Here is a 288,358-nt window from a genome sequence, read left to right on the forward strand (position 1 = left end):
AATCCCTTTGCCCATGGAGCTGTGTTCCATTGTGTTTCGGAGAGCAGAGGGGAGAAGGTGAGTTTGCTGTGACCCTCACCCGGGTCCTCCCCGCAGGTCAGCAGGAACAGGCTGAGGACAGGCCCAGGCCCATACCCTCCCAGAAAGGGCTCTGTTCTTCCTTTCGGTTTTCCTTCTGTGTGAGGACCTGTGTTTGGTTTGGATTTGCGTTCTGCTTTCCCTGCCTACCTTGGCATGGCACGGTGCCACCAGTGGCCTTTGTCACTGCCTCGAGCTGGTGACAAAGGGCCAGGGGATGTGGGTCTGCAGCAAGGCTCTTTCCCTTACTGCCTGTAGCCTGCCACCGAGTCCCCTGCGTGTTCCCTGAACAGACACTCGGGCGGGACCCCAGCTCTATGCACACGGCACCTTGGGCTCAGAAGTGATGGGAAGACACCTTCGGTCAGAGGGGAAGGCCCTGACTAAGGGGTCATGACATGATGGGCATCCAGCCTGGGGAGACCTCAAGGGAGGCAGGGCACAGCCCAGCTTTGCACAACCCCACAACTCCCACCTTCCCTCACCCTGGCTGAAACCTAGGAGGTTTTACAGTTGGCCTAACCCTCCAGCCGCAGGCAAGGTTTCCCAACTGTCCACCCTTGGCATCCACCTCGCTCTAGGGACACGGCCAGGGCTCCACATTTGCGCATAAATTCCCCCCACATCGGGTTTGTAAAGTCTCCTCTCTCGGCTAGTGCAAACCAAGAGAAGAACCCAGTTTTTAAAAACGAAGTCACACGAGATTTCAACCCCACAAACCTAGAACTGGCCATTTGGATACCTTCCTGTGTGCCGCAAGGAGGCCTCACTGGATTTTTCGCTTAAGTGACAAGAAGCATCTGTAAAACCACACCAACCTGGTCTTTGAAATCGGAACTTTTGTTTAAGGAACGTATCTGCAGCCCCTAAACGCAGACCAATCTTCAGGCTAGCCCAAACTTTGAGGTCGAGAAATGCACATTTCTTCTCTGCATTTTCTCAAATGGATATTTTTTAACTGTCTCCTAGTTGAGCCCGACTTAGAATGGCATATAGGATCTCCCAGAGTTTTTAGGTGTTATTTAGAAGCTTCTAAAGCAAGTTTTGGAAGAAAGACTAATAGCTATAAAAATATAGACATATATATTATATATAGTTATATATATATTTAAAGAGATATCTATATCTATATAAAATTACTGTACTCTCTGAATCTGTACACAGTCTGACTTAAACAGCCCAGGTAGTATGGGCTATCTAATGCATGAATGTAAATATCCTGAGATCTGCCTTCCTCGCAATGTGCCGTGTGCATACGGGGAGAGGGCTCTTGTCTCTCATTCTGTCTCAACGGACAAATGTGCAAGTGGTGCCGTCTTGTCCACCAGCGAGCCACTAATGTGGATTTTGTGCTGAGACCACGCAGGGAGCAGGACCGGCAGCACTGGGGGGGCAGACTGGATGCTACTTATGAGGAAGAAAGTACCATGCCTTTTTTATTTTCAATAAAAATACACTTATACAGATGATTATCAGCTGTCTTTTGTGGCAGGGGCCTGGTCCTGGGCAGTGGGGGGCATGGGAAGGAGAGAGTGGGCTGAGTGTGGGGTGTGACCCTTCTTTGAGGGCCCGGGGGGGACCTGCTTCATTTCCATATGGTTTCGTCATAATACCCAAGACTGGCATTGATGGGGACTCTAAGGTACCAACCTTGTCTCTCCTCCCCCGCACTCAGCCATCCTGATCCTTGACTGCGCTGAGAAGACCAACCCTCCAAGTTTGCCTGAGACTGGGAGGTTTCCCTAAAACATGGCACTTGCAGAAAAGTGCCTGGGTGGCTCAGTGAAGTGTCCCACTTCAGCTCAGGTCATGATCTCACGGTTCATGGGTTTGAGCTGTGCCATTGGGTTCTGTGCTGACAGCTCAGAGCCTGGAGCCTGCTTCAGATTCTGTGTCTCCCTCTCTCTCCCCTCCCCCATTTGTGCTCTCTCTCTCTCTCTCAAAAATAGATTTTAAAAAAGTTAAAAAATTTAAAAAGAAAAAAAACTAGAAGTAACTAGGAATTTTCTGTGTTGCTCCTTCCATCCCCACCCTACACCTCCTAATTTAAAAACAAAAGTCCTCCCTTCCAGACTCTGACACAGGGATAACAACATTCCGAACAGGGATTCCTAGAAGGGCAATGCCCTGCTGCAAAGAGAGGGGCGCTCTGATGGCGACCTTACAGGCTGGCAGATATTCTGCTCACGTGGGCTCGCGGCCTGGAAGTGAGCCCAGCCCAGGGAAGTACAGTCCCTGCCCAGAAACACGGAAGGGTCCAAGGGATATGAGGTCGTTCTGAAGCTGCCCTCAAAGAGCAGGGCGGAGGAAGATCTGGTGCCTGGGCACTTGTTCTGTGGAGTTCCAGGTGATGCTAGCTTCAGTGCCACTGACTTCTGCCTGGAGGGTTGCCCTTAACCTTTGAAACAGGATATAGTCTCAGGGGCTCGCGTGTTCTTTATGAGAACTTGCAGTTTCATTTTTATGCCAAACTCCAAAACACAAACGTAATAAGCATGCCTGGATCATGGGAATACACACAGAGATTTTCAGAGCCCGTCTGTGTGTTCACAGCCTGACGGTGACAAACGTCACGGTGGGGGATGAGAAAAGAAGCCAGCTGGGCGCCATGGCCAGCTTGCCTCCCCTCTGCCAGGCCTCGTCACCCATCGTGCCTGGACACTGCCTTGAGTGATCTCCCTTCTGTGTCCCCCCACGCTCCCCCAGCAAGCTCGTCCAGGCCCCGGGCGGCAAATCCCCTCATAGGCACCAGATTCCACGTGTGCACCTCCAGCCCCAGCTGTCCCTGTCATCTCCAGACTTGGGTTTGTCCAGCAGCTCACTTGCTGTGAACAGGCGGCTCATCGCAGCCCAGCAGGACCCCCAGATCCCCCTCCACTGCCATCTTCCTCCGCTCCACGCGTGGCCTTGTCGGCCACCACCGTGTCTCAGTGCAAACCCCGACAGGCATGCTTTATGCCCCTGTGCCTTGGGCCAGTGACCGATAAATCAGCAAGTCCTACCACCTCCCACCTCCACATCTCTGAGATCCAGGCACTTAACACAGCTCCCCCTACCCGGGTCCAAGCCACCGCCGCTTCCTGCCCGGACTACAGTGAGATCCCGACCTCAGCTTCCTGCTTCCACCTCTGTTGTCCCCACCATCAGCTCCCACAAAAGCTGGGGGAATCTTTACAAAACACAGGTCAAATCATACGTGAATTAAAAACCTGCCCATGGGGGCGTGTGGGTGGCTCAGTTGGTTAAGCGTCCAACTCCCGGTTTTGGCTCAGGTCACCATCTTGCAGACTGTGGGGTTGAGCCCCACGTCTGACTCTGCGCTGACAGTGTGGAGACTGCTTGGGATTCTCTTCCTCTCTCTCGGCCCCTCCCCTGCTCTCCCTTTCTCAAAATAAAAAAAAAAACAAAAAACACTGCCCACGACTTCTACAATTATAATAAAAGCCACACTCCTTCCCCTGGCTCACGAGGCCCTTCCTGACCTGCCCCTTGTTTCTCCCTCACCCCCAACCCGACCCCTCCTCCTGTTCCCCTCTCTCCCTTGGCCACCCTGGCCTTCCTGCTGCTCCTTATGTGCCAGCTAATGTGGTTACAGTCACTCTTTCCCCAGTGGTCACCTTGTGGCTTTCTTAGGCCACTTAGTCATTCTCCCTTCTATTGCCTTAGTTTATTTCAGTACAACGCTTCTCACTCCTAAGAACCCTTGCTGACACATGCATGCATTTACTGTCTTTTCCTTCCCACGAGAATAGAAGTTACCTGGGGTGCCTGGGTGGCTCAGGCGGTTAAGCATCTAACTCTTGATTTCGGCTCAGGTCATTACCTCATGGGCCGCGTTGGGCTCTGCATTGAGCGTGGAGCCTGCTTGGGAGTCTCTCTCTCTCTCTCTCTCTCTCAAGATAAATAAATAAACCATTTACAAACAATAGAAGGTGCCTGAGAACAGGGACCCCACTCTGGTGTTTGGTCTTATTCATTGCTGAACCTCCAGCCCCTCAAACATTGCCTGGCACAAGAAATATTTGTAGAATTAATTAACTGAGTAACTGTGGGTTGTGAATGTAACACCATACACACAGCATAGAGAAAAAAATACAGCATTTTATTGCACATAACTTTCGAGAGTCTCCACCTCATTGTGGATGGGGGTGTGAGAGGCAGGAAAACCTGGATTTGCAAAATCAATGGGGTTCAGGCCTCTTCCTGTTTAGTGGGTCTCTTTGGGCTGACTGTCTCTTGGGTGGACCGTCTTCCCAGGCCTGCTCCCTTCTAGAAGGCACCCAGGTGTACCCCTGAGCAGGTGCTTGGGGTCTCTGGCGCAGAGGGAACCAAGCTCAGATGGAGTGGTTGAGGTCCTGGCAGGTGTTAGGGCCAGACTGGGCTGCCTCCCCTTCAGGTGACAGCAGGGCTGTTCCTGGGCCCTTCTAATCTCTGAGGGTGAGCAGTCTGCCCCCACGGCTCCAGATACAAATGTCTGGGTTGCAGCAATCTCTTCTCCTGATCGTGGCCTCTGCCCAGCTTCCTGCTCTCAGCCCCAGCCGCGGGGACCCTGGAATCTGCGCCCTCATGCAGGCTGGGAGAGGGTTGCCGGGGCTGGGGTGCAGACTCCTGTGTGCAGCCACCCCCTTCCCACCGAGGCTGCCCGCGGCCACAGGCACTTCTGAGGATGGCATGCCACAATGTTGTGGGGCTCCCGGGTGCATATCCATCTGGGTATCTTTACAACCTCCTCACCCCCATGAGAGAGGATGCAGACATGCCCGCCTGGCCTCTCAGCCCTGCCCTACATTTGTCTCCCTTTTTCTTTTGTCAACGATCCACTAGGGTCTAGAAGAGCTAGGGTCTCTGCTTCCTCCTCCGATCTGAGCAGAACTTGCCCTACATCTGAACCTCCTCCTGGCTCATGCCATCCATGAAGCTAGACTGGGGACTGTGGTTTCCTGGAGAAGAAGAAAGAACATATCCATTTATTATTTTCAAAATACTATTCCCATGACAAACACAAAGACGTGTTCATACCATGTGAAGTCCAAATGATGACAGAACAAGCCATATGGAGGAGGATTTCCCAGTTGCTCATTCAAACAGAGGAACGTGGAGCCTTGAGTCACCACATGGAGCACCGCAGCGTGGGAACGCCCGTACTTGGAAGAATTGGAACCAAATTCCCATTGCAAGCTGTGATTTCATTTCAGCAAAACACCAGCTGTCACCTGGCATTACAGTCTGAAGAATAAATGGCTGCATGAACGTCGGGCGCTTAGCACAGAGCCCGGCATACCTAGGAGTCATGAGTGCTCCTTAAAGGCTAGCTGTCATTCTTGTTTATGATCCTCTCTCTCTCTGCTAAGTACCTGACAGATATCATCACGTTTACTCTTCACAGAAAGACTGGAAGAGAGGAATTACCACCTCCATTTTGTTACCGATGAAACCAAGGCTTAGCAAGATCAAGTGACTTGCCCGTGGTCAGAGAACAGGTCTGCGGCAAAGTCTCGAACCGATCTGGCTTCCCGGCCTGTGTGCACCTGACTCCCCCAGCCCTCGGCCCAGCGTTCAGCAGTCTGAGCTGCGGGCTCTGGGTACACCCCGCTGTCTGGAACTGGCCCGATCCCCCCCTCTGCAGAGCACCCCCACGCCCCCGCACCCCCAGCTCAGCGGGGGGCCTGATTGTCCTCACCTGGAGTGTTTCTGTCCTTCATGCTTGATTACTTGCTGGTTCCTTTCTTTTCCAAGTGGCCACTTGAAGGAGCGGAAATCAGGGCGTCTGCCAGCCAGCCCCCGGGAGGCTCCCCTCTCCACTGGGCTGCTGGTGGGGGCCTGTCTGGGCTGCATAATTAAAAAGCCAGCTCTTTGTTCAACCAAATCCGCGGCTTCTGCCAGCGTCCTGTGCACCCTGCAGGGAAGAGCTGGTGCCTGACATCACCCGCTGACCTCCAGTGCTCTGAGGTGGGAGAAACCAGGATGGTGGCAGACTGGACAGACCAGCCCCAACCTGAAATGAGGTCAAATGGATGGTGGCTGTGGGGAGTGCCAGGGGCTCCAGCCAGTGGCCATGCAGGTGGGGGCCGAGGAATGATGCTGGGGGAGCAAGGCTACTATGGGCTGAGAAAACAGCCCCAAATCCTGCTTTGCCACTGGCTTGCGGAGGGAGCCCATAAAATGCGAGGTCAGGCTAAACTGGGTGGCGAACGCACACGCCTGCAGGGTGGCACAGGTAAACGCGTGAAGCAAGCCAGGCCCTGTACATCAACCCAGATGCGACACGACTTTTGCTGAGAGGCTTTTGGGGTCGGCCTGCTTGGGAGGCAGAGGTCAGAGGTCAGTAATGGAGCCCGTGTGCTCCATCAAAGAGGTTTCAAACCAAAACGAGAAATGACAAATTGAAGCTCGTCAAACAGAACATGGGATGGATGGGCCAAGTTCAACCAGTTGTCTGCCAGGTGGTGACTTTTGGCCTACATTATTCTACCTTGTTGGTCAGGTGAGTAGCAAAGGACTCCACACATCATTGACTATCAGATTATGTATCAGAAAGAATCAGGGATTTAGGAGGCAGGCAGATCTGGCTCGAATTTTGTTCTACCTTCTACTGAGTGACTCCTACAAGTATTTGGTCTCTCTGTGCCTCAGTTTCCTCATCTGTAATATGGGGTTGATAATAGAAGTGCCTTCCTCCCATCATGGTTGTGGAGACTAAATGAGATGCTGTATCTAAAGTGCCTGACATGTAGCAAGCCTTTATATATGGCAGCTATGATTATAGTTAATTGGGGCCAGTGTCCGTAGGGCTGCGAGAACTCTCAACAGGCCTCCAATCTAAGAGTTCATCATCATGCTTTTAAATTCATACATTTTTATCCTTTTCCATAAAACTGTTATATTAAGTGGAAAACTATAAATGATATATTTTGCGAGCATAATTTTTTCCCCAAATAAATGAATTCCCAAAGCAAAGGGGAAAACGCCCTTGTCAGAAGATGCGACGCTGGCTTGATGGAAACTTATGATGGATGATCAATAAACAGAAACACCAAGATTGAGCTGCTCCAAGAAGCCCTTAGATTTCTCTATCCCATGCTCTTAGCACGTTAATCAAAAAAGCCCAGAAGCAGAAAAAGGTAAGAGAAATGGACATTTACTGAGTCTGACTTGGGAGTCAGACTCCATCCAGTCCTAACGTTATTACAGCTGGCTGCATGACCTTGGATAAATTATATAATCTCTGGTCCTCAGCTGCCTCATCTGCAAAATGGGAATAATAGCGTGGGGGGTGCACTAAGAGGAGAGAAGGTAATATATGTAACGTGTTCAGTACCTAGTACATCCCCAATAAATGATGGCTCTTGTGGTTTCTCTTGGATCCTATTCAAGAGGCTTACTGCTTGTTGCTCCTGCTGGTGGAATGAACCGGCCAACCTTTCATGCATAACGTTTCAGTCCCCAGAGGGATCAACTCTCATAAAAACATGGCCTGGTACTATTCCATTGAGTTCCAACCACTCCCATTACTGTCAAAACACTCAACCCGTCCGATACACATATTTGCATGTTAATTGTATTAAAGAAGTATATGAAACAATCTGCATTGTCCAAATTATCACCGGAGGCCCTTCGACCCCAGCTCAGGGAAGAGTCTTGGTGGGTAACCCATCTTCTCCCATCCGATCCAATCTTAGCTGGCCTGTCGCAGCAAACGGCACAGTTGCTGCAACCGCTTGACTTCAGATGAGACTCTCTGGGAAGAGATTTGCTGAAAACACCCAGTGAGAGGCAGAATGACACGCTTGTAAAGGGAGGATACACGGTGGAGACTGGACACCCTTGGCTAATGACCACGTTTGGCTCTCATGGCCTGTAGGTCTTGCTTCTGAGGGACTAGCGGAAGGAAAAACCAGGTGACTCTGCAGTTGGGAGCTGTTCCCTTGAGTGGTCTTCACAAGGCGAAGGCGTCCCCAGTCTTCCTGGCGGTCCATATCTCCCAAGTGCCATGTGAGCTTTCCATCACCCCTGGGAGATGGGTAGATATCTCCGTTTTATAGATAAGGAAAAACAGAGGTCCACAGAGGTTTAGTATCTTGTCCAAGGTCACCCAACTAGTAAGAGGCATGCCGATGGCAAACAATCATGGGATCTATGCGTTTGCAGATTTTGGTTCATTCTACCCTTGGGAATCTCAGAATGTTCTGTTCACACTCTAAGCCAGTAGGATTCCATGGGGGAAGGAACACTGTATGCCTTGACCCTCTCGAAGCCAATAGTTAACACTGGCCAAATCTGGATCAGGAAAAGTGTGTTGGACTCTCTCTTCTGTGGCTGCCAGACTGTCACTGGGGCCTGGGGGGGTGGTAGAGCCGGAATCAACATGGGCAGTGATTGAGAGACCAGTCCTTGGCGTTAGCCAGCCTGTGGTCAGGTTCCAGCTTTGCCTCTTATTAGCCATGTGACCTTGGGCAAGCAGCTTTACTTCCCTAGGCTTTAACATGACAAAAAGAATAACTCATAACTTTTATTGAGTGCTTACCACGTGCCAGGCACTGCTCTCTTTGCTTGCGTCCTTGTATCACCTCAACAACCCTATGAATTAGAATGTGCCATTACCCCCATCATACAGATGAGGAAATATTAGTAATGACATTTCAAAAGCCCTGAGGTGGCAGGAAGCTACATCCATGCAAAGGTTCAACGCGGTTTCTCTCAGTGGCCTTCAGCTAGGCCAGGGGTCAGCAGACTTCTCTGCAAAGGGCCAGATGGTGAATGTTTTAGGCTCTCAGGGCCGCACGTCTCTGTCCTACCTCTTCAACTCTGCCCTTGTAGCACAAAAGCATCATAGACAGGATGTACACGGCGGGTGTGACTGTGTTCCGATAAAACCTTACAAAAACAGGCAGTGGGCCCACCCCTGATCTAGGTGAATGGCTTCTCCTCTTGTTAGGGCCAGTCCTGCTAAACTCCCATCTGTCCCCTCTTTTCTCCACTTTTTTCTTCAAAGAACCTGAGTCGGACTCACCCCGGGGGTGAAGGGGGGTGAGTGGCTAACATAAGGATATAAAAAGAAGATGAGGACACTGGGGAATGGGGGTGAGGGCAGTGTAGGTCAGAGAAGAGGCTTACTGGTCTCTCTAAACCAGTGACGTAGGCAGGGTCCCATCAAGGACAGTATTTGGGTCAGGTTGGCAGGAAGGTGGGTCACGGTTCTCAGGGGCAAGGAGGCGGACCTGGAGTAAAGGAAACATGTCTGGACAGTAGGAAGCTTTAGATGGGGGCCCAGTCAAGAGGGCTGAATTGAGGGACCATCTCCGGCCCTTGGAGGGAGGGGAGGGGGGAAATGCAAATACAAAGGGACACTGAGCCCACTGAAAGAACTGGAGCTGGAGAAGAGCCTGTGGAGGACTCTGGACTTTGTTGGTAGGATGGGACGGCTAAGATCCCGGCTGTCTGCAGCAGGGTGGGCTCAGGACTAGCAAAGGGTTGGGCTACAGCTGAGCCGAGATGGGGAAGTCAGTTAAACCCCTCAAGGGGAAAGCAGCGAAGGCCTCCTACTCTGGCCTGTGTCTGTTACCCGCTCCAGGAATCGCTGCTCAAAAAAAAGTCACAATTCAGCCCTTGCTGAGCCCACTGGGTGGCTCAACAAAGACCTGTTGCTTAATCAAGTGCATTCAGTTCAACAGACATTAAACCCATACTACGTGCCAGACCATGGGGATACAGAGACAGGACATAACCTCAAAGCTGTCACAGTTTACAAGTGAGAGAAATACACGCACAACTTTCTATACGAGACAGAACATTCACGGAGGCATAACCAAGCCCAACGGGGAGCCTTCTAGCTGGGGATGGCCTTTCAGAAGAGCTCATTCGGAAAATATGAAGAATGATCATTGCTATGTTCTTAATCTAGGAACCGAGTGGCTCCCTGCAAATTTTCATAGGGACGAAGCTCTCCCACCTTGTCTTTCTAGAACTCACGTGAAACACTTAAACAATTGAGGACTTGTTTCCCCCTGAGAAGCATGAAGAGATCGGACTTCCCAGCAGAAAAGAGAGGCCTCCTAATAACCAACATAAAAAATAAATAAATAAATAAATAAATAAATAAATAAATAAAATGGCCTCGTGCCCTCAGTTCCTTCCTGGAGAACAGACTTCAAGTAAATTGTGTATTTCTCTTACCAAAATGACCCGAAAGAAAGCCTTTCCTCTCAATAGTTGTACTTAAGTTTTAAGGGAAGTTAGAGGAGTTTTCCAAGTTTACAAGAAACGTATAAACTGATTTTAAAAAACCCCAGGCTCACAGAGATAATAAAAAATGCATTTAATAGCATTTCAATATACAGCTTAAATGTATAGTAAGTCTTCTTGTCGTCAGTGCATTACAGGGATAGAGAAGAGAAAGATCATTTGTGAATGCACAGTCAAATGCTAAGTAGGAGTGCTGATAAATCTTGGTGTTCTTACACTATTAAAATTCTGTTTTATGAAACATAACTTCAGGTGCAGTGTTCTGTGCCAGCGTGGGGAGTCGTCTGGTCCAGTGTGCGATCTACAGTTTTAAATTGAATTGTATTACAAGTATTAACAAAAGAATAAAATTTATTATTCACAAAACTTAAGTGGTTGTCATAAAGCTTACAAGAAAGTACAGCCTAGAACGAATGAGTTGAAAAATTAGTTTTAAAAATAATAAAACTTACTGGACAGTTTTGGAAAATGAGATTATAAAACAAAGAAAAAAACAATTGGCACAGGTTAACCACCTAATTTCTAAGTGCACTTTGTAATGGTCCTTGCAAGCTGCCACTTTTCCCAGGATAATGACAAAAAGCTTCAGTCAAGTGTCACTGGCTTGTGGTGACGGGTTTTTTATTGCATTGCCAAGAGTGGATTTTAAGAAAAAACACTACAAAGGTTTCAAAAACCCTATTTATTCTCTATCATCAAAAATAGCAACAGGGGGACTTATACAACTTTTCTGTGAGTACCCACCAGTCTATTTTTTTTCTTAAAAAAAATAGAAGTTAGTTAAAGAAAAATGATTTGGTTTTTTAAAAAATAATGTAAGGAAACACTTAATCAGATAGCCCAAGGAGTCATCAGAAATATGTGTAGCAAGAAAGCTTCATTGTTGGCCCTCTCTGGCCTTTGCACGTCTTTTACTAGACTAGAAAGAGAATGGACAGTACCAGTATGTTCCCCAACCTGCTTGGATCAAATTGTTTTGTTTTGAAACCCATTATTGCTAAACCAGAGTGTTGACACTGAGAGCCGAGGAGTCCGCTCATAGAGGATAAAATTGAGAGGCTGCTTCCGAGGACTGGATCTCCACCTGGGCCATTTTGAACTGGGTGCACTGCAGCCACTTGCGAAGGGCCACCAGGCCGGCACTGCTCTGGGCGGAGCCCGGCAGCGTCCGTAAGCTGTGGTGGTTCACGTGGTTCTGAATGGCCTGGAGGCGAAGCTGGAGTCCGGCGGATAAGTGCTGTTAAGAAAGGGCAAGACATCTAAGTTTAGTTTCTTTCCTCCAAGTGGGCACGGTCAACCCAGGGAGCGCCGGCTTGGGCATCTTCTGCAGGCAGAACTCCTACGTGGTTCAAGTGCTGTCTGGCCTGAACAGGAAGGTCACCTCTCAACTTGGCAGCGTGCGGGGCAGGGGATGTGGGCAGGCAGCATGATTCTAAAGTCACTCTGGCCCAGATCCATCCCAGTAACGCCAATCCCAGCTTGACTCATCCATTGCAACGGGCACCGACAGCTGACACGTATTCTTGACCCCTGGGCGCTTATTCACCACGAGGGCCTGGGACAGCGGCGAAGGGCCTGGGCTCTGCAGCCAGCTCCCTGGGTTCAAATCCTAGCTCCTTTGTGGACAACCCTGGGAACAAGGTTTTCCGGGCTGCGTTTGGATTTTCTCATGGACAAACTGGGGATAGTAACACCTCGTGGGTTTGTTTGTTTGTTTTTTAAGGATAAATGAGTTAATGGAGGGTTTAGAACGGAAGTTGGCGCGTAATATGTGCTCATTACATTTTTTTTTAAATATGTTTTTTTTTTTCCAACGTTTATTTATTTTTGGGACAGAGAGAGACAGAGCATGAACGGGGGAGGGGCAGAGAGAGAGGGAGACACAGAATTGGAAACAGGCTCCAGGCTCTGAGCCATCAGCCCAGAGCCCGACGCGGGGCTCGAACTCACGGACCGCGAGATCGTGACCTGGCTGAAGTCGGACGCTCAACCGACTGCGCCACCCAGGCGCCCCAATGTGCTCATTACATTTTAATCATGGTTACAGTCTCTCTGTTTTCGTGTTAGCGCACACAGAGAAGCTAGGTCCAAAGCTCTCTGGGCCTCCTCAGAGTTCCACAAAGCAGGGGCAGGGGCAATCCAATGCCTCAAGGAGGAAGTACAAGTGACTGTTTTCATAGTAAAAGCTAGCGGGAGATAGGACTTCGGCGGTGTCGGGGCCCCCACCTGTGGCCACAAACTGCACCAACACCACGAACAAGACCACGCCTGCAGTCACTGCAGATGGCTGCATTTCTCTCTCCGTGTCTGGGTACCTTGAGGTCACCCCCCCCTTATTTCAGCCAACATCCCTCCCCAACTCTGAGAAGAAATTCAGGCAGAAGGTTTCCATCTTCTGCCCCCTGCTTGCCCTATAATCCTCACGCCGTAGACGGAGCCCAGGTTTGGGTGGAGCAGGTGGCTAAGCTCTGCCATCATAATGTCAAGTAACTTTACTAGTCATGGAGTAGGTTTTGCCCAAGTGATGACAGTGTGTCACTCGAGGCGGGGTCTGGCAGCGGAAAAGTCACTGGGACAGGGTCTTTCCCTTCCTGACTGCACCCCCCCCCCAGTTACCCTTCTTTCTGGTCCTATGTTTCCTCATATGTAAAACAAGGGATGGGGCCAGATCCTTGCCCTTCTAGCTCAAGTCCATCATTCATTCAATGTTATCCTTCCTTAATAGAATTCTTCTTGTCACAAAAAGTCCATTTTAGGGGCACTTGCGTGGCTCGGCTGGTTGAACGTCTGATTTCAACTCAGGTCATGATCTCACAGTTTGTGAGTTCAAGTCTCGCATGGGGCTCTCCGCTGTCAGTGCAGAGCCCACATTGCATCTTCTGTCCTCCTCTCTCAGTACCACCCCCCCTTCAACTTGCACTCTCTCAAGAATAAATAAGCATTTTTTTTAAAGCCCATTTTATTAAAAAAAAAAAACAACCTTTTTAATGTTTATTTTTGAAAGAGAGAGAGAGAGAGAGAGCATGAGCGAGCAGGGGAGGGGCAGTGAGAGAGGGAGACACAGAATCCGAACAGGCTCCAGGCTCTGAGCTGTCAGCACAGCTGACACGGGGCTCAAACTCACAAACTGTGAGATGATGACCTGAGCCAAAGTCAGACACTTAACTGACTAAGCCACCCAGGTGCCCCATAAGTCCATTTTATTTTTTACAGTTCATTTAAGTAATCTCTACACCCCACGTGGGGCTTGAAGTCACAACCCCGAGATCAAGGGTCATACGCTCTATTGTCTGTCTGAGTCAGCCAGGCGCCCCACAAAAAGTCCATTTTAGTGGCCAGGAGATAGCAATGAACACGCGTGGGCCCAGATCCCATGTGTGTCCTCTGAAGGTAGGGTAGGCCTGTGTTCTGCTCAGGAACTGAGCCTCGTCCGGACTCTGGGATCCCCCCTCCACCCACATCCTCATAGAGAGCGAACAGGACGCGCGTGGCCCCTGCTATCACCTCGGCCTGCACGGCCCTTACCCGGCCCACAGTCTCCCACTTTATCAGCACTGGGCGGCCGAGAGCAGGGTGAATTCACCTTGCTCCATGGTAAGTGGAGCATCAGTGAGCCCTGGTAATGTCATGACCCTTCTCTGGAGGGGACTGGGCTTCCAGTCCACCAGGGATGACTTACCTTGGTATTTGACTGGATCATCGGCAACCACATAGGTATCAGCTGTGTGGAGAAACACAGAGGCCTTGTTATTAGCTAGTGGTCTCCATCCCCACCCCCATTCGCTTCCATTACTGCACAGGAGAGCAGAGCACACAGAACCCCTTTGACATCACAAAAGGGTGGGACCCTGCTGCGGAGTTATCCATTAACAGGAAAACATCTTTCTGAGGCCAGACCCTGCTGAGCTGGTGGCATTTGGAGGTTAATAAGTGCCCCATGAGTGCCTGAGACACACACTTTAGAGTAAATGACTGATTGTCTCTTGAAAGCGACCACACATGGGAAATTAAATGTGTATTTATTTAATTAAATCCTCACTTTCTTGAAACAGAATTTCCTCCACGGGATCTCTGAGACGAGTCTCCGAGTAGGATGGCGACTCTATTTGCCCAGAGTCGTTAAGAAAATATCGCTGGGAATTGGTTGAAATGCTTCAGTGATGGAAAAAAAAATTAAGCCCCAAAGTAGCCTGGCTGTGATTTGGAAGGTGGGAACACAGCAAGAGTGACTTGGGCCAGAGGTTTGGATGGCACAGGTCACATGCAGGCGAGCAGCGGGGTCCCTGCTCCAACAGAGGGCGAGTCGCTCAAACTGCAGGCATCTAGGGAGCCCCGCCCTTCTGCTGCCTCTCTGGCCCACCCTGAGCCCCTCTGCTGTGCCTTTCCTAGGAAGCCACATGGTGTCTGACCCAAGGGCCTCCAGGAGCAGCTCCCCTCTCCCTGCTTTGGTCTCTCAGCCACGTTTCAGCCCTCCGGAATATAAGGCTGCCTCGTAAATCCACAAGTTAGGGACAGAAGACAGTGTTTCCCAAAGTGTGTCCCACAGGACTCTAGTTTGGTGGGTTTAAATGGGGGAGGGAGCACTGGTATAGTAAGTTTGGAGATGCTAGGTTCCTTATTACAGCATTGCTCAGATCTTTACTGTACTAAATATGCATCATATCACTTCACTCTGTTCCTTCCAACCCTCTCTACTCCAAATTCAACAGAGAAGTACAGTGTCATGGGTTGAATTGTGCCCCCTCATGGTCCCTACCCACACTGCTTCAGAATGGGAATTTATTTGGAAGAGGGGTCAATGCAGATGTAATTGAGTTAAGGTGAGGTCCTTCTATGGTAGGGTGGGCCCCTACCAGTATGACTGATGCTCTTATAAAAAGGGGAAGATTTGGACACAAGCCAAAGAAAGCCAAAGACTGCCAACCAACCTCCCGAAGCTAGGGGGTCAGGATAGAGCAGATTCTCCCTCACAGCCCTCAGAAGGAACAACCCTGCTGCCCCCTGACCTCGGACTTCTGGCTTCAAGACTGTGGGATAAGAAGTTTCCATGTTTCAGCTGCCTATTCTGTGGTGCTCTCACAGCAGTCCTAGCAAACGAATTCCAGGGCACACTCCAGGAAGCACAGCCCACAGTTGGGAGTGTGCCAAGGGTGAGGAGGTGTTAGGGATTCAGTTGATGCTGAAGCGTGAGGTTCTCAGGAGGGGGGGGGGGTCACGAGAAACATGTTTAGAAAAGCAGAGGTGAGGCCCCTCATCATCCACCCATGATGCCTTGGGAGGCCACATCAAGGGATTTGGATTTGTTTCCAAATCCAATATAACTTTGAAGAGGGAAGCCCTCTTCACCATTCACCATGAGTGGAGCTGTGTTCCAGAAAAGTCACAGTGGCAGCAATCTGCAGACTAGGATGAGGAAGAGGATGGACCATGGAGGCCAGGTGGAGGCTGCCTCGATGGTCCAGGTAAGACCAGGCGTGGCTTCCAGGAGGGAAAAGGGTGGCTGCCTGCAGACACAACCTGAGAGGGTCTGAGGACAGGTCTGCTCTTTGGAGCGAGGAAAAGGTCAGAGCAGAAGGTGAGGTTTCTTTTTTTTATATATTTTTTTAATGTTTATTTATTTTTGACAGAGAAAGAGAGAGAGAGAGAGAGAGAGAGAGAGAGAGAGAGAGAGAAGAGCACGAGCGGGGGAGGGGCAGAGAGAGAGGGAGACAGAATCCGAAGCAGGCTCCAGGCCCTGAGCTGTCAGCACAGAGCCCGACGCGGGGCTCAAACTGTGAGATCATGAGCTGAGCCGAAGTCAGATGTTCAACCGATTGAGCCACCCAGGTGCCCCGAAGGTGAGGTTTCAAAGTGTGGGCAAATGGGAAGAGAGCTGTGCCATGAACAAAATGAAAGAATTAGTGGGAGGACTGCTGGGATGCAGGATAATGACCTGTCTGTTTACTACTCATGGCCACGGGCCACAAGGCTCATGTGATTCATCAACACACACACACACACACACACACACACACACACACACACACACAAACTTGGTGAAGTGACAAATTACATTTCTCTCTATGCTTTTGTTCCCAAGGCTCAATCTGGTTGCAGTTCTGCTTCGAGCATTTTGTTGAGATACACAATTTGCTAATTTGACTTCCACTGATGTTCGCCCCTAAGCACATGGCTCATGTTGCAGCCATGTAATACTCTGTCTCTAGCATAAATATTGTGTTTAGGAATGTGGTATGATATGTACCAGATGATATAATTGGACAAAAACTCAAAATATCAGAAAATGACATTTTCTTTCTGCCTCCTCCAACCACCAACCCTTATAAAAAACTTGTGGGATTACAAACGTCAGAGACAGATAAGGCTATGCTCTCTGGCCATTAGCAGGATTGGCTCATGTAAACATTCTGACTGGGAAAAAATAAACTAGTCTAACCACTTCCTCTCCAATGTCTGTACAGCAAAAAACAAGCTCTAAGGGTCCTAATGTCTACAAACTTGCATTGACTTTTGACCTATTTAATATGGAGCAAGCCTACATGCCTCTTGATATTTAGGAAATACCCAAACTAACCTCCTGCTAAGATCCTGAGGGACCAAGGAGGGTAGAAGCCAGGAGACACTGAGTACTCTGACCCTGGGTGGACACCTCTCCCAGTGCTCTTCTTGGGGCTAATGGCCTGTATGAGGCAATCAAGGGGAATAGTGAGGTTGGGTTTAGAAGGGTTTTTGCTATTAGCCCATTTACAAAACACGTGACCATATCATTCTAAAATATATCTGCAAAGGCCCTTCAGGTTTGTGACTTAAGAATCACATGACTGAAGTCTTCAAGTTAAATCTCATTATTATTGATAGCATTATATAAGCCAGCAGTCATCCTATTTCAGGAATGCTAATTTGACTTACTGAATAACACTCATTTCAGTTCTCTTTTCCTAGTGGCTCCCACAAAGCTGTCAGTAGGAATTAGATGTAATTTATTCTGGGTTGTGTAATGTCATAATAAAGTTGGTTGGATTTTTTTTTTCCTCTGCAGAAACAATATCCAGAAAATGGAAGGACAATAAAAAAAAAATAGGTTGCTTTCCACCAAAATAAAAGTGATACATTTCCTTTTATCTCGGTTTATGCTACAGGATAAATGAAGACTTTCTGCTCAGTTAGACTGTATTCATTTCACTCCATGTTTGTTCTAGCCCTCAAAACTAAAATTAGTTGTAAAACTTTCTCTTTCAGCAAAGATGGACTAACAAAGACCAGATTTTACCCTCTTGCCTAAAACGAGTAAAATTCCAGATGGAGTATATGAAACAATGATTTTCAGACACTGGGCATCAACAATGCAGCACAGTGATCCCCGAGGGAGAGGAAACAAGGTAAGCCCTACAATATCTTAGCTAACTGCTAGAAAGCTTGCCGGCAGTAGCACAGGAGGAGGGACCTGGGAAGAGCCTAACTATCTTCCTGAGTTGAGATGGAGCTGTGAGTCCAGGGAGGTCAAGGTATGTAGTCTGTCAGGCAGAATACTGCAGAGGAGAGAGCTTCACAGAAAGAGAGCACGAGAGAGAACTCTGAAGATGCATAAAGGGTCCCCCTTGAGACTTCAGCTAAATACTGACCAGTGCACACATGTAAGAAAAACTACCTGAGGCTGAAGAAAAACAACCCCAGGAGATTAGAGAGGTGATCACATGGCACCAGCAACAGTTTGCGTTCCCACAAGCTGGTGACAGTAGAAAATTCTTACATTTAATAGAACATCAGGTAGAATACTTAGAAGGTTAGTCCCTTAATAGTGAAGAAACATTAGCTCTAGACAAAATGCAGCTCTGATCACCTGGCAAGGCTTACAAGCAAGTTTCAAAAGGAAAATAACTATTTCTAAATAATTTAACTATAACACAGAATACAGCTCAAAAATATTTATAGGGATACAAAAATATCCAGCACTCAAGAAAGTCAAATTCAAAATGTCAAGAATGTAATAAAAAATTACCAAGCATACAAAGAAGCAGGAAAAGGTGACCTATAATGAGAATAAAAATCAATCAATTGGAAAAGACCCCAAATGATACAGGTAACAGAATTAATAGAGAAGGACATTAGAACAGTTATTATAACTATATTCAATAGGGTCAAGAAACTAGAGGAAATATTGAGTGTGTCAAGTAGAGGCACAGAAGGAAATATTTGAAGAAACAATAGCTGATACTTTTCCAAATATAAAGAAAACTATAAATCCACAGATGCAAGAAGTTCAACAAACCCAAGCACATGAAACACGAAGAAAACTACACTAAGGTGTTTCACCATCAAATTGCTTAACAATAATGGTAGAGAGAAAATCTTAGAAGATTTTCAACAATAACAACAAAACCATATATTACATACAGGAGAAAAAAAGATTAGAATAATACAGATTTCTTGTTGGAAACAATGGAAGCAAGAAGACTGGAGGAGAAACATCTTTACATCACTGAAAACAAACGAACCTTTGAACCTAAAATTCACTACCCAGTGAAAATATCTTCCAAAAATGAAGGCAAAATAAAAACATTCTCATACACAAAAGCTGAAGCAATCAGTCACCAACAGACCTGTGTAAGAAATAGGCTTTTTTTTTTTTTAATGTTTATTTATTTTTGAGAGAGACAGAGACAGAATGCAAGTGGGTTAGGGGCAGAGAGAGAGGGAGACACAGAATCCGAAGCAGGCTCCAGGCTCTGAGCTGCCGGCACAGAGCCTAACGCGAGGCTTGAACTAACGAGCCATGAGATCATGACCTGAGCCGAAGTCAGACGCTCAACCAACTGAACCACCCAGGTGCTTCAGACCTGTGTAAGAAATAGTAAAGGAGGGACACCTGGGTGGCTCAGTCGGTTGAGCATCTGACTTTAGCTCAGATCGTGATCTCACAGTTCATGAGTTCAAGCCCTGCATCAGGCTCACTGCTGTTGGCTCAGAGCCTGCTTCAGATCCTCTATTCTCCTCCCTCTCTGCCCTTCCCCTGCTCGCACTCTCTCAAAAACAAATAAAACATCAAAAAAAAAAAATTAAAGAAAGAATAAAGGAAGTCCTTTGAGCAGAAAAAAGATAGAAGTTTAGATCCATAAATGGAATGAAAAACACTGGAAATGGCAAATATAAATATGGCAATAATAGCAAATATAAGTTAATATCGAAAAAAAGTTTAAGTCTCTTTGAGAGATAATTGTTTAAAGAACAAATAATAACAATGTATGGTTTGGTTTACTTCTACACATGTTTATAACATACACAAAGTGGTATAATATTACTTGAAGGTGGTAAGTCAAAAATGGATACTATAAACTCTAAATCAACCAAAAAAAAAAAAAAACCCTAAGACAGGTAGCTAATAAGATAACTAAAAAACACACTTCTACTTCTAAATGGCTTGTCGAAAAAGAAGAAATCAAAAGGGAAATGAGAAAGTATTTTGAACGGAATGGAAATGAGAACATATAAAAATTTGGAAGAACGCAGCTAAAGGAATTCAGTGCATTAAATATTGATGATAGAACAGAGGTTTCTCAAAATAACAACCTTAGCTTTGATCTTAAGAAACTAGAAAAAGAAGAGGAAATTATAGTCAGAGTTTAATCATTATAAATTCAATCCAAAAGAAGGCAAAAGAAAAAAAAAAAGGAACAAGAAACAAAGAACAGATGGGAATTACAGAAAACAAATGGCAAGGTGATAGATTTAGGCCCCCAAATGGCACAAAACACATTAAATGAAGATGGTTTAAAGACTCCTAATTAAAAGGAAGGGATTGTCAGATTGGATTTTTAAAAAAAACAAAACCCAGCTACATGCTGCCTATAAGAAATATACTTGAAAAATGTAAAGACACAAATAGGGTAAAAAGTAAAAGAATGGAAAAAGATATACCATCCTAACACCAGCCAAAAGAAAACTGGACTACCTTTATTAATATCAAAGTATGGTTCACGGCAAAGAATATCAATGAAGATTAAGACAGCCATTTCAAAATTCATTTCATTAAGAAGACATAATAATCCTAAATATTTATGCACTTAATAACAGAGATTCACTACACATGAAGCAAAATTGATAAACCTGAAAAGACAAAGAAATCCATAATTACAGAGATATATCAATACCACTTTGTCAACAGTTGATAGAATAAGTAGACATATGGAAGACTTGAACAACACTATCAATAAGCTTGAACCAACTGGCATAGGAAACTACCTGACAACAGCAGAGGACATATTCTTTTCTAGGGACACTGAGCATTTACCAAGAACAACTATATTCTGGGACATAAACAAGTCTCAGTAAGTTTAAGATGACTGGAATTATATACAGTATGTTCTCTGAACACAAATGGAATTAAAAATCCGTGGGCACCTGGGTGGCCCAGCTGGTGAAGCATTCAGCTTTGGCTCAGGTTATGACCTTGCCGTTAGTGAGTTCGAGCCCCACATCAGGCTCTGTGCTGACAGCTCAGAGCCTGGAGCCTGCTTTGAATTTTTTGTCTCCCTCTCTCTGACCCTCCCCCCGCTTGTGCTCTGTCTCTGTCTCTGTCTCTGTCCCTCTCTCAAAAATAAATAAACATCGGGGCGCCTGGGTGGCGCAGTCGGTTAAGTGTCCGACTTCAGCCAGGTCACGATCTCGCGGTCCATGAGTTCGAGCCCCGCGTCAGGCTCTGGGCTGATGGCTCGGAGCCTGGAGCCTGTTTCCGATTCTGTGTCTCCCTCTCTCTCTGCCCCTCCCCCGTTCATGCTCTGTCTCTCTCTGTCCCAAAAATAAATAAAAAAACGTTGAAAAAAAATTTTTTTTAAATAAATAAATAAATAAACATCAAAAATTTTTAAAATTTGAACTGAATGTAAATGAGAACACAGAATATCGAATGGTGGGATACCGCTAAACCAGTGCTTACAAAGAAATTTATAAAAGACAAAAAAGATATTGTTTATAATAGACAAGAGTGAATTAAATCTAAAGTAATCAGAAGAAAGAAAATAATAAATAGAAATGAATAAATAAATAGAAATGAATAAATAGAAGAAAGAAAATAATAAATAAAAAAACAAAGAGAAAAATCAATGAAAACAACCCAAAAGCCTGGTTACTGTAGTTTGTTAGTCAAAAGCTCACTAAAATTGATATGTCTCTATACAGACTGACAAGAAAAAAGAAAAGAAAAGAAGTCACAAATCCCCAGTGTCAGGAATTAAAGAGGTAGCATAACTACTGATCCTACAGATATTAAAAGTATATTATAAACAATTTCATGCCAATAAAACTGGCTACTTTGATGAAATGGACAAATTCTTTGACATTACACCAAAGATGACTCAAGAATAAACAGGAAACTTAAATAGCACTATCTATTGAAAAAAATTGAATCCATAATTTAAAACTCTTCTGCAAAGAAAATTTCAAGACCAGGCAGTTCCCATGGTGAATTCTATCAAATATTTAAGTGAAAAATAATAATAAATCTACGAAAACTTTTCCAATAAACAGAGGAGAGCCAGGAGTTAAGATGGCAGAAAAGTAGGGGGACCAGAATTTCCCTTGTCCCTCGAACACAGCTGTACTGAAGTCAGACACTTGGAATACCCAAGAATACAGGCTGTGGAGTGACAGAGAAATCTCTACAGGTGGACAAAGCTTGGTGGGACAGAGGTGCCTATTCACGAATTGGAAGAGAGAAAACGGTCTCATAGGTACAAAGAGGGGGATCCCCTTCTATGGAGAGACAAAAGGAGGTAAAGAGTGGCTGTGGAAGTGTGGTTTTGTGTTTGGACAAGAGAAAAACCTCTCTGGACCATGGACTAAGGAACGAAGAATAGGGAGAGAGCCAGTTTCTACTTTGCAAACAGGCTTAAGAGCTAAAGACTGGAGTTTTCAGGGGTGCGTGACTTTCCCAGGACTAGAGTGTTGCTGTGTGCATTCGCCTGGCGGGGAGGGAGCCTGCCTCCTCGCCTGGCGGGGAGGGTACCGGAGCGATCTCGGGGGGCATGCTGTGACTGAGAGAGCAGTCCCCTCCCTCGATTACTGTGGGAAGAGAGTGTAGTGACCCCCAATGACAAAAGACCCTGCAGGCAACAGCCAGAGGCCCTTTGTTGGCTGCACAGCATGGAGCTACCCCAGAACTAGGTCCACGGGGTGTGGGGTCCTTTAAGACATCAGGTTTTGAATCCCAGCCAAGTGCCTAGGAGGACACACCAGCTGCCTGAGCTACTCTGTGAGGGCTGCCTGAACAGGGTGGTTTGAGACACCTGGTCTGGGGAGGAGATATTCGGGAGATTTTTCTCCCCATAATCAACATGGTGGGGCTTCAGGGAACAGCACAGTGGCCCCCAGTGGAGGTGGGACCCGCTTACACCAAACCCCGCCTCTCCATGCCTGGTAACTATTTATCTACCAGAGTGAGATTGACACTGACCTAACCAGACGGCCTCTCCTCTAGACCATCACAGCCACCCATCCCAGGCACCAACAGACAACTGTCCTGTAGTTTTGAATGTTAGTCTATTTAAAAAAAATTTTTTTTAAATTATTTTTTTCCCTCTTTTCTTTCCTTCTCTTCTCTTTTCCCTTTTTTTTCTTTCTACCCTCCTCTTTTCTTTTTTCTTTCCTTTGGAATCAAGCTCATAGTTTCTGATTTGATTTTTGGTCAATTCTTATTTTCTTTCTTTCTTTTGTCTTTCTTCCTTCCTTTCTTTCTTTCTTTCTTCCTTTCTTTCTGTTGTTTTTTTAATGAGGAATGCTTATTCTTTTTACACCTTTTCTGTATCTCCTTCCTCTTTATTTTCCTCTCCCTCTCTCTGGATTAAGTCTTATAGTTTCTCTGATTCTCTGCCTATATTTCCACCCCATCCCCCTTTCATTTCTCTTCTTGTATGGGATAAGGCTCCCCCCCGCCCACCACCACTTTGCTTTCCTTTTTTCCAGGGATACTTCAATGAACAAATCAAAGCACACTTGGTGGAAGATCCAAACAATCCACCACTACAAGCAGTGGAAGAGAGCAGCCAAAGACAACAGAGTGCATGCAACACACTCCAAAAACACTTACTGAAGTGCCTGGCCCTGGACAGTGTGTGACCCCTTCTTAAGATAGTGGTACTTGCAGGTGCAGGACATAAAACAAGCTATTACATCATGTAAATGACAGAAGCCTAGCCAAAATGATGAAGTGGAAGAATTCTCCTCGAAAGAAATTCCAGGAAGAAATGACAGCCAGAGAATCGCCCAAAACAGATACAAACAATATATCTGAACAACAATTTAGAAAAATAGTCATAAGACTAATAGCTGGGCTTGAATAAAGCATAGAAGACAGCAGAGAATGTATATTGGTGCATAGATCAAGGACATAAGAAGTAGTCATGATGAATTAAGAAATTTTGTAAATGAGATGGAAAATAAACTAGATGCAGTGACAGCAAGGATGGAAGAAACAGAGGAGAGAATAGGTGAAATAGAAGATAAAATTATGAAAAATGATGAAGCTGAAAAAAAGAGGGAACAGAAATTACTAGACCATGAAGGGATAATTAAAGACTAAGTGATTCAATGAAATGAAATAATATTATCTGTATCATAGGAGTTCCAGAAGAAGAGGAAGAGAGAGAAAGGGGGAAAAGGTTTATTTGAACAAATTATAGTTGAGAACTTCCCTAATCTGGGGAAGGAAACAAACATCCAAGTCCAGGGGGGCACAGAGAACTCCTTTCAAAATCAACTAAAACAGGTCAACACCATTACATATCATAGTGAAACTGGAAAAATACAAAGATAAAGAGAATTCTGAAAGCAGCTAGGGACAAACGGGTCTTAACCTACAAGGGTAGACACATAAGGGTAGTAGCAGACCTGTCTATTGAAACTTGGCAGGCCAGAAAGGAGTGGCAGAAAATATTCAAAGTGCTGAACAGGAAAAATATGTAGCCAAGAATCCTTTATCCAGCAAGGCTGTCATGCAGAATAGAAAGAGAGATAAAGAGTTTCCCAGACGAACAAAAACTAAAGGAGTTCATGACCACCAAACCAGCCCTGCAGGAGATCCTAAGGGGGACTCTGTGAGTGGAAAGCAGCAAAGACTACAAAGACCAAAGACATCACCATAAACACAAAACCTACAGATAACGCAATGACACTAAATCCTTACCTTTCAATAATCACTCTGAATGTAAATGGACTAACTGCCTCAATCAAAAGACATAGCATATCAGAACGGATAAAATAACAAGATTCATCTATACGCTGCCTACAAGAGACTCATTTTAGACCCGAAGACACCTGCAGATTGAAAGCAAGGGGATGGAGAACCATCTATCATGCTACTGGATGTCAAAAGACAGTACAGCCATACTTATATCAGACAAACTAGATTTTAAAACAAAGACTATAACAAGAGATGAAGAAGGGCACTGTGTCATAATTAACAGGTCTATCCATCAAGAAGAGCTAACAATTGTAAATGTTTATGACCCCAACGTGAAGCAACCAAGTATATAAATCAATCACAAACATAAATAAATGTAGAGATAATAATACCATGATTGTAGGTGACTTTAATATTCCACTTACAACAATGGACAGATCATCTAGGCAGAAAATCAATAAGGAAACAACAGCTCTGAATGACATATTGGACGAGATGGACTTAACAGATATATTCAGAACTTTTCATCCAAAAGAATACACATTCTTCTTGAGGGCACATGGAACATTCTCCAAAATAGATCACATACTGGTTCACAAAACATCCCTCAACAAATACAAAAGGACTGAGATCATACCATACATATTTTCAGATCACAACACTATGAAACTTGAAATCAACCCCAAGAAAAAATTTGGAAAGCCCCCAAATACATGAAGGTTAAAGAATATCCTACTAAAGAATGAATGGATCAACCAGGAAATTAAAGAAGAAATTTAAAATATACGCAAACAAATGAAAATGAAAACACGGCAGTCCAAACCCTTTGGGATGCAGCAAAGGCAGTCCTAAGAGGAAAATACACTGCAATCCAGACCTATCTCAAGAAGCAAGAAAGGTCCCAAATACAGAACCTAACCTCACACCTAAAGGAACTAGAAAGACAGCAGCAAAGAAAGCCCAAAGCCAGCAGAAGAAGAGAAATAATAAAGATTAGAGCACAAATAAACAGTATAGAATAAAATAAAAAGCAACCAGTAGAACAGATCAATGAATCTAAGAGCTAATTTTTTGAAAGAATAAGCAAAATTGATAATCCCCTAAGGAGACTTCTCAAAAAGAGAGAAGACCCAAATAGATAAAATCATGAATGAAAGAGGAGAGATCACAACCAACACCACAGCAATACAAACAATTATTAGAGAATACTACGAAAAATTATATACCAACAAACTGGACAATTTGGAAGAAATGGACAAATCCCTAGATACTCACACACTACCAAAACTCAAAAGGGAAGAAATAGAAAATTTGAACAGACCCATAACCATCAAAGAAATTGAATCAGTTATCAAAAATCTCCCAAGAAATAAGAGTCCTGGGCCAGAGGCTTCCCAGAGGAATTCTACCACACATTTAAAGCAAGTTAATACCTATTCTTCTCAAGCTGTTCCAAATAATAGAAACAGAAGGAAAGCTTCCAGATGCATCCTATGAAGCCAACATTATCTTGATTTCCAAACCAGAGACCCCACTAAAAAGGAGAGTTACAGGCCAATACCCCTGATGAAAAATGGGTGCAAAAATTCTCAACAAGATACTAGCAAATCGAATTAAACAGTATATTAAAGGAATTTTTCACCGTGATCAAGTGGGATTCATGCCTGAGCTGCAGGGCTGGTTCAATATTTGCAAATCAATCAACATGATACATCACATTAATAGGAGAAAGGATAAGAACCATATGATTCTGTCAATAGATGCAGAAAAAGCATTTGACAAAATACAGCATCGTGTCTTAATATAAACCCTCAAGAAAGTCAGAATAGAAAGAACATACCTTAACGTCATAAAAGCCAGATATGAAAGGCCCACAGCTAATATCATCCTCAATGGGAAAAAACTGAGGGCTTTTCCCCTGAGATCAGAAACACAACAGGGACGTCCACTCTTATCACTGTTGTTTAACATAGTGTTGGAAGTCCTAGCCTTAGTAATCAGACAACAAAATGAAATGAAAGGCATCCAAATTGGCAAAGAATTCAACCTTTCACTTTTCACAAATGACATGATACTCTACATGGGAAACCTGAATGACTCCACCAAAAAACTGCTAGAACTGATACATGAATTCAGCAAAGTCACAGGATATAAAATCGATGTACAGAAATTGGTTGCGTGATATACACCCATAATGAAGGAACAGAAAGAGATACCAAGGAACCAGTCTCATTTACAATTGCACCAAGAACCATAAAATACCTAGGAATAAACCTAAACAAAGAGGTAAAAGATCTGTATGTTGAAAATTACAGAAAGCTTATGAAAGCAATTAAAGAAGACACAAAGAAATGGAAAAATATTTCATGCTCATGGATTGGAAAAACAAATTACCCAAAGCAATGTACATATCCAATGCAATCCCAATCAAAATTGCACCAGCATTCTTTACAGAGCTAGAACAAACAATCCTAAAATTTTTATGGAACCACAAAGGACCCTGAAAAGCCAAAGTAATGTTGAAAAAGTAAACCAAAACTGGAGGCATCACAATCCCAGACTTTAGCCTGTATTACAATGCTGTAATCATCAAGACAGTATGATATTGGCACAAAAACAGACACATAGACCAATGCAATAGAATAGAGAACCCAGAAATGGACCCACAAACGTATGGAAAACTAATCTTTGACAAAGCAGGAAACAGTATCCAATGGAAAAAAGACAGTCTCTTTAGCAAACAGTGTTGGGAGAACTGGACAGCAACACGCAGAAGAATGAAACTGGACCACTTTCTTACACCATACACAAAAATAAATTCAAAATGGATGAAATACCTAAATGTGAGACAGGAAACCATCAAAATCCTAGACGAGAAAACAGGCAACAACCTCTTTGACCTCAGCCATAGCAACTTCTTATTTGACGTGTCTCCAAAGGCAAGGGAAATAAAAGCAAAATTGAACTATTGGGACCTCATCAAGATAAAAAGCTCTGCACAGCAAAGGAAACAGTCAACAAAATTAAAAGGCAACCGACAGAATGGGGGAAGATATGTGCAAATGACACATTGGATAAAGGATTAGTATCAAAAATCTATAAAAAATTTACCAAACTCAACACCCAAAAAAACAAATAATCCAGTGAAGAAATGGGTAGAAGACATGAATAGACACTTTTCCAAAGAAGACATCCAGACGGCAAACAGACACACGAAAAGATGCTCAACACTACGCATCATCAGGGAAATACAAATCAAAACCACAATGAGATACCACCTCACACCTGTCAGAGTGGCTAAAATTAACAACCTAGGAAACAACAGATGTTGGCGAGGCTATGGAGAAAGGGTAACTCTTTTGCACTGTTGGTGGGAGTGCAAACTGGTGCAGCCATTCTGGAAAACAGTGTAGAGGTTCCTCAAAAAATTAAAAATAGAATTACCCTATGACCCAGCAATAGCACTACTAGGAATTTATCCAAAGATATAGGAGTGCTGATTCGTAGGGGACATGGGCCCCAATGTTTATAGCAGTGCTATCAACAATAGCCAAAGTATGGAAAGAGCCCAAATGTCCATCAACTGATGAATGGATAAAGAAGGTGTGGTATATATACACAATGGAATACTACTCGGTGATGAAAAAGAATGAAAGCTTGACATTTGCAACAATGTGGATGGAAGTTGAGGGTATTATGCTAAGTTAAGTAAGTCAGTCAGAGAAAGACAGATATCACATGTTTTCCTTCACATGTGGAATTTGAGAAACTTAACAGAAGACCATCGGGGAAGGAAAGGAAAAATAAGCTACAAATAGAGAGGGAGGCAAACCAGAAGAGACTCTTAAATACAGAGAACAAACTTAGGGTTAATGGCGGTGGTGGAGGTTGCGGGGTGGGGGGGGGTGGGAAAATGGATGATGGGCATTGAGGAGGGCACTTATTGGGATAAGTACTGGGTGTTGTATGTTAGTAATGAATTACGGGAATCTACTCCTGAAGCCAAGACTACACTGTATGTTAGCTAGCTTGACAATAAATTATTAAAGAAAAAAAAAAAACAGAAGAGGAAAGAATACTACCCAAATCATTATATGAGGCCATCATTACCCTGATACCAAAACCAAAAATAGTTATTACAAGAAAAGAAAATTACAATCCAACATCCCTCATGAACATCAATGCAAAAATTATTTTAAAATGTTAGCAAATAGAATTCAGCAAGATATAAAAAGGATAATACACATCACAACCACATATGGCTTGTCCCAGAAATACAAGATTTGTTTAACATTCAAAAATCAATCCATAAAAAAGAATACTCAAATGACCATCTCAATAAATGTAGAAGAAGTATTGGAAAGTCCTGCATTTATTTCTGACAAAATTCCTTAGCAAACCAGGAATAGAAGAGAACCTTACTCAACTTGACAAAGGGTATCTATGAAAAACTGACAGCTAACATTTATATTTAATGAGGAAATACAGATGCTTTCCTACTAGGAAAGCAAGGTTTTTCACTCTCATAACTTCTATTCGACTTGTACTAGAGGATCTAGCCAGAGCAATGTGACAAGGCAAAGAAATAGAAGGTAGAAAGACTGGAAAGGAAGAAATAAAACTGCCTTTATTTGCACATGATATAATTGTCTGTACAGAAAAGCTGATGAGATCCACAAAAAAGCTACTAGCACTAATAAATGAGTTTAACAGCTTATAGGTTATAAGGTCAATACAAAATCAGTTATATTTCTAAATACTAGCAATGAACAATCAGAAATTTAAATATAAAAACCCAAAGCATTTATAATACCCTAGGATTATGATAATGTAGCGATAAATTTGACAAAATATGCTAATCTTGTATATGGAAAACTACAAAATATTGCTGGAAAAAGTATTTTTTTAAAAAATAGCAAGATAGGGGTGCCTGGGTGGCTCGGTCGGTCGAGCATCCGACCTTGGCTCAGGTCATGATCTCAGTTTGTGGGTTCGAGCCCCGCTTCGGGCTCTGTGCTGACAGCTTGGAGCCTGGAGCCTGCTTCGGATTCTGTGTCTCCCTCCCTCTGCCTCTTCCCCACTCATGCTCTGTCTCTCTCTGTCTCTCAAAAATGAATAAATGTTAAAAAAAATTTTTAAAAACTAAAAAAATAGAAAGATATACTGTGTTCGTGAGTTGGAAGACTCAATATTGTTTAACATCTCAGTTCTCCTTGGGTTAGGCAAAGGTTTTTAAAAATACATTAAGGCATGATCCATAAAAGAAAAATTTGATAAATGTTAGTTCTTCAAAATTAAGACCTTCTGCTCTTCACAGGACACTCTTAAGATAATGAAAAGACAACTGCAGGGAAAATCTTTGCAAATCACCTATCAGATAAGGGACTTTGCCTTAAAACTCAATTATAACAACAACAAAAAATCCAACCCAATATTAAATGCACAAATAGTTTTAACAGACACTTCACCAAGCAGACATATGGATGGCAGATAAGCACGTGAAAAGCTGTTTAACGTCATCTGTCAATAGGGAAATGCAATTTAAAACCATGATGAGATACCAATACACAATTCTTAGGGTGTCTAAAGTGAAAGATGGACTATACTAAGTATTGACAAAGATGTGCAGGAACTGAAATGCTCATACACTGCTGGTGTGAATGTAACAGGGCACAATCACTTGGAAACCAGTTTGTCAATTTCTTGAAAAATTATACACATATCATATGGCTTAGCCATTCTGCTCCTAGGTATTTATTCAATGTACATGACAGCATATCTTTACACAAAGACTTGCACATGAATATTCATAGCAGCTTTATTTGTAATAGCCCCAGACTGAAAACAGCCCAGATGTCCATGAACTGATGAATGGAAAAACAAAAGGTGATATATCCCTGGGGCGCCTGGGTGGCTCAGTCAGTTAAGCGTCTGACTCTTGATTTTGGCTCAGGTCATGATCTCACAGTTTCATGAGTTCGAGTCCCTGCAGAGCCTGCTTGGGACTCCCTCCCTCTCTCTCTCTGACCCTCCCTTGCTCACACTCTCCCCGTCTCTCTCAAAATAAATAAATAAACTTAAAAAAGTATTTTAAAAAGGTGATATATCCATACAATGGAATACTACTCAGAAAGAAAAAGAAATGATCTACTGATACATGCAACAAAATGGATTAATCTCAATGTTACTCTGAATGAGAGAAGGCAGGAAAAAAGTCTAAGTATTGTATAAATCCATTTATATAAAATTCTAGAAAATGATAAGTAGCCTATGGTGAGGGAAAACAGACCAGTAGTTGGGGCGCCTGGGTGGCTCAGTCGGTTGGGTGTCCAACTTCGGCTCAGGTCATGATCTCACAGTTCGTGAGTTTGAGCCCCACATCAGGCTCTGTGCTGAGAGCTCAGAGCCTGGAGCCTGCTTCAGATTCTATGTCTCCCTCTCTCTCTGCTCTTCCCCTGCTCACACACTGTCTCTCTCTCTCAAAAATAAATAAAGATAAAAAAAAAAAAAGAAAGAAAACAGACCAGTAGCTGCCTGGAGACAGGGATGTAGGATACAGGAGTGGTGGAAAAGAGTAACTAGAAAGAATACGGGAAACCTTTAGGGGTGTGAGGGACATGTTCATTAACTTGATTATGGTAGTGTTTTCACGGATATCATCTATGTGAAGACTTACCAAATTGTACATTTTAAATATGTAGAGTTTACTATATATAAATTATAAATTATACTTCAAAGAAGCTGTAAAAAAGAAAATCAGGTATGATCATCTGAGTGTCAGATCGTTTCTCTCATGGTGTTGACTTTTGCTGTTGACTATCAAACTAGGGAAGCTCTCTCTACCCCATTTGAACCAGCTACCTTGCAGTGTTTGGACAACAGTCAAGTTTTCCCTGAAAATGGGTTGCTTTTCTCCAGCACTGTGTGAGTTAACTTGACATGTGACCATAATTGAAGAATAGAGACAACCAAGGAGTGAAACTGCAAGTTATAAGGTCCCAAACTGACCCACTTTGTGTGGTGGGGGTGGGGGCGATGGCTGAGACACTGGAATCCAGACATGACAGGTAAACAGGGAGTGCTGCAGGTAGAGGAAGGACAAATAAAAAGGCAGGGAGTGAGAAACCCAGTTCTCCTTTACTCTCATTTTTTATCACACTAGTATGCTTCTGAGGTCCTTGGACAGATAACAAATACTTAAATTACACCCACAGACTAAACAGTGATTTAAAATAGTAATATTAGAAAGGAACTTAATTTATCTGAGAGAAAAGTGATAGCTACCAAGTCAAACAATTAAAGACCATTTGCCTTGGTTTTCTGGCTATCTTGTAAGGTGGGGCATCACCAACCAATTTCTATGACCATAAGGTCATTTTCAGATCGACGTTCCCCAGTAATATTTTAATGACTTGTGTTCACAGGCAATATTGGGCCAACATATTTAACCCAGGTAGACTTGGTTCCAGTGGTAGAACAGGAGCAAAAATAACATGATAACCATTTGGTGAAGGGTTGTCCCATGAGCCTGAGTCGTCCAGCCCCCAACTCTATCAAAACTAAATCAGTTTCTTTTCCTCTTCAAAGTCACATTCAAAGTAAATCCACATTTGTTTTCAGCAGCAAGAATCAGTCTCATAAAAATCATAAGATTTTCCTACCTTGACAAAAATTGTTGAATTGCACTCTTGCAATGCCTCCATTAAACTAATCACGTGGAGGCACACCATTTCCACCATCTGAAACAACAAACATGAAAATCAGTTCCACTCCCAGTAGTGCAGAAACCTCGAAAGCTAGTCTGCAGCCACAGAGGATCCATGCCATGTGCCCGCGAGCCTTTTGGCACAACGACCAGAGGGGACCACAAGCAGTAGTGCTTATTCACCTCTAAAACTTCAACTAGAAAGTGACTTTAAAAAGCTCCAGAGGTTTTTCATTTGGCATGCCTTCCTTATCTAACTCGGGGCTGCCAATGCAACGGGGTATTGATCTTGCTAATCTGCACTGAATTGTGATTCATACCAGAGGATAAATGCCTTCTGCTTCCCTCCTTCCAACTACAGAACCTGGGCTTATGTCCTTTTCTTCATCTTGACACTTTTTCCACAGTTTCTTCACCTGGAGCAGCTGTTTAATTTATTACACACCTGTCTTTGTGGCTTTGTTCTCTAGGGAACAAGGTAGCCACGCTGATGACAGTTCAAAAGTCCCTGATCAGAAATTCCTAAGGCTGGATTTTAAACACTACAAGGGAATTTTACCAGACTAGCATACATAGTTTAACACATTTTTCAGAAAAAAGTTAACTCAAATCTGTTAGTAGCATTATTTGTACAAAACTCATTTGTAACATTCATTTCTAACATTTATATGTCAAAGAGATTTGGAGCAGAGATATTAATGGTGTCAAAAAACTAGCATCAACAGAAGGAAACCGAATCTCTATTTAAGGTCCCAGTTTCATTGCCTGTAAAGTAACAGAATGCTTGATCTCCAAGTTCTTCTTCAGTCTCAGACTCTATGATCCAATAAATGTTTCTCAGAACTGTTTGTGCACCCTAAAATTGCCACATAAATTTCCTCTAAATTGAACTAAAATACCTCTCTCCATACAGAATTGCCTCATAACATCTGCTTCTCTAAAGAAAAGAAAGTGCTTCACTAAAGGAAATATATAATCCCCTTTCCAATTAGAGCTGAAAGAAACTGTTTCTTAGAGTAGTATCAATCAATCAAAAGTCATTTCCGTTATGCCTTTTGTGGACGGTGCATTGTTGGGTTTCTGGGCACACTGGGATCATCGTTATGATGTTCTTCCAGATCCCCTGCCCCTCACAGAGGAGAATTAGCCTGATAAAGCCCCCCATAACCAAGATACTAACTGTCGCTTTCTCCACTGAGGATCCTCCTTCAAAGTAGCAAAGGACTTCCTTGTAAATTCCTTCCATACACCCTCCGAGCCTGACTTCAAAGGACTAATCCAAGCTTGTTCAATGAAGTGGGCTCATGCTAACAATACCTCAGATATTTTCCAGTGAGGATTAGAGCAGCCCCTCTCTTGGTGAGCCATCTGAGCTAAAACTGAACTGGATTTGAAGACTGGGGGAGCTCAGGTCCTCCTAGGGCAACGCAGAAGGGTGAGGCCCTTTTCAGGGTTTGAGCCCTGGGTAGAATGAACATGTGTGGTTGGTCTGCTCTTAAATACCACCAGAGGATGACCCAACTGGCTAGGGTTTTTCCAAATTGCCTTGGAATCCAAAAATAATATGAATCTCCTTTTGACTTTATAGCACAAAACAACCCTTAAAGGTAGATTTCATATAAAATAAATTTTTGGCACTAAGCAGAGCAAACAAAAGTTTCTACTAAATTTATTTGCTTGCTCTGTTTCTCCTCAAACTTATTATACAAGCAGAACATCCAGCTTATAATGTAAAAACCCACTGATATAATATTACAATTGAGACCCTTAAAGAACAGACAATGTGAGGGCTGGGTGTAGGTTACACCTTTTATCCACGATGGGAAATTTATTCGTGGACTCACCACTTTGTTGTGAGCCATCAGCTGAAGGATGCTGGGTGTCACCCTGCTCCAAAACTCCAGTGCGGTCAGGATCGCCGTGAAGCTGAATTCATTCTGACTTTGGACATTTGTAGCTACGGCACTTTGTTCGCAATATACGGTCCAGAGCTGAGCAAAGATAAATGCGTGGAAGAGAGAACACATATGCAGCACGGAGGTCTGAAAAGGAGGAGACAGGAGCCGTTACATTTCAGTGGGCTACAGTGCTCCACAGGGCCCATCCCACACGGTCTCGGCCTTCTGAGGAGCACGGCCAAAGCACATCTACTTCCAGAGATCGGAGGCTGAAGGAGTTCTCTATGAGTTACGGATTCGTGATTCACCACCTTAAGACAATCTGCTTTTCACTCTGTCAGTGGGATTGTGCTGAGAGAATAAAGCATCTTTCCAAAGAGAAGGCACCTTAGCTTGCAGAACGCTACCCACCGCCTTGCCTGTTAATGACAATGACGTTCTCATGCCTAAACTAGGTCAGGGAGAATAATCACTCTACCATCTGGAGGTGTTTCCTCGCCTGTAACATGGGGATGATAGTACCCTCCTCAAAGAGCTGGCGTTAGGAGGAATCAGGTGGCATGTCTGAACACATTGCCCAGCAATGTGTTACTAATTATACTATTACCTTTAGTAGAAATGGCAGCAGCAAGCACTAGTGGCGAGCACGGACTGAGCATGCACCTACAATGTCCCAGACACCGTGCTAAAGACTTTCCAAAGACCGCTTCCATAATTCTCAAACCATCCCCTCATCTCTTTTACAGATGAAAAGCTGGAGCTCAGAGAGGTCACAAGGTCAAGGTACCTTGACAAGGTACCTTGTACAAATGACCAAGTACCATCGTTAGGAATCAAACACAGCTCTGGCTTGAAATACTAGGAACTGACTGCCTGGCCCCTTTTGCAAATATCATTCAGGCTGTTTGGACGGTGCTCTACTTTATCACAGAGTCAGCTTTCCCTGGCCCACATCCCAGCTGCTCCCAAACCCACCCTGACTTCCCGGAACTTGCCTAAGCTTGTGAAGGGCCCTTGGCTTCTCTTAGCTGATTAGTACCAGTGTGTCTGGTTTGCTTACACTGGCTCATGACTGATGCCTGCCTTGGGTTTACTTTATTCCCTTAAGCACATCATCTGTCTCTACAATTTACTAAGTTCCTCTGTGTCGGTGATTCCAGCGTGTGCTTTAGTGAGTTCCCAACTGGCCTTCTTATTTTCATTTTGTATCTTTATAGATCTATCTCTAGAGATGTGAGTTGAAAAGATAGTGCATGAAAAATCAGAGCATAAATTTTCCTCCAATTCATATTCGGTTCCAAAAACTGATCATGGGATTTTTATTATATTTCTAGCCTTTTATTTCTCTTCATTATTTTGAGACAGAAATGCCTAGGAAGCTAACTCTTGCCTGCCTCCATAATTTATCTTTATAAAAGTAAACAAAGACAATTTAAGGGGGAAGAAAAGATAGTGCGGGGAATTTAAACAACTTTAAATAAGGCATTAGCACAAAGTCGCTTTCCTAACATCCACAGGAGGGCAAGTGATAAGATGCATTTTCTTCTCAGAAGAAACATAATAGGCTGATAACGGTTTCCATTAGCAATTTCGATGCCTATGGTCTTAAGGTTGCAGAAATCGCTTACCTTTGATTGCTCTGGAAATCCAATCAGGATGACAATGAGATGGTCTGCAATATGAGAGCCGGCATCCAGAGGTATGGGCAGGCACGGAGAGGAGGCATTTGGACACACCGCGTTATGAGTGAGGGAGCCCAGGAGCAGCCAGGACAGCAGACGGATGCGGGAGATACACTCGATGAATTCTTTCGGCCTGTCAAGTAGAAGGAAGTGTTAACGGCGATTTTTATGGTTTCCGTTTTGTTGGGCGCTCACCAACGGCTTATTGATGGCATTAAAAGTGTGGTTTTATAGGCGATTACCTACAATAAAACACCCAGGTGACAGTGCCAACAAAATGTATCTGTTTTTCTGCTCGCCCTCTCTAATCCCGGACCATAGCTGCTTGAGCAACGAGCAGTTTCTGGTGACAACACGGGATTAAAATCATTCTTCCACCAACCTTGCTGCCCTTCTGACTAGCTGCTTTTTCTAAACTCTTTCCTTTCTTCTTAGAAAGTCTCACATCCCCACTAGAGGGGAAGGAATAGAGGCGGAGATGTAACACACGCCACCCATTTTCCTGCCCTGCAGTCATTGTCTCCGGCTGCTCTCCTGCCCTCCTGCCCGCCTCGCCCCAGCTCCAAGCCTTTCCTCTAGCCAGGGAGCCGACCGTGCAAAATGGAGTGCTCACAGAAACCAGCCCATGGGCCCCTCTCCTTCCTTTCTCCGCCTCCTTGTGCTCTATTTCATCTTTGCTATGGATTTTGTTCAGGCCACAATCTAACATGCTCCTTGAAGGCAGAAGCTATGTAAGTGCTCAATAAATACCTATTGATTTATTTAACTAGTTGAAATTAAGAGTTAAAATGGCACTTCGAAGCTCCAGGTTTTCGTCATCCATCAGGATATGGCTGAGGTTTTCGTAGGAGGGGAAGTTCCTGTTACTGTCAGCATAGCATGGAAGTGCTCGTGTTCAAAAATGCTGCTAGGTCAGCAGGTATGGAGATGCGGCTCACCTCCTACCTTCCCCACCATCACACTGCACTCCCATAAATCTTCAAGGCATTCATTTGCTCTGAGTCCCAGAAAACCCGGGGTGGTTCCCTGACTCACCGACCCCCACTGCTAAAATAATAAGGGCCTTACCCTTGTTGCATTGCAGAAGGGGGATGATAGAGCCAAGGCAGGTAGCGAATCACAGCCTTGTTATCTCTGTGGTTGCCCCGTGAGATTTCCATGGCTGTAATCTGAGCCAGCCCAACTTTGAGGTGTCCACCAAAAGTATCTTCATGCAGAGGCTGGGAACATGTCTTCATGTGGCTCTGCAAAAACAAATGGTATTTCATGGCTTTGGCAGAGTACCTGGAAAACTCCTGGTTGCTCTTTAAAAAGATCAGGTTGTCATTCCCTCACCTTCTATCACCACTCCCAAGTATACAACCCATTTAAACTTCTTCAATGGTTTCCCATTTTTCTTAGGATAAAGGGGGAGAGGGGAAATTCCTTAGCATGGCCTAAAAAGCCTGGAATGATCTAGTGACTGCAGACCTCTGCATCCTACCCCTTCATCCCCTCTACACTGGCTCCCTCCCATTACCAGCCTTTGCTTGTGCTGGTCTCTCTGCCCGAAACACTGTTCCTGCCTCTCTTCACTTAATTGACTGCTATTCATTGTGCACGTTTTAGCTCAAGTGTCATGTCCTCCAGGAAGTCTTCCCTGACCTCCCTGGCTAGGCCATATCATCCTATTAGAAGCTCCTATACCACTGTGTACCCCTTCTTCAGAGCAATTATGAAAGTCATAATTTTACACTATGTTATGAGATTTTCATTAAAATTGGCGCCTCACTACCAGACTATAAATTAAATGAGCATGGCTACTGTGTCCTTTTGCTCATTGTTGCATCCCTACATGCCTAGAACAACACCAGGCACATTATGGGTGCTTGGTACATATCTGTTGAATTAATGTAGAAAAGTTCCTTCTCTTGGTGTGGCTTAGTGGAAAGAGCACTGAAATGGAAACTGAGACCTAGGCTTCGGCCCCAGTTTAGGCCACTTGCCACTTGGCCTTTCTAATCTGTCTCCTAAATTGGAGGGTTGGATTATATCTCTAGTCCCCAAACTTTTGATCATCATGGATCCTTCTTACTGTTTTTCTCTGTATTTTGAAAGTGGTTATAAAGCTAGCTCAAGTGTTTAGGTAACGAGATCTCCTCTTCTTGACACTTGATGCCAAAGCCATCTGAGTGTGGGCCACCAGATTCGGGACTCAGTAACCAGCACGTGGTCAAGTACCAGGGGGGCTTACTTAGGAATGAGTGGGTTCAGATATTGTGAGAAGTCACCAGTTTAAATTCCGATTCTACTTTCCACCTAGCATTTGCAAATCCATCCCTATCCCAAGAAGCACATGGATCATTGGAGCAGAGTCTAGAAACTGAGTTGGGCGATGGAGGAACCTCATTTGTAGCTGATGAGCTTCTGGGACGACTAGATCCTATTTAACCAAAAGGATCATTTAGTGCCAGGATGCCATCTGGCTGTTCCTTGGACCATGTTTGGATTCCCTTCTGCCCTCTGTCCAGGGCCTTCCCCAAATCTCTCAAGACTATCAATCTTTTAGCTCCCTAGTCAACTCACGGCAAGGAAGTTGACTTACATCAGTGATTCATCCCACCCTGTGAGGCACTCAGTCAATAAGCTCGACAACTTTGCTGGGATCTTGTCCACATGCAAATCAGAGTTTGTCCCATCCCTTGTCTTTAATCATTTTCTTGAAGAAGAGAGCTTTGATGCAGATAACCATGAAAGGCTTATGTTTGCATAATGTATTCCAGTTTACAAAAGTCTCTTTGCACGCACTGTGCCACATCAAACCTCCTAACAGTCAGTAAAGGTAGATATTAGGCTTGTGTCACAAATGAGGGAACTGAGGCTCAAAGGTAGTTAAATGACACCACATGGCATAGTGAAAAGAGAGTGATCTGGTGCCGCTACAGTCTTAGGCCAACCCTGACTCCACTGCTTATCGGTAGCGCCACCTTGAGCACAAATCACAGCACTAACCCAGGCCTCAGTTTCTACATCTGTAGAATGGAGACGCTTTAACAGGGGGCAGCGGGAGAACTGAATGAATGGCCAAAGTAGAGCCATGCACAGAACTCCTGCCATGCAAACAGCCTTTCCTTTCTCTTTTCCCTCTTGCGCAGGCTGAACTCAGTTCTCCAGGCTCCCAAGACAGGGACTGTTAGAGAGCACCACAGCTGCCGCCCCAGGTAACAATAAGTCCCATCTGGTCTGCGTAAGTCCCTAAAACTGCCTCTGTCTTGCTCACCTGAGAAGTGAGCAGTGTAGGTAAGCCCTCTTACCTTCAGTTTGGTGAGAGTGTGCATGTCCGCCATGAAGTCCAGCACCTCGTTGATGTACTGCCTCACACACTCCATCGCGGCTGTCCCACACTGAAACACAAGGACACCGCTGGGTGGGCCCTCCGAGCCACCGCCTTCACTTTGGCCCTGACTGCAGTCACTGTCTTGTTTTGACTTCACGCTGTTTACTAACGAGTTGTTTCACATTCTGGAGTTCTGACTCACTCCGTTACTCTCCACCGTCTGTAACTGTCTGCCCGCAGTTTGGACAAAAATTGATAAAAGGTTTGTGGTGAAGAGGTAAGAAACGGGCGGCCTAGGGTAGACTGGGTTAACATGCTTTTTTCCCACTGGGTGATCTAACTGATTTTTGTTTGCTTGTTTTTGTTTTTGTTTGTTTTTGTTTGCTTTTAATATAATTTATTGTCAAATTGGCTAACATACAGTGTATACCACGTGCTCTTGGTTTCAGGGGTAGATTCCCGTGATTCATTGCTACATACAACACCCAGTGCTCATCCCAACAAGTGCCCTCCTCAAGGCCCATCTGTTTTTGTTTTGTTTTTATTTTGAGAGAGAAAGAAGGAGAGCACAAGCAAGGGAGGGACAGAGAGAGAGAGAATCCCAAGCAGGCTCTGCACCATCAGCGTGCCGCCCAACATGGGGCTCAAACTCACAAACTGAGATCATGACCTGAGCCAAAACCAAGAGTAGGACACTCAACTGACTGAGCCACTCCTGTCTGCTTGTTTTTAAACTGGTCTGGGGGCACCAAGGTGGCCCAGTCAGTTAAATGTCCGAGTTCGGCTCAGGTCATGATCTCACAGTTCGTGGGTTTGAGCCCCACATCAGGCTCTGTGGTGACAGCTCAGAGCCTGGAGCCTGCCTTGGATTCTGTGTCTCCCCCTCTTTCTGCCCCTCCTCTCTCTCTCTCTCTCTCTCTCTCTCTCATAAATTAACATTAAAAAAAATTTAAACCAGTCTGTATACAAAAATTATCTTATGTAGAGCCATTATGCATCAGAGTCTTTATGACATGAATCACCCTAAAACTACAGTAACCCTTATCACTCTGGGGAGTCTTAGATACACATAAAATACGTGCCACCTAATTCTAACACTAGAATCTCGAATCTTTTTCCATCAAAAAAGAAAAGTATATAAACAAACATCACATTTGCTGAAAGGGTCAAAAATTCTTATTTTCAAGTCACTTACAATCTAACTCCTTACACACAGCAGGCGTACTATTAAATAGATAAACGTGATTGCTGCGTTCTTGCTAGGGATAAAGCAAGAAAAAAAATGAAATGAAATGATCAGCTTCCCCACACGCACTGGTAGCATGTTTGGGAAATTTTAAAGGCAAAGAAAGCATACTTGTGTCTCTGGTTATTAAATGACATAAACCTGCCCAGGGCAGTGCAGTGAATTTAGGATTATAAGCAAAGAAAAGGAAACCGAACAGGCGGGCTGCTACATCAAAGCTGTATGAGAAAACCCACACATCAGGCCGGGTGTAATGTGGATGAAAAGCAGCCCGTCTTTGAAGCCATCTGAATACTATGCTAAGGCCTTTCTTAGCTTTCTTTTGGAAAATCTGGAACATTATATACTTAACTAGCTCACCCAGTGGCTCTCATTTTCCCATATTCATGTAAATCTGCACAGCCCTGAACTGTATCACCTCCCATCTCTTCTACAATGTTACGCCTGTCAGTTCCTCTGACAGGATAACAAACAGTAAAATAAGGTCATTGGCGGTTCTGTCAGAGTGTTTTCCAAGCATTTCATATGTTCTAAGGTTTTCTTCTTTTAATTTAAATCAAGTGAAGGAATTATAAAAGGTTATTGTGTTCTTGCTTTTGGAATATTAATCCTTTGGTGCAAGAAAGGATTTCCCTCCGATTTATTCCATTTTCTCTGACCTTTCACATGTCATGCAAACAGGAGCATATACTCTGTTCTTTAATTTCTTGAAAGGGATTTGTTTCTCTCATAGGCAATATTTTATATCATTTCAGCTAGGCAAATGTCAAAGAAAATAATTACTAGGAGCATTATTCAATATTTGTCTTTTCACTTTGAATTTCAAAGAATGAGAGCAAAGAGTTTACTAATATGCAGTTACTTTTGCTCTAGAGACAGGATCTACATCTAATAAAAGCCTTAAAATACAGGATCATCTTAGGGAGCCTCTACACTTATAAAACAAAGCATGTAATTTCTAATCCCCCCCCTTTTTTTCTACTTTGCAAAACATAAGCATAGCCTTGATGTGTTGTTTTAAAAAAAGAAAGTCAAGCTCCACTTGTTTTCAAAGGCCTATATTTATTTCAATGGGAAACTGATGATAAGGTGTTGAAAAAGTACTCTAAACTCAAAAACATGAACGCAAGTGAATCATATCCAATTCTTCCTTGAAACTTATGTCTGATTTTAAAGTTATGTTTCTTAGATTGTAAGGGACATATGCTCACTGTGGAAAACTTGGAAAAAACAGAAATTAACAAAAATCACATAGTCCTAATTCTTGTCCTCCATCAGTGAAACCACTACCACCGGTATTTCCTTCCAACGTGTTTTGAACACATATAACATACACATATGCATATAATTTTTATAAGCCTGAGATCATTTTTTTGTAATGTGCTTTTAAATTAAATCCATCATAAACATTTTCCAATTATTTATTCTTTTAAAACTTGATGTGGTAGCCACATAATAGTCTTTTTTATACATGTATCTTACTTTTTTTTTTTATTACGAAATTTATTGTCAAATTGGTTTCCATACAACACCCAGTGCTCATCCCAACAGGTGGCCTCCTCAATACCCATCACCCACTGACCCCTCCCTCCCACCCCCCATAAACTCTCAGTTTGTTCTCAGTTTTTAGGAGTCTCTTATGTTTTGGCTCCCTCCCTCTCTAACCATTTTTTTCCCTTCTCCTCCCCCATGGTCTTTGTACCTTACTTTATTTAAACAATACACTAATGCTGGTCAACACCAAAAAAACCCCCCAAAAACCACAATCTGATTTAACAATGGGCAGAAGACATGAATAGACATGCTTCCAAAAAAGATACCCAGATGGCCAACAGACACATGAAAAGATGCTTAATATCACTCATTGTCAGGGAAATACAAATCAAAACCACAATGAGATATCACCTCACACCTGCCAGAATGGCTAAAATTAAAAAGGCAAGAAATAACAAGCATTGGTGAAGATGTGGGGAAAAAGGAACCCTTGTATAGTGTTGGTGGGAATGTAAGCTGGTATGGTCACTGTAGAAAACAGTGTGGAGGTTCCTCAAAAAACTGAAAATACAAACACTGTAGGATCCAAAATGTCTACTACTGGGTATTTACCCAAAGAAAACAAAAACACTAATTCAAAAACACATGCACCCCTATGTTTACTGCAGCATTATTTATAATAGCCAGGATATGAAGGAAACTTAAATGTCCACCCATAGATAAATGGAGAAGGAAGATATGGAATGGAATATCATGCAGCCATAAAAAGGAGGAGATTGTGCCATTTGAGACATGGATGGACCTAGAGGTATTATGCTAAGTGAAATAAGGCAGACTGAGTAAGACAAATACCAAACGATTTCACTCATACATGGACTGTAAAATAATAAGGAAGTATAAACAAACAAATAAAAAGCAGAATCAGACCTATAAACACAGAGAACAAACTGATGGTAGCCAGAGCAGAGGGGTGAGGGTGGGCAAAATGAGTGAAGAGGAGTGGGAGACACAGTTTTCCAGTTACGAAATGAAGAAGTACCAGAAATAAAAGGCACAGCATAAGGGATATAGTCAATGATATTGTAATAGTGTTCTATGGTGACCTAGCCTAGGGGTGAGCACGGCGTAACATAAAAACTTGTGGAATCATTACCTTGTACACCAGGAACTAATGTATCCTTGTGTGTGGGCCATACCCAAATTTAAACAATTTTTTAAAAAACAATATGCTAATGTTAGATCTTAATTTTGCTTCCATATTTTTACTATTTTAAATGCTGCTTTAATAAATATACTTTAATAAATATACTCTTTATGTGTGTATTAAATTATTTTCTCAAATATATTACCAGAAGTAAATTGTCAAACTGTTTTTCAGCAAAGTTGCACCAATTTTCACTACCACCAGCAGTTCATAAGAATGCTTGTTTCACATCATCAATAACTTTAATCATTAAGAAAAACCTATTGAGTTGCTAGCTGATTTTAATTTTATATTTTAAAATATTTTAATACTTTATATCAATTTACACTTCACTGATTACTAGTGAGAGTAAGAAGTATATTTTGAATGGCTTATTGGTCACTGGAAAGGTTCCATATATGGATCTTATTAACTTTTTTTAATGTTTTTATTTTTTTGTTTTTGAGAGACAGAGAAATAGTGTGCACACACAAGCAGGGGAGAGCAGAGAGAGAGAGAGAGAGAGAGAGAGAGAGAGAGAGAATCCCAAGTAGGCTTTCCGCTGTCAATGCAGAGCCCCATATGGGGCTCAGTCTCACGAACTGTAAGATCATGACCTGAGGTGAAATCAAGAGTCAGTCACTCAACCGACTGAGCCACTCAGGCGCCCCTATCACTGTTTTTGTTTTTTCATTGCTATTGGAATGTTTGTCTTTTACTTGTTGATTTCAATAAAACTTTTATTTATTAGGGATATTATTTTTTAAGCCAGCACAGAGGTGGCAAATGCTGAGTTTTAAAGAATTAAACAACCAGGAAACTAGTGAGTGTGCAGCAGAGAGTGGCTAAGTGCTCACAGTACCATTTCTCTTCCTCCCTAGCATGTGCCTAAACCAGATTTCCCATCATTGCTTGCAGTTGGGTGTGCCCATATGACAGTTCTAGCCAATAGGATGGGAGTAGAAGTAATAGGCATCATTCAGACCTGGCCCATGAGAACCTTCCAATGTACCATATTCCCTTCTCTTTCCCCAGCCACCAGCTGATTGCAGAGAGCTGCACGTAAACTTTCATTTGAAAGTCCTCCTCCTTCTGCTAATCAGGATACCCATTCAAACTTTATATGAGCAGGGCGCCTGGGTGGCTCAGTTGATTAAGCATCGGATTTCTGCTCAGGGCATGATCTCAGGTTTGTGAGTTTGAGCCACGCATCGGGCTCTGTGCTGACAGCTCAGAGCCTGGAGCCTGCTTTGGATTCTGTGTCTCCCTCTCTCTCTGCCCCTCCCCCACTCACACTCTGTCTCTCTCTCCTTCAAAAATAAATAAACATTAGTTTATTTAATTAATTAAACTTAATTTTATTAAACTAATTAATTAGTTTAATTAATTTTTAAACTTTATATGAGCAAACAATAAACATTCTGTGTGTTAAGTGGCTGGGAATTCATCACATGGCATCCTTCATCACCCTAACTACTAAAAGCTCTTTAAAAACACATAGTCTAGGGGCACTTGGGTGGCTCAGTCAGTTAAGCATCCAACTCTTGATTTCAGCTCAGGTTATGATCTCACAATTTGTGGGATCAAGTGCCATGTCGGGCTCTGCACTGACAGCACGGAGCCTACTTGGGATTCTCTCTCTCCCTCTCTCTCTGCTCCTCCCCTGCTCATGCACACTCTCTCTCTAAATAAACTTTTTTTTAAATTTAAGAAGCATAGTCTAGTAATTCTACTCCCCAAAATCTATTATAAAAAAATAGTCTCAAATATGGACAAAGATTTAAACACAAAGATGTTTCTCATATATTAGAATATTGAAATTAATGAAAATATACAAAAATAAGTAATGTTGCTTAATATTCTCTTTAATAGGTTATGTTTATTTAGCATTTACTATATGTCTGGCATTATGCTGATATGCTTTGCATGCATTATCTCACTCAATCCTCGAACTAGACATTGGGCCCTATTATATCTCATTCTATAGATAATATAAATCAAGAATCGTAGGTTAAATAACTTTCCTGATCACACAGCTAGTAAATGGCAGACCTCAAACTCTGGTGTGAGTCTAACCCCCGTGCACTTAACCACTATTTTATGGTGCATTTGCATGAGGTAATAACTCTGCAACCACCAAACTTTGGGGTAAATGCTTATAACATATGAAGCCAGAGCCACATTTATATGCTATGGTTTGAACTATGTTTAAAAAAACATGCACAGAAAAAGTTAAAGTAAATACATTAATATATTGGCAATAAAATTATCTCTGGGTTGAATTATTATTTTTCCTCTGTCATAGAATTTCTCCACATCAAAAAAATTAAATAAACAGCATTTTAAAAATATAATGTTTAGCACTGTGGGTAAAATTGGTATACTTATAAGTGTAAATAAATAAAACCCTTTTAGAAAACAATATGAGAATACATATCATCAAGATAGTCCTACTCTCTAAGGAATTTATGCCAAGAATAGAATTCAAAATAAACATAATGATGGTCTTTGTAGAAATGTGTGTGTGTGTGTGTGTGTGTGTGTGTGTGTGTGTACATACTAGCAATGAAACTGGAAAGTAAATAAACTTCTAACAATATGGAAATAAGCAAATTAGCCTAATGAATAGATCAAAATATGAAAAAATTTTCCAAAACAATATTTCTGATTGGCAGAGGGATTACAGCTGATCCTTTTTCTTTTAAATTTTCTCTATTAAAAATTTAAATAATTTTTTTCAATGAATAATTAATATCTCTAAAGTTTCTGAGTTTCACTGCAGTCAACTTGCTACCAATGTTATTGTGGTTTCTCATCCTTAGCCCTTCAGTGAGAATCTTAACCTATTTTGCCAAATAGTTCACTAATGGGAATTTTTTAATTTTCAGAGGAAATATTGTAAAGAAAAACAAAGTATCACAACGCTTATTTCTTTCTGGCAGTAGTCAAATCAAATTGGTTAACAGGTGCCAGTGTAAGAAAAGTGATTCTGGAATAATTGAACTATAATCAAATCTATTTTTTATGTCTGGTAATTTCTCTCCTCCCCTTAACTGGCTGCTTCACTTTTACTCATGTTTCCTGGAATTAAAAGTTTCCAGGGGCTGGGGTTAATATAAATTTTCACTACCTCTCTTTTAAAAAAATGCTAACATGTTTTCAATTTTACAGTGTTTGTTCTATCAAAAATGAGCCAGGACACAGGCCAAAAATACTTCTTTACTAAATGGGGAAATGAGAAGAAATACAAAATGTAGAGATGATTAATTCAGTCAGGACTTACTCCAGGTACAGAGGCAATCATCTGCTTGCTCAGGATTGTTGACTCAGCTAGTTTGGTTCCAGCATCTGCACAAATAAACTAGTAAGAAATTGAAAGCATAATTACTTTTAAGAGCACTTGGACAGTAATAAGTTATTTATAGTTTTACTAACTTGGCCTACATTCATTAGCGTTTACTCCCGTGACAATCTGCCCTGGATATATAGGACTTGCTAATCATGACAGTTTGTTCCTATCAGAAATTGAGGATCATAGTACTGAGATTAACACATGGATTCTTACTTTACCCAGACAGCTCAGTGGCACTGAAATGGTGCATTCAATCAAGGGAGAAAGGAAAGACATCAACACTGTCAGATTTATTCTGAAGTTATTATATTTACTCCCTAGTGCTTCTCGAGAGTTCCTGACTTCTCATAGATTTTCCAGACTTCTATCATTATACATTTAACATGAAAACAGAAATATAACCAACCTCATTGTGAGCAATCTGCCTGTGTCTTCTCTAACTTCACCCATGCCTATCCTCTGTGCTGATGATGACCCCACCCCCACTCCTGTCCTTGCCCCACGGGACACTTCACACACTTCCACTATAACAGTTGCGACCTTAGACTGCAGTGACCTATGAAGTCTGTTTCACAACCTGCTACAAGCTCTCCAAGGGCACAGACTCCATCCATTCATCTGACCTGCCTGACTAGCTTCCTGCCTGACATCATGGAGGGGTTCAGCAAAACTTGGTGAAATGAATCAATTAACCAATTATGACAAGCTCAGGATGAGGACGGATTGGCCAGGTTCCAATTTAATTTACTTTGTTACGGATTTTTATAGGTGTTTCCCACCTCATGCAAAACCCAGCTATTTATTAATGGTTTCAAGACAAAGTTACACATGAAATCTGCAGACTTTGCTATGAGCTAGTAGGTCCTGGTTAATTTGTCCTCTCTGGCCTCTGGCCAGTGGTCCCAACAAATTTGGGGTCCAAAGCTGCTGCTGTGCATGGTTCAGCGGCTCTGAAAGCTTTCACACTGACAGCCCTACCTTCTAACCCATTCCACTCTCACTCTAGAAGAGCACAGAAAAGTTAGGAAGATCAAGATGAGGAGTTCAGCAAGGCAGGCTAGCTCCCTGGCAAACTGGGGAGAAATAATACGGGTTAGGGTGCTAGAGAAAAGCTCACGGGGGCCTGATGAAGACCAGAAACCAGCATGTTGTCAGGCTAATCAGGGGTCAGGATCAGAGCATAATAAATAGGTAACAGGCTTTGGCTAACAAGGCAGAGATTTAGGCCGAAGACCTTTTGAGGGCAAGTATCCCTGAGGCTGCTCATTCAAGGCTTTGTTCAAGAGCTGGTCATCAAGTGTGGTCCTGCAAGAGAGGTATTTCAACACGTAACTGAGCTGGGGGCCAGAGGACAAAAGGCAGAGCCTTCTCTGAAAGCCACATTGCAGGAGCAGATACATACCACCACTCTACATTCATGTACAGTCATTTCCCTTTGCCTCAAATACAGTTCCAGAAGGCTGAGGAATCTATTTGGCCATTAACTCTGAATCTAGCAAAGAAAGTACCAGCAGGTACTATCCAGGGAATACCTGCAACTTTCCATTATTTTATTCAGGAATGCTTACATCTTCTGTCAGCTCTCTAACTAGGACTTATTCCTAATATAAGAAAAAGTAGGGGCGCCTGGGTGGCTCAGTCGGTTGAGCGTCCGACTTCGGCTCAGGTCATGATCTCATGGCTCATGAGTTCGAGCCCCGCATCGGGCTCTGTGCTGATGGCTCAGAGCCTGGAGCCTGCTTCGGATTCTGTGTCTCCCTGTCTCTCTGCCCCTCCCCTGCTCATGCTCTGTCTCTCCCTGTCTCAAAAATAAATAAAAACATTAAGAAAAAAAAATTTTTTTTAAAAAAGTAAATACATCAGAATTTTTTTTTTTTTTTAAAAAGGAAAGCCTATAACTTTGGCCAGAACCTGTCAGTAAAAAAAAGTAAAATATCTGATAGAAGTACATGATCAGAAGAAGAAACAGTCCCAACCTCCTGGCAGATAACACATGTTTTCCCATAAAATGTATTTTCAAAAGCTATCAGAGTCTGCAATCTAAGACAAACTACTCATAACTAAGTTTCAAAACCTCTGTCAGGATACCAACATTTTAATTAATTTCTTTGCAACAGAAATGAGAGCCAAGAGAGGCCAGAAGGGAGAGGACAGAACTGCATGTAAGCGTGAGAGAAGGGAAGTCAGGGCAGTGGAGATGCTCTGTGGTGGGTTCACACCGGGGGCCCCCAAAAGTGTGCTTGCCTGGCCTGGCTGTGCCCTTGAGAGCAAGAGAAGATTCGCAGAGAAGCGATACTTCAATGTCTCTATCTCCCCTGAGCAGAAGCCTTTCTCACCTATGACACTCAGCCAAGCAGAATGAGTAGCATAATGGAAGGACGGTGTCAGCCACATAGCCCCAAGATATGAGGCCAAATTAAAATGTTTGGTAACTCTTAGAAGTCAGAATTAATCAGAAATCCCCCCGCAAATTTATGGAAGTACCGTGGAGAGTCTGGTGTATTAACAGGTATAAAAGTGGATAAGCCTCTAAAATCATCTACTATTGGGGCATCTGGGTGGCTCAGTCATTTAAGCGTCCAACTTCGGCTCAGGTCATGATCTCATGGTTTGTAAGTTCAAGCCCTGCATCAGGCTCTGTGCTGACAGCTCAGAGCCTGGAGCCTGCTTCAGATTCTGTGTCTCCCTCTCTCTTTGTCCCTCCCCAGCTTGTGCTCTGTCTCTCTCTCTCTCTCAAAAAATAAACACTAAAAAAATAAAAATAAAAATAAAACCATCTACTATTTATTTTTTATCAAAGCATTTAAATCCAGTGTAATTGCGAGGGGCGGGGGGCACCTCAATGGCTTAGTTGGTAGAGCATGCAACTCTTGATCTCGGGGTTGTGAGTTCGAGCCCCATGTGTGGTATGGGGCTTACTTATTAACATTTTTTAAAAGTTTTTTTTTATCAAAAATAAAAATAAATCCAGTGTAATTTTTACATAATATGTACAACTAAAACCTTAATAAACACTTCTTTTTACATAGCTGCCAACCATAAGCTGAAAAATCCCATTACAATTTTATAGAATTGCTCACAATATAAAGACATAAGTAAAACTCAGAGAGGGGAAGGACGTCTGTTGCAGAAGGAAGAATTTCATACTTTGAGACAGAAATATGCTACTGAAACACACACTCCCACATGAATACAAAAGAATACAAAAGAAAGGCGATATCCATTATGTGTCTTGCTAAATTCATTATCAAAATGAGACTCAAAATAGTATCTCCACCTCTCATCCAGAGAGTGATCAGATTATTACTAACTCAACTAATGTTAATACCCCACGTCAATAGTATCTGTGACTTAAAAAGAGGCGTCCCTCTGTCAGTTCTTTGTCCTCTAGCCCACCACTAGCCTGTCTTTAAAAGAGAAATCTTTCACCCACACGGTTTCTTACACTTGACTGTGCAGGTGTATCCCACACAGTGGGGGTGCTCCATGCAAATCAGCACAATGTCTACTCTTAACACATAATAAGGGCTGAGGAAATTCGTTTTGATTTGGGCTCATATAGCCTTTACAGAAGCTTTTAATGAGTTATCACCCTATTATGAAAATTCTGCTTTAATCTATCTAGATAACACTTATGATAACCTATTACACCCAAAATATCTCCAGCAGACCAGCAGCAAAGATGTCATAAGTGAAAAGTTAAAATGTTGACAGGTCTGAATTAAAACAAGATAGGGCATCTGTCCAATGTGCAGAAGAACTATATCCTGGTGGTTGACAACTTAGATTCTGAAGAATACATATATTTTTCTTATTTGGCAAATCCTTTCCTACCTCCAAGCCTCTTTTTCTTTAAAAAATAAAACATCCACTTGCGCCTTTACGGCCTTCAGACGTTATATGCAAGTAAAAACAAATAACAGGAGTCTATGGCTAGACGACCACAAGAGAGCAGGTGGGAGATTTCCCATGATGCCGGGCCTCTAGAAAGAATTTCTAGGAATTAAAAAACAGATTGGTACCTATCATGACCCTGAAACATTTAAAACTTGGGTGGCCACACATCCCTTGGGCAAGTGTTTCGTTGTTCTTTAAGGGCAGAGTATTTGATAAACAACAAAGGTATCATCTATCTATGAGAAGAGTATAAATGGCTCAAGGCCTGTGAATTTATCTATCTAGGACATTATTAGAGGAGTAGTAATGGAAATACCCTGGTGGTCTCTGTGGGATGGAAGAATGAAGGGTAAATCCGAGGTCTGAGCAACTGACTATCTTGTCACTAATAGAGCTAGTGTCACTCATGATGGATCACCGGGGGAGTTTTTCCTTCCAATTGTTGCTTTCTTTTCTGTTTCCAAGTTCCATTTTCAGTTCAACAAAGCCACCCCCACTGCCATCAGATTATGTTTGCTGATATCTGTGGAAGAAGTCACTGTTGGTCCCAGACATATTATCTGTCCATACTGTGAGCCTGGTCCTCTAGGTGCCAGAAACTGATGCTCTATCAGTAAAGAGGAAAGCTTTTCTCTGACTGCAGACTACATTCACTGGCCTAAGAGAAGCCACCAGAGAAAGGCTATCACCTCCGCCATCCTCCAAAGACACCTGCAGGAACCAGGCGGTCAAGGGCAAGAGAAAAAGGAACTGGGAAACCCTACCAAAAGATGTCCTATTCTTGAAGAGAGACAAAAGATGCTTCTCCCTCAACCCATGAGGGGCCCCATGGAGGACCTCTCTCCATGGCTTAGCCAGGAACTACCAGGCAGAGATGGAAAGTACTTTGGTTTTTTAAAGCATGCCTCACTTTTATTTCTCTCAGTAATGAAAATTGACTGTATATAGAACAAAGACATAATACTTCAAAATAGCATAATGTTTAATATTTTTTGTTGGGAAGATTGAAACATTATTCATAAAGTTGTTTCTCTTTGGCATGACCTCAAATCTTCTCTGAAATACCTCTCCAACCCAAATAATTTTACAACTAGATTCTTAAAATGTAATGATTCCGTGACAAATACATACTGGTTTTAAAAAGACGGAGATGGTATTTATTTGAAATGGTATATGAGAATCCAAAAAAAAAAAAAAAAAAAAAACCACATTCAGAACAATCTACTTTTTTGTCTTCTTTATTCCTAAAGCTAATTTGTTTTTGTTATTTATTCACCTAGCTGTGATACAATAATCACTGTTTTCATGGTTTCCTTAAACACTGGGCAATTTAAACTGCCAGTGTTCTTTTTCTGTCTTGTGACAAGTGCTTATTATGGTTGACTAATGTACTTCACAGAAAGCCAGGCCCCAGCAGCAGTCACTGAACGGCATGCTAGACCCCAAGAAGATCAGCTACATATATCAGCTCTGCTCAAGATTGAGAGCAACTGAGGAAACGTTCTCCCATGGAAGCAGGAAAGCACCTTCAGCATCTGGAAACCCAGGTTGTTTTGAGGCGGCAGGTTCCCATCCAGAACGCTATCAGAAGCAAGTGACTCCCAGACACTGTCAACCCGCTAGCTTAAATCCCTCACGGGCTTTTTCACTAAGGCCAGTTCACTTGCCCTCTTCTCCAAACTAGTGTCGATCCCATCAATCCTTATGGTCAGTTTGGGTCAAAGTTGTTTGTACTCAAAAGCAGTGGTGCTGCCCAGGCATAAGTAGGAAGGGCTGGCCAGTGGCAATCCACTGGTAGAGATTCAAAGTCTGCCTCTCCTTAGGAAGGCCAGTAGCTCCTGGCTCTGATTTGTTCTTCTGTCTTCCTCTGGGGTCTTCTAGCATCCTGATACAATGGGAGCCATTTCATTCTGACTATATTGTACCTGACATTCACTGCTGCCACTCGCCAGCCATCACTGCTCTCAGCCAGCTCCAGTGTGCCCCGCAAAGCTAAGCCATGGCTCACTGAAAGTACACCAACTTCTTATTAAATCTCATGCCTTTGAGAAAAATTCAATTCTGGTTCTAAGGATTAGTAGTATATGGCAGGGGAGGAAGGAGATCAGTAGTGAATCTTAGATAGTAAATGATGGGTATGGTTCCTCCTCTTCTCCCTGGTAAACTCCTGAACTTCGGCACATACTTTAAGGTCCATACGGTCCCTCTTCTACACCACACTTCCTTACTCAGTGCACACCTCTGCTACTGTACCCATCACCCTGTGTTGGAAATGCTTGCTTACATGTCAGCTTCACCTACTGGACAGCAAATTCCTGGAAGGAAGGAGGCATGGCTTATTCATTATTTCCCCAGCACCTGGGCCAGGTCTGGGCTCCTAGTGGCTTAATGAGCCTTCTTCCATCTCCCAGGCTGAGCTGGCCACTCCCTCCTCTTCGGCACTCTACATACTGTGCAGACTTTCAGTATAGGCGTTAGCACATGATCAGGATAGGGTTTATGCCTTTTACATTGCTATACCCCTAGAATCTAGCCCCAGACAGATGGCCAGTAAACATCTGTTAGATACTACTGAAGGGTCACATGGGGCCACAGGATGGAAGACAGCACAGTTCAGGTCAGTGCAGGTTATCAGTGCAGGGAGTGATTTGAGAAAAAGCAGAGTTTTAGCAGAATTCCTTTAGTTAGCCAGAGGCTAGAAGACCGAATTTGTGTGCAGAGAGAGAAAGGCACTGCAAACAGCTAGGAGCTCTTACGGTAAGAGGGGCAAGTGATGCAAGGAGCCCGACCGGGCTGTGAACAGACCCTGTGGTCAGATGCGGATACCACTTCTGCCAGCTGTGTGCTCTTGGGCAAGTCACTGTACCTCCCTGAGCCTGTCTCTCACCTGCGGTCCAGAACTAATACCTCACATGGCAGTAAGGATTAAGGGTAACATGTAAAGCACCCAACATAGCCCATCACAGGTGCTTAGAATGTTTCCTTCTCCCTCATCTCTCCAAATGGCACCCAAGGTACCTAAGATTCAGAGAAACTTGCCTAGTTCCTTGATATCTAGCTCCCATTTTCCTCCAGTCATTTAACCTCAACCTTGTAGGCCAAGCCCCTAGGACGGGTCTTAATGCTCATCAGGAAGAATAAAACAGCTGTGACTCATTTACTGCGCACTTTGCACAAAGGCAGTCTGAATGACACTCTGGTCCTAGCCCTGGCTCATGGCCAAGTTTTTTTAAGTCTAGCCTCAACCCTTGGGAGTATGAGGTGGGGTCCCATGTTACCTGATTTCCTCAGGTCATTATCCCTAAATTTGTCCCAACTTCCTGTTGAAGCCTCCCTCCCCACCCCCCACCCCCATTGCTTGAAGCCAGTCAGCCTCTCATGCTGAACTCCAACCTCATAGAAAGGCTTTTGCCTGCACCCAGCAGTCCTTTGTGGTCTAGCTCAAGTGCCACCTCCTTCATGAAGTCTTCCCTGATTTCACATCACATGGGATGGGATGCCTCCTGCTCTCAACTCCCCCCAGGACTTTGTTTATATCTCTTTCTCTCTCTCATGGCACTAGTCATAGCTGGTCTCATGTGATTAAAAACCTGCATGCTTGTCTAAGATGATGAGCTAAGGGAGCCAGGGATGGAGGGCTCCAGCCCCTCACGAGCAACCCTACAGCCAAAAGCACCAACTCTGTAAGTTCTCCAGAGCCTGCCTTATATGCGTTCAAGCCCCTCTGCCTCAGGGCTCCCGTGGGTGCTGTTGCTTTTCACATCCACCTGCCACCATGCTTGAACTCTGTACATCCCACCACGGAATGTACCTGGTCAGGCCTACCCTCACCCTCAGCTCTTCAAGGAGATTTGGTGACCCACCCACATGCATGGGACTCTGCAACCAGACCACAGCCTGGTGCCCCACTAGTGGCTTCATTAGTCCTCTGTCAGCTCCATTAGCCGTCAATGAGCTGCCCTCCGACCTACCTGGCTGTAAATTTCTTGAGGACAGAAATTATTGTTTCATTATTCTCTTTGCCCCTCACAGAACTAGTTCCACAGTAGGGACAAAATAAATACTCCTTTTTTGTCTTGTTTAGCCAGTGGAGGTATTAAGTGTGTAATATTGGTTCGCTCATGGCTCAAGTAAGATAGATTATTTCTCAGTTCTGGGCAGAGATATTTGATTTTTGCATATGCCCCACACCTTCCTTAATTTTTCCAAACATAGTGGATCTCGTGGAAAGTATTTCAAACAACGCATAAGCCCACCTGGACAAGCAGGAGGAGGTTTGTATCTGGTAAAGGGGATTTGAGCTTCAGGGCCTGCAGGAGTTCCAGAACAACACTACGAGACAAGTAGAATTTATCCCGCTCCTAAACAGAACAAAAGAGAAGAAGGTAAGCTATTTCTAAAAACTCAGAATAGATCTGTCAAAAGAGCTTCCAAAAGATTCACAGATCGGAAATGAAAAACAGTATTTGAATATGCATAATGAACTGTCCTTAAGAAATAAAATTAAAACTGAAAGGAAAAAATTAAAAAGGCATTTTTGTGTGTGTAATGAGTTTACTGAAGCACCCAGAGCACATAATTCAACGGGTAAGAAAAAGATAGGAGGTCTCTTCAATACTGAAATGGCCAGATTTGGTTTTTGCTTGCAGGAAATGATAGGTTCTAAGAAATGCAGAAATTAAATCCAAAAGCATTTTTTTTTCCAAGAGAAAATGATTTAGAGAGAAACATATACAGCTGTTTCCAGGGGCTCATATCCTCTCTGAGGAACTTACTTTTCAAATGGACTGCTTAAGCACACAGAAAAATAAATGGAACATACTAGGTACCACCACTCATCTTTGACACATTGTAACATTTTGCTTTATGTAATGTCACAGAAACAGTGGAAGCTTCCTGTATGGTGCTCTCTTTTCTTTCTCCCTTCCTTGAAGTAGCCACAATTTTGAATCTGGTGCTTACTAGTTCATGTATGTTTTTACTACATATGTATGCCTCCGTTACAAGGTATATTATTTTTCTGTGCTTGTTTTTAACTTTCTCTGACAGTATCACACTGTGCATCTCTTTCTGCTTATAATTTCTCGCTACATTATATTTTTGAAGTTAGTTCCTATTGATACATGTAGTTGTAGTTCTTTTAACTAGGGTTTAACAATATTTTATTATAAGAACATACTGAAATTCATTGATCTGTTTTCCTGTTAACGGAACATAAGACTGTTTTCAATTTTGCAAGTTTTTTACTGTCAACTATAACACACATGCATAAAAGGACATAAAACACAAACGTGCAGATAAATGGGTTCATATAGACTGAACACCCAGGTCAAACAGCAGCACGTCACAAGCACCTTGGAGCCCCTCATGTGTCCTTTCTTGATCATAACCAAGGAACTGGAGACCCAATGGGTCTGCATCCACTTTCTTTTCCTTTTCCTCATTTTCACTCATGGTATATATACTGCCACCTGTATGCCCAAATAGCCTTGCATGCTGAACACTTTTTTAAAAAATTATTTCTAGAAATCATTTGAGGCCTCTTCCTCCAAAGAGCTTTCTGCCTGTTTTTTGCCAGGTCCCTGGAGGTACTAGCCTGGTCCGGGGTTACCTTAATAAACACACAAGCCTTGTAAGGTCTTATATTGGGCCACCAAAGGGCTTGACACTGAGCTCAATCTATGTGAGGACAAGTTCACCTCTGGGTTATCTTTATTTTGTAGTCCTGACCAAACAGGGATGGGCTGCAGGGGTGCAGGATCATACCAAGTCCCTGCTCTTGGTAGGTCCTGGATTCTGACTCTTGTTCCCTGAGCCTCCTGGATCTTCTAGAACTGCAGCTCAGCGTCTCAGTCACATCCCTGCATTTCTGTGCTCTCCCGGATCTTAGTCTGGTGATTCATTTAAATCTGGTTAGCATTTTGATGCTTTTAAGAAGTTTTCAGAAAATATCTTGCTCATTTTTTTTAAGCTTTTAAGTAGGAAATGATCTAGTCCATAATTATCAGGAAAGAAGTCTAAACTTTTTATTGAAATTATACTAAATTTATAGGTTATTTTATGAGAATTAGCTGTCTTTATTATGCTGGGTCCTCATTCATGAACATGAGATCTGTCTCCATTTACTTAATGCTGTTTAATAAAACTTTCTGGTTATCTCCATTAAGTTCTTGCACATTTTTGTTAGATTTATTCTTTGTTGCCACAGGAAATGACATTTTAAAAGTATATTTTATAATCATTTGCAGCTGAATATTAAAGGTGGATGATTTCTGGGTATTCATTTGTAATCAGCATCCTTGCTGAACTCTTACAAAAGTTTTAAAAAGGCAGATTTTCCTTGGTTCATTTGTAATCATATCATCTATGGAAAGTGAGAGTTTTATTTTTCCTTTCAAATCCTTACACCTTTGATTTCTTCTTCCTATCTTACTGAATTGAGTAGGACCCCCTGGACCATAATGAATAGAAACAGTGATAATGGGCATTCTTGTCTTATTTACAATTTTAAAGGGACTACTGTTGGCATTTCACCATTAAGTATAACATTTCCTAGAAGTTTCTGGTAGGCACAAGCTAAGGAATTTCCCTTCTATTCCTAGTTTGACAGGAATTATCACAAATGGATGTTGAATTACATAAAATGCTTCTTTTGTATTTGCTCAGATAATGATATAAATTTTTCACCTTTCATCTGGTATCATGGTGACATAAATCAATGTTCTAATATATAAAGCATTCTTATACTTCAAGAAAATCCTCACTGGGCCTTGAGGCTTTATGTTTAACACATTAATTTGCTATTATTCATTCAGAATTTGTATACCTCAGAAGTAGAATTGGCCCATAATTTTCCTTTCTCCCACTGCCCTTGTCCAGTTGGTGTCAAGAGTCTACTGGCCTCACAGAGGATGTTGAAAGTGTTCCCTGGTTTTGATTCTCTGCACAAAGTGGAACTCAGTCTGTTCCTTCAATGTTTAACAGAAGTCATCTTTAAAACTGGGACGTTTTATAGTTACCCATTCCAATTTTTAATCATTTAGGTCTAGCCATTGTTTTCCTTAGTTGTAGTGTGTTACATTCTTCTAGAAAATTGTCCCCTTGTCCAAGATTTCAAATTTACCCACACAGAGTTGTTCATTTCAAAATCTCTGCTATGTCTACAGTTATGGTCCCTTTTTCACTGCTGATAGTCTTTATCTGTGCCTGTTCTCTGCTTCTCTTGATCAGTCTCACCAAAGTTTTGTCAAAACCTCAAAGCCCCCTTCTGGTTGTACTGATCCTCCATTGTAGCTCTGTTTTCTATTTCATTATTTCCTGATCTTATCTTCATTATTTCCTTCCTTTAAATCTTCGTATGGTTGCTCTGTTATGCCTATTAACTTGACTTGTTTACCTCATTTTGTTTCTCTTCTTTTCCAAGAGAAGTATTTAAGACTATGAGTCTTCTTCTAAATATTTCTGTGGCTCCATATCTCAAACTTTAGAATGTAGTATTTTCAGATTTGTATAGTTCTAAATATTTTTGTATATTCTCCTATCTCCTCTGATCTATGAATTATTTAAAAGTATATTTCAAATTCCACATATAGCAGGTCCCAGACACCATTAATCCATTCAATACTTCTGTATGAATTTGAAAAATGGACACACACATAATACAAATACACACACAGCCATGACAAAGAATGAAATCTTGCCATTTGCAACAATACAGATAGACCCAGAGGGTATTATACCAAGTGAAATCAGTCAGACAGAGAAAGACAAGTGTCCCATGATTTCACTTATAAGTGGAATCTAAAAAAACAAAACAAACAAACAAAAACCAGATTCTTAAATACAGAGAACAAAATGGTGGTTGCCAGACAGGAGGAAGGTGGGATGATAGATGAAGCAGATAAAGAGGATTAAAAGGTTGTAAATATAAACAATTCATGGAGATGAAAAGTACAGCATCGGGAATACAGTCAATAATATTGTGATAATGTTGTATGATGACAGAAGGTGACTATACTAATCGCAGTGAGTATTAAGAAACATATAGAATTATAGAATCAATATGGTGTACACCTGAAACTAATATAACACTGTATTTAATTATACTTGAATTAAAAAACAAAATAAGCAAAATAAAATTAGATACATGCAAATCTAAAAAACAAACTTTGAGCCACTAAGCTCCCAAGACAAGCAACTCCCCCACCCAAGACTGCTACAACATCAGCTTATATGCTTCCCACTCTGGTTCTCAATCTCCTCTCCAATTTTGCCCCTTTCATTCTTATAAAATTACCAATACATTTAAAATCATATTCATTACATTTTACCCAGCACTTCTATTATTTTAAGTGGGACAGTTTTCAGGTATTTAGGCTGCCGGATTGCCAGAAGGAGAAGTCTACAAAGCCCTTACCTTTCTATGCCTTTTCTTTTGATTAAACAAGGGAGAATGCTCAGTTAGATACTGCTCTTTCTGAAACCATTTCCAATAGTTTCCCATTATCTATGAAGAAGGTGGGAACACGCTAAGACTGAAGCTTTCTACAAGTAATAGTTATTTTGAGTTTGACCACTGGAGATGGGCAGATGACAACAGGAAGTAGAAGGCCACTAAAGCAATCATGGGGTAGGAGAGCATATAATGTATAAGGAATGTTCAAAACTAAGAATATCTTGACTTTAAAAAAGTAGAAGTTCCTCTGTGGTCAATCTCTATAGTGCACAACATAGAAAGTACAAATTCATTAGGTTCTTCCCCTTTAAAAAGTGCATAATTCAAACAAACCAAGCATAAAGAAAATTAAGAAATAAAGTAACTTCTTTTCATTGTATATCTTTTCATTGCATCTGGTACTGTGACCTATAGATCTACTGTTTTAAGTGACAAAAAAAAAAAAAAAGAAGTTATTTTTCAGGAAGGATTTGAAAGAAGAAAAAAAAATGCTGATTATTTAGGTAGTTAGAAAACTCCAAGCAGAGTAATAAGTTTATAATCAGAAAGACTAAAGACAAGATTATCATGGAACACTTAACATGGCAGAATGGACACAAGATGGTAAGAAAAAAAAGACAAGAGTGTTTTAAATAGAATGAAAGACTTGATAGAAAATTAGATTTTTAATGAGGAAAATAAAAGGCTTATAGAAGTGGACAACATGAAAAATGGAATATTCTAGATGTTCAAGGGAGAACAACAGAAACAGAGTCCCCACTGAAAAGAAACTTGGAAAATTTGGAAATTGGGTGAGTAACATTGTACACTGTTCTTGAGGGCAGAAATGCTCCCAACTGGCCTTGCTTTTCCTTTAGGACAGCATCTACCAGCTCCAACAAGGCTGCTACAGGCACTGGGCAAGCAGTACTTTTCCACTCCTCAGCAGTGGGCCAGGGGAGAAGAAAGATAATGCAATACAGAAACCATTATGAAGGCAAGATGACAAAAGATGAGATTACAATCTCAGAGGCCAAGAACCCAGAAGTGGAGAGACAAACAAGTGATGAGAATTAAGGAGCTCTCCTCAGGATTTTACAAATGACAAGCTGATATTTTTCTACTTTGGGTATAAAAATGACACGGAGTTATGGCTTGCCCACTAATCATGGGATGGTGAACTTGAAAAGGACCTTAAGAGGTCATTTAGAACCACTATCTCGTTTTACTCAAAATCTCTCTTCTCTTCTAAACCATATGAGCCTCATTTCTCCAAGTTTGTATATTTAAGATACAGTTTATATAGATTTGCATAAAGTGTCTCCTTCCCGTGATATTTATTAGACCTCAGTAGAATTACTCATTTTTAACTATAGTGAAGCAATGAATGGAACAAGCATTGACACCGGTTAGAAAGAATGTTTCTGCCAGTTTTCAGTTTCCCCAGAACAAACGGATACGCAACCTTACCTTTGTGAAAGCTCGGTAACACAAACCACACACCTCCACCAGGTAGGCTAAAGTGAAGACGGCATTCTGAATCACAAAGCTGAGCAGTTTTGAAAATGGTTCCAACAGACTCTGCAATGAGATTGGGGCCAAATAAAACCAATTGCTGATTCTTTCATTTAAAAAGAAAGTATTAAAGTCTTCTGATACTTAAACTAATGGGATCATTCCTTTAGTTAAAATCTGTTGCCAGGTGGCTAGTGGAGTAACACTATTGGTCTAACAAGAACAGAACTGTACATTCAATCAGTGCCTTTAAAGAGCATGATTTAATCATCTTGTTCCTCAAAAAAAAAAAAAAAAAATTCTTACTTTCCCAGGTGGCATCATTTATAAAGCTATTCAACTCCAATTTTGTCCTTATGTCCACCCCCAGCAATCAAGACTTTGTGAGGTTTGTTCTAGGATTTTCCACTGTATTTCTCAGAATCTGTAGGCATCTCTGGGCTCATCCATCCAGCTCCTTTAAAACCTCTCATCTCAGTTTTAAGTTGCACAAACCATCCAGCAAGTAAGTACAAGGCACTTTCACTCAGATAATGCTCATCATTAACCAGCTTCCTGCCTATGTGCATCAGGAAGGCACAGTTTTGGTTTCTCCATCTGAATCCCACCCCTAACTGGTCAGTTTTAGATCCATATGCTCTCTGAAGTCATTTAGAAACACTTTTTTTTTTTTGAGCACCTACTAAGTATCAGGCAGAGTTGGATGCTTTTATATGTTTTTCCCATTCAAATTTCTTACGACAATCCTGGAGAGACGGTATGTTATAATAGTGCCACAAGTCTTAGAATCTCACACAACTGTTCTCAAACTCTGGCTCTCTGTGACCTGGAGTAAGTGATTTAACCTCTCTAGACTTAGTTCTCCTCTCTGTAAAACAAGGGTAACAATGGCCTCCACCTCATTAGCGTTGCTGCGAGAAATCAGGAGATAACCCAGGTAAAGCACCTGGCAACAGTGAGTCCTCCATTGCTGTTAGAACTCTGGAGCCTTGGTGCCCCTATTTTCCTCTGAGACTTAAGCAGGCAAGCAGCTTGCCTAAGGCCATACAGCTATTGAATGGAATTCAAATCCAAATTCCAAGGCAAGTTTCCCAAGGCAGAACCACTCTTTAGGGGAGACAGAATTTTAATTGGACTCCAAAAGACTTCATGTGATTTCCACTACTCCTCAACCTCCATAGTCCTAATTGTCTGCATTATAAAAGTAAACACACTCAATGCACAAACGCAGGATCTGCAGGAATGTACATACGAGGAAATAAAAGTCCATAATCCCACCACCTCGAGATAACATTTTTACATACTTCCTTCTTTGCTGCATTCCAATTCACTCGACTAAAATCTTACACACATCCAATCCTACATTTTGTTAATTGCATTTTGTTAATAATATATAAGAAATTTGCAATGCTATTTCTTTATAATCATCCATTTTAATGGCACAAAAGCCACATTTTATTATAAATAACATCCCACTATATACGTTTTTATGTGAAGTTTACATTTTCATTTTCTTCTTTAGAAGAGATTCCCAGAAAAGGAATGATTAAATCAAAAGATATGAGAATGTTTGTGATCTTTTTTCTTTATTGATACAAAAATGAATTTGTTACAGCTAGTTGCTGCTGAGGATAAGAATTATGTCCTTTGTTTATATTCCCCACAGAAACCCATATAGAAAATCTTAGAGGAACCTCTTGACACAGTACTGTTGATTCAATATTCTTTGCTCTGTTTAATGTTGCCTTGAAATACTGATGATGGATGAATAAGGTCAGGAATGTATCTCCAGCTGATATATACTGCATCTTTACTCATCAAAAAAGGAAACCTGAATTCAAACCTATACAGAAACTTGTTATTTTATCCAGCAATCACATAGTGATGGGGCAATATGGTACAACAGAAAAATTAAGGAGGTTGGAATCAAAGGGTCTAGGTTCAAGTCTCAAATTTTCCACTAACCAGCTATGTAACCTTGGCCAAGACAATTTATCTCTCTGAGCCTGTTTCCTTATCTATAAATGAGCAGATGAGATCAAGTGATCTCTTTGTAACTTTCCTGCACAAAGTATTAGTTTATAAAAACACAGTCAAGGTATGAATTTACAGGGGGTGGGGCTTCTTGGTATATTAACTAGTAGTTACAAGCCATTGCAATACAAACTATTGCACCATTGTGGTGTATAATGGAATACAAGCAGGAATACAAAGGTGAATGAGACACAGTGCTGGACTTCATGAAGCTCACAGTCTCACTGGGGAAACGTTTGTACCATGTAAGTGCTAATATAGAAAGCTCTATAGAGTATTGTGGGATCTGATATAGCAGGAATTTGCTACGGAGAGTTCATATCCATTTTTTGAAATTTAAATGGGATTCAGATTACCATCTTGAAGAATGAGAAGGAGTTCGACTCACCAGCAAAAGTATAAAGCATTTCAGGCAGAGGAAATGGCCTAAGCAAAGGCAAGGAAGTATGAAATTAAATAAGATTATAAATGTAAAGCAGTTAGCATAATGCCTGCCATATGGTAAGTGTTCAACAAAGAGTGCTTGTTGTTTTGATGATAATGATGATGATTCTGAAAGTAAACAGGAGGCATGGGGGATGGTACAAGTAGCCCAAGCTGAAATTAGAAAGGTAGGCTGGCAAATTAATGGAATACCTTCTTGTATGCCACATTAAGGAATCTGGATATTATCCTAAAAGAAATGAGATGTGATCAAAGACTTTTAAGCACGGAACCAAGGCATTAAGATCTGTGTTTAGAAGGATCACCTAGATCATAACATGAAGGGCAGCCTGATGGCCCTGGCCCAGGATTAAGAGGACTAATTGCAAAAAAATGATATTGTGATGTATTAGAACTCTTCATACTAGAAACTGTCAAGGTGTGTGAAAGTGAAACATTCAGTATGCAGTAACCATTTCTCCAGTATTACTATATGCCTGTCTTTTTAGGTTAAAAAAATAACTAAATAACCAATGGGTTGTTTTTCTAAAACATATAATACATACCCTTGTGGCATTGGTAGAGGGTATCTTCAAGAGGCAAATCATAATTCTCAAACTGGAATCTAAAGAACACTGTGAACAAATATGAAAACAATAAAAGTCAGTACCCTTCTTAATGTATCTTTTACTTCATGTCTTTTTTATAAGCATTTTTTTAGGGGGAAAAATCTCAAGTATAGCTGCCTCCTTACAGTTTTCTATGCCATATATTCATGCTGAAAAAAATCCTCAGGTTTTAAAAAAACATAATTGAGCCATTAATTAAGCAATGTTAAACAACTAAATAATTAAACACAGCTCCTAAACCACTTCTCAAAGATATATTCTTAAAATTAAATTAGATAGTTGGATAAAGAATTGAATGGATGGATGGATGGATGGATGGATATATGAATGGATGGACGGGTGGATGGATGGGTGGACAGACTGACAGAGAGGTGGATAGGTAAGTATTAAATGTGTCCAACTCTAAAGAGGTACACTAATTTGTGAAATTTTCCCATGTTGGGAAAAAAACTACTCAAATCTAATTTAAAATCATTAGGCTTATTAATCCAAATAAGAACCAGTTTCATCTGCCCTTTCTCTGTTGCTAAAGGATATGACAAAAACCTGGGAAAAAGCAGCAAAATTTCTACAAGAAAAAAATCATGCCTCAAAAATCTATTAGAGTTGCATTTTGGCAAGATTCCATAATCAAAATATACTTTTAAAATTGATTTTACTGGTATGGGGAGGAAGGGGAGAAATGTTACAACAAAAATAAATCTTATTTAACACTGTAAGCCTATCACAATGGTAGGCTATAGTTAAATCCCTGCAGCTGTGTAGAATACTAGCCTTTTAAGATAGTACAAATTAAGCCAGTGGTTCCCCAAGAATAACCCCTGGACCAGCAGCACTTCTAATTACCCGGAAACTTGTCAGAATACAAATCCTCAGGTTGTACTCCCAGTGAATCAGAAACTCTTAGAACAACGCCCAGGAATCTGATTTTAGCCAGTCCTGCAGGAGCACCGGTGCACTCCTAAGTCTGAGATCCACATCTCTACACTGATGAGAACTACAGAAGGTTTTTCGACAGTTTAAGATTTTCCGAAGGTTTTAAAAACAAAGCAGAAGATGACCAGAGACAGTGCCTGGATCTGATCTACCAGGGCAAGTTTTTGCTTTAATTCTGGAAGTATTTTACAGGTGCCTTCTAAGGGAATTATTGGTCTATTTAATCTGCTTAACACCCATCGGAGTTCATGTGACATTTACACTACTTTAAACCAGGGGCTGAAAACTGGCTGTTCATTAGCTCCCCACGGTGTTTTAAAAACCAGGAAATATCATCTTCAAAAACATGGGAAGACCAATGATACAAAGCCTTAATTCCCACATGACAATTGGCTGGTGTACTGCAGCATATGGACTCATTAGAAGGGACTGGTTCTTTCCTGTTCTCAAGGGTCCCAGTTCTCTGTATAACCGTATCCCATTCTACTCATTAACCTTGTAGTCAGGGTCCCTATGGACAAGGCTGATTGTCACAAATTAGGCTTACCAGTTGTTTACTGCTGGCAATACTTCCAATTGGTCAGTGATCAAGTTAAATATTTTGATGATCGTATCAACCTACAGGCATGTGAATTTGCCATGCCTGACTCACCCCTTCTCTTCAAGTGTGTGGCTTTATGCAATGAACAGCCCTGAATGGCTCTTGGTCCTAGGGAGGCTCCATGTGGCCGTGTTAAAATGCATCACTTAATCTTCTACATGTATATGTACAGTATCTATATACCACATGGTTTCAAAGTACAGTACTAACCCTCTTTGCTTGGATTTACTCAGCTACTCTATATTTGTGAGCAGATAGGATCATAGGATGTGAGAGATGGTAAAGATTTCAGAATTTCCACTTGTCACAGTAACTTCCAACTCAAAGAAAACAGCACACACCAAGCTAAGGGTCCCTGAATTATCCTTACAGACCCATTTTGGGGTCACATATTCCAAATCTGCCAATTTGGAAAAAGGCATTATCAGGGGTGGTCCATCTTTTTTTTTTTAAGTTTATTTATTTATTTTTGAGAAAGAGGGAGAGAGAGAGAGGGAGAGAGAGAGGAAGGGGCAGAGAGAGAGGGAAAGAGAATCCCAGGCAGGCTCTGCACTGTCAGTGTGGAGCCCATGACCTGAGCCAAAACCAAGTGTCAAACGCTTAACTGACTGAGCTACCCAGGTGCCCCGGGGGGTGGTTCATCTTTATAAAACATTTTATATACATGTAATACTCATTTGAGAAACGGTGCTACCAACATGTAACTTCACTTGTCAGATCAACAAGTGATTGATTTTATTGTGAGTTGAATATTTCTGTGATCTGCATAAAGCTCAAAAAGCTCATGGAGCAAATGAAGTTCAAAGACATAGAAACGACCACTAACAGCCACCTCCTTTCTCCCTACTACAGAGACTAGATGCCTTCAATTCGCCCCTGCTGTAGAAGGACTCTAGGAGACTATTAGTGGAGAGGGCACTGGGTCAGGAGTCAAGAGTCTTGAGTTCTAATCCTCACATAGCCACCACCTCTCTGATTTTGCAGTCCCCTATCTGGAAAATGGGGGGCATTGGAAAGGGATGGTTTTTATAGGTCTCTTCCAGCTTTAACAGTATAGAGTTCTGCTTCTGCATTTAATGGACTCATGTCAAAAATGCTCCTTAGGTCACGAGATTCACAGCTAGGTAATTGTGTGTGTATTCTTGGAAAGTGGTATGGTGGCCACAGGGAGGGGGCAATGGTGGTAGTGGTAAGGCAGCCAAACAGAAACATAATTATCACCTTGGCCTTGCAAGTAAGTACTTTACTCACAAACACGTAAACAATCACTTCCCTTTAGTTCTCTGAAATTTAGCTTTACATGGTATGTCTACTCTCCTTTTAGACAAAACTATGTACTTACTGACTTACGCATTTATTGAAAAAAAATTTCTAGCTAAACACCATCTACTACTATCTTCCTGATTTTTAAAAATCAACCGGAAACATGAAATCACTACGTCAAAATGCCTAACACATTTTGCTTTTTAAGTCTGTAACACTTGGAGACAACAAGCTACAGAATGCTCTGCACTCTGTGGCTAACAGAGATTCCTTACAGCCCTTTATGAAACATCCAATCTCTGTAAGCAGATGGTCTGCAAACTGTAAGATCACAATTGCAGATGAGATCCTGGACTCAGCTTACCTTTAGAGGCAAAACACAAGGCAGCTTGGCAAAAAACGTCTGAAACTGGTTGCTGATTGTGGTCCAGAGGCTGCTAGGAGAATCCATGGGCAAAGCTTCCATGAAGGTAGCAATGTTTTCCAAACAGCGTATCATAGCACCCCCTGCTGGTAAATTCTTTTTGTTATTTAGACCCTAAAAACACAAAAGCATAGGCAATCAACTGCTGAAACAGCTTGGGGATTCAGAGAGCTATTTGTCGAAGATCAGCTTTAAAAATCACACATTCACGGATTAAACATGTGTTGTGTGCCTACTATATAGGCTATTCATTGTAATTGGCAGGAGGTGAACAGAGAAGAATCAAAAAATTCGGACAAACGGGAAAAACTGTGACTTTTAATTCAGTGGGAGAAGGTGAAATGTGAGTAAGAAATAAGAAACACATTTTAAGGCTCTGCAGTTGGTGTGGTTAGGTGCTAAGAAGACACAATGAACGATGCTTGCTGGAAACTCCACTGGCCAAAGCCTGAGAGTAATGACTACAGAAGCAGCGAAGTTTATAGGGCCATTGGCCAACACTGCAAGCTAACTGAGAATGCTACAAAGCAGAGGACCTGACACGTGAACCCAAGCGTCCGGATACGAACCGGCAATGGAGCTGAGAACTGAGGTCGTTTCATGACTGAGCACAGAAGCAGGACCTGAATCCAAAACCTCACGCTAAATAAGCAGAATCCAAGTCTCGCAATACAGTGCACACGGCTCCACCCATTGCGCATTTGGAAAGCCTGAAAGCTCAGTGCAGGTGAGCGCTTAACAGCTGCCATCCACCCCTCAGTTGAGGGTGCCCAAGGAGCTTTAAATAAACAGTCAATCCACACACAACAGCAACGTCCAACTGGCACTCTTCCATGCGTTGGCAATTCTTATTTTTAATTAATTTTAAACATTTAAAGAATTTAAGATTAATTGGACATGTGTTAATACTTAGTTTAAATTTAATTTTTCAGTTAAATGACAGGCCTTCTTCCTTAGCTGCGATTTCGGCGGGGGCTTAGACAGTCATCAAAGCAAACCTACCTCCAAGAGCTGACTGAGAGCAGCGAGAGAGCTCAGCTCATTGAAGTCCATGAGAGACGTGGCTAAGGTCCGTAAGAAAGTCCCATCTGGAAAGTCAACAGTCAGATTTAGAAGCATTGGGGTTTCAGCGAGTAGCCATGTTTGTGGTGTTTGGATTCCCTGTGGAGGAATTACCTTTGATAGTGCTCTGGAACAGCTGTGGGAAGATGCCGTTGGGGGCCAGCTGATGGAAGATGCAGCGTAGGAACTGCTTGGCCACCCCCGCTGCGTTGCCGGGAACCATCATGCTGGGGGGTGAATGGGGAGAGAAAAGACAAGGACTCATGGGGCAACCAGCGTGAGCTTAGGTATTTCTGTATTTGTTTATTTTTTTAATGTTTATTTTTGAGAGAGAGAGAGAGAGAGAGAGAGAGCGAGAGAGAGAGAGAGAGAGAGCGAGCATGAGTGGGGGAGGGGCAGAGAGAGTAGGGGACAAAGGATCCCAAAGTGGGCTTTGTGCTGACTACAGAGAGCCTGAGGCGGGGGATCTGGCTCACAAACAGTGAGATCATGACCTGAGCTGAAGTCTGATGCTCAACCCACGGAGCCACCCAGGCGCCCCTCTGTACTGGCTTATTTAGAGTTCAGGCATTTACACACCAGTCCTCTTATGGAATATCCCACTGTCTTTTTCATCAGTGAGATGAAATACGACAGTTGCACGGAATCCCTGTTAATAAGAAACTTCTAGAAAGAGAGAACCAGGAAATGTCAGAGGGGTGCCAGACTAATTCTTCCAGCCACCCCAGAGTACAGATGAAGGTTCTGAGGCCCAGAGAGAAAATGTGACCCGCAAAGGCTACACATCCAGAAAATGGCAGAGTCAGGATGAAAACCGGGATGAGATTATCAGCAAGATCCTGCCACGAAGGGTCATTAGCTAAAGAGAGCTGATCTGAGGGAAAATGCAGGGAGGGAGAAATGTTCATACCTAATGGGAGACAGGACAATTTTTCTTGGGGTGCCTTGAGCTGGTACTTACAGAAAGGAGAGGGCTTTGATCTGTGCAGTCGATCCCCACCCTCCACATCACTTATGCCCATGAAAACAGGGAGCCAAGAGGTGATATGTGGCCCCAGAGACCAAAGGATCAGGTTACCAAAGGAAGTTACCAAAGGAAGTTACCAAAGGAAGAAAGAAGAAAAAAATCAAAGAGCCCGAATAGGTCGGTGGTAAAAAGTCCCTTTTACCTAAACTGTTATTATGCTACCCAGAAATGCTGATTCAAACTCACAGGTCAAAAACATTCTTCATTCAGAAATGACACCAAACTCACACAAACTCTTTCAAAAATTAGGGAAGGAGGGAACCCTTCCCACCTTATTTTATGAGGCTGGCATGGCCCTAGAACTAACATCCGATAAAGTCATTACAAAACTAAAGTAAACTAAACTAAACCAACAGTCTTCATGGACACTGAATCCAACTATAAATAGGATGATGGTCCATGACCAAATAGAGTTTATCCCAAGAATGTAAGAAGGTCTTAATATTCAAAATCCAATCAATAGAATTCAACATATTAAAGAATAAAAGGCTCAGTAGGTTCCACATCTGACTCTTGATTTCAGCTCAGGTCATGATCCCAGGGTCATGAGGTTGAGTCCTGTGCCAGGCTCTGTAGTAGGCATGGAGACTCCATAGGATTCTCTCTCTCCCTGTCTCTCTGTCCCTCCCCTGCTTGCACATATGTGCTCTCTATAAACAAACAAACAAACAAATAAATAAATGAGTTACCATCTCACACCAGTCAGAATGGCTAAAATCAACAACTCAGTTAACAACAGATGTTGGTGAGGCGGTGGAGAAAGGGGAACCCTGTTGCACTATTGGCAGGAATGCAAACTGGTGCAGTCACTCTGGAAAACAGTGTGGAGTTTCCTCAAAAAATTAAAAATAGAACTACCCTGTGACACAGCAATTGGACTTTTAGGAATATATCCAGAGGATACAAAAATGCTGATTCGAAGGGACACATGCATCCCAGTGTTTATAGCAGTGCTATCAACAACAGCCAAATTATGGAAAGAGCCCAAATGTCCATCAACTGATGAATGGATCAAGAGAACACACACACACACACACACACACACACACACACACACACACACACACTGGAATACTACTCAGCAATGAAAAAGAATGAAATCTTGCCATTTGCGAAAACACGGATGGAACTGAAAGGTTATGCTAAGCAAAATAAGCCAGTCAGAGAAAGACAGATATGATTTCACTCATATGTGGAATCTGGGAAACTTAACAGATAAACATAGGAGAAGGGAAGGAAAAATAAGATGAAAACATAGAGGGAGGCAAACCATAAGACACTCTTAAATACAGAGAACAAACTGAGGATTGATGAGGGTAGGGGGTTTGTGGGGGGGTGGGTTAAATGGGTGATGGGCATTAAGGAGGGTACTTGTTGTGATGAGCACTGAGTATTATATGTAAATGATGAATCACTGGGTTCTACTCCTGAAGCCAAGACTATACTGTATGTTAACCAACTTGAGAATGAATGAATGAATGAATGAATGAATGAATGAAATAAGATATAATTGAAATAAATAAATAAATAAAAATAAAGAATAAAGGGCAAAAGCCATACAGTTATTTCAATAGATACAGAAAATGCATCTGACAAATTTAACACCCATTCATGATAAAAACTCTCAGCAAATTAGAAATAAAAGCAAACATCATCAGTCTGGTGAAGAGCATTTATGAACACCTACAGCAAGCATAATTAATGGTGAGATACCAAAGGTTTTTCTGGTAGAGCAGGAACAAGGCAAGGAAACTCACTAACATCTTTATTATTACTGGAGATCCTAGCCATTACAATAGGACAATAAGAAAATAAAAGGCATGAAAATCAGAGAGAAGTGAAATTGTCACTATTTGCAGATCTGACTTTTTTTATATACAAATGCTTTTAGATTCTATGAAATCTTAAAAAGCAATGACTACAACTAGTAAGTGAACCCAGATTATTACATTACAATGTTAACATAAAAATTCAATTGCATATTTATACACCAGCAGCAAAAAAAGTTGGAAAATTTTTAAAAATTCCATTTATGTTGGCTTTAAAACACTCAAAATTCTTGGGAATAAATTTAACAAAAGATGTGCAAAACCTCTACGCTGAAAACCACCAAACACTGCTGAGACAAACAAAAAAGACTGAATAAAATGAGAATATACACCATATTCATGAATTGAAAGACTCAGTATTTTTGTGCAGTTATCCCCAAATTGATTTATAGTTTCAGTACAATCCCCACAGGCTTTTCTCCCCCAAATGGAGAAGCTTACTCTAAAATGCATATGGAAATTTGATAAATTTATAACATCCAAATCAATCTTCTTGAAAAAAATGAGCCAAGTTGGAAGATTCATACTATCAGACTTCAAGACCTATCGTATAGCTATAGTAATCAAGACAGTTTGATGCCAGCTTAAGAGTTAACATACAGATAAACGGAACAGGATAGAGTCTGGAAGTAGATCAACCCTAATGTGGCTGTTTGATTTCAACCAACACCAAAGTGATCCAGTGGGGAAAGAGAAAGTCATTTCTTTTAATGGTGCTAAAATAATTAGGTTTCTACATGGATAAAAAGGAACTTCAACCCCTACCCTCACACCATACATAAAAATTAATCTGAGGGGCGCCTGGGTGGCTCAGTCGGTGAAACAACTGACTTCGGCTCAGGTCATGATCTCACGGTTCGTGAGTTCAAGCCCCACGTCGGGCTCTGTGCTGACAGCTTGGAGCCTGGAGCCTGCTTTGGATTCTGTCTCCTTCTCTCTCTGCCCCTCCCCCACTTGTGCTCTGTCTCTCTCTGTCTCTCAAAAATAAATAAATATTTAAAAAAATTTTTTAATTAATTTGAGACTGATCATATAAATGCTAAATATAAATGCTTACACCATAAAACTTTTAAAGGAAAATACTGGAGAATATCTTCTTGATTTGAGGACAGGCAAAGATAACAGGAAGAAATAGTCATAAATTGTTTAAAAATTTTAACACAGTAGTCTTCACCTGAATTAAAAACATCTCATCAAAAAATATATTAACAAAAGGAACAGGTAAGCACCAGAGTGGGTGAAAATATTCTCAGGGCATATTTAATAAAGGACTGGTATTTAGGATATATAAAAAGGTCCTACAACTCAACCCAGTTGAACATGTACAAAAGATTCCAACAGACACTCACAAAAGAAGACTTACAGAGGGTCTTGAAGAGCACTTGATAATATACTCAACAGCATTAGTCACCAGAGAAATGCAAATTTAAAGTATAATAAGATACCCACAAGAATGGTTAAGATTAAAAAGACTAACACCACCAAATTTTGGTAAGGATGTCAAACAACCAGAAGTCTCATACATTACTGGTGGGAATACCAAAATGGCACAACCACTTTAAAGACACGATCTGCTAGTATCTTATAAAATAAAACATACACCCATCCAGGAACCCCACAATTCCATTCCTGGGTAGTTATCTAAGAGAAATAAAAGCATTTGTTTCCAAAGAGACTTGTATAATGGCCACAACAGCTTTATTTATAATAGCCCCAAACTAGAAACAATGCAAATGTCCATCAACAGGAGAATAAATAAATAAAGTATGGGATAGTACTTAGCTCTAAAAAAAAGAAACAAACTACTGATACAGGCAACAACATGGATGAATCTCAAAAACGTTATGCTAAGTAAAAAAGCTCAGACACAAAGAAGCACAAGCTGTATGATTCCATTTATATAAAGCTCTATGGTGGAAAAAAAAGTAAGGCTAGTATTTGCCTATGTGGGTGGGAATTGGGAAGATGCATGAGGGGACTTTCTGGGGGTGATGGTAATGTTCTATATCTTGACGGGGATTTAGGTTATGCAGGGGTATGTATTTGTCAAAAATCAGTGAAATGTACACGTAAGATATGCATACTCTCTAGTAGGTAAATTTTGCATCAAAAGAAAAAAATCTTAATTTTTTTTAACGTTTATTTATTTTTGAGACAGGGAGAGACAGAGCATGAATGGGGAGGGTCAGAGAGAGAGGGAGACACAGAATCTGAAACAGGCTCCAGGCTCTGAGCTGTCAGCACAGAGCCTGACGCGGGGCTCGAACCCACAAACCATGAGAGCATGACCTGAGTTGAAGTCGATTGCTTAACTGATTGAGCCACCCAGGCGCCCCTAAGGAAAAAAATCTTAAAATCAAACTTCAGTCAGTGATAACTTTGCTGAAGGATGTATGGGGGAAGTATGCTAATATCTGAAATTGACTTTGAAATGCATCCAAAAATAAAATGGATTGATGATGGGTGGGTAGAAGGAGAGAGAGATGGTTGGATATAGGATAAAGTGGGTAAAATGTTCATTGTAGAATCTAGGTGACATGTATATATATGAGTGTTCACTATTAAGTTCTTCCAACTTTGCAGTATATTTAAGTTTTTACAATAAAATGTTAGGGGGGAAAAGGTTTAAAAAAATCTATAAAGGAGCATAAAAAAGAGGAGCAAATATTCCTAAAACCAAGAGTTACAGAAGTACAGTAACAACAGCACCGTCTTATGGTTGTAGGGGTTGGTACAGTTATGCTAACACATATACTCTTTCACTGGGACCTCACAGCACATACCCCTGTGACCTAACAAGGCCATGCACTGGTATCCCTCTTTTATAGATGAGAAAACTAAAGCAGAGAGATTAAGTGTGTCCAGAGTCACACACAGTACCTACTCTTGCTCTCCTCTGGTTCTTCCTCCCCACTGCAGCCAAAGTAGCCTTTCACACACACATCCCCTGCTGCATAAAAATCTTTCAGCAGCTTCCCACTGCGGCTAGTAGGAAGCCCAAGATATTTAATATGGTTTATAAGCCCGTATACACTGGCAAGCCAATCTCAGCAAGAGCTCACATGTCTGTGCTCTAGCCACACTGGACTTTCCATGACTCTCCCTACACAATCTGTTCTTCACCACCTTCAGACCTGTGCACATGCTTTTTCCATAGCGATTTGCATGGTTAAACTCAACTCATTTTTTTCACATCTTAGTTTATTTTTTTTAATATAAAATTTATTGCCAAATTGGTTTCCATACAACACCCAATGCTCCTCCCAACAGGTGCCCTCCTCAATGCCCATCCCCCACCCCCCATCAACCTTCAGTTTATTCTGGAGTCTCTTATGGTTTGGCTCTCTCCCTCTCTAACTTTTTTTTTTCCCCTTCTCCTCCCCCACGGTCTTCTGTTAAGTTTCTCAGGATCCACACAAGAGTGAACACATACGGTATCTGTCTTTCTCTGTATGACTTATTTCACTTAGCATTACACTCTCCAGTTCTATCCACGTTGCTACAAAAGGCCATATTCCATTCTTTCTCATTGCCAAGTAGTATTCCATTGTGTATATAAACCACAATTTCTTTATCCATTCACCAGTTGATGGACATTTAGGCTCTTTCCATAATTTGGCTATTGTTGAAAGTGCCGCTATAAACATTAGGGTACAAGTGCCCCTATGCATCAGTACTCCTGGATCCCTTGGGTGAATTGCTAGCAGTGCTATTGCTGGGTCATAGGGTAGATCTATTTTTAATTTTTTGAGGAACCTCCACACTGTTTTCCAGAGCGGCTGCACCAGTTTGCATTCCCACCAACAGTGCAAGAAGGTTCCCGTGTCTCCACATCCTCACCAGCGTCTATAGTCTCCTGATTTGTTCATTTTAACCACTCTGACTGGCGTGAGGTGGTATCTCAGTGTGGTTTTGATTTGTATTTCCCTGATGAGGAGTGATATTGAGCATCTTTTCATGTGCCTGTTGGCCATCTGGATGTCTTCTTTAGAGAAGTGTCTACTCATGTTTTCTGCCCATCTCTTTACTGGATTATTTGTTTTTCGGGTGTGGAGTTTGGTGAGTTCTTTATAGATTTTGGATACTAGCCCTTTGTCTGATATGTCATTTGCAAATATCTTTTCCCATTCCGTTCATTGCCTTTTAGTTTTGTTGATCAAATATTGTTAAAATGTCAATACTACCCAAAGCAATCTACACATTCAATGCAATCCCAATCAAAATTGCACCAGCATTCTTCTCGAAGCTAGAACAAGCAATTCTAAAATTTGTATGGAACCACAAAAGACCCTGAATAGCCAAAGTAATATTGCAGAAGACCAAAGCAGGAGGCATCACAATCCCAGATTTTAGCCTCTACTACAAAACTGTAGCCATCAAGACAGCATGGTATTGGCACAAAAACAGACACAGACCAATGGAATAGAGACTCCAGAATTGGACCCACAAAAAGTATGGCCAACTAATCTTTGACAAAGCAGGAAAGAATATCCAATGGAAAAAAGACAGTCTCTTTAACAAATGGTGCTGGAAGAACTGGGCAGCAACATGCAGAAGAATGAAACTAGACCACTTTCTTACACCATTCAGAAAAATGAACTCAAAATGGATAAAGGACCTGAATGTGAGACAGGAAACCATCAAAACCCTAGAGAAGAAAGCAAGAAAAAACCTCTCTGACCTCAGCTGCAGCAATTTCTTACTTGACATATCTCCAAAGGCAAGGGAATTAAAAGCAAAAATGAACTACTGGGACCTCATGAAGATAAAAAGCTTCTGCACTGCAAAGGAAACAATCAGATCTTAGTTTAAACATCGCTCCTTAAGGGAAGCCTGTCTCTCCTCCCTTCCTCCCATTACCTAGACTACCTCAGCTCTGCCTCATATACACCCACCCATCTCCCATCTCAGTAAACGGCACAGACATCTACCCAACTGTTTGGACCAGAACCTGGGAGTCATTCTTGCCTTCTCTCTTTCTCCCACACCCAACATCCAGTCTATCAGTGAATTCTGTTGGCTTGATTTGAAGAATATTTCCTGAATATATCCTTAATGGGACCTCTTCTCACTTTATTAGCTTGCACCTGCACCACTGAAATGGGCTCCACACTGGCTCCTCTGTTTCCACCCCTGACCCGCTTTCCTGCATGACCTATTTTCTTTTTTCTTTCTTTTTTTTTTAAACGTTTATTTATTTTTGAGACAGAGAGAGACAGAGCTTGAACACGGGAGGGGCACAGAGAAAGGGAGACACAGAATCTGAAACAGGCTCCAGGCTCTGAGCTGTCAGCCCAGAGCCCGACACGGGGCTCGAACTCACAGACCGTGAGATCATGACCTGAGCTGAAGTCGGACGCTCAACCGACCAAGCCACCCAGGCGCCCCATGCATGACCTATTTTCAACACAGAAGCTGGAGTGATCTTTTCAAAACACAAGTTAAGTCATGTCGCACCGGCGCCCCGCCCCCCCCCCACCCCCCCCCCCCCCCCCGGTTTCTCCCAGTTAAAGTCCTAACTCCTTACAATGACCTCCTGGGCCCTACCCGGCCAGCCTCACCGTCACCTCGTCCATCTCCTCTCCTACCCCTTCTCCCCACTCACTCTGATCCAGCCTGCCTTAGTCTTGTTCCCCAAATATCCTGGGCACTTTCCTGACTTACACTTTTGCATTTGCTGTTTCCTCTGTCTGGAACATTCTTTCTATAAGCTGCCACCTGGATCACTCTCCCCCTTTTTCAGGTTTTGTTTGAATACCACTTCCTTAAAGAGGCTGTCCTTGACTGCTACTACATCCAAAATACCACCTCTGGTTGTTCTCTATCTCCTAGACTTAACTGATTATTTTTCATAGCGTTTAGCACTGAATGATACTAAGTTACATGATTAGTTTTCTTGTTTGTTAATTTGCTTATTGTCTGCCTCCTCAACTGGAGCAGAAGTTCCAGGAGAACTGGTACCCTCAGTTCCTAGTGGTCACTCCATAAGTACTTACTGAATAACTGAATGTTATATGGTCTCCCTATACTTTTTGTTCATAGCACTAAGCACTGTTTACAATCATACATCTGCGCAAATATTTTCTTCTTGTTCACCTCCCAGGCAGACTGTAGGCCCCACGAGGAAAGGAATCATGTCACTTTTGCCCCAAGTTGAAACCTAAGTACCTGGCACAGTGCCTGCTACAGAGTGGACCTAAAATAAGTACTGTTGACTAAAATGAGTGCATGCAGGGGCGCCTGGGTGGCGCAGTCGGTTAAGCGTCCGACTTCAGCCAGGTCACGATCTCGCGGTCCGGGAGTTCGAGCCCCGCGTCAGGCTCTGGGCTGATGGCTCAGAGCCTGGAGCCTGTTTCCGATTCTGTGTCTCCCTCTCTCTCTGCCCCTCCCCCGTTCATGCTGTCTCTCTCTGTCCCAAAAATAAATAAACGTTGAAAAAAAAAATTTTAAAAAATAAAAAAATAAAAAATAAAATGAGTGCATGCATGAAAAAATAAATAAATAATAAAATTAAATGGGTGAATGCATGAGTGGGTGAATGAACGAATGAATGAATAAAGGCATGCACAGAAAATGAATGAATGCTCTCTGGGGCTGCAGTGAACCTAACAATATTCCCTCCGTGGTACACCCTCTGGTGTTTTAGAAACAGGATGAACATGCACAGGGGACAAAAAGAACGTGAGATTTGGGCTCACTTTGGCACCTTACCTTTCTGCTTGATTGGAAAAAGTAGTGCTGGATGCCAATCTAGGAAAAGCAAACAGAGTTACATGAATATCTTAAGTTTTCATGACGAAATGTATGAGTACTGCAGTAGGACCCATTGTGGCCCCAGTTCAGATGGGGAGACAAGAAAAACTGTTGGCAATTTCCTTGCTTATGGACAGAGCCACGTGGTGGTCAGTCTCCCGGGTTCAGCTTAGCCCAGTTCCTGAGACCCGCTTTCTGCACCAAATCAGATGTTTCCACGGAGATGCACAGAGTTAAATTTGGTTTAATATATCACCCGGCCAATCTACAAATTGGCCTTTACAGCCAGGTTAGACAGATAATCAGGACAGCATTTGACCCAGTCTGTCTCTTTACATATTAACTCAAAATTCATTTCTTTGTGTTCCACCTCTGAAACGTAACCACATACTAACCACAAACTATAAAAGCCTCTCTAAGAGAGTAAAACAGGCAATAGGGGTCTCTGTCAACTAATCTGTCATTAATCAACTCAATGACATATTGAGAAGAGAAATGTATTAAGTAATCAATATATAACGTAATTTTTTGTCATTATATGGTTCATACACATGGAGATCTTCTATATGCATAGTAAGAAAGAGAATATCTAAGCCCACTAAATTGGTGGGTTTAGAAAAACGTGTCTTCATCAGTAAGACATTGAAGAAACAAATGAGGAGATGCTAAAGAGTTGATGTATTTAAGACCACAAGAGAGCGCCCAGGCAAGAATGCATCTGGAGAGGAGGGTCTAGCAACCCCTAACACAAGACACAGCTCCCCGTTGCTTTGCTTAATGACACTACAACGAATCAATAAGCGCTGGCAAATGAAATAAACAGTCATTAAGGGTGCAGCAAATGCAATCTTGATGGCTATATCTAAAAAAAGGGGGGTGGGTAAATTTTAAGGGGGAGCTAAGTAGAGAGCCAGCTACAGAATCACAGACAGCCTTGGGTGATAAATGCTGAGCTTACTATACATACTCTTAGAACACCCTGGGAATAGTTCCTGTGGGACTAACACAAATAAACTAAGTGTTCGTAAATCCACATTACCTCATCTGGAATTAAGGCATGCAAGGAAGCCCTGAATCAGGTGACGACTGAATCCATTTCCTGGTAGGTTTGGAGATCAGGCTTAGGTTGCTAAGGACTGTGGCAGCTGCTTTAAGTGATCCCCCCCCCCCCCGCCCCCGCACCGCGTCTCCTGCTAGTCTACCCAAAGGAGGTAGAGATTTAAATACATGTATATGTGAGCAGGTAAAAATATATCTGCTACTGTTTTTCCTTCACTTACCTTCAAAGCTCACATCTTTACATCCAGCAGCTGGCAATGCTTGAACATGGTTTATTCTCATTTATGTTAAACAAAAATGAAATAAAACCCCTCTATATATCAATTACAACTTAGACCAGCTATTTCAAGGAGATGATAACAGATCAGACCAATAATGCTATCTGACCTACATCTGAAAAGTACTGATGGTAAGAACCATGACCTTGCATAAATAAAAACTCTCAATTCCACAGCTGGTACATTTGTTCCATAATTGCTATGATTAGGTTAAAATCAAGGACGTAAATGAGATTAACTCATCTTTTCTTATCTATCTATCACCCACTGTTCATCACTGCACACTGGTTATTTCTAGGTATCAGAGGCACAATAGTTATACCATCTCCTAAGGATATATACTTCCTAAGGACACTACGGAAAAATCTGGGGAAGGAATGTTAAGGGTTGAGGGTTTTTTTTTAATGCTTTCCTGTTTGTCTTTCATTTGAAATCAGCATTTCTTCTTAAAAAGAAAAAAAAGACCAACTTTTAGCTCCATTACAATTTATGTTCTTTCCCTGCCTCGAATACCAGGAATTTGCAGAATCCTGGTTTTTCCCTACCTCCTCCATAGAGACCTTCCCTAAGAAATTGTTTCCATCCTGAACTTCTATAGCACTTACTACGTGCACCACTCGTTACAGCTCTTAATCACATCCTATCTTGTATGGCTCCTCAGTTATTCCGTACATCACTGAGCTCTTCAACAACTAAGCCATAAAAGGCTTCAGGGCAAGGGCTGGGTCTAATGCCCACAGCCTGAAGCACCTGGCTTTGTGCCAGCACACACCAGAAACTTAATACATTCGTGCAGAATTTAATCCGGTCCTCTCTGATAAGCTGTGCATGCTAGGACTACAATTTGTTACTGAATGTGAACTTCACTTATATCCATGAAGCACGTCACTTTTCTTCAAAAGTCCTATCCACTAAGTGGAGTTTTCTTAACATGAACATTCTCAAAGTAGATTAAGTTTAATCTCCCTTCAGTGGGGCTTTCAGCCCAAAATATGTGCATCCTTCCCTTTTCTGAGTCAGAAGTGTGAAACTACACTCCCAACTTCCCCTCATGTGACAATGCTCCAAGATTTCAAAGTGCCTTGAGAACTCATCTTAAAATAGGTAAAGAAAGATAATAATATCTAAATCTTACAAATAATAATATCTAAAGAATATCTAATAAGAATATCTCAAACTTGTAAACTGTTTAACCATGAACTGTGCACAATTCTGAGTACTATTCTGCACACCAGCCTATGCAGTCATTGAGGGCAACAAATATTAGACTTTTCTTAGTGCAGTTTCCTCTAGCTTTATCCTGACACAGTGACATTGTGACTCATGACCAACACAGCTAGGGCATTCAATCAAAAGTTTGGTCCATTCAGTTTTTAAAATTAATCTGCATTGATCCCACAAATATCAAACACCTATAAGGTTACTGAATGTTTTGCTTCTGAATTGATCGTTTTTATTTCAAGCTGTAGACTGAATAAGGCCTCTTCCCCCCCACCGAAAACACAAGTGATGTTCACCTTCCCACAGACTGCATTATATCCAGCAACAGCGGGGCTGCCAAGTCTGGGCTTAGGTGAATGAATGTGGAAAGGACCACAATGGCCAGCCCAAGGGTTTCCTCGTCATATTCTTCAAGAATGGCCCCACAGTCATGGCATCTGCAAAGAAAACAGAGGAACGCTGTCCACAAAAGCCGGCAATGTTTCCAAGACATAACAAAGTATATACAGCCATTTCTGGTGAGTCTTGGAGAAGTCCCCAAAGTCCCCGAAAGTCTGCTATTTAATGCGGTCCCACTCTCATAATCAATAGTAGACTCCAATGCCACCCTCACTGTAGACACAGAAATAGCACACACGGCGGAAATCAGGAAGGTTCTTTAAATCACTGAAAAGATTCAACTCACAAGCATCTGGCCCACAGTGAGTGCCAATCAGAATAACAGTTTGGAGCTTCTGGTTGAGGGATTTCGTGCATGTAAAGTTATTGCTAGAGATAGTCAGTAACTAGATATTTTTTTCATTTGTTGAAAAGAAAAATGCCTTAGGCACAAATGGAAGCTTTCCTAAGCTGTCAGCTTGAAAAATGTCCCATTTGTGGAGGCAAGATAGGGGGGTTAAGCCAAGAGAACACTCTAGAAAACCTGGGGAGTCTGGATCATAGTCTCTTCTCTACCACTCAGATCAGCCTTACGAGCTCCCCACGCCTACTCAGTGTAGTGTGTAAAAACACAATGGCCCCTGCTCCTACGTGCCTTCCAACTTATTGCTCTTTGTAGTGTCTAATGTAGGTTCAATTTAGTTCATCTCAACCAAAGCCACAGCCCTTCTATTCAGCCGCAGCTAGTCAGCTTTACAAAGTGAAGGGAAAAGCCTCCTGGGAAGAGCGAGTGAACTAGAGCGCAATCACTAGCACAAACTTATTTAGGAACTTCCTAAATGCAAACTATATATATGAAGTCCCTGGAGGCGCCTGGGTGGCTCAGTCAGTTAAGTGTCCAACTTTGGCTCAGGTCATGATCCCACGGTTTGTGAGTTTGAGCCCTGCGTCGGGCTCTGTGCTGACAGCTCAGAGCCTGGGGCCTGCTTCAGATTCTGTATCTCCTTCTCTCTCTGCCCCTCCTCCACCCACGCTCTGTCTCACTCTGTCTCTCAAAAATAAATAAATGTAAAAAAAAAAAATTAAATCATGAAGTCCCTGGCAAACGGACCTTTTTGAAAATAGAGGATTCACATTTGGAACTGAGAAAGAAGAGAAACGGAGTGCACACAAAGATTGGGACATGGAGGAGTACACAAATGGGGACATTGTACCGAAGGAGGAGCCAAGAAGAGCCCTCCTCACGCAGCGAGGTGCTCCCCACATGGACATTCCAAGGCAGCTCTTCATGGTGGACACCTTCACTTCTTCAGTAATGACCGCTGGCTGTGGCCAGCTGCACGGATCTTCACGCCGGCCCCTGACAACACACACTCTTCCTCCCTTTATCCCAAGCTACCTGACATGCCACCAAACTTGGAATCCTGCAAGTCTTATTCTTTACCATACTCACTGAACAGGCACCTGTGTGCCAGGCAAGGTATAGGGAGCTTAGAGTATAAAATACAGAAGAAAGAGTCCCAGGCCCCTAAGGGACTCCTACTCAATTAAAGAACCCATGTGTATAAGCAACTAAATAATCAAAATACAATGTGGTAAGCGGTAGAATAGAGAGATGTAGTAAATACTATGGAGATCAGGACAATGGTATGATGGATTCTGCCTTGTGCAGTCAGGGACACTTTGCCTTTAGCTGGGTCCTGAGGCATGAATAGTTGTTCACCAGGCACAGAAAGTCCAGAGAGAAGGGCACCTATGTAATCACAGACGGGAGAACACATCAGGCATGCTCTGGAGAAGGGGAAGGGGCTGGGGAAAGAGCTCCCGGTGAGGAGTGGTAAGGCCGTACCTTCACAATCTAAAGGGCCTTTATTATGATCAAAGGCATTTGCACTTTATCCCAGAAGAAATCTGGGGATATTGAAGGCCGACAAACTGAGAGGTGACCTTACTAGTTTGGGATTCAGAGAAAGGATACTGCTGGCAGGATGGGAATAAAAATCAAGTCTCAAACTGAGTCCGATCCTAACAATCTGAACCTTCTAATAATCAGTAAGTGGATATTATTTGCATTTTTGTCCGGACTGAAAAGGAACGTGCCCTGGCAGAAACAGATGCTGTCCGTGCAATGAGACTACGTTTCTAAAACAACAAGTGCATATGAACACTTGTGGCTATGGCCAGTTGAAGAACACATTATGACTTAAAGCACTGCATGACTCCTCTGGTGCTTTCTCACAACCATGGTGAGCGAACTATCAGACTCTGTAAACACGGGGAGTGGAATGACTGTGTGAGCTTACTTGTCTGTCATCACCGTCGGCTGCTCGTCCGTGAATTCTTCGGGTGCCGGCACAAACATACTGACGATGCTGGGTGCTGACAGCAGGCTGGATTTCGTGGCGCCTGGGTGAGCAGCAATGAGACACCTGGTGAATAAAGGTCTGTTTCTGGGGGCCAGGAAAAGCCCCATCCTCCTCTTAGAAATCTTCCCAAGATCACATGGGATGTGACATGATCAGCAACACTGCATTGTGGTAAACCCTCAAAGGTAAAATGAATTCAAGAAAGACTGCGATTTGTTTCTGTTTGTAGGATTTCAAGAGCTAGACTCCTAGCTCTCCCTTTGCCTTCTGACTTGGAGAACATCAGAAAGAGCTCAGGTGTACCAACAGGGGACGAAGACAAAAGTGGAAAAAGGGGGAAATCTATTCAAGGGCACCCTCAAATGAGTTACAGCCCTTATTTTCTAGGCATAAAGGGAAGATGTCCTTATGATCCTACATTTCCCGAATTACAAATGTGTACCAACCCTAAAATGCTGCCAATTTCAGAAGAGAATAAGATCCCAGAACTCTACTTAAGTAAGGGGAGGTGTTTGAGCTATCAAATATCAGAACAGCTTTCTACTTTGGAAATTAGTATCATAAGCCCTGAAGCAAAAGATTTCATTTTTCAAACTGAAATATTTATGAGTGAAATATCAAGTGTTTTGAAGGAATCATCCAGTGACTTCAGCTAATAAATACCAGAGTTTAAAACTTTGGGTTTTGATGCCTTCAAAGAAATCTAAGGCAGGAATCTTGGCAACATGCTCTAGTGATAAGTACATCTAAAGAGCCAGCTGACCATTCTCTATTAAGGAAACCACCAGTGCTGGACTGATTCTCCAGGAACAGTGGAAACGAGGCACTCCAAGAAGAATCTCAAAGGAACAATCCAGGATAACGTCACGTTCTGCAGACTGATAACTGGGACTCAAGAGTTTTTCAGACAGCAAAGAATGCAGAAAATCTCAAGGGCCATTAAAGAATCTATTTCTCTTCTTTCCCGTCCTGTAAGATGGCGGATGCAAAAGCTGAGAAGCCAGATACTAAGAAGAAGAAACCTGAAGCAAGGAGGCTGATGCTGGTGGCAAGGTTAAGAAGGGCTAGGTGGCAAGACTAAAACGCCAAAGAAGGGGAAGCCCTGTCCTAGTCAGAGGAGTTGGAAGATATTCCTGATCAGCTATGTATTCCAGAAATACCACATACAAAAGGAAGTATTCAGCAACTAAGTCTAGGGTTGAAAAGAAAAAGAATGAGAAGGCTCTTGCTGTTGTTACAAAACCAGTCAGTGGTGACAAGAATCGTGGTACCCGAGTGGTTAAACTTCACAAAATGCTTAGGTATTATCCTACTGAAGATGTGCCTCAAAAGCTGTCAAGCCACAGCAAAACCCCTTTCAGTTAGTACATGAGGAAACTGTGAGCTAGAGTCACTCCTGATACCTTCTTGATCATCCTCAGTGGACACCACAGAGGAAGAGGGTGGTTTTCCTGAAGCAACTGAGCAGTGACTTGGTATTTGTGACTGGACCTCTGGCCCTCCATCAAAGTTCCTCTGCATGGAACATACCAGAAATTTGTCATCACCACCTCCACCAAAATTGGTGTCAGCAGTGTGAAAATTCCAAAACGTTTCACTGAAGCTTACTTCAAGAAGAAGCTGCATAAACCCAACACCAGGAAGGGGAGATCTTCGACACGGAGGAAGAGAAATACAAGGTTACAGGGCAGCGCCAGGTTGACCCAGAAAGCTGCGGACTTGCAAATTCTGCCAAAAACCAAAGCTGTTCCTCAGTTTTAGGGCTACCTCCAGTCTGTGTTTCTGTGTTTTCTTTCATAAATGGAGTTTATCCTCACAAATCGGTGTTCTAAATTTCTTACAAAGAACCTAATTAAATAACTGATCCATTTACAAAAAATAAATAAACGGTTTCTCATCAAGAATTGGTAATTCAGTGCTGAAAAACAAAACAAAATTGTACGATCTTCCCATAAATAGGAGAAAAATAATGATTCAGGGAACTGGTTTTGAAAAGAAATAACGTAAAAATTTTAGAGACCTAGTGAAGTAGGCAATGTATTTCAATATGAGGGAGAAAAAGAAAAAGGGCATTGTAGCCTTTGAAGAATCAAGATGCTTCCACACTGTACAGACTCCCTTACCTGGTCAAAGGCTACAAAGTGTGTTTATGAGAAGCAGGAGGCCCTGTAGACCCAAACAGCAAAGGAAAGTATCTAAAAGCATCTTTATGTCACTTCCAAATGTCCCTCACGGGCATCTAATTTTACTATGATATTTAACAGCTATTTCTGAGTAACATTCGTTCCTACCTGTACCCAAGTGTATCATTAAAAAGGATCTCCAGTTGTTCTCATCAAGATGGTGCTTTGAGTTGAAGCAACAGTATTTATGATTGTAGCATAACTATAAACTGATGGATAATAGAAAAGGCAAGAACTGGGTCAAGATAAAAGGTGGCATGATTGATCATTAAACACTAAGGTAAACAGCACAAAGTCACTTCAAGTAACCAAAACACAGAAGGCTGAAGTCCAATATTCCACATTTCTTAGACATTGACAGCCATGCCTACCAGATGCCAAAATGCCTGTGCTAAAAGTAGAAAAATTCAGCCCACCAGATGGTGATATATACACAGTTTTACTAGGAATGAGAAATTGAACAGAAGACCATGGGGGAGGGGAAGAAAACAAAATGGTTAGAGAGGGAGGGAGCCAAAACATAAGAGACTCCTAAAAACTGAGAACAAACTGAGGGTTTATGGGGGGTGGGAGGGAGGGGTGGGTGGGTGATGGGTATTGAGGAGGGCACCTGTTGGGATGAGCACTGGGTGTTGTATGGAAACGAACTTGACAATAAATTTCATAATAAAAAAAAAAAAAGAAAGGAAAAAAAAACCTCTTGAGTCAAGGCTTTCAGAAGATTATTACCAATTACTATTAAATAGAAATCACAATTCAAATCAAGAAAAGGGATGGAATCAAAGTCATGTGGGTGGTTTCAAGCCAATTATTACCCAACACAAATGCCAAGACAATAGCATTTTTAGTGTTTTTGAGAATAGCATTGTGAAGTTGCTTATTCACGTGACAACACAAAATATGTCATGCAATATTTATGGCAGTCATCTATAAAAGATATTGGGTGCTGGCTCCCATAAGGCAACATTAGCTGAATCAATGGATTTCTGAATATTGCTAATAATATGGGAGCAGACTAATGTATAAAAAGAAGGTGGGAACCATAAAAGGAAGCTATAAGACCTCAGCTACTTTTTGTTAGAGCTGAGTTACAACTAAGTCTGTAATATTAAATGCAATCCCATTATCCCCCAGTTGTGGGCAATACTTCTGGATAGTACCACTATGGTTCCCTTACTGAATACCCAAAGTGCACTCTATATGGAACTGGGAACAGAACTAGAAGGTTCTCAGAGACTTGAATAAAGAGAAGACTTCCTCCAAAGACCAAACCCAAAGCTGGAGATTTTGACCAAAGCCCCTTTGGGAATCTTAGAGATAGGGGATATTATAAAGGTGTTGGTTTGTCTCAAAGCACACATGTACCCATCAGTCCCTTAGCTACATCAATGGACTTCTTCAGTTTACTGTGAAAGAGACTCACTTTCTGTCTTTGTTCCCATGACCTCATTCCGTTTTTGCTGCTACTAACTTGGTCACTGGACCATGGATAAGCACCAGAGTTGTTTGACCATCCTGACTTCTGTTCATAAAAGCTTTTCCTAGGCCCGTAAGTGAGAAGGGTCTCACCGCATACAGGGGCTAAAACTGCTACTCATTGCCCAATGAATATTAGCAAAAGCCAAAGATAAATGTCTCCTCGTTCCTAAGGAAAATTAGAAGAATGGTATGGTTCTGAGTGATATGGTCCTAAATAATAAGTCTGCTTGATTTAAGGAGCTAGCTAAGAGATGTGGTCATAGTTCATTTGTTTATTTGTTTTGTTTTGTTTTGTTTTTTACAAATGATGGTGAACCTTGCTTTATGAATTGAAAAAGAACGAAAGTAATGATTAACTAGCCATGAGATGAATTTTGAAAATACATATTCTGATGATCTTGGCACAGATTTATCTTCAGCTTCCTCCTATGAGCAGCATAAAGCCCAGTGTGTATTTGGTGCAATTTCCAATTTCAGATTTCAAAGAAGCTATTCATCTCTGATCTCAGCATTCTAGAATGAACACAGATAAGCTAGACCATGTTCAGAGAAGTTACACAACAATACAGACACCTGACATGTATTAAGAGGAATACCAAAAGACCCAGGGACAGTGTTCTAGAGAAGACTGAGGGAATACGCAATGCATGCTCTTTTCAAATGTCTGAAAAATTATGTGAGGGACTAGACTTGTTTTGTGTGGCCCCAACGGTTAGAAAGTCACCCTAAGGAAGAACTTTCTGTCGATAATGGTCAAAGATGAGGTGCCATGCATTCCCAGCCCCTGGAGGTATTTTAGCAAAGGGTGTATCCACTCCCTGGAGCTTCTGAAAAGAGCTTTCAGCCCCCACTGGGGGACCGGGTGATTGACATACACAATGTCTTCCAGCTCATCCAGTCTGAGATTCCACAGCTCAACTAACCTCTCATTCTCAATGGTTGTCCCTCCAGGTCAGGGTTTAGGCACATCGGCACATTGCATTGGCGTTTCCCGGGCTGTATCTGTTCTGTGGATAAATAGAACATTTCAGTCTTCAGTGTGGTCAATTTATCACGACTCACAATACAGAGAATTTAACAAATAATTTCTTGGGGCCGTTTTTGTTTTTGTTTTTGTTTTTTTGTTTTTTGTCATTGTTATTGTTGATTATTGATATTTACAGGAAACATCCTAGATGTTAGGGGAGGGTTGTCTGGGCTTTCACTACAAACCTTTCATTCAGGTATATGAAGTGCAATTAAAAGCAGGAGAGCATCTAAAACTGCCCCCCAAAAGTGCAGATTTTCTACCTCCTCACCAAGAAAGCTCAGATACTATCATCTCTTGATATGAAATGAAAAAAAAAAAAAAACCAACTGAAAGGCTAATGTCACAGCCATGAAATAAATGTATTATGCAACTCAGTAAATATATAAGTGATCATTTGAGGCAATGGCCAGAAAAGTCATACAGAAAACATGTGGAACTGGTAGCAAGGACATGGCAGATGTTTCACTGAGGGCTGGGGAACAGGAAGAAGGGAACAGGCGAAGAAATGGAGGAGTGGTGCTTCTGGAACACTTGTTTCCTATGAAAGATGAGACAAAGAAGCAACCATCGGATGTGCACGGATGGAGAAAAGGCAGGTATTCAACGAGCAAGCAGGTGCATGCTGAGGTGAATCAATCATGACCCAGGTTTTAGACTGCCTTTCGCAGTGTCTACGTGATTAGACTTGTTCCTCTGGGGACCAGTGAGTCACTGAGTCGACACGTGTAGTATAAAGTGGCACACCACCTAATACCGAACTCTACATTCATCGATTCTCCCGTGGTCTTAGATGCGGGGAAAACTTTTTGTGGCACTAATAAAAACAGGCGTATTGAGATGACGCTCCAGTGGGACTTGGTGGCTAGAGAACCAACTTGGAGAATGGAGAACAAGCCCAGGAAAATGGGTGAAAGAAATTCAGGCAGCATGTCAATGGTGAGTATTAAGTGAGAAGCCAGAGTGATGTGAACAAGGCTGAAGTTTGGCTGAATGTGAAATATTCAGTTAAGTGGGTTATTTGGCATCATGTAGATTTTCTAAAATTAAAATTTGGGTATGACATTGAGATCTTTTTGCCTTTTTATAACTCTACTAAGTCAATCAAACTAGGTTGCAGTTGTAGTCTGAATCTGGAATGGTTAGCTTAGACTGAGGTACTTGCTACAGAAAACAGAAGCATGGTAAAATAATCTTCAGAGCCCCAGCTCAACCTACCAAAAGTGGGGGGTGGGGGAGGCATTAAATTATCAGAGAACTAACCAAACAAATGCTTCCATTCTCAATTAATCACATAGTTTCATCTCAGTAGAGGGAGAAACAGAGGGGCACCTGGGAGGCTCAGTCAGTTAAGTGTCTGAGTCTGGATTTTGGCTCAGGTCATGATCTCACGGTTCATGAGTTCAAGCCCCACATTGGGCTCTGCACTGTGGGATTCCCTCTCTCTCTCCCTCTCTCTGCCCTTCCACCACCCCCACCTCACTCTCAAAGTTAATAAATAAAGAAACACAGTCCTCTCTGGTGTGGACAGAAAGACTCCACCTAGACCCAGTCAACTGTCAAGGCTGATTATCCTATCTTTCTCCTTGTCTCTCTTGCCTGTTGGCTTTGGGCCATTACATTTTTCACTACCACTTACCACCAAAAAGAAGATAAAACAAGAAACCTTTAAAATGTTAAGAACCCTTATAAAGGCCAGGAGAGTTGCAACTATTGGTTAAATGTAGGCTTGGGTATGGTGTGGGGGCCTAATTTATCTAGCTCTCCTTTTCGGAAAAAAACAATGGATGGGGGTGGGGGAGATAAGATAAAATGTATGTGATGATTATAGTTTTGAAAAAATGACAGTATGTCAATATTTTGGTTTTGTAGACATGATAATTCTCGGCCATAAGGAAGGATATTAAAATAATAATCTCATATAACTATGGCCAGAAAGTACTAAACCAAGACACGAAAATAGTCTGGTACAGGTGTTGGTCCCCAGAGCATACCACTGTAATAAACTGTATCACTTTCATAGTGCATGCACGTTGCAAAGTGCTTTCACATATGTCATCTTGTAACTCAAATGGCCCCTGTGATTAGAAAAGAGAAACACGAAAGGCAGGCACTCAAAAGAGCAGGCTTGCAAGTAGTACCCGAGCTTGGAACGTGGTAACAAAGTTTAGAAAATGCAGAGTGATCATGTTTAAAATAGACATGTCATGGCAGCCAATTCTTACTTTAAAATTGAGGTTAGATGCAACGCCACTATAGAAGCATGAGGGTGTCCAACCTGGTGGCCCTGCCGACTGAAGTACAGAGCTCATATTCCCAAACCTACCGGCGGATCATGACATCGCTAAGCTATGTTGTTAGTATCAGTATTAGTGCTAATATTCCCTTATTTGGGGTACTTTACAACATAGAGAATATTGGTAAACTGGTGTTTCTGTTTGTTAATCCGCATTATAAAATCATAATTCCACTCCCTTCTATAGGCATTTACATCGTTTAACCCCCAGATAGGTAACCTAATATCTGGAATCTGGGTCTTAGAGGAGAAAGAGTTGGACCAGCCTAAACGGACAGACAGGTGGCTCTAGAGAACTGGGAAAGTTTAAATGGACTTATTTATTCATTACCGTAGGTTTAAAAGAAAAAAATTATTTGAACCACAAAACACAAGAGAAACATCTACTCCTTAACACGAGAGAGCAGAGGGGACACACAGAAAGTGGCATTAGCTGATCTGAGAGGTAAAACAAGAAGAAAAGGCTTGACCCACCAGTGTCCCAGTTGCTGATGTTATGGGGGGCGCTAGACTGATGCTCCAGCTGTCGCTTCATTAACTGGCTCATTGTTAGAGCTCCCAGGGATCCCCTTTTCATCTGCCTATACTGAGCTATATGGAGGAAATTAGGACATCATTACTAGGGGGCATAAATTTTCACAGCACACAAAGGCTCTACAAATCCATATAGAATCTTAATTGAATCTTTATTGGCGACTTGTAATTGTTCAGCAAATTGTATGCTCTTGTCCGAGGCAAAAACTAAGGCACATTGCTATTCCCGGTGCCTTTCTTCCCTCAGTAAAGAAAGAAACAGTGCCTATGAGCATTTATCTGTAGTCTGTAGAATACCTACAGTTGCAACAATGTGGTTACTTTCATTTACTTTTTCATTTGTACACTCTGCCTTGTTCCAGAAAGGATTTAAGGCATATAATACTACTTTGAATTTAAAGCTTAACTTCTTTTAAAATGGAGCCTGTGCGTCCATAGTTTAAGGCTCCATTATATCCCCGTAAGGTGCCCATATATATGTGTATACATGTATGTTTTGGACTAAAATGACACATATCAACCCCAATTTTTAGAGAGGGAAATTGAAGCAAATGAAATTATGTTACTTGGGAACCAAGTAGCAAATGGGGTGGTCATAAAATCAAAACATGTTGACTCCAAAGTCAATGCTGTTTCAATCTCTGTGTGAGCCTCTGCCTACTGTTTGGGAAATGTGAATCGAATCACATTCCACAGGTGTATTCCAGTACACATCTTTGTTTTAGAAAATAATGGTAATATTTTTATCCTGCGATTTAAGCATTGACAAATGCCCCACCAAAGAAATGTCAAGTTATGAGCATTTCCAAACCAGAAAAACAATGAAAAAACACTTCTTCCAGTAGACTGTTGAGTGAAAAAGCAACTTGCCTCCTACCCTCCTATTCCTCTGTCAGTGTCCCCATCGGTCTCTGCCACCAGCCCAGTGAGAAAAGCAGAGAATCAGTGATGTGCCTTTTCTACATGATCCCAAACTCCTGGACATTTGAGAGCATGTGGTTATTCACTCTCTTATGAGGACAATTTCAGAAACCGAAGTTCTGAACTGCAGGCCCTAGGAGGGGATGGTAGAAACCGGGATGAGTGGATGGCCCCTGGAAAGCTTTAAATGTTATACCCAGGCTTCACAATCACCATACCAAGACGGCAACTTGGTGAGATGTGAAATCAATTATAACATTTTGAATGTAATTAGCATGCTGTTTGATTCATGGTAGTCACGGCATGGTTAGCTACAGAAGGATCATCTAGCAAACTGATCCAGAGAGAGGGGTGTGATGGGAATTCTTGTGTCCTGGAATCCATGTCAGCTAAATTCACCAACATGGGAAATCTCTGATTCTTGTTGACTGGTGGAATTTACAATGTTATGACTCACTGGAAATGGTGCAGCTTCAGGTAAAATACAAAAGCAGAAATCTTCTAGAAGGCTTAACCAATTTAAAAATTAGCATGCTCAAAAGAGGACTTAAAACCTCTAGTGATTTCATAATTTCTCCAATTCTCAGTTGTTCGTAAAGACAGCAGAATTCCCTGAGAGTAAAAACCCTTAATGTTTAGCTCCGTGTGTGGGGTGCCTGGCATGACGCCTCCAAGAACACACCAGCAAGAGCCATCTAATACATGCTTTTAATGGAGAGGAGGAGGAAGGTGCAAGTGTAATGATGCACTATGCTAACTCCAAAGAAGCCAGATTCAGTCATGACGTTAGAATCATGAGACAGTGGATACACTTATTTTACGACACATTTAACTAGCACTCAAGTCAAGCTGACTTAGGCACCCTATCCCAATTTATACCCAACTTGGAATTCTAATTAGAATTTGCTATCTTCTTTTTTTTTTTTAGATGACTCATGTAAATTAGGAGGAGAGAGAATACACTTGCATGATTTTAGTATGTGGGCTTAAAAATGGGCGTTTTATTATCAACAGACTTTCATGACAAAAGAGCAATTACATTCAGAACCAGCTGTCCTTCCCTGCTACCAAAAGGGCAAGTAACTGTCACCTGAAAACACTTTCTTAGAATTTCTATAACCTCTATTATAAGTGAATTTGAGTTTTTCTAAGGCAGTGGGTTATACCAAAAAAGAGCACGGACTTGCAAATCAAACAGACCTAGCATCAATCCCTGTCTCTATCACTTAGTAGCCACCTGACTTTAGGTGAGTCACTTAGCCTCTGTAGCCTCTGTTTCCTAGTCTATAAAATGGGGTCAATAATACCTGCCATGCGAGGCTGATGTAAGGATTAAGTAAGATAACAATGTGTGTAACCATTTGGCACAGCGCCCAGCCAAAAGTACCAAATAAATGGTGGCTATTATTACTACTATGACTATAAAATCCTTGAACAAGGGGTGTCTCTTATTTATTCACCTTTGACCCTCAGTCGCAAGCACAGGGCCCGGCACCTGGCAGACAGTACATAGTTGGTGAATGAACGAATGCATGAATGAATGAATAATGAAGATGATGAGGTTGTTCCATACTACCAGTCCAGCATTTAAGTTAGGATCTTTATTTGGTTTTCAGGATCATCCTCATTTAAAAGAGGAAAATTAACCAGCTCCTCAGGCAGCGTTCACATGGAACACAAAATAGGCCAGCGCGTGGGATGAGGGCTGGCAGGAAGTGCACCTCTGTATCTCTGATTCCCGCTGAGAGCCTCCCATGCTAGAGTCCCTTCACTGGCCCCACTGAGCCAGGTGGACACCTTACTGTCACCTCAACAGAACTCATGCTCTTCAAGGACCAGATCTAGGACCCGACCACAGAAGGCAGTTTCAAAACAGTTGCCTCCTACAGATCCTGTAGAATTTCACGCCATTTGTATTTTCAGATCCAAAAGGGCTAGATTCAATCATGACACCAGGATCATGGTATATCTGCTACATTTATTTTATGATAATTTAGATAACATTGTGTCAGTGATGGAAGTGATTCAAATTGAACACAGGTGTTCAATGTAAAATTCTGTCACAAACAGTGCTTTTCGTTTATCCCAAAACTAGTTCCGTGCCTTAGGTTTAGGCTAGTCACACACAATTCTTATTTTATTTAATTATGAAATTTGGTGATTAATCCGTAACAAATTAGGATTCTTGGCCAATCAGTAACCGTAGTGATTTAGCAAACACTTGAGATATTGACGAAACTGAGCCCATGCCTCAGGATCTCTGAGATCTTACAGCAGAGTGTCTGTCACCCAGGAAGCTAACACAACATGTATAAAGAAAAAAACCCGCCAATACCAGGAGTGTGAAAATTGAAAACAATGCAGTAGTTATTGCTCCAAAATCAATGTATAGTTGAAGCGATCACCAAAGGGAATCTTACTTGATATTGAGGAATGGCTACTTGTTTCTGGCACCCCTGCTTCTAATGTTGGGGCAGATGAGGATTCTCGTGGCATTTCCAAAGTTGAAAGTCCTTTAGTAGAGGGATCTACAAACAGAAACATTATTTAAAGCTCAGGATATTGAGTAAAAGCAAGGTCAAGAGCCTTTTCCATATCTTTTCCCTCTTGCCTAATACACCCATTCAAATCATTCTGTATGTTCTGGCCCTGTTAATTACTTTAACAGAATTTTATATACACACTGGTTTCAAAATTCCCTGGAGAGTTGCTTCCACATTACCCTCTGCATCTGTGGATATGCCTCCCAGAGATTAACAACAGAGCAATTACAGAGTTAAAGCTCCAAGCATGCCCCTCCTGCATAACCTCAAGCAGGTTACTTAGCCTTTCCAGCACTGAATTTCTTTTCATCCATTACCTAAAGACGGTTACAGTTCATTCCACCATTCCACTTCGTCCTGGCAGTATCCTATTCACTAACTATATCTCAATTATACAGACAATTATTCCTCCAGAAGATCTTCAAGATACCCCCTTCCCCCCAAAAATACAAGCCAAAATATGGGTCATGTGATCCTCTTACATAATCCCTGAACACCCTGTCCTTAACCTTTCCCAAACTTAACACACTATAATGGAATTCTCTATATACTTGTCTATAACCTTTGCTAAGCTGTAAGTATTGCAGAGCAGAGATTGTATCTAACTTGGAATAAACAGTATTAACTCAGGTTTTCTATTTTATTCATTGCACAAGAAACAGACCGTATCATGTGCTCCTTCTGTTTGACAAACGTATCTAAGAGGAAATATCTTCTGCGTATACTATTGTCTTCTCAATCTATCAGTAATGGGAAACAAGCTGTTCCACATTATTCTAGGTAAAGATGATCCTTTAAAACTTGATAGTGTATCATAACAAACCCCCTAAAATTCTTTACAAACGTCTCTGCCACCTTAAAGCAACACTATATACTGAAGAGTGAGCAGCCTGGCGTTACCCTATAGGCTTCCATGAATGTTCCATGCTATCACCTGGGGGCGCCCCTCCTACATGGCTTCAAGTTCTCAAGCTTCGCGGTGATTCGGTCCCATTCTTTTTATATTGTCAATTTTTCTCTTGTCCTGGGTAAGTCACCATACACTCATCCATATGTACATCTGAGGTATGCAGATGCGAGTCTATTACTAGATGATCACTAAACTTGTAGGGAATGAAAGTAAACTTGATCCTGGGTGAGATCCTGGGAGGAAAGTTTTCACGCACTGATGCTAGAACATCCGTTTTGACTCTCAGAGGTCTTTCTGAATAGATATGATTGCCAGATTAGTAATTTCTTGATTAAAAAAATAAATATAACTGTTACAGTGTTTCCTGCACCCTCTTGAGTAATTATGCACAAAATGACTACCTGTTTTAAATTACCTTAGTCACTAAGATATTAGAGATTAGGTTATTACTTTTCTCTTAGGTATTGTCCCCAAACCTCTAGTGAAAAACATGCACAATCAAAAAATAATAAATAAATAAATTAAATACATACATACATACATACATACATACACAATCACCTCTCTTCACCCTCATTTGCCTCTGTTTTACGTATGCCTGCTACCACGGCACAATAATCCTACCAATAATATAGAACAAGAAAGCTTAAAGTTCATTTTCGAGAATTCTTTGAAAGACCATTGAGACTTTTAGAGTTTTGCTGTGCTTATTGAAATCTTTGGTGTATCTCTAATTTTAAAGAAATGTAATTTCTTTACTGTAAGGTAGTTGTTAATAATTGCTAGTGTACAAAGATTTCATAAGCCAGGCAATTTTTGCTCAATCTTAAATCATTTTACAAAACCTTCCATTTGTATACAGTTTAAGACATACAACAAATATTTGAATAGACCTATATACACTTAGCTTAAAATATTTTGTTCAGTTTAAAAAAATTGTTTTAATGTTTATTTTTGAAGGAGAGAGGCACAGAGCATGAGCAGGGAGGGGCAGAGAGAGAGAGGGGGAGACACAGAATCCAAAGCAGGCTCCAGGCTTTGAGCTGTCATCACAGAGCCTGACGCAGGGCTCAAACTCACAAGCTGCAAGATCATGATCTGAGCTAAAGTTGGACGCTTAGCCCAGTGAGCCACCCAGGTGCCCCTTTATATTTTTATCCAGTTTTTATAGTGATGTGTAGAAAATGGCATAACCATCCGTTCAATCATCAAACATTTGCCAAAGCTGTTAGGCACTTGATATACAATCAGTAAACAAACCAGGCAAGAATCCTTGCCTTTGGGAACTTTCATTTTAGCGGGGAGAAACAGACAATAATTAATACACGTAAAAGTAAATTTTAAGTTAGAAGAGTAATTCTCTGTAGAAGAGAACCAGAGAAGAAGGGATTCCAAGATGCCAGACAGGGGTGGAAAGGTGGGGTGTGGTCCAGGCCTCATCAGGAGCCTGGTTTTTGATCAAAGGATCAAAAGAAGTGAGAAAGTGAGCTGGGCAGACATGTGGGGAAGGCTGTTTCAGGCTGAGGGAACAGCCAGTTGTAAAGACCCTCAGGTGAAGCTATGTGGGGAGGGCTCAAGAAATGGCAGGAGGATTTGCAGAACATGGATGGAACTGGAGGGTGTTAGGCTAAGCGAAATAAGTCAGAGAAAGATACCATATGATTTCACTCATATGTGGAATTTGAGAAACTCAACAGATGAGCATAGGAGAAGCGAAGGAAAAATAAGATAAAAACAGAGGAGGAAAACCATAAGAGACTCTTACATACAGAGAACAAACTGAGGCTTCCTGTCGGGGATGGGTTAAATGCGTGATGGGCATTAAGGAGGACACTCTTCAGGATGAGCACAGGGTGTCATATGTAAGACACGAATCACTGGGTTTTACTCCTGAAGCCAAGACTATACTGTATGTTAACAAACTTGAATATAAATTTTAAAAAAAGAAATGGCAGGCAGTCACTGCAGCTGGATAGAAGCAATGTGGTGACAGAAGCACAAAATGAAGTCAGAGAGCTAATGAGAATCAAGACCACACAGGACTTCAGGAATATAAAGGACCTAAGCATTTACTACGGAGGAAATGGGGAGCCACTGGAGGGTTATAATCAGAGGAATGGTATAATTTCATGTTTTAAAGGCTTGCTCCACCTGTGTGTTGAGAAGATATGAAGACAATAAGGGTAGAAGGTAGGGGATCAGTTAGGAAGCTACCACCACTGACCCAGGTGAGAGGTGTTGGTGGCTCAGGGCCAAGTGGAAGAAGGGGAGATGATAAGAAGGGACCAAATTCTGGGTATGTTCTGAAGGTGGATTAAGGTACCCAGACAAAATAGAGGATGCCCAGTTAAAATTTAATTTCAGATAACCAACAGATAATTTTTTATTATGAGTACATCCCTGTAATACTTGATAGATATGGCTCCAATTCTTCACTCCTCCCTGAATCCATGTCCTTTGTCATGTGACTTACAAGTTCCTCCCTCATAAGAGGCAGGGTATATTTCCCTCCTGATTCGGGGTTTGGCCAGGTGATTTGTTTTGGCTAATGAAATGTTTGCAGGCATAGCATGACCAAAGGCTTGAAAAGCACCTGTGCAATTAGGCTTGCTGTCTTGTGCCTCTGCCATCATCATGAGAGGATACTCCTGAGCTCCAAGACTCCCAGGAGGAGGTTGGCCACCCAGCTCAGCTCAGCCTAGATTAGCCAATCCACAGTAACCAATAGACTGTCCAATTAAATAAGTACCCATTACTTATCGCTAGATATTGCAAAGATTTTATGCTTGTTACACAGCATTCTTCCAGCAAATGGCAACTGATGGAGTTGTCTCAGCATACAGACAATATGTAAAATCATAAAACTAGATGAGATCACCCAGAAGAGTGGGTGTAAACAGAGGACTGAGATTATAGGGCACTCCCTTATTAGGGAGATAAGGAAGAATCAACAGAAGAGTTTGACAAGGACTGACCCCTGAATAAGCAGAAAATAAAGAGAGTATGGTATCAGAGAAGCCAAGTAAAATGGGGAGAGGCGGGTAAGAGCTTAGAACTTACCACTGGTGACCTTGTCAAGTGATGTTTGGGTGAACCACTGGGGATGAAACTTCATAGGAATGATTAATTCTTTAGAAAAAAAAGAGTGAGGGGTATCTAGGTGGCTCAGTCAGTTAAGCGTCCAACTCTTGATTTCAGCTCAGGTCATGATCCCAGGGTCATGAGATTGAGCCCTACATTGGGCTCTGTGCAGAGTGTGGAGCCTGCTTGGGATTCTCTCTCTCTCTACCCCTTTCCCACTGGTGCCCTCTCTCTCAAAAATAAATAAACCTCAAAAGTAAAAGAGAAAAGAATGGGAGAAAACTGGAGATAATGATTATATAGGCAACTCTTTAAAACATTTTGCTAGGGGCGCCTGGGTGGCTCAGTCAGTTAAGCGTCCGACTTCGGCTCAGGTCACGATCTCGAGGTCCGTGAGTTCAAGCCCCACGTTGGGCTCTGTGCTGACAGCTCGGAGCCTGGAGCCTGTTTCAGATTCCATGTCTCCCTCTTTCTCCCTCCTCCCCTGCTCATGCTCTGTCTCTCTCTTCTCAAAAATAAATAAACATTAAAAATTAAAAAAAAAAACATTTTGCTAAAAGGGGAGGAGCAAAATGAGATAATAATTGGGAGAACTGGGATCAAGAGCTTTTTTTGTATGAGAGAAAAATAAGATTATGTTCGTATGCTCACGTGAAGAATACCTTAGGAAGAAAAGACTAAGGAGGGAGAAAGAAAGGAGAATTTCTAGGCCTATGTCCTTGAGTAGGTGAGAGAAGTGGAATCTTGTCCACATGTGGAAAGGCTGCCTTTAAACAGTAACCAGATAGTTCACCTATAGCCCAAGCCAGAAAGACCAGGTGTACAAGTGCAGACACTGGAAGGTGGGCAGAGGAGGTAGCAGGAGGCTGTGGACATTTCTTCTGATTCTGTCAAACAGGAAGAGTAATCGAAAGTTTGGAAACACAAGTAGCCAGGACACAGTCGCTTAGGAGAATGGAAATGTGAGTGGGCCACAGAAACATGGTATGATTGCCAGGTAGTTTAAAGAGCCAGTTGAGGTCTGGAGTCATGAATCTGAAATGAGACCAGCCACTATTGGTATGTGTTTTTCTCTAGTCACACTCATCCAATACATATCTGTACCTACTGCACCTACAGATGCTGGTAGGTGGAAAGGTGGATCTGACAAGGTTGTGTTTAGCCAAGCAAGCCTGAAAAAGCAAAGGCCAGGGAGGATGCAGCACCGGGGAGGGTTACACTGATTGACCTGAGTAAGGAAGAGAAGAGGAGAGGAGACGTGAAGTATGGGAGGGACATGAAAGACAGTAGGACTGACACAGCGTCGTCCAGAGGGAGGGAAATAGAAAATAGAGAACAGGAGACATGAGAATGACATGGAAAGGCTGCACTTTTTGGCAAAAACAAGGTCTGTGACGTGACCATGGGAATGAATAGCTGAACTGGGGTGGAGGTTAAAAACCAGTCACTAGGGCAGACAAATTCAAGGAACTAAGAAGACAGAGCCTCAGAAGAGTCATCTACTCTAATATTGGAATCACTAAGAATTAAGGCAGAAACAGTTTAGAAAAGAGTGAAAAAAGAACCAGGAGTGAAACTGTCCCCAGATTAAAAAAAAAAAATCAGGGGTCAGTAATATGAAGTTCAGAGCTGGGTGTTTTCAGAAGTAAGGTGGGAATGGTCTGAAAGGGGCAGTGATGAACAAGGAAGGTGCTTACCCCTGACCCAAGCCCAAGGGCACAAGGCAGTGAGGAAAACTGTGTCCTCAGGCAGAGCTGGGTTTCCTCTGGACTAGGGCGTGAAGGGAGCCATCAGAGGAGAGAGCATATATGAGATTTTGCTCATGAAGGATGAGGGAAGGATTTCAGTAGTTAGCGTAAGTTGGGACAAAGGTTCAGAACAGGAGATGTGCAGAGCCTTCTGGAAATTAGAAGGGCAACCTGGGCCTTCCTGCAGGGACTCACATGCATGAGACAAAGTGCTCGATGCGGTTAGACCTGGTGGTTCAAGGCAATCAGCAGTGGTAAGGCTCTGGGTTTGGAAGGACTAGGAGCCTCCCTTTACTCCAGCTGACAGAGGCAAGAAGGTCTGGGGAAGCCTGTGTCTTCCTCTGAGAACACAGGCCTCCTTCCAGCTTCCAGATCTGTGTGTCTGTGGGAGGTGGGATGCTATACAGATATAAAACTGTGACAGTACTGCATATCTTAGAAACATTTTAAAGACATATTACCATAATTGTCAGGTGCTTTCCTCTTGTTCTGATAACAAATGTATTAATATGAAGCCAATCTCCCCCCAGGTAGCCTGGGGAACAGTCTGACATAGGATGAATAAAGGAGGCAACACACACACACACACACACACACACACACACACTACAACCTATATATCATACACACCCACTCTGTGGACTTAGTTTCTTATATATCCCCCCCTATAGACTTTATATGGCTTCTTATATACCTACCCTATAAAAGTCTATAGTCTCCAGGTCAATGTTTTCCTTCATCTATATGTAGCAATTTTCCTGGCTCCAAACAATCAAAAGGTTTACCAGTTTCCCTAGAAACCTTCTTAAACGTTCTTGTTATTACCAGGACCTTATTCTTCCTGCTACCTGGAAAGGGTTTTCCCATGACCCTTTCCAAATATACTCATGTTCATTCAACAGATTTTTACAGACCCCTTTCAAGGTACACAGCTCTGTCCTAGGAGGTAGAGAGCAGCTGGAAATCTCAGGAAATGACCGGGGTGAATAAAAGATCTGAACGCCTTGTCTTAGGAGTTGATTTTGTGTGGAGCAGTGGGAGAGGAAGGACTAGAATCAGGGCAGTGGTTCTGGCACTGCTACTGCCTATCTGTAGGACCGGGCACATGACTTCCTCAGAGTGTCTCCTTGTACAGAAAAGGACAGGTTTTCCACTACAACTTTCCAAGATCTTTGCCAGTTCTCAGCGATCCACATGCTATGAATCTACTACAATAATCATCCCTGGCCAATTTCATTTTTTCTAACAAGCCACATTCTTTATTTTATTTGTTTGTTTGTTTGTTTATTTATTTATTATCTGAGCTGAGACACAAAGTGTTGTGATCAGCATTCTGGTAACACTGCAGAAGACTGTGTTTCAGGATGAGGTGGACTATTGGCTGGCCACCTTTTCAAATTCTCTTTCTTAAAAACAGTGCATCCAAGGAAATGTGAGAAATGACACCTGAGGCAGGAAATCCAAGTGCTGTGACAACTTCACCATGAACTGGTGCCCATGAACTAGGGTCTGGGTTGTAAGCTGGGTTTTTCGGTTCCTGAGGACACACAATGCCCACCAGACTACTGACGTTTGGTTAGAAGATGCAACCCACTGTGGACCCTACGTGATTACAATCAAATTCTTAACCATTCCCAAACGCTCTTTGCTTTTCTGTAACCCTTCATGTTTGCTCCTTCTTTGGACTACATGTCAAAGCTGGCTGAAATATAGGAAAACAAAGGAGCAAACAGAGTTCAAATTAATGACTTTTTCTGTTTGGAAGGAAGGCTGTGATGATATTTGGGATATCTTGATATGAGTTAACTATTTATTGCCTCTTCTTGCCAAGGAGGCCAAGAATTGACTGTAAAGGTTTAGAAACAACAAACACAGAAACACTGATGGAGCCAACAGAACCACATCTGAATCCAACACACTCTAGTAAGCAGGAGGCATTCGGAATGATTCTGAAACAATTATAATGTCACTCCCTGACATTATAAGATTGAGACTTCGATGCCTAGTCAGTGAGAGACCCGAACAAGAAAGAGGCACAGACTCAATCGAACACAAGGCTGGGAGAAAAGAGAGAGAGGCGCTTACCTGGATCTTTCTGTTCTCCCAGCTTGTCTAGAATGTTGAAGGAAATGTCCAGGTACTCTCTCTGGATGGCACTGACAGCGATCTTCCTCTGTTTTCTCTGCCTGGGAACAATCTGGATCTTGAATTCGGACTCCTCAGCGCCCTCCTCTTCGGTCTTCCTCTCCGGATTCTGTTCTGTATCCGATTCGGCACTGGCTTCCCCCTTCTCACTTTCCACTGGGTTCTCAGCATCCTCGGGGACTTTGAGGAGGACGGTTTTTACCCCTGAACTTGGCATCGGCCCACTGGGCTTCTCCTCCTGGATGCTGGGCTCTGGGCTGTCGTCCAGTGACACCTCAGGGAGAGCATATGACTTCTGAAGGAGGTCTCGTTTCTGCTTCAGCGTCAGCGGGCTGCCACAGGGAAAGTCCTGTGGCTCCCCCGGCTTTGATAATTCTGCGGAGTCTGCGGGGTCCTCCAGAGCTATGAGCGCCGAGTCCGTGGCACCTGCTGACTGGTTGTTTCCTGAGTCCTTGGAAGAAAAGTCTTTGGAACAATCCTCCACACTCACTTGCACGAGGGGAGGCGTGCTGAGGCTGGGGACAGAGCAGGGGCTGGGGACTGAGGGAGAGGAGGTGGCCTTCTTAGCAGAGGCCCCCTCATTTCCCAGGCCCGTGGTCTCCTCTTCTTCATCGCTCTCTACTATTCGGAGAGGGGGAAGGGGCTCAAACACAAGGGAGTCGCTGTCAGACGTTGAGAGCACCGAGCGTTTCTCAGGCCCAGATGTTGAATCAGAGGACAAATCTATCAGATCTAAATCCTCTTTAGGAGCAGGCTTTATAGGAGAATCAACCTTGACCTCAAACGTCTCCATGCAGTTTAACCGAACTTCGGGTATCACGGGCCTGCGAGCTTCCTGGAAACTTTCCATTGCTGGGTTCTCGGGTGGTTCGGGGTCGTCGGGCCGAGTAGCAGAATTCTGTCTGGGACGTCCGTGGTCATGTCTTTGCATGATGTAAGCAGCATGGACGGGAGGCTTATCTAGGTCACACCGGTCTATGCAGGACTTCCTCCGGTGCTCGTCTAATGTAAACAAGAGGGAGTCTGCATTCCCTATATCAAGAGATTTTTGTTTTAAAGAGCGCAGCTTTTTTTTCTGAATGCTTTCTTCTCTCACACAGTGCAGAATGCTGTCTTGTAATGCACCCGTTTCTCTATATTCGGCCAGTTCTATTTCACCTGATTAAAACAGAAAAAGCTAGTACTATTTTACTTGGAGACGTCACCATTTTTTCCCCCTCATACTTGGGCACACAATTGGCATAAATCATAACCACAATCCCGGCTCCAATAGGAGGTAAAACTGACTTTCTGGCCAAGTTTTTATAAAGTTCAATTCTAATTTCGAAAACCAGAAAAACTCTGGAATGAAAGAACCCGAAATGGCAGTTTAAGATCTTATTTCCAAAATCAGGCTTCAGGATAATTCCTCAGCTCTATTCATTTGTGCACAGGAGAGGGGAATCGCTTTTGGCTGAGGCAGATCTAGGAAACTGTATTCAAATTGTGTGGAAGAGAAGCAAACATTTTGCAACAAATCAAATCAAGCAATGGCCCTCTAAGACGATCATGACGTTAATGATGTATCCATCCAGTCACGTATATATATAAGTGCATATATATATATACTGTTTGTGCATACATATATATAAAATCAACGGTATTAAAATGTGTAGTAACATAATAAAAGTAAGATTTCACCCCAAACAAACGGTAGAGTACAACATTTCTGCATAAAATTACTAAGAGGAAAAAATTCATACTTCTCTGAACATTCATCTCAACCGGCTGATATTTCACCATTTTGCTGCCGCCTATTCTTTTCAATCTTGCAAAAAAAGTTTGAGACTCTTTATTGCAGGGTCCAGTAGGTGTATCATGAATATCAGATTCATCAAAAACACTATCTTCTTCTAATTGGGGAGAGAAAGTCAAAATTACACTTAGGAGGTTATTCTCTCTTAGGCTGTGTCTACACAAGCATTTCAATGAAAGCATGAGGGAACAAAGTCTGAGGTGGTTTCTACACCAGCTCAAGTTCTGGCCACAGCTTGGTATTTCATCCAGATGTCAAATTATCCAAATGTTGACAGAGCAACCTGTTACAAGGTGGCTCTCATTTCCCATGTGACAACTGGCAGCACTTTCAAGAGAGGCATCTCAATATTCCAGTAGGGCCTTCGTGGGGACACTTTTCCAATGCTCTTAAAATCGGATAACGCATACATTTCGGGAATCTGTGACACTCCTTGAACATGCCTGCTTTGGGTGAATTTTCAGGCTAATTTGGCAAAAGAGAATTCAACACAATGAGTAGGTCTTGCCCTTTCCAAAAACATATGCCTTCCTGGGATTTGAGAACTGGCATAGACACAGCCTAACAGTACATGCACCTTATACTTTGTGAATGCAAAATACTGTACTCTACATTTGGTAATGAGACACACGACACACAGAAAAAGCTTAGAGAAGCCACTGGTCATTTCAAAAGCTCCACAAATGATTATGGACTGAAAGAGTAAACAAAGGAAAAAGAAAACAGAAAATAACATTCCCCCCTATTAAAGTAAGACCCTTCTCTGGGGAGTTTGCCATGTGTAACTGTTATGAATCCTAGAAAGCCTCTTTGACGCCAATGATCCTGAGGCTCCATAAACAAACCTGTCACTTAGAGTGCCTACCAAGATTATTTCTGGTACTCTTTTATCCCTATTTAGCTACTTTCAAATCAAAGATAAACCCAAAAACATATTAATGAGGAAAGGGTTTCCATGTTGCAACCCACAAAGTTCAGTTGATAAATTTTCTTCTTTCATCCTTTGGAAAAGCCAAAGCCCTATACAAAGCAGCAAAACAAACAAAACAAAACAAAACAAAACAAAACACTACAAAAATGCATTTAATACCACAATAAACATAATTAACCTACTAGTCAAGGTGAATATCACTGAAATCATAGTACTTGGCCTATTTTTATGTCTACCCATATGACAAAATAAGGCTTGGGTGTATTATAGCGATTTAAGATTTCTTGAGCATTCGGGGAGTACAAGAGAGAGCCAAATTTTAAGGATTAATCCTGTCCTAAGACACAAGACTCTACCACTAAATGAAATTTGAAGCAGCAGATGATAGATAATCATACTAATCTCTTTGGGTCAAATAATAACTAAGTGTTAATGATCAAAATGATACAAAACATCTGCAAAGAAGACAAAGCCTATCAGATCCCCACGTTTCTGGGGAGATGCCACACAATGATCTGTTCTATTTCTTTACATCCTTTAAAAAATATATTCCCTTTTGAAAAATACAGTTTTCAAGGAAATAGTTATGTGACTTCCGTTAGATAATTTTGAAATAATTCTCAAAACATACTGAATGAGAGATGGAAGGACTTCAAGATGGCTCCTCCCATTCAGAAAGGCTCATCTGAGACTGGCCCAAATGCTGAGCCCAGATTGAGGACCTCTGTAGTTTAACTGAGTCTATCCAATTTTCCAGAAGCTAGGACCGAAGCTGGTAGAAAAGATATTCTTCAGGAAGGATTGGAGGGCTACCAGAACTTAAAGAACTTCGGTCTCACAGTTCCCGTCTACGGCCAACCTAGATTCTTGGACCTTTTAGCAATAAATGAACACTGGTCCAATCCATCCTAGTGAGGTATTTCCAGAGCAGTCCTAACAAGTCAGAATCTACACAAAGGGTCATGGGGTGCTTGGCCTTCTCCCAGGATTAGATTAGATGATGTCACCTTTTACAAGTCTAGACACCTTGTGACTTGCACTAAAGACATACACCTTGGTTCATCATCTCTCATCTGAAAACATCCAGGCTGGGATTTTACTCTATCTAAAGTTTCATTCTACTGCCTTCTTTGCAGAAAAGCTATCAATATAAAAAGTGTTGATACTGGAAATAATTTAAACCCACGCAGCAAAAATTGCATTTCAGTTGCCGTAAATCAATTCTTACTGAACAAGGAGGCTAGGAAGAAGCAATTGAGCGAATTTAGATTCCATTCAAATCTGTGAGCACAAAGTTCAGGAGGAAACTAGAGACGACAAGATTATGGCTCATGGTTCCACGGAGTGCTGACCAAGACGTATTTCACAGCCCAAAACAAGATGCTTCCAACGCACAGGAAAAGGCTTACAAAGGCTACTTAACCAAACTGCCGACAATTTTTTTTTTTTTTTTACAACACATTTCTCATGAAATGGGCTTTAGAAGCATATCAATTATTTCTCTGGAATGCTCGTTTAAAAAAAAAATTAAAGCAGCAACATTCATAGGAAAGTTGGAACGTTAACGAAGCAGTAGGCGGTTTTTTGATTCCAGAATGATACCAGGGGGCGTTCCACTATCTCCTAAGAAAAACATTGTCCAGAAATGTATTACATATTCAAGCTAAGTTTGGGGTAGAATTGAGATAGGTAAAGTACCTTTTTCTTTTTCGCTGTATCTGCTTATGTTACTGTTGTCACTGTACAAAGGTCCTGCCGTGGCATGGGGCTTGCAGCTATGATACTGTGCATTGAGTGTATTGACTGTTATGTGAATCAGATGCAGCAGGACCTTGCTGATATCACAGTCTCGGTATGGATACTGCTCAATAAAATGGAGGGAGAAAAATATAAACAGTTATTTTGAAGGGTAAGTTTTTCCACTTGATCTTGCTAGATGTTTTTCTCAGTATTTCTCGGGGTGATAAAAAGAAATATACAGAAAAGCAAAACCGTTAAGTTTTTATTATGGTCTTATTTTGACAAGGGATCACATTCCCTCCTACTTGTACCAAACCACAGATGGCAATGCGTGCCAGTTCACAGTTACAATTCCTTTCAAGGAAATTCTCTGGCATGAACGCAATTTTAAATATTTTCTTTGTTTTCTGACATAATAATTAAAACAAAGATAAAATCTGAGATTCTGACCATAAACAGAGATTGTTGATCCCAGTAGCCTACAATTTGTTATTTTTTGTTTTTGACGTTTGTAGCACCTCCACTGGCCTGGTCTCTATTTCTATTTCTATTCCCATGGATTTTGACTTCTCAACACTAATTGTACATCATGATTCTTTCTCTGAAGGTCAAATTACTCTCCTACAAAATTCTCAAATTAGATCTCTTCAGTGTTCTCCTCTCTAAGAGAATCATTGCACCCTAAAAAGGAGTGACGACAGCCACTCACCTTGTAAAGGATGACAAGCAAGGCCTTCAACCACATCTGCCGGATGTGAGGTTTTAGGGACCAGAGGGAACAACGAGGTGGCTGTTGGAAATAATGCCGTAGCTGAGGACAAGAGCAGTATTTGAGCACCTGAACCACCAAGGGGAGAAGGTGTTTGCCCAAGTTAATGTTATAGTCCATAACCTGAAAGAGGAAAAATACTAGTAACTGAAGGAAAGCTGTAAAGAACGTTCGCAAGCCTAAAGGAAAATTTGAACCATCAGAACAATAGGCAAAATATTTAAAAGGCATTTCACAAAATATTAACAGTAATGGCCAATGAACAAAGAATGGGAAATGTTAAACCCCACAAGAAATAAAAAACTTGCAAATTAAAATCATTTGAATCCACTTAATTATCTAATTGTTTAATGTATCCACTAAATTATGAATTAAAAATAAAATTTTATCTATTAAAATGTCCTATTAAACTATTAACTAGAATTAAACTAGAATCAATTAAAACACCCACTATTGGTAATCACTGGGGAAAACAGGCATTCTCAGATGTCACTGGCAAGAGTATTATTCAACACAGCCTTTCAGGAGAGCAAGTTAGCAATATCTATTCAGAAGTAAGAAAAAGTACTTACAGCCCCCAATACAGATTTAAATAAATCTTAAGGAAAAAATCAGACAACTGTTGCAAGATGTATACATAAAGATATCCAGCCTTATAGTCACTCCAAATTTGAAAATAACCTCCATAGTCAATAATACGAGATTAGTTAAGTGAAAGATTGTTTGTATGACAACACTATGTAGCCATGAAATGGGATATGATACAAATTTATTTACATGATATTGACTTCATAATAAAGTTTAAAAGAGGTTACATATATTTATCCACATGTATAATATGATCCCATTATTGTAGAAAATATGTGTGCATATACATATACATGTATATATGTATATATGAATGTATATAAATTTGGAGCCAGCAGTATACACCAAAATGTTAGTAACTTATTTTGTCATGGGTTTCCTGGGTATTTGTATTTAATCTTTTGCTTTATTAAAATAAATATGCATAATATAAATATAGAAAGAGAGTAGGGGGTGCCAGGGTGGCACAGTCCATTAAGCGTCCAACCCTTGATCTCAGCTGAGGTCATGATCTCAGGGTTCATGAGTTTGAGCCCTGTATCGGGCTCTGCACTGACAGTGCAGAGCCTGCTTGGGATTCTGTCTCTCCTTCTCTCTGCCCCTCCCCTGCTTGTGCTCTCTCACTTTCAAAATAAACTTAAAAAAAATTTTTTTTTTAAAAAAGAGAGTAGTGAGGGAAGAAAAGAGGAAGGGAGGGGAATCTGGACCTGAAATGGAGGATCCCTTCATCATAAACAACTGAGTATTCGTGCTGATCCGTCTAGTTACCAGGATCAGCAAAAGACAACTACGTACATATTGCTGCCAATTTGCTTATCTGTGTTCATTATATTACAATCTATTTGAACTAATTGATAAAAGCTACCATCACTGAGCTCCTACCATGAGACAGGCACTGATTAAAGGCTTTGCAATATGATGTCTCTAATCTTTCAAAAACAAAAATCTGTTACTAATGAGCAAAGAAGCAGGGGATGCCTAAGGCCATAACAGTTAATAACAGTGGCAGAGTTGAAATTCACATCAATTTCTCTCTAGCCCCATGTTCGACACCCGTTGCAGATTGGTTCTGGAGAGTGATATTTGTAGCACTGGTCAAATTAGGCATACATATACCCAATAATAACATTAATTCTGCCCTCTATCCGTATCTGAAAGGAATTCTCACAGTGGTGGATAAGATACGTGTGCAGGATGTTCACTGCTGAGCTGTATGGAGTGGTGAGTAGATGGGAGCAATATGAGTGTCCATCACTGGGGGAATGACTATCCATCACGGGGGGACTGGATAGTTAAAGCATGGTAAATGTACACCATGGTGTAAAATTCAGCAGTTAGCAGTAACAGACATCACGGAAAAAGCCAGTGACGATAATGTAACATGGAGTAAGTCGTATGATTAACTCAATTCTCCACTTGAAGCCAAAAAAGATACGAGATTTTTAAAAACCCATAAACAAAAATTCTACACTCCCTTACTGTTTAATGGGTAGAGTTTCAGTTTAGGATAATGAAGAAGTTCTAGAGATGGATAGTGGTTACATAACAATGCAAATACACTTAATGCCACTGAATTATATACTTAAAAGTGGCTAAAATGGTAAATTTTATGTTAGGTATGTTTCACTCCTGCCCCCACCCCAAAATTCTATACTCCCTGTAAGTCTTACTCATCTCATACTCCTTTCCACACACCCCTACCTGATAAAGTGACTTGTGTAAACCTTTACACAAAACCAATGTTGGCCAAATGGAACTTAATGACTTGCTTCTCCTAAAACCCCAACAACAGGGCTCCCGAAAGCTTACACTTACTTGGGCAATTCCTGCAATAAACGCATTAAAGCAAGTTGACAGGCGCATTTTTTGAGGTGCGATCATGAAGCAACCTTCCTGTTGGTCATAGCCAAGTAAGACGTACAGGTGCCGCTTGACTGTGTTGAAGGCCTTCGCACTGCTGATGTCTGACTCGGCACTGCTCTCGTCCTTGGCCATGAACTTCATGAGCACTGTGATCAGCTGGTGAACTGTCTGGTGGTCGATCCCAGCATCTTCGGGGAGCAAGTCCTTGATGGTGTTGTCATTCTCAGGAGACTGTTGTCCTGTCAGTGCAAGAAAGGCCATCAGTGAGTGGCTCCCTCACAAGGAAGTTCACACTAAAATCACACTAAATGGTGTCGATAAAGCACCATTCTAGCTGCTTCCACTAAATATTGAAAGGGTCTGTTCTGGACAAATTTAAAGGCAAACTATGGCTACCGAGCAAAGCATTAGTCCAGGGGTGGACGTTATTGTGTCCATCCACGACCAAGTAATTTGGGAGTAATAAGGGAATAGAAATAAAAATAAGGTACTAGAAAGCACGGTTATCTTTGAACAGCAATAAAAATACCTAAATAAGCTTTGCATTTAGCAATTTTTTAAGTCTCTGGGCAAAGTTTTATCCTCAATGATAAAGATAAGTTTCTCTTCCAGCTTTGTAAAATAAGCACATAAAGATAACCACAAAAATAATATCCTAAAATCCACTGAGCACAAAAACATCCACTGAGTTATTTTGTTTAAACTATTATCTCAATTCAGATATGTTCATCAATCAGCTGGTTGGGGTGGCGGGGGGTGGGGTGGGGGAGTAAAGTTTTCTTTTCCAAATCCTGAGATATTAGCAGTGTGTGCTCTTTGAAGGATATAGTCAAAGTTATAAATAGTAAATTATAGTCCCTGCTATATGTAATGAGAAACATATAAGGGAGGGGACAGACAGAAAGAAAGAAGCATGAGCTTTTGAAAACAGAAAAGTATCACATGAAGGTGAGCTGAGAGTTTACATGGAAAGAAAAAATACCTCAGTCCTTGACTTACTCTTAACCTAACAAATAATTGTATCTGAGCAGCTCCCTGACACTGACTTTGTCTCTGTTATTTTTCAAAGTCAAAAATTATACCCTGTCTCCACTTGTTTTTCTGCCTCTTCTGATCTGGCTTGGTTTGGGACTTTTGGTGAAGGAAGAGTGAGATTAGCTCTTCTATATTTACGTTTGGGGCCTTATTCAAGGGTTATTTGGGGTTTGAATTCGTGCCCTTTCTTTGACAGGCAACATCAGAATTTCTCAGTTGAAAACAAGGTTTTCGCCTGGTGGCTTAGGTGACACACACCAGCACTCTCGTCTCTCATTCTGCCAGAAAAGTTCTGCTAAACAATGACAGGCTTTGGTTACAAACCATTATAAACCAGACCTTGATTATATCCGGTATAATTGTGCGATGAAGGCTACAAAGAGGAGGTAGGTAGTAATTTATATCCATTAACTCCTCAACTAATTTGGCCAAGTCTCAATCTTTCAGGACACACCCAAGAGAAACGAGAAAGAGGAAATACTACTTCTGGGGACTGAGGAAACCAGCTGTTTCAAGGCCAAACACCTCCCTAGAGCAGTGGCACGAAAGTAATGTCAACTTCAGAATTTACTAGTTTAGAAGTACATGTGAGGTAAACAAGCTTGGCTGTCTAGTTTTCCCCAGATGCTCAGAATAATGTTTGTCTGTTCAAGAGTGATATACTGAGAAGGGATCATTGGCAGTGGGTGAACAGCAACATTGTCAACTAAGTCTAAGAGCCTCTCATTTAGGAGAAACCACCCGACAAACTTCAATAGGACCCTAGGACATTAACATTTTCTATCTCATAGAGTCTGTGTATGAAGAGTAAATGTGTGCAATGTACTTTAGAGAAGGTTTCACCAAAAACTATTCCTATAAAACCTAAGGACTGTTTATTACAGTGTTCTATATGCATCAATGACAGTGATCAATAATTTGCTAACACCATTATTTATGAGGCACACATCAGCCATCAGGAAAAAATAAGTCATTTATGTGGAACACCCTATTTTACAAAGAGGCCAGAAATGTGAAACACTGCTGTATATTACAATTAAATTAAATGTCTGAAATAGAAGATCAGACCAAAAGCAATACCTATGTAAATCCTCATAAAACAAAATAGGAAAAGTTTAAAGAACCATCTTTCCGGCATTGAAAAATATTTAATCTTGATTTTTTTTTTCTCTTCTCCAGACTATTACTTTACAACTAGAAGGAATTATTGCTTTGGGCAAGATCAGGCCAAGAATGTCACAAGTGTGAGAATGTAGGCCCCCTGCAGGGTTCAATGTTACTGTAACAGCAAGTGATGGCTGTTACAATATAGCTCCATTCCTCAATTTATTTCAGCTGGGGGTGGGGGGTGGGGGCAAAATTTAAGGGACTTTGTATCACTGTCCTGTGCAGCCACCTCCAAGTTCGGACTGGCTAGACTCCAAAATCCCCGTGTTAAAAATGGCACAAAGGAGCGTTTGCGAAGGAGTCGCTCTTTGTTTATGTCCCTAAGTATCCAGGGACCTCAATACAGAAGTAAGGGGATTCCAAACAAGGCTGAACTAAGACACTGGCTCCTCATATCATTCCATCCTAGTTCAGGTCTAGAAAACAAATCATCAGACTTCATCTTTTAAATATTTCAAAATCCTTCCCATTGTAAGTAGACGTTCGTTCAAAAAGTATGTCACCTAACCTTTCTGGTCAAATCCTATTTTCCTAACGATTAAGTACCACTTCAGGAATGCCCTATTTTCATTTGAAATATATCTTCATTGATCTTCAGTGTTTTAGCTTTAAGTTTGCTGCTCTTTCTTTGCTTCCCCTGAATAAGCAATAATGAGTGATCTTTAACCATTAAATGTACTGAAAAAAAAAAAAACAAACCAAGAAATAGTTGATGAAACCTTTTGCATAAAGTGGAAAAAAAAAAATCTTTCAATCCAAAATTCACTTCTCTAGTGTGGGCTTTGCAAGTCTATGCCGTGTCTATTATCTTTCTTTACAACAGCATAAGTTTGTCACTGGGACACTCTCCATAAAAAAAAAAAAAAAAAAAAAAAAAAGTTTCCTTAATCAAATCCCTAAGAAAAATGAGCTTAGAAAAGCTGGAGTTTTCTTTATTGATAAGGACAGTATTACTGGCTCAGTTATCTACAAAGGGTATGAAATTTCCATTTTAAAACTGAAGGACTATATTTTCTCTAAGATGTGACAATTAAAACACTTTGGAATTCTAGTTTTGAATCATAGCCTATGAAATTCCTGTATCTGTTTTTAACTATGGAGATTTAACGTGTTGAATTTTTGCTTTTACCATTTCTCTAAAGAAAAATGTAAGTATCTTTATAATCATGAGGCAGAGTTACTCCTACCATAAATTTATCATGGACTGTTTCCATCATAATCTGTCCACAGAGTGGCACAACTGATTGAAACTCCAAAGTGTAATATAATTTTATTTATTTGATGATTTGAAACCAGGCAGGATCAGGATCTGCTTTTCCAGACTTATCTCCTATTACTCCACCCCAAATGGTCAACATTCTTACAAGCTGGGCTACATGTGGATCTCAGAACATAGCCAATACTTTCCCACCTTTGTATCTTTGCTCAGGGTGATATACTCTCCCAGCACGCCCAAACCCAGCCAATCTCATCCTATGAATCTCAGAAGCCATTCTTACTACATATCCCCACCCTCCTCTCAGCCTCTCAGAATTTAGGGTGTGATCCCTAAATTCTATAAATCCCCAAAGACAAGAGAAGAGGGAAGATAGGAGAGAAGAATGGGGGGAAATTTCCATTATCATTTCCTAACTCTCATGTGGCAAACTGCAAGGCAGAACTTTTTTTTTTTTAATTTAATTTACATCCAAATTAGTTAGCATATAGTGCAACAATGATTTCAGGAGTAGATTCCTTAATGCCCCTTACCCATTTAGCCCATCCCCTCTCCCACATCCCCTCCAGTAACCCTCTGTTTGTTCTATTTAAGAGTCTGTTTTGTCCCCCTCCCTGTTTTTATATTATTTTTGCTTCCCTTCCCTTATGTTCATCTCTTCTGTGTCTTAAAGTTCTCATATGAGTGAAGTCATATGATATTTGTCTTTCTCTGACTGACTAATTTCTCTTAGCATAATACCCCCTAGTTCCAGCCACATAGTTGCAAATGGCAAGATTTTATTCTTTTTGATAAGGCAGAACTTTTTATTTACTCATTTGCCTGTTTCCCTTATGGGAACAAAGGCTCCTTGAAGGTGAGTGCTATGTCTTACCCATTTTTATACCACTCACAGAATATGGGGCAGGTTCTGACATATACTAGATGCTTATTATTCCTAAGTGTCTAAGTACACTGAATTCAAATAAATATCTCTAATAAATACTTCTTCTATATAGGAAAAAAACTGATGAGGTCCCCAAACAGCAAGGAAGTGGCTAGGGAAACTGGGAATATTCCTCTGTGTAAGTGGACTCACTGACCCCCCTGTCAAGCCAACAAGTAACAATTAGGTAGAGGAAGGAAGCACACTTCCATGAGCTTGCTCTGCATTTGTTCAGAGAAACCAATGATCAAGCACTATAAATGAGTGTGTATTATGTTGATAGTTCTAATGACACCACCTCATCGATCTCCCTGGCCCATCAACCCAACTTAAAGCTTCATTCACAGTTCTGTTGTGTGTGTGCACAGCCACAAAAGGGCTGTAAAACTGGGGCCAGTGACTAACTCCATATTGTCATGTGCTCCCCATCCTTGCCTTTGCCTCTTCCTATCTCACATCCATGCCTTCCCACCCTATCCACCAGTCAAGGCCTGGCTGTTGCCCCCCAAGTCTCTTCCTGCTGTACCTGATGTGAACCAACCTGTAGCACTGTCACATTCACTCTGGAAGAGAGCTTACTTATGTTCATCCTTTATCTCCCTTACTTGACTATAAGCAAGTTGAGAATATAAAAATTTCTGATGTGTCTTTGCATTCTTCATATTTCCTAGTATTGCAGGTGGCCAATAAATGTTTGTTCAATAGAAACTATCATTTCCCAAAATGATTATTTCAAACAGGGCATTCCTATAAAAATAACTGTTCTCTTTGAGTTACTGGATCTTAATGATCAATAGGCATTTTGCAAGTTAGTGAAGATGTGAGTTATTAACCACCTCTAGAAAGAAAAGAGAGAGTCCTTCCAAATTACTTCCAAAGAAGAAATTTGGAGTTTTAGGCTGGGACACTAATGGGGGGGGGGGGGGCGGGGGGCGCCAGGAGAGGCCCATACAAGAGAGTTTTACCAATGCTACGTAGCATTGGACACCTTCTCTTGTTGATACAAATTCAGACCAAGAGATCTCAAGATCTCTCTGCAGGCTGGAGTAGAAATGAGAGTACTCATGTTGCTTTAGGGATTAGAATACTTCTAGATCAATCTGGGGATCCTAAATGGGAAGTTCTTTTGGTGTGGACGCTCATGACCTTAAGGCACACTGTAGCAGAAATGAATGCCCAGGTTAGCTCCATAACCAGACTAGTCTTTATGTGGTACAGGGCAGGAACACCCTAACATCAATGCATCAAGAGGTAGTTATAGTGGAGAGAAAGCAAATCAAGTCTCTTGAACTCAAGCATTAGTCTCCAACTAGTTAGTTATATGTGATCTTGAGCAAATTATCTAAGCAGAATTACTTAATCTCTGAGGACCTCAGTTTTTGTATCTACATGTAAAGGAAAATTAATAATAATAATACTTTATACACATCCAGAATTGTGAAATCAAAATTAGATTATTCATATTAAAAACCCTCTTAGTAGATAAAGAGGTACTATACATATATGAAATGTTATTCTTATTATTATATACCTATCATTATTTAATTCTTTATTCTGGGGGATGAGGAACAGGTTATAATTAAGCTCCCTGTGACCACATGGGGTGGATACTAGTTTTTCACTGGTAGGCTGTTACAACCTATCAAACTGTTATATTATATTCAATTAATATTCAACAGGTATTCTGAATCACCACAGGTAATTCCTGGTATTCACAGAATCAGTGAAAATATACCTTATAAATAATTATAATTATACCAATTTCAGATTAGCAGGTGAAACTGAATATTTCATCAATTAGGATTAAATAAAGGTGCTGAGCTCCAGTTGGCAGTTACCATGCATGCCTTGCACCAGAGATCAGGACGCCTGGGCTTGAGACCCAGATCTGTCACCAACAGCTTGTGAAACGTGCTCCTTTCTGGGAACTTCAGGTTCCTCTTCTGTAAAATGAGAATGTTAACATACCTCTAATTTTCCAGCTATAATTTCCTGGGAATTTCATTTATGAGCAAAGGTCTTTGATTTGACTCATAAACGTCATAAAGGAATAAAGCTCTTCACTAGCCTTGTGAAGTACACCTTCTATACAAGTGTATTTCTGATGCAAAATTTGCCATATGTAATATGTAAAAGCTAAGATAAAAAAGCCATTAGTTACAAATCCAATGCCAAAAAGCTCAGCCTAAACAGCAATTAAAATAAGTCTTGCTGCATAATTAAAGGGCATATGCTATATTTCAGGCCCAGTCAATAAGAGGTCTTGCACAGAGAAGCTCAAGACTTGGACGGAACAAAAGTATGTTCCGCAAGTAACAAGTTCTTCAGTTTCCATTTAATTACTATCTTAAACCATCCTGTATAATCTTATGATTATCCTGCCATGTCTTTGCTCCCAAGGTAAAAAATATACTGTCTAGTAAACAATAATGCAAAAATGAAAAACTAGTTTGAAATGGCCTCTTAAGCTAAGCCAGTTGTTTCCAAATCTAAACAAGTTTTTATTACGGTGGTGTTGTGTAAATTACCTTTCCAGGAGCTTTACCTTTATATTTAATATAAACAACGCTGTTATCTGCCCCATTTCTATCTGGTCACTTTTGGTGGGACAATTAAAGGCCTGAAGGCTTTTTTTTTTTATGTTTATTTATTTATTTTGAGAGAAAGAGAGGGGGAGGTGCAGAGAGAGAGGGAGAGAGAGAATCCCAAGTGGGCTCTGCACTGTCAGTGCAGAGCCGGATGAGGAGCTCCATCTCACGAACCTTGAGGTCATGACCTGAGCCGAAATCAAGAGTGGGATGCCCAACCGAATGAGCCACCCAGGTGCCCCTGAAGGCTTTTTTTTTTTAACTTCAAGAAACATATGTATACTTTTCCCCAAAGAGAAGTGAGAGGAGTCTTTTGGTTGGATTGTGAAAATGGGTAATAATAATAATTAGAGATTTTAATTGAATAATTAATTCAACTAAGACTTATGACAAAAAGAAAAGATGGGGTAAAATAAAAGATAACTTAGGAAATTGCATTAAGACTCATCTCAAAAAGACCTCATTGTAGGGAAACTGGATGGATTCCACATTGGTAATGAAGCTAAGGGTCAGAGGTTGTTACTTTTATTCTTTTTTAAATCCCAGTACAGCTGAGGCATGAGCAATGCAAAAACCAAGGTAGGGGGCCTCAGCCAAGGGCTTGCTGATCCTTCTTTCTCATCAATTTTAAGAGAAAATACACTCCGGCCAACACCTGTCATTGGCATTCATAATCTTTGGGGTTCTCTCTTCCCCCCCACTCCACCCCTAGCTGCCTCTCCTTCTGGTATCATTTTTATAACACTTAGCATACACGGTCTTGAAAAGCCTCCTTACTTGAAATTTTCCTTTTGAGGCCATTCTGAAGAGTTTATCTTAAAACTATTCTTAGATGAAAACCCAAATGTTCTACAGCATGATAAATGGGTGGTAATTACCAAGTTTGTTTTTGACAAAAAAGCAGGTATTCAGACCCTTCATAACCCTCCCAATGCACTGTGGCATTTGTACAGACAACATTCGATCTGTCCCAGCCTTGCCAGTGCCCCCTCAATCCTTAGGATCCTTCATGATGAACTGTAATCTCTCAAGGGACATCAAATGGTAGTTACACTGAACCAAGTTGAATATGATCCTATGGTCTTCCAAATAGTTGAAATCCTCCTTCCTCAGAGACACAGAAATGCGTGTAGAGTCGCAAATAATCAAGGATGGCTACGGGGGATGGGTGAGTGATGGTGGCTCCAATGTATAACCTTTTAAAATGTAAATGAAATGTATGTTTTTTCCTATAGCAGGCATAGATGAACATAATATTTCTATGTGTAAATACACATACAAATATAAGTAGAATGTATACTTCTAGTCATAACGGCTCTCTGGGAAAAAAGTGCATATTCAGGTAATGTGATACCTCTTACTGGACCAAAAGTGAATGGGATCAAAAAGTCATCCGCCCATATTAAGAGAGACAGAACTGCTATGTCAGGGGCTCAAATGCTTGAGCCTCTGGGGTAAGACCCTTCCAGTTTGCAAACCCTAAATCTAGCACTCTGGTCCAGTTACAGGCACTGCATTCTTTACCTTGTGCACCTGGGGTATGGACACTTGCACACAGCCCTTCCACGGCAGAAGTACCTACCTGGTGTCTGTTCGGGTGTCCCACCGAGAGCTGGAGCAGACTGCTCATGCCTGGTCAACCTCATAGCTTAAAAATCAACAACAACTCTATTTAAATAAGCATTAAAAACAACTTGAGCCTAGAAAATACACTCAGCGCTAACTCACTGGATAGGAGGGGCATGTTTAAGTTTCGTTGTCCCATTTGTAATTAATGTCGCACAAGAGATGTTTGAGTCACAAAAGCTTTGTGGTTTTATGTGAATCTCAAGAACATCCTTGAATGTTACTTCAACTCTTAATCTTCAAAATTGTTATGTGGAGTCAGTTAACAAGAAAGAACAATAAACGAACTTTATATCCCCAAAGTGACGAGTTAAGTTATAAGAGAACTGAGAAATTCATAGAAATTGTCATTTATTTAATCTAGATATCAGTTTCTAGGATCTGATTCAGTCTTCCCTGTAGCCTAGCACTAATACAAGTTATTCCTAAATGGCCACCTGCTATTATCTCTGCTCCCTGAAAAACTGAGCTATTGATGGCTTAAAGGGCTTTCATTGACTCCTTCCAAACTTCACAAAACCACATTTCTATAGCTTGTCATAAATTAGAGAAAAATGCAATAAATAAAATCAAATCATATTTATGATTCAAAATGATTATGCTATATAAGGCTGTCTTCTAATAAATGTCAATGAAAAAAGCAAACCTTTCCACTTCTGACAGGATAAGAAATATGTCTTATGGGGTTGTGTTATGGATATCACAGCAGTTGTTTAAAAATTAAATCATTTAATAAATTTTACAAGTTAGTAACGTATTTAAATGTGCCCATTCACTGGTATGGTGATTTAGTTATGAATTTTTAATTATTCGTCATTCATGAGCCATTGCTAATCATTAGTGGTCATTTAGTCATTTGGTAATTTAGGGAAATTTTTGTTCTCTTTCAAAGTGCAATATAAAGAAAGACCTTTAGAAAACAAGTATATGTGGTCTTTTTTTTAAGTTGGCGATGAAGCTTCTTTTTATGTATAAATTATCTGGTGAAGTTGTGCAGAAATTCAACTTCTCCTCAGCCTGGTTCTTCCTTTTCAAAAGCAACCCTTATTTTTGGTTTGTCTGGGAGCTTGTTTGACTGTCTCCATCATGCATGAAAAGCAAATGTATGCCAAATTTCCACTCTGCCTCCTCCGCTGCCATGGGTCTGACCTGTCTACGTCTTCTTGGGGAAGCTCTTTGGTTACAAGGTTGGTCGTGCACACCTTCGTATCATAGGACTTAGGAGCGAATGGGGCTTCTGCATTTCTGGCCAGGCCTCAGTGGATTTGTTGCCGTCTACATTTCAAAACAATCTACTGCTGGACCAGAGCTTTGCTTCACCCACAAACTGGAAAAAGCCCCCCATAGCACTGACATCCCTGGGGTGACCCTCTAGAGAATCTGAAGCCCAAAACTGCTGAAGGAGCTCAGTTTGCTAAATATGCTACTCTCTGTGAACATTTGACAAGACAAGGCAGCCTGAGAAAGACATTAAACAGATTTCAAGGAAGGATGGAAGAAGATACTCAACGAATTTTGGAGGTCAAGGTCTCAGGGAGGGAGAGGGCCCTCTTGGATTCCACAGGCCCCTTCACGCTGTCTCTCAGAGAACGCACACTCTTCTGGCGGTTCCTCGCAAAACGAGCCCTCTTAATCTTCCACAATGCCGCATCACTGAGATTAGCGACATTGGTCCTTACAGCAGTGATAGCTGTGCAAAAGGAATCAGATGTTATTTTCTTTAACAGGCTACGTAGCACAACTAGTTTGAAACAATCCATCTGTGTATATTTTCAAGATTAAAATACATCTTTCATGGATACATGAATCATTCATCTCTCTTTCTGTGGTGGGTCTTATATAAAAAGTCATCACTATAGGGGCACCTGGGTGGCTCAGTCGGTTAAGCATCCAACTCCTGATTTCTGCTCAGATCATGATCTCACGGTCATGAGATGGAACCCTGCATCTGACTCTGCACTGGGCATGGAGTCTGCTTGGGATTCTCTCTCTCCCTCTTCCTCTGCCCCTTCCCAGCACTCTCACTCTCAAAAAAAAAAAAGTCATCGCTATTGCCTATCATGACTATTGCCTATGATTTTCCCTTTTTCTTATTTTTAATTTTTAAAAAATTTTATTTTAGAGAGAGAGTATGCAAGTGGGGGGGAGGGGCAGAGAGGCAGAAGGGAAGAGAGAGAGACTCTTAAGCAAGCTCCATGCTCAGTGCAGAGCTGGACACAGGGCTCAATCCCACGACCCTGGGATCATGACCTGAGCCAAAAATCAAGAGTCAGACATTCAATCGACTGAGCCACCCAAGCACCTCTCACCTATGATTTTTCTGTTTAGACTGTAAGATTGCATTGTCTAATTTTTATTATCACTGGATAAATGGTTGAGTGACCAACTTTTCCCATCTATTTAGAGCTGTAGGTAACTAACTGATTAATAAGCATGTAAGAGTGAATTTGCAAAGTGTAAATATATCTCACAAAACTGTTCACAAACATTGCGTGATGACTGAATAATATTTAAGAAACACACCATCAGAAATGGTTATCATAGGTCCTCAAGGAAATGAGAAGAGTTTTGAGGTTGGAATGCCAGAAAATGATTAACCTATGGATTACTAAAGAGTTACTCAATAAATATTTGATAAGCTGAGTTCATGAAGTCAGGGTATCCTTCATAATGGGAAATTAAGTTACAGGCATAGTATTGTCTGCTTTTCTAGCAGGTACAAGAACAGTTACTGTGACTGTTTAAGGCAAGCTCTTCTTTTGCTTACTTGTAGGAAAAGGAAATTCTTTGTTACAATCCAAATGTAGCTGAGCTTCCAAAGAAAGTGTCTCAAATCTGTTGACAAAGAATTCCCAGCTCAAAGCAGGAATATCTTGCTTAAGAAAATGCAGGAGTAAAAGCTTGCTCAGTATTGTGGGTCGATCTTTAACCACAGTATCAAACTGGAAATCAAGACAAAGACACAGACCCTGGGGTAGAGAGGGGAGAAAAGGTAAGTCAGATGTAAACATCTAAGCTACTTCAAAGCAGCTACACTAAGCAAAGTCAGTAAAACGAGGTAACCTCCTCAATCCATACATATAATGTAATATAGGATAATATAATGTAGAATACTCCAACTAAAATCTTTTTTCATTGCAAGTCTGGTAGAAATAAAATACAGAAGAGGAACTTCTACTTGTAGAATCTCTCTTGAATTTTAGTTCAGAAATCTAAATTAAATGTATGTTATTAGTTTTTAGATGCATTCCCTAATAACCACTTGATCCAAATGCTCTCAAACCAATGTTTCTTTTTTCAATGTCTATAGTTTCTATCAAGAGAATCATACTTCCAAAGCTACATTGTAGAATACACAATACGGTTTTCTAATTCCCTTTCAATGCTATATTCTGCGGTTCTGAAAGGAAGTAAACTCATCTTGTCATCTTGGAATATGAGTGGAACACAGAATCTTAAAAAATCAAAGTTGGAATGGATTGAGCTTCCATTTCTCTAGTATATGAGCCTGCTTACCATTCCCCCCGCTCCTCTTTTAAAATTTATTTATTTAAATTCAAGTTAGTTAACATACCGTGTACTATTGGTTTCAAGAGTAGAACTCAGCGATTCATCACTCACATATAACACACAGTGCTCATCCCAACAAATGCCCTCCTTAATGCCCATCACCCATTTAGCCCATCGCCCCACCCATGAAACTTAAAAGCCATGCTTCACTCAACCATTCTATTAATTCATTCAACTCTCGTCTGTTGAGTGCCTCCTACATTCCACACCCTGAGCAGGGATAGGACCAACAGAAAAGGCCTATCCAGAAGACAACTGGGAATTTTTATCAGAGAAGATGTGAGTCCACACTTAGCAAAACCATCTCATTTCTCAGCTCCTGTGCTTTCTTCTTGGTCCCTTTTAGAGGAAGAACCTTTACTCTGGATTGGAAGCAGTGTATACACTCAATAGTTAAGAATGTGGACTTTATTATGACTCAGACCTGAGTTTGCTCTGCCACGTACTAGCCATGTGACTCTGAAAAAGTTACCTACCCCTTCTGACCCTCAGCTTCTCTATCTATAAAATGGGAACCCACAAGGTTATTGTGGGGATTAAATGAGACCATGGATGATGGGACACTTCTAATACACTGCCCTGGAAAGACAGGACCTATTTGACAAATTTTAACTTTTGCCATGATTACTAGTTTTAATTATAATGATATAATAATAAGCCAGGTGCCATTGTGGGGAAACAGGAGATCAGATCTTTGGAGGTTCTAGTCTCCATTCTACTACTAATTCACTCTGTGTCCTTTAAAAAGTCACATTCTGGGGCACCTGGGTGGCTTAGTCGGTTGAGTGTCCAACTTCAGCCTAGGTCATGATCTGGCGGTTCCTGAGTTCGAGCCCCACATCGGGCTCTGTGCTGACAGCTCAGAGCCTGGAGCCTGTTTCAGATTCTGTGTCTCCCTCTCTCTCTCTGCCCCTCCCCCACTCATGCTCTGTCTCCCTCAAAAAAAAATAAATAAAATAAAAAATAAAAAGTCACATCATCTCTCCGAGACTTGGCTTCTCCAATTATAAAATAAAAGTGCCAAACAGAATAAATGCACAACTCTCTCCAGGTCTCATATTTCATGTTCCTTTGACTTTAATTTGTGGTGTTTCATTTTGATAGCATATTTGCCTTCTCATGTTTTGCTTTGATTTATACAATAATTCATCACGGAGATTTCTCTTAAAGTAACTAGCAATTAAAGACAAGATCTCCCAGCCCAGGAACCAGCCAAATAGTATAAGATAAACCAGCTTAGTGTAAAAATCTGCCATAAAAAAAAAAGTTATACCATAATTATATCTGTCAAAAGTGACATTGCCATATGGACAAAGAAAAGAAAGTATTGACAAATAAAAACAAAAGGTCTGTTAATAAGGTGTGGTTCTGGGATATTTTCCCATTTGAAAATTCTCACTGTTGCTGTCCTCCTTCTCCTCCTCCTCCTCTTCCTCCTCCTCCTCCTCCTCCTCATCATCATCATCACTACTGTATGTGTTTATACTGCTACGATTTGGTTGACCAGAGCACCATCTGCAGAGCAGATAACACACATCTGAGGGCCGTCACCTGCAATGCCGGCCTCTTTATGGTGTCAAGCAGGAGACCGGCCCTGGTAGCCACGGCTGGGTTGACATCCTCCACAGCTGTCAGAAAGCAGCAGAAGGCATGTGCCAGGGAGTACTTCAGCAGGTGGTTTTTGGTGACGGAGTGAATATCCAAAAATCTACAAATTACAGCCACTTTCTCCACTGCAAAGTAAAAGGCAGAGGGGAAAAAAGGGAGGGGAGGACATTTAATAAGCTAAGAACTGAACACATAAAGAAAAAGTTAACTCTGGGCCCCCACACACTATTTTGAAATACCAAAAGGAAATTTTAATGCCACCTTCTTGCATGTTCCATCTCATCTGGCAACAGAGACCATTTCTACCTAGTGCAGTACTTTCCTGTGGGTTTGCCTTTTTTTTTTTTTTATGGTCTTCCTCACTGTTTAATTCAAACTCCATTTCAAACTATTCAAAATGTCTCCATGCTCATTTCTTTGTCCATTCCATAAGACCTTCTGTGGACCACACAGGGAGACAGGAGGTGTCCACCAGGCCTGGCTTTAGATTCTAGATCCCCTACTCCACCCTTAATATGTCATGATGTGAAATGACAACAAATGGACTTCCCAGGGCTATAGCAGCCACATATTTTTTATATGCAATATATGCTTTCTTACTTGATAGATTTTTTTAAATTAAGTTTCTTTATTTTAATTCTAGTACAGTTAACACACAGTGTTATATTAGTTTCAGATGTGTAATATAGTGATTCAATAATTCCATACATTGCTCAGTGCTCATCATGGTAAGTGTACTCTTTAATCCCCATCACCTATTATCTCACCCATCCCCCCACCCTACTCCATAAGTCAGTCAGTCTAATTATTCTGAAACTCTACATTAAATGACTCCAGGGGCGCCTGGGCGGCTCAGTCGGTTAAACATCTAACTTCAGCTCAAGTTGTGATCTCACAGTTCATGAGTTTGAGCCCCACATTGGGGTCTGTGCTGACAGCTTGGAGTCTGGAGTCTGCTTGGGATGCTGTGTCTCCCTCTCTCTCTGCCCCTTCCTTGCTCATCCTCTCTCTCTGTGTCTGAAAAATTAATAAACATTGAAAAAATTATATTAAATGACTCCAGGCACCCTTAAAACATGGCTTTATAAGAAGTTAAAGTAACTAGTTAAGTAATAGAATGCCATGAAAATAAAACTTTCAGTATTTTGTTGAAAGCATTCCAGCAGCCTAGAATATTCTTCCTGTTCTTCTCTACTTATTGCTATTGCACCATCTTAAAGAATATGCTGCTGAGATTCTACTTGTTCTGTAAAGTCTACTCTGACCTAGAATGGCCTTTTGGTCCCATGAACTCCTACAAAAATACTACTCATTTACATCCTATTCATTTACATAAGATATTTGTGTGCTCATAGATAGCTATACGACATGTCTTCTTTTGTGGTCTTGAGTTATATTTGTATCTTTAGTTTCTTTTTAAAAATTTTTTTTAACGTTTATTTACTTTTGAGAGACCAAGAAAGAGACAGTGTAAGCAGGTGAGCAGTAGAGAGAGAGGGAGACACAGAATCTGAAACAGGCTCCAGGCTCTGAGCTGTCAGCACAGAGCCCGACGCGGGGCTCAAACCCACAGACTGCAAGACCATGACCTGAGCTGAAGTCGGACACTTAACCAGCTGAGCCACCCAGGCGCCCCTGTATCTTTAGTTTCTTAACCTCCTACATGTTTATATTTGGCTTTATCAATTAAATTAGTAGTTTCTTGAGAGCAGGAATCTGCTCTTACATTTCTTTTTATTGGTCCCATAGTATCTAGTACATATAATATTTATCAGTAAATTCACCAATTCACTTATTTTAAAAACATATACTTAAAAATATATTTATATATTTAAAAATGTGTGTGTGTGTGTGTGTGTAACTAAGAAACTATCCCAGGTACTTGGAGGACGATGGAAGTAAGTGGAAAATGAATTGTTACAGACTCAATGTTTGTGTTCCTCTCCCTCCACACCAAAATTTGTATGTTAAAGCCCTAACCCCAATGTGATGGCATTTGGAGGCGGGGCCTTTGGGAGATAATTAGGTTTAAATGAAATCATGAGGGCAGGGCCCCCATGATGGGATTTGTATCATTATAAGAAGAGGAAGGGAACCAGAGCTTTCTATCTTTCTCTCTACCATGTGGGACACAGAGAGGAGGCAGTCATCTACAAGACAGGGAGGGAGCCCTTCCCAAGGAACCATATGTGTCAGCACCTTGACCTTGGACTTCCCAGCCTCCAGAACTGTGAGAAATAAATGTCTGCTGTTTAAGTCCCCCAGTCTATGGTGTTCTGCTATTACACGAGCAACCTAAGCACACTAACATATGAGTCATTCACAAGTCTTGGCTTAAAAGTCAAGTCAACTAAAAGAAATGGGACAGGCACAGCTATAACTGAAATGTAATTTTTAAAGCTATAAATGCCACTAATGAGGTATAAATAAAATGCCAAGGAGACCAAGAGATAAAGAAATAACTTTCCACTGAGGGAACCAAGAAGGTGGAACTCACTAGTGGCATTTGAAAGAGGATCAAATGGAGGCAGCATTTGAATGGACCTTGAAGGAAAGAGGATTTCAGATGGACAGCAGAGGGGCCAAGGCAAGGGTGATGGGAAGCAGGAAGCGATGGGGAAACTGCAAGCGTACGTTAGATAGAAGAGTTCGAAATGAGGCTGCAAACACTCACATTTAGACATCCAATGCGACAACATTGGATTTATCATATAAACCAGCCCCAGGGATTCACCTGGCACTAAAAAATAAGAACTCTTTGAGGTGGCTACAGATTACAGATGAACTCTTAACATATAACAGTCAACTCATCTAATGGAACTTCCATTTCTTGGAGGAATTTCGGACACACTAAAATACACAGAACCATTCAGTAAGGCACACCATGGCATGTGGGCCCTGCTTGGTGCTCCCTAAGAATAGGAGCTCTAGCAGACTGGGATGACAGTGAAGGCAGCAGATGCAAGGCTATAAGAACATGTCCAGGTTCCTTCCTTACCATGTTCCTCTGAGCACCTGCCATTCTAAGCACCAAGAAATTATACCCATCACTGCACCAGACTTGGTCCCTAATGTTTCAATGGCAAGGGCATAACAGCAGACTATCAAACTTCACTGAATTGCCTGCAGACTTTGTTAAAAATGTAGATTCCTGGCCTTACCAAAAATCTGCACTTTTAACATCCCCAGTTACTTTGTACCATGTTGTATTATATATTATATTGACCACATAATATCATGTGTTATGTTGACTATATAACTTATCATTCAAGCCAGGATCTATTTGAGAGTAAACAATTGTACAATAAATGTACCTAGAAAACAGTCATAAAATAGGACTATCCCAGGCAAACCTGAACAGGGTCTTCCTCCATAAGAACCACTTTGCAAAATACTATTATAGAGGAAGCTCAATTAAGTTGAACCACCAAAGAACACTAGCAAGGAAGACAGCACTCTTTAAAAAGAAAGGAGAAAAGGGAAAGCCAACAAGAGACATCATGACTGGACATCTGGTTTACCTTGTAACCCCGAGAGAATTTTTAAGCTAACACAGAGGTTACCTGCTTCAAACCTCATCTTCCAGTCTTTGCTGTTAAAATTGCCATTTATAATTGTCCAGAAGATGTCAGCACCATGAGGAAGTGACAAAGCATGGAGAAGCAGAGGAACTGCTAATGAAGACAGTTGGGAGAACTCAGATTTGACGACTCTCCACAGGCTGAGGAAGCAACAAGAAGCAAAGTGGTCAAAGTTATGATAATGTTTCTAGACAACAAATATGAGGGTGCCTGGGTGGCTCAGTCGGTTAAGCGTTCGACTTCGGCTCAGGTCACGATCTCACAGTTTGTGAGTTCGAGCCCCACGTTGGGCTCTATGCTGACAGCGTGCAGCCTGCTTAGATCCTCTGTCTCCCTCTCTCTCTGCTTCTCCCCCACTCACACACATGCTCTCTTTCTCTCTCTCTCTCACTGTCTCAAAAATAAATAAACTTTTAAAAAAAGGAAACAAATACAATTATCTTAGTTTATGGGAAATGTCGTTAACAAGTGACTGGTAGGAATGTTTTTGGTGAAATTACAGTCATCCACAAGACTATAAACCTCTGGTAAACTTTTCCTATGCTCTGTTCTATTCATTTTTTTAAAGAGATTCCTTTTATGTAACAACATAGGAAAACACCACTTAATATTACATATTAACATAAAAATTAAAAATCGTATATTAGAAATCAGATACATAAATGAGCAATGACTTAAACACTATACAAAACTGACATTAGTTCTGGGAGTGAAAGTGATTCTTTTTTTAAATTTTCTTATAGTGAACATCTGGGGAATTTTGTTGGTTTTGCCTGCCCAGCAGCCTTTTCCTCTTTATTCTAGCAAAGAACAACTCTTTCTCTGTTAAGAACAGCCTCTCCACCCACTGGCAGGCCTGTCATTCAAGGTCTCCCCCTTCCTTAATCATTAAGAGTGAACACAAAACCAAGGTTTTTCAAAGTAGTTGAAGGAAGCAAACCATATACTAGAGCTGACAGAAAACCATCTCAGTGACACACAAAAAAACCCTGGATTTCACCAGTTCCATATGGCCTTCCCAATTCTCTAAGGCAGCCTTGTTTGAAATTAGGAAAATAATGTCCTTCCCCAGATCCCATCATTGTCCGTCATGGCTTTGGTATCAGAGTGGTACTTTGAGGAAAAACCTTGGCTACGTAGCCCAAAGGCCAAGGTGGAGACCCCAGAGCACCAACAATTGATTTGGCCTGGGTCAATGGCCTGTAAGATGCTGCTTTAACAACAAAAGTCAGTCCACATAGGATTCCCACTCCCATTGAATGCACAGAGCTTCTGCCTAACTACTCCTGACCCTGCTCCTTCAATGGCTGTTGCCTGGATTTGCTCATCCTTCTGTCCAGATCAGTCCTAGTCTTCCCCATATCCAGCTCAGCCAGGTCTACCCTTCCACCAGCTCCTCCCATTACACCTGTAGAGTCGCCATTTTATCATGAGGAAAGTTCTGGAGACCCTCCACCTTTCCCATTGTATGCTTCTGTACTGGTTTGAACCGTATTCCTACCCAAAATATTCCTAATCCCAACTAAGACTTCTTTTCCTTCTCTTTCATATTTTTCTCCCAAATATCAATCCTCCTCTGATTTCATTTGCCTCCCATCTTAGCCTGGATCCCAGAGTCAACCATTTCCTTACTCTAAAATTCCTTGTCCCCCTGACTTCTACCAAAATCACAAATCCCCACTTCTGAATAAACCCACATTGCCCCCTTTTCTCATCCACTCTCAGACCCCCGGGACTAACTTATCCTACTAATTCCTGCTAACTTGATCCACCACAAACTGGTGCTAACTAATTTCAGCTTGACCCTGAAGCTGGTCATTCTTAGATTACTTCTGGTGGACACCCTGCTGCTTTCTTCTATGAGTTATTCCATACTTTTTCCCGTGTTCCTTGAGCTCCCAACCTAATCTCTATCCTCCTCCCTCTCAGGAAAAGACATTAGCACTCATTATTCTTAAGGTTCAGTAATGAGCTCTCTTTGACACTTTATTTCTCTTTTCCTTAAAATATATTTCCTTACAAAGGAAAGAACATCCTTCCTCTCTTCCACCCACCCTTTGTTCTTGATCACATATTCTTGCCTTCCAGGACCTAGCTCTACCAACTACTCCTTTTCCTCTGAGCCATTCCACTGACAACAAATATTTTCAGATCTTTATCCTAAAAAATCTCTGACATCTACTCCTTTTCCCCTCTAAATATCTTATCTCTCTCCTCCTTCTCTAATAAACTTTTCAGAAGAAAGTTCTGTGTTATATCTTTACATTCCCAAAGCCCTTGCAATATGCTCTTTGCACTCCCTTAAATGTGGGTGGTCCCTAAGGATCCCTCTCTAGGGATCCATATTCATGCTATTAAAGTACAACTCTGACCCTGTTCACTGTTTTAAGATCTTTCATAGATCTCGAAACACCATAAAATGAAGTCCTTATCTTCAAGGCTATTCACACTTGCATCCCAACCTACTTCTCTAGCTTTATTTTCCATTACTCCCCTAAAGCCACACCATGCAGCAAAAAATAAAACCTTGGTACCACCTAAGTATGCACTACTCACTTCTTGTCCCTTCCTTCTAACCCTGCCGTCTTTGCTCTTGACATTCCAACTTTCCACAAAATGTCCTGCCCATCTCACATCTCTACCTGTTAAAATTTTATCATCCTCTCAGTGTCCATCCAAATGGTATCTGTTCCTGAGCCCTTCTCTAGTCAACCAGAAATGACCACTCCCACCCTCAAACTATCCAAATAGTCCATCACACATCCCTTGGATTGACAGTGACTCACATATACACAGGGTGACCAGGTGTCTCAGTTTAAACCAGATCTTAGTCTACTTAATACTTATTGTTTGAGGTCATTATGAACATCACCCCTTCTTCATTCTCAAAAGTAGACCAATGTGAAGAGCAAATTATGTGGTCACCTTCTGTAAAAATAGTATTCACCCCCTTCCAAACTAGATTGTGAATTCCCAAAGTGCGTAGAATAAAAACATGTATCATAAACCCCCAATAATATTTGTTGAATGAATGACTCAATAAATGAAAAAATGAGCGAAGACAGATAAAGCCTCAAGTCAGTTTTGTCACCAAAACTTTTCTTACCACCTCATTCTCTTACATATAAATGAGGATAATATTTTTCTGACTTCCTTCCTGGAAGACAATAACAGTTACTTTAAGGTTCTCAGGAAGAAAAACTCTATATAAATCCAGGGCAATATTTTATTATTTTTCTTAAAATGCTTCAAAAGTCTCTAAAAATTACCTTATCAGACAATATGCAGAGAGATTTCTGATGTCTGTTAGCACTTCTATTTCAAGTAAGAAATTGAGTAAGCCTTTAGTAGTAATGTTATACTAGATAATACTATGTATAGAGTAACTTAGCACATGTTGACATTTTTCTAGGGGACACTATATTCTTAAGCCATCCAACAACTGATTACTAACTATTCCTTTTTTTGCCTTTTCTATTTCTAAAGAATCTAGCATTTTTTCCCCTTCCCCTCCCCCATGGTCTTCTGTTAAATTTCTCAAGATCCACATATGAGTGCAAACATATGGTATCTTTCTCTGACTGACTTATTTCACTTAGCATAATACCCTCCAGTTCCATCCACATTGCTTGCTATAAATGGCCAGATTTCACTCTTTCTCATTGCCAAGTAGTATTCCACAGAGAATAAACTGAGGGCTAATGGGGGGGTGGAGGAGAGGGGAAAGTGGTTGATGAGCATTGAGGAGGGCACTTGTTGGGATGAGCACTGGGTGTTGTATGGAAGCCAATTTGACAATAAGTTATATTTAAAAAATAATAAATAAAGAATCTAGCAAACAAAATTACTATTCCTCATGTTTACATACTTAAAAATCAGACTCAATCAAAGAAATAGAAGTTATACCTATGACAATAAAAACAAAGAATGTTCAGTCCCTATTAGCAGAAGACAGAAAATAAATTAAAGTGAAATGATATTGATCATTAACTATCCATTATTTATTGATTGTTCAATATTGATATGCCAATTAATTTTATTGATACAAAGGAATAGACAAAAATTTATCAGGCAAACATAAGACAGTGTGCCTACGATATGTTTTAAAATTTTTTTTACAGTTTATTTATTTATTTTGAGAGAAAAAGAGACAGCACAAGTGGGGAAGGGGCAGAGAGAGAGGGGAAGAGGGAGAATCCCAAGCAGGCTCAGCACTGTGAGCACAGAGCACGACCTGGGGTTAAACCCATGAAACTGTGAGATCATGACCTGAACCAAAACAGAGTCAGATGCTCAACCAACTGAGCCACTCAGGCATTCCTACAATATGTTTTTAAAAGTTAATAAAAATGAACTGATTAAACTCATAAGGTAAATAAAAATACAAAAACCAGGAGTTTCCTAAACTTGAGCTGTAATCAGAAAATATAATGAGTGGAAAAAAATAAGGTTTGTAATAACACTAAAATATCTTTCTGGAAAAGAACAACAACAACAAAAAAGGCAGAATGAAAATAATGAAAAACATTTGAGGAAAATAAAAGAGGACTTGAAAAGAGAAGTCTTATAATTTTTTAAAGGAAATGTTCTTAATTAATCTATACATTTATTTCAAATTTCATCAAAACCCAAATGAAATTTGAAATTAAAAAAATCTAAATAAAGTCTTTTAAGAAAAATAGACATTGGAGAAAAACAGAGATAATTATAAGATCAACGAGACTGCCCTAAAATATAATAAATGATATACTGAAGTTAAAAAAAAAAAAAAAAAGTCATTCCTATAGGCGATTGGGCTGTCCAGGCTCCCAGAAATGACCCAAATGAGTTGGTAAGACTTGTCCTAACTTTGATTTTCATAGCTAAGGTCTAAAATAGAAACAAACAAACAGGAAGACATACCTTGCAATCAACATATGATCCTGAATGTAGGCTAAAAATTGAGGATGGTCTTTTCTAGCGATGTATAAACACTCTCCATGTAGACAGAGAATCTTCAGGCAATTGAGCATATTAAAAAGAATGTCTGGCTCTTCAAACTTAGCCATTTCCTATGCACAGAACCACATGGTTACTGAGTTACCCTAAATAGCAATGCCACCAAAGCAAACCCTTAAATATCTCAAAAAACATACCTGGAAAATGGTGTATATTAGTCTCAAAGTTACTGGAAGCTGTTGGTAGCAAAACTTTCTCTCAGTGTCATTCTTTATTGCTGTGAAGAAATTATTACACAAAGGTCAGCATACCTCTTCCTTTCCCACCACTCATGACCTGATAAAGACCATAAAACCAAGAGGAGTAGAAATAAATATATACTACATTAAAAGGCATGTTATGTAATGCTTTTATTGCCTTTCCAGGGTAGCATATATCCCTTCTATGATGCAATTTCAGGAAACCTTCTAGATTCAGGGTTCTCAGCTTCCCTTTTCCACTGTAGCCCACCATATATTCAGATGTCCTTGACTCCCTAAAGCCACTCCATCCCAGCCCTATGCTCCTGTGGTCAGAGAGTTTGGCTGGTACCTATAGGGGCCTGGTGTCTGACTAGGTATGCCTTCCTTATTGAAAAGGAGATAAGAAGGTATTAAAGGGAGGTATTCAGGTTGTATTAGCACCTAAGGAGGAATTTATCCCATGGACTCATGCCAAAGGGAATTTTTTTTAATGTTTTATTTATTTTTGAGAGATAAAGAGAGACTGAGCAGGAGCAGGGTAGGGGCGGGGGTGGGGGGGGGGGTGGGGAGACACAGAATCCAAAGCAGGCTCCAGGCTCTGAGCTATTAGCACAAAGCCTGACATGTGGCTCAAACTCACAAGCAGTGAGATCATAACCTGAGCTGAAGTCAGTTGCTTAACCATCTGAGCCACTTAGGCACCCCTGAATATGCCTAACTTCTTTAAGACACCTAGAGGGGCGCCTAGGTGGCTCAGTCAGTTAAGTGACCCACTTCGGCTCTGGTCATGATCTCACAGTTTGTGAATTCGAGCCCTGCTCTGGGCTCTATGCTGACAGCTCAGAGCCTACAGCCTGCTTTGGATTCTGTGTGTGTGTCTCTCTCTCCGCCCCTACCCTGGCTCATGCTCTCTCTCAAAAATAAACATTAAAAAATATTTTCTTTAAAGAAGTTAGGCATATTGAAATCAGAACAACTACTCATGATTTTATTTTCCTGTGAGTCTAATACCTTTGCTCTTACAGTGGGGATGGTGGTCTATGGTACATGAGGCATGCTAGAGAAAAGAATTCACAAGTTAGCCAGATGTAAAAACTAATCTAAAATGTTTTCAAATCACTATTCTAAGTTTTGGCAATTACTGGAACCAGAGACAACAGGAGTCAAACTCTCTTAGCATATACACTAAATAGTTCATTAGCAATCTTGCACTTGAATGTTATTTTAATCTTTCTTTTTTTTTGAGAGAGAGAGAGAGAGAGAAGGAAAGAGGGGCAGAGGGAGACAGAGAGAACTTCAAGCAGGTTATTGGATCATAAGTGAAATCCTTGCTTCCTTTAGGGCCTGGGGCACAGAAGCTGCATGAGCTCAAGTTCCACTGGCTCTCTCCCAAAACCCTCTGCTTTGGCCAAATGCCCTAGATGGCTGTTGAGAGTGCCAGAACCCTCCTTTCCAGTCGTTCAGCCTTGGATCAGAGCTACTTTTCCAGTGAGAACATGATACGCCATAAGTAGGAAGGTGCTGCTAACGTGACAGGTTTTGTTGATAAGAAGCACGTGCTGCCAGAAAGATGCTCAGTGACCGCGGCTCTACTAGGAGCACATCCTGGACCTGCTCACTTCATAATCTGAGGGGAAATGGTTCATTTGCACCAGTCTCCACTACGGACACCAAGCCTGAACTTGCCCAAGTCGACAGTAATCTAAAAAACCAGGGCTCTGAACGTTAGGCCTGTGCAAACTGGGATATGCCAGAGTTCACCTACCAGCATGCTCCGTGGACTCGGCGCGACTGCCTGGGTTCTCCCCATGCTTGGTTGCTGGATTCTCCTCCTCCTCACCTTCAGGGCCTATAATAAACTCTGGTCTGGAAGAAAGGAGGCTGTCCTCAAGGCTGTCTGTGGGCTCCTGAAACAAATACGACAAGCAGCCAGGTGAGCAGCCTGTTGGGGAGGTAATGAATGGTTTCGCTAAGTTCAATAAAGATCGACTGAGTGCCAGCTGTGTCCCCGCCCTGTACTGAGCCCCAAAGGGCAAATGCACCTGCCTCAGAAGAAATGTGAGTTTCTTTCCATACTAATTAAAGGAGATTTGGGTCAGCTGTTACCAAAACATGTTAATTCTCTTGAAATAAATATGGAAAAATCTCAAAAACATTGCTAAATCGGCCTACGTCGGCTTTCCCTATGAGCCTGTCTCACTCACCAAGTGATTCCAATCCATGCACATTTTGTTCAGTAATAGGACTTAATTAGCAGGGAATAATAAAGGGCTCACAGCAGTATATTAAGACACAAACACTGGTTGTCCAGAGAAGCCAAATTTTTAGGAGCAAGAAATTGCTATAACATGTGAGTTAAAGAGAGTTAGGTATGGCAACCCAAGTGTTCATCAACAGATGAACAGATAGACAAAATGTGTTATATTTTGTGAAACATTAGTGAAACATTAGTCAGCCTTAAAAAAGGAAGGAAGTCTGACACATGCTACATGAATGAACCTTTAGGACACTGTGCTAGGTGAAATAAGCTAACCACGAAAAGGACAGTTATCGCATGGTTCTAGATATATGAGGTCTCTACAGTAAGTCAAATTCAGAGACGCAGAAAAATACAATGGTGGTTTCCAGGGACTAAGAGGAAGGGGGACGACAGGGAACTACTGTTTAGGGGATATAGAAATTCAGTCATGCGAGATGAAAAAGTCCTGGAGATTGGCTGCACAACTATGTGAATATCCTGAACACAATATATTTATAGATAATACATGTCATATATAATATATATGTATAAAACAAGCTACAAATACAGGTGAAATTGGAAAGATTAAGTGAGAGAGAGCACTCCTATGGCTGCCACTTAAAACATCCATCTCCAATTATCCTTCTACCAGCCTTCTTCTTTCCTTCAAGTCCCACTTCAAATATCCTCTTTTAAAATCATACTATTTTGGTAACACTTTAACCACTACACATTTTCTCAAGAATTATTTGACAGCCAGCTCAAAGTGAGGAGATCAAGACGGATGAAGTGCTAGGACACCCACAAGAAAATGAGCACAATGGCTGGGAGGGCCCTGAAGAATATCTCTGCCAACTTCACAATTTTGTTAAGGCTGAACCTGTCCCCAGGTCACCCATGAGCAAGGTACTAAATCAAACTATAAAGTGAGTTGCATGAAATTCGATATGGTAAAGAGTTTCCTGCTATTTACTGACTCCTCAACATCCACCCACGTGTCTGGAATCATCCTGCTAGGTGGCAGGGACTGGTGTTGTCCATCCTGCATACTAGCTTAAGCCTCCTGCTAGCCCCCATGTCACATCATCGCCCTTTTATCCTCTGCCTGTCCCAGGAAGAGAACTAAAGAGCGAAGGGGGCTGACATGCACAGTGAAGACCATGCATTCTAGGGCACAGCCCTCTTTTATTGATGGGCATCTCTCCCAAAAAACTTTGAGAGAGGAGAACAGAATCCTTTGGGTTCACCTCCAAATTTGTTACTTCCAGCACATGACAAATGTCAAAAGCATCAGGCACATGGGAGATTATTTGGATGGCTCAGTTCCTCCACACTTCTGCTTATTCCTCGCTTCCTGGGATGGTGCTGGGAAAATGGACACAGTAGAGACAGCCTGCTGGGGACAGGGTAGGGCTCGGGACATCTGCCTCCATCACCTTCACCCTTTCATTCCCTCCCTGAAAGAGAAGTCTGTACTTCATGCAGCCACACCCTCAGCTGATTCTGTCCTTAAGCACACACTCCTGGAATCCATGGTTACTCCCATCCCCAAGGGCATAGAGGGCCCTCAATCTCAAAATCCCCTGGGCACATTCAATCCTTTATTTTTCCTCTTTTCTCTTCATGTGAGCGACTATTCCTTCTTTTCTAAAACTGCCTCCTACCTTGGTTTTGGAGTTCTTGTTCTCCCCTGGCTCTTCCCCTGTGTCTCTGGCACCTTCTCAAATTGTTTCTGGTCATCAGTTCTCCTGTTTTCCCTCTTAACAGTTGGTACTTCCCAGAATGCTAGCGAGGCTCTTTTCTCATTCTATGCATCCCAACACAATATGCTGGCGGCTCCAAACTTTTATCTACTTCTGACCTTCTTCTTAAAACCAGATCCACATACCTGCTGGTCATGACAACCTCACCAGGATATCTGAAGGCATCCCAATCCACCATGTCTGAATGTGCCTGCGTCATGCCCACTCCTGTCAAAAAGATCACTTGTACACCAGTAAAAATCTTCTATAAACGGCAACATTATCAGTTCCCAAGCCAGAAAACATGGGTTTGTCCTCAACTTTTGCATACCTCAATGCCAACTAAATCAGCACTGCTGATTCTCTTTCCTAAAAATCCACCAGGCCTGCCCCTTCTCTTATCCCCACCACCATTGCTTTAATTCAGACTTGCCCATTTCCTCCCTGAGTGACCACATTAACCTTCTGACTAGATACCTGTCCCCAGGGCCCAAATCCTCCAATCCCTCTTCTTCAATGGCAGAATGAATTTCTCAGATTCATCACATTGTATCACCACCCTGATTAAATTCTTCAGCAGTCCCCCATTCACCAAGACAAAATTCAAACTTCTTAGTTTGGCAGGCAGAGCCCTTAATGAATGTGAAAATAAGACCGAGTCCATCTTGCCTGACTCAGCTTTCATTCACTACTTTCCCATTCTGCTCACTGCTCCAGCAACACTGAACTGCTTGCAGTTTCCTGAATGTATCATTCCCTGCTTTCTTCTGTATCATTAAAACAGAGAGTTTTCTGGGTCTCCAAAGTCCTTCTCTCCTACCACCTTCCTTTCATTAACTCCACTCCTTTCAGATATGAACCCAGGAGCTCTCTCCTTCCTACCATACCTCCAGGCTGGATATGCTGACCCTTGTCTGCCCCCACGGTCCCCTTGTTCAGACCTCACCCAGCACACTAATCACTGTGTCTAATGGTTTTTCATTTATTTAAACATCTCCTTGATTAGACTCTAAGCTTCTTGATTTTAATTTGGGTTTTTTTTTTAAGTTTATTTATTTTTGAGAGAAACTGAGAGAGAGCACAAGAAGGGGAGGGGCAGAGAGAAAAGGACTGTCAGCATTGGAGCCTGATGTGGGGCTTGAACTCATGAACCATGAGATCATGGCCTGAGCTGAAATCAAGAGTCAGACACTTAACCGATTGAGCCACCCAGATGTCCAATTTTAATTTGTTTTCACATCATCTAGAACTGTGACTTTTTTTTTTTTGGTTAAGTACCCAATGACAATGTTGAAAGACCATACTACAGGGATGTTATTTTGCAACACATAGGACAAACAAGTTCAGTAGGTGGAAAGGTATTTAAAAACTGTAGAAAAAATTTACTGTATGTATGTTACACCTCAAAAAGATTTTTTTAAGAAGTCCCTTTCTACTTAGATAAATATTAGTGGAAAGGAAGAAAAAGAGAAGAAAGTAAACAAAGGCCCAAATAATACAGATCCATCTACCTTTGATGGTGTGAGGGTATTTTGGTGATGTGTGTGTCTTAAATGAAAACTGGCTAAACAGTAAGTAACTAATGTATGGAGTAGCTAATGAATGGTATATGTTAGTTGTTTCCTATTGAAACAGTTTTCTTGGAAAGTAGGAAATGAAGCAAAGTCTTTATCAGTTGTTGATGAAGTCAATGGGTTTTCCAAACCAGGGTTACCTAGGAATTCTCAATACCCATATCCAATCTATGTCCTCGATATTTGATATGTATATTTTATAGTTTTCACTATTATCTGAACTTTGTAATAAAAGTTATTTCTGGAATACCAGTAATGCTTTGTATTTATGAAAATTGTATGAATGGATGCTCCACAACACTAACTCAAGACTCAAGAATTCTGTATGATATAGCTCCAGCTCATATCCCTTTCCACGAGCATAAGTTGGTGGAAGGAACAGGAAAATTTCTCTTTTACCACAGTCTCACATATAACTCAGCATAGAGCATAATGTAATATTGGAAGAAGACACCATTATACATGCTTCTACAGGCATTATCACTATCAGACAAGGGCAACCTCATTTTTTTAACTTCTTACCACCAGCCGGCTTTCTTCTTTAGGAGCCAGTCTCTCCAAGAGTTCACAAGCAAGCTGATAGCAGAGAATACTAGACTGACATAAGTTACATTCAATTGCCTTTTCTTCCTTCTGGCAGGTGTGGGAGCCCCCCCAGGGAGCTTGGAAGACATTGTTTATAATGGAAATAATGTCCTTTGATAAGCTGTGCTCTAAACCCATCGTAATCCCATCATCTTGTAACTCCATCTGAAAGACATCAAAATAAAGGCCAAAAAAACCAAAAAACAAAAAAGAAAGAAAGAAAGAAAAAAAGGAAAGAAAGGAAGAAAGAAAGAAAGAAAGAAAGAAAGGGAAAAAAGAAGAAGGAATTTGGTCCTTTTGTCCAATATTCCACTGGCATACTAAATGGGGATAAAATTTACTAACTAACAATATTAAGTTATTTAAAGATGATAAGAATTATAGACCATGAATATATATTGCTTTCCATGGATTCTTCTAAAAAGACTCTAAACACAAGACACACAATGGGAATTATTTTTAAAATCACGTAGGACATTTTAAAAAGTTGTTTTTTAAACTTATCACTTTGTGAGATTTTACACATCAAAAAAAAATGCTGCTCCTCACCTAACGTCCAGATCTTGGTTTCTAAATACCATTTATCCATTATCCACTAAGAGGAACCAGGGCTCCTTGGAGAAATGGCTGATTTCAAGGTTGGGGCGAGGAAAACATAAAATGAGCCTGGAACATCTTGTTATGCCAGAAATTGAGGAAGTGTTCAAGGAATGACTGGGATATGTCAATAGAACACAGGAGCCAGTCTAAAGGGACTCCCACTGGTCAAATACAGGACAATATGAACACCAAAATGAATAATCATAGTAACAGATTTTAACTCACTGAATGAAATAAGAATTCATGTGTACATGCAGATAAAAAAACAAATAAATATAGAAATGGGAGAGAAGAGAAACTGTTTCCTCAGTAGAATGCCAGCTAATAAATTAAAAGAAATGATAAAATTAGAAAATTATCATTTGGTAACTATAATAGTAATAATTGATCCAGGCATGAATCAGCCCTGGATGCTAAAACTATTAGGTAAAAGTCTGATGAGAAACGGGAAATCTCAGTCTGCAAGTTACTTGTTAATTACAAATGGGGGAATAGTGGCTTTGGAGTAGAGAAATTTGGCAGAAATCACCTTCCCAAGTTATCACCACCAGGTAAGGCAACATTATCATGTCACCTGCCTCCTGATATAATGCACTGAAAAGGATATAAAATCACACTAGTAGTGTTTCTGCCAAAAAAATGCTTAACCCAAATAGATTCATAAAGAAACATCAGACAAGCTCAAATTGAGGAACATTCTACAAAATAACTGGACTGTACTCTTCAAAAATCAAGAAAATGGAAGATGAACAAAGACTGAAGAACTGCTCTGGATTAACAAAGACTAATGAGACAGGACAAATATTTGCAACGAAGTGATGCTGGCTTGCGTCCTACATCAAAAATATTTTCTTTTCTTTTGCTATAGAGATATAATCATTATATCAATTTAAAAAATGATTAGTTTCTGTGGGTCAGATAATAGATAATAGTATTATAACAATATTAATTTCCTAATTTTGATTGATTTCCTTATTTTGTACTTGGTTATATAAGAGAATGTCCTTATTTTTTAGGAAATACACTCAGAAGTATTTAAGGATAAAGGGGCACCATATTTGCAACTCACCCTCAAGTGGTTTATTTTAAAAATTCTACAATTCATACATACATATACAGATTAAGAGCAACAGAAATAAATGTGGTAAGTGTTAACATCTGGAGAATCTGGGGAAGGAGCATTTGGGAATTCTTTGTGCTATCCTTGCAACTTTTCTGCAAGCCTGAAATTATTTCAAAATAAAAAGTTACAAAGAAATGTTCTCCCGACCAGACTTTTAAACTTGTCTTTTAAAATTACCTTCAAAAATCAATTTCTAGAATATATTTAAATCAGCCCATCACTATAGAGTTGTACCTTGCTCTTTCTAACAATAGCATTACTCAGTTCCCCAAATTTGTTCAATAGATCTATGTTCAACAGATCTATGTTCAACAGCATCTAATGATGCTAGAGTGCTTCTAAAATTCATATGCATTCTCACATGTCAACATTATTGCAGATATTCATACAAGTATTTTTCAGACTCTAGGAAATCCCAAAAGGAGTTTGCAAAATGTCTTGAGTGATGTTGCATCATTTCAGCAAGTATGAAGATGTCAAACACATAGCAAGAATCACTATACAATGCTTTCCCTTATTCTTCACCTCTGAACTAAAGGAAGCTCATGCTTCAGCTACCTGCTTCAGGAGAAGATCAAACATGAGGATGAAACAATTTAGATTCATTTCATCATCTTCACAATCAAAGTCAATAGTCCTTCCTCCTGGGTGCCCAAAATTCTTGAAAGGGCTACGAAATGGACTACGCATAGGACTCCGAAATGGACTCTGAAAAGGACTATGAAATGGACTCAGCATATTGTGCTGAACTCGTCGGCCAGGATCAGAGGCAACACTCACCTAGAAGAAAGAACATCAGCACACACAAGTGAACTCACAGAAGCTAAAATGGCTTATATAAAATATCTGGAGACTCATGGAAGGTATTTCCAGCTGTCACACTGATTTCCTTCCTTAGTCAATAGCATTAGTACTTTCAAATATTATGGATCTTCTCAAAATATAAAAACAAGAAATAAAATCATCTAAACTTTGTGACTGTCAGGTGAATGAAACATCAGCACCCTGAAGAATGAAGGCAGCTGTCTTTGCCATTATATTGTTCATCCCATCACACATTTGCAATTAAAGTAAATTGTTTGCATCAACCTAAAACCATAACCAGATATTGCAAGATCAGTTTGAGAATCATGAGCACAAAATCTCAGTTTAACATGACTGATTAAAGAAGAATGGCATCTGGATAGTACAATTATCAAACTATTATGGGAAAACAATATATGTCAAATTGTTGTACTGGTTGTACTGATTATTCTCCATTTGCCTACCCAAGCCCCTCACTGCCCTCTTCTGCCCTGCTCTATGCCCAAGGATGCCAAGGATGGAGTCTTTCCCAGCTTTCTTGCAAGCTGGCTTCCAGTTGGGTTCAATCAGTGGGAGATACCAGCAGAAGCCCTGAAGCTGATGGAGAGAGAGGTAGACGTGTATCTCCCACCCTCTGCCTGCTTTGATGCTACATCTCTGGCAATCTCTCCACTACTCTTCCAGCCAGCCCTTCCTGAAAATTTCAGCACTCAATGGGCTCCAGGAACTCTTTTCCTTGTTCCTTCAGCCTTAGGGGTCTAATGGCTTCCTACTGAGCTGTTGCTGATGTCTAGGTGCCTCAACCAACCCTTATTGCTCCCTTAACTTTCCCCATAACTCTATAGGCAAAGTCTCCATGAAAGTCCCTTCATTTGAACCATCTAGGATAAATTCTGTACAGGACCCTGACTGACATACCTGTATATCACTCTGAAATCATATTTTCTCTCTTAAAGATATAATAACCAGAGAGTTCCTTGAACACAATATTTAAACTAAAGAAAAAGAGTACCCCACCAAGAGTCAGAATATCTGGATATTGATAGTGTTGTCTACGGCAAATCACCTCAACTCACTGAACCTCAGGCTACGTATTTATAAAATGAGGACAATGAGCTCTTCTCCAACTGCCTCACACAGTTCTGTGCTATGGTTCACTGTGAATATATTGCACAGTATAAGGCACCAATTAAGTTATGTAATATTAAAGGTTACAGAAGAAAGAAACAACATAAAAATGTTTGCCAGCTGGTTCTTATGAGGCAGACAAGAAAAGTAATGATGATTAAAAATCAAAAGAGAGCACTGAATACAAACTATGATCCCATGATTCTGATATATTTTCTAGTCCCTAGATATCAGGTAGAATGACAGTAAGAAAAAATGGTATGGAGAGGCTGACAAGGGAAAGTTGTGAACAGTCCCTGCCTACCATCACATTGAGAGTGAACCTCTCCAGAACTGATCCTGGTCTAGGAATGTCAGCACACCAACAGAAGCTCTATCATGTCCTCCACAAAAATATTGTCAGAAATTCCCAATAGTTTTCCTACACCTCGGACTAGACTATGCTGACTTTTCTCATTCACAGAAGTACAAAGGGGCCCCCCAAAATGGGCTCAGTCGGTCCACAGTGACAGCATCACTCACAGTAACCATCAGATGACCACATCTTCTCAAAACATGATAGAACAAAACACCCAAACTCCTCATCCCCAAAGTGAAGCACTGATCTGCCTAACAACTGGTAAAGAATTCTTATTCACCAGGGGACCAAAAGAAACAAAAAAAAAAAAAAGAAGAATACCTCAAAGCTACTCTTTTTGCTTTCATCAAGGATGAGAGACAGCTAATAGGTATGTGCAGGAGAAAAACTCAAAGGAAAATGAAAACTCAATAATTTATTGACTGTAGATTATACAGAACATATCTTAGATCAATCTTTTCTATTATTTAATGTGCTTAAAAGATTAACAGAGTGAGATGGGATGAAAAAGCATTTTTAGAGAATTTTACTACGATGCTACTTTTAGACCTGGTATAATTGACAAAATCTTAACAAGTAAGACAAAAACAGTTGTGGCAATAATTACCCTTCGAGCTGCAAGGTTCCCTGCCAGTTCACTGACTCTTGATTTTCTTTGATTTGCCAGTTCTTTAACAGAATTAACTCCATCAGAAAACATACTTATCAATAGTTGAAGTGGAACCATGATGTCTAACTCCGATAATACCTGGGGAAAAAAGGCATATATCCCCCCAAAATATAAACTTTAAAACTCAAAAAAAAAAACCGTATTTAACATTTTTTCCCAAAGTGAACTACTGAACATAAGGATACTTAGCCTTACGTATATTCTATCAGCACAGCCAACCTCAATTTTTCATAGTAAAAACTCAAAGTTATTATTGGATCTTCTATCTTCCCCCACTCCCCGCATCCCATAAACTGCCATGTTATTTCTATTAAAACTTTTAAGCATCTCTTGACATTGTCTCCTCTTTTCCATAGCACTGCTAGTGCCTTACTCGTCATCTTCCTCCTGGACTAGTGTAACCTGTGTGCAATCTTCCTCCAGTCCATCCTCCCTCTGATCTGACTGCGCCATCTGACCTTGCTTTCTGATACAAGCTCAGGTACCCTCTGCCAAAGTCGAGTGACTTTATCTGTAATGAATTTTTGGAAATAGATGCATCTTTCCTTCAGACAGAATTAATTCATCCCTCTTCTCTGCTTCCTTAGAACTTTGTACATACATTTATTAGAGCAATGATTACTTTTCATTATATTTGACTGTTTGATACTGTCTCTCCAGCTGTGAGCTCCCTGAAGAAAGGAAGTGTGAGGACAGGACCATCTCTTATCTCATTTTTATCCCAGTGCCAATTACGATGCCTGGCACAGAGGAACTCTAAAAATGTTTCCACAATTAATAAATGAGTTGGCTCCAATCACTATACTGTTCACTCTGTTCCCCAAATGTTAGACCAGAGGTTTAAAACCTCCTTCAGTTGCAGAACCCTGTCTTCAAACCAGAACTCTGGGAAAGCCCCGTCCATAAAACATGCAGCTGTAATTGCTCTAGCCATGCTGAGGATGCTGAGGACAGAGGTTTAGAGCCCTTTCTGCTCACCCCTACAGAACTCAGCCTAAAGGGCATGTAACTGAGTAACAACACCTAGCCATCTGTAGAAGGACTGGCTTTCCTAAAATGAGAGATAACCTTGCTGAGATCTGCTTGGGGACGAAATGTTACAATTCTGGGTCCAAAAGGTACTTTTTAAAAAATGGTCCCTTTACTCTTTCTCAGTTGTGAAAAATATTGTTCCTCAGTTTAGAACCCAGAAAGGCATCTTCATGACTTGAAAATTCATCCTTCTGTGATACAGCAACGTATCTGCACCCATAGCGAATCTAAACATTGACTCTGGCCTCCTTTTTTGAAACTAGCCAAACTTTCTGACAGACATTCAACTCAATTTAATGAATTTTTAAGAACATTCATCAAATAAATACAAGGCATGTGCTAGATGTTGAGAGGAAAGGATGAAGGAAGATATGATTTCGAAATGAAAAAAGCCCTGCCTGGTCCCTGCACTCCATGCATTTGCAATCAGGAGAAGAGACAAAAATGAACTAAATATTAGGCTGAATAAAATTTACACAAGGAGCCTGTATGAGTACTGGGGGGAAGGAATAGTGAATTCCAAAGAGAAAATGGGGGTGTGAAGAAAACTTCATAGATGAGATCATTTTTGAGTTGGGCTTTAAGGATAAGCTGGAGTTACAAATGCAGACCGGGGAGAAAGGCATTCCAGTAGCTCATGCTACTCCCTAAGGCAGCAGCTCTCAACCTTCCCAAGTAAAGCACCTATTTAATATCAAAAGATTTAAAAGAACCCCACAAGACAGCCTATTATACTTTTAGAATCTATTGATGGAAAAATACATAAGGACCAAAAGCTATTATGAATTCAGTAATAGTATTACATAAATCTGTATTTTACTAACCATAATGATAGCCACATATATTTGACATATAGTTATTTATCTATGCAATGAGTTATTAGTCTATAGACTACCCTCAGCAAACATGCAAATTTATAGACTCTGCAATAATTCCCCGCTCCTCTACCCAGGGATCTAAAGTTCCCAGGCTAAGAACTATTGCCCCAAATGATTAAAAGTGCCATTTACTCACATGAAGCCACAGTAAAGCTTGTTCCTGCACAGAGGAAGGGTATCCTGTGAACCGACAACTAATAAAGCCAAACATTTCTTCCAATGAAAAAGGTAGAGGACAGAGCTCAATGTCAAACATTTTGCTGGAAAGCAGAGCAACAAAAGTAAATGACCAATGGGCATATATCAGGGTTGAGTTGCATTTTTAACTGTATCTTATTTGGGGAGCCAAACACTTTAGATTGGGCTGTGTTCCAAATATTATTATCATGTTTCATTTTACTATAATAGTTTATTTCATTAGAATAAAGAATTCATACTGTTGTTAATAACATTCATATCAGGCTTAACAGAAAGAATTGCATTTCTAAGGAATTAGAGTTGCTCCCCAGCATCTAAAAACATTATCCTCTTGCATTCTCCCCACTTTATTCAAATCATAATTATATTTGAAAATAAACAAACAATATGGTGTATCTATTATTCCACCAGAACCAAATTTTTTCTCAACAATTCCAGGTCATCTTAGCACAGTTTATTGCAACTGCTTCATTTTGCACCTTCAGATTTCTCTATAGGGTTGTTAAAAAGTAAACAAGATTATATAAAATACTTAACACAGTTCCTGGCACACATTACATGCTCAATACATGTCAGACATCATTATAATTGTGGTGGCTTCATTAAACTACTTACCCACCTTAATACTTCCCTGAATTCTTTTAACTGGTTATCTGGGACTTCTGTTCTGATGGCTTCCAGCCACTCGGGCATAATACACTCCCACACAGACTGACTGATCACATTGTAGGGGATCAGGCAGAGGATTCGGTTGAGACCTTCCTTCAACTGAGTCACCGTGCTGCAGGATTTATCCCAGTAACCACCAACCTGATGGCATTTCCACAGCCATAGGGGAAAAGAACAGAATGCACCTGTTAAGGTTATACTCTAAGGACTTCCTAAAGGAGATGGATACAGAGGAAGACCGAAATCCATTACATCTGAATTGCGGGCCAAGTATCTTCCCAGTGAGATATGTAAGAATCTATAAACCATCAGGATACATTAATTACAAAAAAACCCCATACTTACAAATAGGTCCAAATATTAATCACAGACTGGATTTCAACTATTCTACTGCAGTCCGAATCGCACACATGAATTAAAATTCCAAAGATTTATTCCTAACAGGATGAGCACACAATTGGAGCATTATTATTTCTAAAGTTTCACAAACCCATTACAAATACGTGCAGTTACACCTGTGCTTCAGAGGAATATAGATTTCTACTACTGTACACTTTGCATTTAATATTTTTCAGTATGGAAAATAAAGTGGCAGAGTGCTATTCTTCCCTATGCTATATTATGCCACAATTTTTCTCCTAAAAATGTTCTAAGGATGGATGAATTCATTAATTTAAAAAAAAATGTGTTTTTTACTAAGATAGTATATTAATTTTCTAGTGCAAAAAAAATATATCGAATTAAATTCGGGTTCTGTTTATAATTTCAATGTCATTTATTTATTTTTTAATGTTTATTTTTTTGAAAGAGAGAGAGACTGAGTGCAAGTGGGGGAGGGGCAGAGAGACAGAGGAGGAGACACAGAATCTGAAGCAGGCTCCAGGCTCTGAGCTGTCAACACAGAGCCCCACACAGGACTCAAACCCACGAACTGTGAGATCGTGACCTGAGCCGAATTCAGACGCTTCACTGACTGAGCCACCCAGGTGCCCTTATAATTCCAATTTTAGATAAAGACCTTATATTCTTATTATGTATGTCAAAGTAACAACAGCTGGTCCTGAATCTTTACCATATAATATAAGAATCGTTGGAAACTACCTTATTTTAAATGAATCCAATTTTAAACATTTAATTTTTATTCCTAGAATTCTAAGTTATTGAAAACAATTAAATCAATTCTATTTAAAGCTCAACTATCTATTTGGTATCCTATTTCCAAAATCCTAGATGATTAGAAATTTGCAGGAAGTGACTACATTTCTGGAACTGTCACTGTTGTTAGTTACATACACTCAGAGGCCTACGGGGTTTTTTCTTGTTGTTGTTGTTTTAAAGTTTATTTATTTTGGGGGTGGGCAGAGAGAGGAAGACAATTTCAAGCAGGCTCCAAGGGCTGAAGGCAGATCCCAACGCGGCACTCAAACTCACGAACCATGAGATCATGACATGAGCAAAATCAAGAGTCAGACGCTCAACCTACTAAGCCACCTAGGCGCCCCAAATCCCTACTGGCTTTGAGTCACATTTTGGAATAAGTATCTCTGGGGTGTTCCTAAATTGTCAATAGATAAACAATGGATCCTTTGATTCAGAAAAGTTGTTATATTTAAAAGGATTTTAGAGAGTTCTCACCTTAAACAAATGTCATATTACCAATATGGGAGGATCAAACTGGTAAGACACACACACACAAAAGATCACAGCTAGCCTAAAGACTCCCCTAGCAAAATTCTAGAACAGAAATCAGATTTAGAACAAAAATTAAAATCTGCCCCCACCATGAACTCCCCTCCACCACCTTCTCCTGCAAATGATCCAGTCAGAGGCCCATATTCAGAGCCTGATAGGAGCTATTATAGAGGCCTTCCCTCCAAAGTTTAATTGGGCTAAAGTGGAATGACATACTCCAAAAGAAGGAAAATATCCTAAAGTCTTCGCCAAACAATTTACAAAAATATTGCAAAGGCACACAGCTCTAAATCTACACATCTCAGAACACAGGAATCTTCTGTTTTCCCCTTAGTTGGAAAGCCTCTCATTGATATAAAGAATTCAAATTAATGCAGTCAAGGGGGTAGCCCAGCTCCTTAATTAAATATTATCAAGGCTGCCATCTTATTCTTTGAAGAATTAAAAATAACTGTCCTCGCCTTACTAATTGAATCTTTACAAAAAACGTAATTGTGAGGGGCGCCTGGGTGGCGCAGTCGGTTAAGCGTCCGACTTCAGCCAGGTCACGATCTCGCGGTCTGTGAGTTCGAGCCCCGCGTCAGGCTCTGGGCTGATGGCTCAGAGCCTGGAGCCTGTTTCCGATTCTGTGTCTCCCTCTCTCTCTGCCCTTCCCCCGTTCATGCTCTGTCTCTCTCTGTCCCAAAAATAAATAAACGTTGAAAAAAAAAAATTAAAAAAAAAAAAAAAAAAAACGTAATTGTGGTTCTGGAAGTATCCCAAAGCCCACCCATGCTTCTTCCCAATCCCAGAGTTTCCCCTATTCATCTCAAGATGCCTGCAGATACTACAGAAAGTCAGGACATGGGAAAAGGGGACTATGCTGCACTGAATAAACACTTTATTAGTAATTGTCCCAGGCCTCAGCCTCCTCAGGCAGACCCCCCTGAACCCTCCTCTGTACTAAGGCCTCAACGTGGACCCACTCAAGACTTCAGACTCAGCACAAATGATGTTGCCCACCTCCCAAACCCCTCCTCCCTTAAAATGCCTGCTCCTAAAAGCTCCATGCTACCTAGAGAATTCATTATTTGTCCCAATCAAAACCCTCTTAGACCAGTGACTTTAAAAGTTTGCATCCTTTCTCTCCCTCTTTGAGATGTAAATCTTCTACCCCTCAGAACTATCTTCTCAAGGTCCTGAAAGCATCTCTCTAAGATGCAAACATCCAAGGAAATAGCTGGCTCTCAGGCCAAAGGGATGTCTTGCTTTTACTTATACTATTGCCTCCTGTGGTTAAAAAAAAAATTAATTTAAAAAAAAAGGAGAAATTTATTCTTCCTCCTGAGAAGCTCCAATTAACCCCCCCCCGCCTTAGCAAACCTCCAATGCCTTTTTCCTTAGCATATTCCAGCTTTTAAAAATGGATAAAGAAGATGTGGTTTATATACACAATGGAATACTACTTGGCAATGAGAAAGAATGAAATCCTGCCCTTTGCAGCAACGGAACTGGAGGGTATTATGCTAAGTGAAATAAGTCAGTCAGAGAGAGACAGATATCATATGTTTCCACTCATATGTGGAACTTGAGAAACTTAACAGAAGACCATAGGGAGAGGGAAGGGGGAAAAAATGGTTACAGAGAGGGAGGAAGGCAAACCATAAGAGACTCTTAAACACAGAGAACAAACTGAGGGTTAATGGTGGGGGGGAGGTGAGGGAGAGGGGAAAATGGTTGATGGGCATTGAGGAGGGCACTTGTTGGGATGAGCACTGGGTGTTGTATGTATGCGATGAATCATGGAAAACCAAGAGCACACTGTATACACTGTATGTTAGCCAACTTGACAATGAATTTTATTAAAAATAAATAAAGATTGTAGGCACCCCCCAAAAATAAAAAAATAAATAAAATAAAGTAAATACAAAAAAATAAAAAGTAACTTCTTAGTGGACTAAAATAACTAACTGCCTAAGGCTGAACCACAGCCTTCATTACACATCAGGGCAAATAAAAAGATCTTGAAGGTCTCTCTAAAAATATTGATAAAAAGCTTTAGTCCTTACATTGAATAGGTTAACCACTTGTTCTATCTGCTAGAAACATAATTTGAATAAAAGTGATGATGAAAAGTGAATTTGAAAAACAACTCTTACATAAACTAGTGAGTTTTGTATTACTATGACAGTCTCTACTGTTAAGGTCTCTACAGATCTTTCTCGACTCAAAATTGCATTGTGTCCCAATAAGCCCATCATAAGTTGAAAATACCATAAATTAAAAATACACTTAACACTCCCAACTTACCAAATATCATTGCTTAGCCTGGCCCACCTTGCATGTGCTCAGGACACTCACATTGGCCTACAGCTGGGCAAAATCATCTAATACAAAGCCTATTTTATAATAAAGTGTTAAATAGCTCATGTAAGTTATCAAATACTGTACTACAAGTGAAAAACAGAATGGCTGTGTGGGTGCGCAACGGTAGCTGGTATAGCAAAGGTTGACCCAGTGACCACGTGGCTGTCTGGGAGCTGAGGCTCGTGGCCCCTGCCCAGCTTCATGAGTGAGGATCATACTGTATACCACTAGTCCAGGAAAAGATCAAAATTCACATGTTGAAGTACGGTTTCTACTGAATGTGTATCACTCTTGTACCATTGTAAAGTCGAAAAATCCTAAGTCAAACCATGGTAAACTGGGGACCATTTGTATGTGTGTCTGTCTATACTTTTGCATAGGTATATTATGTATATGTGATATTTTGTTACTTCTGAATGGTATTGACAATTTACAAAATCCATTGAAAGATCTATTCTAAATGAGTTTTAAAAACGTAACTTATATGAATTAAATATTCCCCAAACTCTCAGAAATATAGACAGTAACCCAAATGTTTTTCAAGTTCATGTGATTTGGGTAAATCTTTCATAAACAAGACGAGATTCATATAGTTGGTTTAATAAAAACAGTTGTGTCTTCTAAGTTATCAGCAGTGAGTATAATCTAATCATACATTTTTATTCTATGTCGGTTTTCTAGTCAAGTAAGTTAATATTATATTTACTAGATGTTTAAGATTATAAAACGTATAGATTTAATTTTAATTAAATTATTATTCTGACAAGCTTTATTTCAACAATAACTGTGTGTTATAATATGTCTACTTAGTAGTTTCCAAAATGTTTTTGATAGCTTGAAATGAAAGTTATACTAAGTTACATTAAATGATATATACCTGTTGAATATCTAGACCATTTCTAAATAAGACAAAACACTGAGGGGTGCCTGGGTGGCTCAGTCGTTAAGTGTCCAACTTTGGCGCAGGTCACGATCTCACGGTTTGTGAGTTTGAGCCCCATGTCAGGCTCTGTGATGACAGCTCAGAGCCTGGAGCCTGCTTTGGAGTCTGTGTCTCCCTCTCTCTCCGCGCCTTCCCTGCTTGCGCTCTGTCTCTCCCTCTTAAGAATAAACATTAAAAAGAAAAAAAGACAAAACACTGAAACATTAATTACTGAATACAAGTTTATATACTTTTAGATTCTTTTTTTTTTATGTTTATTTATTTTGAGACAGAGAGCACAAGTGCATGTGAGAGGGGGAGGGGCAGAGAGAGAGGGAAAGAGAGAAAATCCCAAGCAGGCTCTGCATGGACATGAGTCTCGACCTCACAAACCATGAGATCATGACCTGAGCCAAAACTAGGAGTCAATGCTTAACTAACTGAGCCATCAGGTGCCCCTACTTTTGGATTCTTATTATGACAGAGAGACTAAAGATATTTTGATCCGTTAATAAATATGTTCTTTTTGCCATATTGAGAAATTATACTATGAAGTATAGCTCTTGAGGTTATAAAGTAGTATATTCATAAAATTTGCTAATATGCTACAAAACACTGGTAGGTGACAGGAAATTCACAAACTGTCTACCTCCTGGTTTTCTCTGAAAAATAGAGGTTATCAAGTGGTGAAAACTATGATCAATATATATAAGTGAAACTATTAGAAATAGTAAGAGTGATGGAAAAAACTCTGTATGCAGAATATTTAAGGAATATATGAGACAATTTTGTTAAGGACAAAAAGAGTAATTCTGTCCTAAAGTCATTCTGTAGAGGTGGTATGAAGGCTTTCTAGAATAAAAAAAGAGTAAAGTGAAGGACAAAAACATGAATAGAAATAAAAAGTTGTAAAGGATGGTGTGGAGGGTGAGAGTGGAGGACAGAGAGAGAATCTTACCTTGTGTGGTCAAACTGGCTAAGATTGATGGGGAAAGTTTTTTAAGTGAACTTTTTTTTTTTTATTTTATTATTTTTTTAAATATGAAATTTATTGTCAAAGTGGTTTCCATACAACACCAAGTTAACTTTAATATTAACAGTGTAGCAGTATAAAACTTGTGTTTGGGCTGTTTTTTTTTTTTTTTTGTCAATGTTTATTTATTTTTGAGAGACAGAGCACAAGCAGGGGAGGGGCACAGAGACAGGGAGACAGAATCCGAAGCAGGTTCCAGGCTCTGAGCTGCCATCACAGAGCCCGATGCAGGGCTCAAACCCATGAACCATGAGATCATGACCTGAGCCAAAGTTGGATGCTTAACCAATTGAGCCACCCAGGCGCCCCTGAGTTTGGTTTTCTTTCTCAAAAAAGGACAAAGTTTTTTGGGTTACTGGTGTCTTCTTAATAAGAAATTGCATGCAAAAAAAGCATTTGATAAAATATAGCATCATTTCTTAATAAAATCCATCAAGAAAAGGGATAGAAGGGATAGAAGGATCATACCTCAAGACCATAAAGGCCAAATATGAATGACCCACCACTAATATCATCCTCAAGGGGGAAAAATTGAGAGCTTTCCTCCTAAGGTCAGAAACATGACAAAGATGTCCACTCTCACCACTGTTACTCGATACACTGTTGGAAGTCCTAGCCTCAGCAATCAGACAATATAAAGAAATAAAAGGCATCCAAATCGACAGGGAGGAAGTCAAATTTTCACTCTTCGCAGATGACATGACACTCTGTGTGGAAAAGACTCTACCAATAAACTGCTAGAACTGATACATGAATTCAGCAAAGTCACAGGATATAAAATCAATGTTCAGAAATCAGTTGCATTTCTATACACCAATAATAAAGCAGCAGAAAGAGAAATCAAGGAATCAATCCCATTTACAATTGCACCCAAAACCATAAAATACCTAAGAATAAACCTGATCAAAGAGGTGAAAAATCTATACACTGAAAACTATAGAAAGCTTATGAAAGAAATTGAAGAAGACACACACACACACACACAAATTCCATGCTCATGAATTGGAAGAACAAATATCGTTAAAATGTAGATACTACCCAAAATAACACCAGCATGCTTCACAGAGCTAGAACAAAAAAAAACCCTAAAATTTGTGTGGAACCAGAAAAGACCCCGAATAGCCAAAGCAATCCTGAAAAAGAAAACCAAAGCTAGAGGCATCATAATCCTGGACTTCAAGCTGTACTATAAAACTGTAATCATCAAGACAGTATGGTACTGGCACAAAAACACTCAGATCAATGGAGGAGAATAGAGAACCCAGAAATGGACCCACAAATGTATGGCCAACTAATCTTTAACAAAGCAGGAAAGAATATCCAATGGAACAAAGACAGTCTCTTCAGCAAGTGGTGCTGGGAAAACTGGACAGCGACATGCAGAACAATGAACCTGGACCACTTTCTTACCCCATAAACAAAAATAAATTCAAAATGGATGAAAGACCTAAATGTTAGACAGGAAGCCATCCCTAGAGGAGAAAACAGGCAACTACCTCTTTGACCTCAGCCGCAGCAACTTCTTACTCAACATGTCTCCAGAGGTAAGGGAAACAAAAGCAAAAAGAACTATTGAGACCTCATCAAGAAAAAAGGCTTCTGCACAGCAAAGAAAACAGTCAGCAAAAAAACTAAAAGGCAACCGACAGAATGGGAGAAGATATTTGCAAATGACATATCAGATAAAGGGTTAGTATCCAAAATCTACAAAGAACTTATCAAATTCCACACCCAAAAAACAAATAATCCAGTGAAGAAATGGGCAAAAGACATGAATAGACACTTCTCCAAAGAAGCCATCCAGATGGCCAACTGACACAAGAAAAAATGCTCAACTTCACTCATCACCAGGGAAATGCAAATTAAAACCACAATGAGATGCCACCTCACCCCTGTCAGAATGGCTAACATTAACAAGTCAGGCAACAACAGATGTTGGCAAGGATGTGGAGAAAGAGGAATTCTTCGCACTGCTGGTGGGAATGCAAACTGGTGCAGCCACTCTGGAAAACAGTGTGGAGTTTCCTCAAAAAATTAAAAATAGACCTACCCTATGACCCAGTAATTGCACTACTAGATATGTATCCAAAGGATACAGAAGTGCTGATTCAAAAGGGCACATGCACCCCAATATTTATAGCAGCACTATCGACAAGAGCCAAAGTGTGGAAAGAGCCCAAATGTCCACTGACTGAAAAATGGATAAATAAAGAAGATGTGGTATATATATATATATATATATATATATATATATATACATATATATATATACACATATATATATAATAGTAATAGAAATATATATATTATATATATTATATATATTATATATATTATATATATATAATAGTAATAGTATTCCATTATATATACATATGTATAATGGAATACTATTCAGCAATTAAAGAGAATGAAATCTTGCCATTTGCAACAATTTGGATGGAACCATAGCGTATTATGCTAAGTGAAATAAGTCACTCAGAAAAAGACAAATATCATATGACTTCACTCATATGAGGACTTTAAGATACAAAACAGATGAACATAAGGGAAGGGAAGGAAAAATAAGATAAAAGCAGAGTGGGAGACAAACTGTAAGAGACTCTTAAATATAGAGAACAAACTGAGGGTCACTGGTGGGGTGTTGGGTGGGGGGATGGTCTAGATGGGTGAGAGGCATTAAGGAGGGCACTTGGGATGAGCACTGGGTGTTATATTACATGATGAATCACTAAATTCTATTCCTGAAATCATTATTATACTAATGTCAACTAACTTGGATTTAAATTTAAAAAAATAATAATAATAAAGTAAAAGGATAAAAAGAAAAGAAATTGAACAAGGTTTTTCTTTACCTTTTCAATAATGTGTCTAGGAAACAACTATTCTGTGTCTTACCATAATTTCCTGTGCCCCATGTCCTCAATTATTTAAGAGAACTAAGTCTTCTCAATTAAAACAAAAAAGCCAATTTTTTAATTAGCATGTTACATCCTATATTTACTTTTGAAATCTTTTTGTCCTTGTGGTTAAATGGATAATTAAGTATTGTTTCATAGTGACCCTGTGATCCTGGTGAATTAAGTGTTTAAACCTTTTGACATTTCTGACAACTTTTCATATTTTTGCCTTCCCAAAATCAAGTCCTTAATAAAATCTTAATCTCAAACTGGCTTTGAGATTTCTCAGAGGGCCTCTAGAAAATCTCAAAGGATTTTTTTCTTTTTCTAGTAAAATAAGATATTGGGTTTCCAATAACCAATTAGGTTTATTTGATATGTTGAATTGCATGAAAAGCATCATCAAATACGAAGAGATGCTTAACCTTCCCTAGCTTATATTTGTATAGGTAAAATGTTATGAAATTTCTAGCAATTTTTCATTGCTTTTCCTGCTCATGACATAGCCTCCTGATGCTTTCCCTAATGTGATCATAATTCCAGTACTCTCAGAGGATCTGATTATAGCCATTTTTAAAGTCTTTTATCATTCACAGTTTGTTATTGTTTTTTTTCTAATGTTTTCCTGAAAGCTCTTGTGATCAACCACTAGATAGAAGGCTTTGGCTTTAGCAAAAAGAACTGTCTCTGAGACCCAGGAACAGTATGACAGGCAATACTGAGTACTAGCTTCTGGCAGTATTGCATGTTGCCGGCCTGAGAAAGGATTCCAGAACGCTGGTGGAGAAGCTGATGTGTTCCTAAAACTGCTACCCAAGATTAAAAGGAACAAAAGTTAATTAGATGGGGTTGGGGCACTTGGGTGGTTCCGTTGGTTAAGCATCTGGACTCTGTGTCAGCTCAGATCACAATCTCATGGTTTGTGAATTCGAGCCCCACTTCGGGCTCCACGCTGATGGTGCAGAGCCTGCTTGAGATTCTCTTTCTCCCTCTCTCTCCCTGCCCCTCCCCACCCCTCTCAAAAATAAATAAACAAACTTAAAAATTTTTTTTTAATTAATTAGATTAGGATGAATGAACTGATGAAGAAAGGTAATCATTTTTTTGTGTTTTTTTAGTTTGGAACTTTGCTGGCTCTTTAATGTTCTATTTTCTGGATATAAGGTTTTTCTTAAACTAGCTACAACTCACAAGAATTTAGTAGATTATTTTTGTAAACAACAAAACACTTGTCTTTTTCTCCCCCCACATCTGACCCTTCAGAGTTCAGAAACTCTTAGTGTTTTTATTTCCATGCACAAGTTTCTCAATCTGTTCTCCTTGTAAAAGAACATAATCAGAAAAACTGGTAAAAAACTTTGCCTAGACTGTCATAGTAGAGAAGGATGTGCATGGGGGCGCCTGGGTGGCGCAGTCGGTTAAGCGTCTGACTTCAGCCAGGTCACGATCTCGCGGTCCGGGAGTTCGAGCCCCGCGTCAGGCTCTGGGCTGATGGCTCGGAGCCTGGAGCCTGTTTCCGATTCTGTGTCTCCCTCTCTCTCTGCCCCTCCCCCGTTCATGCTCTGTCTCTCTCTGTCCCAAAAATAAATAAACGTTGGAGAAGGATGTGCATAGAATCAGATATGACCAGTTTTAAGGAACTAAGGTTGACATGAAGGAGCCAGTGCTTACAAAGCCCTCTTGGAAAAAACAGGATAAGCAAATACGAAATGTTACTTTCTGAAAGGTCCAGGAAACTTAGAATATTTTGGTGACCTCAGAGATAAATTTACCCAAATCTAGAGATACTGTAGATGAAGTATGATGACAAGTTACTGGCTTAGCATCCTAACCTCTAGCGGTTTCTAAAAGCCCAATCTGAGATTCTCCATAAACATTCCAGCATAGCCAACATTAAAGGTTTATTTTGGTCAATTACCATTGACTGTCGCTGCATCTACATAAATGATTAGGCCAAATTTAATGAGACTAGTCTTACTTTGTGAATAAGATTAATCTTATTTTGATTATCTATGATCAAAATGGGGGGTGACTATAGACAGAAATTTTATGTTTCAATGGAAAACTATAACCCACCCTTATGAATTATCAGATTCTAGTCCTGCTCACGGTCTTTGAGCTATTTGTCACCTCCTCATAAACTGAATCCTGTTGTCTCGCACATTTTGTCAGTAACTGGTATTTCCAATTTTCCTCCCACCCTGCTTACTTGGTGTCACTGAAAACTAAAACCTGACAGCCTAGATCCTATTGAGACTCTAGGTTGTCTTGTCCCAAAGCCCTGCAAGCCAGAGCAAGACAATTTGATTTGAACTTCAAAGGACTTGTGGCAATAGCCAGGGCCAGTCAGGAATCTCACCAAACACCAGCATCGCCCATGTGCTGCTCATACCCAGGACAGAGACGCTGACGACCTCACTCTATTGTCTAAAGACACTTTGAGCCCAACATCTGCAAATCCTGACTGGCTGCCCTCTGGCCTTGGAAACTAGGTTTAGAGTCTACTGTCACCATTAATCTCAGGTTTTTTTGTGTTTGTTTCCTTGTCCTAATCTATGCCTGCTTCCTCCTTTGCAGATCTCTTACCTGGAAGCTCCTAACCCAAATCTACAGCAATCAACCTACCTTCCTTTTGGTGTGAAACTTCTCTCAAAGTTTCAGATGAGAGAAATGTGCGGAACCACTCAGACCCCCACACTTGTCATAAGGATCATTTTAATGAAAACGTTAGAACTAAAGAAGATGCAGAAACTTTATCCCAACTTCCCTTGTCTGACTAAAGCAGAGCTTTCAGAAATATCATTTCCATTAAAGGGAGTTACCTGTGAATTCAGCTGCTGTGGAGACAGACTGCCCAGTGCCACTAAGTAGCAAAAGGCTCAAGAGAACCTTCCATATCTTCCCATTCCAGCCCTAACTCCCTACCCTACACTGTTTATCTTTGGCTACTGAGGGAGATGCCCATCACTGATATGCAGCAATGTACTGAGTACTGACTATAAGTATAAATAAACTTTGTCTTTTCTCTCCCAAATGTGTCTGTTACAGGCCCTCAGCTACCATTTCCTCTCATCTTCGATAATCAGATTGGACCAATCCTTTACTATTCCAAAGGAAATAATAATAGAAAACATATCAACACAGTCAAATAATGCCACAAAATAGGGAATTTCTGTTATGCAAAACTCCAATTTTATATGTGAGTCAGTAGGTGGCACCAAAGAAGAAAAAAGTATATCTTGAATCACCCACAGAACTACTCTGTGTCCCGGAAACCTAACGAAAGCTATTTCTTTAGATGGTCTGTGTTCTATTTTATCCTTAAATGTCTTAATTAGACTGAAAAATGCCTCCCTATCTCATTGAAAACAAACCAAAATAATCACAAAATAAAATCCAGAAAATATCTTGAAAAAATGTCCTATATTTCTGCCAAAAACTGATTCTGGACATCTACCTTGCTAAGTTAGACACAAATTATATTATATTTTAAAAATATGGGGTCTTACCAGCTGTGTATCTGAAGCCTATAATCCACTAAGCAAAAGGATGAGCTCAGAGGAATTTGTCCTATAAGCTGGAGGAAAGGGAGCATTTTGGCACGTCCTATGCCTTTTGTGGCATTCCAAATGAGAGGGCAGGGATTTCTGCTATTCACTTCTAGAAATTTATGTGAAACCACAGAAATTGCTCCTAATCAAATGTTAGCCTTTACACAGACAGTAGACCAGAGAAGGACTGAGACCTTGCAATCTCATAGAAAAACTTTTTTCTTCTGTTTCTTAATTTAAAAAAATACATTCAGCAAAGTCAGGGAAGAATCCTCCCTTAAATTTTTTTTTTTTTTTTAATTTTGAGAAAGAGAGAGAGAGTGCACGAGCAGGAGAGAAGCAGAGAGAAAGGAAGAGAGAGAATCCCAAGCAGGCTCCAGTCTATCAGCTCAGAGCCCGACATGGGGCATGACCCCACAAACCACGCAATCGTGAGCTGAGCCAAAATCAAGAGCCACCGAGGTGCCCCATTTTTTTATCTTCTTGTAAATTCTTAAAGATATCTCACATATTCGTTTTACCATTCTTCATCCCAAACCAACATCAAAGCAGCACATCACCTAAAATGTAGTTGCTCAACTAACCTCATTCAGCTGTATTGACTAAAATAAGGAGAGTCGCTCTTCTATAGACAATGATAACATGCTAATGGCTAGGGAAGTGTTTCTCCCAATTCCTCTCCAACAAGGTCAGAGTGGGGGGCCTCCACTTACCCTGGCAAATTCCATTGGTTTGGGAAGAAGGCACATGACCATGACATCAAAGCGAACATCACAGACTGTCTTCAACCACTTGGTGACAAACTGAGGCTTCAGTTTTTCCACCAAACTTCCAACTTCATCGTCCATCATATATGCCGTGGAGTGGAACCACTGAAACACCATGGCCACCAGCCTGGCCAAGCTCTCTGTAGGTGTGTTCTCACTGGGCGTGCAAAGGCTCACCTGGAAATGGGCAGATTAGACTCTGCTTTAGCCTTCATCCATTTTACATCATTATTAAGATTCGTTTAACGGCAAAAAAAAAAAAAAAAAAAGGTTCCCAATAATCCATCTAAAGTAGGCAGTTTATAAATGACACAGGATCATTTAACCTAGAAACTGCACTCCTTACAGGGAGAGAAGGATTGCAACAATAATTTCCCCTCGAGATTGCACCTTTCGATAAGCCTTTTCTCCTAGAAGAAACCTATTTTGTAATCTACACTAGATCAATGCTTTTTTAAAAGTTAGGTCTGCAAAGTGAAATTTCATAAATATCTTCAGTGAAAAAATAATCTACCTATGTTTCCATTCTAAAATTATCAGATTTAGCTAAGGATTTTCTATCAGTAATAATTCTGAAAGCCTAGAGCCCCCTAATTCAGCACATTACAAATAGCCTTTTAAAAACAGCTCATCGTTTATTCATTATTCATTCTGCAATAATCTTTTATGAAACACAATAGTAGGAGTCAGGAATGTACAAATAAATAAAACAGTACCCTTGCCTTCAAAGAGTTCATCATAGCAGTCATTATGTCATTAGGTAGTAAGCTCTAGGAGCAAAATATGTGAAATCAGCAATTAAATACCAATTTGGTAAGACAAAACAAAACACAACTTTTTCAGATAACCATGTAAAAGCATAAAAGAGATATATTACTATGGAGACTCAATCTATGTCTCCGTTGGGCAAAAACAAAAGTCCACTTCTCTAACAGAACTGCCATGTTCAGCTTGCATGGAATTTGGGATTGAGTTGTTTGATCTTTACTGAATGAATGTTGCCCGTGAGTCAGTCAAAAACAATCAAATTGCCTGTGTTAATACAGCTCTGATTTTTCTGGTTGTATGCAAACTTGCCCTAAATAAACAAAAAGTGCCACAGATACTGAACTTTCAAGAAAAATGCCATGTGTATAGACGATAGGATGCGAATGATCTGTAAATTATATTGACTCAGTTATTTCACAACATACCCTAGCAACATTCCCATCCATTTTCTGTCAAAGGTGCATTTCAAACAGTCAAGGGTCTGGCCGGTAGGCTTCAACACCTGGCTATTCATTAGAATCAACAAGGAAGCTTTTTTAAAAGTTCCCAAGATGCTAGGGTGGGATCTGGGCATTGCCATTCTTTGAAAGCTTTCCCAGGGAAATCCAATGTGCAGCCCAGGGTTGAGAGCCACTGTCCTACAATATAGACAATATAGAGTTCCACTGCTAAGGTTAACTTTTCACTATTCACTAACTTCTTTAAAAAGAACGGGAAATATTCCTCATTGGTGCAATGTTGTCATGAGAAATAAGAAAGCAGAGAATAGCTAACTTATTTTCTTACTAAAAACCATATTCCAAATTGACTGAGTAGTCGCTGGTCGTGTTTATCATCATCCTTGTTGTCAAAGTCAGTGTTATCCAGGGAATGATGGGAAGAGGAAAGTCCCAGCTGCCGCCGGCGATTCAGCTCATATTCCCGCTGCTCAGCATGGAACTCGGCTTCTTTCAACAAGCTGCCAAAGATGAGAGATGTCAAGTTAGGTGATCGAAAAACACATTCTAGGTTATGACCTATTCAGAGCAACTACTTCATGAGTACTCAGACATAACTGACTGCTCTCCTTCCAATTGGTAGAAGTTGCTCCAACAGGCCTAATTTCAGTTCTTTACTATGTTGTACTCCGTCCCCATTTCCAAAGTGAATAAACTGAGACACAAAGAGGCTGCTTCCTCCAATCAATTAGAATCAGGCAGAACTGATGCCTTCTGGCTTCCAGTGTACCAACCATCCCGCTAGACGCCAATACTTCCCCTAGGTCTAATCTGGTTATGTGGACCTCAAATGCATGGTACAAAGAGAGACTGAAGAATTTATACCCAAATGGAAAAACACTCAATATCTAATATTCAAAGATCTGTAAATGAGCAACAAAGACTCCTTTTTCAACCTGCTAAACAAGTCATAATTTTTTTTCAGTTTATTTATTTATTTTGAGAGAGAGAAAGAGAGAGAGAGAGAGAAAGTGCAAGCAGGGGAGGGGCAGAGAGAGAGGGTGAGAGAGAATCCCAAACAGTCTCTGCCAGTCAGTGCGGAGCCTGATGCAGGGCTCAAACTTGCCAACTATGAGATCATGATCCGGGCCGAAACCAAGAGGTGGACGCTTAACTGACTGAGTTACCAGGGCACCCCAACAAGTCATAATTTGTAAGAATAAGACCCAATGTTGGCAAGAGTGTAGCCAAAACTAGCAATTTCATACAATGCTTTTGGCATTACAAATTCATATGCACACTCTGAAAATCAGTTTGGTAATGCATCAACAGCCATTAAAGCATTCATACCCTTTGACCCAGCCAACCATATCTGGTCATCTACCCTAAAAAAATAAAAAATAGAAAAACAGCACTATTCACAACAATATTTATCACAGTAATATGTAATAGTAAAAATGGAAGCAATCTAAAAATCTAAAGGTGGAGGGAAATAATCTAGATGAAAATTATGTTTCCACTAAAAATGGTAAATACAGAAACTATCTAACAACATGTAAAAAAGCTAATGGTATAATGTTATGTCAAAAAATTATGATATACTGTGATTATAATTCTATAAATAAGATGTGCATTTGAGTAAAACTAGAAGAACATGTGCAACACTGATAATGATGACAGCAATATAGTTGGTTTTTTCTTCTATTTCCAAACTTTCTGTAATGTTTCATTTGACAAACATTTATTGCATTTCTACATGCATCAGCCACTGAAGTAAGAGACACAGAAAAGAGTCTCTATCCTTAAAACATACAGTCCAATATTATTTCTTTAATTTTTAAAAATCTTGCTCCAGTGACTATTATGCAAAAAGAGAACAAGTCCGGAAGTTACCATTTCCAAAGCTCCTTTTTCTGACACGTGATAGGAGAGAAAGCCAACCGCCTGCACGACTGGGCTCCTGTCTCACTGGAGAGCCCGCAGCTTTACCCCAGTACCGAATTACCTAGAGCTCGCCCACACTTTACAGTGCACAGTCAGGCCTCAGGCACCCCCTTCCCACCCCTCACTCTGAGGGGTGCCTCTGCTTCACTTTCCTAAAACTCTGCTCTGCACTATCACTCTGCTTACCATACTGAACCGCAATCCTGTGCTTCTGTCTTTATACTCCCTACATGGGTAAGGTGAAGGTGGAGACTACATTTTATTCTCTCTTGTCTCCCAAGTGCCTAACACACGCTTGGCTGAATGAATTAATTAAAACATCGTCACTGGGGTGGCTGTGTAGCTCACGTGGTTAAGCATCTGACCTGGGCTCAGACCATGATCTCATGGTTTATGAGTTCTAGCCCCGCATAGGGCTCTGTGCTCTGCACTGACAGTGCAGAGTCTGTCTGGGACTCACTCTCTCTCTCTCTCTCTCTCTCTCTCTCTCTCCCCCCCCCTTTCTCTGCTGCTCCCCAACTTGCATACACACACACACACACACACTCTCTCTCTCTCTCTCTCTCTCTCTCTCTCTCAAAATGAATAAATAAACTTAAAAAAAATCATCACTGCATTATGGAAGGTGAGAGGCTAGGCTGAGGGCACCTGAAGTTGAGTGAACTTTACCAATGTGCCAAGGGTGGCTCAAAACCAAGGTGGTGTTTCCAGTAGACCACTAACCAGCTGCCTGTTACCTGATCACAGCCTCCACGGCGCAGACCAGCTCCTCGGCGCCGCATTCCCGAGTGTTGATGGGTGGAGGGGAGGTCTGATAGAGGTGGGTCTCCGACGCGGCCCCCACTTCATTGCTGTGATGATTCGAGTGGCATCTCTTGCAGTACCGAACGGGCCTATTTCCGTGACGGCCACAGCAGCCCGCTGAAAAGCAGGTAACAACTGCTCTTCTTACATGGGAACTGCAGTTCTAGAAGCAAAAAATAGCGAAATCAACTAAAACTGGTCACTGAGGTAAATGGGGCTAAGAAGTGGAACAAACGGAATGTAAAGGGGCCGCTGAAAGTGGCTGCACATTTCTAAAGTTTCCAAAACACGGGTCACCCCTAACCAGTTAGATTTCAGGCAGAGCTAAAAATGAAGGTAAGATGTGGTTTCTATTGGTGTGAGTGGCAGAAAAGCTCTAAAGAGGGAGGAGTGGAACTGTGTTGAAAAGCTCTCTGTAAAGCTACCTCAGTCATGGGTTGGGGATGGGGCACTTTCTGGATTATTTCCAGTTAGTGTTTCAAGAGTTTCAGCAGAAATACGGAGGAAAAAACCTAAAACTGTGGTCCAGAGAGAGTGCATCACAGCACATCAGAATAGGAAGGGAATAATTTCCCCCAAATCACTTTCAAATTACTTATCCACCACTGAAGGAGCAGATTTCCAGTGCAGCTCTCCTGTCCTTGCTGTGTTCAAGGACAGGTAGGGGGCCCTAAGCAGGCCTCCCACCCACTCACGCCCTCTGCCAGCATTCTTTCCATTAAGACCTAAAGAATACATCAAATACATCAACAGACACCACAGGAATTAGCAAAACACAGCAAGAACCATTCATAGAACCAGCTGCTGACATCAACTATAGGCAAGGAGTCAACAGATGAAGGGATGCCAATGAGAAAAGTAGGGGCACGTAAGACAGATTTCAGAGTCCAAGGGGGCTATGTCAGAGCTGCCCTGACAAGAGGCAGGGGAGAGAGGCACCATCTGAGGAGCTGTGAGGAAATGCTCCTGACTTCTGCAAAAATATGTGTCCCAAGTCTGTGAGAGATGCCACACCATGTGCTCAACATCTTGTGTCCTAAGAGCTTTGCAGACTTTCAATAGAGCTTATAAAGATGTGAACACCTCGCGGGGATGTTATACTGTAGGCCATTATGAACTCAGAGCCTGGTGAAGATTTGAGACCCTTCCATGACAGATCTTTTGAGGGCAGAATAAGGAAGGAGGCCAGCATAAAACCTACACCAAAACACTGACAATGTGTTGAACTGCCTATCAAAGCGACCATTTCAAAGTAGGGTTTGTTCTGCCTTGCTTTTAGCACAAGGCTTTGGACACTGGTGTCATCAAATCTCATTTTCTAAACAGGACTCAGGCCTACAAATCATAAAAGCCAAGTTTAACATTTTTGTAATTTTTTTTCTTTTCATTAATAAGGTTTTTAAAATTATTTGTTAAAATACAGTGTGTTTATTCTGCAACTGAGGCCCAAGTCTTGTGAGCATCCAACTCAGTCCTGACTCACCAAGTGGTGTATTTTTCCTGCGTGTCCTTCCTTTCTCACTCACACACTAACTTTCATTCTGGAAGCACAAGAACCCTTATTGGCTTGGGGCTTCTGCTCGCCACCAAACCAATACCACACCACTAGCAGTGTGGTATATATCAGAGCATGTTCTTAGTGTTTAATTTCTTCCTCTTCGTTATAATTAGTCTTTGTTCCTCTGGCATTCCCACCATTCTATAAACAAGAGAATGTGGATATGGGTTTAGTGGGTAGTTATTCACTATAATAAAGCCCTGAAGTTTAAGGCCTGCAATTTACCATCCTATTTTCTGTTCACATATTATTTACATTCTTCCCACATGCAAATTCTTGGCGGGAGGTTCAAGGTCTTGTCATCTAAATCAAGTCCAGCTGTGTATGAAGCTCTTTGGGTTGGCTTCCTCAGGTATGCTTCCATTTGCCTTGAATCTAGATGGACTCATGGCTGCTTCAATCAAGAGAGTATGGCAGAAGTGATACCTATATGACTCCTGAGGCCAGATTTAAAAAGACATGCAGCTTTCACCTGGCCATCTTGAAATGTTCTCTCTTCAGATGTTTCCTCATTGGAATACTCAGAACTTTGTCCTGGCCAAGCCATGTAGAGAGGCAATGGGTAAGTCTCTTGTCAACAGCGCTGCATAAGCCCAGCCTTCAAGTCACCCCATCCGAGAGCCAAAACATATGATCTGGAAGCCTCTAGATAATCCCAGCCCCAGTTATTCAAGTCTTCCCTGATGAGACCTCAAACATCATCAAGCAGAGACAGGCTATGGACTGTGCCCTGTCCCAATCTTTACCAACAAAATCTATGAGCATAATTAAATGGATTGTTGGTTTATGCTACTACATTTGAGTGATTTAGTGATTTCTTATGCAGTTATCTGGATACACACCAACTAAGAGTCAACTGCTTTATCACCACGTGCTACCAATTCTAAATAATATCAGCAATAAAATACTTTGCCCCAAAATAACCTTTGGTTGACTTAAGTTCTAACCAATTCTTGTGGTTCCCACTAAGTTTTAATAAGCCACAGTCAGTCCTCAACCCATGTGGACTCAGTTATATGCATTCATTTCAAAAGTAAAGTAGAGAGATTTCCCAGAGATTCAAATTCAGATAGGCATAGTTTCTCCAGCTACTCTGTTTCACTGCTTTGAACTTTAAACATAAAAAAAAAAAAAATCCCAACCTGTCTCACAGAATGACAGAATTGACATAAATCAAAGTCTTTCTCTTTACCTTTACAATCTTGATGCTTATTTCAAACCCACTGTTCAAATGTAGGAATATGTACTCCAGAAGAGGTAGACACAAACTGTACCCAAAGCAAGCTCAAATAGTTCTGAACTATCACGAACTTAATGAATGTTCTCTAAATTAACTTTCATATAAAACACATTTATTAAAGGATAAGTAATAAAAATCTGCTAATTTGAAACTTATTACTAAAAATAATTTTGTCATATAAAGTAGGGCAGTGTTAAAAAAATGATCCACTCTGGGTATCAAATATGTTAGGATACCACCAGAGTCAGGACATACTAATTTGGAATATAAAACTGCTTCTCATCCTCGTCCCTCCAGCTTATAAAAGATTCTCAAAGTAGGATATAGCCTCAGGATAAAAAATCAAATCAAAAATATGCTGACTGGCTGCACAATCCTCTGTTAAAACTTCAGAAAGATAAAAGATGGTGATGCTCAGTTGAGCCTTTCAACTAGAAGAGGGCTTCTAATAATTTTAAGGGCAGACTGAAATGCCCCAAGTACAGAAAGGACCATCCCCAAAAGAATTATAGAGGCGGTTTGGGGGGCACTGAACTCCAATGAGATTTATTGAAAATCCACAAGGTTTTACAGAAGTCTTATTAGCAAAAGCGCCATTGACTTAGACTACAGGGGACAGACACAGTTCAACATGAAAGGAAGTCTATGGGACCCGACTTCTGCATCAGGGAGCAAGCTAAGGGAGCCCCTCAACTGCACCATGTGCCATTTCTTCTCGGAAAAGATGTTTCAGAGAGTAGAGCAAAGAATGCAGGAGAACAACAATGGATTAGGGAACTACTCCCTGGATGTAAAACCACATCCTAGTCAAGGCACACTCGCTATCCCTGGAGACAGAGGAGCCGTTGTCATGTTCGTGGCTGGAGCTGCTACAGTCCTCTGACAGCTATGTACTTCCATTTCCTCTTCCAAATGGAGGCCTACTGCTGTCATCCTGTCCCTGTCTCACCATCTTGTGTAGGGGGTGGAGGGGGCAGGTAACTTGCCTTTTTAGTTCACAGGTCTCTGGATCAAGAGAATTTGTACCCAAGGAGTTTCATCAGTGACCAGACCATATGCAGATCACAAGATGATGAACTGAAGCCATAAATGGATTTAAGACTTTAGGAGGTCTCGTAAGGTGGTGAAAGTATTTTACATGTGGAAGAAATGTAAGTAATTATGTCCGGAGGGTGGATTATGGTAGATTAAATGTGACCACGGAATTCTTGTCGCTCCTTCTCTAAAGGGGAGAGGTCTATGTCCCCACTCCTTGAATCTGGGCTGGACTTGGGACTTGCTTTGACCAGTGGAATGCAGCAGAAGTGATGCTGTGTGACTTAGGAGCTTCAATCTCAAAAGGCCTTGCGACTTCCTCTCTCATTCGCTCAGAACACTGCTGCCTTGTGAACAAATCCAGCCTCGCCCCCTGGAGGATGAGACACCTAATGGAAAGAGGGAGAGCCAGACACCCCTGTCATCCAACCATTCCAGCTGTCCCAGCTGAGGCCCCAGACGTGGGAGTGAGCTCATCTGGGGCCAGCCAATCCCTAGGCTACCCACCAATGGACTGCAGGCACATGAGTGAACCTAAGGGAGTTTATCAAAAGAACTGTCTCATTGACCACAGGCCAAATTGCCAATCCACAGAACTGTGATCAATAAATGTCTGTTGTTACAAGCCATGATATTTTAGATTATGTGACAACAGATCACTGAAATAGCCCTCCAAAGGTACCCACTCATGACCAATTCCTAAACATTTAAGTGACTTGTACATGGTCTCATAGGTAGGTGGGGATAGAGCTGGCCAGAAACCAAGGGTCTCAACCAACTAATCCAAAGTTCTTTGTATGATGCCTTACTACCTTCTCTTGTACTTTTCAACAACTAGAACAAGAAAAGAAGATGGAAATGGCTCAGGGAAACTGTTATGAAAAGTGGCTAAAGGCAATTTGAAGGTAGAATCTTTAACTAGAGATTTCATTCATCTTACATCTAAATGAATGTTTTCTATATAAATACAGTCAGTCTGGGTATGTTTTTGACACACATATATTGAACTATTTGCACTCCACTTCAAAGCAATAAAGATGTCTAGCACACAAGATACATCCTTTACCAAGGTTAAGGTAAAAGCTTTTTGTAACTAGAGTCACATATGCTTTTATTTCAGATTACATACCAAAAACACTGTGCGTAAGATGGGTGAGCAAAAGCAGAAATGGAAAGAGAGACCATTTGGACACAGTAATCTTGCATGCTCAATGATTTATTTTCCCCCTTCAGGAATACAGTGACATGTACATACTGGGAAACCGTGGTGCAGAAATGAGGCAGATGTCAATGAATGAATTTACATACAAACACAGCAAATCATGCCCCCACCACACAGATAGTTTGCTCTTACCTTTTTCTGACATATAGCAGATATTTCAGCTGTAAGGGGAAGGTACACAATATATTAACAAAGAAAGACAGCCCATTTTAAATGAGGGGAGCCACGAAGGTGAGTAAAAGCAAGCTTAGTAACACAACCTCTAGACCTGACCAAAACAGCTTCTCTCTTGTCTTATTGTCATCTCCCTGTGTTTGATGAGGTTAGGAACACCTGCATGCTGCAAATACTTCCCCTATTCTTAAAAGTAATTCAACCTCCTCAGACATGACTTAGAATTCAGATCACATTAGGGGCACCTGGGTGGCCCAGTTGGTTAAACGTCTGACTTTGACTCAGGTCATGATCTCACGGTTCGTAAGTTCAAGCCCTCATCAGGCTCTGAGCTGACAACTTGGAGCCTGGAGCCTGTTTCAGATTCTGTGTCTCCCTCTCTCTCTGACCCTCCCCCACTCACAGTCTGTCTCTCTCTCAAAAATAAACAAACATTTAAAATTTTTTAATACATAAAATAAAATAAAATAAAATAAAATAAAATAAAATAAAATAAAATAAAATAAAATAAAATAAAATAAAACAAAAAGAATTCAGATCATGTTAAAGCCAAAGCAAAATAACATTCATCTCACCTCCTCATCTGACATAGAACAAAACTGAGGTTTGCATAACTTCTTCAGCATCACACAGGCTATCAATTGATAAAGGCAGATCTAGAGATAACATCTCTGGATTCCCTGTTTACTGTCTTCCATTATGCTACGACACCAAGTTGATGTGATATATTTAGAGCTTCACCATGGAGATGATTTGCTATTTCAAAACTGTAGAAAAACCTTACTAACTTGGATTACTCAGAGACGAATTATTGATTTATATCAGTCCTTAACTAGTGTAAAACCAGCTACATGCTCATTTCAGAGAAAGCAACTGGCAAACTCATGGATTGGCCAGTTGGAGTAAGGCTGTCAAACTACTGTCTACTTCAGGATCGACAAACAGACACATATTCTTTTCAGTGGGCAGAGCAATTATTTTCGTGAAAATTGATGCTTGAGAATACTTGAAAATAATTTTTCCAGGAATATGTTAACATTCCCCGTGAAATAGTTAAGTGTTCAAAAAATGAACTGAAGCATTACTTACAGTATAGTCTATGTTAAAATTTATCAAAAAGGTCAAGATAAATGTCTCCCAAACTGTCTGGAAATTGTGAATTAGTAGATGCTAAACTGATGAAATTTATAACTCAGTTTTTAAAACTGGTTTTGAATAATTAATGGTTATTAACAGTTTGATATCTTAGAGCCTGTCTTAACCTGAAGTTAGTGTCACACCTCTAGATAAATAATTAAAAGTTATTACAAGTTTTCTTCCAAAGATGAATATCTTCTGGAGAAGGTGACCAGAATTCAGCAACACATCTGATATTTAAAAATGTAGTTTTGCTCCTGACTATAGACTTCACCTTGGAGCACTGGCAGTTCACTAACAAGGTAGCCTAATTTAAGGAGGGAAAAATTTACCTTTACCCATAAAGCCCAAATCTTTTCACAGTTATTCTTATATAAATTTTCAAAATGTCTCTTTGAAGGATATAGAGGCTGACATTACTGACCCATTTTACAGACAAAGATCATTCACTAATTTACTTCTTAAGGATGAGATGACCTAATATTAAAAGTTAGACTACAGGGCACCTGGGTGGCTCAATCGGTTAAGCGTCCGACTTCGGCTCAGGTCATGATCTCGTGGTTCGTGAGTTTGAGCCCCGCATCAAGCTCTGTGCTGACAGCTTGGAGCCTGGAGCCTGCTTCAGATTCTTTGTCTCCCTCTCTCTCTCTACCCCTTGCCTGCTTATACTCTGTCTGTCTCTCTCTCTCAAAAATAAACATTAAAAAAAAATGTTAGACTACAAAGAAATAGTGTAATGATCAAGAAAATGGCCTTAAGTTTTTTTTTTTTTTAATGTTCACAGAATTTAGTTAACATAAGGTTTTTACGGTTCTTCTTAAATACGGCCTTTCATAGAAAGTCTTCTATTATCTACCTCTGAAGTCATATATCAAGTTTCTCCTATGGCCCCCCAGCTTTTCCACCTTTCATCTTTCCTCTGCTTTCCTAAATAATTTTCCCTGGTCATTTCAGCCTCCAATTAAGTGGCTGGGATACCTGCTTCCAGATGTGTGAAGGAAACCTCTGTCTGGGACCTGCCACCTTACAAGACATAGCTTTCAGAACTCTAACCAACTACAAACATCACAGTCCCGTCTTTTAACTGAGATGAGTCATGGGGGCGCCTGGGTGGCGCAGTCGGTTAAGCGTCCGACTTCAGCCAGGTCACGATCTCGCGGTCCGGGAGTTCGAGCCCCGCGTCAGGCTCTGGGCTGATGGCTCAGAGCCTGGAGCCTGTTTCCGATTCTGTGTCTCCCTCTCTCTCTGCCCCTCCCCCGTTCATGCTCTGTCTCTCTCTGTCCCAAAAATAAATAAACAATGAAAAAAAAAAATTTAACTGAGATGAGTCACCTATACTTTATCCCCACTTTACTAGGGAGACTGAGTCTCAGAGCAATTAAATGATGTTCCCTAAAAACACAGAGCTAGTAATAGCAGTAGGAGAAAGCCCCATGATTCAATGTTCTTCCCACTGATGTTTCCTATTCCCTTTCCCTTTCCTATTCCCTTTTCCTATTCCCTGTTCCCTGGCACAGCAAACATCATTGGCAATGCCTGTTATATATACAGAAAATCTCTTAAGACATAATTCAGCAGGGCTTTTGTCACACAGAATCTTAATTCCAACATCTACCCTTAATTTCGGCAAAGGTGATACCTCTTCCTTCATTATTAAATGTGTGGGTATAAGGAAGACATTGATCTAATGCTTCATCTCAATGACTATTCACAGAATATAATACTTTGGTTACTGTCCTTGTAAAATAATACAGTACAAAAGGAGACAAACCAACCATGCCATTAGTCATGATTACTTATTATTCATCCTTTCTCATGTAAACCATACCTTGAGGCAGAAGCACATCAATGAGCCATTCACTGTGGTCCCTGTAAAGAAAAGCAAAATTCATTTTTGAGCTTCTTTGTAATGCTACCCTTCCACATGAATGTTTATAAGCTGCACGCTATTACTAAGAGGCTTTCGATAGAAAGGAAATGTCATTAAGAGCACTATCATAATCAACTTTTTAAAAGTCTAATGCATTGCAGCTAAATTATAAATTACTGGCATTTCATCATATTCACTTATCTTTAAATGATACTTTCCAGATGCTAGTGAAGCCAACCAAAGTACAGCATGATGTGTACAACCCTGAGTGTGATTCTGTGAAACTAACAAGCAGAGAGAACCCATTTGAACTATACGTCACGTTTGAAAGCCACGGTTTTCTTTTCTTTTTCTCTTGTGGCCTTTTTTAACCGGGTCACTTGAAAATTGGAGCTGTTTTATTAAGTGTCACTGCTTTCTCTTATCACATGGGGAGAAGTACTGCAATTTTTCAAAGCTGAAATCTCTCAAATGAAAATTTGCTATATATCAAATATTTGACAAACTAACCTTTAAAAAACAGAGAGGTTAGTGGGAAATGTGGGCAATGTAACCAATTTAATAAAACTGGTTGTCCTTATCTTCTCTGGTTACACTACTTTCTCTTCTTGGAGGACTCTTATACCTACCCCGCAATCCTCTGGCTGCATTCTTCGCAGAGATACAATGGGGGTGGTTTATCCCCTAGAGCTACTGACAGGGAAGGGTCGATACACATCTGAAACACAGGAAAAGGCAGAATGAACTCTCCTGTCCTGTTTATCACAATCCCCACATCGTAAGCGCAATCGTGACAGATTTTCAAAAGCAAACTGGAATAAATGTTGTTAGTAAAACCCATTTTAACCTATAGCTATTTTTGCTGCACTGGCTGAGGAGTCCACACTGGAGATGTAAATGTGGCTACTGTGGTTTTTCATTTCTCCTCTTGTCTGCAGTTTCAAGTGACAAATAGTGTCAAGAAATCCACCCTCACTCCACAAAGAGAAAAAATCTTGTTCAATAGTGGCTCGAATTGCCTCTGTATTACTCGTACAGTAATTCCTTCTCGAAAGTGGTAAACATAGCAATCTCTCTTTAGGAAAAGGAAAACATATCAAGATTTTAAAATCATAACTGCTACCAAAATTCTGGCAGTAGAGAATTTTGCTTCTTAAAAGAAACCTCATTCAAAAAATTTCCCATGAAATCTAACACTGAACAATTTGTTTTTCTTACTCTGAAATCTAAGTTCTATATCAGTCATCCAATGTTACATTTTTAGATGTTTTTTCCTTACACACATGACCTGTGGTTTGCTTAGCTCTGTTCAATTTTGGATTATTTATGGCTGAGTTTTCATGAGCCTAAGTACAGAGATGAAAAGTGTTAATTTTGCTATTGATCATCACTGTATTTTCCAATATCTAGATATTTAAAATCAAGTGAATGCAACTAGCTAAGTTTTGTACTTTGCATCATGTTAAATGTCTATAACTTACCAAAGTCATTTCGAATTCTGTTTTCCTGTCCTTCAGGAAATAATGAATCCATGCTACAGCTGACTGTACAGATAATGTGCCTAGGTCACAAATTCCTCTGGAACTCCACTCTGACTTTTTTTTTTTTTTTTTTTAGCTGTTTTTACTGATTTGGGAGAAAAAATGAACTGAACTTATAACCCAAACAGCCTGACATTTAAAGTTAAAACCCTGAAGAGTTTTGTGTGTCATCCTTGCACAGGGACCATGCTAAACTTCTCTGTATCATTCCAATTTTAGTATATGTGCTGCCGAAGCAACTATATGTGCTACCTGAAGAGTTTCAACAATTGGGGGAACAAGAGTTAGAATTCCTAAATTTCAATCGTTATACCATCAAAATCTGTAAATTATATATTCCCTGATGTTCCAAGTCCAGTGTGAAAATTTTCCTTAGATAAGTTTCATGCTTCCTTCAATGCCATGAATAACTACTTTTTGGTGTGTTAATCCAGGATTAGCAAACTTCCTGGAAATGATCAGAGAGTAAATAGTTCAGGCTTTGTGGACCATACGTTCTCTGTCACAACTACTCAACTCTGCTGTTGCAGCATGAAAACAGCCATAGACAATAATACACAAGTAAATGAGCACAGCTATGTTCCAATTAAACTTTATTTACAAAACAGTCAGTAGCCCAGATTTGGCTATGGGCCATTGTTTGCTGACTCCTGTGTTAGATAATTATCTGGGCTCCAAAGTATTTCATAAAGTGATCTGCAAACAGAACCAAGGAAAACCAAAAGCAGAGTGTGATATAATGAACTCTAAGTTCCAACATATTTTCATTTTGAATCCTGTAGGAGCTTTTGGCTCTTGCCTAAAAAATACTTTTTTGCAATGTATTGCAACCAAAATAGATAATACTTTTCTATTTGGCTAATCATCACTGCCTAGTGATAAAGCTCATGAATATGGAGAGAGTATTTTTTGAATGGATAAATCCACTTTCCCTGAGTCTTTCCCATGTACCCCATGAAATCTGTTCTTCAAAATAGTTACTTTACTTTCATTTCTAGTGAGTCATTGATACTCCTGTCAGGTAAACATATTTTTTTCATTCCATTCAAAAGGAAAAACTCCTAGGCTGTTAGAACTATAATCACTAGTGATTAGCTAGGTGACCTCTGACATGTTCAATGAATTAGTTCATATGACCCATCACATTTGTGGATAGTAGGGTCAACTCTGTTTACTCTGAACAGGCCAGTTTACATCCATATTAATATGTTCATATCTGACTGCTGCATTAAAAATAGTTATTTTCCATTTATAAATACAATTATGCCCAACGTAGAGACTTGAGAAAATGGAGAAAAGAAGAATATTTAAGTAACTCATTAACCCTCCATTTCGATGCAATCATTGATAACATTCTAATGAGTATTATTGGTTGTTTTTCACTATAAATATGAATATAAATGTATGTTTATGTGATTTTTAAATTAAATTGGCATCATACTATACAAATTCATGACTTCATTTTCATTTAACATTACTCTGTACCTATCTGGATGTTGCATACCCTCAACCTACATGTCATATGGTCATATCTATGTGAGTTTGAGGAGTGCTTATATTGTAATGAAAAAAACAATACTGAGCCAGACCTGTTGTCGAGCAAAAACAGCCCCAGCACTGAAATCATTAACAAGAATGTTACCTTTCCAAGGAAGCAGAATAAAAATACAAAAGAAAACTCTTCAGGAAAACTGGAGTTCAGAAAGTAAAATCTGGAGGGCGATAAAAATGTTTAGGCAGATAGAGATGGTAGTTACACAGCATTGTGAATGTGCTAAATGCCACTGAATCATTCACTCTAAAATGGTTAGTTTTATGCTATATGAATTTCACTTCAATAAAATGGGACTTGAGAAAGTAGGATGGTGTGGCCTGTCCTCCACAACTGGTTACAGGGACCAGCTCGTAAGAGAAAGAAAAGCAAAGCCAGACCAGGGCGGTTGGACTAACCCATTTGCCTAGAAGGGAGGGAGAAAATCTAATTTGTGATGACTTCTGTGAGTAGAAAATCAAAAGTCACTACTAATCAGGAAGTCAGAAGACTCCTGAGAATGCAGGCTGACATAAGATCAGGAGGAAAGTAACCGGAAAAATCAAACAAAAAATACCTCCTTTCTATCCATATCTGAGTAAACCAAAAGAGGGCATTGTAACATAGGCAGAAAGAGATAAAGGGCAGCTATAGAAACTAAAGTAAGGGAGCTATGCAATTCTCACCACCGTGAAGAATTAAGCTGAATTCCATGGTTAAAATGAACTCACATGTGTTTAGCTCAAAATGTCATCACACCAAAGAAAAGTACCTTTGAACCCCAAATGTTTGTGGAATTTCAGAGGAGGGGCACACATAGTAGGATGGGTAAGAACTATGCTTCCATTAGTGAGTTACCCTCACACATGCTCTTTCTCAACATAAAGTCATTCAATGTGTCTTCTTTAATTCATTATTTTATTTTATTTTTTAATGTTTTATTTATTTAAGAGAGAGAGAGAGAGAGCACGCGCCAGTGGAGGAGGGGCAGAGAGAGAGGGAGACAGAGGATCCAAAGCAAGCTCCACACTGACAGCAGAGAGCCTGACGTGGGGCTAGAACTCATGAACCGTGAGATCATGACCTGAGCAGAGATTAAGAGTTGGAGGCTTAACCCATTGTGCCGTTCACACGCCCCTATTCATTTTTTATTTTAGAGAGAGAGAGCATGAGCAGGGGGGAGGAACAGAGGGGGAGAGAGACAAAGAGAAAGAGAAAGAGAGAGAGGGAGAATCTTAAGCAGACTCCATGCTCAATGCAGGGCTCTATCCCATAACCCCGAGGTTATGATCTGAGCTGAAATCAAGAGTTGGATGCTCAACTGACTGGGCCACCCAGGCACCCTTCAATTTGCCTTTATAAAAGCAGAGATCAAGCATAATAATACAACAATGTTCTTTGTTAGGTATATCCGGATGACAATGTTATTATTGGCACTCCTCTGACATTTTTGGTATATGAAACACATTTTGGGGTCCCTTTATATTTCTTTTTTGGTTCCGTGTATATTTATATTTCTTAGGTCTCATTTTACCTCTTCTACTCTGTTTCTATAAGATGATACTATTATGTTTCTATTATTTGGTAATCTTTATTATTATACGGTAATCTATTATTTGGTAGTCTTCCTGTCTATAGAAGAGAGGCAAACTCCCACGACACTAGGTTCTAACAATTATCTGTGAATTCTAATGACTTGACCTAACTCCCACTCTTCATAATATAAAAATTAATCCTTGCAAATCCAGACACAGGTCTCTCCAGCCAAGTGTTGTATCCAACAAATATACCACAAATAATTTTGTTAAAAGGTGTGATTATTTTTCCTAACATTCAAATTCAACAATTTAGGGTTATAACAAAAGAACCAATTTGATGTGGCAGAAAAAGAATAAGGCTGAGAGTTCTGGCTTAGAAAAGTTTCTTGGCCTCTCTGAACCACTGTTCCTTACCTCTAAGGTACCTTTCCATGTGACTGCTGCCCAACTACCTCTTAGTCATTTTGATGAAGTCATATCTGTGATCTGAGCTAAGACTTACCAATTTTATCAAGTTTTTCTATGACACTTGAATTCATGTAGTCATACACTAGACACTCATAATTTGAAATGAGTGAAACAGGGGCAAAGTACATTTCCCTGAGTTTATTAGCTCAGACAGAAGCCAAATAAGGACTATATAAGTGTTTCACCAGGAGTATTCTGATAATTACTCATTGCTACACAGCAGTTGACCATGAAATCATAGCCAAACCTGCAGACACCACTATTCATTGCTCTGTCATGAACCAACCCACCCAAGTACAGTCAGATTGAACACAGAGATGCTTGAGATTACTACAGAGCACAGGCCTTTGCTTTACAGAGAAGGATGTGATCTACTCCATTTCATTCAGCAGTTTGCTCCTGATAATTTGACCACTGACAATACAATACGGCACCAGGTCTAATAAAACAGTACCTTCACAGCTGGCTTGTTAATTGCATTGTGGCATTCAATGTGCTGGCAGTGGATGGGATTCCAAGCTGTAAAGCAAAGCATAGCTGATGAATACTTCTCATTGACATTACTTGTGCCTTAGTAAAGGCATAGCAAATATTACACTAGTTTTCTTTTTCCTAAATAGAACCATCATAGGAAGGCTTCCTAAAATAATCATTTTTTTTTATCTATGACAAATTTAACAATTGAACAAATATATCACAACTCCATACATTTTCCCACGGGGAAAGACAAGCTAATATAATGTGGCATACATGGTACAATAACATTACCTCACAGTGATATATACCATTAAGTTCTCGAAGGTTTTATATCTATGGTTTCACTTCATCCTGACAACAAGTCTGTAGGATAGGTATAGCAGATTATTAACTTCATTTCACATACGAATAAGTAAAAGTTAAAAAGGTAAGTAGCTCAGGGGCGCCTGGGTGGCGCAGTCGGTTAAGCGTCCGACTTCAGCCAGGTCACGATCTCGCGGTCCGTGAGTTTGAGCCCCGCGTCGGGCTCTGGGCTGCTGGCTCAGAGCCTGGAGCCTGTTTCCGATTCTGTGTCTCCCTCTCTCTCTGCCCCTCCCCCGTTCATGCTCTGCCTCTCTCTGTCCCAAAAATAAATAAACGTTGAAAAAAATTTTTTTTTAAAAAGGTAAGTAGCTCACTATGGTCACAGAGTTAGTACCTGACAAGCTGAGACTAGAACCTCTATCTCTTGGATCTCAACACCTGCTCTTTTCATTGTAGTGTATACTATGCTGAACATCCTAGATTTCTGGCACCAGGAAGTGTTTCAAACTGATAATAACTGAAATGAATGCTAAGGCAACTTCCACTATTCCATTTCCCACCCCATTCCCAGCAAATGTGGAGACTGAAAAGATGAGTTTCTTGCCCAGATGAAACACATCTCTCTCTCACACCACAGGTTGGGACCCACAGACTAATGTCTGCTAGTTTGTTAATACCCACTCCTTAACACAGTATGCATGCAGAATATAGATAAGAAACAAGTGATCTGGGATAGATTAGAATGAAAGTCACAACAAGTATTTATCATCATCTAGATGATTCTGTAAGTCAAAGCACTTAGCTAACAATATTCCATCATTACAAAATGCAATAAAAGTACATATTTGGAAGTAGGACATTTTTCTAAATCACCAAATTCTAATCTTATAGGACTATGATCAGCCTAATATACAAGAATTTGCAAATGAGAGGATATTCTTACTTACTTATAAATCCAATTGTAATTCAAAAACATGTATTGATAATATTCCAGACCTAATTTATGCTCCAAATATAAAGTGTTTTTTTTTTCCAGGGGTGCTCCACCTTCAAATCTTCTAGCCTATGGTTAGACCAGGTATAAGATTATGTGTCTGATTTAAAATTTAGGAAAATATGGTCAACAGAGCCATTGACCTTGAAAAATACACAGTGGGTCAATTTATGTAGAAAGAAGATAAGAAATATAGACCAGAAACCACTACTCTAATAACACAGTATCATATTGCTTATATGTTCGAGAGAAAGAAAGAAGAAATGAGTAAGGAATGGATGAATGAAGAAATAATTTGAATATAGGCATTCCAAAACTATAAAATTTGTTTACTACATGTGGAAAAGTCAGGATGAAAATAGAGAGTAGCAAAAAAAGTTTTCTTGTGTAACTAGAGAAATCTAGAAAAAAAGAAAGAAAAAAGACTGCCTTTAACAAGTATAGGAGTTGCAAATACATGGGACAAGTATCTCATTCCTCCAATCCCAAACTCATGACAGATATCACTAATGCATAAGAGCCTTCCTTCCCGCTGAGTCCAGAACTGGCCTTAGGATCCTTCTCAACACTGAGCTTCAGAAAGTTGCCACTAATAAAACAGAGTTAGCACACAAGATAAAATATGCTAGCCATTTTTGAATCCCTATATTATGAGAATATTTGCAGATCACTTTACAAATATTAAGAATCTTGACACTTAGAAACAGCGGTAATATTCAAAATATATAGCAACTGCTATGGCAAAGGCACAGAGAAATAAGAATGTACAACAGCGATAGCACTTTATCAGGGCTCTAAATACTCCTGCTTTTCAAGAAATTAATGCTTTATATGTGGGGATATCCAGGAGGTCCTACCCCTCTAATATTCTATTTCATTTTTACAGAGTGTCACTGAGTTAAGAAAAGATTGTAAGATACCTCACTTAGTTTACCAAAGTCACACTAGATTTAAACTTACTAAAATATGGATTCTTAGCCTTTCTTGTGTATCAAAAATCACTTGTCAAGATTTTAAAAAATATGATACCTGAAAATCATGTTAGATCTACTGAATCAAAATCTTTTTTTTTTTTTTTTTTTTTTTTTTTAGAGAGAGAGAGAGAGAGCATGTGAGTTGGAGAGAGGGGCAGAGTAAGAGAGAGAGATAATCTTAGGCAGGCTCCAGCTTCACCATGGAGCCTGACGCAGGGCTTGATCCTACGGGCCTGGGATCATGACCTGAGGCAAAATCAAGAGTTGAATGCTCAACCGACTGAGCCACCCAGGGATCCTAATTACAAGTATTTGTAATTAGGAAAAGCACTACAATTGATTCTGATATAGGATTGATCTACATACCTTACCATATGGGAAATATACTCATGATGGATCTCCCTTCATTTGAAAATAAAAACAAAAAAACATAATATAAAAACATGGTAGGTAATAAATCTGCTTCCAACTACAACGGAGCAAATGGTATTAAACATGCCTTTCTACCATAAACAACTAGAAAACTGGAAAATATATATGAAACAACTGTTTTCAGAAACTGGACTAGGTAGTGTAGGACAATGATCCTTGAGAAAAGAGAAACAATAAAGTTAGTCTTACAATCAACATGACTTTCATCCCAGAAGTAATTTCTAGACCTTGGACATAGAAGAAGAAAGGTAAGCATCCACAAAAACTTGAGTTTAAAGAGGCAAGGTGGCTTGTATTTGCTGGGTAGTGTGCCAAAGAAGAGGGAGCTATGCGAAGAAAGAGCTCCAGAACTTTGACCAAGAATCCTGTTGGGTCTTTGGCTTTATACTAAGAAGAACACGTGTAAGACAAAACTCCATTAGGCTGCATAGAAAACAACTATGGAGGATCTGTAAGCAGAATAATTCCTACATCTCATACAGGACTGGGAGATATTCAAATTCCAACCAGTCAGAGTAAAGGGAACTCAGTGAAAACCTGGGACATTCAACAGAGATGACTCTAGCAGGTCATACCTTAGCAGTAGGGCTAAACCAACATTAGGGACAAGGCTATTCCAGGCTTACCCTAACAAAATATAGGAACAGGACTTAAAAGTGTAAAGTTGATCCACCAATAACTTGATAGCCAAAACAAACCTCAAAACACTGTAATGAAAGACAACAAAATCCAGATACTCAATAATGCAATACTCATTAAGTCCAGAATCCAATTAAAAAATTACTGATATTTGGAAAGGGAGGAAAATGTTACCCATAATCAGGAAAAAAACTGACCAATAGAAATAAACCCAGAAACTATAGAGACAAGGTAGTTAGCAAACACGGACTTTAAAACTGCTACTTTAAAACATATTCAAAGGAAAATATGAACACAATGAGGATAGAGATGAAAGATAATAAAAGAAAAATGAAATTTATAAAATTAAAAATATAACATAGAACCTGGGAAATTCACTGAATGGGCTTAATAGCATATTAGACAATGCAGAAGGAAAGATCAGTGAATTAGAAGACATAACAACAAACTATCAAAACTGTAGTAGTGGAAGAAAAATAGAGCTTCAGTGAGCTGTGGGAAAATATTAGGCATTATAAAGCACATGTGGTTAAAAGTCCAAAAGAGGAAAAGGGGGGGAAGAGTGAAGACATTTGAAGAAACAATGGTCACAATTTTTCAAATCTAATAAACACTATAAGTCCACAGATCTAAGAAGCTCAGTGAATCTTAGGCAAAATTAAATCAAAGGAAATCACACCAAACTCATTATAATCAAATTGATTTAAAACCATGATAAAGAGAAAATCTTAAAAGCAGCCAGGAAAAAAAAGACACATTACTTACAGGGGAACAAAGATAAGAATGATCGCTGATTTCTCGCCAGAAACCATGCAAGCCAGAAGACAATGGAACGACATCTTTAATAGGCTGAAAGAAAAAAACTGTCACCTAGAATTCTATAGCCAGTGAAAATATCCTTCAAAAATGAATATGAAATAAAGGCTATTTGAAGACAAACACAAGATAAGAGAATTCATTGCCAGCTGGGCTCCACAACAAGAAATGTTAAAGGAAGGCTGATGGAAAATGATACCAGATGGAAGCTAGGACCTACACAAAGGCATAAAGAGTTCTGGACACAGCAAATATGGTGAATAACTGCAAAAGACCTTCTACTTATATTAGCATGTTGTTAAAAGATGATTCACTGTTTAAAACAAAAATAACAGCCATGTATTGTGAAACTAATAATATATATAGAAGTAAATATTTGAGGGGCGCCTGGGTGGGTCAGTCAGTTAAGCATCAAACTCTTGATTTCAGCTCAGGTCATGATCTTACAGTTTGTGAGTCCGAGCCAGGCATCAGGCTCTTCGCTGACAGCACGAAGCCTGATTGGAATTCTCTCTCCCTCTCTCTTTGCCCCTCACCCGCCCACACACACACTCTCTCTCTCTCAAAATTAATAAATAAACTTTAAAAAAAGAAGTAAATATTTGATAACAAGAATAAAAAAAGGATGATAGGGAGGACATGAAAGTGCACGGGGTTCTTACACTACATGCAAATTAGTATAATATTATTTGAAGGTAGACTATGAAGTTAAAGGTGCATATTGTAAACCCTAGAGCAATTCTTCTTAAAAGGAGGTATAGCTAATACAGAGATAAAATGGAATGCTAAAAATAATTAACCAAAAAGAAAACAAGATATTAAAAAGAAAACAGACAAAGAATAGATGGGACAAACAGAAAATGAGTGTAAGATAATAGACTTAAGTTATTTGTAATTACATTAAATGTAAATGGCCTAAACAATAATTACATTATATGTAAATGGTCTAAAAGGCCGAGATTGTCAAATATCATTTAACTTTTTCAAAAAGCATGGCCTGAATAAATGCTGCCTGTGAGAAACACACTTGAAATATAAAGATAGATAAATTAAAAGTAAACAGAGGGGAATCTGGCTGGTTCAGTCAAAAGAGCATGTGACTCTTGATCTCGGGGTCATGAGTTCAAGCCCCATGTTGGGTGTAGAGATTACTTAAATAAATAATTTTTTTTTAAAAAAGTAATCAGAAAAGTTATACCACACTAATATAATGCTAATCACAGGAAAGCTGGAGTGTCTATATAAATATCAGACAAGTAGACCCCAGAACAAAGAATATTACCAGTAATAAAGAAGGATATTTGACAATGATGAGTCAATTCATCAAGATGACATAACAATTATAAATATGTTTGTATCTAATGATGGAGTTTCCAATTAAATGAAGCAAAACTGAGAGAACTAAAAGAGAAAGAAGTCCATAATTCGTGTTGTAAATTTCAACAATCCTCTCTCAGTATTGAGACAGTATTCTGGTCCATTACACAAAGCTCAAAAATTTAGATGGAGTGAAATCACAGTGTAAGTTTTCTGACCACATGGAATTAAACTAGAAATAAAAAGCAAAAAGATACCTGGAAAATCAGCAAAAACATGTACATTTAAACAAACACACTTCTAAACAATCCATAAATGAAAGAAAAAGTCATAAGGAATATTAGAAAATATTCTGTACTGAAATACAATGTAATCACACCATATCAAATTTGTGGGCTGAAACTAAAGCAATGCTTTTAGGTAAATTTATGGCTTTAGACTCTTAAATTAGAGAACATAAAAGGTCCAAATTAATGATTTATGCTTCTATTTTAGTAATATAGAAAAACAATTTATGCTTCTATCTTAAAGCAGAAAAAAGAAGAAGTTAAACTCAATATTAAAGAGGGAATCACAAAGATAGAAGGCAGAAATCAATGAAATTGGAAACAAAAAACCAATAGGGAAAATCATAAAACCAAATGATGGGTCTTTGGAAAGTTCAATAAAACTGATAAACCCTCAAGCTACCCTGATGAATAAAAAATAGACAAAAAAACAAATTACCAATATCAAGAATAAAAGGTAGAACATCACCACAGATTCTACAGATATGACAATAAATTTGGCAAGTTGGAAAAAATGCATATGCCATTTATTCCTCAAAATACAGACTACAAAATTATAAATATGACTGGACAAAAAGTAGAAAAGTAAAATGTGACATAATATTAAATTGAATTCATAATGTGAAACCTTCCTACAAAGAAAACCCCAAGTCTAGATAGATCCACAAGTGAATCCTCTTAACTATTTAAAGAATAAATAATACAAATTAATTTTCTTTCAGAAAACAGAACAGTAAGAAACTCTTCCCAACTCATTTTATGAGGCCAGCATTACTCTGGAAACAAAGCCAGATGACATTATAATAAAAGGAAACTAGATCAATGTCCCTCATAAATACAGGAGCAAAATATTTTAACAAAACTAGCAAATTGAGTCTGGCAATATAATATAGCTGACAATGTGGAGTTTATCCAAGGAAATACAAGGTTGCATTAACAATGCAAAGCAAATCAATGTAATTTACCATATTAACAAAATAAAGGGAAGAAGTCATGTGATCATCTCAATAGATGAAGATGTATTTGACCAAAATTGACATTCACTCATGATAAAAACTCTCAGTAAACTAAGAATAGACAGGAACTTCCTTACTCTGATAAAAAAGCATCTGTTAAAAGCCTACAGCTAACACCAGACTTAATGCTGCATACATGCCCCATAGAGACAGAGGGAGAAAACAAAGATAGTCACTTGCAGTACTTCTATTTAACACTGAAGTGGAGATATGAGCCAGCACAATGAGGAAAAGAAAGAGAGAAAGGAAGGGGTGACAGAGGGAAAGAAGAAAAGAAGGAAGAAAGGACGGGAGAGAGGGAGGGAGGAAGGAAAGGAGGCATGGCAGGAAAAAGAAAAATTTTTAATTATATTAATTTGCCAGAGGGTATAATCATGTACATAGAAAATCTTAAGAACTTAAAAATAAGCTACAAAAACTAATAAGTGAATTTAGCAAGGTTGCTGGATATGAAGTCAAAATAGAAAAATCAATTACATTTCTATATAATGGCAATAAACAAGTAGAAATATTAAATTTTTAAATACTATTTACAACAGTATCAAAACCCACAAAACATTTAGGAATACCTTTAACAAAATATCTGTAAGACCTATACACTGAAAACTAGAAAAAACTGCTGACACAAATTAAACAAGGCCTAAATAAATGGTTAGATATGCCATGTTCATCAATCAGAAGACTCAATTTTGAGTCTTTTCTCAAGATGTCAAATTATCTCTTTCTCCATTTTAAATAGCTATACTGGGGTGCCTGGGTGACTCAGTTGGTTACGCATCTAACTCTCGGTTTCCACTCAGGTCATGATCTCAAGGTTGTGAGATCGAGGCCTGTGTCAGTCTCTATGCTGGGCATGAAGCCTGCTTGAGACTCTCTCTCTCCCTCTGTTCCTCCCCTGCTAATGCTCACTTGCTCTTTCTCTCAAAAAAAAAAAAAAGTAGCTATACTGGACTTTCCTGTGATATGTACCAATAAAGTTCCTTTTGTTGCTGGGGCGCCTGGGTGGCTCAGTCGGTTAAGCGTCCGACTTCAGCTCAGGTCACGATCTCGCGGTCCGTGAGTTCGAGCCCCGTGTCGGGCTCTGGGCTGATGGCTCAGAGCCTGGAGCCTGTTTCCGATTCTGTGTCTCCCTCTCTCTCTGCCCCTCCCCCGTTCATGCTCTGTCTCTCTCTGTCCCAAAAATAAATAAACGTTGAAAAAAAAAATTAAAAAAAAAAGAAGTTCCTTTTGTTGCTTAAGTCAGTTTCAACATTCTGTTATTTCCAACACAAAGGAATTCTAACTGATGCAAGTTCAGAAAAAAACAAAATTTCAGAATTCTTCTTGCCAAAGCAATTTTGATGATTTGAAGTTTGTATTGAATAATGATGTCTTAGTCTTTTGGGGCTGGTATAACAACCTACCACACACTGAACAGCATCCCACATTCATTACATTTTAGGATTTATTACCAGTATGCATTTTTTTCATGCCTATTAAAATAAGAACTATTACTGAAGGCATTTCCACATTCATAGAGTTTCTCTCTAGTTTGAATTATCTGGTATATAATGAGGTTTTTCTGCTAAAGGCTTTCTGGCTGAATTTGCATTCATAGTGTCTCTCACCTGCATGAGATCTCGTGTGTCTAGTAAAGGATGCTCAATCAGTAAAGACTTTCTTGCACTTATTACATCCATAGGGTTTCTCTCCAGGATGGACTCTCTGGTGTCCAATCAGGTATGACTTCTGACTAAATACTTTCCCTCATTCATAAGGTTTTCTTACCTGTATCAGTTTTTTTCATGGGTAATTTGAAATTAATTATAGTTGAATAATTTCTCATCTCCACTAAATTCAGAAAGCTTCTTTCTTCTAAAGTAAATCTAAGTTATCTTTCAAACTCCTTCCACCTAAGACATGTTCATGGAGTTTTTGTCTGGATGGGACAATGTTTACACTGAGATGAAATATGTTTGCAAAAGCTTCATATTCATAGACTTTCTGCTTAGTAGGTGCTTCATCATAAACGAAATTCACTTGATTCAAAAGTCTCCTTAAATTCTTGGTGCATTCCTATTTGATTACCAATTTCATAGTCATCTCCTGGACAACCTGGAGGTGGTGTTCCTTCCCCTACTATCCACAGCTGTCCTCCTGACTCCAATGTGAAGATCATATCTGACATGGAAACTGAGCATCCCACTGATGTGAAGTTCCTATATTTCCCTAGCCTCACATCCCCAAAGGTAGTCCTTTAAGCAGGATCAAGCTGCTGCCACTTTTCCAGTGTTAAGTCAATGGCCATATCCTCAAAGGTCACAGATCCAGCACAGAGAGTATAAGTAACTTGACAAGGTCATGGAGCGAGGTCATGCTGGAGTCAGGACTGCACCCACGCAGCCTGGCTTGCATCTTTGCACATATATGGAATGAACATAGCAACCAGGCCACATGACGATCTAGCTGATGCTTCAGGGGTGGCCAGTGGTCCAGTCGCCTGGGCACAGCCTCCTCATTCACACAAGTGGGGCTCCCTTAGGCAAAGATACATGTGCATCTGGCCCAAGAGACCCAACAGCCCTGGCCTGGCTCAGGCCTCTGCACCCTTAGGGTGAAGAGAAGGAAGCCATGCACAAGATGGTCCCCACTGGTGGGACTTAAGTCCTGGTTCAGGCCCACCTGGCTGCTGCATGGGCCAGAACAGCACCACCATGAGGCACAGTCCATACTCACCTGGCCACTAATGGGACCAGCAAAATTGATTTTAAAAAGAAAAAAGTGAAGGACCAACCAAACATATACTTCAAAGGAAAGGAAATATTATGCAGACACTTGAGAGAAAACATGTCTGAAAATTATCTAGTCTATGAGTCAAAATATTTTAGGAAGGTATTATAGCATCTGCAACTTGATGTAAGAACACATGGCCTCTATAAAAACAGAAGTAGAAAGTCACAGAAATTCATGGTGAGATGGGAAGCTAACAGAATGAGATAAAAAGGAATTTGGACAAGAGATATGATAACTATAATTAAACTAAAAATGAAATAGCAAAATTAGAAATCCTAATTCAAAGCAATAAATAGAGCTGATTTGGGGGGGGCGGGGAGTCAAATAAGTTACACAGTAAACCAACCTGACAAGCTAAGAATATAGAAGATAAATGTATGGGAAATAGTGGTTAGAATAGCTACACAGTACAGAAAATGAAATTTGACCTATGAATTATAGGTATTCCTGAGGGACATACCAACTTGAAAAAGCAATAATTTAAAATTTCATTAATGAGAAATTTCCTAAAAAAGATTGAAAAGGGATCTGAAAGCACTCTTAACGTTATTGGTGAAAGTCAATAAAAAGATACTCATACATAAAGATACTTAAGCAAAGTCTTTTTAATAAGTAAATCTCCAAGAATTAAGAACGACCAAAAGGATTTCTATAACAGACAAATCACACTTGTCTAAGATTTGTCTTCTATAATTCTAAATGCCAGAAAATAATGAAGCAATATTTACATATTTTTCACAGTGAAGCAGTCTTCTTTCATGTGTGAAGAAATAGAAAGACATTCTTAAATATGCCTGAACTCAAAAAATACATATGACCTACATTCCACTCTTGAAAATATTACAAGAAAAAAGTTTAGGTTCCATTTCCCCAAAAATGACAGACAAATTAATTTAAGCTGATTCTCCTACTGAGAACAATTACAAAACTGGACAAGATTAAAAGCAAAACCAACAACAACAAAAACAGAGAACTTTAGGGGGGTGTTAAGGGGCCATGATCCAAAAAAAGAAGGAATCACCAAAAGGTGGACCTGGCATTTGATGCCACACCTCCTTCTTTACCTATTTCTCTATATGCCAATCCCACAAGATGAACAGATTTCAACAAACTATTTGAAGTAGGGGAACAAAAATTGAAAATGGGAGACCTAAAAATCCCCCTAGGACGTGGGAAGAGGTCTCAAAAGGCCACACCATAGAGTAAAGGGGAACCAGAATTAGACCAACCCTCAAAGGGACTGAGAACCAGCCTCAAATCATCTCAAGAATGGATCATAGGTCTTCTTTTTTTAAGCTGCACTAAAGTGACCTGGATTGCTAATGTCCATAGCCTCAAAATTTCCAGAAGCAAAAGCAAATCCTGTTTGAAGAAATATAATCTTCTAAACCTCAAATTAGCTCTACAGTTTTTCTATCGGCTTGCACACAATTTATAATATATACAAATATAAATACATATATATGTATAAATAATGAATGAATAAATTTATACACACACACACAAGACAAGTAAACAAAAGAAACAACAATAAAATCAGAATTTTCAGAGATTCAAAAATTGAGTTATCAGAAACCAACTAACTTTCAAATAACTATGCTTAATATGTTCTATAAAGTAAAAGACAAGTTTAAAAAGATCAACAAGGAATTGGAATTTCTTTTTTAAAGCACCAAATGGAAATTCTAGAACTTAAAAATACAGTGAACAAAACTAAAAATATAATCGGGAGGCTAAAGGATTAGTGAACAGGAAGACAAGTCAGAAGCAAGATTCAGAGTGTAGCACAGAAAGATGAATATATATAACTTTTAAGAAATATTGGCCACAGAAGAAGAAAGCATTAGTAAACTTGAGGACAGATTAATATAAACCCAACTAAAGCACAGACAAACTTTCCCCCCTCCCCAAAAGCGGGGCAGTGGGGGATGGAATACCTCAGACCTCTGAAACAACAGAAAATATTTTTTTAAATCCTAAGATGAGAGGTGACAAAGAAAGGGCACAATAAATACCTGTAGAGGATAACAACCAACATTTTTCCAACACTGAAGAAGAACATGAAACCACAGATTCAAGAAGCTCAACGAATCTCAAATAGAATAAATAAAAAGACCTTTACTCTTAAGCAGATCATAATGAAACTATATGAAATTTAGTATCATTACGAAGCACTGAAAATCAAGAAAAAATCTTTAAAAGAGGCAGAGAAAAAATATATTACATTTAGGGATACAATCATAAGAATGATGTCTAATTTCTGTCTGATAATTTGTTTCATTATCAGAAACAATGGAATGACATCTTTGAAGTCTTAAAAAAAATTCAGATTACAGTGCAATTACAGTGGAAATCAAAACAAAAAATTATTAGAACCCAAATATCTGAAAATATTCTTCTAAATAACACAGGCAAAGAAAGATCTAGCACTAGAAATTTTTAAATATTTTTAAATCAATGATTGTAAAAACACAACAAACCAAAATTTGTGGGATACAGCTAATGTAGAGCTTAGAGGGAAACTGATAACCTTAAATGGAAAATTAGAAAAAAATTAATGTTGAAAGCCAACAATTTAAGCTTTCACTTCAAGAAGCTAGGGAAAAGAAAGAAGAGAAAATTAAATTCAAAAAAAGAAAAGGAAGAAAATAGTAAAGACAAGGGTAGAAAGCAATGATATACATAACTATTATTGTTTTCTTCTCTGTTGTTCTTGTTTTAGTTCATCTAAGTACTTGTAAAAAAAAATAACACCTTTCCTGGTTAAAGCTCTCAATCAACTGGAAATAAAACAAAATGTCTTCAAACTGACCATAAAGGATATCTGCAAAACCCAAGAGCTAAACCCACACTTAATGGTGAAATATTCCCTAAAGTTAGGAGCAAAGCAATGGTGGCCATTCTTACCACCTCTATTCAACATTGTTCTGAAAGTGCTAGGCAATGAAACAAACAAACAACAATAAATGTTAACAAAATTAGAAAGTAGCAAGTTTGTCTTTACAGATGACCACATTTATATAGAAAATACGACTAACCAACAAACTACTAGAACTAATAACTGAATTTAGCAAAGTCATGGGATAAAGATGAATACGCAAAAATTGACTGAATTTCTGCATACTGTTAATAAACAAATGGAAATTAATATTTTAAATAATGCCATTTACAACAGCAACAAAAAAATCAAATATCTAGCAACTAATTTAACAAAAGAAATACAAAAATTCTATACTGAAAACTACAGAACACTGTTGAGAGACTTAAATAATGAAGACTTAAATAATGAAGAAATATATCATGTTCATGGATTAGAAAACATATTTTTGCAATGTCAATTTTTTCCTAATAGAATTACAGATTTAACACAATACAGATCAAAATGTCAGCAGAATCATTTTTGCAGAAATGAAAGCCAATACTAAAATTTATATGGAAATGCATTAGACATAAAATAGGGAAGATGATCAAAGAAGAAAAACAGACTTGCAGTATCTGACTTCAAGACTATAAAGCCAAATTATTTAACATAGTTTGTACTGGTATTCAGATCAATGAAACAAAATAGACTCCAGAAATATACTCACATATATATGACCAAGAGGCCAATATAAGCCAATATAAGAAAAAGGATAAACTTTTTAACAACGGGTGCTAGAGCAAACCATAAGGAAATAAATGAATCATACCTACCACACACAAAAATGAAACTTAAATGGGGGAGCCTGGGTGGCTCAGTCGGTTAAGTGTCCGACTTCCGCTCAGGACATGATCTAGCGGTTTGTGGGTTCCAGTCCCGCATCAGGCTCTGTGCTGACACCTCAGAGCCTGGAGCCTGCTTCAGAGTCTGTGTCTCCCTCTCTCTCTGCCCCTCCCCTGCTCGTGCTCTCTCAACAGTAAATAAATGTTAAAAAAAAAAAATTAAACTTAAATGAAGCATACACCTAAATGTGCAAGCTGAACTAAAAGCTTCCAAAAGAAAACAAGGGAGACGATCTTCATGACCTTGGAGAAGGTATATATTTCTTAAAACAAAAAGTCACTAACCATGAATGAAAAAATGATAAATTTTAGTTTATCAAAATTAAAAACTCATGCTCATCAAAAGACACTGTTAGGAGAGTAAAACAGCAATCCTAGATTGAAAGAAAATATTTGTAAAATATAAATCTAACATATGACTCTTACCAGATGACATAAAAAAGAAACAACTGTATAACAATAATAAAAAAGGCAAACAAGGGCGCCTGGGTGGCTCAGTCGGTTGAGCGTCAGACTTCGGCTCAGGTCATGATCTCACAGTTCGTGAGTTCGAGCCCCGTGTCAGGCTCTGTGCTGACAGCTTGGAGCCTGGAGCATGGTTCGCATTCTGTGTCTCCCTCTCTCTCTCTCTGCCCCTCCCCTGCTCACACGCTGTCTCTCTCTCAAAAATAAAGATTAAAAAAAAAAAAAAAAAGGCAAACAATCCAATTAATACCTATGCAAAAGATTTTAGCAGGTACTTCATAAAATAAAATATCTAAATGACCAATAAGCATATGAAAAAATACTCCACATCAGTCACCCAGGAAATGCAAATTAAAACCACAATGAGATACACACCCCCCAGAATAGCTAAAATTTAAAACACTGCAAAGTGTTAGCAAGGGTGTATAGTATCTGAAACTCTCATACATTGTTGAGTGAAATATAAAATGGCATAAACACTTTACAGAGCTGTTTAGAATTTTCTTATAAACCCTATGACCCAGCAATTCCACTTTTAGAAGTATATACCCAAAAAAATGAATGCATATGCCCACACAAGATTTGTATAAAACGTTCATAGCAGCTTCACGTATGTTGGCCATAAACTTAAAACAAACCAAATGTACATCAATATCAGAGTCGAAAACAAAACAAAACAAAACAAAATTGTGGTATGTTCATGCAGTGGAATACTTACTTTTAACAATAAAAAGAACTACTAATATCCTCAACAATACAAATTAATCTCAGTAACATTATGTTGAGCGAAGAAGTCAGAAATAAAAGAATACATACTTTGATCTCTACTTATATAAATCCCTGAATTATATGAATATAGGAATTATACATAAACGGGAGTAGTGACTACATCAGGGTGGAAGAAAGGGCATTAACTGTTAAGAGTCATGCCATTACTTTCTGGGGTGATGGAAACATTCTATTATGTTTATGTGGGTAATGATTAAATGAGCATTATACATTTGTCAAAATTGATCCAGCCATGCACTTGATACTTGTCCACCTTGCTATATATGGAATATGCCTTTAAATAAAGTATTACACACACCAACAAAAGAGAGATAATGCCTGACAATTTCCCAAAACTGATAAGAGATATCAAGCCAAGAAGTCCTATGAACCTCCCAAAAAGACAAACATAAATAATATCACAACTAGATGTATCATAGTAAAGCTACTGAAAAAATAAAAAATAAAAAAAATAAAGAAAACCTACTCTCAGCAATGGATAGATCATCCAGACAGAATCAATAAAGAACTGCATATTTGAGCACTATAGACCAAATGAACATGACAGACATACAGAACATTCTAGCCAACAACAGTATAATACACTTTCTTCCCAAGCACACATGGAACATTTTCCAAGCTAGACCATATATACAAGCCACATATATAGAGAAACAGGCCACAAAACAAGTCTTGGCAAATTCAAGAAGATTGAAATCATACCACATACCTTCTCTGACCACAACAACATGAAACTAGAAATCAGTAACAAGAAGAAAAATGGAAAAATCATAAACACATGGAAATTAAACAACACTCTCTTGAACAACCAATGGGTCACAGAAGAAATTAAAGGGAAAATAAAAGTTTCCTGAGACACAAATGGAAACATACTATGAGATGTGGTAAAAGCAGTTTTAAAAGGGAAGTTCACAGTAATAAATGCCTACATTAAGAAGCAAGAAAAATCACAAATAAAAAACCTAACCCCACTAGAAAAAGAAAAAAACTGAGCCCCAAGTCAGCAGAAGAAAGAAAATAATTAAGAGTAGAGCAAAAATAAGTGAAATAAAGAACAGAAAAACAATAGAAAAGATTAACCAAACTAAGAGTTGGTTCTTTGAAAAGATAAACAAAACTGGCAAATCCTTAACTAGACTAACCAAGGAAAAAAGAGAGAAGACCCCAATCAACAAAATTTTAAATGAAAAAGGAGACATTATAACTGATACCCCAGAAATACAAAGGATCGTGAGAGGCTACTGTGAACAACTGTATGTCAACAAACTGGACAACCTAGAAGAAATGGAAAAATTTTTAGAAACATACAACTTACCAAGACTGGATCAAAAAGAAATAAAAAATCTGAATAGACTATTAGTAAGGAGATTGAATTAGTAATCAAAAATCGCCCAATGAACAAAAGCCCAGAAACAAATGGCTTCACTGATGACTTTTCCCATTTAAAGAAGAAAACACCAATCTTTCTCAAACACTTCCAAAAAAAAATCAAAGAGAACAGAACATTCCCAAACTCATTTTATGAGGCCAGTATTATCCTGATACCAAAACCAGAAAAGACACTATTAGAAAAGAAAACTATAGGCCAATATCCCTGAATAATATAGAAGCAAAAATTGTCAGCAATACTAGCAAATACTAGCAAACCAAATTCGGTAGCTAATAAAAGTATCATTTACCATGATCAAGTAGGATTTATCCCTGGGATACAAGGATCACTCAACATATGCAAATCAATTAATGTGATATATCACTTAATAGAATGAAAGAAAAGAATCATATGATCATTTCAATAGACACACAAAAAGCCCTCGACAAAATTTAACATCTATTCATGATAAAAAGTCTTAAACTACATGCCAGAAACATCTCAATATACTAAAGGCCATATGTGACAAGCCCAACAGTTAACAACATACTCAGCAATCAGAGGTTGAAAACCTTTCCCCTAAGATCAGAACCAACACAGGGTGCCCATTCTCACCACTCCTATTCAACATAGTACTGGAAATCCTAGCTAGAGCAATCAGGCAAGAAAAGGAAATAAAAGGTATCAGAATTGGAAAGGAAGAAGTAAAATTATCCCTATTTGCAGGTGACATGATTTTTATATAGAAAATCCTAAAGACTCAACCAAAAATCTGCTATATCTAACCAATGAATTCAATAAAGTTGCAGGATACAAAAATCAACATATAAAAATAAGTAACATTTCTATACCTTAACAATGAACTTTCTGAAAAAGAAATTTAAAAAACTGATCCCATTTACAATAGCATCGAAAACAATAACATTATTAGGAATAAATTTAACCAGAGAGGTGAAAAATCTCTAAACAGAAAACTATAAAACAATAATTAAAGAAACCAAAGACACAAATAGAAAGGTATTGCATGTCCATGGATTGGAGGAATAATTATTAAACTATCACTACTACCAAAAGCCATCTATAGATTCAATGCAACCCCTATCAAGATTCCAATGGCATTTTCTACAGAAGTAGAAAAAACACTCCCAAAATATATATGGAACCACAGAAGACCCCAAATAGACAAAGAAAGCCTAAGAAAGGAGAACAAAATAGGAGGCAACACACTCCCTGATTTCAAACTATATTATAAAGCTATAGGAATCAAAACAGTATGGTACTGCATAGAAACAGACAAATAAACCAATGAAACTGAATCAAAAGCCAGGAGATAAACTGAAACGTATACAGCCAACTAATATTTGACAAGGGAGTCAAGAATACTTCAATGGACAAAGACAATTTCTTCAATAAAATGGTGCTGGTATAATTTGACATTCATATATAAAAGAATGAAACTGAACCACAATCTTATACTACTCACAAATATTAACTCAAAATGGATTAAGGAGTTAAATGTAAGACCTGAAACCACGAAAGTCCTAGAAGGAAACATAGGAATAAAGCTCCTTAACACGGGTCTTGGTAATGATTTTTTGGATATGACACCTAAAGCATAAGCAACAAAATCAAACTACCTCAAACTAAAAAGCTTCTGTACAGCAAAAGAAACAACAAAGTGAAAAGACAACCTCCAGAATGGAAAAAAATATTTGCAAACCATATATCTGATAAGGGATTAGAATCTAAAATACATAAAGAATCTATACAATAGCCCAATTTAAAAAATGTACAAAGGACTTGAATAGCTGAATAGACATTTTTTAAAAGCAGATATACAAAAGGCCAACAGGCACATGAAAGGATGCTCACCATCACTAGTCACTGGGGAAATGCAAATTCCACAGTGAGGTATCATCTCATGCCTGTTAGAATGGCCATGATCAAACAGACAAGAGATAATAAATGTTAACATGGATGTAGAGAAAAAGGATTCCTTGCACTGTCGGTCAAATTGTAAATTGGTACAACCACTAAGGAAAACAATATGGAGTATCCCCCCAAAATTAAAAATAAATCTATCATATGATCCAGCAAGTCCACCTCTGGGAATATATCCAAAGGAAATAAAAACACTAACTCAAAATGATATCTGCATGAATGTAAAAGAGCAGCATTATTTACAATAGCCAAGACATGGAAATAACTTAAGTGCACACCAATAGATGAATGAGTAAAGTTGTGATATACACACACAATGGAATATTATTTAGCCCATTAAAAATGAGGAAATCCTATCATTTGCAATAACACGGATGGACTTTGAAGGCATTATGTTAAGTGAAATAGGTCAGACAGAGAAAGACAAATACTGTATGATCTCACTTATATGTGGGATCATAGAAAAAGAGAAAAAGAGATCAGACATGGTTACCAGAGGTGGGGTGGGGAGGAGGAATTAGAGGAAGGTGGTCAAAAAGTACAAATTTTCAGTTATAAGACACATAAGTAGTAGGGATGTGACGTAAAACATGATGAATACAGTTAACACTGCCAGATGATATGTAGGAAAGTTGTTAAGAGAGTGAATCCTAAGAGTTCCCAATACAAGGAGAATATTTTTCTTTTTTTTCTCTTTTCTTTTCTTTTCCTTATATTATATCTATATGAGATGATGGGGGTTAGCTGAAGCTACTGTAATAATAGCAATATATGTAAATGAAACCATCATGCTGTATGCCTTGAACTCTTACATTGATGTATGTCAATTATTTCTCAATAAAACTGGGAAAAGATATTTTTTAAATTTCAACAAAATAGAAAAAAATGCAAAATACAAAAGGCAATTTACCTTCAAAAGAGCAACAATGACAGCTGACTTCTCAATAGAAACAATGAACATGACAAGATCATGAAATATCTTCAAAGTATGAAAAGAAAATCACTGTTATAGAATTCTATATACTAAGAAAATAGCTTTAAAAAATAAAGGCAAAATAAAGATGTTTTCAAACAAACACTGAGAAAATTTATCCCCAGTAGAAGGGCACTAAAGGAAATATAAAAACGTATTATTAAGGAAAAATAAGTAAATCCCAGATGGGAGTTTAGAAATATAAAAAGGGGCAGGAGGAGCCAGAAAAAAGAAAATCAAATGAATATTGGCTGCAAGGACCAATAATAATTACATGTTGTAAAATTATAAAGAAATAGAGAATATAGCATGGAAGTTTGGAAGGGCTAAAAAAAAAAGTTAAAATCATCTGTCATTTTACAGGAAACGGTAAAAGTACTATTTTATACTAGACACTGATATGTCAAGAATGCATGGTATAATCTCTAGGGTAATAATTAAAAGACTACAGAAGATTGAATAATTCAATAAGACAAAGAATACTTAAATATACTCAATCAGTGCAAAAGAGGCAAAAGGGAGAGAAAAAAAGGGAACACAGAAAAGGCAGGAGAAATAGAAAGCAAACAGAAAAATCGTGAATTTAAAATGAAATATGCCAGTAATTATATTGTATATATATGGACTAGGTGCTCCAAACAAAGGCAAAAATCATGAAAATTGACTTTAAAATATAGAACTCTATGCTGCTCAGAAGACACACATGAAATATAAGAATGTAAAATGGTTGAAAATAAAAGGGTGGAAAGTTATAGTATGCAAACACTCATGAAAGCTGGTACAGCTATATTCATGAAAGCTGGTATAGTTATATTAGTCTACGACAAAGTAGATTTTAACACAAATAAGCATTGCTAGAGATAAGACATACATTTCATAATGATATAAGTTTCAATTCACTAGAAAATATTGTATTCTTGGGGAGTCTCAGTGGTTCAGTCAATTAAGCATCTGATTTCAGCTCAGGTCATGATCTTACAGTCTGTGAGTTCAAGCCCATGTCAGGCTCTGTGGTGACAGCTCAGAGCCTGGAGCCTGCTTTGGATTCTGTGTCTCCCTCTCTCTCTGCCCCTCCCCACTCACATTCTGTCTCTCTCTGTTTCTCAAGAATAAATAAACGTTGGAAAAAAATAAATATTGCATTCTAAATTTGTAAGCACCTAATAATGCACATATCAGCAGAACTACAAGGAGGAATACACAAATCCACAGTCATAGTAGGAGATTTTAAAATTCTACCCTTGGTAACCAATAGAAGAAAAGATGCAATAAGGATATAGAAGTTTTAAACTACACAATTAACAAATTTTATTTATTTGACATATATAGAACACAGTAGCAAACAACTACCAAATACAAGAGATGTTTTTTAAGTATACAGAACATTACAAAATAACCATGGGCTCAACCCTAAAGAAAGTGTAAAAAGTGTTAAAGAAATGAAATAATACAAAGTATGTTGTCTGGCCACAGAGGAATCAAACTATAAATCAATACAAAATTTCACAAGGAAAATCACCATATGTTTAGAAATCAATCATCATCCTTCTATATGACCCATGGGTCAAAGAAGAAACCATGAACTTAAAACTCAGCATAGCAAAGGAGGTTTCAGCCAGTGCAATAAGTCAACAGACATAAAAGACTTAAGGATCGAAAAGGAGACATTAAATTGGTATTATTTAGCAATAATATAATTGCACACACAGAATTTTTTTAACTTCAAATAAATTATTATAATTAAAAAGTGATTTTGCAAGGTTTCTGGATACAAAATCAATATACAAGAATTACCTGCATGTCTACATACTAGCAACAAACAGAAAGAAAGTTTAATTTTTCAAATATGTATCACTGACAATAACATCAAAAAAATAAATACCTAGGAACACACTACATGAGATATAGGTAAACCACCTACACAGAAAACTGTAAAACAGCATTGAAGGAAAGTAAAGAAAGTCTAAATAAATGAGATATGCTATGCACATGGATTGGAAGATTTAACACTATAAAGAAGTCAGTTCTCCATATTGATCTATAGATTCCAGGAAATGTCTGTCAAAATCCTAGTAGTTCAGGTGTGTTTGTGTGTGTTTAACTTAACTTTTTAACTTAGCAAATAGCTAGGAATAACTTTGAAGTAGGAAGAAGAAAATAAGGAGAAGGAGAAAGAACAGGAAGAAGAGAAATCAGGGGGAGACAAGGAAGAGAAAAATAATAACAAGGTAGAAAGACTTGCACTGAAAGATATAAAGTTTTATTATTAAACTACATTAATTCAGTGTGGCTTTGGGGAAAAGAAAAATATACTAATTAAACTAAATAAAGACCCCAGAGAACCATCCTTAAATAAACACTTGCTTTATGATAAAAATGTACCAAGCAGTAAGAAGAGGTCAATCTTTTCAATAAATGATGTTGAGTCCACTGACTATCCATAGAGGAAAAAATTGACCGTTACCCCACACCATACAGAAAAATTAATTTCAGATACATCTAAATGTAAAAGGTAAAATTTTGAAAACAAATCAAGTATTGCCCCAAATGTGGAATATAGACAAAAATAACTCTCATATACTGGTAATAGGAATATAGTTTAGTACAACCCTTTTTGGAAAACTGTTTCCCATCATCCATTAAAGTTAGATATTTGCTGGGGGGGGGGGGGAGATGTAAAAATTACATATGTGCACACCCTTTGATCCAGCAACCCCACCATGGGCATATATCTAACAGAAATGTGTGCATGCACACACCAAAAGATACATAGAAGAAAGTTCAGAGCAGCATTACTTGTAATAGCCAAAAAGTTGGAACAACCCAAATATCCATTAATAGTAAAATCAATACATACACTGTAGTACATTAATTCTGTAGAATATATGTAGCAATAAAAACGAACAAAACACAGTTATGCTCAACCCATAGACAAATCACATGCACATACACACAGACACACACACACAAATAATGTATGATTCCATTTATATACAATTCAGAAATAGGCAAAACTAATCTTGGATGTTGGAGGTCAACTTAGTGGTTACCTTTGGGGTAGAAGGAGGAGGTAATCATGGTGGTAAACATGGTGGAAGATGTTCCCCATACACCTAAAATCTGTGTTTTTCCATATGAGTATAAAGTACAAATACAAAAGGTTTAAAATACTTTTTTAAATTTGTGGAGATAAAATAACAAAAAGATAAATAAGAAGTCAATAATGGAGAAATTATGACATAAAAGTACTGGTAGACTTTCTTCTACTTGTATACAACTCAAGAATCCAACTGTACTAAGGTAAGGTTAGATATCTGGTAGCCTAGCCCAAAGTCTAACCTTGTAGTACTTATTCTCAGTTCATTTTTATCACTTCGGCAACAAACTGTCTTGGAAATGTAGATCTTGTGCTACATCTTTTGTTCCATAGTTCAGATGGAAACCACACAACAACCAGTGCTGACCTAAATTATTTACCAGTTGAGACACTGTCACACACATACAAAAACAAAAGACTCAATAATTTCTTTCTCCTCCACAGAAGCAGAGTGTTATAGGACAACAGAATGGCTATTTCCATTGCCAAGAAACTTCTTGTAATTTTTGCATCTTTAAGACTCATATTCGATGAGCAAACTAATTGAAGGAGTTTTTGTTGTTGACAAGTAGTAATAAGCCCAAAAGAGGCAAACATTGCATCTTGCCAAATCCTCACTATTTGATTTTCACATCAGCTGTAATTATTCCTATGTTACTATGCTTAAAAAACAACAAATAATTTATGTACACATATATAAAGTTAAAATAATGGCTAATTACTAACAATTATTAAATCTAGGTGGCTATAGATATGTTCATAGTGTTATTCTTTGAACTTTTCTGATCTTAAAAATGTCATAATGAAAGCTTGGGAGGGAAACCTTGTATAATTATATACAATATGAGGTCTATTTCGTTTTAAAATACATATCAAAAAACTAGAGAGAAATACACCAAAATGTTAACACTGGTCATCTCTGGGTAGTAGTATTCTTTTTTCTTTCTTATATAGTTCTATAATTTTTCTAAGAGCAATGTTTCCTTTTAAAAAATTAATTTTACTTTTTAAAAAAGAAATAAATCACTCAGAAAGCATACAAAAGCTTCTGGTCCCTAAGAAAGTATTTCATATTTGAGTTTCCAAGCCCATGAAATTCTGTATCCTTATAACTTTTATTATTAAGAATAATGTATATGTAGAGTCAGATAACAACTAAATACTGATGATACCCTTCAGTGCATCTTTCATTGTGACAGATGTTGTAGAAAATTTCTTTTTTTTATTTAAAAAAATTTTTTAATGTTTCTTTATTATTGAGAGACAGAGAGAGACAGAGCATGAGCAGGGGGAGAGGGAGACACAGAATCCGAAGCAGGCTCCAGGCTCTGAGCTGTCAGCACACATGCGGGGCTCGAACTCACAAACCACGAGATCACTGACCTGAGCTGAAGTAGGACACTCAACCGACTGAGCCACCCAGGTGCCCCTGTTATAGAAAATTTCTAATGCTCCTGCTAAAGTTTAATTAAAGAACTGAATTCAAAGAAGTGATGTCACACTGTTAGAACAGAAAAATGTGGGTTTTCAATGAACATAATGTAAGTCCAGATTCAAGCTGTGCTCCCTTATTCTCTGTGTGAATTTAGGGATGTTACTCAAACTCTGTGTCCCATTTGTCACCTATAATGTTTAAATAAGAAAACCTACATCCCAAGATTTTTGTGAGGGTTAATTGAGAAAATGTCTGTAAAACCCAATATAATGCTGGTCCATAACTGTGTTCAGTCAGGATAAGGTGAAAGTATTAAGTGAGACAGAAGCAGCTAGAACAATGTCTGACAAACAGCCATTGCTAGATCAATAGTAATACATGGAGCAGAATGATTCATTTTTTTCCCATGATCTCTTGTTTCCTGCATAGAATGCCATGGTCAACTAGGATGGGGGTTCCAAGAGAGTCATTACCCCAGGGCCTTGGACAGTGCCTGGCAGGTAGCAGGCACACAATGACACACTTGAAAGAATGAAGGTGGACAGAAGTACAATCACAGCAATGGACTGAAGAATGGATGCGGGTAGACACAGGCATCTTGTTCAGATCGGCCAAGAAAAGATGAAAGAGCAGCTCTGATCTCAGTAGACACAGACTGAGCTATTCTGGGGAGACATGGTTGACTGGCTCTTCCTAGCAGATAGGGTCACAGGGGTAAACGGAAGCTGCTGTCAGCCTGCCAGGCTTCTGGGATGCTCTGAACAGGCGAATCTCATCATGCGGCTTCTCCGTTTAAAACCTGTCAGTGGTTTCCTTTTGCTGTTAGGATAAAATCCCAACTCCTTCACAGGCCCTGCCAGCCTTTCTGCTTATCTCTAGCTGCTCTCCTCCTGTCACTCCATTGTCTGGCTGCACATAACCCTTTCTGGTTCCTAAATAGGATCATGCTATCTCTGGCCTCCAAGTCTGAACCCACGTGTTCCTCCTGCCTCAAATTTGCATTTTATCCACTCATGATCCCTTCTCCCTTTGACATCTAGAGTGTGCATATCTTTCAGGTGTCAGCTTACATGTGAGTGACACATGACACATGACAATTTAACCCTCCCCAAACTTGCCCACCCTCAGGGTGAGGTCAGAGGCCCCTGCTGCATATTCCCATAGCTCTTTGTATTTGTTCTGCCTTAGCCCCTATTACACTGTAAAGCAGTTTCCTGGTCTTCCCCGGAAAACTGAAATGTCCACACACAGTGATTTTAGTCTGTTCTCATCACTTTACCACTCGGTGCCTAGAATAACACCTGTCGACACCCTATAAACATTTGTTGAAGAAGTGAATCAGTTTCCATATCCAGACTGCATTAAGCTCCATGGGGTCTGGTTCTGAATCGGTTCTTACGGCATCATCAAATAAATTTCATTTGATACTGGTTCCCCATTCATACATCATGTCACACTTATTGCAGGGATATATTGAGAAGTTGAATATTCCAGCCATTTCATGTATTTTATTAGCGCTTCCAAATTTTTCCTTTTTTTATATTCAAATTATCCACTTAACAATATTTAAATATTCTCTACTATCCATGATTTAAAACACCAATGATACCAATTTCCATTTTTTAAAAAGGTACTTACTATTTACCTTCATTGCTTTAATTAATATTATTGCTACCACTAAAGCCAATATTATTTTTTCTGAATTCAGAATAAGCCCACCAGAGACCATCAAAGCCCAAAAAACAGGTGTTACATCTCTTAACACTTGGCTTTCATCAGGAACATAAATCAGACACCTGAATTAAGTTAAATCCCCTTTGAATCACCTCAAATCATCATAGGAAAGACAAGTAATACCAAGAAAGAAGGAGATTCTCAGAGGATCAGTGTACAATCTCACAATAACTTGAATAAAAGCTATCTTTGCCAAAATATCCACTTCTCCTATTTTCATGAAAATATGTAGACAACTAGGTGGGGGGACAGAGCAGGCAGGGACATCAGAAACTCCATTAAGCATAGGTTCCTTCTTTGATTTTATAATATACAAACATAAACAATAGGACTCAAGGTGTTTTTTTGTTTGTTTGTTTGGTAAATATACATCTTTACATTTAAATTCAACGTTTACTTCTTGGTTATTACACAAATATTGACCAATTGTTGACTCTTCCTGTCCAACTAGGCTCTCACAGTCACTTAATTTTTATTTAGTGTATGAACTGGTAACGTCAAACGTGCAAGTCTTCTCCAGGCAGAATTAGCCAGCTGAGGTTTTGGTAAATGGTGGGCAAACCAGCGGCAATACTCACTGCTCACACCTTTGATTCAGCTTAACGATAGTTAACACCCACGCCAGGTGTGCAGCGAATGAGACTAAGACTTAGGCTATTTGCTGCAATGTCATAAATGCTCTTGAAATTGATTTTCATTAATTGATTTTACAACACCTAGTTTCAGAAAGGGTTTACGACAATGTCTCAAGGCACATAAATATAATCCAGCAAGACTAAAAAAAATAATAATAATAAGTAGGTGAGGCAAATGTGGCCGAAGAGAATTAAAATGGGGCATCCCAGGGCTTATTCTCATCTTACCTGTGTACTGCAAGCCCCTGTATTCGCTTATTGCCCCAGGAGGTTTTAAATTGGGCCAGTAATGGAACAACATTTGTACAGCCGGAGGTTTCACTTGTGAAGGCCCATAGGCAATCACGTACAAAAGATCCTAAAGGAAACAGGAAGCATATTTTCACTTAGCATCATCAAATAAAAATAAAAACAGCTCACTTAATATTACCAAAGCAGTGAAAATTCCAATAGAAGGGTTGGGTGGTTAATTTCCCTGACATCTCATTACCTACGTCTGTTTCTCAGATGAGATCACATTAAAACATTATTTTTTATTATTCATTTATTGGTTCTGTAAATAAGCCCTCCCTAATTTGCCCTCCAGGTAATGGGCAAAACTACACTGTCTTTTAACAAATTCTTCTCTATCCAGGATAACGTTAAAGAAAGATTTTAGAATAGCATAAACCAGTTTGCCAAACACTGCATTTTAAAAATAGTTTTCTAAAACATATTTCATAACAATTCACATCTCCTATTTGAAAGAAGACAGGTTCTTGAGCACCATTTTGAATTAAATAAAACTGTCATGTAACATAGTATTTGCTAAATTATAAGAATAAGAGATACTCAATTACTTTTTCTGTCAGGCTACTGTGTTAGTCAAGTAACATTTCTGCTTTAAATAGTAAGTTAACCAGGGAGGAAAGAACTCCAAGTTCTGCCACACCAAAATAATAAGACACCAATAAATTTGACCTTTGTTTTGCAAACAATTTTTACTATATTATATAAATTAAGTTTGTGGCAATGAGTTAAATTTGGCCCAAAACTTACTTTCCAGACTTCTTGCTTATATTTCATGAGGCATTCCAATAATTGACAATGATACACTGTGAGGAAGAAAATATAATTTGAGCATGAATTGTAAACACTAGACAAAATATCCTTTGAGATATAATAAAATATATTAGTATGACTTTACACTCTAATCATTAAATTAGAAGTTACTTATTTCCAAAAGAATAAAATTGGATTACTATCTTACAGATACATAAGAATAAACTCAAAATGGTGGAGCCTGGTGGAGCCTGGGAGCCTCACGGTTCGTGGGTTCGAGCCCTGCATCGGGCTCTGTGCTGACAGCTAGAGCCTGGAGCCTGCTTCGGATTCTGTGTCTCCCTCTCTCTCTCTACCCCTTCTTGGCTCACACTGTCTCTCTCTCTCTCTCAAAAATAAATAAACATTAAAAATTTTTAAAAATTAAATAAGAATAAACTCAAAATGGATTAAAGACATAAATGTGAGACCTAAAACCATAAAACTCCTAAAAGAAAACATAGGCAATAAACTCTTGGACATCAGCCTTAGCAACATATTTACGGATCTGTCTCCTTAGGCAAGGACAACAAAAGCAAAAATTAACAAATGGGCCTACACCAAATAAAAAGCTTTTGCACATTAAAGGAAACCATCAACAAAACAAAAAGGCGACCTACTAAATGGGAGAAGATACTTGCAAGTAATATGTCTGATAAGGGGCTAATACTCAAAACATAAAAAGAATTCACACAATTCAACACCAAAAAAACAAATAATTTTATTAAAATATGGGCAGAGGACCTGAACAGACACACAGATAGCCAACAGACACATGGAAAGATGCTCAACATCACTCATTATCAGAGAAATGCAAATCAAAACCCCAAAGAGCTAACCCTCACACCTGTTAGAATTGCTAGCATCACAAAGACAAGTAATAACAAGTATTGGCAAGGACATGGAGGAAAGGGAACCTTTGTGCACCATTAATGGGAATGTAAATTGGTACAACTCTTGTGGAAAACAATATGGATGTTCTCAAAAAATTAAAAATAGAAAACACCACTGGAGGGGTTGTGGGAGGGGGGATGGGCTAAATGGGTAAGGGGCGCTAAGGAATCTACTCCTAAAATCCTTGTTGCACTATATGCTAAATAATTTGGATGTAAATTTTAAAAAATAAAAAATAAAATAAAATAAAACAGAAAAATACCATATGATTCAGTAATTCCACTACTGGGTATTTACCCAAAGAAAACAAATACACTAATTTGAAAAGATACATGTAACCCGATGTTTATTGCAACAGTATTTACAAAAGCCAAGATACGGCAGCAATCTAAATGTCCATCAATAGCTGAATGGATAAAGATGTGGATATAATATATACAATGGAATATTACTCAGCCATAAAAAAAATGTAATCTTGTCATTTGTGAAAACATGGACAGAACCAGAGAATATTACACTAAGTGAAATAAGTCAGACAAGGAAAGACAAATACCATATGATTTCACTTATATGTGGAACCTAAAAATCAAAACAAACAAACAGAAACAGACTCATAAATACAGAGAACAAACTGATGGGTGCCAGAGGGAAGAAGAGTGAAGGATGGGCAAAATAGGTGAAGGGGATTAAGAGGCAGAATCTTCCAGTTATAAAATAAATAAGTCATAGAGATGAAAAGTACAGCAGAGGGAATACAATCAACAATATTGTAATAATATTGTATGGTGACAGATGTTAACCACATTTATCACAGTGAACACTGAGTAATGTACAGAATTGTTGAATCACTATGTTGTACACCTGAAACTAATATAATTGTATGTCAGCTATACCTCCATAATAATTTTTTTTAATAATAACAAAAAATTTTAATAAAATAAAAAATTACTTATGTCCTTATAGTATTCATACATTTCAAAAATCATGTAAGCCCTTGACTTTATCAAGCTTTTTACTGAGATCCTTCCTCTTATTAACAAAAGAAATATTAAGGAAAATCCCTAGCAACAATAATTATATAATATAAACATATCAATGAGATCAAGAACTACATAGGATAAAAAATTGCCCAATAGGATTGTAATAAAGCCTCATATTTATTGAGGGTTCATTATGTGCTGGGTACTGTTTTAGAAGTCTTATACATATTATCTCATAACCACCATGTTGCAGTTAGGAAACAGGCTTAGTTTCCTATCTTGCCCAAGGTTAAACAAATAGCAAGTAACAGAATGATAGATTAGAATGGGAGTCTTTTATCATTCAGTCACCAATTTCACCCTGTTGAGGAATTCTTAGAAGCTATGCAACAGCAAGCTTCTTTGATTTTCCTATGTTTACTTGCCTATGTTTACTTGTCACCTAGTTAGACACCTGTTTTGCATATTCCTGAAGCTGTCGTCCAACCCTATCACAGCACTGAACCAGGTTCCACTTTGGTCACCAGTGACCTCTGTGTCATTCAATTCAATGGACATACTTCAATCTGCCTCTTATTTGACCTTCAGAAGCACTCAGTAGTGCTGACCGCTGTCTCCTTTTCAAAATACTCTCTTCCCAGGGCACCTGGGAAGGTTGAGCCCAATGCATTGAGTATATGACTCCATCTCAGGTCATGATCTCATGATTAGTGAGTTCGAGCCCTGCATCAGGCTCTCTGCAGTCAGGGTAGAGCCCGCTTGAGATCCTCTGTCTCCCTCTCTCTCTGCCCCTCCCCTGTTTATGCTCTCTCTCAAAAATAAACATTTTAAAAAATAAAAAAAATAAAAACCTCTCTTCCCTTGATTTCATGACTAACCCTCTTTTATTACCTGTAGCTGACACTACTGTTGCTACTCAAACACTATCAACAACCTTTTCTTCCTCATGTATCTCCCAATGCACAGACACATTCCCAGACACATTCCCAGACTACAAAGCAAGACACATTCCCAGAGCCCCTGGCAGCTAGAGATGGCCATGTGACTCAGCCCTGACAAGTTAGACCTAAGAGAGAATCCACTGGGGGCTTCTGAAACATTTTTCCTCTGTGATAAAAGAGGGACAACAGGAGACCTTTCTCTAATTACCCTGACTGATCCTGTTACCTGTTTGTGGATGTGATTATTCAAGAATATAACAAGTCCCACTGTGACAGCCATCTTGCAAATATGAGAAGTCCAAGAGAAACACAAAGACGCCATCTCAGTCCCCGATACTGTGGCGCTGTCTGTAAGACTTCCTACTAAGTAAACAAAGTAAACAACAAACGTTCTTGTAGTTCACATCCTAACAGATACAGCCTCTCTGCCTCCTTGACAAGTTCATCCTCTTCTACTAGATCTTTATCTATTGGAGTCCTTGAAAGCCCAATCATAAGCCCACTCCACTTTTCATTCTATGCTCTCCTCTCCCCTAAGCAATCTCACACTCATATACAACTTCAGTTACCATCTATATGCAATTCAATAAAGGTCATTGAACATTTATGTGTAGGTTCAAGTTTCATTACCTCTAGCCTAGAGCTCTGTACTGAGTTCCAGACTCATAATTCAACTTCCTAATTACCACTGCCGCTTTTTTTTTTGACATATTTGGAATATTTATTGATTTGTCAATATATTAGGACCTATAAAAGAGTTCTGCTCAAAGTATCTTAAAAATTCACATTTTAGGGGCGCCTGGGTGGCTCAGTCGGTTGAGCGTCTGACTTCAGCTCGGGTCATGATCTCACAGTCTGTGAGTTTGAGCCCCGCATCGGGCTCTGTGCTGACAGCTCAGAGCCCGGGGCCTGTTTCAGATTCTGTGTCTCCCTCTCTCTCTGCCCCTCCCCCGTTCATGCTCTGTCTCTCTCTGTCTCAAAAATAAATAAATGTTAAAAAAAATAAAAAAAAAAATTCACATTTTAAATGGTAACTTATATATCCTTATACATTAAAACAATTGAAAATTTTGATCTTAATTTTATAATAATATATTCAATTTTTTATGTTAATTATGTGATTACTAACTTTTTTAAAAAACTTGTTTTATTTTTTATTTTTTAAAATTTACATCGAAATTAGTTAGCATCTAGTGCAACAGTGATTTCAGGAGTAGATTCCTTAGTGCCCTTTACCCATTTAGCCCATCCCCCCTCCCACCACCCCTCCAGCAACCCTCAGTTTGTTCTCCATCTTTATGAGTCTCTTCTGTTTTGTCCCCCTCCCTGTTTTTATATTATTTTTGTTTCCCTTCCCTTATGTTCATCTGTTTTGTCTCTTAAAGTCCTCATATGAGTGAAGTCATATGATTTTTGTCTTTCTCTGACTAATTTCACTTAGCATAATAGCCTCCAGTTCCATCCACGTGGTTGCAAATGGCAAGATTTCCTTCTTTTTGATTGCCGAGTAATACTCCATTGTATGGATATACCACATCTTCTTTATCCATTCATCCATCGATGGACATTTGGACTCTTTCCATACTTTGACTATTGTTGATAGTACTGCTATAAACTTGGGGGTGCCTGTGTCCCTTCGAAACAGCACACCTGTATCCTATGGATAAATGCCTAGTAGTGCAATTGCTGGGTCGTGGGGTAGTTCTGTTTTTAGTTTTTGAGGAACCTCCATACTGTTTTCCAGAGTGGTTGCACCAGTTTGCATTCCCATGCCTCTTTTTTTTTTTTTTTTTTTTTGAGGAAGCTGATTTATTTGCAGTGTTGTGTTTTGGTCATATGGAATTATTACTGAGATTATGCATGAGGTTTTTTTCCAGTTTTATTGAGATATAATTGACATTTAACATTGTATTAGTCCAAGATATACCATCTCCTCTTCAACATCTCAAAGACACCTTGAACACAACATGTCCAAAACAGATCTCATGAGCTTCCCTCAGAAGCTTGGTTTTCGTCTTCTAGTGTCTCCTTTCTCAATGAATAGAACCACCATGCATTCAGTTATGCAAGCCAAAAATTCACTATATCTAATATGTCACCAACTCCTATCAATTTCACTTTTTAAATACTACTTTTCTTGGTCTCAACTGCCCCTGACTTTTACATGCCAAGACAAACGCAAGGGCTCCTCAAGAGTCAATCTACATCCACTCTGGTTCCTTTTTCTTTTATTTATTTATTTATTTATTTATTTATTTATTTATTTATTTATTATTGAGAGAGAGAGAGAGAGCACAACCTGGGGAGGGGCAGAGAGAGAGAGAGAGAGAGACACAGAATGCGAAGCAGGCTCCAGGGTCTGAGCTGTCAGTGCAGAGCTCGACACAGGACTCAAACCCACAGAACATAAGAGCATGACCTGAGCTGAGGTCAGACACTTAACTGACTGAGCCACCCTGATTCAGTTTAAAATCTACTCTCAACTGCAGTCAGGGTGACACAAGTACAACTACCCAAAGTCCTCCAGAGCCTTCATATTAGACTCAGGATAAACACAGGACTCCCAAGCAGAGCCCACATATGCTGCATGTTCTGGCCCATAGATGTCCATGATATTACCTTCCATAAGGCAGCCCTTACACTGAGCTCCAGCTGTACCAATCTCTCAGCCCACCTGCTTACCAGGCTTCCTTCTGACACATGAGACTCTTCTATTTGAATCCCTTACCCCTTGCAGGCCTTGTGAATCCTACGCATCCTTCAGTCCTCAGACCAAAGGTTACTTCCCCAGAGAAGCCCTCTCTGACATCTTCATGAAAAGAAAAACCCCAGAGCGCCTGGGTGGGTGGCTCAGTCGGTTAAGCGTCTGACTTCGGCTCAGGTCATGATCTCATGGTTCCTGGGTTCGAGCCCCACGTTGGGCTCTGTGCTGACAGCTCAGAGCCTGGAGCCTGTTTGGGATTCTGTGTCTCCCTCTCTCTCTGCCCCTCCCCCACTCGTGCTCTGTCTCTCTCTCCCTATCTTTCTCAAGAATAAACATTAAAAAAAAGAAAAATCCCCTCTTATAGAGTCTCATAGCACAAAGTGCATCTTTCAAAGTGCTTATCACAGCTGAAACTTTATATTTGCTTTTAAAATTACTTAATTAATGTCTTCTCCCACCACTACCATATAAGTTCCATGAGGCAGGGGCAGAGGTCAGTTCTGTTTTGCTAACCATGGTGTCTCCAGTGTCTGGCACGGACTAGATATTCAGTGACTATTTACTGAAAATATAAATAGCCCTCTAGAATTGGAATTTTGTCATTAAGGCATCAATGAGTTCACAAGTACAGATGTTCCAGACCACTTTCTCTTTCTCCATATGGCTGTCACATGAACCCAGTTCACAGTAGTCCACTGACTGTCCCATGAACACACCTGGAGAGTCCCTGTGTTTAAACTGCTTGCCTTCCCAGATTGTCCCACTTACCCTCTCAATCAAAACTTTATCCATATTTTAAGACCCACACTTTGCTCAAGTGGCCCAAAGCCTTTCCTGATCATTCCAATCCATAGAGTTCACTCCCTCTGATGAATTAATATTATCTATAGTACACATTTTGTACTTTCTACATTCTACTTTACATTGTAAATTAATGATTTATGTGAATATGCCTAATATTTCCAATTAGACCTAAGGTCTACAGCAAGCACCATACCTTGTATTTCTGGGTGGTTTTCACAATGTCTAGCTCAGAGCAGTGAACAAAGGAATCAATCAGTTGAGCAGGTCTATGCTTCATCCTTGATATACAATGGGCTACAAGGACCAAGCTGCCACTTGCTGTCTTCCCCAATAAAAATTCAAATGACAAAATGACGCCCTACCACTTGGTCCCTGAGAGCCCCCTGGTGGATATCGCCTCACTCTTAACAGTTTCCCACAACATAAGACTAGTTTTGAGTCCCAAGTGTAATTTTTAGCATGGAAAAGCTGGCTATAAACATTCCCCATGAACAGATCAAGATACAGATTTGGGAATAACAGAAGTAACGCAGCCTGATCATAGTGGTTTTCCAGTGAAACGCTCAACTCCGAGAAGAAAATGGCAGATTGCAGCAACTTGCGTCGCTCTTTATTGAGCATTTACAAGGTGTCTGTCACTATGCTACGTAAGCATTTTACATATACTTAACTCATTAAATGCTCACAACATTTTAAGGCATTGCAGAAATTACTATTCCTGTTTTAGAAATGAAGAATCTTGATCTTAGGGAGGTTAAAAAACTTGCTCAAGGTTAACACTAACTGGCAATTTGCTGGTGAGCTCAGATATGACCCGCAAACCTCTAACCTCATAATTTTAGGGCCCCTACTCTACTGTCTCCCAACTTAGAAATTAGGATCAAAGGCTCAGGATGAGATTTCAACTTACACCCTCCAAATGAGGGGTGTTTTCAAAAAATAATATATAATAAATATAAATGACATTTTGAGGGCCCTCCAAGCCAGAGTGAGATAGGTGATAGAACTTCCAAAAAACTATACATTTTAATTACTCATATAATAATCACAAGCCATTTCATATTTAAAGGGTAACACTCCAAAGGAAGAAGCATTAAGGTTTCAAAATAAAACACTTTTGGGGCACCTGGGTGGCTCAGTTTGTTAAGCATCTGACTTCAGCTCAGGTCATAAGCTCACAGTTTGTGAGTTCTAGCCCAATGTCGGGCTCTGTGCTGACAGTTCAGAGCCTGGAGCCTGCTTCAGATTCAGTGTCTCCCTCTCTCTGCCCCGCCCACTTCTCTCTCTCTCTCTCTCTTTCTCTCTCAAAAGTAAATAGACATTAAAAAAAAAAAAAAACACACTTCTAGGGGCACCTGGGTGGCTCAGTCAGTTGAGCCTCCGACTTCGGCTCAGGTCATGATCTCACAGTTTGTGAGTTCGAGCCCCGTGTCAGGCTCTGTGCTGACAGCTCAGAGTCTGGAGCCTGCTTCGAATTCTGTGTCTCCCTCTCTCTGCCCCTCCCTTGCTCATGCTCTCTCTTTTTCTCAAAAATAAATAAACATTAAAAAAAATTGTTTAGGGGCGCCTGGGTGGCGCAGTCGGTTAAGCATCCGACTTCAGCCAGGTCACGATCTCACGGTCCGTGAGTTCGAGCCCCGCGTCAGGCTCTGGGCTGATGGCTCAGAGCCTGGAGCCTGCTTCCGATTCTGTGTCTCCCTCTCTCTCTGCCCCTCCCCCGTTCATGCTCTGTCTCTCTCTGTCCCAAAAATAAATAAACGTTGAAAAAAAAATTAAAAAAAAATTGTTTAAACACTTTTTAAAATAAACAACAATAAATTAAAAAATAAAATAAAACAATTTTTCCCCATCCTGTGTCAAAAATGTAATTATTATTTATTATGTAATTAAGCAGAAGATTGAAAACAGTGCCACCAAATTTGTTCACTTTCTATATAAACAATACATGAAAATTAAAATTGAGTTCATATCATAGAATGTGATGCCAACAGTCAGCCCCTTTTTCAGGTCAGTTTCCCAAAGTTCATATGCAATTATACTGATGAATGAAAAGCAAATTATACAGATGAATGGAAATGACACCAGTCCAACATGAGTCATAAGAGAGGAAATACAAGTCAAAACAACAAGATATTCTTTTTCATCCGTCTGACAGAATACAAACTTTGATAATACTCAATGACAGGTTACTGTACTCTCCTATGTAGTTAGTGAGACTACTGAAATTGTTTCAAGTCCCTTAACTTATTAATCCCTCTTTTATGAATTTGTTCTAAGGAAATAATTGGAAATGTAGTAAAAAATTCATGTTCAAGGATACTCGTGTGGCACTGGAGTAGCAAATTCACAAAGTATTAACAGTAATTATCTTCAGTCATTAGAATTGCAGATGATTTTTTACATTTCTAATTTAACTTATTCCTATATACTTACATTCAATTTCTAGTCAGTGTTCTAAAATTGCCCCAAACATTCAAAAAATATGACCAGCCAGCAAGATTACTGCTAATAGCAACAGGCAAGGTGAATTTATTTCAACCCGAAAATCTGTCTTGTAACACATCCCCAGTTGTCTATCCACAAAGAAAATCTCTTCCCACATGAGAATTTCTAGCTTACTTATTTCATATCTTGTTTAACAACTGTTTCTGAAATTAGTCAAGCCATTCAAAAGGCCACTTACCTGGGTTGGATGTGTATTGCATTGCAATCATTAGCATGGATGATGCAGACAGATTAACATGGGCAGGAACGCCTTCTCTTCTTGAGGAACCCACTGAAACAAAAAATCTTTTGATTAGACACAATTAGTCTGTATGTATACTTCTTGTCATACAGCACGATAGCTGAGAGGAAACTTTGTTTAAAAGTCTGAACCAATTCAGTGGATATTTTGCACAAATAAAAGCACAAATTCTGTCCTAGCATACAAATATTACATCTGTCATCATCAATAGCACACATTTGGTAAGAATCTTCAAGGAGAAGAAAGAGTGCCAGAGCGTGATGTCATGGCTTTATCAGAAATATACTTAGATGCAATCTCTGCTCCCAAGATGTTTACATCTAGGTGGAAAAGAAAGAAAAAACAAGATCCTCATGTGCCCAAATATAAAGGCATGTTGAAGTTTATCTCAATAAAAGCAAAAATAAAAGGTTTATTTATTTTGAACTCAACTTGAATGTATCACCTTTCAGAGATGCGAATGAAGTAACAGTCCACTTATAATGGGGACCTTCTTAATTCAGTTACACAAATTTCAAATCACGTATTATTAAAAAAAATTGTCTACTAATTTAAAAATTATTTTCAGCTCTCACATATCATTTAACAATTTTATTCAAACCTTTACATGTAACTCAGCAGCAGCATCTTCATCACCGTGAGAACCACTTTTTTACTTTTCCAGAGCTTACCATCTTCATATCCAACTGAGTTGTTTGAAAGAATGCATTTTTCGAATCTGTGAATAACACTGTCACTGAACATTTTAACCTGTGCCACAAGTATTCAGTCACAAAGCAAGCTGGTTTCTTCAAAATTCATCTTGTAGCTGTGTATCCATGGTCTCCACATGATAATCACTTACATAATGCTTTTAAGACATCTTTAAGTGGCTTGTTTACAATGCATCCAACACTATATTACATTTCTCTCTCTCTCCTTTTTAGTGGTATGTCAGGGAACTCCAACAAGCATTCAAAACTAGCACTGATGGAGGTCATTCGGGATAATACTCCACAGAGCTGCTGTCTCCAAAGAGTACTTTATTATTCTAACCAGTAATTGAGAGAGGGCTCACATAGAAGAAACTTTAAAAGCACTCAAACATAAAATGAATTCCTTTTCTCAGGGATAATTGCAGAAGTAGGTAGGAGGAATCTCTCCTTATAGTTAGGTTTGTGGCAGATCATCAAGAAAGCATGAGCAGAACGGTGTAGAGTGAGTATGACACCCTCAGTCAACCCTCAGTTTCCTCCACACAATAGAGAAAACCACTAATGTGGGCAACCACAAAAAAATCAGTTGACCCACAAATCTGCTTTATTTTATTTTTATTATATTTTACATTAAAGTGCAATACGTGGAAATAGTATCTCAACTCCATCCACTAAGAATAAGGCAACTTAGGGGCGCCTGGGTGGCGCAGTCGGTTAAGCGTCCGATTTCAGCCAGGTCACCATCTCGCGGTCCGTGAGTTCGAGCCCCGCGTCAGGCTCTGGGCTGATGGCTCAGAGCCTGGAGCCTGTTTCCGATTCTGTGTCTCCCTCTCTCTCTGCCCCTCCCCCGTTCATGCTCTGTCTCTCTCTGTCCCAAAAATAAATAAACGTTAAAAAAAAAAAAGTTTAAAAAAAAAAAAAAAGAATAAGGCAACTTATAATCATACACATGGATAAAAGAACCATTAAAAGACTACGAGATTTGTCATGTAATAGAGAAAACAGAAAATTTTAACATGATTCTATTCTTTTCTTTAAGTAAAAGAAAGACTTTGAGCACCACAATGGATGGTTTACAACAGCTTTACAGACATAAGCAAACAAATAAAGAAAAGGGATCTATCATTATATTCTATTTACCCGAATTTGCTTTTATTAATCACTCACAGCTGGGATGCTGCTACCCCCACCAAGCCGGTGATATTCAGGTAGGTGAGCTAGTTTGGCTGTGCAATATAAATGGGTACTAATAATTATACAAAGATATGCAGATCATGTCAATTCTCTTAGATGGTAAAGTTGATTAATCAAATGAGATTAATCAAGGGAAGAGAACTTTGAGCCAAATACTAAAGAACAAGATGCATTTTCTCTCAGATTTAGCCAGGGAGCTTGTTAAAATTCAGCTTTGGGGCTCGTATCTAGAGTTTAACTCCATCAGTTTGGAAGCAGAAAAGGTACAAGTTTAATAAGCACATCATGAGACTCTGATCAAGGGGGCCCTTGAGCCTTGTGGGAGAAGCATTACTAGAGGGACAGGAAATAAGAAAGGAAGCACTCAGTAAGGTGTCTAGATGTGGGAGCAAGAAGTGCATGCCCCGGTGCCCTTTGTTCAGGGCGGTGGCAGGAAAATCTAGTCTCTGACATACTCGGGGAAAAATAATTACATACGTTTAAATAATTATCTGTATCTGTATCTATATCTATATATGTATACACATCTATATATGGTCCTCCTGGGACAAGTGTTTTCACCTTGTTTAAATTCATCTGAAACTTTTTAATAATAAATGTTTCTAAAAAAATAAAATACAATGACTATTAAGGGAGTGTGAGAATCCCTGTGCCTGGAGGCCTTTAAAACTGGGAGAGATGCCCAAAATGTCTTGATGATTTAGGTGAAGTCTATTTGGAGACTAGCCCAAATGGCTCTGTGACCTTTGCATGTCCCTTTTACCCCTACAGAACCGTGCTCTCCGTCAAGTATGGTCAACCACAAAGCCAAAAGTGTTCCCCTGGTTCAAGCCCTAGGAAATTGGCTCCAGAACCTCTATAAAGACAGGGCCTTGCAATTGCATAGCCTTCTGACAGACTGAATAAAATTACCACAATTCTAATTAATAAACATGCACAGGCACACATCATTTATTGAATCTTGGTAAAAAGACATGATGTAAACAGATGTGCAGCTTGTCCCCGTGCGGGTGTATAAAGCCAAAGCTACATACAGTGGAAGGAAGAAGAGAATTAATCCAAATAAGAAAATTTTATATGTAATATTGTGCTCAGGAAATACAATTAAAAGTTTTAAGACCTATTTCCTGATCCTCCAGCACCACCAACAACCATTTCTAACCTTTCCTCTATGAGCCATAACTCATAGGAGCTTAATCTGTTCCTGCATCTTATAGTTCCTAATGTACTATCCCATACAGCTTTCTTACATGATTCTCACCCAAAAAACAATGAAGTATATGGGGAAGGCCATTTTATAAAGAGAAATCAGATTATTTGCATGGGATCACCAACTTAATTATTAGGACAATAGCCCAGGTCAGTTAACATCACAGCTAATGTTCTAGTGACTTATTCACTCAAAATTCATTTAAAAATTCAAAGAGTATTCTTCCCATAGGTCCCATGTCCCAGGCATTGTTCTTCCCCTGGAGACACAGTTGTAAACAAGACAGGTAAGCCTTTGTCCTTATGGAGCTTAAATGGTCAAGTTCTGCCATCCAATATGGTAGCCACTAGCCACATGTGGCTATTTAAATTAATTAAACTTCAATTAAATTAAAAATTCAGTTCTTCAGTCTCACTAGATACATTTAAAGCACTCAGTTACCATATGTGGCTAGCGTACTAGACAGCATGGAGGTTTTTTAAACATTTCCATCATTGCAGAAAGTTCTATAGACAGAGCTGTTCTAGAGGAACAGGCAAACAAGTACCTGTGAAGAAATGTAATGCAGGGCAAGGGAATAGGTAGAAAGTGATGAAGCGTCCTGATTTAGCTTGAGGGTAAGGAAAGGCATGTTGAAAGATGAGACACTTGAGCTGAGACCTAAAGAGAGTAAGGAAGAATCATAAGACCATCTGGGAGAAGGGCTACTGAGACACAGGAAAGCTTAGTGCCTTTATGAAACTGCAGAATGGCCAATGTGGATAGCATGCAGTGAACATAGAAGAGACAGTAATAAAACAGTAAGGTCAGCAGTGGCCAGAGCACAGAGGGCCGTGTGGGCTAGGGAAGGACATTGAATTTGATTTGTCAGAGTAATGGAAAGTGATGAAGGAAGTGACATGGTCTGATTTACATGTTTGGAGGATGGCTCTGGCTGTTTGGTAGAGAACAACTGTAGGATTGCCAGGAGTAGAAGCAGGAAGACTGGTTCAGAAACTACTGGACTGGTCCAGGTGAGAGATGGTGATAAGAAGTGGTCTGAATTGGAATATATTTAAATAAACCCCACTAGCCTTATTATTTTTTAAGGGGTAAAGGTAGGAGAGTCATCTGGGAAGAAGAAACACATTCTGGTGCCATCCGACAGAACCGTTTCCTGTGCTTGGGCAGACTGCACTGCCTGAATTAACAAGCATCTCTGTGTAATCACAGGTATTTGTATTCCATGAGATAGGGTTTGAGCATAAGATACCTATGCCTTCAGAAGGGCCTATCAATTCAACATAATGGGAAGACTGCGACATCATGACCCAAAAGTCCATGCAGCATTACAATATTTGTAGACTGCTATATTAATGAAAATCATAGAGACAAGAGTGCCCATCAACAATGCAGAGGTGAAGTGCCTGACTGGCTCAGTCAGTAGAGCATGCAACTCTTGACCTCAGAGCTGTAAGTTCAAGCCCCATGATGGATGTAGAGATTACTTTAGAAAAATAAAATCTTTAAAAAAAAAAATGCAGAGGTGTTCTGTCATATTCTATGCGATCAAAACCTATTCTGGTCATTATTGTTACTATACAACAAACTCTAGCGGGGGAAAAATCCCAAGACCCAGAGGCTGGCCCCTTTTCCCAAGCTATGTTTAAAATAATAAAACTTTTGGGGCGCCTGGGTGGCGCAGTCGGTTAAGCGTCCGACTTCAGCCAGGTCACGATCTCGCGGTCCGTGAGTTCGAGCCCCGCGTCAGGCTCTGGGCTGATGGCTCAGAGCCTGGAGCCTGTTTCCGATTCTGTGTCTCCCTCTCTCTCTGCCCCTCCCCCGTTCATGCTCTGTCTCTCTCTGTCCCAAAAGTAAATAAACGTTGAAAAAAAAAATTTAAAAAAAAAAATAATAATAAAACTTTAGGACAACATGTGAATTGGTACAGTATATTGGAATTAGTTGCAATGGGATTTGACATGTCCGTCACATGACTGTGGATTTGGTCTGTTATACATTTGTTTAACATGACACAATATTCAAAGGCCATTGCTGTATGTTATCTTCTGGTCTTCACAACAAACATGGGCACAGGCAGGGGAGATCATGATAATTCACAATTTTACAGCTAAGGAAACTAAAGTTTGATGAGGTTAAGAGATTTGCCAATCGGCGAAAGACTACATAATTCAGCTCTTCTGGATTTCTATTCCAACATATTTCCACAAATTGAACAATAAAGCTCTTACAAAATAGTAAGACCTATTTTATAAAAACAATCATTAGTTAATAAAACGAATTTTATATCTAGAAGAATATTTAAATGTCATCAATATGTGGTGTTGGGTTCTGTCTTTTTTTTAAATATATATATTTATTGGTTTTTGGAGGATCATAGAAGCATCACAGGCATCCTCTGTAATAGTAGTAGAAGAAAAATGATCCAGGGCTAATGGCCTGGAACCAGATACTCAATTAACCCACACAATTGCTTTTAAGTGCAAAGATCTAAATGAACCTTTATTTTTCCTAAGGGTAAGTGATTTTTTGAGGAAATTTAAGTCTAGGCTACCAAGATACACTAGAAGTGTCTTTCACTGATATCATCGCTCAGTCTTATTATCATCTTTGAAATAACACAGCCTATATCAATTAATGTTCATTTGGGATCAGCTTTTCTCTTCTTTGCCAATATCCATATCACCTTCCCAACATCCATACTTCAAGTTGGTCCACAAATCACAGACCCTTTATTGCAAAAAAAGAGGTTTCCATGGTGAAATGCTAATGACTTTTTCAATTCTTAGTACTCCTTTAATATTTTTAAAAACAAAAAACAGGGGCGCCTGGGTGGCGCAGTCGGTTAAGCGTCCGACTTCAGCCAGGTCACGATCTCGCGGTCCGTGAGTTCGAGCCCCGCGTCAGGCTCTGGGCTGATGGCTCAGAGCCTGGAGCCTGTTTCCGATTCTGTGTCTCCCTCTCTCTGCCCCTCCCCCGTTCATGCTCTGTCTCTCTCTATCCCAAAAATAAATAAACGTTGAAAAAAAAAACAAAAAACAAAAAACAAAAAAAAAAAACCAGAGCCTATTGCACACATTTGGAATAAAAAGAAGTATATCTTATTTGTGTAAGGAGTTAAAAAGAAAAGATTATGTCAGATGAAATTTTTATAATAAATTGCAGTTTTCTCTGCAGCATCTCAAAAGGAGTGATTTAAAATAAAGCCACAGTACTAGATTTATTGACAAAAATGATGGGAGGGCGTAACTGACAAACACGCACGGCCCTTACATGGAAAGAACCGTAATACTTCATTAGATCCACTTCAGAGCTTGGCGCTTCATAGTCTACGTTCTTAACGACACTAACATTTAACACCTGAAAAACTGTCCACATTTTACATCTTGACCTTGTGAACACCACACCAAAGACATAAAAGCTGTCTTGTCTTGAAGATTTTATCAAATACTCAGAAAATGCAGCCTCCTTAATCCCCTAACATCTCCGTCCTGAAATGAAAACATTCTGGAAGAAGTTAAATGCTCCTCTCTCATTTCGGTCACAATTTCTAGACATCGAAACGACTTCCAAAGACAGAAACGACATGGATGCAAGCAACAGACACATATTCTCACATCAGTTCCTTTACACGTGATTAATCTGGAACCCGATTCCCTCGTTCTTTGGGTCTGTGTCTTTGCAAAGAAACAAATACAAAAAAAAAAAAAAAAAAACACCTCAACGGGGCGCCTGCGTGGCTCAGACGGTTAAGCGTTTGACTTTGGCTCAGGTCATGATCTCGCGGTTCATGAGTTCAGCCCCGCACAGGACTCTGCGTTGACAGCTCAGAGCTCGGAGCCTGCTTCGGATTCTGTGTCTCCCTCTCTCTCTGCCCCTCCCCTGCTCATGCTGTGTCTCTCTCTGTCTCAAAAATAAATAAAACATTAAAAAAAAACAACACCTCAATCATTTAACAGAATGTGGTTTTAAAGGGTATTACTACTGGGGTGCTTGGGTGGCTTAGTCGGTTAAGCAACCGACTCTTGACCTCAGCTCAGGTCATGATTTTGTGGTTCTTGAGTTCCAGCCCCACATCAGGCTCTGCACTGACAACAGGAGCCTGCTGAGGATTCTCTATCTCCTCTCTCTCTGCCCCTCCCCCACTCGTGCATGTGTTCTCTCTCTCTCAAAAAATAAACTTTTTTTGAAAAAGGGTATTACTACCATTTATTTTCAAAGATTTAAAGGCTCCTCAACCCACAGGGATGGTAACAATAAATGGAAGTCACAAGTAAGAAACTAAAACCAGAGCAATAGAGATAAATGAACTAGATCAACAACTGGGTTACAGGAAGACATGTGCCTCTTACATAAAATAAGATTGATGTTATTTAACCTAGAATTAGTAAGCCAGAAATAATCTTAGAGATGGAACATGTTTTCCAAAACTCCCCTTTACAGCTGAAAACACAATGGAGCCCCAGAGACATTAACAGCTTGTTCACAATTTAAATGAACACCAAGTTAATCTACCAATAAGTATTAAAATTCACACACATTTTGTAGACTCAACTTAATATTTTGTTCCCCTCAGTTGCCAAGGCTCACACATTTAAAGAAATAAGGATTCTAATGTGACTTTAAGACATGTTTTGGGGTCTGTGCTTCTAATTAAGTAGAAATTAATAACCAGGGATGAAGAAACAAATTGCCAGTCATCACAATGCTTGATCAGAGTGAAGCATAACTTCAGAGGCCTGATATATTCAATGCCTCTCCCTAAATTATTAACTTATTCCTAAGAAGGAGGGTAGAGTGAATTTAGATTAATTATTACATGGCACAAAAACAGACACATAGACCAATGGAATAGAATAGAAACCCCAGAACTAGACCCACAAACATATGGCCAACTCATCTTTGACAAAGCAGGAAAGAACATCCAATGGAAAAAAGACAGTCTCTTTAACAAATGGTGCTGGGAGAACTGGACAGCAACATGCAGAAGGTTAAAACTAGACCACTTTCTCACACCATTCACAAAAACAAACTCAAAATGGATAAAGGACCTGAATGTGAGACAGGAAACCATCAAAACCCTAGAGGAGAAAGCAGGAAAAGACCTCTCTGACCTCAGCCGTAGCAATCTCTTACTCGACACATCCCCAAAGGCAAGGGAATTAAAAGCAAAAGTGAATTACTGGGACCTTATGAAGATAAAAAGCTTCTGCACAGCAAATGAAACAACCAACAAAACTAAAAGGCAACCAACGGAATGGGAAAAGATATTTGCAAATGACGTATCGGACAAAGGGCTAGTATCCAAAATCTATAAAGAACTCACCAAACTCCACACCCGAAAAATAAATAACCCAGTGAAGAAATGGGCAGAAAACATGAATAGACACTTCTTTAAAGAAGACATCCGGATGACCAACAGGCACATGAAAAGATGTTCAACGTCGCTCCTTATCAGGGAAATACAAATCAAAACCACACTCAGATATCACCTCATGCCAGTCAGAGTGGCCAAAATGAACAAATCAGGAGACTATAGATGCTGGAGAGGATGTGGAGAAACGGGAACCCTCTTGCACTGTTGGTGGGAATGCAAATTGGTGCAGCCGCTCTGGAAAGCAGTGTGGAGGTTCCTCAGAAAATTAAAAATAGACCTACCCTATGACCCAGCAATAGCACTGCTAGGAATTTATCCAAGGGATACAGGAGTACTGATGCATAGGGGCACTTGTACCCCAATGTTCATAGCAGCACTCTCAACAATAGCCAAATTATGGAAAGAGCCTAAATGTCCATCAACTGATGAATAGATAAAGAAATTGTGGTTTATATACACAATGGAATACTACGTGGCAATGAGAAAAAATGAAATATGGCCTTTTGTAGCAACGTGGATGGAACTGGAGAGTGTGATGCTAAGTGAAATAAGCCATACAGAGAAAGACCGATACCATATGGTTTCACTCTTATGTGGATCCTGAGAAACTTAACAGAAACCCATGGGGGAGGGGAAGGAAAAAAAAAAAAAGAGGTTAGAGTGGGAGAGAGCCAAAGCATAAGAGACTGTTAAAAACTGAGAACAAACTGAGGGTTGATGGGGGGTGGGAGGAAGGGGAGGGTGGGTGATGGGTATTGAGGAGGGCACCTTTTGGGATGAGCACTGGGTGTTGTATGGAAACCAATTTGACAATAAATTTCATATATTAAAAAAATAATAATAAAAATTAAAAAAAAAGACTTCTTAGGAAGGGGGAATAAAAACAACAACAACAACAATAATAATAAAAGAGGTTCAAAAATTAAAAAAATTAAAAAAAATTAATTATTACAAAGATGCTCCTCTTCACCTGTAATTCTTTAAAAATAATAATAATAAATAAGAATTCCTATGCCTAAATTTCACAGTTAACATAACTATACAATTCTAAGACTGTATTGATAAGCAAGCGCTTGTCAGGTTACACAGAACAAAAAAAAGAGAGAGAGAATGATCAATAATCTATTGCTTGAACCATACCATCGGTCTGCTAATGTTTCTGAATCACCATAAAATTTAGGCAGAAGACAGACTCTTTGCTTAAAAGACATGAAACTACAGGGGCACTTGGGTGGCTTGGTCAGTTTTGTGCCCAACTTCGGCTCAGGTCATGATCTCACGGTCTGTGAGTTCGAGCCCCGCGTCGGGCTCTGTGCTGACGGCTCAGAGCCTGGAGCCTGTTTTCGATTCTGTGTCTCCCTCTCTCTCTGCCCCTCCCCTGTTCATGCTCTGTCTCTCTCTGTCTCAAAAATAAATAAATGTTAAAAAAAAAATTAAAAAAAAAAGACATGAAACTATAATTCCCTAGCTAAAATTAAGCTTAACTATAAAATAAGTAATGTAGCTTAAAGGTACCTATGTTTGCCACTATTATTACATAGCAACAACTTTAATAAGATGATAAGCACATAAAATTAAAAATGGTGAAAAATGGTCACTAGGAATCGAATGTGACCAATAAAGGTATTTTAATGGCACAAAAGTTTAGGGAAGGAGAGCAGTAAACTAACACTTAGTGAACACCTTGGCATTGAGCCAGCCAGCACCTTACCAATTTCCAGGTGAATCATCTCTGTTATCACAACCACCCAGGCAACTATTATGATTATTCTTCTTACATAGGTAAGAAACAGAAAGGTTAGGTAACTTGCCTAGGGCCACACAACTAGTTTGGCAGAAGAGCTATGATTTAAATCTACATCTGTTGGGCGCCTGGGTGGCGCAGTCGGTTAAGCGTCCGACTTCAGCCAGGTCACGATCTCGTGGTCCGTGAGTTCGAGCCCCGCGTCAGGCTCTAGGCTGATGGCTCAGAGCCTGGAGCCTGTTTCCCGATTCTGTGTCTCCCTCTCTCTCTGCCCCTCCCCCGTTCATGCTCTGTCGCTCTCTGTCCCAAAAATAAATAAACGTTGAAAAAAAAAATTAAAAAAAAAAAAAACTAAATCTACATCTGTTTGGCTCCTAAATCCACAATCTTTTCAGGTTATCCACTGAAGTATAGATTGATTCATAATCTAATTCTTTTTTTTTTTTTTTAAGAGAGAGAGAGAGCACACAAGAGCAGGGGAGAGGGGCAAAGGGAGAGAGAGAGAGAGAGAGAGATTATCTTAAGTAGGTGCCACGCTCAGCCCAGAGCCCAATGCAGGGCTTGATCCCACGACCCTGGGATCATGACCTGAGCCAAAATCAAGAGTAAGAAATTCAATCGACTGAGCCACCCAGGCACCCCTCGTAATCCATTTCTTTACAAAATACTTTAGAAGGATTTTGATCATAAAAACCAACCCAATTTGGCTTTTTCTCTCTGCTCTCATGTGTGGAAAGCCTATTAGAATTAATCTGCAACACTTCTCCAAAGAAGACATCCAGATGGCCAACCGACACATGAAAAAATGCTCAACATCACTCATCATCAGGGAAATACAAATCAAAACCACCATGAGATACCACCTTATACCTGTCAGAATGGCTAACATTAACAACTCGGGCAACAACAGATGTTGGTGAGGATGCAGAGAAAGAGGATCTCTTTTACACTGTTGGTGGGAATGCAAGCTGGTGCAGCCACTCTGGAAAACAGTATGGAGGTTCCTCAAAAAACTAAAAATAGAACTACCTTACGACCCAGCAATTGCACTACTAGGCATTTATCCATGGGACACAGGTGTGCTGTTTCAAAGGGACACATGCACCACCAAGTTTATAGGAGCACTATCAACAATAGCCAAAGTATGGAAAGAGTCCAAATGTCCATCGATGGATGAATGGATAAAGAAGATGTGGTATATCTATACAATGGAGTATTACTCGGCAATCAAAAAGAAGGAAATCTTGCCATTTGCAACCACGTGGATGGAACTGGAGGCTATTATGCTAAGTGAAATTAGTCAGAGAAAGACAAAAATCATATGACTTCACTCATATGAGGACTTTAAGAGACAAAACAGATGAACATAAGGGAAGGGAAACAAAAATAATATAAAAACAGGGAGGGGGACAAAACAGAAGAGACTCATAAAGATGGAGAACAAACTGAGGGTTGCTGGAGGGGTGGTGGGAAGGGGAATGGGCTAAATGGGTAAAGGGCACTAAGGAATCTACTCCTGAAATCATTGTTGCACTAGATGCTAACTAATTTGGATGTAAATTTTAAAAAATTAAAAATAAAATTAAAAAAAAAAGTCTGCAAAAGTGAAACAGAATTCAAATCAGCTCCACATTTATAACAAACTTGCACATGAGTTGCGAGCCTTTTTCCAAAGTGTTTTCATACGTATTGATTCACTTTATCATCACAACATCCCTGTGATGGGAAGTTAATGCTAGCATCATTCTGGAGATGAGGTATCAACCATGTGAGATGCCTAACACCACACAGCACATTTACAAGTGAAGCTGAAACTAGGATCTATATGTCCTGACACTGTCTATTGCTGTTCCCATCACAACCTTCTGCCTTCAGGTGCAAAAGATAAGAATTTCTATACCTGAGGCAGCTCTCTCTCCATACTTTTTTCTTAAGTTACACAAAATACCATAGTTTCTATGTCAGTAATAGACTATGCCTTGATGTTTTCTTCCTACTCTATAAGATCAAATTATGCAAGTAAAACAATTCTAAGGTATAATCATCATTCATTTCTTTGATTCTCTCCATAATCATCATGCTGAAATGACAATTTAAATCACAGCACATGTATATAGCAAGTGATTTCATTATAATCTTGAAAAGCTACAGCCTAAAACAGTGCAAGCAAATTCCATTCGTACAATACGTTAAAAGAATCTAGTATTAGGTAAGATTGAACTTACATATAGCCATTGGTAGAAAAGATGTGCTAAGATATTCAATAATATCCTTGTGCAGAAATGGAGGAAAGGTAGCTAACGTTGATATCATCGTGTAGGGCAAAGTACTCAGAATATCATCATTGAGAAAGGGTAGCAAACATGTAGTTGTATAAAATATCGACTGTCCAAGATCTACAAAACAAAAGTGAGTAATCAGTCACTGAATATTTTGCCACTTAACAAAATATGCTAATTCTATATTTTTAGTTCTTATGAACTGGCTTAAATTGAAAACAGCTTTGCTCCCTTCTTATTAAGAGCTCTGAAACATAATGCTCAGTAGAGTGCATAGACAGTATATTTGTTCAATAAATGACTGGTGAATAACTGCATTAAGAAATATAAATATCGATTTCATGAGCTTTTCCTCAACCCTCTATCAATCTTCAGTAACACTGGGTATTCCTATTATTCCTTGATTTTAGAAACTAAAAGCACTTTCCATGTGATCATGAATCCTAAAATGTTGTCTAGCATTCTTACCATCATTACATTTTACACAAAGTAACTGTGGTACAAAGATATTACATTATTTACCCAACGGAAGTTTTAGCAAAGTCAAGGGCAGGACCGGAAATAAAGCCAGGCTATCCCTGCCCCATCAACCAAAAAGCAGTCTTCCTACATCTGGAGTGTTGAGCAATGAGGGAACATGCATCTTCCAGTACAGCAGCATATTCCGCAGGTGCCAAAGAAAGGAAGCTGTAAATTGATGTTGTGTGGCCCTGTGCATTCAGTTATCAATTATCACAGAAGGATGTACTGCCTAGTGGTAATCTTCCTATCAACATCTTTAAATGGGGAGAGGAAGAGTACCTACCTCACTTCTAGAAGGACTGTTAAGAGGCTTAAATGAGATTAATATAGAGTGCTTAACACAGCACATAATGTGTGCTCCACAAGTATGGCCATTGTTAAATATATTAATAGTGTTACTATTATTACCTGCACAAGGAGCAAAAATAAAGGACATTCAAAAAAACCATAACTATTTAGCTTTAGAATGCATGTACACCAAATCCCAATATACTGAATATATCTTTCTGTTTTTAAGTAGGTTTCATGCCCAGCGCAGAGCCCAACACAGGGCTTGAACTCACACCCCTGAGATCAAGACCTGAGCTGAGACCAAGAGCTGGGTGTTTAACCGACTGAGCCACTCAGACACCTCTACCAAATATATCTTTTGATACTTCTGGATCTCCCAATTTGTGTGTCATCAGTCAGGACTTGACAAGGAAGATGTGGATCACTTTCCTGTCCACTATAAAAGAAAATTATTGGGTTTGTTTGTTTCGCAGCAGATTTACCTTCTTAGTGCAATTTTGATGCCTAATGTTATTTCCAACTATCATGGAATTAACCTGCCATCTCAACAAGCACATCAACTGACAACAGAGAGGATGAGGCCACCTGCACGCTGGTGAGTGAGGGTCAGTCAACCTTGGCCTCAAGCTGATAAGACGTAAAAGTCATAGGTTGTTTTACTAAGAATTAAATGAGGCTGTGCATAAAGGACACCTTAGTTGCATTGTAACGTAGTTACAGAACATTAGTGCTGAAAGGGGCCTGAGAGCCAATCTGGAATATCTTTCAAGTAAGGAAACTGAGGCCCGGAGAAGGAAAGTGAGGGTCCAAGATCGCCTGACAGCTGGTAGCTGAACTGTGTCAAGAATGCAGCTCTCACCAGTGCACAGCCCTTCCCCACGTGGAGACACCGCCTCGAGCCCTGGAACGGTAGTTCACACGCTCAGTACACAAAAGAGTCACCCAGAGAGCTCAGTAAAAATTTGGATCCCCAGGACATACCCCTCAGCGATTCTTATTCCTAAATCCCAGTGTGGGACCCAGAATTCCATATTCAAGCTCCCTCAGTGATTCCAGTGTTGTTAGGAAACACTGCTGAACTGCTTTTTTTACCTCTAAGGGAGAGTCTAGTTTTTTCCTCTCTTCTAAGAACAGAGAACACAGTCTACAGATAACAGTGAGGAGTAAAGTCGCAACATAGTTGTAGGTAAAAAGCAAATATATACATCATTCCCCCTGAAATTGTTGTAATTTAACACAGTTAAATTGCAGTTAAATGGATTGTGAGTTATCAAACTGAATGCTTTTTATCTTAATAAAGGGGCTCTAACACAGTGGCCCAGCCCAGGACCAGGCAGGTCTACAGTGACCTCAGGACAGGTTGTCACAAAGGAAAAGTACTGATGAGACCACCACCACAGTAAGCTCTGGCAGTCTTATGTTCAGAGAGTCATCTCTTTGAAATTCTGAGTGGGTACAGGGATCACAGTAAAAGTGACTAGGCTCAAAACAACTACAAAGTTACACAACAAGCAAATTTACAAATTTCTACATTTTTTTATATTCACTATAATACAGAACTGTAAATATAAGAAAAAAAAACAAATTCAACAATCAGTATTTCATCATTTTTAAGAAAGTAGGTTTTTTAAAATTTTTTAATTAGGAACACATCTTAATAAACCATTAAGCATTCTCTTAGGAGAGCTAGCTGCAAGTAAAGGGCGAAATAACTCCCACAACTCACTCATTTCCCAAATTCCAGTTTTTCTATACAGTGAAACTTTGGGTATCGTACTTCCAGAGACCAAATTATCAGTATTTTCAAGTTAAAATGCTGTTCTAACCAATGTTTTAAACATTCATTCTCTGGAAAAATCCCTTTTCTTACTGCATGGTTTTCCATTTGATTCTCACAAATATAATACTGAATAGTTAAACAAGAGATATTGTACTCCTTTTTATGGGTTAGAAAATGGTAAGCAAGTGAGATCATGACATTGGCTAAAACACACTGTGGAAAGGGAAAGCGTTAGGCAAAGAAGCATGCTCTCAGGTCACTGTCCCGAAGCACCCCTAATAGTGTGTAGTATATGCCACATACAGCTTGTAGCAGCACCATATATCATACCGACCGCCAACACTTTGTAATAATAACCAGTGATTGCTGGTTAAATTTGGAAGAGTTCTTAGAGATTTATTCTTATCGAACCTCCCGGATTTAAAAGACAGGAAAAGTAAGTCCCAGGGAGATTCTGTGATTTGCCGCGAAAAATCACAGGATTAGTCAGTGGATTTGACGTGCCCTTCAGGCTCCATCTCTTACATTTTATGGGGGGCAGGTTTCTAAATCTTAGCCCACAAATCATAATTCCAACAAGCACCTCCATGATAAGCAGGTAAATTCCCAATACAGCTCTACTCGTCCTTCCAGCCCACTCCCCTCCAAATGTAGGCCGACCTGGGTAACATCCCTCTGGTCATAAATGAGCGAAAAATGACAGGATGGGAAAAGCCATAATTAAGTTTCCATATAAGAAGGGCTTTAGCCACACAAAGACCTTTTAAGCAATTTATTACAGTAACAACGGTCTCCAGCATCCATAAACATACACATACATTCTCAAAGATTTTGATTAAATGCTCACCGTGTTGGCCGTGCTGGAGTAAAGGAACTAGATCCAGAAGAGTCACCAAAGTCACGTAGAGGCCTTGATAGTCCAAAGAAGGGTAGTCTGACAAGTGAGCATCACGACTTTGCAGGCCGCGTTCAGAGGGAGCATCTCGCAGGACGCTGTAAAGGAGGGAGCGAGTAACAGTAGGGTTGATGGAACTGACCTGCGGTCTTAGAGATGGGGTGAGTGGGAATGGCACAGGAAAAAGACACATGGTCATGGGCACTGTCAAATTGGAGGCATCTTGGTTTTCCTTCTTCCCTGTGCGGGACAAAATGCTGTTGGGGGGACAAGGAAAAAAAAGAGACAACAAAGACACAAAGAACAGCACATTACATTGAAATGACACTCTAAAACAAATAATAAAACTCCAGATATATCCCACATAAGATGCAATTGCCACACCAGCAGTGTCTACACATCGAGTAGGGGTCACATAGCTTCGTGCTCAGAAATACCAATAACGCACGGTTTCTTTCGTGGAAATTGCATTGCATCTCATGTGTTATCTGGTTAGTAAGGAGCAAAAATATAAAAATGCATGTTTCAGTGCCAAACCCATGTTTTACAGTTTATCGGTTTGGTGAAGGAGAGGTTTCCTCGAAGGAAAAACAATGGTTTCATCTAATGAATTAGGGCTTTTATACTAATTAAAACAAGCTTTCAAGGCAAAAGAAGTTTTCAGCTAGACTGCCTTAATCGGGTAAACAAAAACCTGCAAAATATAGGTATGGCACTTGCAGAAACATGTTTTAGCAAAGAATAAACATGTGTGTTTATTAAGAAAGTCTTAAAAATCACATGTTTATTGCATCAAAATAATGTCTATATGTATATTATGATACTGTTTCATGACATTCTATCAGTATCATTTGAGATAATGAAGTTTAAACAGGCATATGAATTTAGAAATAATACATATTTCTAAAATGTTAGCTAAACTACATTGGAAAAGCTATAAAATAATATATAGTAGATGGTCCGTAGCATATGTTTGTGAACTAATGATAATGGTTATTTATGTGTGTTTTTTTAAATTTTGCATGTTGGGGAGGAAACATTTTATTTTATGAATACAAACATTGGTTTATTAAATAGTTACCTTCAAAATTCTAAAGACTAGGCAAGCAGTATCTGCCATATAGCTGCACATCATACAATAGTATCTTATATATTACTGCTGCTACTTACGTTATTATTCAACAAAACTCACTAAAAACTAAAGGAAAGATAATTTAGAAAGTTAAAAAAAAGTTTAATGGGAAGAAAAATAAACTCTAGAAATAAACTAGCTTTCTTTTAGCCTTCATTTTTAAATAAAAGCCTTTTAGTAAAAGCAATAAAGCAGAAAACTTGTTAATTTAAAAATAGAAGAAATAACTGCTTGGCCAGATGTTTTAAGTTTTTAAAATTAGGTTTACTATTTATCATCAAAGACAATAGTTATACATTATAATGATAATCTCTGCTGCGCTTACAAAGTGCTTTTATATAGTACACTTATATGTGAATCAAAATAGATAACAATTTATAAATGTTTCATTACATAAAAATAACCTTGTTTTACACTTACTCTATGTGCATCAAACATTACTAAGTTCTTAGTTAATGATATTACATTTACAATTTTACAGTGGTGTGAAGAATTGGTTAGTGTCGAGCATGCTTGCTATTTCAAATTGACATTTATTTTTATTTACTCTTAGTGCAAAATATGTTACAATGTAAGAAAAATGACTACATGCTTTTTATTTTCCATGTGCCTAATTTACCTCGATTTCCTTTGTCTTCTGTTACCCAATGTCCAGGGAAAAACAATTAATAATAATAAAGATAATTTCAGAATAGTTATGTAATACTTCTTAGCAAGAAATAACTTAAGATTTAGTGTTTTTTTTTACTTTTAAAGGGATTAAATTAACCTTTTTTGTGTGTGATGTATTTATATTAAAGTAAGATACATATACTTTATACTTTACAATGGGATAATATCAACATTCCAGTACCATCAGATTTTCCATCAGACTTTATAGTTTCCTCATATAACTTGATTATTCCTAAATGTACCACCTTTAAATGTTATGTTCTTGATAAGCCCAGTCACCAAAAATCTATTTGAATCCTGGAGGATTCTATCCCACTGAAAATTCCTTTAGAATCATAATGGATATAAGTTAGAAATACTATTTCCCAAATTTCAGTCCTAACCAAATTTCAGTAGTTAACCCTACTACCTACATCTTTTCAAAATTACAAGATGTGGATCTTCTAGAAGTGATATAGAAAAACAACATTTTGCTTTAGAGAATAAAATTAGCTACATGTCATATATTAATGCTATCCTTTAAATTAAGTACCGTTCTGTCATCAACTTTTCCTTGGTGGGGGAAATATAGCACATTATTTTTTTCGAGTATACTTCAGTATTGTTCCAAAGTTGGATATAATTTAAGACACTAGTCAAATCAACTTTGGAGACTCCATTTTGGTATTTTTCCCTTCCTGTATATGTGGGGTTCCCAAATGATAGCAGTAACAAGTTCATACATGCAGGGAGGGAGAATGTCAGCATTGAAACAGTAAAACTTCTCTCTCACTGCCTCTAGATTTAATAAGTAGGTGAGGTTGAGGGAAAAAATGGCTGAAATGAATTATCCATGAAACCAGTTTTAAATTACCATTCATGTTTCAATGTAAGGAAATGTTTTCATTTGTGGTAAAACTTAAGAAGGGCTCATGAATCAATGTACAATGCATTGTGATTTTATGATGTTTTGTGAAGTTTATTCAGAAAAAAAAAAAAACTTATTTCCCCAACCAAACTGTCTAACTCGGGAATGATAAAACCATCTACCCCATCTAAAATTCTTTCCCAGAGGACTATACACCCAACCAAAAAGAACATTAAGAATGCCCTGCTCAGAAGAGTTTGACCCAGCAACCAACTTTTCACCTTTCCTTTTCCCTCCTGAGATCCTCTTTATCAAACGTTTATTTCCAACATCAAGAGGAACCAAGAGAAGACCCCTGTGGGTATGGAGAAAGATGAAAAGTTGCCCTGAGGTATTTATAGCACATAAAAATAATACATCAAATAAACTTTCTATAAGCTTATAAATTTTGACATCTTAGTTGAATCTATACACTAAATAAAATTTACTTTATCATGCAATACTCTAAAGCTACTCTGTGGACTTCAAATCAGTCATTGGAAGGTCTGTTTTCTTCCTAAGCAAGTAAAAATTACAATTCAACTAAGCTTATTGAACTGAGACTAGAATCCCTTTTAAAAAACATATCAAACGTTTTCTAAAGAGTTAGCAGCAAGTAGTTTTCCCCAAAGATAATGATTGTTAAAAAGATTTTATGCACAAGCAGCTGGAATGGCACCAGAAGAGAGATCTGGGGGAAGGAATTCCAAAAGACTGCATGACATAGGAAGACTGGAAACCTTTAAATATTCTGCCAGGTAAGAGGCAAGATCCTTAAAGAAGAACTTAGATATTTTAAATATGGCCCCAGAATGCTTTCAATGTAAAATGGACAGACTCCTCTGTAGCAATGAGGGGGGGATTAAACTAGATGATCTTCATAGTTCCTTCTAATACTAAAAACAAACAAAAAACTAAACTCTGAAGTTGTGTGTAAATTGTGTGTCTGTTCCCATACTTAGGTCCCTACTAAATTAAAATGAGTACAAGTTAGCACTCAGACAAAATTTTACCCAGTACCCCAGGTCACTGCTAGATGAAATAATGCTCTAGAAGGGTTACTGCAATGGATAAAATCTGGACCAAAGTCAACTCAATTCAACAAATATTTGTTGACCCTCTTCTAAGGACCAAACTCTGCTCTAGGCTCAAGGGTTAGTAAGCTGAATACCACGTAAGACTCATCTTCTACTAACCTAAAATTTAGGGAACCCCCATGAACTACAATGTGAGTCTAATTAAGAGCTAAGTGAACAGATGTGGACTATTCAACCACTGATATAGTTAATTACGGTAACACATAATCTTACCTCTCCTGTGGATTAAATTAATTGAAGTTAAACACCTAGGCTAATCTCTGCCTTTGGGAATATGTACAAAGTCTACTGAAATCAGTAAGAGTCACATGCCACACATGAATACCAGAGGACTATTCCTCTAAAAATGCAATTCTGACTCAAATGAAGCTGCTGGTACTTCAAGTTGCAGATTTTACTCAAAATAATAATAATTTTAACTTCCTTGAGAATATCCAAATAGACAAAGGGTTACTCTGAGAATTCGTCTCTAATTCTTTCTTCTTATTTCTTTCCAAGAATCTGCATTCTGAAAGCAAGAAGTGCTTCTGAATGTAAAAGTCGTCTAAAATGCAAAGGGAACCAACTTGTTAGTGAGTAGAAACTCTTACTGTCAATAATCTTGGACACCAAATACCTAGACCATCTTATCTGTCTTGAATTTTCTAATAGCATAAAGAAAATAAAGAAATATAAATATTATTATGGATATATATATATATCAACAGTGAAAGTGGTCATAGTTTGGTCCAATGTAGGACAATAGTTGTAAGTTCTATATTTCCAATAAACAAAAGAAATTAAAGAATTTTGCGTTGGGTTTTGTGGGGTTGTTGTCGGGGGTTTTTTTTTGGTGTTTTTATTTTTTATTTTTGCTTTTTATTTTTTTAATGCTGAGGTAGGCAAAAAGAAGAAAGAAATTGCATTGGGTTCAGCCCAAGAGTTGAAACCTCTAAGCACTGAAGTTCAGCCTGTGACATGTTATGCTTCTTACTGTTTTCTTTCTTCTTCCTACTTCATGTGAGTGTGTCCTATAGGCTATCAACTCTGCTCTGACTTACTATCCACAACAAATTGCTAAGTGAGAGACAGCTAAAGCATCTGGGAATTAAAACACTATCCAGATCACCTCAAGTACAGCTCAATTTAACTTCCAAAAAGTTGGCAAATCTTTGCACTAAGCACAGCCTTTCCTCCCTTAATCTCAAGGAAAACCAAAACTATGCCAAGAACTCATAATGGATGCTGGTATTCCCAAAGGCCAAACCCAAGTATTTACTAAAAGAAGTGTCTTTGCACCATGATAACTAGTAGTATGAGGGAGAAGCAATAGAGTGTAATTATTGAGAGTATGCTGTGGATTAAAACCACCAGGGTCAAATCCAGGTTCCAATGCTGACTAGATAGATGACTGAGCAATTTCTTTAACTGCTTTACGCTTTAGTTTCATTATCTGTAAAATAGGTATAATACTACATTTATTTCATATAATTATTATAAGGGATTAAATGAGATGACATGTATAGTTCTTAGAACAGTGTTTGACACATATAATTACTAGTATTATCATACAATATTGCTATGATAATGGTAGTTATTGTTAATACTACCATTAGAAGCAGCTGCTGATATTGTCTCCCTTGAAAATGGTGGAACTTAAGAAACACAACAGATGAACATAGGGTAAGAGAAGGAAAAATAAGATAAAAACAGAGAGTGAGGCAAACCTTAAGAGACTCTTAAATACAGAGAAAAACTGAGCACTGCTGGAGGGGAGGGGAAGGGGGCATGGACGAAATGGATGTTGGGCATTAAGGAGGGCACTTGGATTCCACTCCTGAAACCAATACTACACTGCATGTTAACTAACTTGAATCTACATAAATAAATTTTAAAAAGAAAATGGATTCAGCTCAATGGCACAGAATCTTCTCCAACAGCTACTTGAACAAACTACCTTAACACCAGTTTTATCATTAAAATGCTATGAACCATGATCATATCCTTATAATCCATGGCTCAAGAAAATGGAAACTTCATGTCTTGCAAACATGACTTCAGTATCCTAAATTTCCAAACTTTCTGACACAATGACTAAGACTTAAGCAGTAGGCTTCAAAGTGCCAACAAATGTCACAGTTTCTTTGCAAAGTGAATTCAGAATCTGCTTGCTACTGAAAAAAAGCCTCCCACTTTGAGAACTTCCAGAATTTGTGATAAAGGACAATGTTTCCCGTTGAGAACCCTGACCTCAAAGACAAAAGGAGAATTCAAAAGAGCAGGATCAGATGCTTGTATATCAATATAAACAAACTGATTATTTCAATGAACACTGAGCAAATAATCCCACTGCAATTTGAAAAGAAGGGAAATTGCCTCTACTTACTAAGCAAGTATGAAATCTATGAATCTGATACACGGAATCCCTTTAATACAGAATAGGGACACCAAGTGTTCTAAAGAAGACAAGATACTCCAAAGAATAAGAAGAACAAAGATCAGGGCTGTAGAAGACGAGCAGCTGACTTAAACATGTGAAACTTCTTTCTACAAAGCATTCAGACTGCCAAAGGCTTGCCTTGCACGAGCGGGGACTCCAGGGCAACTACACTCAGTCGGAATTGGTGTTCCCTCCCTAATACCTATCTCACAAAAATGTTGCTGTTACACAGCAAAAAGAAATAGTAGCAAGTCAAGTTGTGTGTTTCCAATATCAGATTTGGAGTGAGAAAATCATGGTAATGGGGAGACCAAGCCTTAGAATGTAATGGAAAGTGAAGCGTTCCCCTTTATTCTTCAGTGTTATTTTCCAAACAACGGAGTCTTTACTTGAAAGGCTCCCCTTGTTTTTCCTAAAGAGAACTGTGAAGTAGATAGGTCCCTCCTGTCTCCATCTTATAGTAAAAGCATCCAGGATTTGTTTTTCATTCCTCGTCCTCCTCAGAATTTCCACATCAATTGTAAAGCACGTTGAACGCTTGAAGTGTTGCACAGATTGTTATTACCATACATTATACTTCAAGAAATAGGAAATACTATTGATGAACCTAAAACACTACTTAATTCTGATTTTCTTTAAGACCATGTTTCTTATTAATTTTAGCAATGTAAATTCTCCTGTCAATCTCATTCTATGTTAATGCCAGACATATAACCTTTATCACTGTATAAATCTCTTGAAAAGACGTAAAGTGGAGGAAAGCAGGCGGTAGCCATGCAACCCTTTTTTTTTTTTCAGTTAGGCCTGTGAGCTGACCTGCTATATACACCCAGAGAACTTGAGTCCAGACTCTTCTGGCAGAGCACTAGAAAACATAAGGCCCTTCAAAACTTTCAGTGCGATAAAAGTTTAGGTCCCAATCAATTCAGCAAAACTACCTAATAATTCTTTTGAAGTAGAGGATATTTTAAAGCTTACCTTAACAAGGTCTGAGAAAAGTATTTCAGGGTGTTTGCAATATCTGTTCCTGAAGGTACAGGATAAATGTTGTGAAGAACCCGGTTATGATATTCCTGTAAGTACCGGATCTTGGAAGCAACTAGATAAAAGCAAAAAAAAAAAAAAAAAAAAAAAAAAGAAAAATTATCTTGTAATATGTATTAGGTACACAGCTTGTTGGGTTTTCTTTTAATGATTAGATACAGGAATTTAATTAGTATTTTAAGGAAAATATGCTGAATTTTATTGGAATTCCATGATAGAAACAATTTAAAAGATCTTTAATTTCTTATAATTGTATCCAGCACACAATTTTTTTTTTAAGTTATCTGGCTTAATATCCTATTCACAAATCTTCCATAACTTTTTTTATCACTAAGAAAGGCAATGCTCCAAATCATTGTATAATCACCCCCAAGTTAGCTTCTTATTATCAAAATAATAATAGATATAAATCTCTGCCACTAGAGAATTATATTTAAGATTGCTTAACTAAAACTGAAGGAGAAAACTCAAAGGTCTTTCAACAATACTCCAAAAATCCTGAAATATAGGGAGTCCGTTGCACAATGGCATCAGTCAAAATCAGATTTTTAACTCAATGTGATCATAAAAGCATGTAGTGTGTTTACTGAATGTTTGAACTGTGAGAATACGTTAAGAGGAGAGTAACTTGGTGAGTGTTGAGTAAGAATATAATGACTGGATAGTAATAAAAATATGAAAAATAAATGTCACATTTTTCCTTCCAAGGAGTTTCATAAATTAGAAAACTTCCTAATAGCTTTTCTGAGCAGAGCTGCTCAGATCTTCTCAAGATGCAGGAGGGACTCAATGGGCTTGTTTACCCTCCTAGACCTACCTGGAGTCACCAGCATTGTCCACATTCCTGACCTGACCTTTGACCTGGCTGCAGTGAATGGCCCAGTGCTAGTCATTCCTCTTTGCAAATCCCAAGGGGCCATGGTGATCACCGTCTCTCAGGTCTCCTCTTCCACAGAGCTCTCAACACTGTCCATTTGTCCTTTCAATCTTTAAGGCTACCAAGGGAGCCTTTTAGGTGGTATGGCTCACTGTCAGCAGTTAACAGAAGACATATCAAGTCCTGGAGAAGCAAGGTCTTGCTGTTCCCAACAGCCCATGGAAACAAACTCCTGGATGCAATTCTAACTGAAATGCTGGCGTAAGCAACTTAAAAAAAGTCATATGCTTTTGACAGGCGAAGAATCACAGAATGATGAAATAGAACTGGAGGGACCTTAGCGACCTTTTCTCATAACCATTTCATTTTAAAGATAGGGAAAATGAGGCACATAGGTAGTCAATGGCAGAGGTAGACCAGAATTTATACCCTTAGTTCCCAACCTGTGTTCCTTCCACTAGGACATACTCTAGATTACGAATCTGAAATGAAGTCAATATGCAGATAGTGGGTGTTTGTTGCATGATATCAAAGCAATTTTTAGCTGCTATTTGGTTAACCATTGATTCTAAATCCCACACATACCATTGATCAAATTTGCCTTTCCTCCCCCCTACTACCTGCACTAATCCCATAATATGGTTATCATTTCCCACAAAAAGAAGTCTAGATTGCAGATAATAATACCTTGAGTTTGTATAGCATATCACCTCTGAAGAAAGCAACAAGTTTATAGCCGTTGTCTCAATGAACCCCATGAATGTTTGGTTGTAAATAACTGTTTTCCTGAGATGAGGTAAAAAGAAGGGATACTTGAAAATGTTTCAATTACATAATCTACAAAAACCCACTTTCTTCTCAGTGTTTTTGATCTGCTGTTAACCACCTTTGAAAAAAAATCACATTACTGGGAACCTCCCCGCCCATTAATACATAGTTCCAAGTCCCAAATATTTGAGGTGTGTTCTAGCTAGCATATGTTCTCAGCTCACCTACCACCACAGGAGTGCTCTGTTACTGTGATTTTTCACAAGCTTTAATATTCAGCAGGTTTCTGTCAAGTATTTCAGGGACACCATTAACCATCCTATCACCTAAAAAAAGGTGTTGATGGTGTCAACTGTGGACAATAAACTCATGGGAAGAGAAAAGCCATAGATCCCAAACTCGATGTTTGCTTGTAATTCAAGAGCTACAAAACCATCACTACACAACAAAAATAAGCATTTAGAACCACGGGTGAAATGAATGGATATTCTTTTTATAGTTCCTTTTGTTAAAATGCAGCAACGGCTCCTTTCAACAGGTATCCAAACATGCAAGGGAAAGCAGAGACAAGAATCACTCCCTTCTTTGAGAAGTGATTTTAATATTTTACAGATGTCACATTGCATTGTCTTTATTTACTTACCTGTTTATGTTTTGTATATCAGGTTGTAAGTTTCTTGAGGGCAGAAACTGTATCTTACTCCTGTCTCTATACCAAGCCTAACACACTGCCTGACACTCAGTAAAAACTCAATATATTTGCAGGATAAATGAACAAATGAATTATTACCTTAATAATACCCCTTACCAATTGGGGGCGCTTTTTTTTTTTGCATATATACATCTGTGACTCCCACACTAGATTGTTGGCTCTTTTTACCCTAGTGCCGGACATCTAGTAGATACTCAATAAATAACTGATGAGTGAAGATGATAACAGGGAAGAAAGAAAGAGGGGGAGAGAAAGAAGCACAAAGAGAGTGGTGAGTAATCATGAAAGACAACTTGTAGAACCTGTTGGAAAATGTTCAAGCTAAATTCTGCATTGGTGAAATGCAACAAAATCTTAGCAATCATAGATTTATTTAACTTTCATGTTTTCAACTATTTGAGAACATCCAGAAAGGTCCCTGACATACAGTAATGTGTAATTATGCTGAGGATGTGAACAGAATGCATTTACATTTCAACTTTGTACACAAAAAAAATGGTCATGTAGCTGGTTAGTAAGCCTATGTGAGCAACCAGCAGCCTCGCTGTAGCACTGAGTTCTTACTCTTTACTCCAATCATTTACCAGAATATTGCTATAGAACCTCAGATAATTGAGATATAAACAAACGATCTCCAAGCTCAACTGACTGTAAGACTGTGAGACTACCTTTTTGTAGTAAGCTCCTATCCACCCTCTTCAATCACTGTTTCATCCCTCTCCACGTTCTTCAAAGCTCCCCCACACCTACTCTTTTCCTTACAGTTTTAAGGAAACAGAAGTCATCTGTTACAGACTGCATTGTGCCCCCCCCCCAAAACACATAGGTTGAAGGCTTGATGTCAAAATGTGACTATTTGGAAATAAGGCCTTTAAAGTGGTGAGTAAGTAAAAATTAGACCCTTGGAGTAGGCTTTGATCCAGTCTGACAAGTGCCCTTATAAAGAGAGGACATTAGGACACAGGAGAGACACCAGGGATACATGTGCACAGAGAAAAGGCCATGTGAGGACAGGGAGACAGTAGCCATCTGCAAGCCAAGGAGACGGGCCTCAGGAGAAACCAAACCTGCCGACACCTTGATCTTGGACTTCTGGCCCCCAGGACAGTGAGAAAATTAATTTCTGTTGTTTACACCACCTGGTTTGTGGGAATTTGTGATGGCAGCCCTAGGAAACCAACTAATACACCACCATAGAGGAAATCCTCCAATAGTATAAGCCAGAGCTAAGGGTCTAAGCTCTGAAATCAAACATTTCTGGATTAAGACTTTGGTTCTACTTCTACTTAACTCCTGTTTCCTCATCTGTAAAATAGGGATAATCATACCAACTTCATGGGGTTACTGTGAACATTAATCACTTACTGAGCCAACCACTTAGCATAGTACCTAGTACAAACTCAACACAGAGTAGACAGCAAAGCCTACTTGCATCTCCTTTCTTTTTCCAATCAAACATCATCAATCAGACTAGTACTCTCCCTCCCACTAAGTCATGGCCATAAGCATTCAAATAAACTCTAGAATCTCCCTTGTTAAAGGGAAACAAAAACTCTCTCCCTTGACCCGACATTCCCCTCCAGCACTGGCCTCTCTCTTCAGAGCCAAGATTATAAAGAGTTGTGTACACTCTCTCATTTCTCCATCACTTCCAATTCTTGGACTCACTCCTGTCAGGCTTCCACCACCACCACTGCCCTGAATCCCCCTTTCCCACCATCATCTGGAGCCTCCATGTTGCCACATCCAATGGGCACTTTACCGTCATCATTTTCCTGGATGTTTTAGCCCATTCCATACAGCCAATCCCTTCCTCCTTGATACACCCCCATGGGCTTCCCAGGAACCCCACATTCTAGTCTTCCCCCTTACTGCTCCAGTGCAGCCCCTCACTGAGCTCCACTACTTCCTCCATTACTTGATGTTTAATGTGAGAATTCCTCAGGGCTCAGGCCTAGATTCTCTGTTCCTCTGTCTCCATATTCTATCCACAGGCAACCCCACCCATCCATAGAGCCTGCAGCACGATCTATGCCAACTACTCTTAAATTTGTATCTCCATCCCAGATGGGTAGCTCTTCTGAGTAACATACCTCATCAATTCAATTTCTCTACTTAGGAATCTTACAGATATCACAAAGGCAAACATGTTCCACACTGAACACTTATCTCACCCTTTACCCCCCCCCCAAAAAAAAACCTATTCCACCATCTATACAATCTACTAAGTCACTCCAACAAAGTATTCTGAGAATCATCCTGACAGCTCCTTTTCCCTCTCTCACACCCTTAATCCAACCTGTCACTAAATCCTGTCAATGGATGATATACCTCCAAAATATACCTCCAATCTGTCTTCTGTTCTTTATCTTCATGATCATTACTGGGCACCATCACCTCCCCATCAATTGTGAAAGCCCCTTATTCATCTTCCTGGTTCTCTCTTGCCTCTCTCCAGCTCTTTCTCCTCAGAGCAGTCAAAGAGATTTTTCTAAAATATAAACTATCTCAGGGGCACCTGGGTGGCTCAGTCAGCTAAGCATCTGACTCTTGGTTTCAGCTCAAACACTTCAGCTCAGGTCATGATCTCGCAGTTTGTAAGTTTGAGCCCTTCATCAGGCTCTGTGCTGACAGTGCAGAGCCTGCTTGGGATTCTCTCTGCCCCACCCCCATGCACTCACGTGTATGTACACACACACACTCTCTCTTTCTCTCTCAACATAAATAAACTTTAAATAAATAAATAAATAAATAAATAAATAAATAAATAAAATATAAACTATTTCATGCAAATCCTTCAGTGGCTTCCCATTGCCCTCAGAACAAAATCTAAAATCCTTAACATATTATACCAGGTCCCTGCCTATCTTCCAACTTTGCATCATACCTTAACAGTCAGAAATACTGGCTCTTGCTCCAGTTTTTTGAACTGGCAAAGCTACTTTTTGCCTAAAAACCTTTATATGTACTTGTCCCTCTTCCTACAATGCTTTTCTCTCCATGTTTGTCTGGCTAACTACTACTTCTACTTCAAGGCTGACTTAAAATATAACTTCCTAATGGAGGTCTTCTCTGACTTCCCTGTCTAAACTGATTCCCTTTCCTCCACCTTCATTTTGCTCTGTCATCATACCCTATGCTTTTTTTCCCCCATAGTTAACACAATTTTTAACACATATTTTGGTGATTTTTTTATTGTCTCTTCCAAGTGGACAATAGGCTCCAAGAACTAGGTCTTTTGTTCTCCATTATATATCCCTGAGTGCCCAAGGAATGCTGAATTTGCTGGGTCCCAGAAAAGGTGAAAGGAAAGAAGGGAGGGAGAGGGACAGTGGCTTTTCCCAGTGGTTAAACTCTATTTCTTTATGAAAATAGCCAAGAAAGCCAACTGTTAAAGCTGTGATAAAAATAAAGAAAACACAGAAAGGAATCTGAGAAAGTGATGAATTTTATCCAGGTGTATGCAAGTCTAATCTCTGCTCTGCTCCTAGCCCCACCATTTGCTAGAAGCTTTGCTACATGTGGAGAGAAACATCCACAAGGGCAAAATTCAGGCATTCATTTTAGGCATATACAAATACTTCAACAAAATTAAGATCATATAGTACATAAGTTTTAAATCATTTTTTCTTTAAATCTTAAGTATTTTCCTATGTCACTAAGTATTTTTAATAACAACCCATTCCTATTTTTAAATTTGTATCAATCTATGCTTATTACCATAAAAGTAAAAAATTCATATTAAGTTCAATGAAGAAATAAAAATTAACTAAAGGCGCCCTATTCAGAGATAACTATACTTAACATTCTGGTGTATTATCCTTCCAGGAAATTTTCTTTGCATAAACTCAATTTACAAAATTGGGAGTATTCTGTAGCTTTAGAATCTGTTTTCCTCACTTTCTATATCAGAAATACATTCCTACATCATCACTTTAATGTAAGTACATTTTATTTATGTATGTAAATTGTAATTTATGTCACCGATCATCTATCTGTGAGATTTGGGGTTATTTTTCATTATTCTATTCAATGCTGCAAAGAATATCCTTTCAAACATGTGCACACATCTTCAGCTATCTCCTTAGAATACATTTTTAGTCACAGAATTGCTGACTCAGACAAGAAATACTCATTTTAAAGCTTTTCATAGGAATTAAGACATTTTCCTTCAGAAGGACTGTTTCTCTTTATATACCAGTCATGCACATATGAATAATAATGAACAATGTTTATTGAATGTCCACTATTTATCAGGTGCTCCATATACATTATTTTTTAATCTTCACAATAATATTATGGAGTGATTATTATCATTTCCATTTAATGTTGACTAAACCAGGGTGCTTGGATGCCTCAGTCAGTTAGGCATCCAATTCTTGATTTTGGCTAAGGTCATGATCTCACACTTTGTGAGTTTGAGCCCCAGGTCACGCTCTGCACTGACAGTGTAGAGACTGCTTCAGATTCTCTGTCTCCCTCTCTGTCTGCCCCTCCCCTGCTCATGCTCGCTCTCTCTCTCTCTCTCTCTTAAAAATAAATAAACATTAAAAACAAATAAATAAGGTTGAATACACCAAAGCTCAAGCATAACTGACTCACCCAAAACACAAAACTAGTAAGTGGCAGATAGTTTCCTGGCTAGAAACCAGGCTTCTCCTTCAGGCCACACTGTTCTTTAATTATTCTTACAAGCTTAATAATATTTAATTTCATGATATGGAAGGAAATATTGATATTTCCCCTATTTCACTATGTGAGGATTGTGTTGTTTCCAGTATTTCATTGAGGAACACTGCAGTGAGCAGATGAAATATTAAAACTAAATGAGTTTTACTTTTGTTTTTAGAAAACACAAACTGATACTTGTTTACTTCATTGGTACCACAATTTTCTTCTTGAAAAATCAAATCCTGTTAATCCTTCAAGGCCCATCTTAAGAGTCACACCATTCATGACTGGTTGACTCTAGACACTCTGGTTGACTCTAGACATTATCACCATCTCCCTTTTCTGCCTGACTGCTCAGAGCACTCATTATCTGCCTCAAAAATTTTGTCACTTCATTATATAAATTTATCACTGATAATAAACTGGTCCAAATGGTTCTAAATTAGTTTCATGTTTGCAAATATAGTAACCCTAACAATACCTTAATACCTTTGAGGATATAACTGTCTTATATACCATTTGTAATTCCCTTAGAATTTGTCACAATGTTAGGTACATAAGAGATGGTTAAAATGTTTAACACATTTCATCTTTAAAATGTGATGTGATGTTTAACACAGCGGTTAAAATGAATTACAGTTTAAATGTCACCTTTGTTATATCCTATTAATACTCTCTAAATAAATTCTTTAAAACGCTAATGACATTTATGCAAATAAATAATTTCTAGATAAAAATGTGTTAGTAGAAAATGTAAATAGTGGAGGTTTACTCAGTTTTCCTGTGTCTCTTGTGTGAACACAGAACATAAGAATGCAGCCCAGCTGATATCTTGATTGTAGCTGGTGAGACTGAAGCAGAGAACATAGCTTCACCACATGAAGACTCCTGAAAAACTCAAACTGTGAGCTTCCTTCAACAAGCAAACCAAAATGTACCTAGGATCTAGCTTTGTTTACTTTTTTGTTTTGTTTTTAATTTCTAATTCTTATTTTTTTATTTTATTAATTTTTTTCTTCCTCCAATATGACAAAATGAAGGAATTCACCCCAAAATAAAGAACAGGAAGAAATGACAGACAGGGGCTTAATCAACACAGATATAAGCAAGATGTCTGAACTAGAATTTAGAACCACGATAATAAGAATACTAGCTAGGGTTGAAAAAAGCATAGAATCCCTTTCTGTGGAGGTAAAAGAAATAAAATCTAGTCAGGATGAAATTAAAAATGCTATAACCAAGAAGCAATCTCGAATAGATGTCGTGATGGCAAGGATGGACAAAGCAGAGCAGCGAATCAGCAATATAGACTATAAAATTATGGAGAATAATTAAGCAAAAAAAAGAGGGAAACAAAGGCAAAAGAACATGACACAAGACTTGGAGAACTCATGACTATTAAAAAGGAGTAACATCCAAATCATAGGAGTCCCAGAAGATGAAGAGAGGAAATGGAACAGAAGGTTTACGTGAGCAAATTATAACAGAAAACTGCCAATCTGGGGAAGGACACAGACATCAAAATCCAAGAGGCACAGAGAACTCCCATTAGACTGAACAAAAACCAACCATCAACAAGGCATATCATAGTCAAATTCACAAAACACACAGACAGGAAAGGAAAGAATTAGGAAAGCAGCAAGGAAAAAAAGTCCTTAACCTATAAGGACGACAGATCAGGTTCGCAGCAGACCTATCCACAGAAACTTGGCAGGCCCAAAGGAGTGGCTGGATATATTCAATGTGCTGAATCAGAAAAACATGCAGCCAAGAATTCTTTATCCAGCAAGGCTGTCATTCAAAATAGAAGGAAAGATAAAGAATTTCCCAGATAAACAAAAACTAAAGGAGTTCATGAGCACTACACCAGTCCTGAAGAAATCTTCAGGGGGACTCTTTGAGTGGAGAAAAGACAAAAGAAAACAAAAAAGACCAAAAGCAACAAAGACTAGGAAGGACTGGAGAACATGACCAGAAACACCAACTCTACAGGCAACGCAATGGCACTAAATTCATATCTTTCAGAATTCACTCTAAATGTCAATGGACTAAATGCTCCAATCAAAAGACATAGGGTATCAGAATGGATAACAAAGGAAGACCCATCTGCATGCTCCTTACAAGAGACTCATTTTAGACCTAAAGACACCTGCAGATTGAAAGGGGATGGAGAACCATTTATCATGCTAATGGCTGTCAAAAGAAAGCTAGAATAGCCATATTTATATCAGACCAACTAGATTTTAGAATAAAGACTGTAACAAGAGATGAATAAGGACATTATATCATAATTAAGGGGTCTATCCATCAAGAAGATCTAACAATTGTAAATATTTATGCCCCCAACATGGATGCACAAATATATAAATAAAATAATTACAAACATAAAGAAACTCATTGATAATACTACCATAATAATAGGGGACTTCAACACCCCACTTACAACAATGGACAGATCATGTAAACACAAAATCAACAAGGAAACAATGGCTTTGAATGACACATTGGACTGGGTGGACTTAACAGATATATTCAGAACATTTCATCCTAAAACAGCAGAATACACATTCTTCTCGAGTGCACATAGAACATTCCCCAGAATACATCACAGACTGGGTCACAAACCAGCCCTCAACAAGTACAAAAAGATTGAGGTCATACCTTGCATATTTTCAGACCACAACACTTTGAAACTCAAAATCAACCACATGAAAGAATTTGGAAAGATCATGAATACTTGGAGATTAAAGAACATCCTACTAAAGAATGAATGGGTTAACCAAGAAATTAAAAAGGAAATCTAAAAGTACATGGAAGCCAATGAAAATGATAACACCACAGAACAAAACCTCTGAGACACAGCAAAGGCAGTCATAAGAGGGAAGTATATAGCAATCCAGGCCTCACTAAAGAAGGAATAAATGTCTCAAATACACAACCTAACGCTGTACCTAAAAGAGGTGGGGAAAGGACAGCAAATAAAGCCCAAAACCAGCAGAAGAAGGGAAATAATAAAGATTAGAGAAGAAATCAATGATATCGAAATAAAAGAAAAATATCAATGAAACCAGAAGCTGCTTCTTTAAAAGAATTAACAAAATTGGTAAACTCTAGCCAGATCGATCAAAAAGAAAAAGGAAAGGACCCAAATAAAAAAAATCAAGAATGAAAGAGGAGAGATTACAACCAACACTACAGAAATACAAACAATAATAAAGGAATATTATGAGCCATTATATGCCAACAAATTGGGCAATCTGGAGGAAATGGACAAATTCCTAGAAACATATAAACTACCAAAACTGAAACAGGAAGAAATAGAAAATTTGAACAGACCCATAACCAGTAAAGAAATTGAATCACTAATCAAAATTGTCCCAACAAACAAGAATTCAGGGCTGGATGGCTTCCAGGGGAATTCTACCAAACATTTGAAAAAGAGTTAACACCTATTCTTTTGAAGCTGTTCCAAAAATAGAAGTGGAAGGAAAACTTCCAAAGTTATTCTACGAGGCTAGCATTACCTTGATTCCAAAACCAGACAAAGACCTCACTAAAAAGGAGAACTACAGACCCATTTTCCTGATGAACATGGATGCAAAAATTCTCAACAAGATACTAGCAAACTGGATCCAACAATACACTAAATACGTTCACCACAAACAAGTGGGATTCATTCCTGGGCTTCAGGGCTAGTTTGATATATGAAAATCAATCAGTGGGATACATTACATTAATAAAAGAAAGCATAAGGACCACATGATCCTCTCAATAGATGCAGAAAAAGGCATTTGACAAAATACAGCATCCTTTCTCAATAAAAACCCTCCAGAAAGTCGGGATAGAAGGATCAAACCTCAAGATCATAAAGGCCATATCTGAAAGACCCACAGCTAATAATAAGGAAGACACTTGTTGGGATGAGCACTGGGTGTTATTTGCAAGTGATGAATCACTAAATTCTATTCCTGAAATTATTATTATACTATATGTTAACTAACTTGGATTTAAATTTTAAAAAATAACAAAGGCTTAAAAAATGTAAATAGTGCAGAAATTTTTTCATAATTTATTTTCCTCCCATCTCTCATATTTTCCTCCCAACTCCAAATAATCATTTCCCTTGATATATTCCAAAATATTTATAGGTTCTTCATTATCATTTGCAAAATTTACTCATTTTTTCTTCGAGTGGACCACTCATTTTCCTTCTCATGACTTGAACCCTAAACATTCTGGGTAACTGTCTTGGAGTTGTCACAATGTCCTGCAGACAGCTCTGAGATGCAGTGTGAGTTCCCACCTACACCAACGTGTGACCTCAAGCAAGTCACTTAATATCTCTGAGCCTCAGGGGTTCTTGTTTGTCTGTTTTGATTTGTTCTGTTCTGGTTTTGCCAAATGAGAAATTAAAATAGTATTTCCCCCATATTCTTTATAAGCTGGTTATTAATGTTATAGACTTGAAAGCATATACCCTAATTCCATCTTAATTTTTATTGGTTTCTTCTGCTGCTACATAAAGTCCAAGACTTTATGGATTTGCTGTCATTGTTCCCTTTTAAACTATTCATCTTCTTTTCAGCTAAGCTTTCACTGAGAAATGATAGACATAAATAAAGAGGCCTGGACATACTTTACAAATTTGGAGTACTATAAATATTTACCACAATGGTTGAAGTAAAAAAGTATGCCTCATACCTTTTTCATTTCTTCTCATAATTAGAGGATCAGTAAAGAATCAGACATCCTTCTTAATCACCTTGCATATCTTAAGAGATGACTTTTTTGTCTCCCAGGTCCTTAAGATTCTACTTTTTTTTTTAATTTTTTAATTACATTTATTTATTTTTGAGAGACAGAGTGAGACACAGCACAAGCGGGGTAGGGGCAGAGAGAGAAGGAGACACAGAATCCAAAGCAGGCTCCAGGCTCTGAGCTGTCAGCACAGAGCCCAACGCAGGGCTCGAACCCACAACCGTGAGATCATGACCTGAGCTGAAGTCAGACACTTAACCAACAGAGCCACCCAGGCGCCCCATTAAGATTCTACTTGTTGGTCCAATTGGTTCTATCTAGAAATCAGCTCTAAAATCTACTCTCTTCTCTAACTGCACTGACATCACCTTAATTTAAGCCTGCAAAAGCTCTTTCCGAGATTATTGCTGTGATATCCAGACTGAAACCCTTAAGATCCCTTTTTCACAAGATCTTCCAGAGTGATGGTTCTAAAATGCAAATATTCCTCATTTCCTGCTGGTTGAAATCCAAGCAATTAGCTAGAAGAGTCCAACATGAACAGATCCCTGTTCATCTGTCAAGCTTCAACTGTCTCTTCCATATGTATCACAGTGTAGCCATAATGACTTGCAAAAATCCCAATTCATATTGCTCTTACCCTTCCATAGTCTTGTACACTATTGTCTCTGCAGGAATGCAATCCATACTTGTCTGCCTGGCCAACTCCTAATAATTCTTCAAAGCTCAGTTGTAACCACTTCCGCTATAGATAACTAACCCACCCTACCACAAGATACATCTCTTTGGTGCTTTCATAGCACACAAGGCTTCCCTCTATCACAGCACTTACCACTATATTCTATAATCATTAACTCATTCACTGTCTCCTCACTAGGCTATCAGGTCCTTGAGATCAGAAACTGTCTCTTTCATTTTTGCATTCCCAGAATTTAGTAAGTATCTGGTTCTAAATAAACGTCTGATGAACAAGAATGAATGAATGAATTCATATATCACATGATTCTTGGTAGCAAAGCTGTTTCAAATTTATATGCCTTTCATGGGCTGGTTTTGGATCTTGGATATGACACTAATTCCCTCTACCTCTTCTTCCCATTTCTTGTAGGAAGGACAATTTATATCACAAGAACTACTGTATCACCTTCTTCCACAGTCCCCAGTTCCACCACTAGCCATCTTGGGGATCTGGTTGAAAGTTGACTAAAGGGCTGAGGATGGACTTGTGTCTACACAGATGGAGAGAGAGAGCAAAAAATTACCTACTCCAAGAGTCAAGAGGAACAGACAGAAAGCCCCGCTCTAAAAATTTAACTGTGTGAGAAACCAGGCATGACCTTATAGTCATAGGACAATATGTGCCCCATTCTCACCTGACCAGCTCAAGGAACAGAATCAGGGCAGAGGAATATAAATAGTCCTTATCCTCTGAGTCAGTCTCAACTGAAGACTAGAGCTATGTACCCCCAGGTTCAGGAAAGTGAGATACCCTCCACTGAAGCATACCCTTAGGAAGGATAATTGGCAAAAATAATTTCAGGAGAAGTAGAAAATATACAGGGCTTGGCACAGCTAAAATTGGTCCTAATCTATTCAGAATAAATTAGGGTCACTTCCTCCACTACATAAGGACCATAGAGAACTTCTGAGGGCAGAGGTGCCAGACTACCCCATTTGAAGACACAACTTGAAGCTCTGATATTGGTAAAGAAGTCAAGCTGAGGGAACTTTGGTTGGGAATAAGGCTCTACCAACAGACCAGAATTTAGAGTCTTGTCTACTGCCCACTGAGCCTAAATTCAGCTTGTTGCACTTGAAAGTCCTCCTTGTATTTAATGTCTGTCTATCCTTTATTTTCATGTGGAGTTTGGGGTGATGGAGTTAGGTTTTGGTCTTTTTATTTGTTTACTTTTTACTATGGAAACTGTAAATACGTAATAGTAGAAAGAAAAGTAAAACAAAGCCTTGTACCCAACACTACACTATCACATTTGTTTTTTTCATCAGACTATGCCACTTATAAATACTTTAATATAATCTCCAACTAATAAAGACACATATAATTGAATACTACTACCACACCCAATAAAATTAACAAATAAATCTCTTAATATCAGGGGTCAAACAAGATTTGCAAGGGGCATTTCACGAATTGCATCTGCATCCCTTCATCATTCCCTTCTGGTATCACAACTTCATTATGCACTCATCAGGCTCCTAAGGAAGCTCTAGAACACAGAGAGTTTGGGCCTGTGGTCTCATCTGCATTTCTGCCCCACATACCAGCTCCTCCAAGCCTCTCAGTATTTATTTCATTATATACCTGTAATTGTCTGCAGCTACAAGACACATCTCAACCCTGTTCCTTACATCACCTCCAACAACTGGAGCTTTTCACACACAAAAAGTTCCATTTTATAGACAGAAAGATGGAGGAACCAAGAGTTAAAAGCAGAAAGACTGGGGTCAGCTAAACTAAAACCTAGCTGTCAGTTGAATTCAGGCTCTTCTACTTACTGACTATGAGAACTTGGGTAAAGTAATGAACTTCTATGAGCCTCAATTTCCTCACCTATAAAATGGGGATAATGATATCTGTCTCACAAGGTTGCCACAAGGGTTTTTAAATATTACATTAATAAACTACTTAGCACAATTACTGGCACATAGCAGACAATAAATTGCAACTATAATTAGCAGCCACACGTGGGATACTTCTCCTTTCCCTTTCCCAGTCCAAAACTCTGAACCTTAAAAAGGAATAATCTGTGGAGTAAGGAAAACACAGCAGTGATATTTCATCAACAAAATTAAGCATAACCTCCTACACACACACACACACACACACACACACACACACACACACACACAATCTACTACTGCATTTGGTACTAAAATCTAGTTTTATATTCAGAGACCTATCATTTTTAAAGAATAAAAAACAAATATAGCTAATAATAAAGACATTCCAAAGTGGAGATGTGAGGAGAACAATTGTTTGGGAGGTCTAGGAAGAAACCAAAGCTCTTTGCAAATCCTTGATCAAAGGATGATCCTTCTTTGAGGAAGGTCATCCTCTTCAAATGAAAGCAAAACCTCATAAAAAATACAAACGAAGAGTGATGGAAAAGGATACACCTATTTAGAGAGCTAAAAGAGTCAAATCTCCCTTCAAAAGCAAAAAAAATTCAAATGTCACAAATTTCATTGTTAATTCATCCAAATATTCATATACTTACATATATGTTCCTCAGTGGGTTTTAGTTCCAGGTGGCAAACATTACCTGGAACTTTCAGCAGACAGGGTAGATCAGCAAAGAACACTCCTGTTCTTTGGCAAGTGAGGCCAATACCATCAACATCATTACATTGTGTATCATTACATTCTCATCATCAATTACATTTGTATAGCCATTTACATTTTTTAAAGCACTTCCACATACATTATTCAGTTACATTTCTGTGCAGTTAACTTTTAAGAAACACTGTAAGTCAGGAGTTGAAGGGAATTTTAGATATCAAGTAAAAGTCAGGCAACAAAGGGAAAGGAAAAAATATCAATATTCTTATTCATTAGATATTGATTGAACACTCACTATGTGCGAGGAACTTTGAACTGTGAATAAATCAACAATAAGAAAGACATAATCATCGTCTTATGGGTCACAATAATCCCAATAATAATTCTAAATTCTGAGTATTTACTTTGTGTCATAAACACAAAAACAATAGTATTACTATTATTATTCCCATATTACCAATGAGAAAAACCAAAGCTCTAGAGGTTAACTTGCCAAAGGTCACATAGGAAGTAAATGATAGAGCCACTTTCTGACATGTCACCTATAAAGAGAAACAACTGAACTAGTTGTAGCCCACCATACATTTTTCAGCACTTTTTTAAAAAAACACATAGATACATAAAATCACCCAGTGCTTTCATGCATGAATTAGTGAGACCTAACCACTTGCCAAGTAGAAAATGTCTTAACATGGAAACACTGCATTTGCCAGAGATGGGGCACTTGCAATAAAGAAAAGGGAAAAAGCAATGTATTCAAGTCAAAAGAGAAGACTACTGTTCGAGTTTTTATTGCACTACTGGTCAGGAGAGTTTGTTCTAGGAACTATGAAAGATTCCATGCTGTGATGGAGAAAATGATAAAGGCAGTGAATTTCTTCAAATTGAGTGTTGTGTTGGATATTAGCAATGATCTGACATGGAATATGGAGCTCCATTCTATTTTAATGCAATCAAGTCAGGTTATAGAAGTTTCTTTTAAAAGTTTATTGAGCAACCTCCTCAGATCAAGATTTTGAAATTGAAGAACCTAAGAGGCCAAATCTTAAGTAACTCCCACCCCACCCAAAGAGAGATCACAAATTTGTATCTTCCTTCTGATGTGACATCTGAATACTGTACTTGAAACTACAAGGGTGAGGGTGGAAGGTGGGGAACAGGAGCATCACTGATTTGTTCAAGGAAATATAAACCCAGATACAGATTTAGCAGATGAAAACTAGAGAATGTTTTAATCTATCACTACTAAACTGTACTGCACTCTCTATAGTCACAGATTTTTGAGGAACTGAGGAACTATGTGGTGGAAATAATGTCAGAGATATACAGAGGCTGATGACTATGAATCATTTATGTTTCTACATCTAAGTACAATACTCAAGACATATCTGAGTTATCAACCATCAATCCATCAATCAATCAATGTGGCTCCATTTTAAAAGGAAAGGATTGCGCCGAAAATAAATTCTACTACCTAAGGAAATATAGATATCCCAGAACTGCCTAAATAAGAAGATGAATTATAGACAGCACTGTCTGGAAATGTAAATGTCTGGCTACATAGACAAACTCTAGGAAATATCTGGGATCCTGCTTTTCTGTTAAAGCACACTGTCTTTCATGAAAGTCCAAGCTGAGATTCATGACCCATCAGGGGTTAAAAGTCAGATGTCCATGACTCAGAATACACATGGTAATTCTCAAAAATAACTCAGTCCAGGGATGTCTGTGTGGCTCAGTCGGTTCAGCAGCTGACTGTTGATTTCAGCTCAGGTCATGATCCCAGGATGGTGAGATCAAGCCCCATGTCAGACTCCATGCTGAGCATGGAATCTGCTTTCTCTCCCTCTCCCTCTGCCCCTCCCACACACATTCTCTCTCAAAATAAATAAGTAAACTTTTTGAAAAAAAAGAACAATTCAGCCCATCATACAATATTTTCTCTAACTTGATCAAAATAGAGCAATAAGTAAATATAAAAGCATAACTCTTTAGAAACTCTCTGAAACTCTTAAAATTATAACATGTCTTTAGTATTTACTATGTCCCAGGCATTGTTCTAAGCATTTTAGCCTTTTAACTCTTGTAAGCCTCACAACAAGCTTGTAAGATAGATGCTATTTTATTCCCCTGCCCTTCTTTTTTCTACATATGAAAAAAATGGGGAATTTACTATCAATTTTTTTAAATCATGCAGTCCACATATAATTTGTTCTTTCACTCATGAATATCAGCAGATATTCACTGGGGGTCAACCATGTGCCAAACAGACAAGTAGCAACTGACTTGGCGGAATCCCAGGCCAGCAGCAAGGAAAGCTGAGAACCAATGATTTGTGTCTCAGACATAACAGTACATGAGACAGCTATAGCCCCTGATCTCATGATGCTATGGTGAAGTATAAAAGACCAACAAAGAGAACAAGAAATTGTTCTAAACATCTGTAAAGAAACATACAAGAAACAAAAAGAAACATACAAGCAGCTACAATAGAGAACAAAGAAAGCAACAGGGAATGCTTTCTTTACATAAGGTGGTTTAGGAAGGCTTCTAAGAAGAGATTGTATCTAAGTTAAGACATAAGAATGAGAAGGTGCTAGACATGAAAAAGTAGGAGAAAGTTTCTGGGTTAAGACCACAAAGTGAACACAGTCATCCAAATCATAGCATCTGGAATGCCACCAAACTACAGTAAAAATACTTTTTTTAAAGACAAGAAGAAAGGGACAATAGGCCACAAGACACACAGCAACATGATATTGGAAGCTTGAAAGCCAGTAGACAAGTAACAACTGACTTGGCAGAATCCCAGGCCAGCAGCAAGGAAAGCTGAGAACCAATCATGTGCATCTCAGAATTCTCAAAAGACATGGAACTGGCAGTACCAGATAGCTCCAGAGCTAGAGACGCAGGGAAGGAATGGGAGCTATAAAAAGAGGGATTGGCTGAAAGCTATTTAAGAAGCAATTGGGTCCTTACATTTTCTCCCCTACCTCATCCCTGAGAGAGTACCTCTCCCCAACTCGCTGGATCTAAAGTTTTTGTCTAAAGAGAATATACAACAGAGGGTCTCTGGAATGGAAGAAACCAAACACAGTTGAAGACCAAAGTAACTGACCTAAACCAAGGAAATCTGGTGGCTATATGAAGTGTGAATACAGAATACAGAACCAAACCAAGCCCTGTCCTCTAATACCTAGCAGCCAGACCCTTACTCTCCATGCTGGAGAATGGAAGCTCCTTTGTAAATCCTTCCTTCTGTGAATCTGACCAATCAAAGAGGAAAGACCTGAAGATAGATTGTGATGTCAGGGGTTCCCAATAAATGGCTCATCAAACGCACAGGTTAGCTTCTTAGTCTGAACCCTTAACTGTGAGTAGATAGTAAAGAATGGCCAACCATCTAAAATAAAGCCTCTAACATGGAAGACAGGCAAGAAAGAACAGAAAATCAACTGTTTGGAGAAAAAAAGAATCTATGTAGAAGAAAATCTTCAAAAAAAAAAAAAACTGTGATTACTGTCAGAAACATGAAAGATTCCACCTATGAATAAATGTTCAGGTGCTATAAAAAAAATACACAGAATAAAAGAAAACAGAGTTCTAATAAATTAAAAGAACATGACTGAGGAAATTAATAATTAACAGAAGGGCTAGAAGATAGAGATGAGAAGATTTTCTCAAAGTACAGCAGGAATAGACAAAGTAAGAGAGAAATATGATCAATCCAGGAGGTCCAACATCAGAATAAAGGAGTTTCAGAAAAAGGCAATAGCAAAACGAGAGGAGTTAAAAACATTAACAAAATTAATTAAGAAAATTGTAGGGGCGCCTGGGTGTCTCAATGGTTAAGCAATCGACTTCAACTCAGGTCATGCTCTCATGGTTTGTGGGTTCGAGCCCCATGTCAGGCTCTGTGCTGACAGCTCTGAGCCTGGAACCTGCTTCAGATTCTGTGTCTCCCTCTCTCTCTGCCCCTCCCCCATTCATTCTCTCGCTCTCTCGCTCTCTCTCTCTCTCTCTCTCTCTCTCAAAAATAAATAAACATTAAGAAAGAAAGAAAATTTTAGAAAATAGCAGATTAAAAAGACCCATCACAATAAATAAAAATAAACACATAATAAGGCATATCATAGTGAAACGTCAGAAACTGATGGCAGGGAAAATATTCCATAGGCTTTTAAAGACGTTTTTTAGGGCCACGTGGGTGGTTCAGACTCAGTCACTTGGGCATCTGACTTCAGCTCAGTCATGATCTCATGGTTTGTGAATTCGAGCCCCACATTGGGCTTTCTGCTATCAGCACAGATCCTCTGTCCCCCCCACCTCTGTCCCTCCCCTGCTTAACACTCTCTCTCTCAAAAATAAACATTAAAAAAAATTTAATAAAAACACAATAAAATAAAGACTTTTTAAATTTACATCAGAAATCAAAATGGCTTTGGATTTCTCAAAAGCAATACAGGAAGCAAGATAAATAATGAACTCTGAAAAAAATTATTATGAAAGTAGAATTCTATATTCAGGCAAACTATAAATCAAGAATAAAGGCATACTTAGACATTCATGATTTCCAAAAATTTATTTCCTATGCGTCCTTTAGCCTGGAAGAGACCCAGTTGTACATCAGCATAGAGGGCCATCTGTCACTACGAAAGCACTGTGTGTAGCTCAAGAGACAGACTGTCAAAAGATGTCATCACCAAGAGCCCTACAGCCAATATACTGGATTTTTAACCCAAAGCAGAATATCTGAGAGACTGTGGCCCAGATTCTTAATTTGTTCTTGAATGAGTAAAGTTCCTATTCTCTTCCACAGTCTCCTGAAACAACTAAGGACACTTATTTTACTCCCAAAGAAGTGTTCTTCCTTGACCTGCTTCTAAGATCTAGAGGTAGACCATGTGAGCTTAAGTAAAAAATACAGAGTAACCCACTCCCTAATCATATTTTTGCCAAAAGTCCAGGTCCTGAAACACAATGCCATATCTGCCAAAAGCCCCAACTGTGGTGAACCCTCCTTTCCTTGGACTGACTCTTGACCTTGCTCAGAGATGTCCCCCAGGAGGGGCTCTCAAGGACACCAAATTCAGACTGTGCCCCAGACACTATGTTTGGCTTATTTTCATAAAATGAAAGACAGCTCAGAATTATGTATATAATTTCAAAAAAAAAACAATAAATGCAACACATAAATACAACACATAAATACATAAGTACAAAACAATAAATACCCAAATCTGGGTACCTACCACCCAGATTAAAAGGCAGTACATTCCCTACCTTAACCTGTATCCAGCTATAATTTCATTCCCCTTGCTCATCATAGAGGTATTGACCCTTCTGTTAGTCTGTTGCTTTTCTTTATCATTTTATCCTGAACATGTGTATAGCATATATAAACACTACATTATTTAATTTTTACAAACTGAAGAGCAGGGGGCCTGGGTGGCTCGGTCAGTTAAGCATCCAACTTTTACTTCGGTTCAGGTCATGATCCCACGGTTTGTGAGTCTGAGCCCTACATCGGGCTCTGCGCTGACAGCACAAAGCCTGCTTGGGATTCTCTCTCTCCCTCTCTCTGTCCCTTCCCCACTCACGCTCTCTCTATCTTTCCCTCAAAATAAATCAGTAAAACTTTAATAAATAAGTAAATAAAATTTAAAAATAAAAAACTGAAGAGCAAGCACAAACCCAATGGTGAAAGGAAAACACAATATTGCCACTGATTTGGACACTCCCATATTTACATGTTTTGGTCCTCTCTGAATGGCAACAAGAAAAAAGATAGAATAAAGGGGCTTTCTAAACTTCACTTTGATATAAGCACAGCTTGTTTCTAAAAGCAGCAGCCACTTATTCAAGAAATGGATTTTAAATACCAAAACATAGGCTTTTTTTAAAAAAGTCAGGTTAAGTTGCTAAAACAGGAGGATTCTGGGAAGAGGGCAATGACAGCAGCATTGTTTCTTAATCAAACCAAGCCTCTCCATTAAAAACAAATCAATGACAACGACAAACCCAAAGACCGGCTGACAGTATCTATAACAAAACTGGGTGGCAAAGTGGCCCCATGAACCAAGTATGAGAGGAGGGAACAACTTCTGACAGCTACATGCCCATGTGATATCAGCACCCATGCTAAAAGACCCAAAAGGAAAGCCTCTGAACTTCTGATGGTCCTCTGGACAAGAACTCCTAAATTGTCCACAGATACTCAGTAGAAACTGTGGTGGCCCAATGTGAAAGCCAAAGTCAAAGCAAGAAGGGTGTTCTTCAGATGATAAGACCTGATAGTGATGATGAAGCAGTCTCAGCTCTAAAAACTAACAAACCAAGGCAACTGTCAAGATAAAGCCCTGTGCTCAGAAGAAACTGCTGGAAATAGAATCCCAACTGAACAGTGTAAGGATATGAAATGCAGGAGAGAAAGAAAATCTGAATAAGAGTGGGGATAGGAACCAAGGAAAGTAGTTGGCAGAAAGTATATGAGGATATTTTGTATCACTTTGCAAAAACAAAAACGAAAAAAAAGAGAAGCCCTAAAGTTATCCAGACCTCCCCCCACTGAAATTATAGAAAAACCTATTTTGCTTAAAAAATGAGCAAAAGAGGGGCGCCTGGGTGGCGCAGTTGGTTAAGCGTCCGACTTCAGCCAGGTCACGATCTCGCGGTCCGTGAGTTCGAGCCCCGCGTCAGGCTCTGGGCAGATGGCTCAGAGCCTGGAGCCTGTTTCCGATTCTGTGTCTCCCTCTCTCTCTGCCCCTCCCCAATTCATGCTCTGTCTCTCTCTGTCCCAAAAATAAATAAAAACGTTGAAAAAAAATTTAAAAAAAAATGAGCAAAAGAAAATTCCATACGAATTTATCATAGGAAAAAAGAATAGGGAGCAGAGACATGTGCACTAATCAGATGAAAACTGTTAACCTAATATTTCAAAACAAGCTGAAGGAAATTGAGCTGTGTTACTGAACACACTGAAATTAGCTAACTAGAGAAAAGAGAAATTTTTAAAAAGGTGAAAGGACTCTGGAGAGAATTAGAAATAAAATAAAAGATATTTTAAAAATGAAGACTAAACCAGCAGAAACCCAGGAATAAATAAACACAATGGATAATGCTTCAGAAAAATAAACCATGGAAAAAGAGAAATTCTTAAAAATGAAAAAGAAATTAAGGGCTTTGGGTTATGATAAAATAAAGCTCTACCAATAATCCCAATTCCTCTCACATAAAACAACTACAAAGCTTAGACACAATGAAAAACTCCCTGAAGGTAAAGGAGAATGGATTTCCAGTCACCAAGGAGGACAGAAGACAGGCAGCTAAACCAGTTAAATTCCCATCTCCAAGGCTTTTAGCCTGGGGCTAAGTGCAATCCAGGCAGCATGCACCGTGCTGAAGGCAGACATAGAAAACCCACAATCTTTTTGGCCTGGGGAACCAGATAAGGAATGTTGGCAAGCTGTGAATACTGGCTGGTGACAAAACAAGAGGAGGAACCCCACCAAAAACAAAAAGAGCAGGACGGGGTACCTGCAAACTCCAAATATTCACCTCCCTCTCTAACACCTGAACCACACAAATACAAAGCAGACTCAAAGCAGCCTAGTTAAAGATAAAAGATCTAAGCAGAGTAAGAGGTTACTTCATAAGTAACAGAGTCTGCGGTTCAAGCCCAGCCAAGAAAATGACCTACTAATATAAAGAAAACATTCTTCATCGGTGGGAAATGACAGAATCCAAAGTATCCACAACTTCACATTTATAATGTCCAGGACAACAATCCAAAATTATCCAATACAAAGAGCCAAGAAAATGAAACACATTTCTTCTGAGAAGAAAAGAAAATCAGTCTAGTTCCATCATGAAATGAAACAGATATTGGAACTAACAGGCAAGGTATATGGCAACGGCTAGAATTATCTTCAATGAAGTAAAACAAAACATGCTTTCAGTGCATGAACCTCTAATCAGAGAAATAAGAAGTCTCTGCAGAAAAATAAGAATAATTAAAAAAGAACAAGATGGAAATTCTAGAACTGAAAAATATAATTTCTGAAATAAAAAAATTCACTGGATAGGCTTAACAGCCAAATGGACATGACGAAGGAGAGTATATGAACTTGAAAATAGATCATCAGACAGTATCCAAGATTGAAGTACAGAGAAAATAAAAGACTGGGGGGGAAAAAATGAACAGAGCTCCAGAGACCTATTAGATAATATTACCCAGTAAAATTATGGGTGTATAATTGGAAGGAGAGGAAAAAAAGAATGGAGCAGAAAAAATATATGAAGAAATAACAGCCAAAAATTTCCCATGCCAATAGAGACCCATATGATAGTCAAACTGTTAAAAGCCAAAGATAAACAACGTATCTTGAAAGCAGCTAGAGAAAAACAATATATTACATACATAATATGCACGTATTGCAATTGATGGCTAAATTCCCCTCTGAAACATGAAGGCCAGATAAAATATCTTTAAAGTACTGAAAGAAAGAAAAAAAACATCAAATCAGAATTCTATATTCAGCAAAATATTATTCAAGGATGAAGGCAAACTAAAGACATTTTCAGAGAAAAGAAATCTAAGAAATTTGGTCACAAGCAAAGTTGCACTACAGAAAAGGCTAAATGGAAGTTTTGGGGTAGAAGAGAAATGATACCAAACAGAAACCTGAATCTTCAGAAAACAATAAAGACCATCAGATATAACATATCTCTTGGAAGATACAAGAGACTGTATTTCCTTTTTCTTCTTAATTTCTTTATTAACCGTATAACTTAAACCATATAACATTAAAATCATAACATTGCCTTGTGGGGCATATAACATATGTAGATGTATTACATTTAATAACCATAAAATAGGGGCACCTGTGTGGCTCAGCCAGTTGGGCATCCGACTCTGGTTCAGGTCTGATCTCAGCGTTTGTGAGTTCGAGCCCTGCACCGGGGTCTGTGGGAGAGCTCAGAGCCTGGAGCCCGCTTCAGATTCCATGTCTCCCTCTCTCTCTGACCCTCCCCCACTCGTACTCTCTCTCTCTCTCTCTCTCAAAAATAAACATTACAAAATTAAAAAAAAAACTATAAAATAAAGAATGATATGGGTATTAAGGGTACAAGATTTCTATATATTAGCTAATGTTGGACATGATTAATTGTATATTAGCTGTGAAAAATCAAGGATGTGCATTCTAAACTTTTTTTTAAAGATTTTTTCAGTAATCTCTATACCCAATGTGGGGCTCAAACTTACAACCTCGATATCAAGTGTCACGTGCACTAATGACTGAGCCCGCCAGGCACCCCCAGGATATACATTCTAATTGCTATGGCAAACTTTACTTAAAAATGCAAAAGACAATATCTTAGAAGCCATAGGAAATTGGGGGTGGCTGGGTGGCTCAGATGGTTAAGTGTCTGACTCTTGATTTCGGCTTAGGTCATGATCTCATGGTTGGTGGTTCAAGCCCCATATTGGGCTCTGAGCTGACCACACAAAGTCTGCTTGGAATTCCCTCTCTCCCTCTCTCTCTGCCCCTCCCTTGCTCACATGCTCTCTCTCCCTCTCAAATAAACATTTTTTAAAAATTTTTTAGTATTTATTTATGTTTGAGAGAGAGCACAAGCAGGGCAGGGGCAGAGAGAGAGGGAGACACAGAATCCAAAGCAGGCTCCAGGCTCCGAGCTGTCAGCACAGAGCCTGGCATGGGGCTTAAAACCACAAACCACAAGATCATGACCTGAGCCAAAGTCAGACGCTTAACCAACTGAGCCACCCAGGTGCCCCTAAATAAACACTTTCTAAAAACAGATTTTAGAAAAGAAGCCAATAGGAAATGTTTAAAGACTATAAGGCAATTAATGGAAAATATATGGCACAAAAATAGTAAATAAAAGTAGCCTGGAGTAGCATTATTAATATCAGACAAGTAGATTTCAAAGCAAAATATATTAACAAGAATAAAGAAGATACTTCAAAATGATAAAATAGAAGATTCAATAGGAAAACATAACAATCATAAATATGAGCCCAATAACAGAGCTGCAAAACACATGAAGCAAAAATTGGAAAAATAGTTTCATAATCATAGTTAAAAACTTTAATATGCTTTTATCAACTGATAGGGGCGCCTGGGTGGCGCAGTCGGTTAAGCGTCCGACTTCAGCCAGGTCACGATCTCGCGGTCTGTGAGTTCGAGCCCCGCGTCAGGCTCTGGGCTGATGGCTCGGAGCCTGGAGCCTGTTTCCGATTCTGTGTCTCCCTCTCTCTCTGCCCCTCACCCGTTCATGCTCTGTCTCTCTCTGTCCCAAAAATAAATAAAAAATGTTAAAAAAAAAAAAAAACTAGACAAAAAATAGCAAGGACATAGATTTAAACACATCACTCTACAACTACAGAATACTCATTCTTTTCAATTATACAGGGAATATTTACAGTATAAACCACATTCTGGACCATAAAACAAGTCTCAATTAATGCCAACAGATTGAAATCATATAGATTATGTTCTCTGACAAAAATGGAATTAAGTTAGAAATCAAAAACAATAAATAAGATGACCAGGAAACATTCCAATTATTTGTAAATTAACACAATACTAAAGAAACTTGGGGTCAAAGAAAAATTATGCTATAAATTAGAGAATATTTTGAACTGAACAATTATGAAAATACAGTCTATTATAATTTGTGGAACGTGGTTAAAGTAGAGTTTACAAGGAAATCTGTGGCTTTAAGTGCCTGTATTAGAATAGCAGGAAGGTCTCAATTCAAAAATATAAGCTTCTAATGGAGTACTATGTGGCAATGAGAAAGAATGAAATATGGCCCTTTGTAGCAACGTGGATGGAACTGGAGAGTGTGATGCTAAGTGAAATAAGCCTTACAGAGAAAGACAGATACCATATGTTTTCACTCTTATGTGGATCCTGAGAAACTTAACAGGAACCCATGGGGGAGGGGAAGAAAAAAAAAAAAGAGAGAGAGAGAGAGATTAGAGTGGCAGAGAGCCAAAGCATAAGAGACTCTTAAAAAATGAGAACAAACTGAGGGCTGATGGGGGGTGGGAGGGAGGGAAGGGTAGGTGATAGGTATTGAAGAGGGCATCTTTTGAGCTAAGCACTGGGTGTTGTATGGAAACCAATCTGACAATAAATTTCATAAATTTCAAAAATATATATATACATATATATATGTGTGTGTGTGTGTGTGTGTGTGTGTATATAAGCTTCTACTCTAAGAAACTAGAAAAAGAAGAGCAAATTAAATCCAAAGTAAATCAAAGAAAGGAAATTGTATAGATAAGTGCAGAAATCAATAAAACAGAAAAACAGGCAAACGTTAGAGAAAATAAGCCAAATGCTCACTATTTGAAAAGATCAATAAAACTGATAAACCTCTAACTAGATAAGTCAAGAAAAAAGAAAGAAATGTAAATTGCCAATATCAGAAATGAAAGAAAGATATAGCAACAGTTTCTCGAGATATAAAAAGGATAAAGGGATAAGAGGGATTGTTACAAATAACTTTGTGCCAATAAATGGACACCTGGACAAATCTAACAAATGGACAAAAACAGACATATTCCTTGAAAGACACAAAAAACAGAGGCTCATGGGTGACTCAGTCAGTTAAGCATCCGACTCTTGATCTCAGCTCAGGTCATGATTTCACAGTCATGGTATTGAGGTACACGTCAGGCTCCATGCTGACAGCAAAGAGCCTGCTTGGGATTCTCCCCCCTCTCTCTGCCCCTCCCCTGCTTGCATGCGCACGCATATGCATGCACTCTCTCTCTCTCTCTCTCTAAGTAAATAAAATAAACATATTTCTAAAAACACACAAAGAACAAAACTGACAAAGTAGAAATTAAAACAATAATAACAAAAAACTTGAACACCTCCAAATCTATTAAATTCAACATAAAATTTAAAATTTTCCCACAAAAAAGGGGAAAAAAAAGGCTCCAGTGGCTTCAGTCATGGATTTTATCAAAACTTTAAGGAAAAATAGGGGCACCTGGATGGCTCAGTCGGTTAAGCATCTGACTTCAGCTCAGGTCATGATCTCGTGGTCTGTGAGTTCAAGCCCTGTGTCACGCTCTGTGCTGACAGCTCAGAGTGTGGAGCCTGCTTCAGATTCTGTGTCTCCCTTATTAGCTGCCCATCCTCCCTACCACACTTTGTTTCTCTCTGTCTCTGAAAAATGAATAAACCTTTAAAAAAATCTTTTTTTAATTTAAGGAAAAATGAAGATCAATTCTATACAAACTCCTTCAGAAAATACAGAAAAGGAGAAGACTTCCCAACTTATTTTATGAGGACAATTTTATTTTACTCTGATTCCAAAACCAGGTAAAGATACCACAAAAAAAGAAAACTATAGACCAGTATCTCTCAAGAACATAGATAGAAAAACTCTTAATAAAATATTAGCAAATAAAATACACCACCATTTTTAAAAGATATACATAATGACCAGATGCAATTTATTTCAGGAATGCAACATTGGTACAATATCGTGAAAGGCTCAAAGCATTCTACGTAAAACCAATAACCAAGCAAAGATGTCTGCTCAAATAACTTTCATTTACACTGTTCTGTAGGTCCTAGCCAGTGCAATAAGGCCATAAGAAAAAATAAAAGGCATAAATATTAGGGGTGCACAGGTGGCTTAGCCAGTTAAGTGTCCGACTCTTGATTTTGGCTCACATCATGATCTCATAGTTCATGAGTTTGAGCCCCACATTGGGCTCTGTACTGACATCATGGAGCCTTCTTGGGAGTCTCTGTCTCTCTCTCTGCCCCTCTCCCACTCATGCTCTCTCACTCTCTCAAAAATAAATAAGCATTTTTTAAAAATTATAATGTTTATTTATTTTTGAGAGAAAAAGAGACAGAGCATGAGCATGGGAGGGGCCGAGAGAGAGAAAGACACAGAATCTGAAGCAGTCTCCAGGCTCCAGCTGTCAGCACAGAGCCCCACGTGGGGCTCGAACTCATCAACCATGAGATCATGACCTGAGCCAAATTTGGACATTTAGCCAACTGAGCCACCCAGGTGCCCCAAAACATATTTTTTAAAGGCATAAAGATTAGAAAGGTAGATGTAAAAACATTCTTTATTCACAGGTGACAGGATGGTATGTGTTGAAACTTTAAGTAATACCCCCCAAAAAGCTACTAGACTAATAAGTAATTAGCATTGCAGCAGTGCAGGATATAAGATCAAAATAGAAAAACTAACTGTATTTCTCTATACTAACACCAAGTAATTAGAAAATGAAATTTGGAAAACAACTCCACAAAAATACTTAGGAATAAATTTAATGAATGATGTAATGATTGCAAGACATTACAAAGGGATATCAAACAAGACCTAAATAAGTACACATACGTCTCATTCCAAGAATTAGAAAACTCAGTGTTCCTAAAAAACTCAGTGTTCCTCAGTAATCCTTCTCAAACTGATGTATTGGCCAAATCCAAATAAATTTCTTTTGAAAAACAATGACATGTTGGTTTTTAAATTTACATTGATAGAAAAGGACCTACAATAGTTAAAATAATTTGTAAAACAAACAAAAAAAAAGAACAAAGTTGGAAGATTTATACTACTTGATTTCAAGCCTTGCTATAAACTTACAGTAATAAAGAGAGTATGTCACTGGCCTAAGGATAGACATATAAATGAATAAACAGAATAAAGTCTAGAGAGAGACCCAGATATATGATAGGCTGATTTTCAACAAAGGTACCAAGATAATTCAAAGGAGACAAGATATTTTTTTATAACAAATGGTGCTGGAACAACTGGATACTGTATATGGAAATAATGAACCTCAAACCTTACCTCTTGCCAAACATAAAGATTGACTCAAAGTATTCATAGACCTAAATGTTAGAAATTAAACTATTATATTTCTAGAAGAAAACAATGGAGAAAATCTTTGTGTCATTAGGTGAGGCAAACATTTCTTAAACAGGACACCAAAAGCACAAATTATAAAAGAAAAAAAATGTTGGTGAATTGGACTTCGTGATTTGAAAGTTTCACTTCTCAAAAGTCAGTTATGAAAACACAAAGGTAAGCCACAGACTAGAAGCAAAATTTTTCACAACAAAGAGCTTGTATTCAGAATCAACAACTTTTACAACTCAACAAAAAGGCCAAAACTCTAACAAAAGATTGAAAGAGACATGTCCCATAAAAAGATATACAAATGGCCAAGAAGCACATAAAAAGCATCACTAGTCCTAAGATAAATGCTAATTAAGACCGCAGTGAGATACCACTACACACACCTACTAGAACAACTTACGTTAATACCAAGTCAATGCCCAGTGCTGGTGAAGATGTGGGACAACTGGAACTCCCTCCTCCAGTACTGGTGGGAATGCAAAATGTTACAGCCACTTTGATAAACAATATGGCACTATCTTATAATGTTAAATATTCATTACCATAATACCAAGCATTTCCACTCCTAGATGTTCACCCTAGAGAAATAAAAAATATGGCCCCATGAAAATATGTATGCAGATACCTTTAGCAGCATTATTTGTAATAGCCAAAAACTGAAAACAGCCCAAATATTGTATGCATACCATGGAATACTGCAGGACAATAAAAAGGAGAAAAATATTAATATATACAACAATAATTAGCCTCAAAGACATTATGCTAAATAAAAGAAGTCAACAGAAGACTATGTTCTCAATTGTTCTATTTATATAAAGTCTAGAAAACACAACACAATAGCAACAGAAAGCAGATCAGTGTTTGCCTGAGACCAGCAGTAGAGGAAAAAGATCAAGAGCAAAGGTGCAGGGGCGCCTGGGTGGCGCAGTCGGTTAAGCGTCCGACTTCAGCCAGGTCACGATCTCGCGGTCCGGGAGTTCGAGCCCCGCGTCAGGCTCTGGGCTGACGGCTCAGAGCCTGGAGCATGTTTCCGATTCTGTGTCTCCCTCTCTCTCTGCCCCTCTCCCGTTCATGCTCTGTCTCTCTCTGTCCCAAAAATAAATAAACGTTGAAAAAAAAAAAATAAAAAAAAAAAAAAAATAAAAAAAAAATAAAAAAAAAGAGCAAAGGTGCAGATAAATTGGTGCAGCCACCATGGAAAACAGTACTGGAAGTTCCTCAAAAAATTAAAAATAGAAATATCATATGATCCAGTAATTCCACTACTGAGTATTTACCCAAAGGAAACAAAAACACTAATTATAAAAGATATATTCACACCTACGTTTACTGCAGCATTATTTACAATAGCCAAGATACGGAAGCAGCCCAAGTGTCCATCAATAGAAGAGTGGATAAAGAAAATGTGGTATATATAAGCAATGGAATATTACTCAGCCATATAAAAGGATGAGATCTTGCCATCTGTGACAACATAGATGGACCTAGTGGGTATTACACTACGTGAAATAAGTCAGACTGAGAAAGTAAAATACCATATGATTTCCCTTATATACAGAATTTAAAAATCAAAACAAACAAACAAAAAGAAGAAACGGACCCACTGCTGCAGAGAACAAACTGATGGCTGCCAGAGGGGAGGGGAATAGGGGGATAGGCAAAATGAGTGAAGAGAAGTAGGAGATATAGGCTTTCATTTATGGAATGAGTAAAGTCAGGGGAATAAAAGGTACAGCAAGGGGAATACAGTCAGTGGCACTGTAATACCATCATATGGTGACAGATGGTAGCTACACTTGTGGTGAGCACAGCATAACGTACAAACTCATCAAACCACTATGCTGTACAACTGAAACTAATGTAATATTGTAAGTCAACTACACTTCAATTTAAAAAAGAGCAAAGGCACACAAGGACTCTTTTTAAGACAAGGGGACTATTCGTTATACTGGTTAGGGTGGTAGTTACACTATTATATATACTTAGCAAAATTCATTAAACTCTGCCTTGAAAATGGGTGAATTTTTTATATATATTATTTTCAGAAAAAAAAAGAGGGAAGAAAATAACATGTATTCCAATACGTAGGTACTTGGGCATGTTTACACTAGAAGACATAATGACATAGTCAGATGCTTGTACTTACTTATACTGAATAAGTTTGAATTTGTGAGAAATAAGATAATATTCAACAGAACGGTTTCATTGTTTTATTTATATTTGACATTTCAAATTAAGGATTAAATAAATATATTTCTTTTTTTTTTTTTTTTTTATATGAAGTTTATTGACAAATTGGTTTCCATACTGGGACCTTATGAAGATAAAAAGCTTCTGCACAGCAAAGGAAACAACCAACAAAACTAAAAGGCAACCAACGGAATGGGAAAAGATATTTGCAAATGACATATCGGACAAAGGTCTAGTATCTAAAATCTATAAAGAGCTCACCAAACTCCACACCCGAAAAACAAATAACCCAGTGAAGAAATGGGCAGAAAACATGAATAGACACTTCTCTAAAGAAGACATCCAGATGGCCAACAGGCACATGAAAAGATGTTCAGCGTCGCTCCTTATCAGGGAAATACAAATAAATAAATATATTTCTATATATATGTGGAATCACCATGAATAAGCTGATTCACATATAGAGAAATAAAAGTACATTGTGTGGGTGACTCTTAAAAAACTCAAAAGAAATGAAGAAAGATTTTAAAAACATTCAACAGAAATGGATCCATACAGAAGATAAGCAAAAAAAAAAAAAAAAAAAAAATTACATATGATAGGGATCACAAAGAATGTCAAATAATAGAACAAAATAAATACTAAAACTATTCCAGAACATGTTCCTAAAAAATTTTTTTTTAATCTTGAAATTAGGGCATCTGGGTGACTCAGTCAGTTAAGCATCTGACCTCAGCTCAGGTCATGATCTCACAGTTCATGAGTTCAAGCCCTGCATCAGGCTCTGCGCTGACAGCACGGAGCGTGCAACCTGCTTCGGATTCTGTCTCCCTCTCTCTGCCCCTCCCCCACTTGCACTTTCTCTCTCTCTCTCTCTCTCTCTCTCTCTCTCTCTTTCTCAAAAATAGATAAACATTAAAAAAAATCTTGAAATTACATATTGAAAAGACACACCACAATCATTTCAGCATGGCCAAAACAGAATCATATTATAGTTAAAACTACTTTAAAGAAAAATAAAAAAAACCTTGGGCAATCAGGCAAAAAGGCTAAGTCACTCGTAAGGGAAAGAAAAGACTGCACCAGACTTCTCAACAATTCATAATGCCCATCCCACCCTCAAAAAAAATAGTGTAACATATGTAAAATACTCAAGGTAAAGAAATATGAGTCAAGGGTTTTATATCTCACCAATCTGATGTCTGAATACAAGCTGCAAACTACTATAAACTTGCCAAATTTGGGATATATTGGTCCTGTGAGCCCTTCCTAAAGAATCAATTAGAAAAGAACATTCAGACAATCAAAAAGATTGAGAAACAGTAATATAAGAATCCGTGATGGTCATTAGATATAAATATACCTGTAGAACAAAGCTAAACTGTGGTTATAAAGGAAACAATATAGTAAATACAGTATAATTATCAATAGTTGGAGTGAGGAAATAAGGAGTACATATGGATATGATTGTCTAATAGACACTAATTGGAAATAAAAGGATATTACTTTAGATCAGACAGTGGAGTAGAAGGAGTAAGGGAGAAGAGGTTACCAGATAATTTCAGTGTTGTTTAATGTAGGCAACCAATAAGTATGCCCCCCAAAAATGGACTAATGGTATATAAAGGTATCAGTAAAAAGTTAACCAATGAAACACACAAGCAGATAAAACCCACTGCATGATGAAAAAGCACAGATACAAAAGATATAAAAATAAAACAATATGATAGAACTGAGGCCAAACATATTACTAATATCAATAGATGTAAATGGACTTAACTCACCTATTGAAAGAAAAGGATTTTCAGATTGTCTAATAAAGCAAAATCCAACACTATGCAGAATACAAGAGACACACCTAAAACAAAGAGATTCAAAAGAGTTAAAAATAAAAGGATGGAGAAAGATATATCAGGCAAACACAAATAAAAGAAAATAGGGTTCATAATCTTGATATCCAACAGGGTGGAATTGAGACCCAAAAGCATTAAAATGTATAAAGAAGAACACTTCATAATGCTTAAGTCTACAATTCACAATGAAGATATTATAATTATTAACATTTATGCACCCAATAACACAGCAATAGCCTTCATTAAGCAGCAACCTACAGGAGATGAAAGGAGAAATAGACAAAAACACATTAATAATAGACTTTAACATACCTCTCACAATCCAAGATCAAGCAGATAAAAAATTAATAAAGGTACAGAAGACCTAAACAACATAAATAAGATAGATCTTATAGATCTACATCAAACTCTGAGCCCCAGTAACAGATATTACAACTTCTTTTCAAGTACATCCAGAATACTCACAAAAACTGACTAAATCTTAGGCCACAGAGAAAACCACAGTAAGGTCCAAAGAATAGAAATAATGCAAATATCATCCTCAGATTATAATGCAATAAAAATAGAAATAAATAACAAAATTAAAAAAAACTAAAATATCCTTCCACTTTTAAGCAACTCTTGGATCAAAGGCAAAATACAAAATTAAACTGCAGAATTTCTTGAAAATGATAATTAAAGCCTGACATTATCAGAATCTGTAGGCTACAGAGAAAGGAAGGATCAAAGAAAAATACATAGCATGAAATGCCTATATAGAAAATATTAAAATAAATAAATTAGCGCCCGACTCAAAAAGCCTTCTAGGGAACACCAAAATAAAACAAAGAAATCTGGGGCGCCTGGGTGGCGCAGTCGGTTAAGCGTCCGACCTCAGCCAGGTCACAATCTCGCGGTCCGTGAGTTCGAGCCCCGCGTCAGGCTCTGGGCTGATGGCTCAGAGCCTGGAGCCTGTTTCCGATTCTGTGTCTCCCTCTCTCTCTGCCCCTCCCCCGTTCATGCTCTGTCTCTCTCTGTCCCAAAAATAAATAAACGTTGAAAAAAAAAATTTAAAAAAAAAAAACAAAAAAAAAAAAACAAAGAAATCAAGGAAAAGGAGAATTAATAATAAATGGCACAAGTTAATTTAGAAACCAAAAAAAAACCCAGTAGAATCAATACATAAATCCAAAAACTAGTTCCCTAGAAAAGAAAGCAACAATGGACAAACCACTAATTCACTCATGACAAAAGGAGGGAGGGGGTAGTCAGGAGAAAACATAAGTATATAGCATTAAAAGCACTACAATTGAAATGACAAGGAAGTTAAAATAAAGAAAATTCTTAGAAAAGTTCTAAGAGACTCTTTTGCAAAATTTTATACAAACAAATTTGAAAACTTGGATGACATGAATAATGTTTTAAAGAAATAAAACCTACCAAAATAGACCCCAGTAGAAACAGAAATTCTAAACAGAATAAGAGTCATAGAGGACATAGAGAAGGAAGTTAGAGTTCCACTACAAAAGAGCACCAAGCCAGATGGTTTCACAAGGGAACTCTAACAAACTTAAAGATCAGGTAACCACAATGTTACTTTAATCATTCCAGAGCATAAAAAGAAGGAAAACTTCCAAACTCATTTTCCATAGTGAATACAACAATGTTCTCAGATCCTGACTAGAACTGCTCCCAACCTCCACCCCTACAAAAATGAATGAATGAATGAATGAATGAATACATAAATATTTTTTTTAAGTTTAAATTTATTTATTTTGAAAGGGAGAGAGACAGCACACAAGTGGGGTAAAGGCACAGAGAGAGCGAGAGACAGAATCCCAAGCAGGCTCTCAGCACAAAGCCCGATGCGGAGCTCCAGCTCACAGTTGGTGAGATTGTAACCTGGGCCAAAATCAAGAGTCAGGGGCTTCACCAACTGAGCTACCCAGACACCTCTATAAATAATTGTTTTAAAAACCTGTGGACCAATATAACTCATGAATATCAATGCAAAAATTATTAAATAAAATATGACAAAATCTAACCCAGCATATTCATAAGGTTAAGAGAGGTCATATGGCTTCCAAAAATATAGAAAACTGAGCACCAGTCAGGTTTTTGTAAAAAGCTCAATAACATAGAAATTGATGGATACTTCCTTAGTAAATTATCTCAGCCCCAAATAATAGCTTATTTAAAAGAGAAATACTAGAGGCTTTCCTACGAAAATTAAAAACAAGGCAAAAATACCCACTATCTACACCATATTTAACATTGTGTTGGAGATATTCACCAATGCAATTAGAAAAGAGAAAGCAATTCAAGATATAAGAATTGGATAGAAAAGAAAGGATAAAATTATTTCCTGTTGTTCACAGACCGTATAATTATATATACATTGAAAACTCCCCCAAAAATAAATGGCAAACTGCTACACAAAGATCATTTAGTAAAGTAGGATTATAAAATTTGCATACAAAGATCAATAGCCTTCATGTAAAAAATTAGAGATGGAAGATAGACCCCAATTATGATAGAAAAAAAAGAAAATACTAAACATAAGGTTAACAAAAAATTCCAAAGCATCCCTAAAAAGGCATGAAAAGACTTGAACAAACGGAAAAACATATCATGTTGTTAGATAAGATTCAATATCCCGGGGCACCTGGGTGGCTCAGTCAGATCATGATCTTGATTTCAGCTCAGATCATGATCTCACGGTTGGTGAGTTCGAGCCCCATATGGGGCTCTACTCTGACAGCACAGAGCCTGCTTGGGATTCTCTCTCTCATCTCTCTCTGCCCCTTCCCTGCTCGCGCACACACACTCTCTCTCTCACTCTCTCTTTCTCTAAATAAATAAATATTTTTAAAAGTAAGATTCAGTATCCTAAAGATATTAGTTCTCCCTACATAAGTTATTTTCTAATTTTAATGTGATACTCATAAAAATGCTATCAGGCTTTTTTCTGGAGATATATAACTTTATTATAAAATTAATTTGGCAGATTGAGAAAAAATAACCAGAAAAGTCCGGAAAATGAGAACAATGCTGAGTGGTGGCCAGGGATTCTAACAAGATTCTCTACAAAAATTTTAGCCTCCAGTAAGGACAACAACAACAACAACAACAAAAGCAATAATGGTCACAAGGAGCAAGCATTGTCTCTCTATGAATAAGTCATGACAAGTTCATCAATTTCCTATTATTTTTAGGGACCTAGACAGTGTATCATAGGAAAGCTGAAAATAGAGTATATACACCTCAGCAAAGTGGGATGCCCCTGAGTACTCAACTGTAATCTCCTCTAAAACCTAGTACAGAGTCTGACACATTGTAAACACTCAATAAATATTTGCTAAGTAAGTGAATGGACAAGTTGATGAAATATGGATTGCTTGGTACCACAAAAGAAGAGAAAAACAAGACAAAAATATAACATATGAATTGAAAAAAACTAAAAATTCTAAACAAAATGGTTGAGCTTTCCGTACTGGTTGGCTTGAGTCAACGGGGAACATTGCTCAACCCGGTCTCAGCCTGACATCGGTGTTTGTCGCGCCGGTCGCGACACATACTATAGAAAGCAAGCTTATTGATAAAAATACATTTTGCTTAATGTACTTCTTGATGCAATAAACATTTCAGTTCTAAGCCAATATATGTGCTCATCTATGAATAGCTACTCCTGTCTTTTCAGAATATAAGCAATAAGTGTGAGTTTACAACACAACAATACTATAAAATGAAAATCCCAATGTAAAGCCTACTTATAGGTTGAGTAATGAATACATAAAACTTGAACAGATGTATTATCAAAGGATCCACATTAAATTACAGCATCACAAGTCCCCAACTTCAAATGTATTGCCACTTTATCATAAGAAAAACAGTTGGCTATGTACTAAGATTGTCTACCAATTAGGAATCACAACTATTATGCTGAATATAGTAACAGAAAATTTTAGCTAATGAGAAAGAAGCAAAAACACAATTAACATTCAGAAAAAGTATAACTTGTTATATAAATACTATAAAATTTGATTTAGCAAATATGTTTTATATACTTTTAAAGTGTATTTTTATTTACTTGTAAATCCAATTGAAAAGCATGCATTCTGTATAGTTTATATTCACATTGTATGGAGTGCAAAACTTCACATTAACAAAAATATGAAATCTTCAAATTAATGTATCCAAAAATTGGATTATGTAATCCTTCTTTATAAAAAGACATTTAATGCACTCTCAATCATTTTTACTTTGAAGAAACAGCTTTTTGCATACACTGTGCTCTAGACAATGGTGTTTGCACACTGGAGACACAAAAATGAACATAATACAGTCTATACATAAAGTAAATGAGGTCACCTAACAAGAAAACAAATTATTCCATACAGCGTGAGTACACGAGAGGGGCGTACAAGGGGAGACTGGCAATCAGGCAGGGCTTCCAAGCTAAGTACTGGACAAAGAAAGGCAAAGAAGAGGGCATGGAGAAAAAGAAAGCATTTCAGGCAAAAAGAAAACAGTACATTGGAGGAACTGGAAAAAAAAATCCAAAATAACTAGATCAAAGAGTTGGGCAGCAATTTAGTTGCATGGCTAGAATCAACAGGGGTTGGTGATTTGTTGTATCTCTGTAATAACAGAGAGTAGGAGAAGTTTAAGAAGACTCCCCAGTTTTTTCACTTGGGTGAATGGGTAGATGGTAGTGCTATTCATTAAAATGAGTAATACCCAAAGAAGTACAAGCATGAGGGAGAAGACAAAGAGTTTGGGTTTGAGATGACTATAGGATGCCTGGATAGAGATAGAGGCTTTTGTTCAAGAGGCATGTTTAGACTTTAAACTTGTATTTGGGTGCCATCCACATAGAGGTGATAACTGATGAAAGTGAATGAAACCAAGAACCTGTGCAATTTAAAAAAGGAGGGGGGAACCTAATGACAAAATGCTGTTCATAAAAAATAGGGAGAAGTAAGTAGCCCTAAGGGAAATAATCTGAGTAGGAACAGCCAGAAAAGAAAGAAGAAAAGAAGAGTTCAAATTTAAAATGTGGCAACTACTGTCAAATGATGCAGAGAAACCATGTAAGACAAGAGCTAAAAACCATGTGCTCTTTTTACTACCACAAATACGGCTAATAACCATATTCCAATTTTTATATGTGTGAATAAAACTAGTTTTCTCTATGAGGTTAGCAATGTTGTTGTGCCAAGATTTCTAAATGACTACAAGTTGCAGTACTATTCAAAGAGGTGTTTTTCTATTATAATAATATTAGTAATACAGCAATATTCTATTTACAGTAATATAATGTACATAAAATAATTTTTAACTATCAATTTCTCTTTTTTTTAAATTTTTTTTAACGTTTATTTATTTTTGAGACAGAGAGAGACAGAGCATGAACAGGGGAGGGGCAGAGAGAGAGGGAGACACAGAATCCGAAACAGGCTCCAGGCTCTGAGCGGTCAGCACAGAGCCCGACGCGGGGCTCGAACTCATGGAGATCATGACCTGAGCCGAAGTCGGACGCTTAACCGAACAAGCCACCCAGGCGCCCCTCAATTTCTCTAAATATGACCCTTAAAGATGCATGGGACAGGGCCAAGTTCAACTTCAATTCATAGTGCTAATTATCTCTACTCTTAAAAGTGTTTTTCATATAATCAAAAAGACTTTTAGTTACTAAGATAAAGATGTTGAGTAGGACTGGGGCACCTGGATGGCTCAGTCAGTTAAGCATCTGACTTCAGCTCAGGTCATGATCTCACAGTTCATGAATTTGAGCCCTACATCAGGCTCTCTGCTATCAGCACAGAGGCCCCTTTGGATCCTCTGTTCCCCTCTCTCTCTGCCCCCTCACAGCTCATGCTCTCTCTCTCTCTCAAAAATAAACATTCAAAAAAAATTTTTTAAGATGAGTAGGATAAGCACATTAAAAATAGCATATATTCACATTTCTATAATTAGCTTTTTTGAATTTATACTCAGGCTAATTTCCAAAATTGACAAACATTTTGATGGATATTTATATAAGTGATTTGTGTTTATCAGCTACTACACCATCATTGTAATACAAAAAGTGATGGATAGGGATTTCATGCTTTAGAAATCCTCTGTTTAGATGATTAGCCAGTGCCTTGCTAGATATACCAAGTCAAGGAATTGCCATGCAGAAATCTCCTCCCACTTAAAATGGGTTAGGCTGACTGCTGTAGAGGAGACCCAGAGACAAGGAAAGGAGAATAAAAAATAGTCCAATAGACCATGTCCCATTTAAATAATATCATGGTTACTTTTTTTTTCTGCTACACTCTGGGGGGGTGAGTAGATCCAAATTTATAATTATCCTCATTTTAGCAGCAAGCATAAGATTTTATACTTGATAATGATGATGATAATAATAGCTAACATTTATTAACCCCTCATTATGTGCCAAGATTCTGTGCTAAGCACTTTTCATGGATCACCTCATTTTAATCTTCACAACAACTATGACTATCCCCATTTTATAGATAATACAGTCAAGGCTTAGAAAGGTTGAGTTAACTTGTCTAAGGTCACAGAGATTGCAAGAAGCAGAGCCAGAATTTATACTTAGGCAGCAGTCTGATTCTAGAACCCCAACTCAACTTCTGCTGTTACTGAAAGATGCTTCTTTTGAAAGAGCACATCCAAAGTACTCCAGATTATTCCATTTTAACTCTTAGAAGACAGAGAAAGGGAGAGGAGGTGGATTCCTTAGAACCCCAAATAAAAGAATCATTTCAGATTCTACAGCAACTACAAAAACATTTTCACTACAGTGAATGTTGTAAGAAAAAGAAGCGTTTGGAGGAAAAAAGTTTTAGCTCTGTGCAGTCGCCTTAAGAAATTGCTAGGAAGCTTTCACCTTCTGTTATGATGTTCTGCACATTATACAGGAAACAGAGTGAATGTATAAAAACAGCTCCAAACTATATCCTAGCTAATACTAGTCTCTCTTTCATCATTATTACTTATTTCACACAAGAAAATATCACTACATAAAAATAAAATCATTTTTCACATATCTGTGATACATTACATCTCAAAGGTAAATCACGTAATCTGTTTGGGTTGAAATGCAAGTGCTTCCTCTTGCTGGTTCAACCAAACTATCTCCACTTCCTGCACCAGTGAAACCTCTACCTACATCAAGACGCCTCAGGAAGAAGAGCAATAGAAATAATATTGTGACATTATATTAAACCTCATTCTTCCTCTTGGTCCTTAGACAAGTGGTACTGTGCATAATCCCGAATTCAGAGGATAAATAAACTCTCTAGTTCTCTCCTGTTCTGGTGGTCTTCGCATCCAGTAGGAGAGAAAAATATCGTAGCCTTCCCTTCTTTCTCCTTCCTTCTAGCCATATTCCTACTAAGTCCAAGGATAAAATACCACAAATCTGCAACTTCTCTTTATTAAAAAGTATTCACCCTTCATGAACATCAACCATGCAGATTTTCATGTGTTTGCTCTATTTTCAGGTATACAATGTGCACTCAAGTGACAATACATTCATGTTAGCACATGTAAAACAGAAAAAAAAGAAATTTTTAACTTCCCTTCACTATAAATAAAGATACCTCAAAACACCAAAACATCTTTATCCTTTTCACAGCCTATTCCCATTTACCTTCTTTGCCTTCCAGAACAGAACACTTAGGACAAATAAAGCTGCTACTATTATCCCTTAATTCATAGATGGAAACTCTGAGGCACTAAAGTATTAAGTTAATTGCCCCGTGTCTCACAGTTAATCAGAAGGGCATGAAAAACTCAAATCCACATGTTCTAACTTCAAATATGGTGTCCTTTCCATTATCTACAGAGGGAAAAAAATCTGTTTTACAAACACTTCTAAAATAGCTTCTTAACTACACACTACCTGCACTACACAACCAAATCCACCAGTAGATTTTATTCATCCTGGCATTAACTGCCCAGGAAAGAGACAAGACAATGCATCCAGTGCATCTCAAATATAACAAGGAAACGAAAACACAGAAAACAGACAGTAATACTCACTGGTTTTAACCTGAAGTTACATAATATTAACTATAAAATCAAATGACAGGTGGTGGTTTTTTTTAACAACATACTATAATAAAACCTTCAAGGGTGTGATATTCTTAAGTGGAAAGTTCACACTGATTCCAACTATGTTACCATTACTCAAAACATAATGCATTCAATTTGTTTGAAATCCTATGTGGAAGCAAAATTTTTCTTTGAGGTTTAGATTTAACTTTTAAAAACAGGCCAAAAAATTCACAAAAGAACTTTCTGTTTAGAAGAGATGGAATATTAAGAGGGAAGAGCTATCATTTCTTGAGTTCTTTTATGTGCTAGGCTCACTACTCAATCTTCCATGTGTATTCCCTCGTTTATAATCACAACGCCATCAGCATTATTACCCCAGGTTTACAGATGAGGAAATAAAGTTTAGAGACATCAATTATCTTGCCCAAGGTCAAACAGTAAATGGCAGAACTAGGATTCAAACCAGGTGTTACAGATTCCAAAAATAACATTGTTAAGAGGTACAAGCACTGGATGGTAGGTGGGCATAGAGAATCTCTAATGAACCATCAATCTGGGAATTCTGTGAGCCTTCAGTTCATTTCATCTATCTGGTCAATAAGTGGCACACTGCATATGCATATCATATACAACATACTGCCCCACAATAATGAGACTACTGTGTCGGGTGTCTCACAAAATGGCTTTTATAGCCATTCCAAAAAAAGAAATACAAAGACTTAAGGAGTGACAGGACAGCATTATCAACTGTGTACTTCTTTGAGAGAAACAAGAGTCAATTAGATGAACCAGTTCTGGCATATTTGTTAAAAATTCAAACTCATTGCTTAATAAAAATATCTTTTACTTACAAAAACTAAGTTCCTGAATCCCTCAAGTGCACTCGGGAAAAGATTTCACATTAATCAACCTACGAAGTACACACCACCGGCCTACAAATGCGCACTGCAATAAGAGAGGCTATAGGAAGCTTATTAGAAACTTCCTCTGTCCACAAGGAGTTAGCAGGTTGTTTCCAACCAAACACACTGAGACAACTAAAATCCTCTTGCTATTTGTTGTAGTTTGTGTGAGCTGCCCTACAAAGGAAACCTCTTTGGAAAAATAATTAGATCATTTTCTCAGAGCCCCTTTCACCTTCATGCAAAGCACCAACTCTTGCTTTAACCTGTGGTTGGGGTTAGTTTTTGCATTAGTGTAGGTATTCAGGAGTTGATTTTCCTCACACTGGTCCAGAATTCTGCCTGACTCCCGGCTCCCTCTCCCTTCTCTCCTTTCCTGCCTCTCCAACCCGAAGTGGAAACTGCAGACTCAAACTCCCCGATGGCTCCAGCACCTAGAACTGGGCATGCTCAGAAGGCCAGGCAGGCTTTGGTTGCACTGACAGTTCCCCGCCCCTGATTTGCCGCTGCCCCCCTTCCCCCACTCCAACAAGAGATACTGAAATGTTTATCTGAAAGATATGAGGCCTCTTTTTCCCGAGAATGACCCCATTTCAATTTCATTTCGCAGGGTCTTTCAGTCTTGCGAAACCCCACCACAAGCCCGAGAAGACAGCATTATTTTTCAGCACCGGGGACAGCGCCGCGTTGCCATCCACGTCCACCCTCCCCCACTTTCTCTTCCGCCCCCCACCCCCCACCCGCCCCAACCTCAGCCCCCACCCCCGCACCAGCACGATGCCAAGGTCTCCCGGCAGCCGCAAACGCCGCAACTGCAATAGCTCCCAGCCGGAGGCCGGGCCGGAACGCCGGGCCGGCTGCTACTTACACTGCTCCGCTTTGGTGGACATGGTGCTGTCCAGATGGAAAGGCTTTGCCCCAAAATCTGTGTCGTGTGAGCTCCCTCGCTCCGCCAGCGATGTTGCGAGGAAAAGAGCGCATACCCCCCACCCCCCACCCCCTCGCTTTCCCCCTCCCTTAGGCCCGTGTCGCTACCATTCGGACAAAACGCACATCAAATTGCAGAATTCGGTCCCGGAAGGTTAGGAAATCGCCCCCGGAGAAATGGGTGGGATTTAATAGGCGGCCAAAGGCTTCCTGTCCGTCCCCTCCTGGAGCTGCCCGCGTTGATGTGGGCGGGGAGACCGAAAGGAGAGAGCAAGCCGCGGCTCCTGGTGAAATGGGAAAATGGGCTCGACCGGGGGAGGAGTATTTCCATTCATAAGGCGCTCGGAGGGGACGGGTGTTTCCCAGAGAAAAGCCTCTTAAAGTGCCGGAGTCCCCGACCATTTGGATCTCCCATTGGCGTTCTCCGGGCCTGTAAATCCTGCTCCGGGAGCAGCCCCGGTGCCTCAACGAGGTGACCGGAGAGGGACACAAGTGCGTCCCACGCTTGGTCTCAACCTCCCGGAGGAAGGAGGGGGAGGCGGATCCGGGGCGGGCTGGAGACAGCCGGGGCCGGAGGGCAGCGAGGACGCTCCAGAGGACCGCGAAGAAGGAAATGCACAAGGAACCCTCAGCATGGCTTCCCGGCGTGCTGCGGTCCGTGCCCTCTGCCTCCCCTCTCTGATGGGCTCTCCTGCTGATGATTAGTATGGGAGGTCCCACTGCCCGGGGGCTGGGAGACGACTTAAAAAGTTGGGGCAAAGGAAGGAGGAGAATTCCACGGAAGGTGAAGCTGGAGGGCCACAGAAAAGAAAAATGAAAGATTAGAGACAAGGAACCCAGGTGTGTTCCCTTGCAACCACCCAGAATGGAAATTGGCACGTGAGGAAATTGGCACGTGGCACTGCTGAAAAACCAAATGAAGCCAATGGAAAGGGGCATCATACATGTTAATAGAAGATACTTAAAGAATCAACTGCGGAGTGGAGGGACGTTCTGAGCCTGGACTTAGAGTCAGGCAGAACCAGATTCAAGACTTACTCATTTTAGGACCAATCTTTTAATGTCCTTGAGTCTCAGGTTCTGCATCTGTAAAATGAGAATAAAACCTGCTTGGTCGCTGAAAGACTTATTGGGCAGATCAAATGGTCATGGATGTGAAAGTCCTTCTAAATTAAAGTCCTTTTAGTTGAAGTCTTTTTAAAATTAAAGTACTGTACATTTGCCAACGCTGTGACCACTCTTTAATTCAAATAATCTAAATAATTTGTGAAAGCTAAGAAGCAATGATCAAAGCACATTGATTTAGCAAAAGCTATGGAAACAATACTGTAAGAGTTGAGCAATTGTTTTCAGTGCTAATAACTGTGGTGACTAAATCAATATCAATATTTTTCCATCTCACCAAAAAAGAATAATCCTTGGGGCGCCTGGCAGAGTCAGTCGGAAGAGCATGCGACTCGATCTCTGAGCTGTGAGTTCAAGCCCCACGTTAGGTACAGAGATTACTTAAATAAATAAAATGTTTAAATAAAAATAATTTAACAATTAGAAAATAAAAAACTTAAAAAGCATAATCCTTATTTTAGGGAAAAGGATGTTAAATTGAATATGATACATACAACACATTCAAAATAAATCTTTGACAATTAAGAAAAAAATATGTGACCACATATCAAGAAAAGATGTTTCTGAATAGCCTGAAAAAGTCTTCTGACAGCAAGGAAACTGCCCATTATGACGCACACAGTGGCAAAGCTCTATAATAGTGGCAAAAATGTTAACAATTTAGCTCTTTGGGGTGTATACACAACTAAGACTAAATCACATCACTGATTGACAGGTTGGTCTTCCTAACCAGGCTGATCACCCTACACCATTGTTCATTCCTAAAAATACATCCCAGAGAAGTTCCATTTTTCAGTCAAAGATAAATGATGGTGTAAAGAATAATGCTGACGAGTTAATTTCGGGTAAAAATAAGCTAGAACCATTCTGAAAGAAAATATGAATATAATATAAATCTTTGAAGATATCAAATAGTTTGTGTGATTAAAAGAAGGCTCAATGATTTACTCAGAAATTTCTGGAAGGCTTGAGGTTTTGATAAAGAAAACAATTGGAAAAAAAATTAATGGTGTCCTATGGGTAACCCAGAAAGAAAGCAACAATGTGTTGGAAACTACTCTTCCATGGCCTGCTTACTAATCTTGCTGTTCGTCATGAATTAAAACCTCCTACTACCCCACTGAGAGTGTACCATTGTTAAGGGGTACAGACTCAGGAGTTAGATAGCCTGAGTTTGACTTCCAGCTCTGCTTCAGTGTGACCTTAAGCAAGTTTCTTCTCTGTCTCAATTTTTCTCACCTGCAAAATACTCATAATAATATAGCTACCTCAAAGGCTGTTGTCAGGATTAAATGAGTATACACAAAGAATCTAGAATAATCCTTGACACATTTTAATGACATGAGAATCTAGAATAATCCTTGACACATGTGTTTGCTTTTGTTAGCGTTACTGTTCAAGCCATTGAAATGTACCCATTCCATTAAGGCTAGTTCTGATTGTTTCAAACCCTTCAAAGCCTGAAATCATCTGTATAATTGATACCCTAATTAACAACCTAGGCTCTTACAACCTCAACCTTCTAACATGCCTATTGAGCTAATTCACTAACCTGGATCATATCCATTATCCACTTTCTCCACTCCAACAGAGGGCCTAAATTACTACCTCAAACAAAGATGAACCTCTACTTCCCTTTGTCTCCACCCACCTGTGTCAACCTTTGTTTCTTTTATTCTACTGCAAAAGGAGTGCCTCTCCTCATTGCCAGGTGAAATGCCCTTTTCTAAAACTATACCTCTAATTAAAAATGCTCCCATGAATTGTCCTGTCTTTCCAACATTTTAAGTCTCTATCTTTTCAATGGATTGTCCCATTCTGGTCACAAACATGAATCCTGGAAAAGCTGTACCTATCATAATAGCGAATAAGTGATCTCCATTTCTCCACCTACTGTCTCCATTTCTTCAGCATCCCACCTATTAGCAACTCTTTGCTGAAACAGTTTCTTTCAATAGTCACTAATAATTTCCTAATACTCTATTACAATTATCTTATCTCTTGATGACTAATTCCAGCATTTCAAATATCTCCCTATTCATTTTTAAAACAACCTCTTCCCTTAAGTTCTATACTACAATGTTCTGAAAAATCTTCCCCAAACCTTTTGGTGTCCTTTTGTTTAATGAAGTTATTTCCCACATAAAAATATAAAAAACAATATAACCACAACTTTTGCCACTACCCAGTGCCATTAGATCTTAATATAGTCATATTTTCATTAGATACTTTATTTAAAAGAAATAAAACATTTTATTTTTTTAAGATTTAAAAAAAATTTTTTAACGTTTATTTCTGAGAGACAGAGAGAGACAGAGCATGAGCAGGAGAGACGCAGAAAGAGAGGGAGACACAGAATCCGAAGCAGGCTCCAGGCTCTGAGCTGTCAGCACAGAGCCGGATGAGGGACTCAAACCCACAAAGTGCAAGATCATGACCTGAGCTGAAGTCAGACGCTTAACCGACTGAGCCACCCAGGCGCCCCTAGATTTTTTTTGTTTTAAGTAATATCTACACCCAGTGTAGGGCTCAAACTCACAACCCCAAGATCAAGAGTCACATGCTCTACAATCTTGAGGCAGCCAAGTGCCCCAAGAAATGAAACATTTTAGATTCATGAGAAGCCCCCATAAAACTTTTCTAACTTTGTAGTTAATCAAACCTTCATATATCTATACTATTCAATTATTCATTCAGCAAATACTTATTGAATACTATATATATATATACATATATATATATATGTACATATAGTATTATATATATATATATATATATCCCTGGAGATACTATAGAGAACAAAGAAAACACCAATCTCTGCCTTCATGGAGCTAATAGTCTAGTGGAGAAGAAAAAAAAAATTAAATGAGGTAAACATATAGAACACTAAAAACTGATAATTGCATAAAAGAAAAAATGCTACCCCAGGTAAACAAGATAGGAAATGTTTAAAGAGATTGGAATTCTGGATAGGGTAAAATTTCAGATAGGGTAGCTACAGACATACTATATATATATCTGCAGCCCAAACTATAAGAATTGTTTCACATATTTTTAAAATTTATATAATTAATACTATACCATACATATCTTTCTGAGAGTTAACACTTTTCAGTCAACATCGAACTTTGACTTAATCACATTGGCACATATAGCACTAGTTTATTCATCTTTAATATTGTATAGGATTTCATTTTATAAATATCCCACAATTTATTTACCTCCTGTCTTATTGATGAACATATGGGTTATTTTGCCATTTTTTCCTAGTACCAAAAAAAAAAAAATGCAATGATCATTCTTACATATGTATATATGTGCAAACATTTGTTTTAGGATATTCTAAACTTCAACTTTTGCTAGCTATTGCCAAATTTCTCACTAAAATTATTGTATCAACCTGTACTCCCCTCCAGGTTCCACTTGCAGTATGGCCAAATAAATGATTCCTGGACCTACCCTTTCAAAGATAACAGCTACAAACTGAATAAAATACAAAAACAAAACAAAACATAACTTACCTGAAGCAATTGAAGACCAACCAAAAGCAGGTAGATTCTAGAGAGATGATAACACTTGGAAGAAGTAAATGGCACAGGAATATGGGTTTCCATTCTCTATTGCTTTTAGACTGGATGATGGCTTCAGTTTGTGCCACTCAGGGTGGCTAAAATTCCAATAGCTTGCTCACAGATATTTTTGGTCTGAATTACCAAAGCACAGAGTTTAAAACAACCATATCTACTGGAAATGGAAAGGGGAACTGCAAGAAAGTGAGAGCCAGAGAGAAGGAAATGTAAATTATGTGTCTCTGTCCAAATCTCTAGCTGATCCCTGAACCATACACATGCAGAATTGTGTGCAAACAATGACAACGCAGATAGGAATAAAAGAACTAAACTCAGACTTAAGCTGCCACCAAAAAGTTAGTTTGTAGTTTTACTCTATTTAAATTATCTACTAAAAAAAAAAAAAATCAACACCTTTTAGAGGAAAATAACAAAATACAGAATCTTCACAGCATAACATTCACAATGTCCAGAATACAATTCAAATTTATTTGACACATAAAGAATAGGATCTTTTCTCGAGAAAAAAAAGAAAAAAGAAAAAACAAGATCCAGAGTTGGAATTAGCAGACAAGGATTTGAAAACCTAATTCTGCTCAGTGAGGCAAAAGAAAATATGCACATAATGAGTGAAAAGATATGAATGCCAGCAGAGAAATAGAAAGGTTTTTTTTTAATTTTTTTAATGTTTATTTATTTCTGAGACAGAGAGAGACAGAGCATGAGTGAGGGAGGGGCAGAGAGAGAGGGAGACACAGAATCAGAAGCAGGCTCCAGGCACTGAGCTGTCACCACAGAGGCTCGAACTCACAAACCATGAGATCACGACCTGAGCCAAAGTGGGTCTCTCAACCAACTGAGCCACCCAGGCGCCCCGAAAGTTTTTTTAATAAAAGAGCCAACTGGAAACTTTAGAACATAAAAATACAGTATTTCTAATTAAAATTTCACTTGGGTGGGCTTATGACATAAAATAGATGAAATAGTAAACCTGAATATAAATTTATGGAAATTGCCTAATATGAAGAAGACAGAGGGGAAAGATGGTACAAAATGAACATACCCTTGGGACCTTTGGGTCATTAGCAAAATGTCTAACACGTGTGTAGTATTAGTCATAGAAGGAAAAGATAGACCAGGCAGAAAAAAAAATACCTAAAGAAATACTGGCTGGAAAAAATAACCCAATTTGGTGAAATAAAATTTACAGATTCAAGAAGCCCTGAAAACATCTAAGCAGGAGAAATACAAAGAAAATCATGTCCAGCTCCCATTAGATTCAACAAAAACTGACCATCAACAAGGCATATCATAGTCAAATTCACAAAACACTCAGGCAAGGAGAGAATCATGAAAGCAGCAAGGGGAAAAAAAGTCCTTAACCTATAAGGAAGACAGATCAGGTTTGCAGCAGACCTATCCACAGAAACTTGGCAGGCCAGAAAGGAGTGGCAGGATATATTGAATGTGCTGAATCAGAAAAATATGCAACCAAGAATTCTTTATCCAGCAAGACTGTCGTTCAAAATAGAAAGAGAGATAAAAAGTTTCTCAAACAAACAAAAATTAAAGGAGTTTGTGACCACTAAACCAGCCCTGCAAGAAATTTTAAGGGGGACTCTCTGAGGGGAGAAAAGATGAAAATATAAAAAATAAATAAATAAAGACCAAAAGCAACAAAGATTAGAAAGGACCAGAGAACACCACCAGAAACTCCAACTCTACAAGCAACATAATGGCAATAAATTCATATCTTTCAGTACTCAGTCTAAATGTCAATGGACTCAATGCTCCAATCAAAAGACATAGGGTAACAGAATGGATAAGAAAACAAGATCCATCCATATGCTGTTTACAAGAGACCCACTTTAGACCTAAAGACACCTTCAGATTGAAAGTAAGGGGATGGGGAACCACCTATCATGCTAATGGTCAACAAAAGCTGGAGCAGCCATACTTATATCACACAATCTAGACTTTAAAATATAGACTGTATCAAGAGATGCAGAAGGGCATTATATCATAATCAAGGGGTCTATCCACCAAAAAGACCTAACAATTGTAAACATTTATGTAGCAAATGTGGGAGAACCCAAATATATAAATCAATTAGTAACAAGCATAAAGAAACTCATCCATAGTAATACCCCACTGACAACAATGGACAGATCACCTAATCAAAAACTCAACAAGGGGGGCGCCTGGGTGGCGCAGTCGGTTAAGCGTCCGACTTCAGCCAGGTCACGATCTCGCGGTCCGTGAGTTCGAGCCCCGCGTCGGGCTCTGGGCTGATGGCTCGGAGCCTGGAGCCTGTTTCCGATTCTGTGTCTCCCTCTCTCTCTGCCCCTCCCCCGTTCATGCTCTGTCTCTCTCTGTCCCAAAAATAAAAAAAAAAAAAAAAAAAAAAAAAAAAAAACGTTGAAAAACTCAACAAGGAAACAATGGCTTTGAATGACACACTAGACTGGATGGACTTAACAGATTTTTCAGAACATTTCATCCTAAAGCAGCAGAATATACATTCTTCTCCAGTGCACATGGAACGTTCTCCAGAATAGACCATATACTGGGACACAAATCAGCCCTAATCAAGTACAAAAAGATCAAGATCATACCGTGCATATTTTCAGACCACAATGCTATGAAACTCGAAATCAACCACAAAAAAATTTGTAAAGGTAACAAATACTTGAAGACTGAAGAACATCCTACTAAAGAATGAATGGGCTAACCAAGAAGTTAAAGAGGAAATTAAAAAGTATATGGAAGCCAATGAATATGATAACACCACAACACAAAACCTCTTATGACCACCTTTACTGCGTCTGGGATGCAGTAAAGGCGGTTATAAGAAGAAAGTATATAGCAATCCAGGCCTTCCTAAAGAAGGAAGAAAGATCTCAGATACACAACCTAACCTTATGCCTTAAAGAGCTGGAAAAAGAACAGCAAATAAAACCCAAAACCACCAGAAGACAGGAAATAATAAAGATTAGAGCAGAAATTAATGCCATCGAAACCATAAAAACAGTAGAACAGATCAATGAAATGAGAAGCTGGTTCTTTGAAAGAATTAACAAATTGATAAACCACTAGCCAGTTTGATCAAAAAGAAAAAGGAAAGGACCCAAATAAATAAAATCAAGAACGAAAGAGGAGAGACCACAACCAACACAGCAGAAATAAAAACAATAATAAGAGACTATTATGAGCAATTATATGCCAATAAAATGGGCAATCTGGAAGAAATGTACAAATTCCTAGACACATATACACTACCAAAACTGAAACAGGAAGAAATAGAAAATGTGAACAGACCCATAACCAATAAGGAAATCAAATTAGTAATCAAAAATTTCCCAAAAAAACAAGAGTCCAGGGCCAGATGGCTTTCCAGGGGAATTCTACCAAACATTTAAGGAAGAGTTAACACCTATTCTCTTGAAGCTGTTCCAAAAAATGGAAATGGAAGAAAAACTTCTGAACTCATTCTATGAAGCCAGCATTACCTTGCTTCCAAAACCAGACAGACACCCCACTAAAAAGGAGAACTACAGACCAATTTCCCTGATGAACATGGATGCAAAAATCCTCAACAAGGTATTAGCCAACCGGATCCAGTAATATATTAAAAAAATTACTCACCAGGACGGGGCGCCTGGGTGGCGCAGTCGGTTAAGCGTCCGACTTCAGCCAGGTCACGATCTCGCGGTCCGTGAGTTCGAGCCCCGCGTCGGGCTCTGGGCTGATGGCTCGGAGCCTGGAGCCTGTTTCCGATTCTGTGTCTCCCTCTCTCTCTGCCCCTCCCCCGTTCATGCTCTGTCTCTCTCTGTCCCAAAAATAAATAAAAAACGTTGAAAAAAAAAAAATTAAAAAAAAAAAATTACTCACCAGGTAAGTGGAATTTATACCTGGGATGCAGGGCTGGTTCAATATCTGCAAAACAATTAATGTGATTCATCACATCAATAAAAGAAAGGACAAGAACCATATGATCCTGTCAATAGATGCAGAGAAAGCATTTGAGAAAATATAGCGTCCTTTCTTGATAAAAACCCTCAAGAAAATAGGGATAGAAGGATCATACCTAGAGATCATAAAAGCCATATATGAACAACCCAACGTTAATATCATCCTCAATGGGGAAAAACTGAGAGCTTTCCCCCTAAGGTCAGGAACAAGATAGGGATGTCCACTCTTGCCACTGTTACTCAACATAGTATTGAAGGCTTAGTCTCTGCAATCAGACAACACAAAGAAATAAAAGGCATCCAAATCGGCCAGGATGAGTTCAAACTTTCACTCTTTGCAGATGACATGATACTCAATATGGAAAACCCTAAAGATTCCAGCAAAAAACTGCTAGAACTGATTCATGAATTCAGCAAAGTTGCAGGATATAAAATCAATGCACAGAAATTGGTTGCATTCCTATACACCAACAATGAAGCAACAGAAAGAGAAATCAAGGAATCGATCCCATTTACAATTGCACCAAAACCCATAAAATACCTAGGAATAAATCTAACCAAAGAGGTGAAAAATCTACACACTGAAAATTATAGAAAGCTTATGAAAGAAATTGAAGAAGACACAAAAAGTGGAAAAAGATTCCATGCTCCTGGATAGGAAGAACAAATATTGTTAAAATGTTGATACTACCCAAAGCAATCTACACATTCAATGCAATTCCTATCAAAATAACACCACCATTCTTCACAGAGCTAGAACAAATAATCCTAAAATTTGTATGGAACCAGAAAAGACCCCGAATAGCCAAAGAAGTCTTGAGAAAGAAAACCAAAGCAGGAGGCATCACAATCCTAGACTTCAAGCTATACTACAAAGCTGTAATCATCAAGACAGTACGGTACTGGCACAAGAACAGACACTCAGATCAATGGAACAGAATAGAGAACCCAGAAATGGACCCACAAACGTATGGCCAAGTAATCTTTGACAAAGCAGGAAAGAATATCAAATGGAACAAAGACAGTCTCTTCACCAAGTGGTGCTGGGAAAACTGGACAGCAACACACAGAAAAATGAACCTGGACCACCTTCTTACCCCATACACAAATATAAACTCAAAATGGATGAAAAACCTCAATGTAAGACAGGAAGCCATCAAAATCCTCAAGGAGAAAGCAGGCAAAAACCTCTCTGATCTTGGCCGCAGCAACTTCTTACTCAACACATCTCCAGAGGCAAGGGAAACAAAAGAAAAATGAACTACTGGGACCTCATCAAAATAAAAACCTTCTGCACAGCGAAGGAAACAATCAGAAAAACTAAAAGGCAACCGACAGAATGGGAGAAGATATTTGCAAATGACATATCAGATAAAGGGTTAGTATCCAAAATCTATAAAGAACTTATCAAACTCGACACCCAAAAAACAAATAATCCAGTGAAGAAATGGGCAAAAGACATGAATAGACACTTCTCCAAAGAAGACATCCAGATGGCCGACACATGAGAAA

At 39.3% G+C, this 288,358-nt stretch overlaps 1 protein-coding gene, 1 non-coding gene and 1 pseudogene across 2 annotated transcripts; 1 reads left to right on the plus strand and 2 right to left on the minus strand.

The window, feature by feature from the left end:
* Positions 1 to 10,700: 10,700 nt before the first annotated feature.
* Positions 10,701 to 224,617, minus strand: UNC79 (unc-79 homolog, NALCN channel complex subunit). Its single transcript, XM_047080178.1, has 49 exons — positions 224,447 to 224,617; positions 211,939 to 212,031; positions 202,891 to 202,946; positions 202,081 to 202,210; positions 176,080 to 176,144; positions 171,177 to 171,265; positions 170,506 to 170,546; positions 167,499 to 167,527; positions 162,245 to 162,474; positions 159,913 to 160,084; positions 158,305 to 158,535; positions 145,098 to 145,288; positions 144,417 to 144,540; positions 142,308 to 142,448; positions 139,969 to 140,190; positions 137,625 to 137,852; positions 133,313 to 133,454; positions 131,503 to 131,582; positions 131,270 to 131,418; positions 126,350 to 126,507; positions 122,730 to 122,911; positions 120,376 to 120,577; positions 119,119 to 119,298; positions 117,565 to 117,630; positions 109,004 to 109,290; positions 106,541 to 106,723; positions 105,790 to 105,952; positions 103,108 to 103,257; positions 101,306 to 102,523; positions 93,359 to 93,466; positions 89,958 to 90,074; positions 87,084 to 87,167; positions 82,436 to 82,538; positions 80,051 to 80,191; positions 77,155 to 77,193; positions 67,702 to 67,814; positions 67,528 to 67,613; positions 66,466 to 66,639; positions 63,239 to 63,307; positions 60,171 to 60,281; positions 54,523 to 54,627; positions 46,301 to 46,378; positions 39,072 to 39,161; positions 36,847 to 37,022; positions 35,725 to 35,911; positions 34,043 to 34,240; positions 32,155 to 32,232; positions 14,000 to 14,041; positions 10,701 to 11,557 (listed from the first exon to the last, which is right to left on the minus strand). The coding sequence occupies exons 1-49, from the start codon at positions 224,532 to 224,534 to the stop codon at positions 11,357 to 11,359; spliced, it is 7,590 nt and encodes a 2,529-aa protein (XP_046936134.1). The 5' UTR covers positions 224,535 to 224,617; the 3' UTR covers positions 10,701 to 11,356.
* On the plus strand, positions 83,475 to 84,330 carry LOC124512551 (60S ribosomal protein L6-like; annotated as a pseudogene).
* LOC124512735 (U6 spliceosomal RNA) lies at positions 172,224 to 172,327 on the minus strand. The gene has a single exon (XR_006962245.1). It is a non-coding gene; the product is annotated as a U6 spliceosomal RNA (small nuclear RNA).
* Positions 224,618 to 288,358: the final 63,741 nt, after the last annotated feature.

This window comes from Lynx rufus, unplaced genomic scaffold (genome assembly GCF_022079265.1).
Source record: "Lynx rufus isolate CCGP_SWC_20201006 ecotype Redwood Valley unplaced genomic scaffold, mLynRuf1.p SCAF_17, whole genome shotgun sequence".
Lineage (NCBI taxonomy): Eukaryota > Metazoa > Chordata > Mammalia > Carnivora > Felidae > Lynx > Lynx rufus.

Coding starts and splice junctions, on each gene's coding strand:
- UNC79 (XM_047080178.1), bottom strand. CDS start 224,534: ATGATATCAACGTTAGCTACCTTTCCTCCATTTCTGCACAAGGATATT. Junction 202,947..211,938: donor GCAATACACATCCAACCCAG/GTAAGTGGCCTT, acceptor TCTTCCTCACAG/TGTATCATTGTCAATTATTG. Junction 102,524..103,107: donor TGAGATGAATGTTCAGAGAA/GTATGAATTTTT, acceptor TGTTTTAATCAG/GTGAAATAGAACTGGCCGAA.